Source organism: Hirundo rustica, chromosome 3, assembly GCF_015227805.2.
Source record: "Hirundo rustica isolate bHirRus1 chromosome 3, bHirRus1.pri.v3, whole genome shotgun sequence".
Lineage (NCBI taxonomy): Eukaryota > Metazoa > Chordata > Aves > Passeriformes > Hirundinidae > Hirundo > Hirundo rustica.
In genome coordinates, this window is record NC_053452.1 from 19,931,439 (window position 1) to 20,214,386 (window position 282,948).

The 282,948-nt window shown below is 43.0% G+C and overlaps 12 protein-coding genes and 1 long non-coding RNA gene across 21 annotated transcripts; 4 read left to right on the forward strand and 9 right to left on the reverse strand.

Moving 5' to 3' along the window:
- Positions 1 to 47,001: 47,001 nt before the first annotated feature.
- LOC120749750 (acrosin-like) lies at positions 47,002 to 49,602 on the reverse strand. The gene is made up of 6 exons (XM_040057400.1): positions 49,532 to 49,602; positions 49,037 to 49,273; positions 48,460 to 48,725; positions 48,041 to 48,186; positions 47,361 to 47,581; positions 47,002 to 47,032 (listed from the first exon to the last, which is right to left on the reverse strand). The coding sequence occupies exons 1-6, from the start codon at positions 49,600 to 49,602 to the stop codon at positions 47,002 to 47,004; spliced, it is 972 nt and encodes a 323-aa protein (XP_039913334.1).
- An 8,983-nt stretch (positions 49,603 to 58,585) lies between these two features.
- Positions 58,586 to 70,955, reverse strand: LOC120749752 (transmembrane protease serine 9-like). Its single transcript, XM_040057403.2, has 10 exons — positions 70,759 to 70,955; positions 70,175 to 70,446; positions 69,756 to 69,901; positions 69,157 to 69,312; positions 68,345 to 68,387; positions 60,729 to 60,801; positions 60,228 to 60,470; positions 59,651 to 59,916; positions 59,237 to 59,382; positions 58,586 to 58,774 (listed from the first exon to the last, which is right to left on the reverse strand). Exons 1-10 carry the CDS (start codon positions 70,953 to 70,955, stop codon positions 58,586 to 58,588), a joined length of 1,731 nt encoding a protein of 576 aa, XP_039913337.2.
- A 3,249-nt stretch (positions 70,956 to 74,204) lies between these two features.
- LOC120749754 (acrosin-like) lies at positions 74,205 to 76,037 on the reverse strand. The gene is made up of 4 exons (XM_040057405.1): positions 75,838 to 76,037; positions 75,261 to 75,526; positions 74,848 to 74,993; positions 74,205 to 74,390 (listed from the first exon to the last, which is right to left on the reverse strand). Exons 1-4 carry the CDS (start codon positions 76,035 to 76,037, stop codon positions 74,205 to 74,207), a joined length of 798 nt encoding a protein of 265 aa, XP_039913339.1.
- A 2,364-nt stretch (positions 76,038 to 78,401) lies between these two features.
- LOC120749758 (acrosin-like) lies at positions 78,402 to 80,619 on the reverse strand. The gene is made up of 5 exons (XM_040057409.1): positions 80,549 to 80,619; positions 80,053 to 80,268; positions 79,475 to 79,740; positions 79,055 to 79,200; positions 78,402 to 78,587 (listed from the first exon to the last, which is right to left on the reverse strand). Exons 1-5 carry the CDS (start codon positions 80,617 to 80,619, stop codon positions 78,402 to 78,404), a joined length of 885 nt encoding a protein of 294 aa, XP_039913343.1.
- Positions 80,620 to 81,678: 1,059 nt separating this feature from the next.
- LOC120751230 (uncharacterized) lies at positions 81,679 to 83,373 on the reverse strand. 2 transcript variants are annotated; one of them, XR_005700330.1, is made up of 4 exons: positions 83,334 to 83,373; positions 83,043 to 83,141; positions 82,812 to 82,916; positions 81,679 to 81,859 (listed from the first exon to the last, which is right to left on the reverse strand). It is a non-coding gene; the product is annotated as an uncharacterized LOC120751230 (long non-coding RNA). The 2 variants fall into 2 exon arrangements; XR_005700329.1 differs by lacking the exon at positions 83,334 to 83,373 and having other exon boundaries at positions 83,043 to 83,292.
- A 110-nt stretch (positions 83,374 to 83,483) lies between these two features.
- RAB3GAP2 (RAB3 GTPase activating non-catalytic protein subunit 2) lies at positions 83,484 to 128,543 on the forward strand. Of its 3 annotated transcripts, none has more exons than XM_040060742.2 (35): positions 83,484 to 83,642; positions 92,285 to 92,349; positions 95,521 to 95,644; positions 97,267 to 97,348; positions 99,304 to 99,351; positions 99,454 to 99,529; positions 99,676 to 99,777; positions 100,842 to 100,941; positions 102,593 to 102,691; positions 103,496 to 103,644; positions 104,589 to 104,668; positions 104,766 to 104,855; positions 105,329 to 105,468; positions 106,110 to 106,326; positions 106,624 to 106,767; positions 106,969 to 107,051; positions 107,362 to 107,426; positions 107,813 to 107,903; positions 110,702 to 110,829; positions 111,536 to 111,749; positions 114,013 to 114,110; positions 114,668 to 114,773; positions 117,041 to 117,201; positions 118,962 to 119,178; positions 119,539 to 119,712; positions 119,841 to 119,947; positions 120,946 to 121,012; positions 121,628 to 121,698; positions 123,032 to 123,067; positions 123,638 to 123,712; positions 123,953 to 124,171; positions 125,264 to 125,353; positions 125,438 to 125,653; positions 126,280 to 126,438; positions 126,715 to 128,543. In XM_040060742.2, the coding sequence occupies exons 1-35, from the start codon at positions 83,534 to 83,536 to the stop codon at positions 126,859 to 126,861; spliced, it is 4,149 nt and encodes a 1,382-aa protein (XP_039916676.1). In that variant the 5' UTR covers positions 83,484 to 83,533; the 3' UTR covers positions 126,862 to 128,543. The 3 variants fall into 3 exon arrangements, with proteins under 3 accessions (XP_039916676.1, XP_039916675.1, XP_039916677.1); XM_040060741.2 differs by having other exon boundaries at positions 83,489 to 83,642; positions 92,282 to 92,349; XM_040060743.2 differs by having other exon boundaries at positions 83,489 to 83,642; positions 92,282 to 92,349; positions 102,599 to 102,691.
- A 201-nt stretch (positions 128,544 to 128,744) lies between these two features.
- Positions 128,745 to 155,265, reverse strand: IARS2 (isoleucyl-tRNA synthetase 2, mitochondrial). Its single transcript, XM_040060745.1, has 23 exons — positions 155,062 to 155,265; positions 154,456 to 154,578; positions 153,438 to 153,594; positions 152,322 to 152,470; positions 152,183 to 152,232; positions 151,974 to 152,083; positions 151,798 to 151,888; positions 151,314 to 151,429; positions 150,079 to 150,248; positions 149,196 to 149,286; positions 148,841 to 148,992; positions 147,729 to 147,889; positions 140,344 to 140,446; positions 139,642 to 139,735; positions 134,316 to 134,424; positions 133,432 to 133,534; positions 132,344 to 132,469; positions 131,841 to 131,972; positions 131,164 to 131,270; positions 130,281 to 130,426; positions 129,939 to 130,129; positions 129,228 to 129,372; positions 128,745 to 129,115 (listed from the first exon to the last, which is right to left on the reverse strand). The coding sequence occupies exons 1-23, from the start codon at positions 155,263 to 155,265 to the stop codon at positions 128,961 to 128,963; spliced, it is 2,985 nt and encodes a 994-aa protein (XP_039916679.1). The 3' UTR covers positions 128,745 to 128,960.
- Positions 155,266 to 155,392: 127 nt separating this feature from the next.
- BPNT1 (3'(2'), 5'-bisphosphate nucleotidase 1) lies at positions 155,393 to 165,892 on the forward strand. Its single transcript, XM_040060447.2, has 9 exons — positions 155,393 to 155,588; positions 159,126 to 159,250; positions 159,801 to 159,905; positions 160,163 to 160,270; positions 160,828 to 160,876; positions 161,857 to 161,948; positions 162,897 to 163,094; positions 163,984 to 164,089; positions 165,281 to 165,892. The coding sequence occupies exons 2-9, from the start codon at positions 159,134 to 159,136 to the stop codon at positions 165,427 to 165,429; spliced, it is 924 nt and encodes a 307-aa protein (XP_039916381.1). The 5' UTR covers positions 155,393 to 155,588; positions 159,126 to 159,133; the 3' UTR covers positions 165,430 to 165,892.
- Positions 165,893 to 169,024: 3,132 nt separating this feature from the next.
- EPRS1 (glutamyl-prolyl-tRNA synthetase 1) lies at positions 169,025 to 207,013 on the forward strand. Of its 6 annotated transcripts, XM_040057392.1 has the most exons (35): positions 169,025 to 169,146; positions 171,484 to 171,568; positions 175,983 to 176,082; positions 177,879 to 178,035; positions 179,185 to 179,324; positions 179,969 to 180,069; positions 181,284 to 181,410; positions 181,596 to 181,788; positions 182,151 to 182,322; positions 182,835 to 183,068; positions 184,104 to 184,188; positions 184,528 to 184,587; positions 184,877 to 184,897; positions 186,967 to 187,077; positions 188,593 to 188,729; positions 189,415 to 189,622; positions 190,075 to 190,187; positions 190,813 to 190,930; positions 191,037 to 191,408; positions 192,328 to 192,558; positions 193,215 to 193,463; positions 194,035 to 194,265; positions 194,614 to 194,879; positions 195,868 to 195,919; positions 196,745 to 196,954; positions 197,104 to 197,176; positions 197,944 to 198,023; positions 198,345 to 198,446; positions 199,118 to 199,273; positions 199,393 to 199,590; positions 199,947 to 200,120; positions 202,343 to 202,503; positions 203,923 to 204,001; positions 206,298 to 206,362; positions 206,640 to 207,013. In XM_040057392.1, exons 1-35 carry the CDS (start codon positions 169,101 to 169,103, stop codon positions 206,788 to 206,790), a joined length of 5,058 nt encoding a protein of 1,685 aa, XP_039913326.1. In that variant the 5' UTR covers positions 169,025 to 169,100; the 3' UTR covers positions 206,791 to 207,013. The 6 variants fall into 6 exon arrangements, with proteins under 6 accessions (XP_039913326.1, XP_039913329.1, XP_039913328.1 ...); XM_040057395.1 differs by lacking the exon at positions 192,328 to 192,558; XM_040057394.1 differs by lacking the exon at positions 184,877 to 184,897.
- A 17,613-nt stretch (positions 207,014 to 224,626) lies between these two features.
- Positions 224,627 to 232,883, forward strand: SLC30A10 (solute carrier family 30 member 10). Its single transcript, XM_040060688.2, has 4 exons — positions 224,627 to 225,157; positions 225,602 to 225,685; positions 229,079 to 229,315; positions 230,057 to 232,883. The coding sequence occupies exons 1-4, from the start codon at positions 224,644 to 224,646 to the stop codon at positions 230,530 to 230,532; spliced, it is 1,311 nt and encodes a 436-aa protein (XP_039916622.1). The 5' UTR covers positions 224,627 to 224,643; the 3' UTR covers positions 230,533 to 232,883.
- Positions 232,884 to 255,380: 22,497 nt separating this feature from the next.
- On the reverse strand, positions 255,381 to 258,225 carry LOC120749760 (acrosin-like). Its single transcript, XM_040057414.1, has 6 exons — positions 258,155 to 258,225; positions 257,654 to 257,896; positions 257,076 to 257,341; positions 256,654 to 256,799; positions 255,959 to 256,175; positions 255,381 to 255,517 (listed from the first exon to the last, which is right to left on the reverse strand). Exons 1-6 carry the CDS (start codon positions 258,223 to 258,225, stop codon positions 255,381 to 255,383), a joined length of 1,080 nt encoding a protein of 359 aa, XP_039913348.1.
- A 4,636-nt stretch (positions 258,226 to 262,861) lies between these two features.
- On the reverse strand, positions 262,862 to 264,679 carry LOC120749761 (acrosin-like). Its single transcript, XM_040057415.1, has 4 exons — positions 264,480 to 264,679; positions 263,900 to 264,165; positions 263,486 to 263,631; positions 262,862 to 263,050 (listed from the first exon to the last, which is right to left on the reverse strand). Exons 1-4 carry the CDS (start codon positions 264,677 to 264,679, stop codon positions 262,862 to 262,864), a joined length of 801 nt encoding a protein of 266 aa, XP_039913349.1.
- Positions 264,680 to 269,215: 4,536 nt separating this feature from the next.
- On the reverse strand, positions 269,216 to 271,034 carry LOC120749762 (acrosin-like). The gene is made up of 4 exons (XM_040057416.1): positions 270,835 to 271,034; positions 270,254 to 270,519; positions 269,840 to 269,985; positions 269,216 to 269,404 (listed from the first exon to the last, which is right to left on the reverse strand). Exons 1-4 carry the CDS (start codon positions 271,032 to 271,034, stop codon positions 269,216 to 269,218), a joined length of 801 nt encoding a protein of 266 aa, XP_039913350.1.
- Positions 271,035 to 282,948: the final 11,914 nt, after the last annotated feature.

The following is a 282,948-nucleotide window of genomic DNA, read 5'->3' on the forward strand; positions in this document are numbered from 1 at the left end:
ACTTTTCTCAAGGGTGTGTAGTGATAGGACAAGGGGGGATGGCTTCAAACTGAGAGAGAATTGGTTGAGGTGAGATATTAGGAAGAAATTCTTGACTGTGAGGGTCATGGAGCACTGGCAAGGTCAGGTTGGATGGGATCTGAGCAACCTGGTCTAGTGGAAGGTGTCCCCATGCACAGTAGAGGGGTTGGAATGAGGTGATCTTTAAGGTCCCTTCCAACCCAAACCATTCTATGATTCTGTGATATTTCTACCTCTGCTACTTATAAAATTTATTTTACCATGGCACCAGAGCATCTTTCTCGTTACAGTCCTCATATCCCCTGCAATTGGAAAGTTCTGGAGCAGACCCTCAGCAGCTGGCATCCCTGGGAGGGTACCAGACTTGCAGGGATGGCAGAGCCAGCTTGGATTGTCCTAGCCTGAGTACCTGAGCCCTACCTGCTGATGGCACAGCTGCTGGCACCACCACATAGCAGGTGCTCTCCAAGCCTTCCCCATCCCATCCCATCCCATCCCATCCCATCCCATCCCATCCCATCCCATCCCATCCCATCCCATCCCATCCCATCCCATCCCATCTTTCTCTTCACTCTTGCTCTTGGTTTCCCTGCAGCATGACTGTGCCACTATGTCAATATTTTTTCCCTCTCTGTTCCCAGCAGCCTGTGAGAACACAGGAGAGAAAGCTGGGACTGCTGCTTCTCAGAGGAAAGGAAAGAAGTGTTTCTTTTGGGTGAGGGAAAGCCAGTAAATTATTACTCTTCCTATCTCCATCTGTTTTTCACGAATCTTTCCAGTCTTCCTCCCTTTAGACTTACTCAGTGTAACTACAAAATTCACTTTTACCCATCTATCTTGGGATTCTTGGGGAATCCTATGTCCTTCATACTAATGGCAACAGAAGCATGAAAAGAATAAATTAGTCTATCCAGAAAGTCTACAGTAGGGAGCGATCCCCCAAAATTAATTTCACATGCTGTCTGTTACCTTGGCTAATTTCTTTACGTGGAAACATATTTTTTTCTTGTTAATCCATGCTTCTCTCCTTTTTCTCATATTTTTGGTTCTTATGAATCCAATAAAAATAGTTTTGCTTCCTTTAACAATGCTGATAAACAGAATTTCCCTTGCAGTCATATCTAGATAGTAAGAAAATCTTGCAAATATTTGTGAAAGAGTTCAGCTGGTTCATAAACTGCATTAATTAACCATTCTGAAATCTTCCTGTGGCTGCACAGACAAGGGTCAGACACCGTGCCATCTAGCAAACCAGGCCAAGCTTTAGGCAGCTGGTCTGAGCAGTCATCCTAATGCGTAGTTCATGAACGAGCCATTGGCTGCGATATGTCGGTGCTGGTCATGTATCAAATGAAAATGAGCTCTGAAGAGTAGGTTCTGCAAATGAATGAATGGGGCTGACTCCCTCACCTTGGTATGAGGAATATGTCTTGAGGCCCGTGTTTACGGAGCTACAAATTTGTTCTTTGATCTCTTCCCAATAATACGGCTAAAGGAATGCAATTTTTGTTGTTAATATTTTGCTTAACGTTAGTCTAGGGAAAGGTCGTTAATATTCTGTAGCTATCTCATCAGTCTCAAGGGACATGTCATATACATTAAAGGAGACATATCAATAATTAACATAAACCCCTTCTAATCCTAAAGTCAAATATTAACATCCTCTTTTTTTTTTTTCTTTTTTCTTTTTTCTTTTTTCTTTTTTCTTTTTTCTTTTTTCTTTTTTCTTTTTTCTTTTTTCTTTTTTCTTTTTTCTTTTTTCTTTTTTCTTTTTTCTTTTTCTACTGGCTAATTCCTAAAGAACCCAAGGCTGAGAGTGGTAGAATTTTACCCAGAGATGATGAAAATAATGAGACAGCCATGTGCCTGCCTGTTTGTGGCAGATTTCAGGCATGGAAGTCTGCAGTAATCTCAAAAGTTAAGTACGCAGAGAAGTGTTTTATAATGTGTCATAATCTTGCAGTTAGCTCTAATCAAGAGAAGCTTCAGTACCTATAAAACAATAAATTTTGGGGACAAAAGATATTCTTCTCTGGATTACAGCTGCTTCTTTCTAAAAGTTTATTAAAAACTAATTGATATAAAATAATACTTTTAAATATGCATATTTACTTTTTTCAAAATTAAATATAGTTGATGTTTCTAAAACTGACTTATGAACCTAATCGTAAACCCTTGTGTTAAAAGCTCCATTTTCATCCTGTAGCATTAACATTTAGAGCATTTAAAAAGGTGTAATAGTGCCACATGTTCAAAGCAATTCCGAATTCCAATTAAAGAGTAACATCATGTTAAACAGCTATAAAGTAAAACATATGTGCATAATTTATTAGGCATAGGCATAAAGGTTTTTTCAAATGTCTATATACTTCCAAAAATGATGTCTATCCCTACATTTGTTTATACCTGTATGCATAATAAATTGCAGACCCATAGATTCATTAGGTAGAGGCATATAGATAGTTCAGATACACTCCCAAGGCATCTTCAATCACTAACTTTTTTGTCAGTGTGGAGGAACCTGATCTTTCATAACAATTAAGTAATTGTTTGTTTTCTCCTTGCCATTTTCTTGCAAGAATTAAACATTTAGGGTTACTTATTACCATGAGACGATTCCTGCAATTCTGCTGAAGGCTCAAGAATGGCAAAATATTTCCTAATTCCCAGAAGGTATGTGTTATCTCATGGCAACACACACACACATTGCAGTGTGACATTTCTCCTCTATACAGGTAAATGGACCGTACTGTATCCAGGATACAGCTTTTTGCTTCCATTAAAATCTCACTTGTATTTTCTTGCTTGCAAAATACTTTGTCAAGATGTATAATACAGAATACAAATTTCACTGAGCTCTTTTACCACTGTGATTTTTAATAAAGAGAAGGGCTAAACAGAAACATCCAGCTGCTAAAAACCGACAGGACTGGCATTTAAGTGGAAGTTGCTGTCTCTGCTCTTGTACATGTGGGAAAGGGTATTCATAATCTCACGCTCCTAATGGCCAACGGTGTGTGGACAGCTGTCTTAAAATATATTGTGAATATAATGGAGATATTATTGTTCAGTGTTTCCAGGATGTTGCTGTTGAGGCCTGACTTTAACAAGGTTTCCTAACTTCCGTCAGCAAACCCGGTGAGGAGCCTTCTGACGGTCTCCCCCTCCCTGGCTGCATGCATTTCTCAACATTCAGTCAGGAATGCATCCAGGATGCATTCCAGATCTCAGGCTGTTGTTCATTCCTTGTGCTGTCAGTTCTGCTGTCAGGCACTTAGAAAGATGGACAAGTCTGTGCAGTGGGCAGCCAACTCACAGCCACCCCCAGGGCCAGCTCTGCCTTATTTTTCCACACATCGGATGCCCTGAGGCAAAGATCTCACCATGCTGCCGGCGTCTGCTCAGGGGAGACATAAAAAACTCTCTCGTACAGGAGGTGGGGGAAGGAAATAGAGCCAGGCAAGCCCCCCAAATCCGATATTAGTTTCTGATTTCAGCGTATTTTTTCTCCATTCCCCGTGGCAGAGTGTCATCGTGCCACTCTCAGCGCTTTGAGTTCGAAGTCCAGCGAGATCAATATCCAACGAATGCGGCCGTGAGAGGACACACTCATGACAGGACAGGGAGAGGACAGTGAAAACAGCCTGTTACCTATTGCACTTGGGGATTTGCTTCCAGACACTGAGGTGCTTCCAGATTCCCTCTAGAAAGGAATTTGCGGCCACTGGGCACATACCCTTTCCGTCAGTAATTTATTGTATATTGCCAATGAGGCAGTGCAGCCCTTTCTTCATGCACAATGAGCTACTACCCTGGCAGATAAAGCCGCACAGGGCATATTGTAAATGTGATCTTTAAACCCCAAGTTCTTCTGTGTCACAGAATCACCAACAGAGGAATCTTTCTTCTGTTGAACGGGGACTTGGATATGGGAAAATTATCTATGGGGAACTCCCATTGCCATAAATAACTACCATATGCCATAAAATGATAATGAGCCTGGTTATCTTCTAAATAGAGTCATAAATCATATTTTCCGTTTTGTTAGTAATAATCCACCTGTTCGGTTTGGGACATTAACAGGCAAAATTTTAGCAATAGGTTTTCATGCTTCAAGAGAAATGGGGGAAGAAATCCTGGGCAGGGGAGGCACGCTGACTGGAACACAGCTGCAGTAGCTAGACCAACATAAAAAACAGATTTTATGGGGGGTTTGGTTTTCTTTTTTCACAAAATTGTCTGTGGGACTAGCTCCCCTGCAGATGTGTTTCTGAAGATGACAGCCTTTGCTTTGCATCTGTTACATACAGAGCTGAACGTGGGCTCTGCAGTTTGAAACGGGATTTCCAGTTCATCAGAGTTCAAGGAACACTTGGGATTCTTTTGGCTTGGTTTCATAGCTCATTACATAGCTGGGGTAAAATCCTAGCTGTCTTGAAGTCAATGGCACAAATCCCACTGGTTTCGGTGGGGAAAGAATGTTACCCCTTGTATTTTAGAGGCCAACTACAGAAAAAACACCCTACAACACCTCTGATTCTGACCATACAGTAATTTTATCATCTTTATTCATGCATATGCTTGTCATGCTTTAAGTCTACTGGATCTATCAATTTCCCTCACTATATATTTATAAATGTTTCCCTGCTTGCCTTTCTTCAGTTCTGTGATCTTGCCAAAGAGTGTAATCTTCAAATCTAAGAGACAGAAAGACCCCATGGAAGTTCATAAGCATAAAATGCTGACGGCTTTCTGGCACTTAAATTCCAATTCCCAATGGGGTCACAAACCAGATTCCATTTATTTTAATTGTCTCTACATCAGTTCTTTTTAGTGCCTGCGAAGTACTGGATACCATCAGATGAGACATGCCAAAACTGTTTGTCAGAACAAATTGGTAATAAACTTCTCTTTAGCTATAATAGTGTTTTTTTTTTTGTTTTTGTGGGTTTTTTTTGTTTTTTTTTGTGGGTTGTTTTTTTTTTTTTTTTTTTTTTTTTTAAATGATCAGGACATCTTCCTCAAATATTCCTAGCCATATATGGTATGAAATTTTTGCCTTTATTCAGGAGTTTCCTTTCCAATTTTTCTCTCACTCTTCTTTTTTTGGTTTTTTTTTTTTTAGGCAGCATATACTGGGAAAACATGAAAAATTTCTGGAGTGTGATCCAGTCTCTTGCATTCATATGTGATAAGCTGATGGCTCCCTGAGCCTCAGGCCCTGGGAGGACAACTTCACATTTATGGAGTTTTAATTATAGCTCCTATAGTTACTCCAAACATCGTATGTTTCACCAATATTCTGCACTGAGTTCTGCCAAGGCTCCTCGGTGTGCCTTCTCGCAGCTGTGCCGCTGTCAGCCCGAAGACAATGCCTGCAGTGAGGAGCCCAGCGTTCCCGCAGATGCTCAGCTGACTCGGGGCTGGACCGCAGCCAAAAGGCTCCTGAGCCGTTTCCATGGGCTGTGTTCTAGTGTGTGTTCACACGGTTCTTTCTAACGGGAGAACGATTTGCAGGAGAGCTGCTGGGCTGGCTCCCAGTCTCCCCTGGAAGCACGTAAGGCAGAGGGATCCCCTCTGCAGAGCTGACATTGTATTATTCTCTATGACAGCTGTGGGTTCACACGTATTGTCTTTTGTTACTTTGTTTGCCAAACATCATCAAACTGTGCGGCATTTAAATACACCAAGCCACGCTGGTTTACCGTGCTCTCCTTGCTGACCGCTGTGTTGATGTAGCCATGACCTTGTCTGATGGGATGGTGTGGTATTTTGGGCAGACAGCCTCTCTTCCCGTGACGCTGTGCCCCTTCGTGCCGCACCTGGTGCTCTCTCTGGCAGTACACCTCGGGATGGCCACCGCGACGTAAAGGGGGCTTGGAAATCAACGTCCCTGCTTCTTCTTGGGGTATTGATGGTGAGGAGGAAACTGAGCGAGTGCTTCAGCAGAACATGTATCTGTCACAGCTCTGCTCAGTGCAGCAGCACTTTGGGTGCAGTGGTGGGTGCAGCAGGGAACAGATGCCATCCTGGGGCCACCAACCTCTGTTTCCAGAGGTTCCACCCCTGTCTGCATCAGCAACAGGCTCACACACAGAGCTGCTCTCCGGATCCAGTTTTGCAGTGACTCTTCAGCTGTGGAGGTTGCTGTGCCATAGGCATTTGTGATTTTTGTGATGCTGCTGTATCACTTAATACGACACAGCAATGCAAAGGGGTTTATTAGTTGCACTGCATTTCAAACAGTTTAGAAAAGGTCCCTTCTGACAATGGGCATTTTCAGGTTATCTGTACCAGCTGACGCATTACTGCTTTGATTACTTATAATAGCATAAAAAATAAGATGACCACACAAAGTTAAACCACATGCCCCAAGTCACAGGTTCCTGCTTTGGTGCAGAGGTAATTTATGCAAACCAAAATTCCTTTCATGCCCTCCATGCAAGGACATCACCAATGAGAACGGTTACTCTGAGTGGATTTTGACATATGTCAGTTCAGTGCTTCATTATAGAAAAACCAATATAGAAAAAACACCTTGCCTGATGCTTCCCTGCTTTTCAAAACCTTTCATCACGTTGCTTGCACAGAAGAAAACGGTGGTCTAATTCTGAACTCTGGGTTTGCAGAGTGCTATGAATATTCTCCGGAATAGCTGAACACAGTAGCAATGCCCCTGTGGGAGCTGATGGTTCTTAGCATCGTGGGATTTTCATGCTAAGTGTCGGATGGCTTTTGCACATTTGTGAGTGCACGAGAAAGATGCTGAAGGACTGTGGAGATCAGGAGGTCAAGAGATCCTCTGGACATGTGTAAGCCAAAGAGGATACGCTGGCAGGCTGCCTCGTGTGGTCAGGGATACAGAATCTGGGAGGCATTATGCTCCCATTTAGATACCAGAAAAGAGTTGGAGGGAAAGAATGCTGTGTAACCAATAATATGTGTTTGCATTTACCCACACTTGGAGTTAACGGCCTTATGCTTTCAACAGGTGGTACTCCAATGAAATTTAGCAGCTGAGTGGCATCAGAGTAAGTTTATTTTGTGATAAGCAATAACAGAAAACAAAAGCCAAAACAGAGATATCACATTGTTTCTTGAAGAGCAAGCCCCTGGTGAACTGGCCTTTCCGTAACGAGGTGGGTGAGTAACAAAGCAAACAGACTGGAAGTTAATTGGATACAAATCAGGACCTCCGCTGGAAAAGTGCTAGGGATCTGCAAAGCACACACCATGGCTTAAGACTAACCAGTGTAAGCAACGCTCTTGTTCTCATCCTTCTTCTGGTGGTGGGATTGCACACTGTGTGCTGTGGGGTGGCCCCCAACCACCCCTGAATGTGCATCTTCTGCAGAGCGCAGTGCTCCGGGGTGCAGTCATCAGAGCCAATCACAAAGGAAGTTAATCCGTGACATTCCTCCCTGCAATGCCTGTGTCAGGGCTCTTTCCAGGGCAATGAGCTCCATTTCAGTCCTCTGAGGATTCTCCAGGAAATGCTTTAGGGCCTTCTCTTGGATTGGGTCCAGTAGTTGCTGGAACAGATCCCTCTCTTGCTCCTTTTTCTTTTTGAACTACGTGTTGGTCACTCTGTCTGTGTGCACTACTTACTGCTTTCAGGAGAGTTGTGGAATCAGAAAGCCTAAAACAGACTTTGGAAAAGAGGTTTAAAGTTATACCTTCTTAAAATCAGTCCTCCTGCTAAATGAAACAAAATGCTCCCTTAAGATTGCCCCATTTCAGTTTATGCTCTGGAGTCTAGGCGAGGCAGCAGAGTGTAATGCAAATTGCTTTTGCTTGCCATCAGTCTTCATGCAGCAATCGTGAGAGGCTCTGGAGCACGGCAAGGCAGCGGGAAATCAGCGGGAGGAGTGGGGGGCTGTGGTGGCACATATAAATAGAGCACATCAGTTAGGAGGTTGGCAATCCCCCTGTACCCCCACTTCTGTTTGCACAGGAGGGTATTACAGCCTTGGGGATCAGAAACGGCTTTGTAAGAGTCCTGTGAAAGAGAAAGGACTTTGTCACTACAGTGGCCCAGTGGGTTCTTCAGTGTTCCTCTCTGTGCTGGGTTCTTGTGCAATTTTCAGCCCTGCTGGTTTGTGCAGCACTGGCTGCTCTCATAAATCCCCTGACTGAATCCTAATTCATACACAAGATCAGAGGAGCTTGCAGAGGGGTTTATGCTGTTTGTTTGGTTGTCTCCAGTGCCTGCACTGCAGTCTTGGGCGCTTTGCAAATCCACAACCACCCTGGAACATTCAGAGTCTCTGCCTGCAACACCTGCAATAAGGTGGTCCAGCTGCTCCTTTGCTAATTAATTCACCTGGAGCGCTCCAGCTTTGCCTTGGTAGGGGGGCCAGTGTGGTTGTGTTTGTTATTCCCTGTTTCTCTAAAGGTGTCTGCATTCTGGTGCTGCTTCTGGGAGAATCTGCAAAGGTCTGTACAAGTGCCAGTGAAACTTTCTCAGAAAAAGCACACAGTGCAGGTAGCTACTCTTCTTTAAAATTTTGAGTAGTAGCAAGTTCACACATAATGTTCCAGCCTGGGGTCCTCATATACCCCAAAACTAGCCTCATATGAAGTGCTGACCCCAAACCTTCTGTCTCCTAATCTAAGCCTAGCCTGGGAAACTTGGCAAGTCCCAGCACCAAGCTCAGCTTGCCAACACTTACACAGCACAGAGCTGCATGGCGTGGAGTGGCAGTGACCATGGCCTGTATTGGAGCCCTCAGGCTGCAACAACTGTTGTAGGAAGCAGAGATGTGGACAATGTGGTTCTAAGTACCAAAATTCTGCCAGACCATTAAGATTTCCTTTCTTTTGCTAAGTTGTTCTTGACGGTAACCTCGTCAGAAACCTTGCATGCTACATCTGCTTGCACCTCTACTGCTTTTCATTTCACTTGTGAAAATGGATTTCAAACTCAAAGACATCATGACATGATTCAGCTTTGCTCCTTAGCACTGTTGCAGGACTGCAACCTAGGAAATGAAGACAAATATAATCAGTTACTGATAGAGGTGAGCAACATATCAGTCTTTTAAATATACCACTGGCTGACTTCACATTCCAGAGAGTCCACACAGATCATTCCCTGGATAGTGTGGTGAATCATTTGCCCATCCCAATGTTTTGTTAGAACAACAACCCTACCAGTCATCTGATTTGTCAGACAACTGGATGATGTCAGATTTCTCCTCTGTGTCTCACTTTGTGCCCCCAAGGCTGAGAAAATGGATTGATTTTAAATGGGACCTATCGTGCCAAATTTCCTAAGAACTTCAAATGAATACTCTCATTCAGTCATGACAAATGCCTTCTCAGATTCCAAGAACACGTCCATGGTCTGCGTGCTCCTCTTTGGGTTGAATAACAAAGAACCTCCACTCATAAATGGATCTTTCATGAAATTTCTTGTAAATCAATCACTGACAACTGCACAGTCAGTCTTCTTGGTCTTGTCAGTTTTTAATTAAAAAGTTGCGCCAACAAGTGATGACAGACACAAGCAGCACAGTCTTCTTCAGAAAGTCCAAATATGCATAAAGGTGAGCGTGCAATAACAGCTGAAAATGACCTGCCACATAGAAACAAAAACCAAACTTTAGAAGATAGATTTTTCATTTGTGCACGCCCAAAATGTGCTCTTTAACATTTTGCCCCAATCCAGGCCTGGATGTAGCCCCTGAATAAAGAAGGTGACTGGGTTTACCCTGGCATCCTTTGATGACATGACATCATTCGCTCACCAGTGGTAGCTTAAAAGGAGTCAGGAAATGATAGCTCTGTGTTTCCAACCATATATTCTCCTAAAAAGCACTTGGCTGTTTGGATTTCAAATTAACTAATGTGCTGGAAGAAGGAAACCTCTGTTCCAAAGCTGTCCAGCACTAAGTGTCTTTCCCTTCACCTCCTCCTGGTGATTCTATCCAACGCCTGAGATGCATTGAACACATCTTTACAGGATGCCAGCAGATGTTTGTGCAAAAATAGTGAAGACGCAGAACGGACAATCCAGATGATATGAGGTGAAAGGAAAGCAAAATGGTATTTTTTAGAGTTTTAGTCTGCTCGGGATGACTTTCAACATCATTGGGAGGGCAAGAGAGAGACAAAGAACAGCTCAGTTTGAAAGTATTTTTTTCAAGGCAGATAACCTTAAAAATAGAGAGAAGAAACCTGCTGGTTTGGGGCTTGTGAAATCTTCTGTTCTTAGATTCGTATGTAACCTTTGTAGTTCTCTGCTTGGTCAGGAAGCAGAGATTAAGAAAATTGGACCTGATTCACAAGAAAACTTGAGGCCCATTTGGAGGCTTCTTTATCTTTGACCCCAAATATAAAAGTTTGCATTTTTATCATTCAGTCAACTGTGGATTGCCTAAGATATAGGACTTATTGAGGATTTGTAGAAGTCTTTTCGAAAGACTTTTGTTTCTACACTATCAAGTAATTCTGGCAGCAACTTTGGATTTCGCCACTGGTTTTGTTTTTGTTTTATGTAGCATGGTCTGGGAATAAAGTAACAAAAAAAGGATCATTTCTCTTAACTTTGTCTCAGCACATTACAGAGCTTTTTCTTTCTTTCTTTTTATGCATTTCTAGTTAGGGCTCATTTCTGCCTATGGGTCCAGCAGTATTGACTGCTGCAGTTATGTGGAATTTTATTCTCCGAGCCCTGTTTTCCTTGCATTCTGAGTAAACAAGGCAGATTGTGGGTAAAACATAGTCCCCTCCTCCCAAAACATTATTTTCCCCCTCTTTAAAGAGCCAGGACCTTCCCATAGGTTCTTTTGCTGAGGTTTGCATTACTGCTTAAAAAACCCCAAAGAAACACTTCAGCTCGACCTGCAGCTTCTAGACTTTTCTGTAACTTCTATAATTAAGACTAAAGGATAGTACTGTGGTTAAAGTGGGCTACATTTGGACTCAAAATGTAGAGAAGCAATCCCCTAAAATTTATTCCAGTCCCTCCGTTGGCCGAAGCTGTGGGGCTTGTTTGCAAAACTGGCTTCTAATCTTTGTTGTGTTTGGTTTTGCTTGTCCAGTTGGAGGCCTGGCATTTAATACCTCCTGCTCAATGAGAAGTCAGCGGGACCTGCGGTTTTTTGCCATGGATTAAAGAAGGTCACGGTGCCCCCAGAACAACCAGGAGTGGCACATTGCCAAATTAGAAACCATGCTTGAAAGTCAGGGTTTTAATCTCTTGTGATAACTCAGAATTCCTAATTTAGGTGACAGGGGACTTAACCGACTCTATAAGGAGCCTAAGGCTCCTATGTGCCAAGCCAGAAGCTTAAAGGTTGGCAGAGTGGATATGTAATCCCCGGTGAACTGGGATACTGTCCCACCACACCAGGCCACTGGGAGGCTTCGAAGTGCTCAGAGACTCTCATGTGTCCATCAAAGGCAACATATGGAAAAAGCAGAGTAGGGCACTGATGAGCCTTCAGTGGTGCTGACTGCAGGCACAGAGCTATCAGTTCCCCCTGATATCCCTTCAGTAGGGTCCTGTTTAAATATATCCAGAAATCACCCCAGCATCCATGTCTTTACAGCAGGGATAAAGAATGATGGTGGGTAGCTAAGCAGAAGGTTAATATATTAATATTAGCACCTGATTTTATATATATATATATATATATATATATATATATATATATATATATATATATATATATATTTAATACTTATTCAAACTAAGAGCCTCTCTTCTAAAACTGATGGATTTCCCTCTGTGAAATTCCTTCAGTGGAAATGAAAAATGGGCCCTGACTGACAGAGACTCCTCAGTTTCAGGTGACATTAGGTAAGAAATACATATTGACAGCAAGAAAGAGCTTAAGCTCTTTTTAATCCTCTTAATCACTTATTGTTTGTTCTAGTGAGTTTGATGTCACTTCAGGATATCATCCAAGACTAATAATAATTATGATACTATCACATGAAGGCTGGCTTTTGCCCTTAGCAGAGCCCAGCACAGCAGCATGGAGGAAAGGGAGGATAGAAGAGACAGAGATCTTCAGCTTTTCCCTGTCCATGCTTTGCACAGGCACTCAAGAAAAAACTCACTATCTTCTGCAACACAAACATGCTTTGGATGATGGACAAAGAAAAGAATAATGGCAACACCAGCAGCTATAACTCTGCCAAATCCCTTCCTGACTGTAGGATTTACAAAGGCTATCATGGACTGGGGAATAATTTCAAAGGACTTTTTTATTGCTATGGCCTGGGGCCAGGGGAATAAACCTTCTGAAGCAGAGGAGGATTCCCTTTACCTCAGGCTATTTGTTCTAACTGTGAACACAGTGCAGAATTGGACTCACCAGTCTGTCCCCTCCAGAGGATCCCCAAAGTCTCTTCTTCCAGCACCTAAAGAAAATCAGCTGCTTCTGGAGATGAAAAGATTAGAGCTGAATTTGCCACTACCCAAAGCACATTGTGTAACACCGTAAAGGGAAAAGGAGGGGCCGGTGTGTGGGGAAATTTGTGCTCCTGTAGAGGCTGCACCAGGAAAGAGAAGCCAGGAACTGATTTCCAAAGCTTCATGCGAAACTCTGAGATGAGACTAGAGAGGTCTATTTTTAAAAACTTAACAGATAAACCAAGCTGTTAAAAGGGGGAATTTTTTTTTGTTTCTCTGAAGTCTCTGGTCTGAAGCAAATACCCCATCCACTCTTTTAAAAGTCCCAGCCTTCCTTTTTTAAAATGATTTATATTTCTTTGTAGATGGTTATTACTTTCTCTAAGTCAGATGTCATCTCAAGATCCGGCAGGGGAGTTAAACACCAAACTTTCCTCTCCCTAAAATGGAGGTACAGGTGCTCCAGAATACTGCAGCTGTATTGAGGCGATGAATGGGAAATTCCTCAAGATGGTGTTCCGTGTGGGGACACTTCCATTGCCCCTCTTCAAAGAGTCCAGTCTCAACAGAGAATCTCTATTGCTTTTTTCTCTCCAGCCCCTCATTTCATTGAATGCTGGAGGCTGCTGTATCCCCAAGGCTGGTAGAACTCAGTACATGCCATTTTTTGCTTTCTAATGGAGATGTTCTAAGCTTGTACAGCCTCTGTGTTTTAGGCAGGTTGACACAGTTGTGGTTTGCAAATGAAAGAAGGATAGAAACTTTCATTCTTTGCCGTCGTTAGTCCCGAGGCTATGGCACAGTCACCCTGTTTTGGTTGCACCCTCTCGTGTGACAGAGGTGCTCAGACACTGATTGCTGGTTTACTGTGGAATACACTGAAGCCCCATCTTTTTCTCCCCCTTTATTAATTTTCCCAGCCTCTTCTTTCCACAACAATCAGAGCTGCCATTATACTTTGCCTAAAGAGAAATTCCCAGCCAGTCACGAAGCAGACTGAAACGCTGGGAGCGGCCGTGCGCTGCTGTCCGCTTCAGTGCACATCCTTTCCATTGGCGTGAAAGCTTGGGATCACGTGGAGCTGACCATCACTGACTAAAGGCAGGGCATGAGTGTGCATGTGCAATCACAGGACTTGCCCCTCCGTCAGGGGGAACACAAAGACCATCCCCAGGCCATTATTCATTCAATGTCCTGCCTTTGGGTCGGTTAATTAAAACTTTTGGGTGATTCTGGGTACATCTAAACTCCAGGTGACTTCAAGGAAGCTAAGAGCAAGGTTTCCAAGCGCTGAGCACAAAAGAGTAACAAGAAAACCTACCCCTGACCAGGTCTCATTGCTCGGTTGGTTCCTTGCTCAGAAGAGAGCCTCAGAGCAGGTCGTTTTCATGTCTTACATGGTAAGACCAATGCTGAAGAAGGTTTTTGCTGCAGATTCCACCCTGAGCAGCTTCTTCCTGGAACTGCTCCTGAAAATGAATTTACAGCTTCAAGACTACACCTGCACAGGAGATGCCTGTGGCAGTCAGTGGGGAATGTGCCTAATTAAATACGAACAGATTTTCAAAGATTGCTTCATCCAAGAAGCGAAAGCTAAATAATTATATGGAAAAAGATGATTACCTGGAACAAGATGATAAAACTCCTCGTGTTCCTGTTTATGATATGACTGTGAAGCTTCTCTTTTAAAGCTGGGATGCAATGCATTATAGTTTATTGTCTAATAATACAAGAAATAATGCTGCCAGTATTCTGTGAGAATCGTGCTTTTCTTCCAAATAAAATTCCACCTGGAACCAACCCGTCTGAGTAACTCCCACAATTTCCACCTGGTTTATCCTCACCTGGGAGGAAGGAAGGCTTAAGAAGGGAGAAATATGCTTTTGCATCATATATCAAATGCATCTGGGAACTTTGGTAGATGTTGAAGGAATGGTCACATCTTTACAGGAAGAAAAAAACCCCAAAGCACCGAGATGGTAAATTGCTGTGAGAGGGTAGGTCTGTGACCCTGTGCCACCTCTTTTGTGTGATGAAAATGTGCTGATGCCACGGCCACAGCTACCCTTCTCTGCTGGATTTTCTAATAAAAAGGAGAGCTTTGCCACTGTGTGCGCCTGGTCAAAAGCTACCGGAGACCTTTTGTTCCCCATCCGCCGGCGGTGTGATTGCAGGGAGTGCCCAGTCCATTCAGCCAGCCACTACACAAGCAAACCCAGCAGTTAAAATGTTGATATTCACGATGATTTCCCTCCTCTGACCTCTCCATGGCTGAGTTCCAAGCTCTGTGCAGGCTCTGCTCTGCTCTCCACCCTGCTTCTTTACATTTTTATTTATATCTACTTTTTTTTCCCCACCTTTCTCAATTTCTTTTAAAGAAACTTGGAATTCTGGAGAGTAAAACAGCAGCTCATGAGAGGTGCCAGTGTGTTATAACATGAGTACAGCTCGGTACAAGTGCTGTCTAAACTCAGCCTCAGTACTCACTGTGTTTCACCGATGACCCTTTACAAGACAATAAATTACTCCTCGGCTCAAAAACACTTCCTCTGTCCTCTAAAGACATTTATAATGACCTCTGCAGCTTGGTTTCAAAAATTTCAAATTATTTTGGCATCTGCTGCTGTAAGTGTTCTTCATGCTACCTTCTTCGTGTGGAGCTGCCTCCACACCCCTGTGAAACTCTCCCTGAAATGAATCTTGACAGTGGGGACCAGCTCCACTGGGGTTTTAATGCGCCACTTAGTTCTCTGAAAATTTTTTAATTTCTGTTCGCATCTTTAGAGCTAAGTATGAGTTGAAAAGTCTTCTTGGGTCAGGACCTGTGGTTTTACCTGGGATGGTATTTCAGAACTGGGACCTGCACTTCTATATGGCCTTTCGTGTGTCTGCCTAAAATTTCCTACAGACAGGGATCCTGGAGTCTCTGTATTACAGGGCTGAGCAGCCCATTTTAAGTGAAAAAATCTTTGATTAACAATGTCTCTGTTTTGGTTGCTGTTTGTTTTTAACCATTTGTGCAATACCTCAAGCCAATTGGCAGGATTAATTGGTTTACAATACTATAGTAATTAATATCATAAAATCATTTTGAAGGAAGGAAGAGCTAATTAACTACAAAGCATTAATACTCTAACTGGGAGAGAACCCAAGGGAAAAAGTCTACAGTGTAATTAATACAGAATGCATTTTTTCTTCCTGCCCTACAATCTCCCCATAGTCCCAGGCATTAATGACTTTCACTTGGCTTTCTGAAAGGTTTTCTGCTCTCCATCAACCTATTCCATGCTTTAAAATATCCAGAGGTAATTTGTATTTTTTTCTTTCTTTTTTTCTTGACCTTTCCTTTCTGGCAGTTCCCTCAGTGCAAGGTATGAACTCAACTCTTGCCCTTGCTCTTGTGAAGTGCTTGTGAGGCAGGATCTCTCTGATATGGAACGGCCGTGCTGGTTAAGATCCAAGCTTCAGCAGTCAGTAACACAGGCACAGCAGGAGAGCAGGGCGTGCCACAGCAACCCTTTCCGTTCTATACTTTCCCTTCCTACTGCACATCCCACATTTTTCCAGTGAATCTCAGACGACTCACTGATTTTTTACAGCGTTTTTTAAAAATCTAGTTGGCAGTCAACCTGCTTCAAACCACACTACATTTTATTTGTTTGCTGTTCTCTAGTAACAATCCTGGAAAAAAAAAGAAAAAGCTAAACAAAATTACAAATTATAGACGATTAAGGGGGGAGGAAATTCCAGCTGAAAGCACACTGATGTGCTTTTTGTGCTTGGACTCCAACCACTTACACAGAAATGCTTGTGGAGGTGAGGAGTTGGGCAAGGGCACACAGAGAATTGTCAGAATAAACACATACAGTGAAAATAGCTACATCCTCACTATAAAAATATCTCCCTGCTAGACTTTGGGCTGAGTTAACTGATGGCATCCAGGAAATAAATGTTTACAAATGTCCAAACCAGAATTTATAAACGTGCGATAGCAGCTTCGGTGAACTAGCCATCAAATCCAAAAACCTTTGTCCATATGACAATGCTTGAACTACGGTGGTAAAAGCAAAAGAGTAGAACAAACAAACCAATAAAAAACAACGGTAATGCTGAAGCATTTCCACAGCATATGGCTTATTCTCTGGTAAGAAGCATCTGCAGCAGTACTTATGCCTAATTATTCAGTTTAAGGAGAAAAAAAAAAAAAATTAAAAAAGCCCAGGACTCCAATTTACGCAGTTCTTAGGAGTTATGACACAGTTAGCACAACCCATATGCCCGACTGAGGTCTAAGTCCAACATGGAAAATACAGCTGTGTGGTATTGCCAGGAGAGCGCTGTGTCGTTAAGGAGTCTGCTCCCTCAAAGGAAAGGTTAAATCAAGCTCCTTAATCTCTGGATGAGTAATCTCATTATTTTCCTGAGAAAACATCTCACCTAGCAAATACAGTGGAGTCTTGCCCAGACATGTTTTCTATAGGTGGGAATTGGTACTACGTGGATGAGGGCGTGGAACGGCCCTTCTTGGTGAAGTCTCTCTCCATTAATCATTGCGTGTCTCGTACCCGACAAAAAGTGTTGATGGGACGGGTTTAGACACACTTTTGAGTTAGAACAAAACCCCTGTCACACCAGCGCAGCCAACATTGGGTATTGTGTTTGTAGTTGCCTGGTGTGACGCAATGGAAAATTGCGAATAAAATTCTGATGCGCTGTCGGCTCCCGTGAGCTTTATCTGTGGGCAAGAGGGTGTCACAGAAACAGAGCAGCTCCCCAGGTCTTGCCACAGACACCTCCCTGGGACAGGGGGAGGAGGGGAAGGTTTAGATTACCACTGTATAAGTGATTTTTCTCACAAAAGGGAGTTTGATTTTGAGAGATTTGCATCTTTATTTTGTTTACCTAGGGTTGAATTTCCTTTGTCACCTTCTGTAAGTCTGTTTAATCCACATGGGCTGAATTCACCCGCCAGTTTGTAGAGCTTAACAATGCACTGTGATGCCTTTCACTGGCACTTCACGTAGTGAAAGGTTCTTGCTACCTCTTTTGAGAAGTTCTAACACCTTTATTAATTGTTTCATGTTTATTGTTTCGTGTTTGTTAATTGTTTCACCCTCATTATTTCAGTAATTGCTTTCATGCTGAGAATAAAAATCCGGCAGCTCTGAAAACTGGCAGAAAGCAAGTGATCAGCACAGAAAATACCTAATTTTTCTTCTGTGAATTTCTCTTCAGGTGTTGCCATAATAGAAATGATTGAAGATTTATCATTCCCCCACTCATGGAGGAATTGCTGAAGGAAAAGTATTGGCAGCACATCACATTGTAGCTGATTGCAAGTATTCTTAAGAGAGGGATCCACGTACCAGCAGGGCAGCTGTGAAAACCAGTGTGGCACTGGCAATGCTTGGAAACTGCTGGAGCAGATGGAGCAGAAGGTCTGGGGAGCAGGAGCAAGTCCAAGCTTCTCTGGCCATCACCTGGTGATGTTCCCTGTCTGAAAGACACGCGGGATCCTCCAAGCTATTTCTGCCCTGCAAGCTGCAAACTCTCCTGCCTGATAACCTGTCCTTAGTCCTTTTTAGAGATTCTAGCCTATTCTTTGAGTTAAAAAAAAAAAAAAAAAAAAAAAAAAAAAAAAACACCAAAAAAAACCCCAAACCCCAACCAGCCCCAGCCCCAAGCTTCTCACCCGTTCTACTCAGGGTCGACTGGTTGCTGCCTGAGGGAAAAGCAGTGCAATCTGGCACTTACCACTCATGCTGGCTGTCAGCCCAGCCGGCAGGTCACCCACAGCAGCCTCGGGAGAGAGCGAGGGTAAGTTTGGGCCTGGTGCCAGCTCTCCCAGATAGGGCCAGGGAGGTGGAAATGGCCATGTTTGCTGAAGTAGCTGAAGGTGGAGCTGAGGGTCCCCTCCACTGGGCTGAACCAGTGTCTGTGCGAGATAAGGGGTATCCACAGCTCACTGGGATGTGTGCATCTCCCATCTCAAGCTGCCTTCACACGCAGCTCGTGAGGTGCTGCTCTGCTCTCTGGCAGGAGGAAGGCAGCTCTTGGAAATACCTTTGCAATGTAAACCCTCAGGGGAGCAGCTTCAAAAGCCAAACCTTTCACAAATCCTTACAGTACCATTATTGGCACTCGCCATCACCAGTAAATTATTTTACTGGAGTCCTTACGAAGTGGAAATATAAAATGGATAGAAACACATTCAAAGTAAAGCAAAACAGTGGGGTGAGAGGGTTCTTCTGGACTTTTGGTGGTGGAAATAGAGAAGAGCCCATGCTCAGCTATGAGTGGTACAAAAGCCACTGCTCACTTTTCCTTCACAACTCACCTCCTGGGCTTCTCCAGCTTGTCAAGTTTAGTGCAGGTGCATGCTCAGCAGCTGTGCCTGGAGCATGTTCAGTTAAACATTCAAACTGGGAATTACTCATTCAAAAACTTCCTGCCATATTCACACAATTCCAGGGCTGTTTTTCTATACTTACCACAAGGAAACAACACCAGGTAGAAAACCCTGTTGTGTATAATGTTCAATACAGTTTTTAGAATATGGGGTTTGAACCTAAGGAAGCAGGTGACATCTTTTGCTTCTCTTGCAGTTTTGTAGGGTCTGCATGAGTCAAGTTTGAATGTACGGCCAAAAAAATAATGCAGATTCATGAGCCAAAGGTAATATCCCTGACTTACTGGCACAAAGCACCTTTTCCCTGCAGATAGTCTACACTGCTTCAATCACTTGGCTCTTCCTTTTTTAGCAGCTTCCAAAAGTGATAAAGTGTGTATTGCTACAATGTACGTTTTGGATGCACATTTTCAAGGCCTTAAGAACATGAAGGCATGCCTGTGTGTGTGTCATTCTTTCCATTAGTGATGAGCCTGAGGTGCTGAGTTTATTCCTGAATCCAGATGGGTATTTGAGGCCTGTATTTTCATCTGAATATATGATCAGATGCCTTTCCTGACTAAACACATTTCTATATATCTATTGTTTGAGTATTCAGAGAAAAATATAGTCGGCTTTGTGTTACTACTGAATATGACAATCGGTATTTCTTCTCATGCTGAGGATAAAATAAGGTGGAACTGCAGTGACTGAACAATAAGTGGAATCCTCACAATCTTCTGAAAATTTTAGTCTGTTACGCGTCTGTCTAGATTCGCAATCTTTATTCACACCTCTTTATTTTTAGCTTGGGAAAGAAAGAGAAAGTGTTGTCTAGACTCTTCCCTACAGATGATTGACTGCTCAGGGGGAAATACACAGCAGGCACGGATACAAAGGTTCGGTGGGAACATTGCTCTATGTTTGCACACTGTATCCTGCTGGATAATTCTTTCCTTCGGGGATATGCCGAAGTACAGACTGCTATCTGTGCTACAAAGTCTCACTGAAGTTGATATTTAGGTGTGTTGAGACGGCCAAGGCTCTGCAAGAGTCTGGGCAGTCTCTTGGGGTTTGTCCTTGAGGCAAAAGTTGCTGTTCCTGAAGGCAAGAAATTGAACGCATGAGGTATTTTCTCTGTTTGCTGTATACAGTCCTGCCAAGCTCCCTTTGCCCTGAGCCTCAAGGTTTGCTCCTTGTGCAGAGTGCTAATCTTGATGGCTGTCAGCTTCAGTGTCGTGGAAAAGAGCGAATGGGGCACCCAGAATGGGCACAGTGGGTTTTACGTGCGCCCAGACCCGGCAGGCAGCACACAGACCTTCCAGGGAACACGGCAGCAACGTCTGTCAAATGGGCATAATAGTCCTTAATTGTCTCCAGTGTAGGAAGCTTAATTAGGAATTTCAAATCATCTTGAGCTCCTCAGAGGGATGGCGCATATGCTGATACAGTGAGTAATTTGGCACAAATGCGTTATCACACCTACAACTTTATTACCATGAGGATATGCCAGGGCAAACAGAGCAGTGATTGTCCCAAATGCTGCAGAGACAAACAGCTCTGGAATTGCCTGAAGACCTCTAGAAGAGAGGGATACACCTTCTGTGCAGAGGCTTTATTATAACACGTACTGATAGCTCAGCAGCCCACAACTTTTCATCCCTGTAGACAAAGACATCCACAACCACATTCTTTCTGGCAGCACAGAGATACACCTACGGTCCAAAACCTCCCGGGACCCCTTGGGGACAGAGTCACAGCCACAACTTACTGGCAGTGCACAAAAGATCTGTGTTTAGTGTGCAGACTTTCTGGCAGCACAGCTGCATCCCCTGAGCCCGGCTTCCTATGAGCAGTGATACACCAATCAGACCAAATCCCTTAAGGCAGTGAGATGATACAGAAACACCTCACATTGCAAAGGGTGATGCCTTTGAAAAACACTTTAAAAACCAAAAGAAGCCTCACTAGATAAGGAGCTTTATTGTTACTTAAGTGCCAACAATGTCAAAGCTATCTGTGCGTGAAGTGGATGCTCAATGTTAATAAAATACATTCCAGCTGAACAGTCTGTATGTTCTGCTGAGCTGTACAAACCACGAGAGCTCTCTGCTCTCGTGGTTTGTGTTTCCACCATGAACCCCTAATAATGAAAGCACTGACCCAGCAATCGGCGTTGTGAGTGCAGGCCCTGGGATTGCTCAGCTGGGTGTAGTTTCTCTCTCCAGAAGGGAGCATGTAATGCAATTAATCCAGCTAGTGCTACAGTGTGTTGGGGGCTGGCCACTCTTCTGCAGGAACAGAACAGCTGGCATTCCAGTATTTCCTTATTTCTCAGCACTTGACTGTCAAAGCTTATGACGTTCTTTGACACAGGGAAGACAAAAAGTAAGGGGGGAGTTATTTAATATTATACAGCAGACCGAGATTTGTTGTTATTTAGGATTATAGCTAGAATGAAATACTGTGGGATTTACTTTAATCTCCACAAGGGACTAGGCCTGTTTGGAAATGTCAGTGTATAGCTGATCTACTGGGAACCACTTAGACCCAGAGCTTTCTTTTGTGGTGGTTTGTGCTCATGTTATGCTCAGGAACTATTCAAAATGGGGTCTCAGTTTCCAGGTGTTTCGCTGGCTGCAGCTGAGTGAGGTGTTGGGAATGTAAAGGAGTTTTCTGTTCCCTTGCAGAGAGGCTTCTGCTTTCAACTGGGAGGGCAGCCAGGAGAGCTGGAGGCAAGCTGGAGGCTGCTTGTTATCATCTTGCTCAGTCCAGGACAGCCACGCCACTCCCCCAGCTCCACGTCCTTCAAGGACTCCAGGGATGGACAGAGCAGGACATCTCTGCCACTTTCACACTGCCACAGGAGGAGAGGGGAGCCAGCACCCTCAGTGCAAAGGAGAAAATTATCAGAAGTCATTTTTAACGGCCTGATAAGTAATAAATCAATGTCACTTGTATTTTGTCTCTCATGCAGCAATAAAAGGCGCCCATTACCCTGTCGGATGTGGTACGGGAGGGTCCTGGAGAAAGCCAGGTTAGCATTTGGAGCTGCCTGCTCAGAATTGTCTCCAGCAGACATAACCCCCCCCACGAGAGACTCTGCCCTGGCTCCAGCTCATTGCTATAGCCCAGTGGTGGACGGGCTGCACTGCACGGGTTAGTGAGGAGCTGCTTTGGCTGGACTGTACCTTCGGGTGTGAGGCTGTGTGTAAGGATGGTAGGCACTTACAGCTGATGCTCATTCACCTGCCCCTGCGGATTGAAAGGCAGGAAAAAAGCCCAATCCATTGGCATTGAATAGCCATAGTGGCAGAAGGATTGTCCCACGGAGCCTCCAGCACTGGAGACCGAGAATTGTGAAGACCTGTGTGGGTCAGACTCAAAGGTGTTGCTTCCCTCGAGAGCCTGAGTTGACATATATGGCTGGAAACGTGAGATAAGCCCCTTCTGAGAAGATCTGAGAGTTCTGCAGAATGGGACTTGGCAGAGCTGCTGGAAGCGCTGTAGCTTGCAAGAGAGGTGCTTCACAAAGATGGAAACAGGGATGGATGAAAGGAGATGTGTGCGCTGATTCATTTACATCCCACCACCTTCTCGTGGGCCTTCACTCAGCCGTTTGCTGCACCGTGGTTTGGTGGGGCAATGACAGCATTCTACCTGTGTAGAGGAGCTGCTAAACTGCACTGTTCTGCTGTATGATAAAGAACTATCAACAGTGTTAACAAGTAGGAAACACAATCCATTTGTTTATGGAAAACTTGTAGAAAAAGAAGAAGAGGTTGTAGAAGAAGAAGTTACACAGCTTGTACTTAATGGCAGTGAAAACCAAAATGGGCAATAAAAATAATAATTTAAAAAAAGAAAATAAGGCTTATATCCTGGACAGGAAATTGGAAATGAAATATTTCCAGTTTGTTGGGTTATGCCTAAGTACAGTATGTCTTGCTAAGCTATGTCAGGCTCCATTCCTACTTCAAAGTTTACTTTGATCTTCCTTTATTTACATTAGCCTTTGCCACAGTATTCACAAAGAGTTTTCAATGACTGCTCCAAGTCATATATTGCACTCTGCTAAGACAAGTTTTAAGTCTTGTGATGGTGCACATTATCTGGTGTAACAAAATTACCCTTATTCCTTTATACACACACACACACATCAGAATTTATACAACTTCAGTGGTGGTTGCACATAATCAGGAATGGGGTTTAATAAACCCTCCCCAAAGTTAGTGAATGTTCCCTTATAGACTCAAACCCTGTTCTCAGCACGCTTTTTCACACTGTGCTTCCTGAGAATGGTACATTATGGTCCGTAATGGTCCATGAGCAAACTTGCAGGGACACAAACAATTGCACGAGGACAACCAGCCAGGAAAGGATCTAGCCAGGCAACAAGTGTGGTGGTAGAAAGTGACTCTGCATCTCACCCATATGTACAGGGTTTTAACCTGTTTTGCTTGGGTGTAAGCAATTTGCGTGTTTGAGTACAACAGAAAATCCAGCCCAAAACATGGAGTCTCTTCTGCATCTCAGAACTCCTTTGCCTGATGCCACGGTCCTGGGCAGGCAGAATGGTGGCTGCTTGGTCATTCCCATGGGAATCACAAGGACATGTGGCTTCTCCATGTTTCTAAGCATCCCAAGGATGAGGCAGGAAGTGTCACAGCATTAGTTCCTGATTATTTAATCACTTGTAGCCAGGTCTGTTCAGGAAGTATCGTAACAATAGCTTTGTAACGAGTGTCATGATCAATTCATTAGCATGCTAAATCCTGGATTTTCCCCCTCCCATCAGCTTTGGTTAGATAACTGAAAGGATCATATAGTGGAGAGACTGGTGAGATGATCAGAGCATCAGGCCAAGAGTTTAATTTTCATTAGGGCCACCTTAAGCTTCTGTAGAGCCAGGGAATTCTAAACCAAGCAGATATTCCAGCAGTGACAGACAGTGTGAGAGCACTGTGAATGACTCTGAATGCAGATTTTATTCTGTAATTTACACTAGTCAGAAGGCTACAATAACTATATCACTCACGGAGGGTGGGGAGTATGAATATTCCACCACATTTTCCAGAAGCCAGACAGTTGGTACAGAAGACATTATGCAAACACCAAGCTTCTCACTGCCATTAAGAATCTGTTACAATCCAAGTACTGTTCCAAACCTGAATGTTCTTAGGAAAACACATGTGCTTAAGATTAGAAATTTAGTTTCATTTATGTAGCTATCTTCCATGTTTCCATCGTCTTTTAGAATAGCAATAGGAGACCGAGTAATGCATTCTGCCATCCACACTGAGGGGTAGAGGGAAGAAAACCAGCCTCACACCCTGCAACACATGCACAGCAGAATGCCTGGGAAAAGACGCTATTTATTTACCATAATGCCATTTTAGGAACATTTGTATTCTTACCAGTATTTCTGGTTGCAGTAAGTCTAACTGATACTACATTTACATAATAGATCTTTTAAAACGAGAAAAAAAATGTTGCATTAATTAGTGAAAATTAACCAAGTAGTCATAAATCAGTAATAAGTAGCTATGGCAAAATATTTCAATGGTTGTATTTGAAAATAGATCTGGAATTACTCGTTTGGGAGCTGCTGATTTTTCTGTTGACTGGGTTGTTTAAAGTGGAATGTTAAACATTAAGTAATTCTCATTTGATACTATGCAGTGTGTGCAAATTGTGAAAGGAATGGACAGACAATTAGAAATCCAGGAATTCAGGTGTGACCGTGGACCCAGTTCAATTTTCTATTATTTTCTTGAATTTTCTATGTCCTAATTTCTCTTTCAGTCTGAGAAAAGACTGTGTTCTTATCTTAAAACATTCTGAGGCTGTCATATACAATTTTATTCATAAATACAAACCACTGAAACGTTGCATATAGAAAATACAGTCAATATTTGCATTGAATACTGACCGCTGGGTTGTAACCTTCCCTCTATAACATCACTAGCACTGTCCTGGGAGCACTGCTGACTATAAACAAAAGGTCACACCCTTTCTGCTTTCATCATACGCCTTAGTGGATGGCATGGAGTTTGGGGAGAAGGCCCTAACACAGTGAAGAGGTGTAAAACTGAAGTAGGGGAAGAGATGAGTACCACGTTCTGAAGTGGAGGTGAAAGTGGAACTGGACCACTTACGTTTTTTGCCACTGAAAGCACTCATCTCCACCATTAAAAAAAAAAAAAAAAAAAAAAAAAAAAACCAAACAAAAAAAACCCCAACCAACCAACCAACCACACACACCCCACCCCGCAAAAAAAAAAAAAAACAAACCACACCAAAAAAAACCCAAACCAAACCAAACCAAACCAAAAAACCAAAGGAAAAAAAAAACAAAAACAAAACAAAACAAAAAACAAAAACAACCAAAAAAACCCACCACACCCCACAGACACACACACACACAAAAAAACCCCCAGCAAGGGCAGATGATGCTGGATATTAAAAGTCTGTGTCTGCTGTGTTGTCTTGGGTCAACTGGTTATAAAATCAGCAGAGCAGCTGGAAATAGAGCCTGTAGGAGGTATTGTCTGTGGGAAAGGAGACTGCAAATTCTGGGGGGCACAGAGGCACCCCAGATTAAAGATAGGCTGTGCTCCTCAGGCTCAGATAGGACACAAACACTCTGGACTTCAAGACTCCAGATTTGGATGATTTCCACTATGAAATATGGAGTGTTTTTTCAGAATCCAAATCCAAACTCCATCAAGTTCATAAGAGTATGAATGAAATGGGTTTTGTACTTCAGGGTGTAATCTGCAGTCATGTTAAATCTTTGTAGGCCCATTAATCTCACTGAGATTCTGATCTAAAATTGTATCAGTCTCTCTCTATTTTTCCTAAATATTTGTTTAGGAAATATTGCCAGCATTGTCAGTCACGGACAAGAAATGTCAGAAATGGTTCATTGAACCTCCCAATGCCAAAGATTTCATTTTAGAAATGCATTAGCGGAAAAAAATAATGACCATATTTCTCCATTCATGAGTGCATTATAACCCGTAGCAGTCAGGTAATCTCTTTTCCAAGGTGCCTGCTTTCTAGAGTTTCTATAAAATTCTAAGCAATTATATAGCTCCTGCTTGTATAATTTTTTTCTCTTTCAAAACAAACAAGCATCATAATTGCCATGAAAATTGCATTGTGCTGTCAGGTCACCGTCCTGGGCTGCTGCGACCAACAGGAGGTTTCGGAAAACACTGTTAATCTGGAAGGCTTTTCCGTAGAAGGATAAAAACTTTGGTGACCTGCCATGAAAGCATCTTGGGATGCAGAACTGCAAAGCATCATCAGCACTGTTTTCAGAAAAGTACAAACCAGGAATTATATAAAACACACACGCCTGTTATCCAGCCCGTGTGAGATGCCAGCCTGTTCGTGTATCCCAATGCCGCCAGCCAGCAGGATTTTCAGAGTAAACTTCCATCTGGGGAAAGGTTCAGTCGGGGGACACACAAATGCCACAAATGAAAAGCTTTAAGGACCTGTGTCAATGAAATGTCCACCACCATCTGGTGGCCCAACCATTAATTCAACCAACTGGCCTTTTCTACTGTGGAAGCTTTGTAACTCTTTTGCTTTTCTCGTCTGAAGAGACTGGTCACTACAGAACAAGAGTGCAGACACAACTTGGCTGACAAGAGGAGTTTAGGACATGGGCCTGTCGAAGTGTTCCAGAGGAAAGTACAAAAGTGCACAGCGGGCTGGAGCACCTCTCCTAGGAAGACAGGCCAAGAGAGTTGGGGTTCTCCAGCCTGGAGAAGAGAAGGCCCTGGGGAGACCTTGGAGCACCTTCCAGTACCTAAGGGAGGCTGAAAGAAAGTTGGGGACAAAGTTTTAGTGGGGCCTGTCTTCACAGCAAAGGAGATAACAGTTTTAAATTGAAGGAGGAGTGATTAAGATTACCTATAAGGAAGAATTTTCTTATAATGAGAGTGCTAAAACATTGGAACAAGTTGCCTAGAGAGGTGGTAGACGCCCTGGACACATTCAAGGCCAGGATGGACACAGCTCTGGGCAACCTGCTCTATTTGAACATGTCCTGGCTCATTTCAGGATGACTTTTAAAGGTCCCATCCAACCCAAACTACTCCATGATTCTGTGACTAGAAACAGGCTGGGGAATAATTCTCCTCCTGATGGCCTGGCCAACATTCCTTTCTCCGTAAGCTGAGATGAACTTGGTGCCAGCTATTGCTGAAATAGAGCTGCTGCCACGTTTGCTTCCAAAGCTGGTGCATGACCAGGATCTAAGTCATTGTTTGTAGAGCGCTGTGCAAGATGTTCTGCATAATTGTGTGTAGAAACCCACATCGTGCTCTCAGATGAGTTTATAAAATACTCCCATACAGCTTCACAGCTTCAGCCCTGAGTTAAATTGGGCCAAAAAATGGAAAGAGTCATCTCCAGGAAGCCTTCAATTTTCTGTACTGATGCTTTTTTGTCTTTGCTCAAACAGCAAAACAACAGAGATTAATTGCTTTGTGTTTTCCACATCTGTCTGTGAATTAAATTCCACTGTGAGGTGCTTGGTTCACAGATGAGGTTTTATCTAATTGAGAGGAAGCTCTGGAAGGTCAGCTTATAACTTCTTGCAAGCTGAAGTTTCTGTCTCTTCTAATGCTTCTTAGCCTGGAATTTACAAGCCCGTACTTAGAAATAAGGTTTTAGTTCACTCATTCTTTGGCCTCTGATGAGACTGATAAAACATTCCAACATTAAACAGCACCTGGCAGGGGAGCTGTTTGTTTATTTTTAATATGGTTGCAGTATCATTACCAGATTGATTTCAGAAGTCATTGGATCCTTTGGTCTCCACCCAAAAGCAATGTACACGAGTGTAGCTCCACAGACATAAAACCTCTTGAGGATCTCGCCAGAATTGTTTAGTAGCGGTCATAGCTCTGCTGCAAATATGCTAATGTATAAGGCACATGTATATAAGTATTTTTTACTAAGTACCCACATAATTTTTAAAGATTAAGCTTTAAATTTTAAAGCTCATGCAATTCATTTTTATGAAACCTTAAGTGGAAAAACAAACCAAACCAAACAAACAAACAAACAAAACCCCCAAAAAACCCCCAAACCAAAAAACCGAAAAAACACCACCACCACCACCAAAAACAAACAAAAACCCAACAAAACCAACAAAAAACCCCCAAACCACCAAAAAACACAACCAAAAAAACCCAAAAAAACCCCAAACAAAACTAAGAACCAACAAAAATCTCCCAAACAAACGAAAAAACCCAAATCAACAAGAACAGCAACAAGAAAACAACAACAACAAACAACAACAACAAAAATCCCCAAACCCCATAAACCACCAAGGCAAAAGGATACAGTACACTCTTCAGTTCTCTAATTACTGATTAATCAGAATGTCACTATCATGCCTTAAATTAAAATGATGGAGGTCAAGTTTTTTTTATAATAACTCCCTGCTGACATCAACCCCTGACCACCAGGACTGTCCCTGCATCCCCCTGGGGATGCTGTCCCCAGAGCCTGGGGACACGGAGATCAGGCAGCCTGCTTAAGAGCTCACTGTGACTTGTTTCTGTCCCCCTCATGGCACGGGGAGATACTGGTTAGATACGTAAAAACTGCCTGAAGGTTTGATAATTTAGGTCTAGAGTACTGTTTTCTTGAAACAGCCCTTTCAAGCAGGGACCAAACACGGGTTCTCAAGGTTGGCACGGTTTTTTTCTGCAGCTGATTCTTGAAATAAAAATAATTAAAAATTGAAATAAGCCCAACTGTTGACCAAAGGTAAATGTATATGGCTTTTATTTATTTCTTTTTTTACAAAACAAAGTTAAGAGCTATTGAATCTCAGATATAGTTGATATTTAGTTCAGTTCTCAGTTTACTAGCTATTAAGTGAGACAAGGCTGTACTTCATTCAAGCCCGTAGCTACAGTAATTCCTTCCTTGCCTTTCACAATGAATCAGGCAAAACAGAGCTCTGAAGTAAGACACGTGTGATGCATGATTTGTAGTCAGTGACCACTGGTAGGTATTTTAAGTCACAGAGCAAGTGGATAAATTACTTTACTGGAGAAATGGAAATGTAGTTGGGAAGATGTTTTAACCACATGGGTGCCAGGAAGTCTTCTCCATGCTTCTGTGAAAAATTGCTTAACAAACAGATGTCTGATCTCCAGCTGAAGGGATTACAGAATAAATAGCAGATTTGTCCTTCTAACTGCAGCTTAGTGAATCATAGGTAATATGTCAAACTTGATGCACATCAATAAATTGACTTAATGTGTAAGTTGATGGGTGGGTTGTTTAGTTTTGGTATTTGTCAAAGGGAATTTCAATCTGTCAGTAAAAAAGTACCAAACTACAGCAAAGGAATACGTTTATGTGCATGGAAAAATAAGGAAAAATGATCGAAATTCAGCATGGACAAAAACAATGAACTGCTTTGGGCTAAGAGAGCAGACTGTGGCTTTATTAATTTATACAGGATAACTGAATGAATTCATACTCAGAAAAAAATGCTAAAACTATAAATTAATATGTAATAGTGATAGATAACCTAAGTGAACAAAAAAGTAATTTCATTTGCAAAAATGTTAACGAAAGTTACATTATTCAGTAGTCAATCATTGACAGAAATGCCTCTGAATGCTTTGAATACTTTTTTAAAGAGAAAATTTCTCTCACTTTTACCTTCTGGAAATCTGATGAATGAAGACTTGACTTTTTAATGCAGGATTACGGATTTTTTTTTTTTTTTGTATAGTGCTGCCGAGCAGCTACATTTGCCTCTATAAATGACAATAAAGACATAATATTGGCTTTGACAACAAATTTCTGTAATGCTGTTTCATATCCATCATCTGCCTGAGCCTGCCATTGTGCACTAAGGGAAGAGGTTGTTTTCTCTGAGAATAGAAATGCTCCTTTTCTGTGGGGCAGAAAATGCCCAAAGATGCCTCTCAGCTCTTCCTGGGAATGAGGCTTGTCCCAGGATACTTTGGAAAGAGGGAATTGTGTATAATTTGAAAAAAAGGTAGGCCCACACGACCTTACAACCAGTCTTAATAGAAAATAGATATGTTTGCTTCCTGTGACATTGAAAGGATTAACAGCTGAGATTGAATCCTACCCCCTCCTATTAATCCACTGGGCAAACAAAACATCCGTATGAGCGCCGGTAGCTCACTCCAGAAATTATTCTCTCGCTGCCCTCTGTGCCTTAAATAATTTTCAGCATCAGTAGCCATGGTGTGTGGCATGCCCACCCTCCTGCAGGACATTCCCCCTGCGGGATGGGGCAGCTCCTGCCTTCACCAGGCGCAGAAAGGGCACGGCTCACAGGGCTGGCCATGGCACGCTGCAGCCAGTTTCATTTCCTTAGCCCGGGTAAAAACAACTGTTTTAAAGTGCTTTCCTTTTGGTTTTCACATCCCTCATCTACCAGGGGGCTGCTTGAGGTGACGTAATGACGGTGGGAGTTACTTTCTCCTCATCAGCGAGGGGACTTGAGCTCTCCAAACCCTGTTCCCTGAGAGCAGGAGAGGACCCTCAGCACCTCCTGGCAGCCTGAGCAGCATGGCTCTCTTGGGTTGCTACAGAATAATTTCCTGATAGCACCTCATGGAAACCTTATTGGTAGCATAAGTGTTCTCATGTAGGACCTTGCTGATGGCGGAGTATTCCTGTGGAAATCTTCAAGCGGCAATTTGCCGATGGGGTACTTCTGTTGTGGCATTTTTCTTGTAGGAGTTTGCTGGTGGTAGAAGGCTTCTGTGGGAGTTTTCATGCAGGAGTTTGTTGATGGTGGAGCACCACTGTAGAAGGACTTCTGGATTCATTTTGATGTGCAACATTGGAGTGTACAACAGTGGTTTGGCGTGAGTTTGTGGAAACAAGAATCCTGTGGGTATGGTGCAGAGAGCAGACCTGAGGTTTCCCGTGCAGTGCTGTGGAAGGGAGAGATAATAAAGGGGGTTCTCCAAAAGTGAAGAGAGGTGAAGCAAAGCTGACTGCTTCAGCCCCTTCTGCCAGGGCTGAGAAAGGCCCCGTGGAGCACAAGTGTTTCCCCAGTTTGAGGAAAAATCTGTTTCCAAGATACAGCTTCTATTAAACAGGCAATGAACTTCCCTCTATGAAGTAGATTTTGATAGAAGTGGCACTATTTAACTTTATTTCAAGAAAGGATTTCAAAACATATTGAAGTTCATTTCAAGAGAGGTCGCTCCAAATTATCAAAAAAGATCACTTCCTATAGTGCTGTTACAATATAATTAAATAAAGTTCATGAAGACTCTGGACTTAATTAAAGAAGAGAGGCAACACAACTGTCAGCTTTGTAGTGAAAATGAAATAAAACCTGCTTTTTATGGAGGAGGGTTTTTTATAGCAGTGCCTTGCCTACTAATTTACTTTGAATAATAGAGACTCAAAGTTCAAAGAAAATCCCACCTAAACCCAAAAGAAATCAAACAAAGCTGGTGTTAAACCTAAATTACACCCACCTGAGAGAAAGGTGGGGGCTTGAAACTGGGAGTGGAGAACGTTACAGTCAAGGAGGGAATTCTCTCTGGAAGAGGGAAGCTGTGCTTTTGGGAGGGATGGGGATGTGGTTTGTGAAATAAGAAAAGCAACACTCAAGGTTTGCCTCCTCTTTAGCAGTGGAGGGCAGTGCAGTTGTAGAGATGGGAGGGAAGAAGGAGGATAAGGGCTGTCTCAGGAGAGGTAAGGTTTGTGGTTCAGAAGAAGTGCAGGTGGATCGAAAATTAGTGTTTAGAAAAAAGTAGAGGCATGTTTGTCAGGCCAGGGTCTGCTGAGCCAGCTGCCCACTCCCTTTGCACAGCAACCTGCTCTGGAACCAGGACAGTGTAAAAGAGTTTGTCTCATGAAGAGAAATGCACATACAGGCTAGTAAAATGGAAAAGACCTCATGCATTTACGAGTTGTTTGAGCAGGGACTTTCTTCCACCTGGCAGAAACAGAAAAATACCTCCAAAGCTAAGGGGGTTGCACAGTTATATTCCAGGCTCCCTTGTGGCTGAAGTGTCTGTAGGCAACAGCTCGGTTGTTAAGAGGCATGGGGGGCATTGAGAGCTCTAGAAAACTCATACCTGTGCAGTCTTTGCAGGTAGCTGGGACATGAGCTACGTGAGTGTGTGGAGAACACGCAGGATTAGACATTTAGAGCAATTAAAAACCTCAAATCATAGGGAGAGTGCATTTAGTTCAAAAGACACCTTCTGGACTCCAAAGGAAGACGCTGTTCTCAATTGGAATACTGGTGCAAGTTTACTTCCCTGCTTGGCCAGGACACCTCTGGTTTCCCTAAGTTAGTCTATTTGCTCTGGGTTTCTTTTCCTCCCTTTTGTTCATCCACCAAAAGAAACAGGAAGGAAATCTCCTCTGTAGGAGCTGGCAGTGGGTGGTGTTGGGGGAGCTCCCGTCTCCCTGGGAAGGGGAGTAAGTGCAGCTGTGTGATCTTAGCACACCTGTATTTAATCTTTTAATCTTCCCCTTGTGAAAATAAAAGCGCAGCCTGCCACCTCTAAGGATCATAAGTAAAATTGTCCTTGATTTCTGGAGGGATTACGGGGTAATACCTGGAACAGCCTTGTCCAGAGGTGAAAGAGCACTGCTGTCTCTGTTCCATTTCTGACTCCAGATGAAAAGTGTTTTCCAGCCTTTGCTTGCAGGGGCTCAGCCTCTGCTCCCTGGGTTGAGGGAATGTGCTTCATCTACTGGTTTACATTTGTGTGCTGAAGGCTTTTATTCTGCTGGTGGTCTGTAAAACTCAGAGTCTCATTGTAATCTGGTGTAATGACTTGATATTTGAGTCACATTCCTCCCATCTGCAGCAGTAGAAGTCTCTGCCTGGCAGGCCAGCATTAGCAGCAAAGTGCAAGCAGGTTAATTCCCTTGGCTCCAAACTGTAGTCAACTAGGACAAAGTAGTTACAAAATGAAACAGTAAAGTTTTACAGGTCTCCTGCAGCTAATTATTTCCAGCTACAGCCTGCTCCTAGGGTGACACTGGAGGAAGTTAAAGTTAATTAGTGGGTATTTTGGCTGTCTGCTCAAATTATATTTCTACATTCAGCTAGGCCAGGGTATCCAAACAATAAAAATACCTTCTAAAAATCATGATGAACTGCTCTTTTATCCTCACTGCATCCATTTTTCAGAAATTACTTGAGCACATTTTGTGGTGAGAGGTGCAGGTGGACTCCTCTGGAGAGAGCAGCCAGGCCAGGGAGCAGCCTCAGGCCAGGACCCGCTCATCTCCTGAACCAATGTGCTCCTGCATACCCCAAGAGCAGCTGCATGTTCCAGGCTTTCACATCTGTGATGCACAACCAAGCCTAAAACCCCTCACAGAAAGTTTTGCCCGGGGAAGAATCATCCCTGCGTCTGCTGCAGTCGCCCCACGCTTGCAACAGCAGGTGTGTGGCAGCTTAGATTGCATGGAGTAAGGGCTCCTCTGGAGGAAGATCCATCACAAAGCAATGGGTGTTTCTTTCTTTTCTGTTTATTTAATATTTTTCTGTATTTAATATTATTCTTTTATTCCTATCGTTCTGAAAATGATGTGCCCATGCCATTGTTTCGTATGATTCCGCTTCCTGAAGGTCTGCTGAGTTATACAAATGCACATAGGAACCTGCACATGTCTCCAAAGCTTTCTGTTTGTGTGTCCACTGGCTAAAAAACATGAAAGCAAATTGTTGCTATCTACTCTGTTCAGATTTAAGCTTCATTTTCACAGGAGGTAAGTACCAGCAGTGATATTCACATCTGGGTGCAGCTCTGTACACTATGAAAGTCCGAGGGTATTTGTATCCCTACTGCAAGTCAAAGTTTTTATTTGAGAAAGCATCAATGTTAATTCCCCACCTGCAGGCTGGTCTCAGAGAACCTCCTACAGATCAGGACAGCCTCAGACTCTACAGAGAAACCGGTACGAAGAAATCTTTTCTTTCCTAGAACCACCTGGTTCTTTCAGTTTAAACAAAGCCAAAAACAAACCAACCTACCAAAGAAAACCCAAAAAACCCAAACCCGTCAATACATTGACACTTTATCTTCTGCTTGCAGATGAAACAAATTACCCCTGCTATTAGTAAAGAGATGTCTCTGCAGTTGTGTACTAACTTCTTCAAAAAAACTATATGCGTACCAAAAATACAGCTCAGTTGTTGCTGTCACTGACCTTGGTGTAATACCTGTGCATCAGGAGAAAAAGAAGTGGATTAGGAAAGGACTTGGAAAATAGAAGGCTGGGAAAAAGGACTGAGTTCTTAAATTACCAGGTCTGGCAGAAATGCTTAAGAGAAAAGTAAGATACTTAGTGAAGTAATAAATAATTCCTTTACCCGGTTAGAATAAAACTGGTACAGGGGCCTGGCTCTTCAGGATGTTGGGATATTTAACCATATGATACTCGGGTTAAATAAGCTGTCTTATTAACCATCTGCAAAAATGTCAGAAAAGGAATGAGGACAGCACTAGATTGCAATTCACTGAGCCTGAGCATTACCTTCATTCAACAGGAGAGCAGAAAATTTCACTGCCCTGGCCGATGTTCAGCCCATATTACTTTTCCCACTAGAAAACTCCTCCCAGCCCGTTCTGTTGACAGATCACACTTTCCTTTGGCAGCCCCTTTGCAGACCCACTCCAACTGCAGCTCTAGGCTTACACTCCACCCAAACCTGAATCTTAGCGCTAAAAATAACCATAATCTGAGGATTATCCTTCCACACATGGCAATGGTAATGGCAACTAGTCATTGCCCAGGAAAAAGGCTTTTACAACCCAGGTCTCTCCGTGGCCCACACTTCCCTTTGGGTGCTCTTTTCCAGCCCCACTGCAGCTGCAGCTCTCCAGGCTCTCTCTTTCTCTCAACCCCAAACCTAACCTTTACTTAGGCTGAGCCTGTAAGAAAGGCCCCCAGTTATGGTACAGATGAAAAATTTCTCAAGGCATACTTAGGCTGAGCCTGTAAGAAAGGCCCCCAGTTATGGTACAGATGAAAAATTTCTCAAGGCACAGTCCACTCTCTGACTACACTTCAGTAACGTCCCTCATGACAAGATTTTATTAAATATTGGACTTGTGAGTGGACTTTCTTCATTTTTTTTTATTTATAAGGGAACATTTATATTCAGTATGTTTAATCAGTCTGATATGTTTGGGCAGGAGTTCCAAGAGAAGCAGTCCAAGATGATGTAACTGTAGCAGGTTTCTTTTTTGGGCAGATCACTAATTATTTGTACAGCAGAAAGCTTCTGAATAATTCCTCCAAAACTAGAACAATCCATGAAGTGCAAAATTACAGGAAGAAACAATACCTGCATTCAAAATAGATACACCAGGAAAGAGGAGAAAAAAGAAATTATTCTTGAACACACATATTTCTAGTGAATATTTTATGATGATTAATAGCACTAGGCAGTGCTTGCATTAAGAAAACAAACAAAAATTCCCCCAAAATCTGATGAGGTAAGACTCTGAACTTAAAGGGCTAAATATGGAATAATGAAGATGTTCTTAGTTCTTAGTCCTTTGTTCTTTTACACTGGTCTGGCTGTGCAGATCAGCAGAAACTCTCTCCTCAATACCTTTGTGTGAAAGCCCCTGAGCAGGAGTAACCTGTGGGGCACAGCAAGTTCAGCTGAGGTGCAGGAGCTACTCCCCATGGACTCGGGTTGCAAGTGCTCACATGAGGTTATCAAATGCCCACGTGAGGTTACCAGATACCCACCTGTACTGCAATGGATTACTCCTTTGCCACAGTTCCTTTGCTTAACTAAAGCTGCTGGGCATAGATTTTCAAAGGGCTTGCATCTGCTTTCTCCAAATTAAAAACGTGGCCTGAATAAAGCAAAGTATTCTATCAGGTCATTGCTGGATTTTCTTCCTCTTCCACAAAAACGAGGAAAAGTGGTCCAACAGCATTCCTTTGATATAACTTTTTCCGTCAGCAAGATGCCCAATATCCCACAAGAGGTACTAATTTATTTATTTAAATAAATCCAGCCATGAGTAATTGGAGGGGGTAGGTGAAATGCTTCTCATGGGAAATGTTTTCCTTTAGCTGAAAACTGGGATTTCTAAAGAAACTACACTGAAGCAAGGCATTTTATTTCATTAATCAATTCAATTAGATCTATTCATGCACTTCTTTCAAAATTTTAATGAGATCTAACTTAAATCTCTGCACTGCTAAAATGGCTTTTATCTTCATTGTCTGGAAGAAGAAAAAAATTATTAATTTATTAAAATAGTAAGTTAGAGCTTGACTTTTCTGCTATTTTACGTTGAGTGTTTAACACTAAGAAGTTATTGTGCAATAACAAATCCCTGGAGTTTTTAATACAACTCAGACTTATTTAAACACCCACTGTAAGCTATTTAGTGATACTTTCTAGAGGACAAGAAGCCAGAAAGGAATAAAACATCTGTGGTTTTTATATGCATGCTTTTGGCTGCAATACCAGTAAACCCCTTCCATTTTTTAAGGGGAGATGGTGCTGGCCTTGCCATCCAAGTACTGGAGGTCAGAGGAGAATCTATGGGGGCTGTGATTTCCCCACCAGCTTTGAGAAGCACCTTCCAAAGTGGCCCAGGCACTCTGTTATCTTCATACAGGCTTGGTCCTGCTTCTCCTCAAATCAGTGGGAATTTCTGAAGTCTATTGGAAAGGAATCAGAACCTGTGAGGTTTTGGGTAATGCAGGCTCAACAAGGTGAAGTGATGTGCTTTTTAAAACAGTGTGAAACTCGAGCACTTTAGAAGTTAAACAGCTGGATTCAGAAATGTCAAAGTTAAAGTTCTGTACACAGCTTCCATTCTCCTTTACACGTGTGCATTGCAATATGGCCTATACAATGATGGTCTGCTTTCTCCAGAGATGTACAGGACAGATGGAGAATATGGCAGGAATGTGTTTGGGATGACTTGGTTTCTGTAGAATCTTTCTTACCTCACAAATAAAAGCTGGTTGGCAGAGGATCAGTCATGAGATAAGGGCAGAAATGTGCTTGCGGTTCTTGGCTATGATTTTAATTGTGGCATTTCCAGGTATCTCGTGTTTGGTTATTCAGGTAAAGTAATAACAAATAAACACAGATTGATCTTCATGCTGTTGCCTGCATGATTTTTGAAAGCGTATTTGCCCCTATGAGGCTGGTGTGGAATGACAGCAGTAACTCTTGGATTCATTTATTAGATTTTTTGGCTTGCTGAGTTCAAGCAGTCAGTAAACAATTAAGCTGTTCCCTTTTTTCTGCATGCCGTCTTTAGAGGGGGAGTTTACACTTTCCCAGAGAGTTTCTGTTTTGAAGACTTGGGTCTGAACTTCCTGCTGCTTATACTAAAAATCCAGAAAAACCAATTAATTAAATGCCATTTTCCTACAGTGATATTTATTGGTATCAGAGTTAAGCATATAGACAGTGTTCCTTTTGAAATCACCGTAGTTAAATGGACAAAAATTAAATTGAAGTTAAATTTCCTATACTGTAGAACTGAATCTGCAGGACTTAGCTGCCACAGGATCCTAGCTCAGGATATGTAGGTTTGATTAATATTTTAATTAACTATTCAATTTCCACCATTGAAAGAGTTCAAATTTAAAAGGCTTCCAAAGACCTAAGCCAATTTTTGATTGTTCCCTTGCTTTCCCCTCACTCCTAAGGTAACAGATGTATGATGAGAGCTGAAGGAGGAGAAGGTCATGGAGGTAGCCTGCTAAAGAGAGTAAAAGCACAGTATTGATTGAATACCTGCAAGATTTAAAAGCACATATTCAGTAAGCCTAAGTAGTTTTACCAGAGGTTTATCATAGAATTCAGTGATGCCCAGCGACAGGACGAGGAGCAGTGGCCATAAACCAAAGCACAAGAAGTTCCACCTCAGCTTGAGGAAGAACTTCTTTACATTGATAGAGGCAGAGCACTGGAACAAGCTGCCTGAGGGGATTGTGGGGTCTCCCTCTCTGGGGACATTCAGAGCCCACACATTCCTGTGACACCTGCTCCAGGATTGCCCCCCTGCCTCGACGTGGGAGTTGGACTGGGCGATCTCCAGAAGTCCCTTCCAACCCTAAGGATTCTGTGTTTCTGTGATTATTCAGTATGTTTCCAAAAGTTAAAGTAGGTCTAGAGTCCAGCACTACATTTTTCTAAAAATGTCAATTCCAAATGTTAGAAATATCCGGTGATTTGAAGACACGCTTGGTAGGACTATTGCTGACATTAGTAGAGTAATCAATTTTAGATTGATTGCCACCCTGAGGATGGTTTTAAGACTGTTCAAATTCTGACAAGAGCCTGAGCTGAGAAAGACAGGACATGGAAAATATTAACCTGACAAATGAAAACTTAAAACGTTCCAAGCTGGCCAGACCGAGAGACTGAAAGGAGCGTCGGCAACATCTCTTGGCCATCGCAGACGCCGCAGAGCCCTGGCGGAACGAGGTCATGGCGTCTGCAGACTTAACTTCGGATATCTGCTGCCCTCTAACAGCAAAAGAGAGGAATCACAAACTGTTTTTGCTAATGAGCTGGAAAACACGGGACCAGCTCCTGCTCTGAGCTGCACCCCCTCCTGTCCCCTGTACCTGCAGAAGTGTGAGCTGCTTCTGTTTCGCTGTACAACCTGTACATGGCTTTTGCCTGCCACACACACTCCTCTGGTTTTAATCAGCCCTCAGGAACATAAAAGGACTAAACGTAGATGCACAGCTTGGAGTCTTCTCCCCAACGCCACAATTTAAACCAAAACCAGCTGTGCCAGGGAACAGAAGGTCTTTTGGGTTGGTTTTTTGTAACCTCTCTCTCAGCAGCTCTGGCTCCTGCGCACAAAGTCTGACTGCTAGTGAGTGAATTGCAGATGCATTTGTAAAAAAAACCCTCAAAACTAAAATTTGAAGGCATATTATCTTCCTGAACCTGTGAAAAACAGTGTAGAGGCAAAGATGGTAAGGCTAATGTCTGTGCATTAGAGCACAGAGCTCAGGATATCTTCTCCCTAGAACCATGTGGATGATGTATAAAAGGAATTTATACCATTTCTGAGGTGAGCTTGTGAAGAAGGGGCTGTGTTAGTCACTAAATTTGCTTCCACTTTATAATTGTAATTCTCTGATAGACTCTTGAAAGGGCAAGAGCATAAAGAGAAACACAGGAAACAGTTTTCTTCCTGAAACCTATAAAAATGCAGTCACATAAAAAGGGGGTTAATATTTTTTATGGTTTGAAATTAGTATAATAGGTATATTTAAGCAGGATCCTCTTGAAATGTATGTTTAAAATGCCAATTTAGAAAGCCATTTAGGTAAGTACTGTAATTGCACTCTCATTCTGCATGGTAAACACACTGTTCTGTGTGTGTTTGAATGGGTGAAGAGAAACTCTTTCCCTGCCAGCCTAATTTATTTTGAGAATTTATTTTTCATGCTGCGCAGTTTTTCAGATCTGAAGGAGAAGTCTAGCTAAAATAATGAAGCTGAGCAAAACTGTCATCCAGTATTTGGGTTCCAGTTTTAGAAACTAAGCAGCTAATGCTAATGGGATTAACTGTTAGCCCACTGGCACACTTGGTGATTGTGACACTGGCCAATCTAATGAGCCCATGGCACTATCGAAGGTAAATGAATTACATAGAGCTTAAAGCTAGCAGCTGCTCTGTCCTCCTTCTTTATCTAGACATTGTTTATTCCTCTCAGGAGACACAAATCATGCCACTTTCATAGTTATGGCTGAGATCTGGACCCCTAACCATGTCATCTAGCTCAGCAGTACACAGCTGCTTCCTTTGTGCGTGCAGTGCGTCGTCTCAGAGGCATTTATGGACGTTCCCTTTCCTTATGTCTTCTAACAGTGAGAATGACTTTGGTCTCTCTGTTCCCTGGAGTTACACATAGAAATAAGAAAAGTTAGTAAAATCCTGCAGAAATGAACAGATGAGTAATATCTTAACTGACATAATTGGGGATTTAAAAGACAAATTACCATTTGCTTAGCACTTGAGAAAAAAACACATTTGTAGGGGCCGCAGGGACTCCACACACATTCACAGATCTTTAAGTAGACCTTAATAAATGGCACTCTGATTCTGATAAGATTTGTTACTTTGGTTAGGTGGGAAGGTGATAGAGAAAACACTTCAGCAGAAATATTATCCCTGAAGGTTTAATCCAGTTTGCAAGTCCAGTCACACTGACCACATCCACAGTATTTAAAATAATAGGTAGTGCCAATTGCATTTCTGCTCTGGCTGTGGACAATCACTGCTGCGGGTGAAAGAGCCAAGAGGACTAGGAAAAGCTTTTCCTTTCTAAAATATCTATCATTTCATGAAAGGAAATGAAATCTCAAGATTTCATCTAATTCCCAATCCTTCCTTTCCATTTCAACTTTTAATATTTCATTCCTTCCAGGAAATCCTTTCATCATTTTCCAGAAGCTCCAGATTTGTAACTTTCTCTGAATGTGTGGATAAACCTTCTTGTTACCTGAATAACTGTTAGGAATAAAACCTCTTCTGAGGGTGAGAAATTCAGTTGTTTCCTTCTATGGGGTTTTTCCTCCAAATGAAAAAAAAGGAAATAATTTAGAGATTGATGCAGAAACATGAAAGAGAAATTACAGACAACCTTGTGTATCTGTGTATATCTCTAGGATTTACTTCTCTTAGTTTTGCTCTCTTTTCCTACTCCCGAATGTGTGAAATAATTAACTGGATGTGCCAAGGAGAGAATAGTAGTTCACAAGCTGCATTTCTGCACAAAGGTTTCAGGTACTACCATTTTCCTCAGCTGGAAAGGGCAGTGTGGCTTGCAAACGACAAATTTTGTGGTTCTCAAAAAATCACTAAGGTGTCCTGCTGAGGTGCAATGCTGGGGTCTTCTGTTCTTAAGCTATAGACAAAAAACAAACATAATGCCTGGCTGTGTAGTTTTCTCTGGCACAGATGAAATGGGGATTTCTCTCTGTGTGTAAAGAAATTGTCTAATGACTGCTGAAGATTTATTTCAGGCAAGAATGTGAAACGGCAATATATAAAAGTATTTGTACAGGATCTGCTTTTTACTCTGCCGCTTACTTCTACTTACCTCTGTGTAGAGTGGATCTGCAATCAGAAGTATTTTTATGTACTGTTCAGTTCATGTCAAAGTTACTGCAGAAAATAACTATATTCAGCTCTTACAGGTCTTTGACTAGAGTCACCTTTTAGGCTGATAGTTGATAGGGAATTCCGTTTTCATCATGACCACAGAAAAGCAGCCACGTCAAGCTGTCTTGCACACCCCTGTGGTTTGGCACCTCTGGCCCCCTTGCTGCTTTGCACTCCAGCGTAGATTTCCCTACAAGCTTTGTGGGTGGCAATTCTCTCTCTAGCCAGCTGTAACATTAGACATTTTTTTGCTACATTGGTCATAAAACAAGCCAATATTGTACATACAAACTTTAGGGAAGCATCTTCCCAACATCTTATGAATGCCTGGGTAGAGACTGGGTAGAGACTGGTCTTCTTTTATTCTAGTCACCATTACAGGCAGGTGACATGACCTATATGACCGTATTAACTGTGAGAGCATGATTTTTCTTTATTAACCACTCTCTACTATTCATCATACTTTACTTCCATCTTTAAAAAGAAACCAAGGGAAAAAACCCACCCAATCAAAGCTGAGCAAAAACTCCCATGTCAAGTAAGTAGTCACATGTCAGAAACACATTGAAGAGATGTTAGAGAAAAAATTATGTGTCAAAAATTATTCATACAAACAGTTCTGTAAGTACTCAGAAATGAGGCCAGGTTTGCAAATAATTTGTGAACTGAACAACTAAGTAAAAATTTAACTGGATAAGATTTTTGCAGGGAATGTTCTGACTACTGGAAGGTATCCCATGAGATCCACTATACATGCCGAATTTCTCAGCCCTAATCCCCCAGGTGGCAGTCTGAACTCATTCTCTGAGATGGCAGGTTTGCTCTGCCGACATTCAGGTTTTCTCCCAATAAGGATCATAAAGATCAGGCATCTCCTTTCTTTTCTATAACTCTCCCTGATATTTCTCTCAGATCAGTGACATCAAAGTCTTACTGATATGAATAAAGAATTTGAACAGATGAACTTCAAATACAGAAAATAAATATTCTTTTGCTTGATCAATAGCATGCTAGTGAAGCAGGAATGATACTGCACCCATGGATACGTCAGCTGCATTCCTAACCAAAACCAAAACAGGGGTCCCTAAATTTTTAGCACCTCACTAGAGAGTTCCAGCTTACATGCTGAAAATCCATATGTATTGAAACAACCACTTGTTTTTTTAGAAAGCATTTCAGAGATATGAATTATGTAATAAATCCATCCAGTTGGATGCTGTCACCAAATAAACTATGAGATTTATATATTTTGCACTATTTAACACTCTAGGGTAGAATCTGAGATTTTTCTGAAGATATACTTATGAATAAAGGTTTCTAGAAATCTATTGCAGACTTCTAAAAGCAGGGAAGAAACAGAACAAATGATTGACTGATACCTACTACAAGCAAAGCTGCACTGGTGCAAAGCAATCACACTTACTTATTTGTCTCAGCTTTTGTTTCAGTGCTCTGACCACCAAGAGAAAATGATAAGTTTGTTCAGATTCACTTGGGTTTTAATTGCAAGAAATAGTTCTTGGCCTGTAAATTTTCCAGTCCAAATATACAATATATGAATTCTCATTTATATTGATTTTCCATAACTAGACCAAAAGTTCAGTGGAGTACACATATGCTACATGACCAGTGGGGCTGTAACCAGTAGAGTCACATTTATAGTAAAGGGGGTTTTTCAACAACGTTCTTCAATATTTTTGTGCTTTTATTTCCTGAGACTACTTCAGCCTGTAAAACATATTTCTGAAATATTCATGGAAACTGAACATAGATGGGAATAAATACTACCGCAATGAATTAGGGACAAAACATTAATACGGTCAGAAAAACTTGCATAGTTTTTGCTTGGCCTTCACGTCTCTAGAATAATAATGTAAGATATCAAGCCAAATAGCCAATGTGCTTTTTCGTGGAATGCTATGATTCAGATTCTCAGGCCCTGGAATTCAGGCAATACAAAAGAATTGGCTTTGGCCGTGATTAATTAGCACAGATCTGTCTTATTGGAAGAAAAATTCTCTATGAGCTATGCATGAATGCTGAGTGACATTGTTAAGGTTAGAAAAAATGTATGCTGAGTCCTCAGTCACTGAGGACAGTCACCTGAAGTGGCTGCAACCTTGATGCCATTCAAACCGGCATGGCTTAAGGAATCAATGGAGGTAAAAATTTCCCAACACAAAAAATTAAACTATGAATTTCCAGCCCCTTTCCTTCCGTGTTCTTTACCTCCCACTAAAGTTGGCTGTGAGGCTGTGTTTAAATCAGGACCAGTGAGAGACTGAGGTTAAAGGTTTTGTGGCGGCACTTTTTGTTCACTTGGTTCTATTATGTTATTGTCCTTCAAGACAGTTGTCCTTGAAGCTCTTGGATTGGAGCTCTGCAGTGTTAGGTGACATATAAGCATAGAGACAGCACTTGCCCTGAAGAACACCTCATTCTCTATGTATTTCATCCATTTAGGCCACATACATAATTTCCTCTTTGCTTCTAAAATTCCCTCTTCTGTTTGGACACTCTCTGTTCTTTAGTGCAAATCACAGCTGCCTTTTATTTTACTTTTTTTTTCCTTTCTCCTGCCTGCTCTTCAGATGTACTTTGTCTTCATCAAAACTAATCTAGTTAATTCTTCATTTTCAAACCAGGCTGTAGCGCATGGTCCACAGCTGCTCAGCAACAGCTCCCCTCCGTGTGCAGGGATAAGGGCAGGCAGGGATGCCAGCCTGGAAGTCTGATCCACCAAGGTGAGAAAAAATGGGAACAAGACAAGTTGTCTCCCTCTGGGCTTTAGTGCTGCACATCCTTCTGCTACACACTGGCAGAAATGTCAGACGGGCAGCGTTTGCTTTCATTACCAGAAATGGCTTTTCAAATAGAAAATCCTGACGCAGCACGTGATAGGAATCAAGTATGCACAACTCCGGTATGTTCTGGAAGCATGTATATGTGATCTAAACTATTCCTTTATTAAGCATTAGGTATGGTTTACAATTACTGAAATCCCAACGCTCACAGCTTCACGTAGGCCTGAAATGGACCATGGAGGAATGGGAGTAACTTCATTACACAGAATTTAGGGGACTGAGTGTTGCAATTTCAAACCAGAAGGTCTGGCACTTTCAAGATGGATATGAGCGATTTATGGAACAGATCTCTCCCCAGACAGATTTCAAAAAATGCAGAGGACACTGTAGGAAGTAAAAATGTTGTGGGCTTTTGCCATCCTCTATAAGTACGTGTATGTGGGAATGTACCTTGTCTCCCTGTTAAGACTCTGTTTACATCATATCCTTGGGTGAAGATCAAGAAATACAGATTATAGGGCTCTTTGGGAACAGAATTAATAACAAATATTCAATGATTTTAAAAGATCCAGGTTGTCTTAAAAAATCTTATTACTTCAAAAACATAAACCTGTAAGATGACTTTAGGATTCAGGTTATCTAGATATTGGGTTAAAATATTCTTGTAACTGAAGGCCAGGATAGTAAATACTCCAGAGGGCTTTGTGCAAATCTCAAGAATAGTCAGATTGAGACACTAGTCTTCATGCCTTCCACATTACCTCAAGTTGCAAAGAATGAATTTGGAATTTCTGGCACAGCCAGAATTTTGTGAAGCCTTACAGGCCGGTGTAGATTAATTTCAGCTGGAGATGCGTGCAGTGGCCCTAAGTATGTAGAGAGGAGAAAAGGTTGCTTAAATCCAGACTTAATCCAACTCAGAATGGTCAGATGAGACATGCTGTCTGGCTTATCCCATCTTCGCCCCTACCCTGCCTTTGCCATGAGTCAGAACACTCAATCTAGGTAGAAGATGGAAGGAATTTCTTCAGTGTGTTGGTTTTCTGTCCAAAATAAGGGTTTAGAATTCTTTTTTTCTCTATGCAAGAAGTGCAGTATATGGGAAAAGAGAACTATCAGGTGCCTCTTTCCTTCTCCTGTTCTTCAAATACAACCTTTATTAAATCTCATAAACTGTCTGCAACAGCAGTAAGGAATCCTCATGCTCCTGGTCCTGCCTCTACTCTGCCTCCTGCTCATGTAGGAGCTCGCAACATGTAATTTAATGCCTTGCCAGCAAAATCTGGCACAGATACCCCAAGAGAGAATACTTTGTGATAGCAATTTTTATGTTCTTAGATATATATTCATACTTTGCATACAGTACTTGCTCTCTCTCCATGAGTACTAGCCACATTACTCAGAAGGCATTAATGCATGTATTTGATAAAGTGATCATTTGTATCAATTTGACATTATGGTGTAGATGTGTCTGTTGTAACTATTACTAAATTGCTGGTTTAATTTTCACTAATTATCAAAGACCAAATGTGGAACTTTGCATATGACAGTATATTCACACTCACTTATGCTAATTAACGTTAATGAATGACAGATGGAGACCATCAGTGCCGCTGAAGAAGGCAGGGTTTTACTCAATGTACTCCACAGATCTTAGACACATAGGATGGTTTGGATTGGAAGGGATCTTAAGGATCGTATACTTCCTATGTGCAGAAACACCTTGCACTAAACTCAGTTACTCAGATCCTGGCTCAAAACCTGTCATTGAGCTCTTCGAGGGATGGAGCATCCACAGCTGCTATGGGGAGCCCATGTCAGTGCCTCAGCACCATCACAGTCAAGAATTCCTTCCTATGATCTCATCTAAAGTTACCCTCTGTCACTGTAAAGCCATTGTCCCTTGTCCTTTTAGGACCTGCCCGTGTAGGAAGGCTCTCTGCTACTTTCTTTAGGACCCTCTTCTTGCAGGATAAGGCTGTGCAGGCCTTGGGGAATTGCACTGGTTCTTTGGTCTCTGCAGCCTTTTTCCCACAAGATTCTTCCCCAAACTGAATCACTCTGGAACAGGGCTCCTACAGGAAACATGTATGCACTTGGGTCAGGAGCCAATCCAGTCACAGTAGGAGTAGGTGAGCAGAGAAGTGCCCAAGCTGCATCATTCCTCCTACAAGAGGTGCAGTGACATGCAAGTGCAGCACAGTCCATGCTGGCAATATCAGCCACAGAAATGTCCTCTGGCGGGCTCCATGCCCTTGCTGCTGGTGAGTTTTATTGCCATTCCAGGCTCAAACTAGTAAGGGCACTTGTGGCACCCTCATGCCAGGCTGACCAGCGGCATACAGCAGTTGAATTCTGTAGACAAAGGAGGATGCTCCTTCTCTAAACTACATACCATTGTCCATGCCATTCTGCTGTGGGAAATTAAGGATAAAAGAGTTTCTTTCCCATTCTGTGGTAATTATGTGCAGCACTCAGACAAAGAAAACGAATAAGCTACAGTTTGAGTCTGTGCAGCTGGCTCTTTGATTGCTCCCTCTCTCCATTTGCCAGGCCTATACAGCCCTCTCATCTTCCTCAACTCCTCCCTGTCTCTGCCCTAGTCTCCTCCCAAAAATGGAATCAAGCCATCTTTTCCCCTGGTTCCCCGGTTGGCCCTGCCTGTGAACAGCCTTGGTGTTGCAGCTGCTGTTGGCCCACTCACCTGGGCCTTCCATGGCATTCCTGGTTTGCTCTCCTACTCTTCCTGCCAGGTTTCTCTCCCCAGAATGCCCCCAGCTCTTCCTTTGAGTATCAGTGAAGTGTGACCACCTGGCACATCAATCCCCCTTCACTACCTGTGAACTCTGGCTCTGCCTTAGGGCACTGGCACTCCAGTCAGGAGACAGCAGTTTCCCTTGTCATGCTTGGGACTTTCCCAGACCCATTCCCTTAGCCCAGGCTCACACCAGGCCCTAAATCACCAGCCCATGGGCATTTGAGCACTGGTCCCAAGGTGTCTGCTTTTATCCAATCCCCTTCCTTGGCTTGATGTACCAGGTTCCTCCAGCCCATGGTGGCTCAGAGCACTCTCCTCTCTGACCAGGCACTTTGGAGCTCTTTGGAGCCACTCTGTCCCTTTGTGCCTGGCAGGTCTGCCCTCAGGCTCATTCTGCAGCTGCCAATTGTGGCACTCCTTGCTTTGCCCAGGAGTCAAAATTGGATCAAAAAGATGGTTCCCAGTGACCATAGGCAACTTTACTTCAAGTATGTCAACTGCAGTGTCTGCCTGCACACAGGAGAGGAGTGTGGTCAGGACAGAGTAGGGTTTTGACACTGAGGCTGCCTTTGGATCAGCAGGCTTTGCCCCAGCAGGAAACAGTTCCTGTGCACTGCAGTGTGCCCTGAATTGTGGCTGTCCTGCTCTTCAAGATGTGTTTTGCCCAAAGATCTGCTGGAGGAGTTCCTTCACTTGAGTAAAGAATTCCACCAGAATCTTGATGGAAAATGGGCTGGAGCTAACTTCACCCAAACTTGTCGGTTTCAGAGGGGGGCTTGGTCTTGACCATGGCTTCTGAAGGGGTTGTGAAATGGAAATATAATGACTCCAGAAGTACGAAGGGGTCAAAAAATGACTACATGCCCGTGATGTTGGAGAGGAACTTTCTTCAAGTCTCAGGCTCAACTGGAAGAGGATCCAGTCATGAAAGTGTTGAGTGGAGGTGTAGACTCCAGGCAGCTTTGCTCTGGCACAGCCTCTTCCCCAGCTGGTCATTCCAATGACCCACCAGTAGTCAGCGTTTTTCTCTTGGCACATGAGAGGACCACCGCTGTCACCCTGCAGTGGAGCAGAGAGGATTAAGGTGGTGTTGGGAGGCCCCTGCCAGCACAGGGGCTGTTTCCTCCTCTCTCACAGCCTCTGCCAGAGCTGTATTCCAGGCAGAGGAAGGCTCTGCTCAGAGGCTGGAGCCTCCAGAAACTTGGCTGTGAATGGCTTGGGGTCCTGTAGGGGAGGGCTCCTCTCTGTACACGGCTTCTGGATGTGCAGAGGATGTGTGAATGTCACCTGGACCTCTGTGCTGCCAAGATCCCGAGCTGGGCTTTCTGGGCTTTCTGGCATGAGGGGGGCACTGGGCAAGTCAGAGTGGATGGGGAGTGTGCAGGAAGCCCCCAGAGCAGTCAGGAGGGAGCTGGGGCTGGGAGTGGCTGGGCAAAGCAGGCCCTGGGCTGTGTTGGGGTGGTGCTGCCAGGGCTGCAGGTGCTGCTGGGGGCTGAGGGGCTCGTGGCACGCTCCTACCTGGCAGGAGTCGATGAGGCCCTGTGGGTAACCAGCACACAAATTGTGGATGTGGATTTTCCCTGAGTACCAGAGGCTGCTGTTGCAGAGCTGGACATCAATGAGCTGGACCTTGGCCTCCTGCAGGTGATCACTTGAATCTTGAGCTGTGAGCAGAGAAAGGAATTAGCCCTCAGGAGCTCCTTCCCAGTTCTGATCCTGAGGCTCTCTTGTGGGGGATCCCCTTCCCTAGGGTTTGGCTTCCCCTCTGCAGAGGCACTGGGGAACTGTGTCCCTGCTGCCTGCCTTTGGAGAGAGGGCCAGGCCCATCTCTACAAAGGGGTACATCCTGCAGCCTGGCTTTGGCCTCTGCTGTGAGAAAGCCCAAACCCTCTCCCCAGTGTGCTGAGATTGGTTAAGGAGTCGCTATTGGAACTCACCTCTTGCAGTGGTGGCACCCCAGCCAGCGATCCAGCAGTTCTGAAGCTCCGACACTGTCAGTGTGGCGTCAGGCACACAGGCCAGCTGGATGTAGAGGCTGCACTGGACAGGATGGTCCAATTGCAGCAGGGCAATATCATAGCTCCAGTCATCAGGATTGTAGTACTGGTGTATCACCACCTGCTTGACACGACGCATTTGTGCCCCAGGGCCTGGCTGAGTCAACTGAGTGGCCCCAAGCACCACGTACACCATGCTGATTTTCCTGGAAGACAGATGGAGAGAGGGTTGAGAAGGAGCAGAGCCATGCACCACAGCAGCCCAGCAGTTGCCAGACCTCTGCTAGGAAAGGCAGAGAGGGAGCAGTGCTCTGGCATGTGTGAGTGCCTTCACACATTGGCTGGGGGAATGTCAAGCTGGAAGCTGCTAGGAAGCCTTGGCACAAGCCCAGGCTCCTCCTGAGCAGTGTGGCAGCTGGTCTGCCTGAGAGGAAAGGGGATGGGAGTAGCAGATGGTGCTGCTGACAGGGCACCTGCTGGTGTTGTGGGGATGTCCCCATTCCCTGCTCCTTCTTACGTGACCTCGTCGAAGCAGTGGGCCGCTGTGAGGACCCATTGCGCACTGATGAGAGACCCTCCACACAGATGCCTCAGGCCTGGTACCCAGGGATGCTGGATGCTGACGATCCAGGGCCAGGCTCCTGGCTTGGCATCTCTGCCACCAACAACACGTTTCGTGCCATAAGCGTCGTTGCTGTGGTAATTAGTCATGGGGTGGTAGAGAGATGGCACAGCCTGGAGCCCGCAGGAACCTCTGCAAGCAGAAAGTCATTTCCATGCTGCTGCATGGCCTCCTGTGGCTCAGGCTGAAGCTCAGCCCTCTGCCCTCCCGACAAGGGCTTGCACACATGGCAGGCCAGGGAAGCCCATGGGCTGTGCCTCTGTCCAAGGAACTGAGGCTCCCCCATGGTGGGTGGGAAGCTGTGGCCCGGCAATGGGGGACAGGCGGGTCCCCTCCAGGGAAGGCCCCAGGTGTTGCCGTGGTTCCCTCCCAGGGCCTGGGGACACTCACCCACATGGGTACTGTATGCTGTGGGCCAGCCCAGCCACGGTCAGCAGGACGAGGAGGCCGAGCCAATTCATGGCTGCCAGAGGCACGTGTCAGCTGCAAGCACTGAGAGCTCCGTGCACCAGCGCAGCCACAGCCGCAGTGCCCGCAGCAGCCGCGGTGCCCGTGGTGCCCTCGGCCCCGGGGCTGATGTCACAGAGGAGTGGGTTCTGTGTTCTGGGCCCTGTGGCCTGTGTCAAGGGGGCCTGTGGCAGGAAGAGCCGCATTGAATCTGTGAGCCATAGAATGGTTTGGAGTGGAAGGCATCTTGGAAATCACATAGGTTCAACCCCCTGCCATAGGCAGGGAGGTGTTATAAATACATATTATAAGGTTGGCTGTTTGCAAATATTAAAATGAATGCTACATATATGAATTGGGAAGGTGGTTTTTTTTTTTTTTTCCTAGGTTTTGTTTTTTTTAAGGTTTTAAAAGTGGTGATGTGATGAGTATATAAATTTTTTGGGTTGTAACATAGTGTTAAAAGTAAAAGACTGTTTTTGTAACGTCTAAACCGGCCAACCCAAAAGGTAGAGGTGATCCTCCCGCATTCCTGAATTAGCCAGATGAAGATAGGAGTGAAACAAAGCTACAAGAAGGAATTTATTGATCACCTGGTATCAGAAGAATGGGACATAAGATGACCAAGAGGTGCCACCATGAACTTTATCTTCAAGGAGGAAAAAAATGGTAATTTGGTGAAATTGGGCAGGGGTGAGGGGGCAAACCCAGGAGAACATCTCAAAGGAATGTTTGAATAATGCATTAGAGCCTATTGAATATGTAACATACTGATCCTTTTAAACAAGTGTCCTAAAAAGGTAAGGTTTACACCCTGGCTGCATGCCAGGCACCCCAGCAGAGAACTTTTGTGTTATTTCTGTCTCCAAATTGCCTTTTAATTAAACTTTTAAATTTTTCTAAGAAAGTGAACCTTGTTTTTCACAGAGGGATGACTTGCACTACACCCAGTTGTCCGCAGTAAGTACAGCCTGGCTCAGAAGCTGTCCTTGAACACTTTGAGGGATGCGGCATTGCAGTATGAAGTCCTGATCAACTGGCCCTGACTGAGGCAAGAACAACTGCCCTTGACCAAAAGTTGGCCTCTGGATGAATCTTCCAACCAAATGTTATTTATATCCACACACTGGCAAAACATGGATTTGCCTTTCCCTCTTTAGGAACCGGACAAGGCCATATTGGGCCTTCTTTTGGGGCTGTAGGATCACAGACAACTCCCTTGGTTCTTCCTGCAGCCCTCCAAGGCCTTGGGAGCATCCCAGTAGGAGACTGACACCAGATGATCCTGCACTACAAGTTCTGGTAGCTTGTTTATTCAACAGTATGAAGATGGGGCCCTCTCACAGTGCAGTCTGAAATGTTGTTGCCTGTGGGGGAAGGCACCTGCAGGATTTCCCAGCTGCTGTGAGTGGTGCTCCAGTCCTTCACTGTGACAGTGGCTTCCCCCACCTGATGGGCAGGTGTGCATGATGGTCAAGGATTAGGGTAACTTGTGATGTGTCTTTCTTCATCAGTGTAGGCAGTCTTTTATAGTAATGTGTTGCTTAGCTTATCCTTTTCTCATTCTTTGCAGTTTTGGATTATAGTAAATTACAGTTACTCCTGAAGTTGGCGTCTATGTCTTCTGTGCTACCCCTGCCTGTGGGAAAAGCAGGGTTCCACACTGCTCTGGGCAACATGTGCCTGTGCCTCAGTGCGTTGGAGTGATTTATTATGACAGTGTATTCAGATATCTTCTCACTTTGCAGAAATTGTTACTGTATTTTTAAGACCCTGCTACCCCTGGAGCTTGTGTTTGTGAGGTCGGGGGAAAGGACTATTTTCTTTTGTGGGGGTGTTTTTTTAAAAACTCCCTGCCCAGGTTTCTCTGGGCATTGTGTGGCATGAATTTATTGTGGCTGGCTTGGTTTTTGCCTAGGCAAAAGTTTTTCCTTTCTTTATCTTGGGGGAGCTGCAGTAGTGATTTTTGGGCTGCCTTGAGGCAAATTCAGCAGCTGCTTGTCCAAGACCCAGGACATCACACCAGCAGGAGCAGAACTTCCCTGCTCTGACCCAAACCACTGTGAACTGCATCAAGCTGTGGAGAGAACACACCAAGTGGCTCCAGTCCAGCTATTTTGCATTCCATGACCATTCTGCTGTTCTTTGCTGTGGGGAAGTCAGCCTCAGATGAGCCACAAGACTTTCGTCTGCTGCTGGGCCTTCGTCTGCTCCGTGAGGCTCCTGCCTTCCAAAGGGGGAGAAGTTGATGCCATCTTGTATCAAATATCAGGAATGGGTATTCTCCAGCATTTGGGGTCTCCTTTTGTTCTGGTGCAGTGGTGAAGTCTGACACTTTGACATGTACAAGTTATTTACTATTTTTTTTTTTTTTTTCCTGCCTGTTGGCATTTGGTTTCTCAATAAAATGTTGGGTGTTTTTTTTGGTTTTTTTTTTTTTTTTCCCCACTTTTATTTATTAGTATTCATTCTTTACTGGCAGAAAGGAATTCTTGCAAGTCTAAAGGCGATAAGCCAGATGGTTCTCTTTTAAATTGTCTCAAAATGAGACAAAATTTGTTGTCCAACTTAAGGGGGCAAGAGAAAGTGAAAATTAAAAATAAATAACATTCTTGTCTGAAATGCTTTGTATTGGGTTCAGCAGTCAGTGGCCACCATGCTGTCTGGTTCAGTAATGGCTTCCTGGTACCCTGGCATGTGTGCTTATCCATATATATTGGCAATCCTGGCCCTGGTATATATCTTCTCCGTATCAGGGACACGAATCAGAATTGCTGTGTTGATGTGATATATGTCCTAAAGTTAATTCGTGTTAAAAGATATAAAATGTAATACCATCCCTATAAGTTTTGTTTTAATCCAATATGCTATGAGTTAAGTCAGAAGAAAGTAGCTCAGTAAAGGTACAGGAATTTCTCTTGCCTGAAAAGACAGGGGAGGGACAGGAAACAAAACATGATTAGAATTACCAGAAAGGGCGACACAAACATGCCTCTGCTGGGGATCATTAAAAAGGAATGTAATATATGTCCTAAAGTTAATTCGTGTTAATAGAATATAAAATGTAATACAAACTATATAAGTTCTGTATAAACTAGCATGTTGGAAGTTAAGTTTTGTTTAAAATAGCATTTTGTGAGTTAACTCAGGGGAAGGTGGCTTAATAAAATACAAGAATTTATCTAGCCTGAAAAGGCTTGGGGGGACACGAGGAAAGCTTGATTGGAATTACCAGAAAGGAAGACAGAAAACTGTCACTACCAGGAATTGTTGAAAAGAAACAAAAGGCAATGGAAAACGGGGATGATAGCCCGGAGGACGCGATGATTGTATCAGATCCGTATCTAGATGGTCTCCGGCTAGAATTAACATCTCCACACCACACCTGGACCCGACCACTAACAGCATTGTCCTCCTCCGCTGATCCATTCAGACTCTTAGAACTGAAACCTGCATGTTTAATGAAGATACCTCGGAGGGAGGACCGTCAACATCCCGAGCCTCTCTCCGTGATCCAGTGTATAAAAAGAGACTGCTGCAAACCAAAAATGTGAACTTGGGGATAACAGACTGGCGGAGGGTGTTCTCATTGTTCACCCAGCAGCGACCCCGGGCTCGACGCTGTCGTTTTAATTGTGGCTGTCCGAGACTGTAATTTTGTCTCTCAATAAAATTCCAAATTTTGATTTATAGAATTTAGCCCATTTCATTTATAACATTGATATGTTCTGAGCTAACAATTTATGGAGAGATAACATCAGAGGCAATGAGAGTTATTTGGGATGTGTATTCTCTGCTGTTTTCCTGTGCTGGTCTTGGCAGTCTTTTTCAGGGATTATTAACAATTACACTCAGCCTGTTTGAGGAAAAGTAGGGCATGATTTTTCCCAGCCTTTTACCTCCTTTTTCCTCTTCAGATCTAGCAGATCACCTTTTGAGAATATTCCATTCCCTCTGGATGTTAAAGATACCATATTTTCTTTTTTTTTTCAATTCTGCTAGCTCTCCTCCATAAGACCTGCAGCACATTTAGAACCACGGCTGAGATTTCCAGAGAAGTTGTCCACACATCTGCCCTAGTGGTGGAAAATCTTGAGTGGTGTGGGATGTGGGAGGACATAGGCCAAACCCTGAAGGAATTCTCTGCCCCAGTAGTTTGGAACTTTCCTCCTGAACAAATTCAGAATCCAGGTGAGGTGAGGAAATATCTGAAAGAAAATTGCAGTGACAGCTCTAAAGAGAAGAAGCTCATTGCAATGTGCTGGGCCCTGGCTAATGCTTATCGCACACGGCTAGACACTGTAGGGCAGCAAATACAGAGGGGCAGGAGGATGAATCAGCAGACACGCCAGGCACTCTGGCTGCAGATAAACCAGACAAGGAGCCTAGGGCAACAGCAATTGCCCCTGTCCAGAGAAGGAAACACAAAACCAAATCCACTCACCCAGTGGATGACGATGAGGAGTCAGGACCTTCACAGCCAGCAGAAGAATTGGAACCAGAAATAATCACCAAGTCTCTGTCCTTAGAAACCTTCATGATCTGAGAAAATATCTCAGCCAATGGCCCGATAAGTCTGAATGAAATTTGTTGGTCCAAATCTGGGACACCGCAGGCTATGGTACGATTTTGGATGGTACTGAAGTGAGGTATTTGAGATCTCTGTCACGTGATGTGGGTATTGACCAGGGAATTGCAAGGAGGCACGAACCTCTCAGCCTCTGGACACAGCTCTTAATAAGTATGAAAGAAAGATACCTTCCCCCAGATGACGTTCAGCTGCAGCAAGGCCTCTGGAAGACCATGAAGCAAGGAATCCAACACTTGATAGAACTGGCTCTGCTCGAGGTCCTTTTCTCAGATGACAACAAAACTCCTAGGAGTCCAGAAATTGTAAAATGTATGGCAGTGATGTAGCTCAAACTTGCACAAATCCAGCCACAAATATACTTCCCTGCCATAGCAACACTGCAGTAGAAGGAGAGGGATGAGATAGTAGTGCTAGGACAAAGAGGCTCTGGTACAATGAAGACACTGTGCATGGCCCAACAGGAGCAAAAATCTCAGCTGTGGAAACAGACCTGGCGGAGCATATACACAACGTGGAAGGCAGGATTGAAGAGACCCATCAGAAACTCAGGAAGGAGATTAAAGAGGACCTTCTCCAAGTCTTGTCGGTACAGAGCAGATGCCCTCTTATCAGAGATAGGTGGTCCCAGCTAGGGAGAGGGGGTACACCCCATGAGCGGACCTGTGGTTCTTCCTGTGTGAGCATGGGGAAGATACGAGGTAGGATGGAAAACTCATTTCTGTCCTGGCAGCACAGATGCGTAAACTAAAGGAGGAAGCTACTAACAAGGGAGTTCCACTAAAAGGAATGTAGCCACAGTTTCCTGCAGCTGAGCTGCCAGGTATAACAAAAGGGAGGAAGATATGTCCTTCCCCTTGAAGGAGCCTCTGGAATGTACACAAAGGGAGTCAATGACAGTCAGGACAAGAGGGGCCCTGGCCGCTATCCAGCTAGATGGTAGGGAAATTGGGTCTTTTGGACTATGTGGATCCAATGCCCTGGCACAACAGAACTACAAAAATACAAGTTTTTGGCTGACACTGGTGCACAATGTACTTTAATACCACTGGGACCTGTGGGGACAGAACCTGTTTCTACTGCTGGGGCAACAGGGCAGTTGCAGCAGTTGGCTCTGTTGGAAGCTGAGGTACGCTTGACTGGGAAGGAGTGGAGTAAACACCCTATTGTGACTGGTCCAGAGGTCCCATGTATTCTGGGTGTAGATTTCCTCAGGAGTGGTTATTTCAAAGAGCCTAAAGGACTCAGGTGGGCTTTTGGAATAGCTGCTGTGAAGACAGAGGGCATTAGACACCTTGCCTGGTGTCTCTGAGGACCCTTCTGCAGTAGAACTCCTGAAAGCAGAAGAACAGCAGGTACCAATGGCCACCAATACAGTATATCATCGGCAATACCACACAAACTGAGACTCTGTGATTTCCATACATAATAAGATCCATGAACTGGAGAGCCAGGGAGTGGTCAATAAGACCCATTCACACTTCTACAGTCCCATTTGGCCCATGTGCAAGTCTGATGGGGAATAGAGATTGCCTGTGGACCACTGTAGCCTAAATGAACTTGCACCATCACTGAGCGCTGCTGTGCCAGACATGCTGGAGCTCCAGTATGAGCTGGAATCCAAGGCAGCAAAGCGGTACACCACAACTGACATTGCCAATGCGTTTTTCTTCATTCCTCTGGCAGCAGAGTGCAGGGCCCAGTTTGCCTTCACCTGTAGGGGCGAGCAGTACATCCGGAACCGACTGCCCCAGGGATGGAAACAGCCCCACCATCTGCCATGGACTGATCCAGGCTGCATTGGAAAAGACTGAGGCTCCAGAACATCTGCAGTCGATCAATGACATCATTGTATGAGGGAACAAGGCAGGGGAGGTTTATGAAAATCAAGTTTTGCTATCAAATGAGGTAAAGTCAAGGGGACTTGAAATTAGTTTCCTAGGGGTGAAATGGCAAGATGGATGCAGATAGATGCCAAGAGATACAATTAATGAGGTAAGTGCTATGTCCCCACTGACCAGCAAGAAAGAAACACAAGCTTTCCTAGGCACCATGGGCTTTTGGAGAATGCACATTCCTGAGTACAGCCAAATTGTAAGACCTCTCTACCTCATGGCAGAAAAGAAAAATGATTTCAACTGGGGCCCTGAGCAACAGCAAGCTTTTGAGCAGACCAAGCATGAGGTTGCCCATGCAGTAGCAGTTGGGCCTGTCAGGACAGGACAGGATGTGAAGAATGTGCTCTACACCACAGCTGCAGAGAGTGGTTCACCCTGGAGCCTCTGGCAGAAGGGACTTGGGGAGACCTGAGACTGACCTCTTGGGTTTTGGAGTCATGCATACAGAATCTGAGGCCAGCTACCCCCCAGCTGAGGAAGAGATTCTTGCAGCCTGTGAAGAGGTTTGAGCTGCCTCAGAAGTGACTGGCACTGAAGCACAGCTCCTGCTGGTACCCTGACTACCAGTGCTGTGCTGGTCAGGCCACAGATGCTGCCTGAAGTAAATGGATCACCCTCATCACAGTGAGCTTGAATAGGAACCCCAAATTGACCTGGGATGTTGGAAGCCATCACATACTAGTCTAAAGAGCTTTTGATTGTCATCAGAAGTGGAAGAACCTGTGATGAGGAAGCCCCACCATATAACCAGCTACCGGAGAGTGAAGGATGGTACACACTCTTCACTGATGGATCCTGCCATACTGTAGGAACCAATAGGAAATGGAAAAGAGCTGTATGGAGGTCTATGTTGTGAGTTGTGAAAGCTACTGGAGGACAAGGTGGATCCAGTCAGATTGCAGAGCTGGAAGTTGTCCAGCTGGCTTTGGACATTTCTGCATAAGAGAAGTTACCAACACTCTACACTCACTGTTGGATGGCAGCAAACGATCTGGGGGTGCCCGGAAAGGTGGAAAAAGGCCAAATGCAGTGTAGAGGAAAACCACTCTGGGCTGCTGAAGAATGGCTATACATCACTGCCTGGGTAGAGAAGCAGATTGTTAAAGTCTGTCATGTGGATGTCCCCATACCCAAGATTTGGGCAATAATGAACAGGTGGATCAGGCTACAAAATTGAGCTGTTCCAGATAAATTTGGATTGGCAACACAAGGGGAAGTCGTTCCTAGCTCAATGGGCCTATGATACTTAGATCAGGAGGGCAGAGAGGCTGCTTATAAGTGGGCGCAAAACCAAGGGGAAGATTTAACCATGGACACAGTCTTCCAGGTTATCCATGAGAGTGAGATGTGCAGAAAGGACAAAGGGCAATGGCTTTACAGTGACAGAGGCTAGCTCTGTACAGGTCTTCCCTGAGGAGCTGCAGGATGCCCTAACATATATATTTTTCCCAAACCTGAATATTGTGGGGTTAAATAAATGTGTATAAAATCTTGGGGTGAATTTGTACAGTATGTAGAGGATTTGTTAATGAGCGAGTTGAGATAAGAATGTTCTTGCCCAGCCTGTGGTGATTATGTGCAGACCTCAGACAAAGAAAACGAATAAGCTACAATTTTTGTCTGTGCAGCTGGCTCTTTGATTGCTCCATCTCTCCATTTGCCAGGCTTATACAGCCCTCTCATCTTCCTCGACTCCTCCCTGTCTCTGCCCTCATCTCCTCCCAACAATGGAGCAAAGCCCAGGAATCTTTTCCCCTGGTTCCCCGGCTGGCCCTGCCTGTGAACAGCCTTGGTGTTGCAGCTGCTGTTGGCCCACTCACCTGGGCCTTCCATGGCATTCCTGGTGTGCTCTCCTACTCTTCCTGCCAGGTTCCTCTCCCCAGAATGCCCCCAGCTCTTCCTTTGAGTATCAGTGAAGTGTGACCACCTGGCACATCAATGCCCCTTCACTACCTGTGAACTCTGGCTCTACCTTAGGGCACTGGCACTCCAGTCAGGAGACAGCAGTTCCACTTTTCATGCCTGGGACTTTCCCAGACCTGTTCCCTTAGCCCAGGCTCACACCAGGCCCTAAATCACCAGCCCATGGGCATTTGAGCACTGGTCCCAAGGTGTCTGCTTTTATCCAATCCCCTTCCTAGGCTTGATGTACCAGGTTCCTCCAGCCCATGGTGGCTCAGAGCACTCTCCTCTCTGACCAGGCACTTTGGAGCTCTTTGGAGCCACTCTGTCCCTTTGTGCCTCATGCTCATTCTGTAGGTGCCGAATGTGGCACTCCTTGCCTTCCCCAGGAGCTGGAATTACACTGAGAAGATGGTTCCCTGTGAACAAAGGTAACTTTATTTCAACAACTAAATCAACTCAAGTGTTTGTGTGCACACAGGAGAGGACTGTGGGCAGGACAGAGCAGGGTTTTGAGCCTGAGGCTGCCTTTGGATCAGCAGGCATTGCCCCAGCAGGAAATGGTCGTGGTGCACTGCAGCCTGCCCTGGATCCTGCCTGTGCTGCTGCTCAGGAAGCACTTTCAGCTGCGTGGTGTGCACGCATGTTGTAGTCGATCCAGTCATAGAAGTGCTGGGTGGAGGTGTAGACTCCAGGCTGGTTTGGTCTGGCGCAGCCTTCTCCCCAGCTGGTTAATCCGACAACCCACCAGTACGCAGCATTGTTGTCCTGGCACATGAGAGGACCACCGCTGTCACCCTGCAACAGAGAGGAGAAGATTAAGGTGGTGTTGCCAGCACTGGGACTGTCTCCTCTCTCACAGCCAGAGCTGCATTCAGGTGCTTGAGCCTCCAGAGGCTGGGCTGTGAATGGCTTGGGGTCCTGTAGGGGAGGGCTCCTCTCTGCACAGGGCTCCTGGATGTGTAGAGGATGGATGAGTGGCACCTGGACCTCTGTGCTGCCAAGAGCACGAGCTGGGCTTTCTGGGCTTTCTGGGCTTTCTGGGCTTTCTGGGCTTTCTGGGCTTTCTGGGCTTTCTGGCATGAGGGGGGCACTGGGCAAGTCAGAGTGGATGGGGAGTGTGCAGGAAGCCCCCAGAGCAGTCAGGAGGGAGCTGGGGCTGGGAGTGGCTGGGCAAAGCAGGCCCTGGGCTGTGTTGGGGTGGTGCTGCCAGGGCTGCAGGTGCTGCTGGGGGCTGAGGGGCTCGTGGCACGCTCCTACCTGGCAGGTGTCGATGAGGCCCTGTGGGTAACCAGCACACAAGTTGTGGGTGTGGATTTTCCCTGAGTACCAGAGGCTGCTGTTGCAGAGCTGGACATCGATGAGCTGGACCTTGGCCTCCTGCAGGTGATCGCTTGAATCTTGAGCTGTGAGCAGAGAAAGGAATTAGCCCTCAGCAGCACCATGCTGGTTCTCCTCCCCTGTCTGAAGAGACTCCCTTTCCCTTAGCCATGGCTTCCCCTCTGCAGAGGCACTGGGGCACTGTGTCCCTGCTGCCTGCCTTTGGAGAGAGAGCCAGGCCCATCTCTGCAGAGGGGTACATCCTGCAGCCTGGCTTTGGCCTCTGCTGTGAGAAAGCCCAAACCCTCTCCCCAGTGTGCTGAGCTGGCCCAGGAGCCCCTCTTGGGAACTCACCTCTTGCAGTGGTGGCACCCCAGCCAGCCGCCCAGCAGTTGTTGAGGTTTGAGACTTTTAAGGTGGGGTCAGCCACACAGGCCAGCTGGATGTAGGGGCTGCACAGGACAGGCTCGTTCAATTGCAGCAGGGCAATATCGTAGCTAAAGTCGGCAGGATTGTAGTACTGGTGTATCACCACCTGCTTGACACTGCGCAGTACGGCCCCAGGGCCCGGGTTATTCAACTGGGTGGCCCCAATCACCACGTACACCATGCTGATGTTACTAGAAAGGAGAAGGAGAGAGGGCTGAGAAGGAGCAGAGCCATGCACCACAGCAGCCCAGCAGTTGCCAGACCTCTTCTTGGAAAGGCAGAGGGGGAGCAGTGCTCTGGCATGTGTGAGTGCCTTCACACATTGGCTGGGGGAATGTCAAGCTGGAAGCTGCTAGGAAGCCTTGGCACAAGCCCAGGCTCCTCCTGAGCAGTGTGGCAGCTGGTCTGCCTGAGAGGAAAGAGGATGGGAGTAGCAGATGGTGCTGCTGACAGGGCACCTGCTGGTGTTGTGGGGATGTCCCCATTTCCATCATCTCTTTACCTGATGGAGTCAAAGCAGTGGGCCGCTGTGAGGACCCATTGCGCACTGATGAGAGACCCTCCACAGAAATGGAACAGATTTCCTGGAAGGGAATACTGGATGCTGATGATCCAGGGCCAGGATGCTTCCACAGCGCCTATGCCACCCACAATGCGTGTCGTGCCATCATCATAAGCCACATTGCCGTAGGAATAAGTCATGGAGCCATAGTCAGGTTGTGGAGCTCGGAATCCGCAGGAACCTCTGCAAGCAGAAAGTCATTTCGATGCTGCTGCATGGCCTCCTGCGGCTCAGGCAGAAGCTCAGCCCTCTGCCCTCCCGACAAGGGCTTGCACACAGGGCAGGCCAGGGAAGCCCATGGGCTGTGCTTCTGTCCAAGGAACTGAGGCTCCCCCATGGTGGGTGGGAAGCTGTGGCCCGGCCATGGGGGACAGGCGGGTCCCCTCCAGGGAAGGCCCCAGGTGTTGCCGTGGTTCCCTCCCAGGGCCTGGGGACACTCACCCACAGGTATTCTGTATGCTGTGGGCCAGCCCAGCCACGGTCAGCAGGACGAGGAGGCCGAGCCAATTCATGGCTGCCAGAGGCACGTGTCAGCTGCAAGCACTGAGAGCTCCGTGCACCAGCGCAGCCACAGCCGCAGTGCCCGCAGCAGCCGCGGTGCCCGTGGTGCCCTCGGCCCCGGGGCTGATGTCACAGAGGAGTGGGTTCTGTGTTCTGGGCCCTGTGGGGCCTGTGTCAAGGGGGCCTGTGGCAGGAAGAGCCGCATTGAATCAGTGAGCCATAGAATGGTTTGGAGTGGAAGGCATCTTGGAAATCACATAGGTTCAACTCCCTGCCATAGGCAGGGAGGTGTTATAAATACATATTATAAGGTTGGCTGTTTGCAAATATTAAAATGAATGCTACGTATATGAATTGGGAAGGTGTGGTTTTTTTTTTTTCTAGGTTTTTTTTTTTAAGGTTTTAAAAGTGGTGATGTGATGAGTATATAAATTTTTTGGGTTGTAACATAGTGTTAAAAGTAAAAGACTGTTTTTGTAACGTCTAAACTGGCCAACCCAAAAGGTAGAGGTGATCCTCCCGCATTCCTGAAGACAGGAGTGAAATAAAGCTACAAGAAGGAATTTATTGATCACCTGGTATCAGAAGAATGGGACATAAGATGACCAAGAGGTGCCACCATGAACTTTATCTTCAAGGAGGAAAAAAATGGTAATTTGGTGAAATTGGGCAGGTGTGAGGGGGCAAACCCAGGAGAACATCTCAAAGGAATGTTTGAATAATGCATTAGAGCTTATTGAATATGTAACATACTGATCCTTTTAAACAAGTGTCCTAAAAAGGTAAGGTTTACACCCTGGCTGCATGCCAGGCACCCCAGCAGAGAACTTTTGTGTTATTTCTGTCTCCAAATTGCCTTTTAATTAAACTTTTAAATTTTTCTAAGAAAGTGAACCTTGTTTTTCCCGGAGGGATGACTTGCACTACACCCAGTTGTCCGCAATAAGCACAGCCTGGCTCAGAAGCTGTCCTTGAACACTTTGAGGGATGCGGCATTGCAGTATGAAGTCCTGATCAACTGGCCCTGACTGAGGCAAGAACAACTGCCCTTGACCAAAAGTTGTCCCCTGGATGAATCTTCCAACCAAATGTTATCTATATCCACACACTGGCAAAACATGGATTTGCCTTTCCCTCTTTAGGAACCGGACAAGGCCATATTGGGCCTTCTTTTGGGGCTGTAGGATCACAGACAACTCCCTTGGTTCTTCCTGCAGCCCTCCAAGGCCTTGGGAGCATCCCAGTAGGAGACTGACACCAGATGATCCTGCACTACAAGTTCTGGTAGCTTGTTTATTCAACAGTATGAAGATGGGGCCCTCTCACAGTGCAGTCTGAAATGTTGTTGCCTGTGGGGGAAGGCACCTGCAGGATTTCCCAGCTGCTGTGAGTGGTGCTCCAGTCCTTCACTGTGACAGTGGCTTCCCCCACCTGATGGGCAGGTGTGCATGATGGTCAAGGATTAGGGTAACTTGTGATGTGTCTTTCTTCATCAGTGTAAGCCGTCTTTTATAGTAATGTGTTGCTTAGCTTATCCTTTTCTCATTCTTTGCAATTTTGGATTATAGTAAATTACAGTTACTCCTGAAGTTGGCGTCTATGTCTTCTGTGCTACCCCTGCCTGTGGGAAAAGCAGGGTTCCACACTGCTCTGGGCAACATGTGCCTGTGCCTCAGTGCGTTGGAGTGATTTATTATGACAGTGTATTCAGATATCTTCTCACTTTGCAGAAATTGTTACTGTATTTTTAAGACCCTGCTACCCCTGGAGCTTGTGTTTGTGAGGTCGGGGGAAAGGACTATTTTCTTTTGTGGGGGTGTTTTTTTAAAAACTCCCTGCCCAGGTTTCCCTGGGCATTGTGCGGCATGAATTTATTGTGGCTGGCTTGGTTTTTGCCTAGGCAAAAGTTTTTCCTTTCTTTATCTTGGGGGAGCTGCAGTAGTGATTTTTGGGCTGCCTTGAGGCAAATTCAGCAGCTGCTTGTCCAAGACCCAGGACATCACACCAGCAGGAGCAGAACTTCCCTGCTCTGACCCAAACCACTGTGAACTGCATCAAGCTGTGGAGAGAACACACCAAGTGGCTCCAGTCCAGCTATTTTGCATTCCATGACCATTCTGCTGTTCTTTGCTGTGGGGAAGTCAGCCTCAGATGAGCCACAAGACTTTCGTCTGCTGCTGGGCCTTCGTCTGCTCCGTGAGGCTCCTGCCTTCCAAAGGGGGAGAAGTTGATGCCATCTTGTATCAAATATCAGGAATGGGTATTCTCCAGCATTTGGGGTCTCCTTTTGTTCTGGTGCAGTGGTGAAGTCTGACACTTTGACATGTACAAGTTATCTACTATTTTTTTTTTCTGCCTGTTGGCATTTGGTTTCTCAATAAAATGTTGGTGGTTTCCACACCTCCCCCCCCCCCCCCTTTATTTATTAGTATTCATTCTTTACTGGCAGAAAGGAATTCTTGCAAGTCTAAAGGCGATAAGCCAGATGGTTCTCTTTTAAATTGTCTCAAAATGAGACAAAATTTGTTGTCCAACTTAAGGGGGCAAGAGAAAGTGAAAAATAAAAATAAATAACATTCTTGTCTGAAATGCTTTGTATTGGGTTCAGCAGGCAGTGGCCACCATGCTGTCTGGTTCAGTAATGGCTTCCTGGTAACCTGGCATGTGTGCTTATCCATATATATTGGCAATCCTGGCCCTGGTATATATCTTCTCCATATCAGGGACACGAATCAGAATTGCAGTGTTGATATGTTCTGAGCTAACAATTTATGGAGAGATAACATCAGAGGCAATGAGAGTTATTTGGGATGTGTATTCTCTGCTGTTTTCCTGTGCTGGTCTTGGCAGTCTTTTTCGGGGATTATTAACAATTACACTCAGTCTGTTTGAGGAAAAGTAGGGGATGATTTTTCCCAGCCTTTTACCTCCTTTTTCCTCTTCAGATCTAGCAGATCACCTTTTGAGAATATTCCATTCCCTCTGGATGTTAAAGATACCATATTTTCTTTTTTTTTCAATTCTGCTAGCTCTCCTCCATAAGACCTGCAGCACATTTAGAACCACGGCTGAGATTTCCAGAGAAGTTGTCCAGACATCTGCCCTAGTGGTGGAAAATCTTGAGTGGTGTGGGATGTGGGAGGACATAGGCCAAACCCTGAAGGAATTCTCTGCCCCAGTAGTTTGGAACTTTCCTCCTGAACAAATTCAGAATCCAGGTGAGGTGAGGAAATATCTGAAAGAAAATTGCAGTGACAGCTCTAAAGAGAAGAAGCTCATTGCAATGTGCTGGGCCCTGGCTAATGCTTATCGCACACGGCTAGACACTGTAGGGCAGCAAATACAGAGGGGCAGGAGGATGAATCAGCAGACACGCCAGGCACTCTGGCTGCAGATAAACCAGACAAGGAGCCTAGGGCAACAGCAATTGCCCCTGTCCAGAGAAGGAAACACAAAACCAAATCCACTCACCCAGTGGATGATGATGAGGAGTCAGGACTTTCACAGCCAGCAGAAGAATTGGAACCAGAAATAATCACCAAGTCTCTGTCCTTAGAAACCTTCATGATCTGAGAAAATATCTCAGCCAATGGCCCGATAAGTTTGAATGAAATTTGTTGGTCCAAATCTGGGACACCGCAGGCTATGGTACGATTTTGGATGGTACTGAAGTGAGGTATTTGAGATCTCTGTCACGTGATGTGGGTATTGACCAGGGAATTGCAAGGAGGCACGAACCTCTCAGCCTCTGGACACAGCTCTTAAAAAGTGTGAAAGAAAGATACCTTCCCCCAGATGACCTTCAGCTGCAGCAAGGCCTCTGGAAGACCATGAAGCAAGGAATCCAACACTTGATAGAACTGGCTCTGCTAGAGGTCCTTTTCTCAGATGACAACAAAACTCCTAGGAGTCCAGACATTGTAAAATGTATGGCAGTGATGTAGCTCAAACTTGCACAAATCCAGCCACAAATATACTTCCCTGCCATAGCAACACTGCAATAGAAGGAGAGGGATGAGATAGTAGTGCTGGGACAAAGAGGCTCTGGTACTATGAAGACACTGTGCATGGCCCAACAGGAGCAAAAATCTCAGCTGTGGAAACAGACCTGGCGGAGCATATACACAATGTGGAAGGCAGGATTGAAGAGACCCATCAGAAACTCAGGAAGGAGATTAAAGAGGACCTTCTCCAAGTCTTGTCGGTACAGAGCAGATGCCCTCTTATCAGAGATAGGTGGTCCCAGCTAGGGAGAGGGGGTACACCCCATGAGCGGACCTGTGGTTCTTCCTGTGTGAGCATGGGGAAGATACGAGGTAGGATGGAAAACTCATTTCTGTCCTGGCAGCACAGATGCGTAAACTAAAGGAGGAAGCTACTAACAAGGGAGTTCCACTAAAAGGAATGTAGCCACAGTTTCCTGCAGCTGAGCTGCCAGGTATAATAAAAGGGAGGAAGATATGTCCTTCCCCTTGAAGGAGCCTCTGGAATGTACACAAAGGGAGTCAATGACAGTCAGGACAAGAGGGGCCCTGGCCGCTATCCAGCTAGATGGTAGGGAAATTGGGTCTTTTGGACTATGTGGATCCAATGCCCTGGCACAACAGAACTACAAAAATACAAGTTTTTGGCTGACACTGGTGCACAATGTACTTTAATACCACTGGGACCTGTGGGGACAGAACCTGTTTCTACTGCTGGGGCAACAGGGCAGTTGCAGCAGTTGGCTCTGTTGGAAGCTGAGGTACGCTTGACTGGGAAGGAGTGGAGTAAACACCCTATTGTGACTGGTCCAGAGGTCCCCATGTATTCTGGGTGTAGATTTCCTCAGGAGTGGTTATTTCAAAGAGCCTAAAGGACTCAGGTGGGCTTTTGGAATAGCTGCTGTGAAGACAGAGGGCATTAGACACCTTGCCTGGTGTCTCTGAGGACCCTTCTGCAGTAGAACTCCTGAAAGCAGAAGAACAGCAGGTACCAATGGCCACCAATACAGTATATCATCGGCAATACCACACAAACTGAGACTCTGTGATTTCCATACATAATAAGATCCATGAACTGGAGAGCCAGGGAGTGGTCAATAAGACCCATTCACACTTCTACAGTCCCATTTGGCCCATGTGCAAGTCTGATGGGGAATAGAGATTGCCTGTGGACCACTGTAGCCTAAATGAACTTGCACCATCACTGAGCGCTGCTGTGCCAGACATGCTGGAGCTCCAGTATGAGCTGGAATCCAAGGCAGCAAAGCGGTACACCACAACTGACATTGCCAATGCGTTTTTCTTCATTCCTCTGGCAGCAGAGTGCAGGGCCCAGTTTGCCTTCACCTGTAGGGGCGAGCAGTACACCTGGAAACGAATGCCCCAGGGATGGAAACAGCCCCACCATCTGCCATGGACTGATCCAGGCTGCATTGGAAAAGACTGAGGCTCCAGAACATCTGCAGTAGATCAATGACATCATTGTATGAGGGAACATGGCAGGGGAGGTTTATGAAAATCAAGTTTTGCTATCAAATGAAGTAAAGTCAAGGGGACTTGAAATTAGTTTCCTAGGGGTGAAATGGCAAGATGGATGCAGATAGATGCCAAGAGATACAATTAATGAGGTAAGTGCTATGTCCCCACTGACCAGCAAGAAAGAAACACAAGCTTTCCTAGGCACCATGGGCTTTTGGAGAATGCACATTCCTGAGTACAGCCAAATTGTAAGACCTCTCTACCTCATGGCAGAAAAGAAAAATGATTTCAACTGGGGCCCTGAGCAACAGCAAGCTTTTGAGCAGACCAAGCATGAGGTTGCCCATGCAGTAGCAGTTGGGCCTGTCAGGACAGGACAGGATGTGAAGAATGTGCTCTACACCACAGCTGCAGAGAGTGGTTCACCCTGGAGCCTCTGGCAGAAGGGACTTGGGGAGACCTGAGACTGACCTCTTGGGTTTTGGAGTCATGCATACAGAATCTGAGGCCAGCTACCCCCCAGCTGAGGAAGAGATTCTTGCAGCCTGTGAAGAGGTTTGAGCTGCCTCAGAAGTGACTGGCACTGAAGCACAGCTCCTGCTGGTACCCTGACTACCAGTGCTGTGCTGGTCAGGCCACAGATGCTGCCTGGAGTAAATGGATCACCCTCATCACAGTGAGCTTGAATAGGAACCCCAAATTGACCTGGGATGTTGGAAGCCATCACATACTAGTCTAAAGAGCTTTTGATTGTCATCAGAAGTGGAAGAACATGTGATGAGGAAGCCCCACCATATAACCAGCTACCGGAGAGTGAAGGATGGTACACACTCTTCACTGATGGATCCTGCCATACTGTAGGAACCAATAGGAAATGGAAAAGAGCTGTATGGAGGTCTATGTTGTGAGTTGTGAAAGCTACTGGAGGACAAGGTGGATCCAGTCAGATTGCAGAGCTGGAAGTTGTCCAGCTGGCTTTGGACATTTCTCCGTAAGAGAAGTGACCAACACTCTACACTCACTGTTGGATGGCAGCAAACGATCTGGGGGTGTCTGGAAAGGTGGAAAAAGGCCAAATGCAGTGTAGAGGAAAACCACTCTGGGCTGCTGAAGAATGGCTATACATCACTGCCTGGGTAGAGAAGCAGATTGTTAAAGTCTGTCATGTGGATGTCCCCATACCCAAGATTTGGGCAATAATGAACAGGTGGATCAGGCTACAAAATTGAGCTGTTCCAGATAAATTTGGATTGGCAACACAAGGGGAAGTCGTTCCTAGCTCAATGGGCCTATGATACTTAGATCAGCAGGGCAGAGAGGCTGCTTATAAGTGGGCGCAAAACCAAGGGGAAGATTTAACCATGGACACAGTCTTCCAGGTTATCCATGAGAGTGAGATGTGCAGAAAGGACAAAGGGCAATGGCTTTACAGTGACAGAGGCTAGCTCTGTACAGGTCTTCCCTGAGGAGCTGCAGGATGCCCTAACATATATATTTTTCCCAAACATGAATATTGTGGGGTTAAATAAATGTGTATAAAATCTTGGGGTGAATTTGTATAGTATGTAGAGGATTTGTTAATGAGCGAGTTGAGATAAGAATGTTCTTGCCCAGCCTGTGGTGATTATGTGCAGACCTCAGACAAAGAAAACGAATAAGCTACAATTTTTGTCTGTGCAGCTGGCTCTTTGATTGCTCCATCTCTCCATTTGCCAGGCTTATACAGACCTCTCATCTTCCTCGACTCCTCCTTGTCTCTGCCCTCATCTCCTCCCAACAATGGAGCAAAGCCCAGGAATCTTTTCCCCTGGTTCCCAGGTTGGCCCTGCCTTTGAACAGCCTTGGTGTTGCAGCTACTGTTGGCCCACCCACCTGGGCCTTCCATGGCATTCCTGGTGTGCTCTCCTACTCTTCCTGCCAGGTTCCTCTCCCCAGAATGTCCCCAGCTCTTCCTTTGAGTATCTGTGTGTTGCTGCATTCTGTGAGTTTTGTGAGATGTTTACAGTTTTGTAACTCAGTTCTCACATTTGTACCATAAACAATCATTGTTTTTTACATTCCTTTCTGATGAGGGTCAAATGATTGACTTCTAGCCTGGCCAGTGGGATGGAGAGCTGGTAACCTTCTTCTCCAATCCCTGGTCATTGTTCAGAATCTATATAAGCGAAGTCTTAGTAAATAATAAAGCTTTTCCTTCAGCCTTCTTCTTGGAATCAAAAGATTGTGTGAGTATTCATTTTCTCTTCGTGTTCTCTAGCGACATCTGTGAAGTGTGACCAGCTGGCACATTAATCCCCCTTCACTACCTGTGAACTCTGGCTCTGCCTTAGGGCACTGGCACTCCAGTCAGGAGGCAGCAGTTTCCCTTGTCATGCTTGGGACTTTCCCAGACCCATTCCCTTAGCCCAGGCTCACACCAGGCCCTAAATCACCAGCCCATGGGCATTTGAGCACTGGTCCCAAGGGGTCTGCTTTTATCCAATCCCCTTCCTAGGCTTGATGTACCAGGTTCCTCCAGCCCATGGTGGCTCAGAGCACTCTCCTCTCTGACCAGGCACTTTGGAGCTCTTTGGAGCCACTCTGTCCCTTTGTGCCTGGCAGGTCTGCCCTCAGACTCATTCTGCAGCTGCCAATTGTGGCACTCCTTGCTTTGCCCAGGAGTTGGAATTGCACTGAAAAGATGGTTCCCTCTGATGATAGGCAACTTTATTTCAGCTACTAAATTAGCTCGTGTTTGTGTGCACAGAGGAGAGAAGTATGGTCAGGACAGAGCAGGGTTTTGACACTGAGGCTCCCCTTGGATCAGCAGGCATTGCCCCAGCAGGAAATGGTTGCGATGCACTGCAGCACGCCCTTGATGCTGCACATCCTGGTGCTCAAGAAGCACTTTAAATATTCTTTGTGGCCATGTGGACCAGGATCCAGTCATAGAAGTACTGAGTGGAGGTGTAGATTCCAGGCCGCCTTGCTCTGCCACAGCTTTCTCCCCAGCTAGTCACTCCAACAACCCACCAATAGTCAGCATAGTTGTCCTGGCACATGAGAGGACCACCGCTGTCACCCTGCAACAGAGAGGAAAGGATTAAGGTGTGTTGCCAGCACTGGGACTGTCTCCTCTCTCACAGCCAGAGCTGCATTCAGGTGCTTGAGCCTCCAGAGGCTTGTCTGTGAATGGCTTGGGGTCCTGTAGGGGAGGGCTCCTCTCTGCACAGGGCTCCTGGATGTGCAGAGGATGGATGAGTGGCACCTGGACCTCTGTGCTGCCAAGAGCACGAGCTGGGCTTTCTGGGCTTTCTGGGCTTTCTGGGCTTTCTGGGCTTTCTGGCATGAGGGGGGCACTGGGCAAGTCAGAGTGGATGGGGAGTGTGCAGGAAGCCCCCAGAGCAGTCAGGAGGGAGCTGGGGCTGGGAGTGGCTGGGCAAAGCAGGCCCTGGGCTGTGTTGGGGTGGTGCTGCCAGGGCTGCAGGTGCTGCTGGGGGCTGAGGGGCTCGTGGCACGCTCCTACCTGGCAGGAGTCGATGAGGCCCTGTGGGTAACCAGCACACAAGTTGTAGGGGTGGATTTTCCCTGAGTACCAGCCAGTGCTGTTGCAGAGCTGGACACTGATGAGGTACACCTTGGCCTCCTGCAGGCGATCACTTCGGTTTTTATCTGTGAGTAAGGAAAGAAACGAGCCCACAGCAACTCCTTCCCGGTTTTCCTGCCTTTTTTGGGGGGAATCCCCTTCCCTTGGCCATGGCTTCCCCTCTGCAGAGACACTGGGGAACTGTGTCCCTGCTGCCTGCCTTTGGAGAGAGGGCCAGGCCCATCTCTGCAGAGGGGTACATCCTGCAGCCTGGCTTTGGCCTCTGCTGTGAGAAAGCCCAAACCCTCTTCCCAGTGTGCTGAGCTGGCTCCCAAAAGGAGTCCCTCTTGGGAACTCACCTCTTGGAGTGGTGGCACCCCAGCCAGCGATCCAGCAGCTCTTCTCATGTGACACTGACACCCCTAGGATAGCATCAGCCACACAGGCCAGCTGGATGTAGGGACTGCACTCAACAGGCTTGCTCAGTTCCAGCAAGGCAATGTCATTGCTCATGTCCTGTCTCTTATAGTTTTCATGAAGCAGTAACTTCTTAATTTGGCGCACTTGTACCTCAGGGCCTGGCTGAGTCAACTGAGTGGCCCCAAGCACCACATACACCAAGCTGGAGTTACTGGAAGGCAGATGGAGAGAAGGCTGAGAGGGAGCAGAGCCATGCACCACAGCAGCCCAGCAGTTGCCAGACCTCTGCTAGGAAAGGCAGAGGGGGAGCAGTGCTCTGGCACGTGTGAGTGCCCTCACACATTAGGCTGGGGGAATGTCAAGCTGGAAGCTGCTAGGAAGCCTTGGCACAAGCCCAGGCTCCTCCTGAGCAGTGTGGCAGCTGGTCTGCCTGAGAGGAAAGGGGATGGGAGTAGCAGGTGGTGCTGCTGACAGGGCACCTGCTGGTGTTGTGGGGATATCCCCATTCCCTGCTCCTCCTTACAAAATGAGGTCAAAGCAGTGGGCCGCTGTGAGGACCCACTCCGCCCTGATGAGAGACCCTCCACAGAAATGCCTTGTGCCTGGTATCCTGGGATGCTGGATGCTGACGATCCAGGGCCAGGCTCCTGGCTTGGCAGCTCTGCCACCCACGATGCGTGTCATGCCGTAGTTATGACTCTTGTACCCAGAGGACACCATGGGTCGGAGTCCGCAGGTCCCTCTGCAAGTAGAAAGTCATTTCCATGCTGCTGCATGGCCTCCTGTGGCTCAGGCTGAAGCTCAGCCCTCTGCCCTCCCGACAAGGGCTTGCACACACGGCAGGCCAGGGAAGCCCATGGGCTGTGCCTCTGTCCAAGGAGCTGAGGCTCCCCCATGGTGGGTGGGAAGCTGTGGCCCGGCCATGGGGGACAGGCGGGTCCCCTCCAGGGAAGGCCCCAGGTGTTGCCGTGGTTCCCTCCCAGGGCCTGGGGACACTCACCCACATGGGTACTGTATGCTGTGGGCCAGCCCAGCCACGGTCAGCAGGACGAGGAGGCCGAGCCAATTCATGGCTGCCAGAGGCACGTGTCAGCTGCAAGCACTGAGAGCTCCGTGCACCAGCGCAGCCACAGCCGCAGTGGCCGCAGCAGCCGCGGTGCCCGTGGTGCCCTCGGCCCCGGGGCTGATGTCATGGAGGGGTGGGTTCTGTGTTCTGGGCCCTGTGGGGCCTGTGTCAAGGGGGCCCACTGGGGCAGGGGCAAATCAAGGAGCCCTAGAATGGTTTGGGTTGGAAGGGAGCTTCAGGATCATCTAGGTCTAACCGCCTGCCATAGATAGGGAGGGATAACACTAGGGATCCCAGGGAGGGATAGGGAGCGTCTTGCACTAGACCCAGTTTTCCAGTGTCCACAGCTTGGCTTGGGAGCAGTCCTTGCATGGACCTACACCAGTACCTCAGCACCGTCAGTCAAGAATTCCTTCTTATGATCTCATCTAAGACTGCCCTCTGTCATTGTAAAGCCATTGCCCCTTGTCCTTTTAGGACCTGCCCTTGTAGGAAGGCTCTCTGCTGTTCTCTTTAGGCCCCTCTTCCAATAGGATGAGGCTGTGCAGTCTCTGGGACAGGTAGCTGCTGAGGAATCCATTTGGGGCAGGGAGCTGGGTGTGCAGCTGCAGTGCCAGCTGCAGATGGAGCTCTGGCTGGTGGGAGCCTGGGACCAGAAGACTGCACATCCTTTGCATGACAGAGGGCCTGGGGAGCTGTGGCACCAGCCAGGGATTTCAATGGACACTGAGTGCTGCAGCAGGAGCTGGTGGCATGGAATGAGACATCTGCAAGTCTGCTGGGGGAATCATGGGGCTGAATGGGTATGGAAACCTGCTCCAGACTGGGTTAGAGTGGCGTGGGTAAGGAATCAAACAGGGCACCTGTCAGCTCACTACGGCCACCTCTGCCTCTTGAGTGGTCACACAGGTGAGTTTCCTCAGCACTACAGCAGCCCAGATGGGAATGTGGACAAATACCCTTGGAGCCTCCTTCCTCCAAACATGCAACTGCTGGCAGCAGGTGAGTTCACCTGGGATCTTTACAGTAGGAAGGAAACAAAGGGGGAGTGTTACAATTCCATGCGCAGAGTATGTGTAAACTATAAGCGTGGATTTGAGCCTCCCTATTGTAACATTCGGTGCAGATTTGGTGAAGTCATGGGAAGTGGGTGGAGAAGGCATGTTCAGCATGATCAGTGAAAGGTGGCCACAGAGGAGTTGTGGAGGCACCCAAAAAGTGCCCAGTGGGGGGCCTTGAGCCTCTACTGGGGTGCTCGAGTCTCTGCTCAAAGGCTTTTAGAGCAGACACAGGAGAGTCTTGTGTCCTTCATGCCACACAATGGGTGCTAGAATCCCTGGGCACACACAGAAGGAAGTTGAAGTCCCCTTTTGGCATGCAAAAAGGAGTTTCATATCCCTTATGATTTTTGATGTGATGGGAAATACCCTTGTCACAGTTCAGAGGACAGCTGTGGCTCAGGTCGTGCAACACTGACTGAAATTCTTTTGGGCAGCAGATTTTTGCCAAGATAGAGCAATAAGGTTGTGCCAGAGTGATTGAGCAACTAAGCTGCTCTGCTCACTAGCTAGGGTAATGGCTATTCCCAGGCCTTAGTGACACTCTTGCAGTCAGTGTTTTTAGTGAGCCAGCAGCCCCCGACTTAAGCCAGCGTGGCAGGGAGCAGTACAGATGTGGGGCGGTTGTTCTCAGCACAGCCCATCTTGATTAATACAAAGGGAAGAGCACCATGCACCATGAGACAGGACTCCATTGGCCTGGAACCCAAGAGAATGTCCTTGGGATATGTCTTCCCCAAGATATTCCAGGGTTCTTTACCATTTCCCCCCTGCCCCCAGTATCAAAGTTTAATTGAGATTATAAAATTAGGGACAGTATTTGTACAGTATGTAGAGGGTTTGTTAATTAGCAAGTTAACTTAAGAGGTTTCTTCCCCTTCCTGTGCTGATTATGTGCAACATTCAGACAAAGAAAAACAGCAAGCTGCAATTTGTTGTCAGTGCAGCTGGCTCTTTGACTGCTCCTTTTCCTCATTTGCCAGACCTATACAGCCCTCTCATCTTCTTTGACTCCTCCCTATATCTTCCCTTGTCTCCTCCCAAAAATGGAGTCAAGTCCCGGGATCCTTTCCCCCTGGCTCCCAGGTTGGCCCTGCCTGTGAACAGCCTTGGTGTTGCAGCTGCTGTTGGTCCAATCACCTTTGTCTTCCATGACATTCCTGGTGTGCTCTCTTACTCTTCCTGCCAGGTTCCTCTCCCCAGAATGCCCCCAGCTCTTCCTTTGAGTATCAGTGAAGTGTGACCACCTGGCACATCAATCCCCCTTCACTACCTGTGAACTCTGGCTCTGCCTTAGGGCACTGGCACTCCAGTCAGGAGACAGCAGTTTCCCTTGTCATGCTTGGGACTTTCCCAGACCCATTCCCTTAGCCCAGGCTCACACCAGGCCCTAAATCACCAGCCCATGGGCATTTGAGCACTGGTCCCAAGGGGTCTGCTTTTATCCAATCCCCCTCCTAGGCTTGATGTACCAGGTTCCTCCAGCCCATGGTGGCTCAGAGCACTCTCCTCTCTGACCAGGCACTTTGGAGCTCTTTGGAGTCACTCTGTCCCTTTGTGCCTGGCAGGTCTGCCCTCAGGCTCATTCTGCAGTTGCCAATTGTGGCACTCCTTGCTTTGCCCAGGAGTTGGAATTGCACTGAAAAGATGGTTCCTTCTGATGATAGGCAACTTTACTTCAAGTACTAAGTTATGTCCAGTGTCTGCCTGCACACAGGAGAGGAGTGTGGTGAGGAGAGACTACGGTTTTGACACTGAGGCTCCCTTTAGATCAGCAGCCATTGCCTCAGCAGGAAACCCTTGCTGTGAACTGCAGTGTGCCCTTAATGCTGCACATCCTGGTGCTCAAGAGGCACTTCCAATTGTCTCCAGGCTGATCTGGGCCAGGATCCACTCATGGAAGTACTGAGTGGAGGTGTAGACTCCAGGCAGCTTTGCTCTGGCACAGCCTCTTCCCCAGCTGGTCACTCCCACAATCCAAAAGTAGTCAGCGTTGTTGTCCTGGCACATGAGAGGACCACCGCTGTCACCCTGCAGTGGAGCAGAGAGGATTAAGGTGGTGTTGGAGGCCCCTGCCAGCACTGGAGTTGTCTCTTCCTCTCTCACAGCCTCTGCCAGAGCTGTATTCCAGGCAGAGGAAGACTCTGCTCAGAGGCTGGAGCCTCCAGAGGCTGGGCTGTGAATGGCTTGGGGTCCTGTAGGGGAGGGCTCCTCTCTGCACAGGGCTCCTGGATGTGCAGAGGATGTGTGAATGTCACCTGGACCTCTGTGCTGCCAAGATCACGAGCTGGGCTTTCTGGGCTTTCTGGCATGAGGGGGGCAATGGGCAAGTAGGAGTGGATGGGGAGTGTGCAGGAAGCCCCAGAGCAGTCAGGAGGGAGCTGGGGCTGGGAGTGGCTGGGCAAAGCAGGCCCTGGGCTGTGTTGGGGTGGTGCTGCCAGGGCTGCAGGTGCTGCTGGGGGCTGAGGGGCTCGTGGCATGCTCCTACCTGGCAGGTGTCGATGAGGCCCTGTGGGTAACCAGCACACAAGTTGTGGGTGTGGATTTTCCCTGCGTACCAGCCAGTGCTGTTGCAGAGCTGGACATCGATGAGTTGAACCTTGGCCTCCTGTAGGACATCACTGGATTTTTGAGCTGTGAGCAGAGAAAGGAATGACCTCCCTGTAACTTCTTGCCAATTCTGCTCCACTGCTTTGTGGGATCCCCTTCCCTAGGGTTTGGTTTTCCCTCTGTAGAGGCACTGGGGCACTGTGTCCCTGCTGCCTACCTTTGGTGAGCGGACCAGGTCCACCTCTGCAGCAGGGTATGTACTGCAGCTGGGCTTTGGCCAGTTCTGTGAGAAAGCCCAAACCCTCTCCCCAGTGTGCTGAGCTGGCTCTGAAGTCATTCTTGGAAACTCACCTCTTGCAGTGGTGGCACCCCAGCCAGCCACCCAGCAGTTCTGCAGCTCTGACAATCTTAGGGTGGGGTCAGCCACACAGGCCAGCTGTGTGTAGGGGTTGCAGTCGACAGGCTTGCTCAGTTGCAGCAAGGCAATATCGTTACTTTTGTCAATTTTATTATATTGTTCATGACGCACTAACTTCTTAATCCGGCGCAGTTGTGCTCCAGGTCCGGGCTTGGTCAACTGAGTGGCCCCAATCACCAGATACACCATGCTAATTTTCCTGGAAGGCAGATGGAGAGAGGGCTGAGAAGGAGCAGAGCTATGCACCACAGCAGCCCAGCAGTTGCCAGACCTCTTCTTCGAAAGGCAGAGAGGGAGCTGTGCTCTGGCACGTGTGAGTGCCCTCACACATTGGCTGGGGGAATGTCAAGCTGGAAGCTGCTAGGAAGCCTTGGCACAAGCCCAGGCTCCTCCTGAGCAGTGTGGCAGCTGGTCTGCCTGAGAGGAAAGGGGATGGGAGTAGCAGGTGGTGCTGCTGACAGGGCACCTGCTGGTGTTGTGGGGATGGCCCCATTTCGATCATCTCTTTACCTGATGGGGTCAAAGCAGTGGGCTGCTGTGAGGACCCACTCTGCAGTGATGAGAGACCCTCCACACAGATGTCTTGTGCCTGGTAGTGCAGGATGCTTAAGGCTGACGATCCAGGGCCAGGCTCCTGGCTTGGCATCTGCGCCACCCACGATGCGTGTTGTGCCATCATCATGACCCAAGTACTCATACTCGTACACCATGGGTCGGAGCCCACATATCTCTCTGCAAGCAGAAAGTCATTTCCATGCTGCTGCATGGCCTCCTGTGGCTCAGGCTGAAGCTCAGCCCTCTGCCCTCCCCACAAGGGCTTGCACACACGGCAGGCCAGGGAAGCCCATGGGCTGTGCCTCTGTCCAAGGAACTGAGGCTCCCCCATGGTGGGTGGGAAGCTGTGGCCCGGCCATGGGGGACAGGCGGGTCCCCTCCAGGGAAGGCCCCAGGTGTTGCCGTGGTTCCCTCCCAGGGCCTAGGGACACTTACCCGCAGTTGTCCCATGTCCCGAGCACCAGCCCAGCCACGGTCAGCAGGACGAGGAGGCCGAGCCAATTCATGGCTGCCAGAGGCACGTGTCAGCTGCAAGCACTGAGAGCTCCGTGCACCAGCACAGCCACAGCCGCAGTGGCCGCAGCAGCCGCGGTGCCCGTGGTGCCCTCGGCCCCGGGGCTGATGTCACAGAGGAGTGGGTTCTGTGTTCTGGGCCCTGTGGGGCCTGCGCAACCGGGGCCACTGGGGGAGGGGCAACATCGAATGGGTGAGCCCTAGAATGGTTTGGGGTGGAAGGGACCTTGGAAATCACATAGCTTTGACACCCTTGCCTTGGGCATGGAGAGATAGCTTGCACCAGACCTAGCTGTCCAGACCCAGGCTCAAAAGCTGTCCTTGAACACTTTGAGGAATGGGGTATCTATAGCTGCATTGGGGAACCTAGGCCAGTGACTCAGTACTCTCACAGTCAAGAATTTCTTCCCAATATTTTATCTGCAGCTACCCTCTGTCACTCTAAAGCCATTGTCGCTTGTCATTTTAGGACCTGCCCTTGTAGGAAGGCTCTCTGCTGTTCTCTTTGGGTCCCTCTTCTTGCAGGATGAGGCTGTGCAGTCTCCAGGACAGGTAGCTGCTGAGGAATCCATTTGGGGCACGGAGCTGGGTGTGCAGCTGCAGATGGAGCTCAGGCTGGTGGGAGCTCCTGGACCAGAGGCCATGAACTGCACATGCTTTGCATGACAGAAGGCATAGGGAGCTGTGGCACCAGCCAGGGATTTCAATGGATATTGAGTGCTGCAGCAGGAGCCAGTGGCATGGAATGACACATCTGCAAGTCTGCTGGGGGAATCCTGCGACTGAATGGGTACAGAAACCTGTTGCCATATTCTGTTAGGCTTCTGATGGTTACAATCCAGTAGTTGAGTCTTCTCATGCTTGTAACATAAAGAAACAGGTGTTTTTTGCTTTCCTCTCTGATGAGGGACAACTGATTGACTTCTAGCCTGGCCAGTGGGATGGAGAGAGAGTAACCTTGTTCTCCAATCCCTGGTCATTGTTCAGAATCTATATAAACAAGGTAATCAAAATAAAGTAGTCTTCTTTGTTCTGGATGACTTGAACGTAAGTATCATTTTCTCTTTGTGTCTTCCAGCAACAGATACCTGCTCTGACTGGGAGAGAGTAGTGTGGGTAGGCAATCAAACGGCACAAATCAGCTTGCTGGAGCCACCTGTTCCTCCTGAATGGTCACAGAGAGGTTTTCCCTGCACTTTGGCAGTATAAATGGGACCTTAGGACACCACTGCTGGAGCATTTGTGAACAGCCTTGGTGTTGCAGCTCCTGTTGGTCCACTCACCTGGGCCTTCCATGGCATTCCTAGAGGCATATTTCTACACTGGTGTGCTCTCCTACCCTTCCTGCCAGGTTCCTCTCCCCAGAATGTCCCCAGCTCTTCCTTTGAGTATCAGTGAAGTGTGACCACCTGGCACATCAATCCCCCTTCACTACCTGTGAACTCTGGCTCTGCCTTAGGGCACTGGCACTCCAGTCAGGAGACAGCAGTTTCCCTTGTCATGCTTGGGACTTTCCCAGACCCATTCCCTTAGCCCAGGCTCACACCAGGCCCTAAATCACCAGCCCATGGGCATTTGAGCACTGGTCCCAAGGTGTCTGCTTTTATCCAATCCCCTTCCTAGGCTTGATGTACCAGGTTCCTCCAGCCCATGGTGCTCAGAGCACTCTCCTCTCTGATCAGGCACTTTGGAGCTCTTTGGAGTCACTCTGTCCCTTTGTGCCTGGCAGGTCTGCCCTCAGGCTCATTCTGCAGCTGCCAATTGTGGCACTCCTTGCTTTGCCCAGGAGTTGGAATTGCACTGGAAAGATGGTTCCCTGTAACCGTAGGCAACTTTACTTCAAGTACTAAGTCATGTCCAGTGTCTGTCTGCACACAGGAGAGGAGTGTGGTCAGGACAGAGCAGGGTTTTGGCCCTGAGGCTGCCTTTGGATCAGCAGCTATTGCCCCAGCAGGAAACACTAGCTGTGCACAGCAGTGTGCCCTGGATCCTGTCTACCCTGGAGCTCAAGAGGCACTTCCAAATGGGCTCAGCCCCATCTGGGCCAGGATCCAGTCATAGAAGTACTGAGTGGAGGTGTAGACTCCAGGCAGCTTTGCTCTGGCACAGCCTCTTCCCCAGCTGGTCACTCCCACAATCCAAAAGTAGTCAGCGTTGTTGTCCTGGCACATGAGAGGACCACCGCTGTCACCCTGCAGTGGAGCAGAGAGGATTAAGGTGGTGTTGGTGGCCCCTGCCAGCACTGGGGCTGTCTGCTCCTCTCCCACAGTCCCTGCCAGAATTCTTCTGTTGAAGCCTCCAGAGGCTGGTCTGTGAATGGCTTGGGGTCCTGTAGGGGAGGGCTCCTCTCTGCACAGGGCTCCTGGATGTGCAGAGGATGGATGAATGGCACCTGGACCTCTGTGCTGCCAAGAGCACGAGCTGGGCTTTCTGGGCTTTCTGGGCTTTCTGGGCTTTCTGGGCTTTCTGGGCTTTCTGGCATGAGGGGGGCACTGGGCAAGTCAGAGTGGATGGGGAGTGTGCAGGAAGCCCCCAGAGCAGTTGGGAGGGAGCTGGGGCTGGGAGTGGCTGGGCAAAGCAGGCCCTGGGCTGTGTTGGGGTGGTGCTGCCAGGGCTGCAGGTGCTGCTGGGGGCTGAGGGGCTCGTGGCACGCTCCTACCTGGCAGGTGTCGATGAGGCCCTGTGGGTAACCAGCACACAAGTTGTAGGGGTGGATTTTCCCTGTGTACCAGTCACTGCTGTTGCAGAGCTGGACATTGATGAGCTGGACCTTGGCCTCCTGGAGTGTATCACTTGAGTCTTCATCTGTGAGCAGAGAAAGGAATGACCTCCCAGCAGCTCCTTGACAGTTCTTCCCCTCCCCTGTCTGGAGAGGACATCCTTTCCTTGTTGGCTTTGCCTCTGCAGAGGCACTGGAGTGCTGTGTCCCTGCTGCCTGCCTTTGGAACAGGGTCATGCCCTTTTCTGCAGAAGTGTATGCCCTGCAGCCTGGCTTTGGCCTCTGCTGTTAGAAAGTCCGAACTCTCTCCCCAGTTTGCTGAGCTTGCTGCGCAGGCAGGAATCCCTCTTGGGAACTCACCTCCTTCTGTGGTTGAACCCCAGCCAGCGATCCAGCAGTTCTGCAGGTCTGAGACTCTTAGGGTGGGGTCAGCCACACAGGCCAGCTGGATGTAGGGGCTGCACTGGACAGGCTCGTTCAGTTCCAGTAAGGCAATGTCATTACTTATATCACTTCTCTTATAGTTTTTGTGACGAACCAGGTTCTTAATCTGGCGCACTTGTACCTCAGGGCCTGGCTGAGTCAACTGAGTGGCCCCAAGCACCACCTTCAGGATGCTGATTTTCCTGGAAGGCAGATGGAGAGAAGGCTGAGAGGGCACAGAGCCATGTGCCACAGAAGCCCAGCAGTTGCCAGACCTCTGCTAGGAAAGGCAGAGAGGGAGCAGTGCTCTGGCACGTGTGAGTGCCCTCACACATAAGGCTGGGGGAATGTCAAGCTGGAAGCTGCTAGGAAGCCTTGGCACAAGCCCAGGCTCCTCCTGAGCAGTGTGGCAGCTGGTCTGCCTGAGAGGAAAGGGGATGGGAGTAGCAGGTGGTGCTGCTGACAGGGCACCTGCTGGTGTTGTGGGGATACACCCATTCCCTGCTCCTCCTTACTTCAACTTGTCGAAGCAGTGGGCCGCTGTGAGGACCCACTGCGTGCCGATGAGAGACCCTCCACACCAATGCCCTATCCCTGGTACCCAGGGATGCTGGATGCTGACGATCCAGGGCCAGGCTCCTGGCTTGGCATCTCTGCCACCCACAATGCGTGTCATGCCGTAGTCATGAGACATGGAGTCAGACACCATAGGTCGGAGCCCGCAGGTCCATCTGCAAGCAGAAAGTAATTTCCATGCAGCTGCATGGCCTCCTGTGGCTCAGGCTGAAGCTCAGCCCTCTGCCTTCCCCACAAGGGTTTGCATGCACGGCAGGCCAGGGAAGCCCATGGGTTCTGTGTTTGTCTGTGCGAGCACCTGGCTGCTGGCAAGGAACTGAGGCTTCCCCATGGTGGGTGGGAAGCTGTGGCCTGGCCATGGGGGACAGGTGGGTCCCCTCCAGGGAAGGCTCCAAATGTTCCTTTGGCTCCCTCCCAGGGCCTGGGGACACTCACCCACAGGTATTCTGTATGCTGTGGGCCAGCCCAGCCACGGTCAGCAGGACGAGGAGGCCGAGCCAATTCATGGCTGCCAGAGGCACGTGTCAGCTGCAAGCACTGAGAGCTCCGTGCACCAGCGCAGCCACAGCCGCAGTGCCCGCAGCCCCAGGGCTGATGTCATAGCGGGGTGGATTCCATGTTCTGGGCACTGTGGGGATATGTGGCATGGGAGGAGGGAGGGAGGAATAACATTGAATCAAGGAACCATAGAATGGTTTGGGGTGCAAGGGACCTTGGACGTCCTCTAGGTCTGACACCCCTGCTATTGTGAGAGAGGGAGAGCTGGCAGTAGACCCTGTTGCTCAGAGCCTGGCTTAGAAACTTGTCCTCAAACACTTTGAGGGATTGAGCATCCACAGCTGCTCTGGGCAACCTATGCTGGTGCCTCAGCAACCTCACAGTGCATAATTTCTTCCTAATACTGAATAGAAACCCACTCTCTCTCATTTTGAAACCTTTTCCTCTTGTCGTTTCTTGTGTTGACCCCAAACAAATCATTACCTGTATTTCATAAAGTGGAAATCTGTATGTAGCCCAATCATGTATTTTTGTAAACTGCAGTAAGGCCTTTTTTCAGCAGGATGTATGGCAATGCAAATTAGTGTTCTTACTGGAAACATATTGTTATTATTTGGCTATTAAGTGTTTAAGTGTTTATCTGAACGTCATTAGCAACTTAGCTTAAAATTATGGCAGATGTTTTTCAAAGTGGTTTTGTTTTCTGTAGCCATCAATATATGTATATAATAAATCATCAAAATTAGGAACTATTGAAGGTATAGCAAACATATGAAAGTTTATTCTGTAGCCGAAGTGTTAATATGAGTTTATCTGTACTCAAGACTGTCTTGAAATATCAGGTTATTTGCTGAGTATTCATTGTCTTATTTTATGATTTCATCGGTATCTTGGTAGTTCTTGACTTCTTCACGTATACAGCAAACCAGGCTGGGATATGACAGTCTAACACTGTTCTCTAATGAGGAAATATTCATAATGTGATGAAAACTTCACTAAAGAATGACAAACCATATTGTTAATTTAATTTCTTGCATACTTTATTAATTCAGTTGACATTACCAGTGACTGTGCATGTTACAATTCTAAAATGTCATTAAATAGTTTTCTTTACAGACTTTATAAGTTTAATTAGAGCATCTGCAAATTCACCAGCCTCTTGTCTCAACTCTTCCCACACTGTGGGGGAAAACACTGTGACCTTGTTTTTGAAGAGTATCCTTCCTATTGCTCCACATCATTCTACACCTGTTCAGAAAAACAGGATTGAACAACTCTGTATTGAATAACGACAGGATTATTCAACTCCTTAAATTCAAGTCTAACCTATGTATTTTCTGAGGAGCCACAGATTTGAAATGTAAACACAAATTGCTCCTGTAGTTGCCACGGGCAAAATTACTAAGCCTGATTACTTGTACTGGGTACAGAGGAAAAGACAGGTGGACTTTCTAGCCCTCTTTAATTCTACCTCATTGTGGGGCTGTGCTTTCAGCAGGAAATCTGGGGTGCTGGAAGCAGAAAGGTCCTCATCTGCATTTATTACAAGTGTTTCAGTAAAATTGTGATTCCTGCTTGTGGCCTCTCCAAGTGTTTTGGCGCTTGTTGGAAGAGGGTGGAGGAGGAAGTGCAGTTCAGTGGGGTTAACTTTCCTGCTTGGTTTTAAACCAGTACATCACTACAACAAAATAGAACAGCTGAAGACATTAAAAAGTTGTCAGGGTAAATTAAAGCCAGTTTCTTTGTGTATCTCAAAAGAGATTTTCTGGAGTTTATAACCTGTTAGAGTCTGTGCCTTTAGGACAATCCAACCAGAGCCCACTTTGGCATGAAACTTCTCTTAGTAAAAATCTGTTTCATCTTAGAAGGTATTTAAAGACCATGTTGAAGACCTAGGCCACAAACCAAACTTGCAGAATAACTTGGACTTTCTCAGTTATTTCTGGTTTTAGCTACATAAGACACACATCGCTATCTATCACATAAAAGAGCCCCGTGAGAAAACAAGAAACAGAATTCTTATATACATATATGTGTATGGTTGCGTGCACATTTATGTGTGTGTGTGTACATATAAAGGCCAGTCAAGGAAGATCCATTAAAAAGTTCATCAAGTCTTATGCACAGGGGAATCAGTGTTTCCTCAGGGCGCAGAAACCATCCCTTGGTGTTCTTCCCACACATTCTTTTTTCTCCTTACCTGAAGAGGAGGCTTTGGAGGGTGCAGGTCAGCTGTCAGCATTGTACCAGTGTCACTCCACAGCAAATCTCAATTGTCATAATTGCTGCTGTCACTCAGATGCCACTGTGTCCAGATGAGGAACAGAAATTGGTTGACATTAAATCTAAATACAAGCTTTGTATTTGCAAGAGCAATAAAAAAGCAACTGCAAGAGCAATCAAGACTGAACAAAATCCTGTTCTCACTAACCATGAAAGGTGTTTTCTATTCATCAAAGCAACATGGGGATTTTGGGCGTGCCAGTTCATCGTTAGGCCTGGATGGTGAATCCAGCTGAGGGAGTTGGGGCTGGAAAAAAGAAGGTGCAGGGGTGACCTCATAGCTCTTTAGGGATACCTGAGAGGAGCCTGTGGAAAAGTAGGCGATGGCCTCTTTTCCCAGGCAGCCAGAGACAGGACAGGAGTAAGTGGCCTCAAGCTGCACCAGGGGAGGCTTAGGTTGGACGTCGGGAGGAATTTCCCCACGTAAAGCGCGACTGACCATCGGGACGCTCCGCCCGGCAGGGCGCGGCATTCAGCGCTCCCTCCCTCCCTCCCTCCCTCAGCCCCGCCCCTTCGGGCCCCGCCCGCCCCCGGCAGCGCGGGAGCGGCGCATGCGCGGTGCGCGGGGCCGCGCCGGGCCTGGGGAAGCGGCCGAGCGTTTCCGGGTTGCGTGGCGGCGGCACCACCGGCACCGGGAGCATGTCCTGCGCCCTCGTCCCCTTCGCCCACTTCCAGGACCTGGAGCTGGCCCGCGACTTCCTGAGCCCGCACCGCCGCCCGGGCAGCGCCGCGGCCGGCAAGGAGAGCGGTGAGTGCGGCCGCCGGCGCGGGGCTGTGCCCGCCGCCCCCGCGGGGCCCGCCCGGCCGCGGCGGTGTCGCTGCGGCCCCGCGCTCGCTGCCGCCCCTGCCCGCGGGCGGGTGGCCGTGTCAGCCCGGTGCTCGGGGCCGCTCCTGTGGGGCGGGCTCCGCGTCTCGCCGCTTGCCGGCCAACATCTTCAGCTGCGAAGTCAGACTTTGCTGGCGTCCGGAAGTTTCAGGTGCCCCCAGCTGTTCGCGGGTGTCACTCCTTACCCCGTAGTGCGGAGGTGAAGTTCTTCGGCCACTGACCCTGCGTGCCCCAAACTTTAAAAGTTTGTAGGTTTCTTCCTGGGAGTGCAGTTGCGTGTCATAAAACCACCACACATTGTGAATACAAGGTTATCTAGGGATGCGGTACGTGCTGAAAGTGTAGTAAAGGTTTAGCTTGGCAGCTTAAATTAAGACAGCAAATTTTAAAGCAGTTGCAGTCTGAAGCTGTGGACCAGGTTTCTGCTGTGTGAGGCAGTGCCCGGTGCAGGCTGGGCTGCCTGGCACAGAAAAGCTGCCTTCTCAACAGATCCGTGCCCAAGATAGAAACCACAGGGAACTGAAACACCGTTTCATGTATTTGTTACTGCATACTGTGTTTATTGTACACTCTGTGTGTGTGAGTGTATAGATATAAACCCCCCAATATATACAAACTATATCTGGCTGATGTGTTTTGGTTTCTGGCAAAAATAGGGAAGGAAAGTGTTTGAAGAGGTTGATGAGGATGCTTGTAAAAATCCTCACAGCTGTGGACAGAGCTTTAAGAGAAATCCTCAAGGTTTTTTAAAAGCTTATTTTAAAAGCTTAAAATGCCTGTGGGGGGAATTAGAAGAGGGGAGATCATAGGATGCTTTGTATTTGAAGTGACGTTTAAAGTTAAACTAGTCCAACCCCCCTGCCATGAGCAGGGACATTTTTCACCAGACCAGGCTGCTCAAAGCCCCATCCAGCCTGCCTTTGAGCGCTTCCTGAGACTGGGCATTTGCAGTTTCTCTGAGCAACCTGCTCTAGTGCCTCATCTTCTTTGTTATTAAAAAAATCATTCCTAATACTCAATAGAAATCCATTCCCCATTCAAAGCCATTAGTCCTTGTCCTGTAACTACAGGTCCTGTTAAAAAGATGACACAACGATTGTTAAAAACTTTAAATGTACATTATATGTTCAGCTAGTTCATTTTGCCACTGAAACTTCTGTGTGCAAAACTTTTGGTCGAAAACAGTTTTCTGCTGCTGCTTGTTCTGTAACTCGAATAGATTTTGAAAAATGCATAAGAAGTTCCACGTGGCTTTTCTTTGGTATCATCTGTATCTAAAGGAGGGATTCTGGAAGCAGAAGGCTTCTGTTAGTATCTCTTGAATTCTGAAGATAAAAGCAAAGGGTTGGAATGTGTTTGTGTTTCTAAAAGTAAGTGTTGAAAGAAATGAAAATATTTTTCTCTTATTTGGTGGTACATGGGAGGTGTCTGTGTAAAATAACGTGGATATTTTATTGGAATGGATTTATCAAATGGCAGCCATAAAGAGAAAATATTTAGTATGTTGTAAAACTACCAGAATAATAGAAGCAAAGAAGATGCATGTTCCAAAATGTGCTGCTGTTCCATTTTAATGAGTGGGCTGTCTTCTGGACTATTTTTATATTTGCTTATTCAGTCATTGAGGCAGAAGCGAGTGTTTTTCAAAATAATGCTCATTTAGATTCATTGAAATCTTTTGGATTTATGCCTGTAATTTTTTGCTGCCACAACTGTTTTCATGGTTCAGAATAAATAAGTATAAATGTCAGCAAGTGATAGTTCCCAAAGTGGTTTAGACATAAGATTGTAACTTAGTGATTTTGAAGCAGAAATTCTTGGTGCATTTGTGTTTGGCAAGGGAGAAGTGCTGCTATGACTTACGGAGGTATCTTAAATTAGAAGTGAGTAAATTGTGCTTTTTATCAGGGAATGCTTTGGTAAAAACACTTCTGTTGACAGAATGTATTGTTTTAAAAGAGTAATTTAATAAGGTTGCATGTTTAAAAACTTGGATTTTAATATTTTTTTTAAAATTATTTTTACTCTGTAGGAAAAAAAAAAGTCGAGGGCTTTTTTACTAATAAGTTCAACAGAGAAGATGTTAATTTGCTCTCAAATCAAATTTTAGAACCAAACTTAAACTGTGTTCATTTTTATGAAAACAGTTATAGAAACAGCAGGAAGCACATGTCAAAATTCTTAATTTTTACCTGAGGACAAAAACCTTTAATTTACTTCCTTTTTTTTAAAAAAAAAGCTATGCTTCATTTGTGGGAAAACTGTTGCTAGTTTAAAAAATCTAAAAATAAAGTAAAATGATGTAAATTTAAAAAAAAAAAGTTGTTAGTTAAAAGTGATGGATATCTTAGGGAAAAATATACATGAAATATTTTCATTTAATAAAGCACATTTGAGTTAGCAAATAATTTTAGTCATAACTTAATATTTCAATTGTTTAGTAGAGTTTTCAAGAATTCCCATCAGGTTTTGGATAACAAATGTTTTTGAAAAAGTGCCTCTGGCACCTTTAATGTGTGGGGCTTAGGGTTTTTAGTGGAGGCTGTAGGCCTTGTCTTTTTTTACTTCTTAGTTGTTGAACAAAGACTTTTTAATGCTGTATTAACTTTGGCCATATTTTAATTCTAACACAACTAACCGAAATATTTTCTTTGAGTGTATTTGCTGCAATAAAATGCAGAGTTATTATTATGAAAGTATTTTTGCATTAACATTTTAGATGAAGAGAAATTGCTTGCTTCAGGAAATGCAAGCACTTTTCTATACATTTCTAAATCAGGATGGGATACTGTGACTTTAATCCAGTTTTAAAGTTAGATGGTTTTAATTTGAGTAAAAGACCTGTAACTTGTCACATTGTATTTAAAGTAGTATATTTCAATTATATAAAAGGTAACCTAGGTTGTCAATTTCAATTTTAACTTCAGAAGGCATAGCAAAGTGTTACATGTATTAAAAATGCAGGTGTAGATAAACTTAAAAAAAAAAAAATCTGGATTTTTATTCCACAGGGACTTGATTTTTTCCCCCTTTCTTTGTACAGGTAAAGATATAAGCACATTCAACAGTAGAACAAGATAAAGGAAAGCAGCCTATCAACTACAACTTCACTTAAGTTTTTGCTGTATCCCAGCAGGTTGTCTTGTCTGTGCAAAGGATACACTTGTCTGGTAAACTGGGGAGGAAAGAAAGCTGTGCTCCTCCTCTGAGCCGTGTGTGAAGTCACTTGTGCAGGTGCCTGCCCCTGCTCGCTCCGTAAACACTGGAAGGAAGAGCTCGTGTGCTTCATGCTTGTGTTGTGCAATCATCTATTAAAATTGCCACTGATGCCATGCTGGAATAATTTCAGAGATGTTCACAGACTGTTTGAGCTGACCATTGATCTGCCACGAGGCAAAATATAGCAACTTTTTATTGTCCATATTGGAATAGAATAGCAGGTGTTGGATTGCATGTTGGCTCACGTGCTTTAAGTAAATAAACCTGGTGTTACGGAATGAGCTGGTTAAAGATGCTTCATATGGAGTTGCTATATCTTTATTGTTTAGGAAAAAAAGGGTTTGAGTGCTTTCTTATATTTGAATGAGGAGGACTTAAACAAGCATGAGAATTTAAGAGTCTCAGGAAAAGTAATGCTGTTAATGAGGCACAAATCCTCTCTAGAGCCTGAGCCTAGTGGTGTCTAATTGTCTCTGAAAACTGCTGTTCTAGCTGTGCAAATACTGGGAATAGGAAGTGTTTGCATCACATTTAATTTGACATCTTGCTGTGTTGAAGAGGTTTTGGGCTGCTGTTGGCTGGATCAGGAAACAGCTGTAACAGTTAACAGTTCTCTTATAAAGCTGTCTAAAATAAAAGCATGCATATGAAGGAAAAAAAATCCATCTTATTTGCAATACGTGATAAAGCTTTGCAGGCATGATAGAATTTTAGCATTCAGAAATTAATTAATGGATGTTTACCTGAACAAAGCAGAAAGTAGAGCAAGACAGGTAGCATTTCCTATAATCTTTATAAATTGAAGAAATTAACTGCAGTTTATTTAGAACAATGTGTGTCTCTGTTCTTCTAGTACACTCAGCTTGAACTGTGTTTTAAAACATTTTAGAGGCTTGACGACAGCAGTTCAGTGGCATAGCCAGGTAGGACTGCTGCTAGATAAACTGTGGGGGAGTTAAGGTGAAACAAAAAAATCTGTACTTTCTTGATGTGCAGATTATTTTTAGTTCACAGGTGTGTTTATCTCCTGTTACCTAAATAAAATTAACAAGGAAAAAAGCCAACAGCCCCAAATTTGACCTTGAAAGTTCCCAGGCAATGATATCTCCATTTATGATAGTGGGTTTGTTCTTATACAGGGGAAGAAAAAAATTGATCTCCTTCTCAGAGCTATGAAGTGTCACTTTGCTGCTTCTTTTTGCAGAAGAAGTGATGGCTTAAGCCTGTCAGAGAAACTCCTTTCCAAAATCCTGCCTTGTTACATTGACAGCAGTCTGAAAAGTGCTCTTCAGCCCAGTTCCTCTAAACAGCATTTTTGGACTTGTACACTTTGCTTTATCTGGATCAGCTGATTTAGTTCAGAAATACAGAAGGCTTTCTATTCTTTCAGGCTTTTTATTTCAGAGTTGCCAACAAAGTTACAAAGCAAAAAATACGTTACAAAATTAAATTCTAGGTTGCATTTAGCATTGGGGTTGTTGTTAACTGCTTCTGTATCAATCTTATTGAATCAGTTATATTCCTATTTAATACTCTTCTGACAAGCTCTTTTTCATTGCCTCTTTAATCAGATCCTCCCTTTTCAGATTGCAGCATTTACATTTAGTGTTCCTTTCTTTTAGTTTTCCTGTAAAGTGTCATTAAAATACACGTTCTGCCTGAATTGGGTTACATCTGGAGCAGTTAATATATCTCAGATATGGGGAACAGTAAATGACGTGCTCTCAGCATACGTGACAGGATGCTGTCAGAGTACTTCATCCAAGTTATCACCAGAGTTTTTTGCTGCTTTAACACCTCCTTTACAGCAAAGCCTTCATTCTTGCTTGCTCTTACTTAAGGCACTGCTTGAATCAGAGAAAAAGTGTGGAATGCTATGTTTTGTATGTAATCTGTTTCATTTGTTTTCTATGGGCTTTGATTTTTTTTTTTCCCTCTGGTACTTCAAATTTTGGGTTTGGAGTTAAGTTATAACTGTAAACCATGGAACTTTGCACTATTACTTTTAAAAAAATCTGTGTAGTACCTGGATTATTTTAAATTTGGTAATTTTTTACTTTATCCAAAGCAATTTTGATCTCCTTAAGGAAGACAAGATGCTCACATGGTTATTTTTGTGATTAGGAGACTGACTTAGTTGTGCTTTGGGGTTTTTTTTCCCCCACTTAAGGATGCCTGATGTCTAGTCTCAAGAGAGGCTTCCTAGTGATGTTGGCAAAAGAGCCTTATGTATTTGTCAGTCCTCACATAGAGGAACTTTGGGAATAAATACCCTATGATCCCTGAATAGCAAGAAGATTCTAAGCTGTTTCTGAAATTCCTTGGCCTGAAGAGAAAAGGAACTGCTTCTATTCCTTTCATAATTATGCAATCCAGTGGTATCAGAATTGCAGTAAACATGCATGGAAGAAAACATGCAACTCTCACACTTAAGCAATCATTTCTTGCACTATTACCTAGTAATGTTTTATAGTCATATAATGTGGATGGGACTTCATTACGTGTGTCCAAGTGCATCCTCCAAAACCCTTCTGCACAGATTTGGAATGTAAGTGTGAGGGCAGGAAGGAAAGGCTTCAGCTGCCTGCCCCAGGTCATGGTGCTGCTCTGGAAGGAAGGGCACTGGCAGTTCTTTGTGCTCAGATGTCCATTCGGTAATTTGGGAAGTGAGTAAAAACATCCTTTATATTGAATTTGACCTCTCAAATGCCAGTTAGACCTCAGTGGTCTGGAACTGTTGCTGTTTTTTCTCTTCTGTTCTTGTCTTTTGAACAAAATATGCTTATAGGTAGAAATTGTTCTTGTGGGTATTAGATTTAATGATAAATGTGGTTAAATGAATTTTCTTATGCATTAACACCAGTGTTGCACATGTGCAGCATTTAAACCAGCTCTAAAGTTTCAAATGTGCTGATGCTCTATGCTTCAAATTAAAGAATCGAGCAGTTCATGTAAGTCCAGGAGATGAATTTTGATTTTTGCAATCTCCATAGTAAAGCAAAATGTGGAATATTGCTGCTGCTTTATCCAGGTAAGAAGGACTGTTTATAAGACATCTACTACTAGTCAGAGGTAGAGTTGAATGGAAATAGAGATTTGTGCAAGAAAGTTTGATTCTTTTTTTTTTTTAATTTTTTTTTTTTTCCTGAAGAGGGACTGGAAAAAGTGGTCATGTTGCAACTGTTTAGGGCTTGCTTAGGCATTGATTACTAGGTAGTGTGTTAAGTTCCACAGTTGCTAGTTCTGGTCTGTAATGTTACTGAAGGAAATGGTGGGGGATTTCTTAAAATCTTCATTGTAACAGAACTTGGACCCTGTGGACTTGGACTCTCACTTGACCAACCTTATCAAGTGCTGGTGGGTGGGAAAGGCTGTGCAAGCTGGCAGCCTCCATGAAATCCTTTATAATTCTTTGGTGAATAACTGGTGCTTTGAGTTACTTTATGACAGTAAAGTCATAAAGCCTCTGTCTGCTGTTCCAGGGATTGTTGTCTATCGTTTAATGGATATGAAGGAGCAGGCTTGTAAACCCTTGTAAGCTGGAGAAGGTGCTGGCTTTGCAGAGCAGGCCACAGCTCCAAAAAATCTCTGCATTTTCGTCAGTGGAATGGTGACTCACCATTACATCACTCTCCCATCTTCTTTCATTTATCGAGTGTCATCCCAGCATGATGATAACTACCACGAAATTGTGGCTATTTACAGAGGCAGCTGCAGTTTTATGTTGTGGGTGTTCAGCCTCAGAATGGAAGTGTCTGAGGTTTCTTGGGAAGGTTGGTCTGCTCTTTGCTGCAGGGAAGGCATTGGCCCCAAATGTGTTTCTTAGATATGGTTCTGTTTCTCTCTGGACCGTGGCACATAGACAGATTTCTTTCCTCCATGAATTTTATAGGAAAGAGTTTTGGTTTTTTTTTTTTCAGCCTTTGAGATAATAAAATGCAAACAGAAGTAGAGTTTTATTAGCTATCTTAATATAAACATTGAGATTAGCTACTGTTTTCTTCTTGTGGTTACTATATTCAACAGTATTTGCCATAATTTTCCTTTCTATGTTTGTACACTGCAAGAATTTTCAGCCTCAAGTACAAGATGAGACTGTAACCCTTGGAAGCTCGTGGCTTATATAGCCATGTCTGAAATAACTGTGCAGTTATATCTGCATTGATGATGATGCAGTAAAACTGCTTGACTTTTGCAAATGGTACAGACTTTTCCATTTTACAGAGGTAAAATGGAGTGGGCACTTTGCCTTCTACATTCTCCTAAAATACCTTCTCGACAGCATTGGGGAAAAGTTTGTCTTAAATGAAAATATTTTTTTCAAAGGTTTTTGTTTTGTTAGCCATACATATTTAAAATCTGGCTAAATGGAGATTACAGATTTGTTGTGTTGTTCAGTCTTTCCTTGCTTGGTAGTAACAGAACTACGAGTTTTTAGACCAAATAAAATTGTCCTTGATACAAAACCTTCTTGTCTGTACTGTTTGACCATCCAAAATGGCAGAATCTTGCTTGCTTAAACTAAATTTAAACTCATTTGAGACATTATGTTTAAACTTCTTCTTAAGGTCAAATTTACCATGACAGCAGTTAATGGAAAAACTTGAAAGAAATCCTTGGAAAGCACTTGAAGTCTTATTGATGTTACTGCCTCAGATTTGACTCTAGCGCATACTTGGATGGAAGTCAGATCTTGGATTTTCTACTAAACTACAATGATGGTTATTGATTTATTGAGGGTCCCAGTGGTGGTAGTGTCTGAGAATTGTACATCTGCTGCTACTAAATGCCTGTGACTTTTCAATTTATATCAAGTTATATATTTTTAGGTGAAAAAAAGAACTTCCACATTCACTCTTACCACTAAAGAAGTTGGCCTGTCTCTATGAATCTGTTTTCTCAGGTGTTTGAGGTGTTTTGTGAGCTTGTGGTTACTCTCAGGTTTCTGAATGACAGAATTGAAACTGATATGTCTCATTAATTTTCCTCTCTGTTGTCTTGCAAAGATGTGAATGACCAGGGTCCTTGTGCTCGTTTTCTCCTCTGAGGCCAAACATTCAGCTTTTGCTTTGCTGGTGGGATCTGCATTATTCTTGGCTCAGATGTTTTATGGTCTCAGATGAATTTCTGTGTGCCATTGTTCCCTTTTGTATGTAGGGTACATCATCTGTTAGTACTCTTCTGTAGTGTCAGAAATGGAAGTAAATAAGACAAAAAAATAAGACACTTTGGGTTTCTTTTAGTAGAGCTCCTTTAGTATCTGTAACACATTAGTGGGGAAAGAAAGATGATCGTTTTGTTGCCTATGCTGTATTCCTGTGACAAGTCTTTTTCACTTAAAGCAGGCAAATCAGCAAGCTGGGAAGATGGTGGCTGGGGAGCCTGGGATGAAGCAGAATTACAAGAACCTGTAAGTTCATATGCTTGTATATATACATATATAGCTAACTTCTCTATTTAAGAAGACTTTTCAACTAGGTTGTGTGTGTGTGGTGGTTTTTTTTTTTCCTCCTATATGACTGTCACCTGGGCAAGAAAGACCTTGACCTGTGTTTTAAATGTGACTGCTTATTTGTCCCTTGTTCCTGTAGGTTTTTCTAAATATAACTTGGATGTTACCTATTATGATAAATGCTTGTATTCTTGTGTTCTGTAGGGCTTTTCTCATCAAAGTATACACACTTTTTCCTTTGCTGCTGCACCTGGGGGCATCCTTTTTGTCCTGTAGCTAGTCAGAAACAGCAGGGCATGGCCGTGAAGTTGTAATTATCATGAATTAATATAAATCTAAAAATCCTGAATAATGAATTACTAGCATAGACATCTTCCGAAGGACCACTGGTGCTCCTACGTTGTGGAGTGTGGATGGTGTTTCAGGAGGGATGGACCAGCACAGTTGCTCTTCAAAGGGGGAAGAACATTCCTCTGCACAACTCATTCAACTGAGTGCAGCAGGACTGGTCTGTTAATTGTAAGGCTGAGCCTTCCAGCTGCCAGCTGACTTGATGAGATGTCAGTGAGGCTGCTTATGGAAATCCTTTGCACCTGAATGGTTCATTTCAATATAATTACTTGATTCATTCCCTCTAAGAGCTCTGAGGAATCCAGACCTCACCTTGCTAACAAACTCCTTTTCTGCCATCTTTCTCTCAGCATGTAGGAAGGATGCCCAAGTTGTTGGACAGCATCCTTGTGACTGTTCAGCAGAGAAACAGATTTTTCAGCTGAGGTGACAGACTAATTGAAATGAGCATGGTGTCTCCCAGGGATGAATCACTGATGCTGTCAGGAATGACGGGGTATAAAAATCTTTTAAATAGAATGAGTACTCAGCTCCACTATAATTGTCATGAAATGAGTGTTTCTCGGGCCACATCTGTGTTAGATGTGCTGTATTGTTTATAACTTCATGAATGAGTGGAACAGATACTTGGTTTTCTACTTTTGTTGTAATTTGGTAGAACCAGCAGGCATTTCTAAATTGAAATAGTTCACTTTTTCACTCTTTTACTTAAAATGTCACGCTTTTCTGCCAGGTGGTTCACATCCTTGCATCCTCTACTTGTGTTTTCCTCTAAAGTTAACAGTGATTCCAGGCCAAACTTCAGAAAGGGTTTGCTATCATACACAACAAAGAGGTTGTTCTGTGTAGGAGCATATAAATACTGGAGTGTGTGGCTGAACACACAGCAAAATGAGTGTGTGAGTCTAGCACAGAGGTGAGAATTATTAGCAAAATATAACAATCAATTCTCTTGTTAAAGCTTTTAACTCTTAATTTACATTATAGTTGGTGAAAATTGGTTGCTTCTTGGAATTACTTGTGCTGTGGTCAAGTACCTATTTCATGGGACGTAGCAATTTCTGAGAAGGCATTGAAAATTAAAAAAAAAAAAAAGTTATTTAAATAAGGTGTCCTGTTATGGATCTGATTAGTTATTTTGTAGGAATAATGATGTCTTTTCTTAAAAGCAGATTTTAATCATTCTTTCATCTTTAACTTTGTTTTGACAAGTTCAGTACTTTTCCTGTTTTAACCCTTAGCTTAATGAAATAGCTAATATGAAATAGTCATACTTTGTCTTTGTATTTCAAGTTTTTTGTTCATGCTTACAGATAATTTTAAATCTTCTGTCTGAAATACTGTTGTAATTCCTTTTAAATTTTTGACAAGCCTTTAATTTCTGTTTCTTCTTCCTCAGTCTGAAAATCATGACATTAAAAATTAATACAAGACTTTTCTTTGGGTTTTGCTTATGTGTTTTTGCACATGACACATTTATCTCTGTCGTGAGGAGTTAAAATTGTCATGAGTATCTCAGATAACTTTGTTGCCTTTTTGTAAAGTCTTGAAAAATGCCAGTAAATAGGGGAAAACTGTTGCAAAAGAATTTGGCATCCATCAACAGACAAAAATCACATGAAAATAGGTTCTCTTACACAAATTAGGAGATTGTGTGGACCACGGTAGTTAACAATGTTTGTAGTGTGCTAATGTAGACTCTATACATGTACACAGTGTATTTCTTTGTGCACAGTGACCATTTTTATGGTACAAGCTTATGCAAGGAAAGAAATACACTGATTAGCTGATTAAGAGCATGATATGCAAAATCTTCCTACAGTTTAGTGTTTATTTTTCTGCTGGGAGTAAATGGGCAGATTTTCAAGTGGATGCAACTTTACTGTAACAGAATAAATCTAATAAATCAGAAGATGATCACACTGAAGTTGTTGGGTTTTTTATCTGTGCATAGCTGCTTTGAGATACTAGTGGATGGAGGAATAATATTCTAGAGAGCTAAGAGGAGGTAGGGTTGGATATGGAAGTGGAAATGGAGTCTCTGGACAAGGGAAAGTGTGTTGCTGTGATTGGTTAAGAGGATGGATTTGACTTGCAGCAGCTCACTGCAAGGCTGTTTACTTCCTGACTTTGAACTATGATTAGCAGGAGCTACTTTGTGCCACAATAAAATATTTGGCTTGTTGCCCTAAGGAAAAAAGATGTAATTGTTTTGCTCTTACACATGAGGATGGTATCGAAGTTTTTACTTACCCATCTTTATACCCTTAAAACTTGGCACCATTTAGTTTGGAATTGTTTCATTGTGTAGTTACTTTGTAGAAAGGCACCTGATACCTCTTGCCATGTGAATACCAGCGTAGTTACCTTCTCCATATGTGCATGTATTTTCTTAATACTGGTCAATGAACTTGAATAAATTCTTTATTTTGAGTATGGATTGTAATGAAAATAACTGAAGAGATTCTCTCCACTCTCTAATCAATGATTTTAAAACTTTAAATCTCATTCTCCTAGTGTCTCTTTAAAAGGAGATGATTTTGAGTAGAGTAGTGATGAGTACTCCTTTGTTTTCTGTTTTGTAAACACACAGAATTAGTGCAAGGCTGATGCATTTCTCAGGGCTTTTCATGCAAGTTGGAGCTGAAGTGATGTGGTCAGTAATGAAAAGTCCATTCAGCGCTGCAGTGGAGGGCAAGCCAGGTTGTTCTCATCAGTCTTGCAAGTTCTGGTGTGTCTAAAAATTGTTGCATACATTGACTGAAGCTTTACCTGTAGGAAGAAGAGGAATCTAATTCCAAGAACCAGCGAAATTACTGGCTTCAGGACTGTGTGTTGTCCTTGTCACCAACCAATGACCTGATGGTAATAGCTAATGAACAGAAGGCAGTCTTCTTAGTGCGTAAGTATCCGTTCCACTGAGGGATTATGCCAGGACACTTTATAGTAACCAAAACAAGATTTGTTTGCCTCACTCCCTTCTGTTTATCCCTCAAGTCATACCCTCAAGAATTTTGAAGTGTTTCATAGTACGAATCATGCATTTTCTAGGTGCTGCTTGCAGTAAGTTGCTTTGTCTTTACTTTTCAGTTATGTCTTGACCTGTGGAAACTATTTTGTCACATAAAATGCATACATGTTATAACTGCCCAGTTGTTTTAAGATGTTCAGAGATAACTGACATTAATTTTTCTCAATAAAAAATAAAAGTTTTGCATTGGTTTTAGCCATTGAGAAATGCTTGACCTTACTTTTCCTTTAAAAAATTACCTGAGCCAGTATCACTCTGGGAAAGGAGCATTAATGTGACTTTTTCTTGAAATTCCACCTTTTATAGAAAATTCTGGAATAATGGGTGAATACCATCTTGAACAATGGGTGGCTTTGTATTTTACTCTGAAGTAGGGCTCTGGGAACTTTTAAAGGTATCAATAGTAACATATGAACGCTGATCATGTGTTACTATTGATACCTTTAAAAGTTCTGATCAGCCAGCTGCTCTTTATAGATGTGCTGTTGTTTGGGGTTCTGGTCTTTTGATGGCTGCAGTGGGTGACATGAGGAAGATGAAAGGAAACATCCTGATATGGGAATTATTATGACATTTTAAAACAAAAAAAATCACAGTGCTGAAACTCAGATTTTCATAACTGGGCAGATTGTATTAAGTTGTTGTACTGCTTTGTCATTCCCTGCAAAGCTGCACATTCCAAACCAGCTGTACACCAGCTGCTAATTTGCCATCAAAACTGGAAAAACAGCAGTACTCCTCATAAAGTTCTTATTGGATCAAGCATAAAGAAGTTTATATCATTCTGGCTGGAGAACTGCCTCTGATGAACTGCACAGTGACAACTGTCCCACCCTGGGCTGAAGTGTCCCTGTGCCTTAGGTTTTAGGCGTCAGACAAATGGCACACAACACTTACTTAGTTTTGGTTATCCATTAATACCTGGGAGATGATTCAACAGTCAAATGCCAGCTGTAACAGCACCCTGTGAATAACAAAGTATGGTCTCTTCTAACCTTGAATTATGATGCAGTGATTAAAGACAGTCAGATTTAATGTGGGCTACTTATATTCTTCTTGGCAGTTAAAATTAAATTTTTCTATTCGTTATAGCTCATGTTCAGTAGTGTTCCCAGAAGTTTTTCCTTGCTTAATACTTAATACTTGCTTTTCCTTTTAGTACTTCTTTCCTACGGATCGCTGTTTCCTGAATTTTTAAATTCAGGAATTAATTTTAAAATCTGATGGATTACTGTATAAGTATTTTTAAGCAAAACTAGGTATTTAAAAATTCTAGTTTCTTATTCCATGTAAATTTCTAAGAAAACATGAGTCCTTTAGAAAAGTCACTAAGAATATCTTTTTATTTTTATGTTCTTCAAGGTTTGCAATTGGCACTTAATCCAAGTGTGGTAGGATGTATGGTACCAAAGAGAAAAATTAGAACTAGAACTACATTTGTGAGGTGCAAAGCATTGGAGTTATATAGGTGGTGTCTTTATTCTTCATGGCAGCTAAATGGAAGCACAGTGACAAGGGAAAGGAGGAAATGCAGTATGCTGTTGGCTGGAGTGGCTCTCTGAATGTTGAAGAAGGGTAGGTGTTGAAATTAAGCTGTGATTAAGATGTTATTTTCATGTTTAGCAATTAGTAACCTGCTTTGTACTTGTACTCTTTTTCCTTTCATCTGAGTGTATTTGTGGTTTTGTATATATTAATGTTGGAAACAAACGGAGTAACATGGGTGATGGGAAACAGTATCTGCAAAACTCACTTCCGTGCTTTGTATGGTATCACAGAACAAGTTCTTACAAATTAAAAGAACAGTTCTCTGCAAATCGGTGTATTTGTGTGTAATTTAGACATGCTTTTTACAAGTTCTTGTTCTAGAAGGGGGAAAAAAAATAAGTACTCTTTTGAAAAATCTTTCATAGTAGCGATTAAATTGTCTTAGGGAATGTTGCAATTGGAAGGGTATGAGGTTGTTCTAGAAATACTTCTCTTCATTTTCAAAACCGCATTCAAACAAGCATAAAGTCATCTCTCTGATCAAAATATGGTTTTGGGCTCTAAGTCACTTAGGGACTTGGAAGATTTGCTTTGGTCATACATTTGGTATTTATAAAATATTTTTTGCTTCATCTGTCTTCAAATAACCAGACAGATGCTTTTCTGAATCTCCCATATGGAATAAAATTTTGCACTTTGCTGTTACATTTGCAGTCTTGAGTTGCTGTCTGCCTTTGAACATGCTCTCTATTGCCTTCAACCTTCTGTTTGCTGCAGGAGCTGTTGACTTCATCAGCATCTCTCCAATCTGTGAAAATCATAATCCTTTTATAAAACTGCTGTTGCCATGCATTTGAAATTTGACATATATATATATATATATATATATATATATATATATATATATATATATAAAAAATTTTTTTTTAAACAAAAGATAAATTGTGTTTGAGGGTTTATTTCTTACTAGTGTTACAGCCCTGAGGGATGCTATCCTATGAAACAGGCAGCTCTGTTTATATAGGGGCACTTATATTCAGTATATTTTGATTTATTTTGATGATTTTTTTTTTATGAAGGTGTTAATAAGTTAATTACTGTCAGATTGTCAGAAGACTTGACTGGTTTTGGTGTTTGTTTGTTTGTTTCCCCAAAATTGCCTTTAACTAAGAGTGTGGTGGCTAAGCTTTGCTGTTGGAAGATGAGATGTCACTGAGATATTTGATGTTGCTTTAAGGGTGTAACAAAATTTCAACTCATCTCAACCTTGCATTTAGAAAGCTTTCCTTCTCTAATTGTCTACCCTGGGAAATGGAGGTGACCTGAAATGTAAATAATAAACAATTTTGCTGGCATTTATGCTTTAAGTGCTGTTTGGGATGTCATCTTGAATTCTGTGCTGTCTCAGAAAACCTTTGCACTGCTTCTGTTTCCCCAGACAGTGTAAAATTTTGTATCATGGTAACAGTTAAATAACTTTTCATTTGAGATGTTGACGCCTGCTCCTCTGCTTGCCTTCTGCATGCTTTGCCTGTCACTGAGCCTGCTCAGTTATTGCATTAACTGGGACAACCATATTCAAATGCTCTCAAAATATAAGGCAGTGGCTAGAAAATCTACCTAATTGCATACTTCAAAAATTTATTTTGATATATAGTTCAGTTGGAGTTGGCTCTTTTTTTTTTTAAAAAAAAGGTGTCTCTTCATGGCATATCATTATAGATCAGAAGAAATAATTTACCTTTAGGCACATGAAATTTAACGTGAATCTGCTGAACAGTACTAACAGAATAATCAGTCTGTGATTTATGAAACACATCATTAACAAGGTACAGAAAGTCTGTTTGGGCATTCTTGAACTTGTAATTGAAAATGTCTTTAAAGTGAAGGGACTTTTTTGATTCTTAACTGTGAATTTGATATATGGTGTATTATATTAATAAATTATTAAGACTTTCAGAGTGCTGACATTGCAAGATCTCTTGCGTGGAGTAAAATTTCACAGTGGGGGAGAGCCACTAATTTTGTGTTTCTTTTTCTAGTGAATGTGTGACTAGCGTATTGTGTATTCCGCTGGCAAGTCAGAAGAGGTAAGGGTGTGTATGACCACTGATGTCCTCCCATGACACTTTTCTATGTCTCTAGCTTGGAATGGGATTTGTTTTTAACTTGAGTGTATCCTTGTGAAACAGGAGCTCCACAGGCCGCCCTGACTGGACATGCATCGTGGTTGGCTTCACATCTGGCTACGTTCGGTTTTACACTGAGGTGCGTTTCTCAGCAGGGCAGGACGAGGGAGCTCTTGGCATAAACATCTGGGTGTTTTAAGCTTTGGTCTCTGCACATTGTGCTTTTTGCCTTCCCTAAGAAAAGGGGCAGAAATGTATTCATGCTTCTTCTCCTTTCTCTTCTAGAGTGGAGTACTGCTTCTTGCACAGCTTTTGAATGAAGATCCTGTCCTACAGCTCAAGTGCAGAACCTATGAAATTCCCAGGCATCCTGGTGTCACAGAACAGGTTTTGTCAGATTATTTCAAAAGCGAAGTGCCAGTGTTATGGGGTATGGAAGGGAGTCTTCTCTGTGAATCCTCTGTGTCCTTTGCCAGTTTTTGATGGGATGGACGATTCCTTAGAACAAGAGACCCTTGATTTCTTGTTCTGGATGTATTCATGCCTGTATAGTTTGAGGATCTGGAATGTCTTTTGGAAAATTAGCTCTATAGAATTGTTCTGTTTTTCTCTGTTTGCAAATGAATATTTCATTCATTTTCTGTTTATTCATTTATGTGCAAAAAACATGATAATGCATTGATGAAGAGAGACAATGTAACTTGACATGTGCCAAGAGCTATTCATACTCATTCTTAATAACTTACCTTAATTATTTCACAGAGAAGATAGCTGGAAATTAAAAGAATATTTATAGGGCTAGGAACCTGCATGTCATTATGAGTATTTCCTGCAGAACTTAGACTGTTTAGTAAAGGAGGCAGTTTTCCTTGCTTTTGGATGAGTTGCCAAGCTTTATTTCGTGAAAAATGAACAAAATCACAGATATTTCCGAGTTTTCTTTGTACAAATACTCATGTGATTTAGTATGACATTTTTGGGATTGGTTTTGAAATACAGAAGCATTAAGGAATTTGAGTCTTGAATTTGTATCACCAGATTAGCATTTATGTGCCCAAGTAGTAATTCAGGCAGGCATTAATCCAGTTTCAGAATTTGGCTTCCTAAAACCGTGATATTTATAATCTAGATGAACCTGGTTTTCTGTCGCCTTCAAAAGCTGCTGTGACTTATGTATTTTCCTCCTAAGCCATAAGATATATTAAGCAAGCAAAGAAGTTATTAAAAGAAGATAAAAATATAAAAACTTCATGGCTAAAATAATTTTTGGGACAGTTTAGTACTGAGTTTTTGTAGTTTTGCCTTAGTCTGTTGCCTCTGGCTTGTTTGATACTAACTCTCTGGATGTAATCCTCATCTTTGTGTAGTTAATAGTATAAAAAGCCAGAAAATAAGCTGTTCTAGTAGAAGCACTGATCTATTTTTTTGTCTCCTTCTCATTTTTTCCCCAGAATGAGGAACTGAGTATTTTGTACCCAGCAGCAATTGTGACAATTGATGGCTTCAGCCTCTTCCAGTCCCTTCGTGCATGTCGCAATCAGGTAGCAAGAGGTATGTGTAAGGGGAAATGTTTATTTTTCAATCTGTTAGTAGGTCTTTATTTTTAGGAAATTTACTTAGATTAAATATAAAATTAGGGTGGAATTTCAATCTTCCATGCTTGTTCATTGATGTATTGACATCTACTGCATTCAGGGACATTTCTTCCTTTACAGAAAATGTTAGCAGAGCCCAAGTTGTCCAAGTAGTATTGACTGTCTTCTACATGCTCACCATAATACTGTACATTGGTTGGAGCTGGGATGGAGTTAATTTTTCTTCTAGCAGCTGGTATGGGGCTGTGTTTTGCATTTGTGGTGAAAACAGCACTGATAGCATGCTGATGTTTTAGCTGCTGTGGAACAGTGCTTACTCAAGTGTCAAGGCTTTTCTTTTTGTTTTTCACACTGCCCTGACAGTGTGCAGGCTGGGGGTTCCCAGAAATTGGGAGGGACACAGCTGGGGCAGCTGAGCCCAACTGACCAAAGAGATATCCTGTACCATGTGATGATACTCCTGGAAATAAAAGCTGGGAAGAGAAAGGAGTAAGGGGGGGATCTTCAGAATTATGGCATCTGGCTTCCAAAGTAACTGTTACATGTGATAAAGCCCTACATTCCTGGAAGTAGCTAAATACCTGCCTGCTGATGTGAAGTGGTGAAGAAAATTCATTATTTTGCTTTGTTTGCATGCTGTCTTTATCTCAGCCCACAAGTGTTCTCATTTTTAGTCCTCTGACTCTCTTCCCCAAGCCACTAGGAGTGAGTGAGTGAGCAGCTGTGTGGTGGTCAGCTGCTCACTGGCACTGAGCCACTGCATGCTGCTAAGGTGCTTCTTAGCATGTCACTGTCAGTGGAATGTTCTTCTTCCCAGTAAAGACCTTATGGGAAGTGGTAATGCTGTGATGATGGCAGTGGTGGTCACTGCTCTTTTTGTTCATGTCTAAGAGCTTTTCATACCTTGTTTGATAGTGCAGAGTTTGATCCTGTTCTTTTACTACAGTGCCTGTTCATACTCTAATTTGGAAACAAGCTCAGTTTCCAGTTTGGAAACAAGTTTCAGTTTCCAGGGGTGGAGGAGAATTATGTGACAGTACTGTGTGATAGATAGCACAAGGATGGTGTGAAGGACTCAAAGCCTGTTGCAATATCTGCAGCTGGAGTACCGTATCTTCCTTCATTCTTAATCATCTATATTTGGGGTAATAGATATTTTGAAAGTGTCACTCACTGGTTTACACTTACCACTGTTCTTGCCTCCCACTGTTACATATCTAGTGAGTGCTGACTTAGCAAGTACTTGGGTGGAGAAGTTTCCACTTAAACATGCCCAAACCACAGAAGTTATTTGTAGAAGCTTTTAAAAATTGTAAAGAGTATTATACCACAATAGCTAGTGAGTACACTATCTACAAGTACAAAATGTGTTTATGGTGGAATATCATGTGCGGTTCTATTCAGTTAAATTTTAAAAAAATTTAATTTGATGATGGTAAGTATTTCAAAAGGCCATTTTAGCATATGTTTCAATGTATGTTAACTTAAAACTAGGTTATTTTGTGTCTTCAGATTGCATCAAGTGTTTTTTTTTCCCCTCTCTGTTACACTGTTTCTTTGTCTTTGACTCAGTAGAAATTTTTTTGTGCTTTGTTGGCTTTTGTCAGCTGCAGCATCTGGCAATGAGAATGTTCAGCCTCCACCATTAGCTTATAAGAAATGGGGCTTGCAAGATGTGGATACGATTGTTGACCATGCTAGTATTGGTAAGCATTTCTGTTTAATTTCAAGTATTTAAGGAAATGAAATTAATGTTTATGTGCAGTTGATTTGGGGTTGAGATCACTTAGTGATACTGGTTGGATAGAAATACATAGTGAGAGAAGGCTATTATAGTGAATGATTTCATTAATCACTATCATAAATATAATTTACTTTCTTGTCTAGTCTGATTGCATCTTCCCTCTTACAGCTGTAATTGTCTTGTTCTTTGTTGCTTGGTAAGAAACAGCTGAGGGAGACATGATCAGATGCAGTTACTTCCATTTCTGTCAGGTGAAAGAGCAGTCTGGAAGGCAGGTTAAGTCTGGTGTGGGTCTTTCCTGAGTCTGGCACGTAAGGAAAATCAAATTTGGGGTGGTTCCTTTCCAAAGAGGACAAATTGACTCATAGGCTCTCAAAGACTTTTACCCTTCAGGAATTTGCAGAAGCCTCAGTTCTTGTTGGAGAGGCATATCTGAGGGACAGTAAGCTTAGTTTCTCTTCCACCCTTTCTACAAAAGCAGCAGCTATAAAGACAGGTGCAGTGAGTTTGGTGTGTGTATTTTTGCTGCTGAACTCTGCTGAATTTTTTTTCTTCTGAACAAACCAGATGTGCTTTATAATTAACCCAAGTCCATTAGGTTATTTCTGCCATGTTGTTTGGCATTTCTGTGGTTAAAGCCGTTCCTCTTCCCTTCCCCCTGAATGCTGGCTGTCGGTCAAGAAAGCAGGAATACATTTATGCTTTTAGAGCAATTGCATGCCTTTGTTCTGAATGTGTCAGACATTCACTTTAATGTTTTTGTTAGGCATCATGACGCTGTGTCCTTTTGATCAAATGAAGACTGCCTCCCATATAGGAGGATATAATGCAGCTATAAAAAACAGTCCACCTGCCATGTCCCAGTATGTTACTGTTGGAGCCAATCCTTTCACTGGGTTCTTTTTTGCCCTGGAGGTATGTACTACAAAGCTGACTTGCTGAAACTTTGAGTAATTAATCTTTCTTTATTTCTGTATGAGTATTTCTGAAATGTTTTTGTGTTCTTTTTATGTTGACCTTTCCCCTTCTTGATTTTCTAGAAGTGGAATGATTTGGAGTGAATGAGATAGTAATGTCTAGCATGGGTTCCTGCTAATGAGAAATTTTATTTTCTATCTTAAATTCAATGCTATGAGTAATCTTTTCAAATTTGTTTATTTATTGCCAATGACTGTTTTTGCAAAATTATGTTGTATGTTGTGTAACATGCATCTTACAGATTTTTGGAGGTCTTTGGCCTTTGATTGTGTACACATACAACCTGAGTACATTGTAGTGATTTCTTGTTGGAGAAAGCTGCAATTTGTGCTTAACTGTAGCATACTACATCATCTTCTCTTGTATTGGAGTAAAAGGATGTCAGCATAGCTGTGCCTGTACATTCAGACCCTACGTGTATGCTGTCCTTACCAGGATCAAAAGCTAATTGAAGATGCTAGAATTGGGATTTTGGTTTTTGTACTTGCTTTCCAATAGGTTTGTAAAAAAACTGCTTACACTGATATTTGCAAGGATGCCGATGCCACACGCCAGCCAGCTCTCTGTGGTTGATCATACACAGGGTTTTCATAACTTCTGTTGCAGACAAACCTACTGAGCTACCAGTGACTTGCAGGAGGATTTTGAAATGGTAAAGCGATGTCAGAATGGCTTTTCTGGGGGCAATGAATTAAAATTTTGCAGTCTTAAAGCTATACTTTCTAAGCTGGAAGTCTGTAAGAGGCCTGAAAAACTATTCTGCAGTTAAGTTCAGTGTAAGAACTATTTCTTGGCTTCCTAAAGGCTTTGTTCCTTCATTTCATGGTGGCTCACAGCTGACCATTTCTTGACTTTCTAAACACTTTATTTCTGTATTTCAGGGTAGCTCACAGCCACTGCTGTCTCATGTTGCCTTGGCAGTTGCAAGCAAACTGACTTCAGCATTGTTTAATGCTGCCAGGTAATATTTTTTTTTTTTTTCCTAGTAGTAGCTGCATAATATTTTGAATACTTTTAGGACCGTTAGTGTAATTCTTGTTGTGTTCTTCTGTTGCAAGTGGCTGGCTTGGTTGGAAGAGTAAACATGAAGAAGAACCTGTCCAAAAACAGAAACCAAAAGTGGAACCTGCAACCCCATTGGCAGTGAGGTAAGTTTGTGGTTTTGGTTTTTTGGGTTTTGGGGGTTTTTTTTGCTTTTTTTTTTTTTTCATTGTTAGTTGCTTTGGATGTCTTGTGCTTTTAATTGTTTAAATTATTTTGAAAGTTGTATAATTGATGAACATGTGGCTTTAAGCAGTAATGGTAGTTTGTAGGTACTTTGTTTATCGTTCAGGACAAATAATTATTCGTCTTTCCTTTCCAGTGTGTGGGTTCATTGTTACTGTACAGTCATTGCCTGACAGTGCAATCACCCTGCTTTCTGAGCTTTGCTTTTTCACTAGGACTTAGGCAGAGCTATGATATGTCTTGGTAGACAGAACCAGAACTTTTTGCGTGATTTGCTCTTAATTTTACCCATTGCCTTCTGTTACCTTAAAAGAAATCTTAATCCTTAGAAGAAAACTTCACTATTTGTGAAGAAAAGGATGTGTCTGGCTTTGCTTCGTTATTACTTTTTTAGGTTTGGACTTCCCGACTCCCGGCGCCACGGTGAAAGGATATGTCTGTCTCCATGTAACACTTTGGCAGCAGTAACAGATGAATTTGGAAGGGTTATTTTACTGGATGTTACAAGAGGACTCGCAGTTCGCATGTGGAAAGGTATGGTAGTGATATTTGTATGGCAAATAATATTCTTCAAAACACTGGGGCTTATGTTCAGAGTTAGAATTCCGAGATTTTTTAGTACATTGCTTCATTACAAACCAAAGTCAGGTGTAATATAAAGTCCATAAGGGTAATGTTGTAGATCCCTGGAATACTTACATGGCCTGCAGTTAAAATTTGGTCAATTTGGTTTGTATCTTTTTTGGAAGTGCTCTAGCTCTGTTCTCCAAGGTTCTTTTTCTTGATAAGCTGTAGTATCCTTTTTAATTCTGCTGAGAAGATAAACTTTGAAAAATCAGTAAGAAGGCATACAGCTTGTTCGATTCTCATTTCATCATAATGGCTGCACAACAAGGGACTCCTCAATTTCTTGAATTGGTGTAATGTTCCGAGTACTGACTTGATTATTTTGGAGTTTTTGTATATCCTCTTCAGAGGAACTTCTTCCTCCCCAGAGCTTTGCCAAAGGCTGCGTATGGCCACTCTCTGGTGGGCCCTGTTCAAGTCAATGGACCAGAGCTCTTTACAAGAGTCAGGAATTGCACAATTTGAAGCAAAGTTTAAGATTACAGCTTGATGTGCTAATCCTGTATTAATTTCTGGACACTAATGGCCTCCTGCCTTCTCTAACAAAGGATACCGTGACGCAGAAGTTGGTTGGATACAGACTGTAGAGGACCTTCAGGAAAGGGAAACTGAGAAGATGGATTCTTCTCCTTTTGGAAATGCACAGGGTCCAAGCAGGGTAGCTCAGTTCCTTGTGATCTATGCTCCAAGAAGAGGCATTCTGGAAGTGTGGAGCACGCAGCAAGGACCTCGAGTTGGAGCCTTCAATGTGGGGAAATACTGCAGGTAAGAAACAGGTAGCAGGTGGGCGTGGTGGCTGTCCTGTTGCAGTAAAGTGGCTATGCCAGGGCCAAAAGTGCTAGTGGTGCTGGCAAGCACCACTTCCAGTGCTGCCCAGTGTTTCCACTGAATGCAGCTTGTTGTTCTAGAGGTGGGGCCTTTGTCATATTTTGTCACTCTGCAGTCTTCTCTGATAAAGGCATTTAGCAGTTCTTAAACCTTAGCTTCATAAAACTTGTTGCCTCTTTGTTTTGTTTGTGGACAGGGAGGGTTGCTAATTTTGGCAATTTTTTAATATTTCAGGTTGCTGTATCCTGGTTATAAAATAATGGGTCTAAACAATGTGACCAGTCAAGGATGGCAGCCCCAGACTTACCAGATCTGCCTTGTTGATCCAGTGTCTGGAAGTGTAAAAACTGTCCATGTACCTTTCCATTTATCACTGAGGTAAGGACTTTTAATGCTCTACATCAGTAAATGAATTTCATTATAGTACTCTGTAATAGTCTCATTGGTTTGTGTGGATTAACATAATTTTCATTATTGGGATGTTACCTTAAAGTAGCATAAATAATTTTAAAAACACTTTTATTGAATCATTACTTTTAGTGCTCTTCACTCATACAATTAAAAATTTTTTTCCTTCAGTGATAAAAAGAGCGAACGAGCCAAGGATATGCATCTCGTGAAGAAGTTAAATGCTTTACTCAAAGCTAAAACCTCAGATCCAGGTAGGTTCCCTTGTATAATTTCTAAAGATTGTGTTATCAAAGAGTTCTTGGATTATCTCTGTTGCAAGTGTGCAACCATCAATATGATTGTGGTGTATTCTGACAGCTGTATGAGCTATGATCTTTAAGTAGCTCGGGGTTTTCGTTACTTTGTTTCATTTTTTACTCAAGCTTATTTTTGCAGTTTCTGCAACACTGTCTTCATCTTTGTCATGAACCCATGTGTATCTTAACTGTGGTGCAGGTTGACTTGCTCCTCAGAAGGCATTTGAGAAATATGAATTGCAATTGTGATTTTCTTTGTTTGCAGATTTAATTGAAGCTGAAGCAAAGGAATTAATACTTGATATCAAATATCCTGCTACAAAAAAACAGGTGAACATTTACAGTATACCTTAATATTAGAAAAAAAGTACTGCATTATCAGAGTGCTAAATCTTTTAAAATAAGTTGTTTTTTCCTGGAATTACTTGAAGCAAATAGTTTAGCTATTTAGGGTTTCTCTGGTCTTTTTCTGGGTAGTTTTTTCACAACATATTAACTAGAATTAACTTTGGCTTGTGACTCCCCAAGGCACTGTCTATTAATAATAAAAAGAGAGAGATGACCTTTCTGTAGGAACAAATTATGCCACAAGTATATGTGAAGGTGAAATACAGATGAAAAATAGTAGTCAAATTTGTGCTATTGTTGGCAAAACTTGCATGTTTTTACAATGAGATCAGGTGAATGTTTAATTCTCTCAAATATCTGCTTAACAGGCTTTGGAAAGTATATTGACAAGTGAACGTGTGCCACTTGCATCTCTCACAAACATCACTCAGACATTAATGGATAATTTAAAAAAACAGGGTAGGTGGATATTTATTTTGCAAATACGGAGAGGCATTTGCACTTTGCAGTGCTGTAAGAGTGTTGTAGAAGAGTTCTCTTCCACAGGAAGACCACACTTGGTCTGCTTGGTTTTGATGCTAGATATCACAGGATTTTGCTTTTCCATGTCTTTATTTAATGCAGACTGCAAATAGCTTGCTAATAAGTATGCTTTGCTATGCTTGCTGTGTGCCTAGTAACTTGTCATTTTATTTTTAAAAAACAACAAAACAAACCAAACAACAACTGGTCTGGGTACTTGTGTCCTGAAAAGCTTCCTTTGGAAAGAAGGTTCATAGGTTTTTGCCTGGGGATGTTTTAATTTTTATTCTCTCTCCAAAGAAGGCAGTGAGGATGTGGTATGATCTGTGAAATTTAATGTGCTTGAAGCAGAAAATCCTTATTGCTGAGAATCTGAGCTGTGACCACATCTAGTTGTTGGAGTCCAGGGCATTCCTTTGGTTGCCCTGGAGGGTCAGGGACCTGGACAGGGGGGTCTGGGACCCCAGCCCAGAGCTCAGAGAGACACGGGCTTTGATCTCAGTCCATGGGAAAAACTTCCTACACTGAGAGAAGGTTTACAGGCCACAAGAGTGTGAAAAATAGTAGTTTAGCTTATCACAGGGTGAAAAAAATAGTAATTTTAGATTCCTAGCATTGAAGTGAATGGGGACAAGATGGAGAATCTGGGGCGTTGTCTCCTTCTTCTCCTTCTCCTTCCCTCACTCCATTGCTGCATTGACGTGGCACAAAGTAGTTAGTGAGGATTGGGTCAAAGTAAAGATGACCTTTTTAGTAATAGTGATAGACATTGGTAAGAAATAGTAAACAAGAAATACGTAGTAATTAGTATAAAAGATAAGGACAGCCCAGCTCGGGGAGAGACGTGAGGAATCCATGCAGCTGTGAACATCTTGTTGGACTCTGAGAAAATTGTAAGAAAAGAAACAATAAATGAAGTATGCAACCTTGAAAAAGCTAAACCTGGGAACTCCGTCTCTTCCTTCGGCTTGGCTCAGAGCTGTGCAGGGGAGCAAAGGACCCTGAAACCATCTGAAAAAAGGGGAAAGCCCCCGACATCTAGTATCGGATTTTTTTGGTGAACTTTGCTGAAGTTTACCAAATACTTCATGTATTGATAGAGATTTCGGAGCTTATGTCAGGAAATGTGATTGCCAATTCAAAATCTTGTTGCTGAAAGTCTGCAAGATTGTTTATTTCAAGTTACATATTCATATCTTTCTAAATTGTGCAAACTTTGCTTGTGCTTGACCCAGCTGGGTTTTGAGAATTAGAGTTGGGGGAGTATGTGCCTGCCACTTCCTTTGCATGTGCTGGAATTTCTCAGCAACAGAAGTCTGCTGCTTTTTTTTGTTGTTCTTGTTGCTATCACTGGATTCATACTGCCTTGTTAGAAGATGAGACTTAGCAGTAGCAGTGGAGAAGTCCCTACCACTGTTGTTTGCAAGTGCTGAATAAACCATTTTCCAGTGGAAAGGCTGTGGCCCTTCTTCTGCCTCAGTGAGAATGTGACAACACATTTTTGTAGTTTCAAATGCTTGAGAAGAAATCTCTCCTTCATTTCTACCAGTGGTAGTTTTTTTTATGGTTTTCTCGAAGTACATAGAGAAGATTGAGACCTTCACACATGCAGTTCCCTACCTTATTTTGACTTGGTATTCTAAATCAATAGTATTATCCATTTCTGTTAGAACTCCTAAAACATCTAAAGGAAAGCAGAAGAAACATGACTTTTAATTCTGAAGAGATGTTGACAGCAGTATATTTCCTAAGGTCTGTTTGTTGTGCATTTTTCATCGTTAATCTCTTGTCAAACGTAGCATTATTTCCCCACAGTCACAATATACAGCAAACTTGACTGATGTTCCAGCCTTCTAATTTCACAGGAGTATATTATATTCCTGTGAAATTCCTCCACTCTGTCTAGTAGGTAAAAAATAACATGAAGCAGATCCTGAGCTCTGTGAATGCTGTGGTTGGGAATTCAAGGTCAGGTGGTTCTGTGACATGCTGTGCTTTGCTCTTTTTTTGGTAGGATTTTAATAACAATGTATGAAAAGCATTTAAGGATTTGTAAGTGAAAATCATGTTTAGGAGCAGTTTCAGGTGAAAATTATGTATTCATAGGAATCTTTTGTAGAGCAAGATCATTTTAGCATCCCTCAAAAAAAGCTTTGTTTAAAGACTAATAAGTTGAAATAAAAGCATATTTTGGACATGTTGATGTTAGTTTCCTATATTGTTTGCCTTAATTGTTACTGGAATTTGAATGCCAATAGATACATGAAATTTATGAGACTAAGACTGCAAAAATACAGAAGGCAGTGTCTTGCTGAGGTGAAATTTAATTCATGTCAATAGTTACCAAGCCTTCTTCAGATGAGAGGAATATGCTTAAAGTGTTGTCAGAATGAATAAAATATTATAGTTTGTTCTTCTTGATGAAAGAAAATAGGAACTGTATTTCAAGTTTTGACAGTCTCTGGTTTGGCCTTAAACCAGGAGAAGACAATAGATTTGTTTTTGTTCAATGCCACGTTGTCAACTTCCAGTTTTAAAAAAAGCCTGATACCTTTCTTTAATACCTCTTGTAAAAATAATTCTTATTTTATGCTGCTCTGAATGGAATGTAATGATTGCAAATAGCAATGCATCAAAAAATTACAGTGAGTTTCAGAAGTCCTCCAGTTCTGTGTGTGTGTTTCACTATTCTAGGCTACATATTCAAGTTCAAATGCAGTTTTATTTCTCCTCAGAGCTGGAGTGTGTGGATGAAGGACTGCTGCAGTTCTGTGCAAACAAGTTAAAGCTGTTACATCTTTATGACCTAGTTAGCAAACTAAATTCCCAGAGCATACAGAAAGAGACTTCACCTTCAGTTAACGTGAGTAAATTCAAAATTCAGCTGTATTTTAAGTTCAAGTGAAGATTTAAGCATAAAAATACATTTTCAAAGCCTCACATAAAATAGGTAAGCAAGTTACCCATTTTTGTGGCCTGCAGCTTTTAATGAAGTAATTATTTATAATACCTTCCCTCCAGCCTTATATAAGTGTCTGGTAATTCATCTACCTAATATTCTTTAGGAGACACATAAAGTTGAGATACAAGTGAAAAACACCCCACAATCTCCTGTTTTCAGTCCTTAATTAAAAGTACGTAGTGTATTCTTAACTTTGGTTTTGGAGGGGTATTTTGGAGCCTGTAGAAATTAAAAATTTTGGTGCTTGCATAGCAGCATAATTTGGCTTGCTTTTGCTATAATTTGTAAAGCTGCTTATATATTTACAAAACCATGCTGGCATTTTATAGGCTTGTTTACTTGATGGACGATTGTTATACCATGGGTGGAATCTAAAAATGGAAAATGCATCTGTTCTGGTCCTTAAAAAGAAAGCTAGACAAGATCTTCATGTGAGCAATGTGACTGATTTGGAGATTATTTTGGCCCTTCTTAAAGACATTTTTAATGTTTGAAATGGAATATTTTGACTTTTCTGACTTTTTTTTCATTTTTGCTATGCTTTGAAAACCATCTGCTTGTGTAAGTCTTGTGAGATGAGATTTTTCTTTTTGCTTTTGCTTTTAAGGACTTGGCTAAACTGCTTCGTCTTGAAGAAAAAGACTTCCACAGGCTTGAAACTTTACTGGAGAACTACAAGAAAGAAAATACTCAAACTACCACTCAGTTGACCGATGAGAAGGATGATGTGTTGTCTCTGAAAATGTTCTTAGAATATCTGGAATATGAAAAGGATGTGATTACTGTAAAAAATATGGAAGATGGAGAATATGTGGCTTTAGGTAAGAACTGTTGAACTCTGTCACATTACTCAGACTGATTTTAATCTAAGATGGTATAAATATTTTAGCCTTAATTTGAGGGCCGTAGCAACCAGTCTTTCCTTGAAGTAGTATGTAACTGCTCCTTTTACACTTTTACCTTTAGCTGGAGGAGAAGTCTTTACATGTGAATGGATATTAATACAAGTTAACTGCATCTGTGGATACAATTACCCTGAAGCCATGTAACCATTGCTCATTAATTTATTAACACCACTAAATTGGGCCGTGGTAGCTGGATACTTCACAGAGCAGCCATACCCTGCTGTTCCTTTCGTGGTCGCAGCGCCTTAAGCCTTGAGTTAATGGCAGGACTGACTTTAGCCTCAGAGATAGGGGAGCTGACCAGAGGCAGCACAAGGCCATTAGGTGATACAACAAGGAGCCCTAGTTTGTGAAGCTGAGATTGTCAACAAGGTCCCTGTGAAATGTCCATTCATTTCATTTACTCCATGGCTGTGGGCTCCATCTATCATAGTAGTCTAGAGCAGCAGATGTGGTGTGTGGTGTTGGGTCATTGCATGCTGAAACCAGGTCTGGTTCCATCACTGCTGTGCTTGTCATGTTAATAGCAGCACTGCACTTCGCCAGATTCATCAAAATTAAATTGTCAATAATCTGGGTAATTTTAATTGTATTACCATTGATATGGCACATGGCATCTGTAGTAGTGATGCCATACAATATTATGTAGCAGTTAACATACGGTTCAAGTCATTGGCTGTTCTCACCCAGAAATCCAATCCCCTTGACTTCCCCAGGTGCATCCAGGTCCCTTTGCAAAATCAGTTCCACAAATGGGTTTGCTTTTGCCTGAGGTGGGAATAACATAAACTCTGTTCCCCAGCGTATTTTTATCCCTTTCTGTTGTACAGTAGAGTTTTGATTGGGCAGGGGTAGTTTGCTTGGCAGATCCCATAGTGCTGGCCAACCAGGTGACCTTAGCTGCCTCAGTATCCCAAGGTTTGAATGTCCCAGCACCCCACTGCATTCATTCCATGCAGCCTTTACAAACCTGTTGATCTTTCAGCCTTTCCAAAGGCTTTACCCTGTTCTGTGCAGTCTGGATCAGTCTGCTTGCCTGGGTGATATGTAATATATTCCTTAAAGGGATTCCTTCCCTTCACACCTGGGAGGCGCTGCCCCTTTTCCAATTCTGTTATCAATGCTCTCTTCCCTAGAAAGGGATCCCAGCTCTTTGGCTTCCTTACCCTCTCATTTCAGGGTAACTGACCATGTTATCCCAACATAAGAACAGGTGAATGACGGCATACTCACCTGGATTTTGGCTGAAATCTTCATGGATCTCTCGCAGCTCCCTCAGGGATAGGGATTTTTAGGTTACTGGCTTGTTAACAAATTATTCCCCTTCTTCCTGAGTAATGACCGCCTCATTCTTCTGCTTTCATGCTGGCCCTGCTTTGGAGTAGCCTTCCTCATCCACCTCCTTCTCCTGTTCCTCCTCCTGAGTGAACTGACTTTCACTTGCAGTATTTCTTCTCGTGTAGAGTTGTCAGTGATTCAGGGTCAGGTTCTCTAGCTCAGCCGCGGTGCCGGTTGCTGGGCTCGGAGTAGCCACAGTGCCTGTCACTCTGCCATCAGATCCAGAGGCCTTCTCTTCCCTTTGCCCATACCGAGCTCTGTTGAGCAGAGTGATCATAACTGGGCTGGAGAAGCGGGAGGTGGAGGAAGGCATCTCCCTCTGGATGGGCCCTTGGAGGAGCAGAGGTGTCATTGCGAATCGTTCCCGCGGCACGGCGCCCGAGGGCCGAGGCCAAACGCACATCGGTGTCACGACAGAGACCTCATCGTGCCGGGAGCCAGCGTTACACAGTACATGAAAACCCAACCCAAACCCCTGGGGCTGATAGAGCATGGCAGGGAATGTTTGCAGCAATAACACAGCTCAAGTTGGCAGCAAATCCATCAGCACTGGGACCATGACTATTAAAGTAATGTAATGAATGCTTATGACAAGTTAGTTTTAACATGCTCTGGTCAGATCTGTCATTATCTCAACCCTCTGTGCCCCTTGTTGGGCATCAGAAAACACTGTTGTGGTTTAACCTGGCAGGCAGGTGAACATCAGGTGATCCTGAATGTAACTTGTTCTTTTGTATTGCACTCACTGGGACCTGATCGATAGGTTGCCTTTTGTCTAAGTGTAAGGAGAGGAATTGTGGTTTTAGATACTATTCGTAATGTCAACTAATTCTTGTTTCAGGCAGCTTTTTCTTCTGGAAGTGTTTGTGTGGGGAGAGTTCCACAGAGGAAATGTGCCATGCATTGGAATCAGCAGGCTTTAGCCCACAAACCTTGTTGGTAAGATGTTTATTACATACTTCAAAACTTTGGTTTATTATTTTGAAAGCAAAACATTGAAAGGAAAATTTCTGCATGTTGACCTTTGGATTACTGCTGTATTCAGGCTGTGTTCAAATACCCCCACATTCAGTTCTTTAGTTGCTCTTATTTGCATTTCCCATTTAAGACATAGCAAAGAAAAAAAAGAAGAAAAAATTCTAGTAGAAAATGTGGGTATTCTAATGGGAATGACTAGAATATTCATTAAGGAGTACAAGTGTAAAATTTTCACCTATAATATTAATAACTCCTAATGTTTGCCAAGTCGAGCCTTCAAAAGCGAGTTTTCTAGAATATCTTCCTACTTAAATGTAGTGATTGTATTATTTCATTTCAATATCTGTCATAGAGGGCATTGTGCTGTATATTTTTAACTTGTGGTGTTACAATGGTTCATGGATATAACGTTTTTACTTTGTGACACAAAGCTTGTTTGAGGAACTGTTTGCATTAGGTGTGTTGCAATATTAGACTTTTATTTTACTGTTTCAATTCCATATTCTCTTTTTTTGCAGTCACTCCTTCTCAATTTATGGCTTTCCAAGGAAAAAGACATTCTAGACAAACCAGATTCTGTCAGCTGCCTTCACTCTATGCTGTCACTTCTGAGCAAAATGAAAGGTGAGATGTGCATTTAAAATATTTGAAGGCAACTGTTGTTATTATTATAAATTTGCTACTCTGACTAGCCTGTTATCACTTTGAGTTTTCCCCCTTCACAAATTATGCAGCAAAACTTAATGCTGCATGTTCATGGACTAACTAATTGTGCCATGTTTTCACTCTCACTCTACGCTAACTTGACAACTCCTATTTGGCACCAGAACATGACTGTCCAGCTCACATTTTTTAAATGTATAGTCTCATCTCTTTATTTTGTGCTGACTGGCTCTCCTTTCCTGTTACTTTACTTTACAGACATCCTTTACTATTACTTTAGCAGCATCTGTGACTTAAGTACTCTATAAAGTCAGTTTGCCGTGATTTGGGATAGGTTGTACATATGAATAAATGCTGATTCTCCTACTTCACATACAGCTGCTATGGATAAATCTGTGTCAGGTTCTCTTATTGTCTACTTCACCAAAGAGCAGCAATATCAGCTTGAAGTGGGAAGCATGAGTAAGCTCCTGCTGCTGAGTAAATTAATGCTGCTGAACACAAGGTAGCCTGAAGGGAGACAGCTTGAGTGCATTGAATATGTGGTGTCTTGAAATCACAAATGAATCTGTCTGCATTGTGAAGTGTAACATCCCTTAGATCTTTAAAGCATGCAGCAGGTTTGCTACCTAGTGATTCAGATCTGCTGTCTGTTCGCTACAAATGAGGTTTTGAGAATGAGTAATTCACATTCTGTTTTAAACCTGAGTTACAATCCAGAACCTGTGTGCTAAATATCTGGAAAATGATCGTGTAGCGTAATCAGAAATTGCTCTTCATGGACAAGCTGTGTTCACAAGCGCTGGTTCTGGGGTTGGTTGCTGCTGCTCAGTGCACCCGGCTGAGTTTCCCTCTCTCCCTGGGCTGAGTTTCTCTCTCTCCCTGGGCTGAGTTTCCCTCTCTCCCTGGGCTGAGTTTCCCTCTCTCCCTGGGCTGAGTTTCCCTCTCTCCCTGGGCTGAGTTTCCCTCTCTCCCTGGGCTGAGTTTCCCTCTCTCCCTGGGCTGAGTTTCCCTCTCTCCCTGGGCTGAGTTTCCCTCTCTCCCTGGGCTGAGTTTCCCTCTCTCCCTGGGCTGAGTTTCCCTCTCTCCCTGGGCTGAGTTTCCCTCTCTCCCTGGGCTGAGTTTCCCTCTCTCCCTGGGCTGAGTTTCCCTCTCTCCCTGGGCTGAGTTTCCCTCTCTCCCTGGGCTGAGTTTCCCTCTCTCCCTGGGCTGAGTTTCCCTCTCTCCCTGGGCTGAGTTTCCCTCTCTCCCTGGGCTGAGTTTCCCTCTCTCCCTGGGCTGAGTTTCCCTCTCTCCCTGGGCTGAGTTTCCCTCTCTCCCTGGGCTGAGTTTCCCTCTCTCCCGGGGCTGAGTTTCCCTCTCTCCCGGGGCTGAGTTTCCCTCTCTCCCGGGGCTGAGTTTCCCTCTCTCCCGGGGCTGAGTTTCCCTCTCTCCCGGGGCTGAGTTTCCCTCTCTCCCGGGGCTGAGTTTCCCTCTCTCCCGGGGCTGAGTTTCCCTCTCTCCCGGGGCTGAGTTTCCCTCTCTCCCGGGGCTGAGTTTCCCTCTCTCCCGGGGCTGAGTTTCCCTCTCTCCCGGGGCTGAGTTTCCCTCTCTCCCGGGGCTGAGTTTCCCTCTCTCCCGGGGCTGAGTTTCCCTCTCTCCCGGGGCTGAGTTTCCCTCTCTCCCGGGGCTGAGTTTCCCTCTCTCCCGGGGCTGAGTTTCCCTCTCTCCCGGGGCTGAGTTTCCCTCTCTCCCGGGGCTGAGTTTCCCTCTCTCCCGGGGCTGAGTTTCCCTCTCTCCCGGGGCTGAGTTTCCCTCTCTCCCGGGGCTGAGTTTCCCTCTCTCCCGGGGCTGAGTTTCCCTCTCTCCCGGGGCTGAGTTTCCCTCTCTCCCGGGGCTGAGTTTCCCTCTCTCCCGGGGCTGAGTTTCCCTCTCTCCCGGGGCTGAGTTTCCCTCTCTCCCGGGGCTGAGTTTCCCTCTCTCCCGGGGCTGAGTTTCCCTCTCTCCCGGGGCTGAGTTTCCCTCTCTCCCGGGGCTGAGTTTCCCTCTCTCCCTGGGCTGAGTTTCCCTCTCTCCCTGGGCTGAGTTTCCCTCTCTCCCGGGGCTGAGTTTCCCTCTCTCCCGGGGCTGAGTTTCCCTCTCTCCCGGGGCTGAGTTTCCCTCTCTCCCGGGGCTGAGTTTCCCTCTCTCCCGGGGCTGAGTTTCCCTCTCTCCCGGGGCTGAGTTTCCCTCTCCCCCTGTGCCTCCAGTCGCTATAGACGATTCGTGGGACACGCAGTCGGTGTCGCCCTGGTGGCAGCAGATGCGCACGGCGTGCGTTCAGTCCGAAAACAACGCGGCTGCCCTGCTGTCGGCTCACGTGGGGCACTCTGTCACGGCACAGATCATCGACAGCGTGGCCGAGAGAAAGGTAACTCGCCTCGCACCTCCCCTTCTCTCCTAGATACCCTGTCACTTCTGTGCCACCGTCCTGCTAACAGTCACATCTCAGCATTTGTCCTCCTCCTGGCCTGGGCGCAAGCAGGACGTATCCTGCAAGCCTGAACATTTGCACTCACTTTTGAAGAACTTTATGCTGAGATGAATTAATGATATGTCAGCATTATTTACTGAACATATTTGAATATGGAAACTGTACATTGAGTTTCTCTCTCGGTAGCAAATGATGTTGACAAACTTAAAGCCTACACACTTTCCATATAAATTTGAGAAGTCCACTGAACTTTGGATGGTAAACCTGTTTTAACACAGTTGCAAATTTTTTTTTTAAGTATGCTGTTAAATTTTTTTTAGTACCAGTGTTACTATCCCTTCTTAACATAATGCCTGGTTTACTTGGCAATAAATACCATTACCAAGATGTGATTATGGCTGTGAAACTGTACGCAGTGTTGCAATTCAACATGGAAAGCATTCCATTTCCAAATAGCTCCAGGCAGAGGTGTCTAAGCAGATTAGATGGGATGTAGGTGATGTTCAGTCTTATAAATAGAACCAGAGCATGGTTTGGCTTGGAAGGCACTTTAGAGATGGCCTGATTTCAGCCCCTGCTGCCGTCAGCAGGGGTACCTCTCACTAGACCAGGTTGCTCAAGAGCATCATTGTCCTGGCCTTCAACACTTCAGGGAAGGGGCATCCACAACTCTCTGGCAAACTGTGCCTACTACCCTGACACTGAAGAATTCCTTCTTAGTAGCCAATTGAACCCTCCTTATTTGTCTTTAAAGCTATTGCCCCTTTTCCTACCCCTACCTGCCCTTGTAAAAAGTCCCTTTCCCGAAGACCCCTTCTAGGTACTAGAAGGCTGCAGTAGGGGCACCCTGGAGCCTTTTCTCCTTCTGGCTGAGCAATCCCAACTCTCTCAGCCTGTCTTCATAGCAGAGGTGCTCCTGCCCACAGTCTTGTCTGCCTTACAAATTTTAACTGGAGCACCAAGGAAGTGTTCTAGTGTTTTTGCACACTCAACTGTTGCCTTTCTGTTTATCAAAATTGTCAGTGTTGCAAAATAGAGATGTTGTCATGTTGCAACATACTATTCTTTACCTACATGCCCTTTTTATCCCTTTTACTTCTAGTCTCCTTTTTTTTTAAAGAAATGAACAGATTTATTTCCTTCAAAATTCACCTTCCATAAATCAATGTATCTTCCCCCCTGATTTTTTTCCCTACCAATCTGGAAAGATTCTTGGGTTTCCTGGCAGAGCATTTGCTGATAGACATGAGAATTATCAAAATCATGTGCAAAACTGCCATGTGGTGTAATCCAGTATTTCTGGGTACATTATAGATATATTTTTAATGTGATAGGAAATGAAAATGTAGGTGGATTAATCATATATTTGGGGAAGATGTAGAGGATTTAAAATTAAATACTTCTAAGGTATTCTAACCCACTTTTCAGCTAAATATGAAATTAAAAATAGGGCTGTAAGATGATCCTTCAGGTCCTTTTATTTCCTCAGGCTTTTATTTGAGGATCTGTGTAACTTGTGAGCAGTGTGGGATATTGATTCTTGCATAATAATTAATGCATACTTTGAAGTAAATTATTCTTTAAAATGTAATAGCTCTTGGGATGTAGCTTTGAATTTTAATGCTATGCATTTTTTATGAACAAAATTGTGGTGCTTTAAAATGAACAGACTTAAAGCAGTTCATATCTTCTGTTAGTTTTCCCAAATCATTGTAGGTTCAGACACGGAATCCTGGGAAGCACTTTCCCTTGATACTGAATACTGGAAACTTCTGCTAAAACAGTTAGAGGATTGCCTGATACTTCAAACACTGCTGCACAGCCAAGTGACCAAAAGGACAAAAAGAGTTTCATCTGTTCAGACTGAGCCTTTGGGCAGATTGTCTGTTAAGAAATTGCTTGAAGCTGGAAAAGGTACATTTTTTTTTTCTTGGAGAGTTTGTTGATTTTCTTTCTAATAGACTTCTGAGCCATCATTACCTGTGTAATGATGTACTCTGCACTGGAAATTGTTTTGCTGGATACCATTCTTAATTTAAAAACCAATGCAAATCATGTAGAACAGTGCTTTGTAATTTTTAAAAGCTATTACTGTAAACACTGCATTGTAAGTTTCTGATGAGTTGATTAGGATGTTTTTTAATTAGTAGTTTCCCATATATAATTAAAGGTGGTAGTTAAAACCCCTGTATTGTCTCTTGTCCTTAGAGTGTGAACTATAGATAATCTGCAATACATTGACTCTACCTCATGCTTTTCTTTTCAACATCCTAGGAGGTATTGCTGACACTGTAGCAAAGTGGGTTTTTAGGCAAGGCTTCAGTCCGATTATACTGAATGTGGCCCAGTACAAAAACAATACAGACAGTACTGAAGAATCTGTAGAAATGCAAAATAATCTGTTTCTGGAGGAAACAGAAGCAGCTACAGGCTTGGAAAGAATCCTAGGTAAGAAAATACCTACCATTATTGTGAATTTTTAAAATTATAAAAGTCTGCAAAGACTGTTGTTGTGAAGTAGCAGAAATTTTAGTGGGAAGAGGTGTGTCTTCTAACCTCAAACTTCGTTTTTCTAGAGCTGCTGCAAGTAGCATATCAGCAATTTCCATGTAGTCTTGAAGTGGACGTACTCCATGCACATTGCTCTTGGGAATGTGTGGTGCAGTGGAATAAGGACCCAGAGGTAAGAAAATGTCTTTTGCAGGGAACAATGGTTAAGACCAACTCGGCAGAAGCAGCTTCACAAGTTTCTGGTAGTTCATCAAACCATCAATTAATGAGATTGACTTTGAAAGCAGTTATTAGGTATATTTTTTTCTGTGCTAAGTGGCAAGTGGTAATTGAATTGAGAAAATGAGTGTATGTCCTGAGGCTGAATGGCACCCTACAAGGCCAGGACTATAGGTTTCAAAACTATCAGATACTGGGAGTGTGCAAATTGGCTTCAGTTTGAAAATGGTTTTTGGCTGTTTGTACTGCAGATACAAAACAGTTTCAGTACTCCAAAACAGAGGCATATTTTTCTCTGTTCTAAATGTGCTTAAACAAATCACACAGAATACTAAATTTTTTTGACTAGAACCCATTCTATTGTGGGAGGAAAGAGGGATTTCTTAAATGTTCTCAGATTCCCTGGCCACTGCTGGGAGTTGTCATAAGAAATAGAAGAAAAATTCTTTTTCTCTGCTCCTGTCCTATAGTTTCTTTAATGGAAAATGTTGTCCTAAGTTCAGATGATGTTAAAATCTAAATTAGCATTCCTTAGAGCTGTGCCACATAACTTGCTGTAGAATAGAAGGTTCCTCTGAGACTGTTAAAAATTTACTCTATCATAGCAAAATTGAGTAAAAATAACTCTTTCTATCAGAAATGGATTTTGTATTTGAAAAATGGCTGTAGTCAGTGGAGGTGCCTTTCAGCAAAGAGTATGTTAGCAGTACTTAAACTAAAAACCCCCTGGAACTGCAGTTGCTTTCATGGTGCCTGAAACAAACTTTGCCATGCACGCATGTGTTGGTCAGATACTAGTAGAGAAGATTGCAGCAGCAGAATAACTTAAAAGTTTCATAACTGTCAAAGTGGAAGCTTTAAGATAATCTACCTGGGCCCTTTAAGAATTAGTAATTTACAGGTTTTGAATAATGTATTAACTTGTACTTTCATTTATTTTTTTTCCATAAGGAAGCATGTTTTCTCAATAGGTCTATAGATCATCTAAGATGCATCATTAATGCTCACATTCAGCATGGTAAGTACAAAGCTCTCTATAAAAATTATCTTTGTTTTAAAACAGAATGGACGTTTGTTAACTAAAATAAATGAATGCTGTTCATAATAGTGATGGCCATTTTGTCTTAAAACTACTAAACCACCCAAAACTTTCTGCTGGCATCCATGCTTCTCTATTCTGTGGTGAAATTGAGTTTCCATCACAACTGTGAAAATAAGTTAGTTAAATAAAGTTGATGTGTTTAACTAAAAGCATTTTAAAATAAGTTTGTTCTGAAATGATTTTTTACTTGTATTTAAATAGTGGAACATCAATTGCAGTCTATTACTTTTCATGCATACCCTATTTCAGTGGAGGTGATGACCATTTTCTTTTTTGTAGACTATTTATGCAAGTAAGGTGCTCTCTTGATGCGCACTTAAAATGTTAAAACCAGTCTGCATAATATAATATTTTTAACAAGTTATTAATTGCACCTATGACTGTATTTGATCAATAGTGTAGTCTCCTACTGAGAAATCTACACTCAAAGTATAAAGCAGTGAGGATAACTCACAATTCCTTGTTTCATTCACCATCTTGTAAGATCCCTTTTCTCTTCACCTGGAGTTTACAAGTCTGTGATTGTTCTAGGTATTGCTCTGATGATGTGGAATACATTCATAGTAAAAAGGCTTTCTTCTGCCACATATCTTATGGACAAGGTGAGTACAGTGTCTTGAGGCTGCTTTTGTTACTAACCGAAAAGTGAAAACAGTATTTATAAACAATTTCATTTTGGTTTTTTGTTTAAAAAAGTATTTGGAATGTCTTTGATTTAACGATGCAAATCACCACTGTTTATTTGGCTTATTATGTAGCGAACTTTTGGAAGTGATGATGGAATGCATGTTTTAAAATACCAGATCTGTTGGATAATTAACTTGAGGCAGCTGATCAACACTGGGTGATGTGTTCTGAATGCTTAAGTGCAGTTTTAGCTTGTAACTGCTAAATAAGAAATATTTGTGAAACAGTTTGAAACTATCTATGTGTGCATATATAAAATTTTGTTAGAAAATGATAAATATCTTACAGTGCCTGTGCCTGTTTCCTGGTAAGTTATTACCAAGGATCTACCACAATTCCAGATTTCATATACATGAGCTCTTATTCTGCAAAATACAGAAGACTTTGTGGATGTTGTTGAGCACTTTTAACTATTGCTGCTATTGTAACTTAGCTTTTGTTCTGGTATGTAGCCTGTCTGCTTTGAGTTTGAGAGGTCTTTTGTCCCTGCTAAGCTTCAGGTTTTTTAATGCTCATAAACTATGCAGTGGGACTGTTTACTGGAAGACAGTTTAGGAAGAATACTCCTAGTAAGTGACTTAAAGAATGAAAGTCCAACACAAAACCTCCAAGAATTTGCTCTTCTGTCTTCTCCTCCTTCTCCTTTGCTCCTCTCATTTTCTGCCTTTGCTTTTTGTTTGGCTCTCTAAGAACTGTAGAATATCCTCTTCTCTGTTCCTTTCAGCAAGTAGGCTCAGTTGTGTACAGTTGTAGTGGGTGTTGCTTCTGCAAAAGCCCTTCCCCAGTTTTCCTGCATACATCTATGCAAATCCTTCACCATAACTTTTCTACCTGAGTAAATGCCTGCAGGAGAAGAGAGTAAGGTTTTTATTAACTAACTGGTTTCTTGTTAATGTCATGCTTGGTGTTGCAGCTTTAGTTCTGCATCCTAAAAATCACTGGGAATTTCTTAGCTGTCTCTGAGATTTGAATGAGGACCTTGGGCCCTTATTGCTAATCTTAGGCTTTAAGAAGGATGAACTAAATACGGGCATCAGTGATGTTCATTCTTTAAAATCTGTATCAAGTCCTTTATGGAAAGAAAGATATGCAGTGTGCTGCATCATGTAGCTGTAACTGAGCTATTTTCTCCTTTTATGTTGGGAAAATAGTAATAAAAGGTTAAAATGTGGGTAACAGATATCATAATGAAAATTATTTAGTTGTGACACATTTTACTTTTTTTTTTTTTTTTTTTTGTAAAAACAGGTTGGAAAAGCTCCAAAGGACAGATTATGCAGAAGGGCAAGTAATACTACTTTTGTCTGAGTGGGAAGAAATAACTAGAAATGCCTTAAACTTAATGCTGGTTTGTGATTTATTTTTGAAACAATAAAAAAAAATTGAAAAATGTAGCCCTACAGAAAATGCTACAAATTTTAAGAAGTATAAATTAATTTTTATCTGAAAAAGCAGATTAGTACAGTAGTATAACTTCAAATATTATAAATGTAGGCTTGAGACTATAAGATAACAAATTATTATTATTTTTCATGCATAATGTCATTAGTTAAAACTTTTTTTGGAAGACAGCTGATGTGATCAGAAAATCAAATTCACTAGGTGGCATTACTTGATTCAGTCCTCATTGGAGGTACAGTATTGTAAATGGCTGCATTTACTTTAGTCTAAATTTTCCTGTTAATTCTTTGTCGTACTTCAGTAAGTATTTGTTTCCGTTTAAATATAACAGGTTAAGAAACTGAGCTGAACTATGTATTTTATGTCAACAACTGTCTTCTCAAACATAAAGCGCTAATAAAGGCCTGTTTCAATTCCAGCTGAAACAATTTAAATCTTACTGTTTGTTACCAGGACGTAGGGATGAGTGACACAGCAATGACAGCTTTTCTTGGCTGCTGTTCAGAACTTCTGCAAACTTTGCTAGAGGTAAATTTCTGTTTTTCCTGTTGAAAGCAAGGAACTGATGGGTTAAAAATCCATTTTTGAAGGCTGTGGTTTATACTAATTTCTGTACCGCTCAGTTGAGACAAATGTTAATGATAATTCCAAACAACACGAAGTTTTCTTTTTCATTTCACTGCAGAGCCTTCACTTGTGTCCAAAGGCTCTGCAGAGCAGGCCAGCGTAGGAGGTCTTTAGTGTGACTGCTCTCGTGTTGCTTGGCAGGCAGATGTGAGCAGTGATGAGATGCAGGCCCCTGTGCTGGACACTGAGGACGCCTGGGTGTCCGTGGAGGGCCCGGTGTCCATCGTGGAGCTGGCCCTGGAGCAGAAGCGCATCCACTACCCGCTGGTGGAGCACCAGTTCGTGCTCTGCACCGTCCTCTACGCCATCATGAGGCTCTCCCTCAAGGGTGTGAAGCCCCTCTCACTGTTTGACAGCAAGGTACGGCTTTGAAAGCAGATCATGAAATGCTGCTTTCATTAATACTCCCTTCCTCTTGGTATCTGGGATATTTGCTGGCTTTCGCACTTTGAACAGTTTCTGCGTGATTTTATGAAAGCCTTTAGTCCACTGTGGTGCGTTAATGAAATTGTCACCAGAATTCAGGCAGAGACCCAAACTTGGTGAGTTTCCTTAGTAATAAAAGGTTTATGACTTCAGATGCGTGAAGATCAGCTCTTTAATTATTAGCTGGACTGAAAATATTGCATGGTCAGAACACTGGATGACAGGTTTCTCTGGTTGCTTTGAGAAGTGCCAGACCAGTAAAACCATAAATATTTAAAGGTCAGAAATGTTGTTAGTGTCAGTGTTGTATCCATTATTGCTGATGATTATTCCAGAATTCCCAGCATCTCAAAAAGAATAGACAATTTTTCATTTAACTCATATAAACCTCTTTAAAAAGTCACTGCATTTAAAATGCAGTATGTTACAGAGCTTAATCCTGACACCAGAAATTGAGCTTTCGTCCTCCTATCATAACCACACTTCGATTCTAAGAGAATTTAAACACCAGGTACTGGTGTAGAGTGAGATTTAATTCCTGCTGTGGAGAAAATAATTTAGTGCTGTAACACTGTTCAGATTTTTTCTAAATTATTTACTGGAATTCTATAAATACAGACTATTACTTTCCTTTTGACGTAGGCTCTTGTCTGCAAGCTCTTATCAAGCATTTAAGTCTGATTTTAGCACTTTTTCACAGGTCAAAATCCATTGGTTTTGTATTTTTTTTCATTTATCTGTTAGCAGAAAGCACTATACTGCCTTTTGTAATTTAAAAGCATATATGTTGTCTTGAGTAAAATCAGATCCTATTCCTGTGCCTCAATTCTTTTACATACAGCCATTACTATTAGCCATTCTCTTTTTGCCTTCACTTACTCAAGGTCTCCATTTGCTCTGTGAGCAAAATAGAAGATGCACTACAAAGTAAGTTTAAGAAATAAGTGGGCTGCTTAGCATTGGATCAGAATGGATTTTTTGTATTGCCCTGTTTCCCTGAGGCCTGTCTTTGGTTCTCAATTTTAGGGCAAAAATGCATTTTTCAAAGACTTTACATCAATTCAGCTGCTACCTAGCGGGGATATGGATCCAGACGTGTTATCCCTACGACAGCAGGTAGGCAGAAGTTTTGTACTGAAAGTTCTTAAACTTCTGAATTTACAGAGAATCCTGAGGTAACCTGTGATTTTTGCTTCAAAGTTCTTGCTCAAAGTCGTGAGTGCAGCGGTTCAAGCACTGTGTTCATCACAGGACAGAGAAGTCTCAGAAGAGGAATATTTTCCTTTTGAAAAGGGGAAGAATTGGCCAACTTTGGCTGCGGATCTGGCTCAATATCTTCAGATCTCTGAGGATCTGGTCAGAAGGCATTATGTCTGTGAACTCTACAGTTATGGGATGGATCATCTTGGTGAAGAGGTAGGAAGAACAGCCTTTAACATTTTACAACATGTCATGTGTTCGGCTAAAATTACTTTTCATTTACTTGAGATGCCTGGTAGGATTAGGCAAGATTTATCAAGATCACAAAATCCCCAGGCTGAAAAGTCAGAGACTATAAAAGTACCTTTTCAGTATTCATAATTACGTTTGATTTTTCCATTTTCCCAGTAAGAATCTGTCTATTGCAACTAGTGGAAACATGACAGGGAGTTACAGTACTGGTATAACTAGCCTTTTTAATTTTATTATATTTGATAATTTCACCGATTGGCTTCTTCTGCCTGTAATGTCATTTAGGAAAGAAAAAAAAATAAGACAAAAAACCCCTTCCCTTCCTTGAAGGGGGATTATGTTGCTGTACTGTAAGACAGATCTTGTGCTCCTGCTAATCACTATCAAATACAGAGTAATGCTCTGCCTTGTTGTGCTCTGAAGTTCCTAATACTGTGCTTTGTTACAGTAGCACATAACACAAGAAACAGTCTCAAAGACTATTTGTCCTTTTAGTATCAAGAACTTTCTTTTGTTTTGAACAGCTGTTCAGGCCTCCAGCTGTGTCACACTGAAACTGTTTCTAGTCCCTTCTGTTTCTCTGCTTTCAGGCCTTCCTGCAGGTGGCCGACAAAGAAGTCCTGGCATCCCAGCTGCTCATGTTGGCTGGGCAGAGGCTGGCCTTCGCTCTGCTCCACGGACAGATAAAGGACGGCGTGGAATTCCTCACCAGGCTCCCTCCAACACTGAGCACTTGGCTCAAAGCTATGGTAAGTTAAGCTCCAGTTTGGAAAACAGGTTGATTTTTCTGAGGCTTCTGTTCACCAAGCCAGAGATTACATCTGAATGGCCCTCTCTTACTCATGAAAATAGGATTTCCCCCCGCCCCATTTTTCCTTGTGGTAGTTCTGTTTCATGGTAAAGCAGTTCCATGGGTCAAAGCATCAGCTTGACTGTGTTTATAAGTGTTAGCAACCTGTCTTATAGCAGTTCTGGGGGGCTCACCTGTGGAATGACTGAGATGCTGAGTTCATTGTTCCACACAGGAGCCCCAGGAAGTCCAGAACGTGGAAGTGCCGATTGCAACGACCGCCAGGCTGGTGAGCAAGGTGATCGAGCACCTGCCCGAGAACCACGGGCAGTACGGCCTCGCCCTCAACCTCATCGAGGCTGTTGAGGCCATCCCGGCCTGAGCGCTTGCGGAGCAGGGCAGGCTCTTACACAGCCTGAGCTGATTGGGAACAAAATTCCATGGGGCTCTGGTTAAGCTACAGAAAGAACAATGCTCCCCAGCCCAGAATTTCAGAAGGTAATTTTCAATTGGGGTATATTTTAAATTCTGCACTAGTAAGAATATGTTTAGTTTCTAGTACACTTGTCAGTATCTGAACTGCTTTGTTATTTATTTCTGAATCGAGTGCTTTATGCAGTTGTTTAAATTGGGTATATTTGACAGCAGTTTTAGTCTCAACACAATCACATCTTGTGAAATTCTGTATTTCATGCTGGCAGTAACTGCTGCACTTTCAATGTTCCATGTATGATTTGTTTTCCAAAAGCAACTTTAGAATTAGACCCAAGAAGAACTTCAGTCTCTGAAGTTACCATGTAAAGCCAATACTGCTTTATCTGAAGCTCAAGCTGGTGTTGGGCTCACGCCTTGTAACCGCATTATGTGACAATGACAACTGCGCTCGATGTAGGATGAAATGTGCTGGGATCTTAAGCAATAGGAGAACAGTCTAGGAAGGAGAACCCAACTCTCTGACGTGAGTATGGACTTCTAGTCCAGCTCTCCCCGTGCTGGGTCTGGGGTGCTGGGCTTCAGCTACAACTGGATTTACATCCCTCTCCATTATTACGAAGCTCTGTTGAGTTTAAGTAGGTCAAGGAATGTCTTACTGAAAGATTGTTCCTCCATCTTATCATTGTAGGAGATGTAGTATGCTGTGAATCTCTGCACGTGTTAACTTGTAGTCAGAAATGTTCAGAAAGTTAATCAAACTTCTCTGAAGATCAATAGTACTGAGTACTTTAGCCTTAAAACCCCCACTTTATTGATGGTACCTACAGGGAATCCTATAGTGAGTATCTTCACTATTGGAATGCGGTTATCTGGCATTGGTGTTCACTCCTTGTCTGAAGGAAGCCAGCAGAGGAAAATGAAATTGGTGTAAACTTTCTGTCTTTGTCAGCTGTAACCTGCTCCTCCTGCATTATATGTAAGAAACATTTGTAATATTCTGCCTTGCTGGAGACAGACTTTAGAACTGAGTCTTATCTTTCTGAAGTATGTGCTGCTGTCATTGAAGGGTTTGACTTCCCCCAAAAAAGGGAATGCTGGTGGCTTGCTCCACACAGCATTCCCATCTGTTCTGCAGCCCAGTTCCTGATCACTGCACTCCAAGAAACAGCTGGTAAAGGATTCTTGCTGTGATAGCAGATGTTTGACTTCCTACAGATGGAGCAAAAATAGTCAGAATTCCCGTAAACTTCCCTGGTCTATGTTCTATTGTACTTTTCTCCTGACTTCCATTAACTGATGTTAAAACAGCTGTAAAGAAGAAATGGAAGAGGCAATATCATATCAGTGCCATGACCACCTTGCCTGACAGCACCTCACACTTGAGGTGAGCTTGAGAGTTGGTCATAATGGAACTTGAGGAAAGCTGAGTGTTCTTTAGCTGCATTACATTCCTCTATCATGGTACAGCTGTGTAAAGGAATTTACTGTAACTGAGTATCATGTCAGAGCTGACACACTACACCAATCAAATCTGTAATGTATTGTAAGTAATACTCTGTATATAGTGCTATTTTGTGTTTAATCTGCTGTGGATTTGTGTAAATTGATTAAATAAAATTTGAGGTTTCATTGTGTCTTTTCCTTCCTTTTAGGGAATGGTGTTCACTGCTTTCTCTTCTGCTTTGTAGCAAGGACTGAGTCTCTGGGGTTGTGCTGAACCAGCTGCCAGTATGAAAATTAAACAAGAGCTGCTTCACTGGGGATTTTCTCTTAAATGGAAGTGAACTTTTCCACAGAACACAGGTTGCTAAGAACAAGTAGATCAGTCAGTTATTTTTAACCACTCTTTTTATTAAGCTGAAAAGTGATATACACAAGTAGTGTGTATATATATATATATATTTATATATATACATACACATGGTTCCCCAAAATGCATGGTACTCCTGTTCAGGCTGGGGCTTAAGCATCTGCTTCTACAGGTTCCAGTATGCAAACCTGCTGCTTTAGCCACCTTGGAGCAGCTTTTGCACAGGCATTTTGTCTTCACGTGCTCCCCTTTCCAGCAGCAAGGACTTGGAGGCACCGTGGGCAGGGAGTGCTTGAGGACTCGGCCGTGTATCTCCTGCAGCGAGGGCATTTTGCTTTGGCAATGGGTCGGGCTATAACTTTGTATGAAGATTGTTCACAGATGTCACCACCTGTCAAAGAAAAAGTCATTGGTGAGAGAAGAGGCTGGAGCTGTAGGTAAGACTCAAGCCATGAAAAACCCCATGCTGTAGTGCAGGAGCCTGTCTGGAATGGTTCTCTTACCTTCCAAGTTAATCAGAAAGGTCCCTTTTACGATGTTTGCATCTGAAGGTGTTTCTTTGGGGAACTCACTCAGCAGGGTTGTCTGGGAAGCCATCATTATCTCATTCAGCTGAGAAACACTGGAAGTTTCCTCAGCCTGCAGTGCCTGGGGGACAGAGAACTTTCAGACTTGGAACTTGCTTCTGTTTCTCAGCACCGTCCATTCTATAAAATACATACTGAGCTGTGGTTCCTAATCAGAGTGGAGGGTTTGAACCAGGAGTCTGATTTACTCCTGCCAGGAGCAGGAGGATGGACTTTGAACTGCAGTGTCCAAGAGAAAGGGGCCTGATGGCCAAGCAGCTGCCCATGAGCCAGCATTCTGTTCTCCCAAGGGCCAAGGCCAGCAGCATCCCACCTTAGGATGCTGTATTAGAGCATTGCCAGCAGTGATCATTCTCCAAAAAACCACACAGATGATTTCTTATTGTCAGGGTGGTCAAGCACTGGCACAGGGAGCCCAGAGAGCTGGTAGGGTCTCCATCCTCAGAAGTATCCAAAACCCAATTGGACAGAGGCCTGGGCAGCCTGTTCTAAATAAGCCTGCAGCAAGGGGCTGCGCTGGAAGGCTCCAGCAGTGCCTTCCACCCTCAACTGCTCTGCAGTTCTCTGGTAGGTACAAAGCAGGATATTTTCACACAGACACCACTACTCCTGGCTGCATTTTTTTACCTCCATTAATTCAAACAGCAATCCAGGCTCAATTACAATGATGACTTCATATTCCAAAGCATTCTTGCCAGAGATGGACCCAAGGAAGGAGTCTCTCATTGCACATGCACCTTCTATTGCTTCCTCAATGCCAGGCTTCTTCCACGCTGAGCTTGCGTTAATCCAGCCAGTACGAAACACACCCTCTGAGTCTCGAAAGTAAAACAAAGCAACTCTTAGTCTATTTGAGTGTTTATGGAATGAATAAAAAAGAATAAAAAAGATTTCTGTAATTGCATTCCTTGTAACTGTGCAGTTAAACAGTACACTAAAGGAATGGCTTAGCAGTGGTATGTGCTTTACCTTTCTTGTAAGGGATGTACTGGAAAACCTCCTCTGCCAAGTGGGGCAGGATGGGTGCAAAGGAGCGGACGACGATGTCCAGAGCCTCTGCCAGCACGGTTTGACACGAACGACGCTTGGGATCCTTCGCTTCTTCGCAGTAGAGCCTGCAAGACAGCAGGGAAAGCTGGAAAGTAGTCCTAGGTTCATGGTTCTGCTCAAGAGCCACACTTTTGGGACTTCCCCTGCATGTACAGAAGTCTGACCGAGCCAGCCTCTCTAAGGAAAGCTTTTCCGGAGTGCCCTTCCCTAGGCAAGCACAGTGGGCTTACAGGCAGGACCATCTGCATCTGCAGCCACAGGAAAGGAGATTATTCTCTACCTATTAACTTGGGGAAAAGGAATCTGTCCTCAGGGAGCTGAGCCTGCAGCTGTCAGCCCTTTGCTCTGGTACATCTGTAAATCTCAGCATTAGGGCTCTTCCCCCCACTCCACCTTTACTCACGTTCTGGCAACTGAAGATGAGTGTAACCACCCCTCCTACCCCATGAAACAGCCCTCGCACATTTACACAGAGATCTGTCACAGCCTTAGGATTCTTTTACTGACCTAAAAAGCCAGATAAATGCATTCAGTTGTACAGCTAACTGCCCTTCCTCCTGTCTTCCCAAATTCAGATCCACACCCTTTCTGGGTAGAAATATAGATCCAAGACTGTCTTTAAATATTTATTTGGCTTTAAATATGCTCAGTTAATGACCTTCTGAAGTGTTCAGTACCACCAGTGGACAGAAGAGAGCACAACAATGACAACCACTCAGCGTTCACCTGGAACCTTATTACCTCCATCTCAGACCCATTCCTTTCTTTTTCTCCCTTTTAAAGGCAGCAGGAAGGAACTCACCTGTCCTTGATCATGCTGAAATAGAAGTTAGACAAGCTTTTGGAACAGAACGCTTGCAGCAGTCGAACAACTTTGCTGTAATCGTATTGGTTGTAGGCTTCTGTAACCTGGGAGAGGGAGGTAAGAACAGTGCATTGGTTTGCATCACACAGCATACAGTGACAGCCCCTGATAACTAAACTTACAGAAAATGGAATGAGGAGCAGAAACTTTAAAAGGTTGTTGGAGAGGAAAAAAGTTAAGTCAGTTAATATTTAGGCCAAAGAAATAATTTCCATTCAAGTTTGAGTGGAAAGAAAAGGGGAAACCCCAGAAACTATGTCCATGATTTCAGCAGAATGGTTCTGAGTGACAGAAATTACAAAGTTCTGTACAACAACAAATTTCCAAAGCTCTAGTTATTGTTTGTTTGGTTTTTTAAATATCTATCTTTAACTATTTTTAAAGACTTGAGGCCTTGGGCAGTGAGTGAGAAAATCTGGTTGATGTCCAGGTTAACAATGTTAAAGTCTTCCTCAAAAATTGAGGTGGGCTTAAGAGCGTGCACATTGCATTGAAGGATCCTTTGTGGTTGTAATATGCCTGCTTGACACACACACTTTACTCACACACCTAAAGAAGATATAACCAATGGAAAACATTTCACACGTGTTCACCCAAACACACTTCCCCCATACCTTGCTGCCATATTCGTGCAGTAAGTGCAGCATGTATTGATCCACTATGTACATCTCTGCAGGGGGGATGGAATCTGTCTCTGGATTGAAGCCCTCCACATTTCCCAGCATGAAGCGTAGCGTGTTCCGGAGCTAGAACAACCCAGAGCAGTTAAACATTATTAGCCTTTGTAGATGAAACACAAAATGCTCATATTCCTTCATTAGCTAAAATTGATTACTTTTCAAAAGCACCGGTTGAATAGTTTCAAAGGCATTATGAAGAACACGTGGCAAAAGGACCTACAGAAAAATTAAGGCTAGCTGCTACCAAAGCACAAAGCTGCAAAATGAATCTTTCTCTCAGCGCACTTTGCTATTGGACCCACAGCTGTAAAAAGCAGTAGCGCCTCCCTAAATAAGCTTGGAAAAGCTTTCTTTAGTCCCAAGACTGGAAAGCTTTGCAGATGATACACAGAGGACCTGTTGTTGGGTTGAACAGTGTTGGCACTAGTGGCTCTTACCTTGTTGATGTCATCCCTGGCAGCATTGAGCACCACAGGCCCAATCAGCACCTCTGTGAAAACATTGGATTCCGCCACCCACCAGCGGAGAACATCGGCACCGTATGGAGGATCCTTGGTGTGGTCCTGAGGACAGACAGGAAAGCAGAGCCATAGAGTATCTCCAGCTGGAAGGGATTCATATGGATCATCCAGTCCCGCTCCCTGCTCCTCACAGATCTACCTAAAACTCTGTCCATGTGCCCAGAGGCTGCTGTGGTTGGAGGCTTCCCCCTCTTTTAGCAGGAGTTACTGTTGAGCAGGGCTACAGCCCACAGGTGCAGCACTGTGTACAGGCAGTGCTAGAACCCAGGGAAGCTGAGGGAAACTCAGCTGCAGCCTTAAATCCTTTGAATGCTTATCATTAAAACAGCAATATTAATATCTAAAACTACAAAGGTTTTTCTTCCCCTTCAGACTGTTTTCAACTCTGAAAACGGCTTTTCTCCTTTTTGAAAGAATAGGAAACAATTGTGTGTTTTAATTGATCAGTTAAGCAAGTCATGCAAGGATTGATTCTTTCATCTAGCGAGCTGCAAAATTTGCTCAACAGCCTCAGAAAGAGCAACAGCAGGACTGAGGAGGGAAGGAAGTTCAGAGCATCACTGGCAGTGCAACCTTCCTGACCATGGAATGAAGTTTCCAAAGTCAATAACAGCTTGAGAGCAAGAGATTGCTGAGGTGCAACTGCTACATCTGACTGCTTCACTGCCAGCCACACATGGTAGGCTTCAGTCACTTTGACAGCAGAGGTTCATTATTTTAATTTTGTTTTGATTATTCCTCTTCTACATTATTGCATCAACACTGCTAAAAAGGAACATTCTACACCCTCTGCATAATTTTCTTTTCTGTCAGCAGAGAATGAAGGTGAGGGGTTTTCTTGCACTACAGCAGAAGCAACACAATTCAAGGTTTTCAGTCCAGCCAAATGGAACTGCAGTATAGCCAAAGAAGAGCCTGACAGAGTTCTACCACAAGATAGCTGCAGAATCTGGCAGTGAAAAGTTGTGAGTGGCAGTCCTGACAAACTCAGGAGCTTGACCTACTTCTCCTCCATTGATGACGACATCAGGGTCAACCACGTTGCCAACAGATTTGGACATCTTCTCCCCTTTCTCGCCAAGAGTAAAGCCATGAACCACCAGAGTCCTGCAGCAAAGATTTTAGTGAAAACAAAAACCAGGGAAAAATCTATGCTAGTAATAGATTTCTAATGAGGATATTCTTAAGTCAAAGCTCACACCTGTTTTGGTGAGACTGAGGGTTCATCCCCTGAGTTCAACCGACCATGAATATATACCCTGTACTACCATCCAAGGAGAGCAAACAACTTTATTCTCCTCATTTAATTTTGTTGTGCAAGCGACAGATTGTTTAGATATCCACATGTATTTCAGATTAATTAAAGACTAAAGTGTTATTTACTTTTTAAGCCAATACATTTCCCAAAATTGCACAGCCTCCTTGCAGCTGAGCCACATTTCCTTTCCCTATGCTTTCCATTTTCCAGGAGATAAATGGTGTGCCACAGCTCCAGCAGAACACAAGCACACAGCTATTCCCAAATCCCTACAGCCTAATGTTGAATTCACAAGTCAGTGATCTTTGAAGATTTGCACACTGCACTTTCCCAAAGGATTTCTTTAATTATGGGAGTAGGAGAGATGGCAAAAAGCCAGACTTATATGTGATAATGCAATTACCAAATGACTAAGAATGAAAACATTATTAGAATTATAAAAGAAAAAAGTTAAACCAGTAAATTTATTACTATTTAATATGAGAAAAACTTTATACTGAAAATGTAAGAACATGAATCAGATACTTGGTACTGGATGGATTTCTCTTGTTTATACACTATTGTGGACGCTTCAAAAAGCCCAGTATTCAATAAATGGACTAGAAATGTGTTTGCAATCCACACACTTACTTGTATGGTGCCTTTTTCCTTGTTGCCACACTGGTTAAGAGAGAGGACTGAAACCAACCTCCCAGCTGGTCTTTTCCTTCAAGGTATGTATCTGCTCTTTGCTCTGCACCTTTAAAACCAGAACATCTTATTTGAAATATCAGACCTTGTAACTTAAAACAATTAACACAAAGAATCTCTGAAAGTGATTAGTAACACTTAAATCTGCTTTTTTAAACCCAGTAGGTAAGTTACTTTTCTAAATGGTGTGTGGTTACTTAACCATGATGCAAGGGATTCATTAGTATCACAATTTTTAAAAACATCCAAAACTTGCTACACTCCAGAATTTAACAAATAAGTTTGCTCTCTCTGAAACTAAATAATAGATTATGAAAAGAAGCTATCACGGTCAGATTGCTTCACAGAAGTTCTCAGAATACTTTCCAAGTAACTCCTAAACAAATTGGAATACCCAAGAAAAGTTCACATACTTTGCAATTATTAAAATATAATTTATGCCATTTGAAGCTTCCCCATTTGGAACTACTCAGGGCACAAGGCACAGATATAACGTGCCCAACCAGCCCATGAAAGGCATTTCCAGAGGAGGGCAGGAAACTTTGGCATTGACCACAGCTCACCTGTGACAGAATTTACATTTTTGGTCACTGGTGTTCCAGGAAGATTAAAACTTTTGGGAAAGAGTTAGGACAACATGGGAAACAAGAAAGCCTGTTGGACAGAGGCAACTGGAAAAGCCTGGCTTGTTTAGCTTATTCTTGTGAAGGCTGAATAGAAATATTTTTCCCCGTAAATGCACAGAAAAAAAGAGGAATGCTAGGGAAGAACAAGTGGAGCTAATGAGTATTTTAGAGGAAAACTGGGCTACAAGGCAGGCCGGGTGCTAGCTGACTGCACATTAAAGGCAGAAGAGCAAACGCAGCTATTCCACAGGGTTGAGAAAGGACAGCACAGTTTAAATGGCTTTACTGGTGGAATTCAGTCACTGTACAAAAAGGTACAAAACTTGTTGACTCAAAAAGTCCCTCTTGTCCTAAGCAATCCCAGACAGGTCACCAGAGTGAGAACAGAGTAATGTGGAACACGGCAGAACATGCAAGTCAAAGCCTACAAAGGTGCAAAACCATAAATGTATTTGTCAGGAATTTAGTTTTAATTTTACAGGTTGATGGTGTTGCTTTCTCAATATTTGGACAGAAGTTTCTCTACTCAATTTTTGTTCACTATCTCCTGTTTTCCCCTCTTCCTAGGACCCCTGAGACAATGCTGCTTTCTGCCTCTGACATGCTTGATTTATTTGTCTAACTTAATGGAAGTTTCGATATTTAGATCCATCCTGCAATAAAGGGAAGTTCAACATTACAAAGGTCAAGGCCACACAGTTCCAGGTAGCACAGGAAAAATGTGTGGGTGGATATTACAGTTTTTACATATTTGCTTATTCAGAGACTCTGGGGTTTAGAAGTACAGTAAGTAAGGAGCAGCCTTGGTATTAAGAGACTGCAAAAATACTTGTCAGGACAAGATAAAAAAAAAGAATATTTGTGGAAAGGAAGACAGTAACATTAGAAAATCTGTAACAACACATTTGTTACTTACAACTACTTTACTAGCCACTGGTTTTAGAGAAGTGAACTTTTCATGGAGATGCCAGTAGTTAGAGGAGTGCAGAATTTCAACAAACAACTGATTACAAACAGCAGACTGGATTGGGCTTTTCTGACAGGAACTAGTACATCTGGCAAGCTGGCTACTGGTGCTTGCAAAGTTAACAGAGGCCTGAACATTTTATCTGTAAAATACAAACATGGGGGTTGCATATACAAAACCTGCCTTAAAAGTAGCTCCCCTTCCTCAGTTTTGTTAAAGTCATGATTGTTATGTATAAATTAATTACAAAAGTACTTTTTTTTTTTTGGTAAATGGAAAAGTATGTCCAACAACCCTAAAGAGACTTTTCTGTTGTTTATTTTAACTGAGGTATAGTACATAGGTCATTAAAGAGAATTACAATTTATGATCCTTCTGGTTTGGATTTCAAGATTCCATATCTTTGATCTTACAGACTTTGACTTTTAGATTAAACGTATTGTATTTTAATGCCAGGAATGAACCAGCTAAGATAAATTCAAGCCTCTCAGTCAGCACAAAAGTTTAAACACTTAGATAGGTGAGTTGTAAAATAATCACATTCATTCAGTTAAACATTAGCCAATAAGATAGGGAAAAAAAGCTATGATGTTAAAAACTACCATCATTGCAACACCCACAAAACTGTGGGTAGAAAGCTATCTGACTGTTACCAGTGGCAAATCACAACACAATAAAGTCCAGTATGCATTTTTACATGAAATATTAAAAAAAAAAAAAACCATCTCAAGGTTGTAGTGAAGATGGCACTCTGCCAATGTGGAAAATGTAGGAGAATTTTAAGACATTAAAGAGTTCTCTTAAATGGATGCTCCAGAAGGAGCTACTGAAATGAGCTCTGCCAAAAGATTGAACTTCAAAGCAAAAGAACAACAACAGAAAAAGTGTTGGGCACCACAGCATTAAGTATTTAAAACTAGCACATGCTTTTGAACGAAATTTTGCTTTTAGCACACCTTCTTTTTGGAAGCAGTGGATTTAACTCTTTCACCTCACAGCAGCTTTGTGAAAATGCAGTTATCCACGTATGAAGTATTTGGACTCAATATTGCATAAAACAGTTCTTCAAAACAAAAAATACTAGAGGCGTGTGTAGCAAGAAACAAACAGGATGAGAAGGCACAACAATAAACTGTTTAGTGAGAACAGTGTTAGGCAAACGGAGCATTAAAGCAAACAGCATCCCCAGGAAACTTTAGAGGCAGTGGGATTTCAGAGAACGTTGCACTTGTGGATCTGCTCTCAGTGATGCCAGTAAGTGGTGTTTATTTCACACACAGTCTACTTGTAGCTGTACAATTTTGGGTTTGTGACTACAAATCTAGTAGCCAAATCTCTGATTTCAGTGTGCAAGTTGCCACACTGCTGACGTATAATGTTTTGGTTAATCTGTCATTTAGCTACAAGTGGTACCTTAGGCACACCCAGGCTGGAAAAAGGAAGCCAGCCATAAATTAATGGAACAAGAGTAAGCCATGTCCATCAGAAATAGGCCCAGTCCCTGGAAGGTGATGCAGCAGGGCAAGCATTAGAAAGAGGACTGTGCAAGGGCAAAAGGTAATGCAAGCTGTGATTTACACCGTTGGGCTTGGCCGTCACTGAGCAATTCCTTTAACCTCATTCAGCAGAATCTCTCTTCTTGCCCCTCTTCACCCCCTTCCCAACCTGCTGCACTTGCTGACAGCAATCTGTGTGGCCATCAGCTACAGAGATTCATTTTGTAACAACTGCACCTCTAGCAAGCTTGGACACTGCTGGGTCAAGTGCACTGAAAACTTAGGCCTGAGTGGCAGAGATGCTGGAGAGAAGGAACTATTTTCACAAGACTGGAACTGACAGGAAATCTCTAACATCTGCTCTTCCTGCTGCTTACTAATACATCATTGATTTAGAATTTCCAATAACTTGAGTACAGGGCAGAGTGAAACAAACATTAGTCTCAGTTTTAGCCATCTTTTATATCCTGCAGTTGCCCTGAAAGTAACTCATGCTGTGCAAGAAACTCTGCCACCAACACTGACCTCAGAAGGCAGCAACAACCTCGGCTATCACTCTTCTACAACAAAATTATTTCTTCCCATTATGACATTCTCTAAGCAATCATGGATTTCTCCATGAATTTCATCTTCTCCAAGAGTGCTTTGGAAAACAATCCCACCCATCAGCCTGGCTGTAAGCCATGCTGATTATCATTGATATTGGAAGAAGTTCTGCAAAAAGCTTTAAAAACTGGAGCGCATGTGGGAAATTGATGACAAACTCTTAACTCAACAACTTCTCTTGCAAAGTTTCATAAAAATTGAGTTAAACCAGTAATTGGATATGAGTCACAGACTGTACTTCACTTCTGGCAGTGGCTGGAAGCCTCAGTTACACAAAAATAAAAAGGTAATGCAATTTTTGTGTCATTTCTGAGAATAAACAGGGTTAGGAGGTTACACTGCTGGTTAGCCAGTGCCCAGCTTTTACAGCAGTGGGGCCACTCTAGTTGTGTCACACAGCAGAAGAAGATGCCTTACACTCACCAAGCTCCAGCAAACTTCATGAAAAGAAGAACTTTTAATGGTTCCATGGAAAAAGAAGTCTTTACTGTAATAATCCCAACATTTATTAGACACTACAGAATCCATATGGGAGCTTAACATAAATTAACAATGAACCCAGAGACTTGATTCTGCTATTCCTTATGAAAAGTTATCTCCTTTATACAGGATCAGAGGTAGCTTTTGCAGCCTGAGGCGTTCAGCCCTGTAACAATTCAGGTTTGTAACTGCATAAAATACCAATACTTTGTTATACCTTTCAAAATCCAACCAGAAACATTTTTAAAGAGCATAAACCTCAATATATGTATAAGTCTTCTAGAAAATTAATGTTTGCTGATGGTACTGTGGCCTGACCACGTTGCTAAGAAATAAAACTCTGGTACTAACGTGTTTTATAATTCCACAAGATTGTTATCATGCAATTGTGTACAGAGGGTTTAAAGTCCAACAGACTTGATGTATGGGACCAGACTCCTCCTTTAGAAAGGACTCCTGACTTTGCACTATCCTCCAGGCAAACAGTGTATATTTTACATTTTTTATACAAATATCTATCTGCTACCTGCTGATTAGCAACTACTGGCAGTAGGAGCCATAAATAGCATATAGCAAGTATAAATATTTTAAGCCACAATATACTGCTTTAGTTTCTGAAAGTAACCAAATGTGGAAAAGCACACCTACACTTTTAAATTATAAAACTTATTTAGACTCAGCAGCTGATCTCAGTGTTATTCTGCTTCAGATAGCACAGACAAGCACAGACTGAATTTTGTAAACTAAAAACAATTTAAGAGTTATCAACTAGCAGCAAAGTACTTATCTGTCTGTGCCATGACACTTCTCCACTCAAAACAAGTATGATGTGATTAGCAGTTACACAGTACACCACACAGAGTAGAATCATTAGAGCAGAATATTAGAAAAACCTCAACTTTAATTATGCTGAAAATTAGTTTGCCAACATTAAATCCTTATCTTTACAAGCAAAAGCAGCTTTACAAGTCACAGCCAGCTTGCTGCTGGCACAATCTGCCTCAGTTTTGCTGACACCAATACTGACACAGAACAGTTATATTTTGTTCTCCAAGTACTTTAAAAGAAGGATCAATATAGGAATTCTTTACCTTCCAAAACATGAGCCCAGGAAGTTCCACTGTCAAACCAAATGTCTAGGACATCCTGTCCCTTGACATAATCCGAAACATCACGACCACCAGCCTATTGAGAGAACAATTATTCAATAATGCAAATAGAATACTCTATATCATCAATGCTTTTCAAAGCTAGAAATAAAGCTAATTTGGTTTCTGGACCAGTTTTGTACAGGTTCTGTTACCAACTTTGTGAGTGAACACAAAATAACATAGACAATTTTGGACGAGAGTTTTCAGATAATTACTGATGGAAATCAGTAGGGCAAGGAAAAATTACAAAGAAAACCTCAGAGGGCACAGTAGCACTACAGCTTAAGTACACAACTGGTAAAGAACAATAAAAAGTTAGGAAGAACGAAATAAAAATTCTAATCCACCTTAATGACCAAGACCTAATACATATTTGGGCTCATAATTTAGTTAATTAGGATGTCACTTTCTTCCTGATATAAGAGGAGGAAGATGGAGATCCTTGCCCTGAATTAACAGCACAAATCCAATTGTGTGTACTCTGCCCCACTCAGATCTCACTCTTTGAATACTCCTTTCAAAAGATACTTTCTCGTGAGGGTACAAGAGTGATGAGGATCATGGGAATGAACAGAGTTTTTCTATTATTTCCCATCACTCAACTCTCTTGAGCACCTACTGTACCTCAAGTCAGAAGTTTACCTTTGCTACAGCCTCTTTCGACAGGAGTTGTTCGATAGGGAGGGCCCACCATGCATCTGTCCCTTGCTGCTCCACTATTTTGATGACATCTGTGATGGTTTCACTGGGTTAGAAGGAGGAAAAAAAGGGGTTTATGAATGGAGGAGTTAACCACACCTTTCCACAAGTATCCCAGACCCAAAGCAGTGAGAGACGCTGATACACGGACCAAGCTATTAGAACCTGTGATTTTCCAGCTTCTAATCCAGACAAGACTTCACAGAACTTCCTGCCAGCAATAACGACTTTGTATTTTTGCTTTCCAAGATGGGAGGATTTGTACAACATACAAAAACCCACATGGATTCCAAGTATCTTCTTCTGCAAATAGTCCCTAATTGGAGCACTCAGAAAAGATGCCAGCAGCTTTCAAACTTCTCAAATCCATTTTATTTGCTATTTATTGACCTTGAATTTAAAGAAACTTCACAACTATATCCCCTCAAAATATCTGCTCTTTTTGACAACAGGTTTATTTTTCCTACTGGCTACAGAGGCCTCGAGAACTCATGTGGAAAGGAGCAAGGAAATGATAGTTTTTCAAGTAGCATACATATACATATACATATACATATACATATATATATATATAAAAGGCTTCCAGTTGCCTGAATTCCCCCATTTTAGCAATATATCTTTTAAATTGTAATAAATATAAATGTATTAATCCAAATAGCGTAAGAAACTGAAAATTCTGCATGCAGTAGAGGAGTGATAATAAACCATTCAATTTACACTCTGAAGGCAATCTATGAGTTCATATCATATAGCGCCAGACAGGACAAAGGTCCTGAAATAAACAGATATTACGGAAATGAGAAAAATTAAAAAGTTAACTAAGCATTTTTTCTGATCTGAACAGATAAGGCAATCTCAAGGTGTGCAGTTCTGTGCACTATTTATGACATATTCAATCCTTGGCCCCAGTAGGTAAGGCTACGAGGAATTGATTTTTAATATTGCTTAATGCCAAGTCTAGACATAAATTAAGGTATCTTAAAAAAACAAAGAGGAACCCCACACACTTTGTCTTTCTGACTCACAGAGCACTTGATAAAGAGGTGATTTTTAAGACATCTACTGTATTTAAGGAGACCATCATGACCTGCCAACTTCAAACTAAACCTGCTGTGTTACCCAGGCCACCAGAGGCTTGTAACTCAAGAAAAGATGATTTAATCAGTTAACTAATTTCTTGACACAGAATTGCAAAAGGGGAAAAAATAAAATAATGGTCTGGCATAATTATCTTGAAAACACAGAAGGAAGATGATCTTCAGTCATCACCTGGTTTTGTGTTTGGTTTTCAGCACAGTATTTTACTGCACTGCTAATAAGCTGAGCTACATCACTAAAACACTTAATGGACTCTTACCCAGAGTTTAAGCATGAAAATATGTTCTCTAAGAGGAACACGTAGAACAAATTACTTCAGTTCATGACATGAGGTGCAACAGCAAGAAGAAAACCCAGTTTTGCTCTTGACTGCTCAAATTGCAGCAACAGACCATCAATTTTGTGTCAATCATCAATTAATCAATTTACTTCTCAAAATAAATTCCTGTAGGACATCCCAGCAGGTTCTCTGCAGGGAAAGGCAACACCCACACATAGACATCCAGCTGGCACCATCCCCATTCTGCCCCTTTCAAACCAGCACAGGCATCACTCACCTTCCACTTTAGTAGTGGCAGGACACAATTTATGGCTTTGTAATGTATCTGCTAACATTTATATTGCTAAAACAACACTGAGGAGCTCCACCTCTGAATGGTACCACTTTTTTCCAGAAATATTTGCACAGAGGCCTGCCTGGCAATACTTCCAGTTGTGAGAGCATTACTTCTCCAAGATAAAAGCAAACAACAATCCCAGTCCTGGTACAATTCTGGCAGATAGCTGATGTGCAACCCTTACGCCTTTACCCTAAATCTTCAAATTCAGAAAGCTCGCAGGAAAAACAAAAAAGAAATTTTCTTCAGCCTGGACTAAACTATTCCACTGAATTTGTCTTTTGCATGATCAGTACCTTCCACTGACAAAGCTGGATTTACACCCTGACTTTTTGTGATGATACCGCAGCAACCAGGAACATTTTAGAGACAGCAATACACAATATTATTTTTCACTCTTTGCCAGTAGAATTTTCCACCTTGAATTCCTCTCAAATACACTATCAGAGTATATCTGAAGACAGTTACAGATAACCAGTTGTCCTCATGTGAGGATTTCAAGAGTTCTCTTCACAGTTTTTCAATGCCATCCTCTCACTGGCTGAGTCTTGCCCATGGAACTCACCAGCAGAAGGCAAGAGTAGCTAAATTCAAAAGAGGATGATTTACCCTAAAACATGTTTATTATCATGTAAAATATTTGTGTATGTTGAGTGATTCATGTGAGAAGTAATTCAGTGCTCAGCTAATGGCTCTGGCCTCAGTGAGAGCCAGAAAAATTCTCTGTTCAGGAACCGTACCCACAATTAGTACAGAAAAGCTACCAGCACATCCTGTAAAGCAGAAAATTTAAACAGGAACTAAGCCTGTCCTCCACATTACTTTCTCTTATTGCAAATACACTCCAGCGGAGGGACATAAACTCCAGTGATGAATTAATTTTCAACCTATAAATTTTTTAAATATTCAACAGGTATTTCACAATATCAATATTTGGAGGGATTTATAAAAGTGATAAATCCAGCTATAGACCAAAATTAACATATAGAAATATACTCTTAAGAAACAATTTTTTCCTTTCCATCAGAGGTGGGGGAGGGGAGGGGAAAGACAAGAAGGAAATAAACCCTTGCTATTACTCTCCCTTGGGAAACCATTATAAAATGCCTGCCTTCATTTACAGTAAGTATTGCCAATGTCACACAAGAGTTGTGTGCCCTTGTAGATACACCATTCCCACAAAATGTACTATGGGCTAACCTTTTATCAAGTATATTGCTTTGCAATGCAAAGATTACACTATTAATTTATGAAGAGCAGATTTTATTTTAAGACATTTTTGTTGCACAAGAACCAACAGGTACCATTATGCTACAGATAAAAGTTTTCAGATAAGTAAAAGAAGGTCAGATTTGTGTTATCAATCACTTACAAGAAATAAGGAGTCAAGGTCTGTGAAGTCAACTTTTTATTGACCAATATTCTCAAAATTCTATCATAGTTTTAAATCATGTTTAAAAAAAAAAATCGTATTTTAGCAGTGCAAGTTTTTTTCCCTATACAGTGTTTCCCTGCAGAATATAAGTGAACATTTACAAGCATTTTATAAGAGGAGGTAGTTTAGATGAAAAATTTACAGGGTACCTTTTCAACATATCTTTTTTCCTCCTACAGTTGGAAAAACACAAGACAAACAAACACAACCCCTGTTCCTGTCTGTTCCTGCTCTTCTCGCAGGACACTTATGATTAATTTTACTACAAGAGAGAAATTACTTTATTTAAGGTATCTGCATTGTAAGGAGCAGGAATTTTGCAAAGTACTTTTCTGTGAGGTGCAAGTGAAAACCACCTTGCTCAAATAACTACTCATCACTTTATAATCTGCAGCCTTCAAGGTGAACGTGATAATTCCCTGAGGGAGCCATAAAGGCCATTGTAAAACTTTGCCCTGTATTCAGAGGCTATCGGGAAGAACTTGCATTACGTGTCCCTGCTAGGCTCTGACACCCCTACGGCAATTCACGCTACCACGGCTCCAGCCAATCACCCGGGAGCCCGATATTGATTATGCTGCACACTTATTTAATCTGTTAACAGAAATTAGGCAGCATTAAGATACAGTCAGGAGCAGAAGAATACAGAGCCTGATGTTCTCTCCATCTCCTTCCCAACAGCAGCAAAGAGGGAAAGTTATCTTCTGCTCTACAAGAACGTCGACACTACAGCTGTAAGTATCTAAGGGATGGTAAGCTGCTATTAATTGTAATTCACTGAAATGTCTTATTATTTTAAAAAACAAATTAGAGCACAGGACAGACCTCCTTCAAAAACATGTCAGGTTTTTCTTTTTCAAAGATTTAATTTATATATTAATCGAAGTCACAGGGAAGAGGAGAAAGTTGTGAGGCAGTAGAATAATCTTTGCAGTATTACTATTTATTACCAGTATCTGAAGAGTGAATTTGTAAAGCAGTTATTGCATGAGGTCAGATTAAAGTATGTATCTCACATTTGTTACCTAGGCTGAGTTACTACTGGAAATACAGTTCTCACATTTTAGTTTTGGAGCTCTTCCTTTTTTTCCATGAGTTCCAGAGTTTCTTCTAGATGGAGAATGTTTTCTCTTGAAATCTATTAAATGTTAAAAGCTGTCACACAGTGTAAGCATCTATTTGTGCATGTACTCTAAATTATTTAAAATCCTTTTTCTCCATTTCTGCAGAAAAATCCCACAGAATCTCACCTCTGCATTCTTACTGAAAATGGCAATAATGAAAAAGTGTTCTCTCTTTTCTCTCTCTTTCCTATAAGGGGTTTTTAATAATAATTTTTACACTCCTGGTCACAATATGATGCAGCATACTCTGAATGAAAGAATGTAAACACCATTGGTACATTAAATTTCTAACCACAGATGACAACGCCACTGAATCAAAAATCTTATAGGGTTATTGGAGGGAGCACAGCAGCAGGGAGACTCATGGAGATTCTGCATCAAACATTACAAACTACCTCCTGGTTTTTAACTTAAAAGGACTGGATTGCTGGTGTGGCAAAAACACATGTCAGAGAAAGCAGTTCCACCTTGAAAGCAGGGCTTTCAGCAGCTTTTCATGTGACAAATTCAGGGACAACTCTCAGAGGAAAACAACAGTTTATTTTAGGGACTTCTTTTTTTTCTTTTTAAAAGTCTTTTTACAGGTGATACATGAACAGGATCACTCAAGATCAACCACTGGTGCTCTCATATGTAACAGCAACTCCATGTGGACTACACTGACTTCCAGTGGAGATGCTGTTACTTTTGATAGTCACTCAAAAACTCTACAGCAGCTACTACTGAAAGGTGGTTTATCCAGCATTCAAGTTATAAACAGCTTATGTTTTGAAATGCAAATTACTTACTGGTGTTTTAATTATTCAGACCGTGAAAGTATGAAACTTCTTTGAAACGATGTCAGCAACCTGATGTAATATGATTTTCAAAATGGTAATGCAAATGTAACAAAACAATCAGGCTTAGCTGCTTTTTTCAATAAGAACTGGTGTCCAGGAAAATGACCTATGAATTGACAGACTGTCTTCTGCATTTGCCTGTCACTTCTATAGGCCAATATTCTGTGCACTTCTACTCCAGTTACAGAAGTCTCCTACAGCTGACTTCACAAATACTTCAGCTCAAACTTTTTAGAATATTTAATGACTGCTTTACAATTCCCTTGAAAATTCCACCGAGAGTAAGCGAAGTAAGAAGTAAAGGGTACTGGCTACAAATGAATGTCTGAAGCTGTGAGTCAAATAAAATAAATCTCTTTTCAAGCATTTGGAGTATGTCTGGCTTTTCCCCCAATGTCCCTCTTTATCCCACAGATCAATTCCACCCAAAAACACCACACTGTGCCCTTCTTCACTCCCCTACGAGTCTGACTGCTGGGCCAACACCTACACACAGAGGTGGAGGTGTTCAGCTATGGCAGTTTGCCACATCAAAATGCTGCGATTGTCTCCTTTTGCACAGTTCCGGGAATAATCTCACACAGCTCGAGCACTCACAAAAGGCAGGGACTTTAATACAGCTCACGGCCTTTCAAGGCGATTTTACTACAATCTAAAGGAATTCCCACACATCCCTTCTTCCAAATGCTTTCTGTCCCAGCTCCTCAGTGTCCAGAAAGAGCTCTTGCTTCATGGAGCCCTTCACATCTGAGTGCCAACTGCTGGACTAGTTTTCATTATACTTTTTTTTTTTAAACGATATATTTAAGAATTTTTAAGCAATGCACACGCTCAAGCCTACTCTTCAACCAGAACACACAAAGTATTCCTCGGAAACAGTAGTTTTTAATAGAGACACAAACACTTTTTTGCAGGTAAAATGGTTTTACGCCTCACAAACCCCACACCCATTTACTTTCTGATGTGTGCCAGCATTATCCAGGCACTATAAATGACATTGTGGCTATTGTGGTCTTTTCTCACAGTTATTGCCTACAGGGAGAGAGCCAAAGTACATCTCTCTGCACCTACACACCCAGTCACACCAGGTGAAGTTAAGGACTATCTGTCTAAAGTCCATTCCCTGCTCTCCACACCCTGAGCCTCACCTACCACTGTCTACTATCTACTGCTTGTGTGCTCAGTACAGCCTCTGGAAAACATGCTGGTCTCCTGCACTACATTTACTCAACACCAGAATAAAAAAAAGTTACCTGCAACAGTATTCATGTTCATCTCCAGCTATGAAAACTTATTATGAATTTTCACAAAAGGTTGTAAAGTTAAGGTGTACAAAACGAAGTTACATCACCTATCAAGGCAGAAAAAACTATGGAACTAATTCAATGAATGTGGAACTCCACAATACTCTTTTTATGAAATCACCTCTTAGAGGGCATTCACAAATGAAAACTCCTGCTCCCCAAAGAAGTAAAAGCAGAACTCTATTACTCCTTACAAGACAGAAAAGGATCATATTTGGCTGAGTTTTCTTATTTTAAAGCATAGCTTGGATATCCTCTAAGTTATGTTGTCTAGAATTTCTGAAATGCAGTGTTTGCAATATCTGGATACTATTAACCAAAAGATGGCAGAATCAGGCTAGCATCTGAAGATCTGGACAAACCAAATCATATAGCTAAGGGTCAGTTACACTTGAGGCTGGTCTTCAAAACCTGCTAATTTTGTTTTGAAACAAAATCCTCTCATTCATTCTGCAACCAGTGTGATTATTCCACTTCAGATCTCACTGTCACTTAACTACAAAAAGCTATTTGACACAGTACTTGGACTGTTCAATGTACAGTGCTACAGTTACAGCTGCCATCTATTCTAACCACAACTTGCATTTCACTGTTTGCTTAAATGGAAAGGCCAGTCATGACTGTCAGCTCATTGAAGATGAGGGATGAAAGCAGCAATTAATCTCAAGGGGAGTTTTCTGGTAACTTAAGTATCTAAGTAAATTGATTCCTATTATTTATATACAAGTCACTTCCAACAACAAGTTTTTGACTGTTCTAACTTACAGCTAAATTAGATCTGTGTATAAACAACTACAAGTAAAAGCATGTACTCCTACTTGAAATACTAAGTTTTATAATACCATTAACTGCAGCACAACAGACAGTGCTCCTTCTGTCACTTCTCAGAGCTAGAGAGGATAGACAGGTACCTGTTTATCAAGCAGTCTCCCGTGCTCTTCTGATAAAAAGCAGGAATCGGGACGCCCCAGCATCTCTGCCGTGATATGCACCAGAACGTCCTTCTGTCCAGCATCTCCAGCATCCTGTTCACTGCAGAGGTAGGGATCACCTTCACTTTTTTCAGTGCATCCTATAAAGGAGACACTGAACTGCTGAACATGCTTCAGCTTTCCCACAAATAATGTTTATGCTGCCAGTAAAATATGCCAGATCTACTCTCCCATTCCCAGTATTAAACAACACATTCTCAGGCAACTGCCTGATGCTCTTCAATAACTTACTTGAACGCTGCATATAATGTGTGTTTCCCAACCAAACCCCAGTTCTCTGATTTCTCTAGCAGACATACCCTAAAACTGAGTTAAAAGTGGCATCAGTGACTCAATCTGAAGTTTAAAAGCTGATTGTATCTGGCACTGTTGTCTACTTTGAAAACCCACCTTGATACAAACTGTCTGTAGTGGGCTACCACTCATTCCCAGCCCTGCTGAGGAATGTTCTCATCCATTCTGGATAAAGATGAATATGGAATACACACCTCATGCCCTAATTAGAATAAAATCATTCTTACCCTAAGGTGCTGGTCTGAATTTTCTGTGTGGATTTACATAACTTCAAAGAACAAAAGTTATTTTTGCTCAAGTTCTTTTGCCCAAGCTTTAAAGTTATTTAAAATAGGACTGTGACAAAATTAACAGGGCAGCAAAGAAAGATGTCTGGCCACATAAAGCTAGCCTAAAAAAAAAGGTAATTTTAATAGCAATAAAATTGTGTCTTGTAATTTAATTCCTCGAAACATCATATTTTTAAAAAATGCTGTAGGGGAAAAAAAAATCAGCAGCTCCATCTGTAAATGCAATGAGCAAATACACCAGCCAGTGTAGCTACCCTGGATTATATCAACATTGACAAAAAAATTGACAACATATTTTACTTCAACAAGTAATTAAAACTTTTCAACTACTGTTCATAAACCCTAGAGAAGAACATATTGTGGAGGGAGCTACAGCAAGATGTTTTTGATGATTCCAAATAGAATCAGCTGTCTTAAAGTGCCTCATAAGAAAGCCAAATTACATACCTGTGCTGCAGCCTTCACATCTGCAGTGTTTACAAACCACTGTTTGCTGGCACGAATAATCATCGGTTTTTTAGTCCTCCAGTCATAGGGGTAACTGTGTACGTATTTCTCCTCTTTTAACAAACTGCCAGCTGCTTGAAGCATCTTAATGACTGAGAGGAAAAATGAGGCAGGATTAAATTTCAGTTTGAACATTTGGCTGCTGTTAACCTCAATTCAACATTATCAACACTTAGCGAGAAATGCCTGTACCTCATCTGTATTCAAAATATGACCAAGTTTGTACAAACTCTCAAAACATACCTGCAGGACTGTAACTAATGAAGTAACAAATGGTCACACATCAAATACTCACCAGCTTCATTCCCTTCTTCAAGGACATTCTTGTTTTTAAGTTCAGGACCTGCTGCTTCTGTAAAATATCCACTTTCATCCACAAGGCAATCCTGAAAATAAATAAATCATGTCAATAAAATACCATGTGGCAATTAATTATCTCTTTGGTATTCAAAAATGAGCTAAATACTCTACTGGATGACTCCTTTTCTAATGAATAACAAAATATTTAAGCACACTTCAGATGTAGTGAACTGCAGTTTGGTAATCTACCAGCCAAGGGAATTTTAGGTGTCAGAAGAAATGAGCACCATTGCATTTGCACACATACTACAACTATCATACATCATGTGGCCACTGGTATTTCAGTGACTTTTCAAATAAACAGTGCAAAATAAAAGCAAACCTAACTGTCCCCATGCCCCATACCCTGAATCTTCACTCCCGTCAATCACAAACTGGCCATGCATAAATGAGCTGTACCTCTGTATGTGTTTAAAACAAACTTTGCTGGAAAGAAACCCCAAAGGAACAATGACTTGCATAACTGATGACTCACTGATGCGCATGTAAAAGACAACTCTGAGTAGTGAGAGTCAATATCTGAGAAACATTTTTTGTGCCCTCCTTTAAAAAACAAAACCACACAAAAAGCAGAACAATCTGATTCTAACACCTCCCTCTAATATTTAATTAGCAGAAGGAAACCTCCTTCTTTTATCCCCGTACACACTTCTTTAAGGTTAGTCTTGTATTCCTGCAGGCCATTAGCGATGCTCACTCTTCTGTGAATGCTTCAAAACATTTTCAAGTTTTATGCACAAATTAGAACAAATAATTTTAGGGGCACACAGTCAATCAGTTGCAGGAAACCAAGAGCAACAGCTGAAAAGATAAAGTACCGTGGGTAGCTGATGGTGGGAAGCTACGCTGTAATCTTCCATACCATGAGCTGGGGCTGTGTGAACTAATCCTGTCCCTTTTGTCATGGTCACATGATTTGCAGGTAACAGGGGAGAGACTCTGCCAGGAATGGTGGGATGAGCACAAGAACCATCTGCCAAATCTGTACCTGAGAAACACAAACAGAAGATAAAATTGAGAAACACAATTCATGCGTTCAGCTTCTTTTATCAGAGAGCAGAAAAAGAACAAGCGGTTAAAAAACAACCACAGAAGAAATATTATTATTAAAGCCTTGCTGAAAGTCAAGAATCACAGAGCTTGAGGAATGTGCCATGACAAAATGGTGTTCAAAGAATTACTTTCTCCTAGAAGAAACACGTTTAAGAACTGCCATCACACAGTTAGGAAGACAAATACAGAAAAGTAACAAATATAATTAATTACTGAATATATGGGAAGTTAAAAAGAGCAGATTACAATATGAAATTTCTTTTTAAGAAAGTTCTACTCTACTACTCTTTGATATTATCAGTAAATCAAGTGATTCAAAACGATGGAAGCTGTGAGAAAAAACACCCCCAGTAGTTTCTTGATTAGGTAAAAACAAGACTTCCTCTGAAAGAGAAGGCGTGGAAAGACACCAAAAAAAAAGAAAACTAAAAGTTATAGAAACAGATTCCTCAGCTCCTTCACAAATGCGTATTTCTAGCACTGAATCACTGACTGAGTCAAATGAATGAAGCTCACAAATGACACACCAAATCCCAATTCATGACACTGAATGCCAAGCTTGCCTCTTAAGAAATGCCACGACGCAGTTTGCTAGGATGCCAACTCAACTGCTTTAGTTTGTCCAGACAGACAACAGCCATCTAAAATATCTCAACAGTCGTACTTGTAATTAGCCCCCTCTTGTCATCAACAATGGATGGAAGGACAAACTGCACTCAGTGTAATTAACATTTTGATACGGAACAGACTTGCACGCTACATTTCATTTTTCCAAGCATGAATCGAGATTTTAAAAATTCATTTGAAATCTACGGATGATAATTTGAACTACAATACACCAACAGTAAAACTGACAGACTCCTCCTCCTCCTCTTGGTATTATTTTAGTGAAGCATATTCTCAAATTATAAGCACATTTAATCCATCAAAACTGAAGCAGTTCTCAGACACCTATGAGCAGATTTCTGGGCAATTTAAGATTAACAATATTAAAACCTACCTTTACACGTTGATATAACCTCAAACTGTGTGTCCAGAACAGCAGCTGTAGATTCAACTCTATCTGCAGCAAGGATGAAGCGTTGTCCAGTTGCTGCACATTTTACAATGGAGTATCTGCAATGTAAACGTGCATTTGTGATACTAAATAACTACAAACACCACAAAGCTACCAATCTGAGAAAGGCTTTGTCTCTAAAAGACAGACAAGCATGTTTTACATGTCCAATTCACTCAGACCTCAAAAGTTTCAAGGTAACATTGCCTCGTGAAGGAAAAATAACTTAATAAAAATTTAGGCAGAAATTAAAATATTAGTAGAACAAAGCTTACAATTGCATCACTTAAAACAAAAAAAAAACCCAAACAAAACCCAAAAAAGATGCCTAAAGTAAGCTGTAATGTCAGTCCAGAACGTTTTAATTTTGCTGCTAAATACCAGTAAGGACTGACACAGACAACTGAACCAAGTGAGAGATACCTACGCTGAGTCTGGCATGTAACAAACTGCTTGATTGGCTGGCACAGTCCAAGGTTGCGTGGTCCAGACTAGCACACTAGCAGGGGATGATCCATCTACAGATGTAAATCAGAAGTACTTTAGTCACAATTCGAACAAAAATCAAAGCTAACCGTCTCTAAAGCTACAGGGAAGTCGTACCTATCACAGAAGTCAGCTTAGGCGGCGACTTCAGCAGCGGAAATTTCACGTACACAGAGCGACTGACGTGCTGCTCGTTGTACTCGAGTTCTGCCTCAGCCAAGGCTGTTCTGGTACACAGCAAACACGAGTTACACACTGCAACATCAAAAGCTACTGGCATCCTTGCTAAAGTTTTGAAGACAAAATAGTAGGTTGATTTTACTTACTTTGTTGAAGGGGACCAGTACACAGGTTTGTAGTCGCGATAAATTAAACCCTAGAGAGGACAGCGAGGGGAAAAAAGAAAGTTAGGAGAAACAAAATTAATGAAAAATCAATACAGACTTTCACAGAAATACAACATACCTTATCATACATCTTGTAGAAGACTTTCAGCTGGTTTGCTTCATACTTTGGATCAAATGTAAGGTAGCAGTTTTCCCAATCTGCCATGACACCCCAACGAATGAAGGCAGATTTCTGTTTCTCAATTGCTCTTTCTGCAAATGCTCTGGCTGAAGGGAATGGTTCCATTAAGCACATGGTTTAGTACACTATGGTCAATAAAATACCACTTAAAATGCACTATTGATTTTTTTAGTAAAGCAAAAGCTGAATGTAGTGAACCTATATCCTAACTATGATGGTTCAAAATCCACACACATTTCAGATTGGTTGTTACAAAAACTGACTGCAAAGAGTAAAATGGATCCAGGAGTGGCACTTTTTCACTAACACAGGAACATTAAGCACATATCTTTAGACTATAAACTTTCCTTTTAAGGAAGGCAGAGAGGGGAATATATTTTGTTAGGAAGAAAAATTCCTCAAAATCAGTGAAAGAGTGAAAGTTAACTCCCTCTGTTGATGCTGATCCAAAATTTTCAAAGTAACATACATGTGAAAATAAGTTAGTCCATTTCAATACCAGTTTCAAATTAAAGCAGTTTCAATTGCTCATTACAAAAAGCTTTGCAGCTGAACGATGATGCCTTTCAACCCACATTGTATTTGAAATTATTTCTTTAAAACAGTTTCCATATAATGCAGACTTTCTCCAAAAGGATCCCCCCTATAGTGTTGTAGGATTGATAAAAACAGTCAGCTAATACATTCCCACTTGTGATACTGAGCCAAGCTGTCCTGAAGGAGCCTCACTTCTACATGTATCCTTTCAGTTCCTAATCAAATTCAGCCTTCAAAAACCAAAAAGACACTGATCTGATAAACAGCAGCTTCCTGCCACTATACAGTTAATCATAGCAGACATCCAAATCCCCTGCCCTCCTTTTGTTTATTTTAAACCGAGGGTCAATGCTCTGCATGCCTATTACAGCAACAAATTAAGCCTGTGTGAAATTATCCCATTTCATCAGATTCCAGCCTGCTCTATCTGCTTGGCAAATACACCCAGTGATCACAGAAAATGTCACCAACAGCTAATAGGAAAGGCCACAATAAAGTCTAAAAGCCTTTGATTACCTCTCTGCCGAATTTCCATTGGTGAAAGAGTTTCAGCTCCTTTGACTTCCGACAGTGCCTTCAACTCAATCGGCAATCCATGGCAATCCCACCCTGGCACATAATGCACTTTATAACCTCTCATCACATGGAAGCGATTGGTGATGTCTTTCAAAATCTGAAAAGCCACAAGGGTCTGTTACCACTTTAGCTCCCCCATGTGGAGCAGCCACATTTGTAATTAAGCTCCTCCTGTTTAAAAAATGCAAATATCAAAAGCTGCAGGATAAATTTATATTTAAGACCAGAAAAGCTCTAGGTGCCCCAACCTTGGAAGTGTTAAAGGCCAGTCTGGATGAGACTTTGAGCAACCTGGTCTAGTGGAAGATGTCCCTGCCCATGGCAGAGGGTTTGGAACCAAATCATCTTTAGTGCCCCTTCCAACCCAAACCACCTTGATCCAAGGACCCTGCATTTTTTATTTTTCTTGCCTATAATTATGTACATCAGCAGATCTTCAGAGGATCTCTGATCTGAGGAGTTCACAACCGTTGTAACTGAGAGACGCTGTTTATGAACTCACGAGACTTGAACTGAACAAAGCTCTCATTTTTACTGACTGACTAGCTGAACTGACTAGCTCTCATTTTTAAAACACTGAGCTGGACCTACAGCACTGGCCTAGAGCGCATTCTGCAGCCCAAGCTCTGGCACTGTGACTGTGAGAAGCTGTGGGCGACAGCTCAAAATTTGAGTCTTTCTCACTTTGTGGCCAGTGTAATGCCGTGAATCTCAGGGCTGAATCAAAATGAACACTGGCATTCAGTACGTGGTATCTGTATTGGGGTATGGTATCTATGTCAACATGGCAATATACAGCATCCACATACCCATACCACCGGTTTTTAAAAACCCCAGCTACCAAACCCCCAAACATTTAAAAGTGTTATTGATTTAAATGGGAATGCAGAACACAGAGCACACGACATTAAGTTTTTACCACTTCACAAGAATAAAGTATGAACAAGAAAATATTTACTTTGTTTAATGCATGGCCAACATGAGGGTCTCCATTGGCATAGGGTGGTCCGTCATGCAGACAAAATTCCTGTTTTGTCTTCCTTTGCCTTTGCCATGAGTACAGTTCCGAAAAACCGCATTTCTGTAGAAACAACAAGAAAAAGACCAAAACCATCACAAGTCTCTGCACTTCCAAAAAGCCTGGATGTAAAATTTACAACAAAAGCAGACAGGCAAACAAATACACTTTTCTAACTCTGCAAGAGAAGACATTAGTGGGTTTTAAGTATGTAGAAGCCGGAAGAGGGTGAAATATTAGGCCTGAGATTATTATCCTAGCACTACGCTATCCGGACGCTCGTTACTCTCCTCCAAAACAAACTGTATCAAAGTTACGACTATCCAAACGACAAATAACCTCAAGAACCCGGGCTTTCCTAAAAAAGAGCCGGGACGGCCGGGCCAGGCGAGAGCAGAAGTTCGCCCTGCTCGGTGGGACCGAGCACAAACCCCGGCGGCCGCCCCCGCCCTCCCGCCGGCCCGGGGCTCGCAGCGCCCGGGGCAGCCCCACGCCCCTCCCGGACTCGCGGCCCGGGGGAACCGGCCCGGCCCGGCCCGGCCGCACCTGCTGCGTCTTCAGCTCCGTCTCGGGCTGCAGCCGTCCCGGGAGCTGCGCGGGGAAGCGGCTGCGCGGCAGCAGCACCGTGTCCCGGTACCGGGAGTCCTCCCGGCTCTCGGCCGCGGCCTCCGAGGCGGCGGGACGCGCCCAGCCGCGGGCGGCCCCGGCCCGGGCCCGCGCCAGCGGCGGCGCCCGCCAGGCCCGAAGCATCCTCACGGGCTGCGGCCGCGCTTCCGCCGGCGCGACGGGCCGCGGCAGGGGACACGCCGCGACGGGCGGGCGGCGCGGCGGCTGCTCGGCCCTCCCGACTTGAGCCCCGCCCGGAGCCGGAAGGATTCGGGGCGTTCCCAGGTGGTTTTGTAGAGGCGGCGAGTCCTCCCCGAAGGAGCCGGCGCGGAGGCCTCGGTGCGCTGCGGGCGGTGAGCGGCGGTGCTGGGGCGCGCGTCTCTCTTTGCCAAGGGGACGGGCGCGAAGGGCTCGGAGCGACCCGCGCGCTGCCGGCGGAGATCCAGGGAAAAGCGAGACTGGACACGGTGAGTTGGCTGCTGCGCCCGCAGGGCTGCTCCTGCCATCCCCGACCGCCCGTGGTGTGTCCGGCCACGCTCCGCTGGCTGCGTTCCGGGCACTGTCCTGACTCCGGCTGCGCTGCCCTGCGGGCACATTGCCACCGGCAATAGTCGGGGCGCGAGAATCAGGAACAGGCTTCCCTTTTTTCCTCTTTGGTGAAATGAGGTAGCGCAGCCCTTTCCCACTTGGAGTCTGTAGGTGAATCGCAGTGGGATTCCCACCCTGAGTCCTCGCCTGCTTCTGCTGCGTAAATATTGCTCCCTTACATAATGGAAAATTTATCTTTTACTAGGTGCGGGCCGAAGTTTGTTGTAAAGAAATAGGGAGCTCTGGTCGCTCGGGCATTGAAGAGTTGCGAGAAAGAAGTCATGGCTTAGCACTTGGATTTAAGGACATGCTCTATGTCGTGCCCACTTTCTCCTTTCATCAGGCAAAAATCATAAATTTGGAAATTGGAAGTTTGCGTAAGAGACTGAATGAGAACCATCAACAAATTTGTCATGCGTGCCTTGATAAATTAATTGTTGTCAGCCTGTAGTACTTACATACATCAGAATTAAAAAGCAGAACAGGAACAGGAGAGCTCATTAATTTTAGTAGGTATCGAAATAGGCGGATTTGTCAAGACCGTTCAACAATTTGGTTGCTGGGCTAGAAGAAAGGAGGGAAGGTCTTCAGAGGACAAGGTGTGTTTTGAAAATTATATCCAAATTTAACTTGAGGGATAATTGCTGTGCAGTATTTGTGAGCTCCACAGTTGTGTAGGAGTCAAACTATTTTTGTCCAGAGCAAGCAACATGTTCTTAAGTGCCTTGTGGAAGCATACATTAGACATTGCTCTCATTAGAAAGAATGTGCCATAAACCTATAAAAAAGTTAATTTGAGATAAAAAAGTTACAGAGGTGAAGAACTTAGAGGCAACTACTGACGGAGGAGGTACGACTGACACCGAAGAAGGCTTCAGGCATCAGCACCTTGTTATCAAAAAGCCTCTTATACCTTTTCTATGTAGCCTCCCATGGGCAATCTCCACACAGCTCTGGTTCGTCCTCTCTTCCTTCTGCAGTTCTGGCTTGCTCCTTCCTTCTCCTAGCACAGCCACCTAACCCTGTCTGTCCCTCACACAACATCTTACCCTTTCTGTCCCTCACACAACCTCTTGTCCCGTCCCCCTCACAGCCAACAGACTGCAACTCTCCCAGCTAACTCACTCTTTATCACACCCAGAGCTGTGGGGGGCAGCTCTTGGATAATTAACACAGCTGCAATACATCGGGGTAAGATTGCCTTCAGCACTATCTGTCTGTCTTCCCAAAACTACTGCATTCACTTTTCTAATCCAAAAGGTCCAGTGCACCAGAAGATGTGCCACACAGAAGATGCAACCCTGTAAAAATTTAAGGCACCGTTGCACTAATCAAATACTTTGCAATTCATTCGGTAACTACTCCAGAGTGATGAAGAAGGGATGTTGAACCTCTCATTTCAGTTTCTTTTATTAAACCTTATTTTTTTTCATAAAAATATTGTAATTTTACGGTTTGCCAGGAGATTCTGGGTTGCCACAGAGAGTATATTTGTTTGCCTTAAGTATGGCCAAGAAAAATGTACCCAAGAAACACCTTGGGTCATGCTTCAAGAATTCAAGATAGTATTTCTGTATTGTTTTCTGAGTATTTTGAAACTTTGTGCAAGCAAAGTAAGTCAAGACTTTAAAACAATTAAGTCTTCATCTCATTTTATGAAGCAGGATCAAATGTACAGCAAAAGGTCAAATGACTTTTATGAGAAACTGAGCAAAAAAAGTTAATTATGTTCATCTGATAATTCATTCCAATTGTTTAATCCAAACTTCCCATCTAATATGCTACTTTTTTAACTCTCTCTCAGAAATTCTCATATTCCAGGTATTTTCCTTATGGAATGAACTATTTTCCTTCCTGATAACTTGTTTCACTTGATGGTATAGACTTAAAATAGTATATGCTTTCCTTCTGTTATGATACATATTTGCTCTGTAACTTTCAATTGTTTGAGAGCTGCTTTTTGCCACAGCAGTTGGCAGAACAGTAGCATTTCAAAAATTTCCTGTAACCATTGCTATCTGTCTGGGGTTTCTTTGGGTATGGACCTTGGCTATTCCACAGAACTCCAGAGCACTTTGCTCCCATCCATCAGCCGGAAATAATAATTAACATTAGCAACTGTGTTTTTTGAATGTGCTTGCACAGCCACTCTACTCTTTCAGCCTCAGAGTGCTTCTGACTTTACTGGTACAGGTACAGTGTTACTAAAGTGCTCAAAAAGTCCTTAAATTGGCTAAATTTGGGATTCTGATACGTCTGACATTGCTGTTTTGTGAACAGCCGTGAACTTGATTTGTTAAGGAAGAAAGGAAAGGAGTTGTATAATGACCCATTGCCACTTAAGCAGTACTTGCTGCAAGTATTTATGATATGATTGTTATATTACACTTCCCCCATAATGTATCTTTTGCGTGGTGATCAGTGAATTCCTCTGTATTTTGTTCTGGCTCTGTGCTCATTTCCTTGGAAGTGTGTCATACATGTGAGGCCAAGCCAAAGAGTGTGTCATCCACCCAGACAGAAACAACTGATAGGAAAATATAAAAAGCAATTAGCTTTGCATTAAAAAAAAAAAAAAAATGCAGTGTGTTATCAATAGTTCTATTTCCTGACCTAATGAAAAGCTGGGAGGAATGCCAGCCATTCCAAGGGTTATTTTTATTCTGCTTGGTAACTGAAGGCCCAGTGAATTGCACTGGTTTGTGCTGGGGAACAGATGAGGAAGACAATGCAACAGGAAGAAGGACAGGGCATGGAGTGGTGAGGGGAGGCAGGAAGATAGAAATTGATTTCCTTAAAGAAATCAGGAGAAGTTGAACAAATACAGAAAGGATGGTTAAATCCAGATGGTTAAATTCAACTTTTGCATACAAGTTTGCAGTATCTGCATGTTATTAACCTACTTTGTGTACACAATTGGCCATCTACAAACCCCTATTTTATAGTTAAACAAAGGGGAATAGTAAGTGAAGTTGTTGATGTCATCCTGTCTGGTAGTCTTGTGCTTGAGTTCTGGGCACAAATCAACTGTAGGTTCAGTTCTGAAAAAATGAACTTACGTTCAAACTGTGCAAAAAATAAGTACTGTGTGTACACTCTTCTTTTTCTTAATATTTATGGTAAGAGTTTCTGCTGCTGCTGATGTTCATTTTTAATGTCATTCTATTTTAGTGAGAACCAGGTCTAGAACATGGGCATTTGCAAGATCCTGTATATAACAGCTTTACATCCTTGTGTTTGTTAATTGTATTTTTAAAAAAAGCCAAAGCTCACCTCATTACCACTCACTGGCAGTAACCCATTTTCCCCTTCCTGCTCAGTTAAGCTGTATCTGTTTGAAATGTTAGGTAAAATACTCGACTACTTTCTTCTCTTGAAGAGAGAAATGTTCAAGTTTGCTTTTTGTTTCTTTTCAGCATTCAGCATGGCTTCTCCAGCTCTCCTCATGCGTGTGGTGGCCTCGGCATATTCTGTTGCAGAAAAAGCTGCAACAATTGTTAGAAATGTGATGTCTACAGGAGATCTGGGCATAGTGGAAAAGGTATTACCTTTTACTTTGTTCCAGTTTAATTTCACTTGTTAATCGTGAGTTAGATACAAGTCAAAGCGGTATTTTTAAAAGTCAGCAACTGTGGGAGGAAGTACAGCCCTCACTTCCTTCACCACCAGCTACAACAAATATTGCTTTTTAAATGATTAAAACAGCCCTAGAGAAGTGTCTTTTGACAAGTACTTCTAAACAATATTTGTACATTTAAAAGAAACACCATAATTTTGTCCTGCTTTCCCTCATGAAACACAAGGTTTGCATAGCACCTCAAAATTCATAATAAGGTATATTTCCTGTTAATTCCTATACCTATGTTCTAACATCCTTAGTGCAGCTTAAAATACTGTGCCCTCCATGAATTTTGGATTAGAATAAATCAGTGTTTGATTTCCTAAAAAAAAGGACTTCAGATTTTATTGTAAATCACAGCTTTCAAAATAAATTCAGAGCTTTAAATTTAATTCTAAAAAGAAAACGGGTATTAAAATCCCTAACATGCTGTAGTTTTTTAGTACACAAATTCCTATCCTCTCTTGGACAGGCTGGACCCAATGACTTGCAGACCAAAGCTGACCGACTGGTACAAATGAGCATTTGTGCTTCCCTGGCACGGAAGTTTCCCAAGGTGACAATCATAGGAGAAGAAGTAAGTACCTGCTTTATTTCATGCTAACAGTTTATCTCGCTGTAGCTTGCACTAGAATTTGCTTTGGCTAGGTTTAGGAAAACATCGGTTTTAATTAAAAAAGAAAAACCCAAAAAGCAACAAACAAAGGTATTTCCATCCAATTTCACCTTTCCTTTTCATTAGCTTTATCAAGCTGCTGTCAAATACACAGCTCTAAGGCAAAATGAGGTGAGTCCAAAACATTCTTCTAGTAATTCTGAGAATTCTTTTTTTAGGAATTGCCCACTGATGATGTAACTGAGGATTTAATTGAAGATGGTCACTGTGAAGAAATACTGAAGAAACCTTGTCCTGCTCAGTACACAGGAATTAAAGAGGAAGAGGTAATGTGGTAATGCTATGTCTGCGTCTTCATATTTTACATTATCTATACTACTTTCTGACTTCAGCTAAAAGTGTACAGTGAAGAAAGGGCTTTTTCAATGTTGCAAATTTTTCTTTTTTGTTTGAAAACTGAAATGTAGTCATGAAAATCACACCTCCAGAGCTGCATATGCTGCATGCTCCTTTGTGCAGTTATGGGAAATGGAAATTGGCTTCTTACAATTTGTGATTCAAATCAATTTGGCAGGAATCTTGTTTGGACATAAGAAAGTAATCTCATTTTTCATTTTAGTTTTATTCTTCATACTTCTGTTAAGAGATTTGCTGAGATATTCCAGTCAATTTTTAAGCTTGCCTTTTTTTTTTTTTTTTTTTTTTTTTTTTTTCCTTCAAAATACTATTAGAGGCTTCAATCCTATAATAACTTTAAAACTTCGGATCTCTTTATTTCCTTACTACCATAAGGAAATAAAAGCACGAAAGTAAAATATACACTTTGTGTGGTAATTTACATGATTTGTATTTGTTAATTTTCCTTATTTTTTTATTCTTAAAGCTTGTAATATGGGTTGATCCCTTGGATGGAACCAAGGAGTACACTGAAGGTGGGATTTTCTTTTAATTCTGTTGATTTAGAAAAAAAAAATAGCAATGTAATAAAGTAGCATATACATGTAGATAGTTTTATCATGGAAGTTACTTACAGTGTCATTTTGTAACACTGATGTTTCTCTTCTTTTTGAGTGCTTGGAATGTGTTTATTCATTCCATTCAGTTCTAACCAATATTCCTGATGGGCTACTGAGTGCTGACCAGCTTGTATAATTTCAGAGTGCAAAGAGCTGCCTTTGACTGCTGGCAGATTGTCTTAAGTTTTTAGTAACTTTACAATTTTGCATCTCTTTGAATTAAAGGACTAAATCACCTTCCTCTCAAACAACTCAAATACAACAGCTGTACTTGTAGCCCTTTCAAAATGAAACAAACATCTTCCCACATATCATGATTCTTCAGTCACGGGAAGAAACTGTTTTCAGCAAAGCCTGATTTCTATCCATAGAAATAGACCCTAAAATGAAAGAAAATTAAAAAAAAAAAAAAAAAAAAAAAAAAAAAAAAAAAAAAAAGATTTCAAGAAACAAAATGCTGAAACCTCACATTTGCCTCCTAAAGCATCTTTTAGTTGATTAATGTAAAATCTTTTAGGCAGGTTTTTCCCCTTTTTGGGGAAAGAGATGCACAACTGTCAGCAAACCAATAGCTTTGTGTAGCATTAAAGAACTCCCACCAGAATTACAGAAGAATGTCACTGTATACTGCTGTGTAGTTGTATCTTTAAACTTCCTTCTCATTATGTGTTAATTATAACATAACTCTATTAAAAGAATTCTATCTAGGGCATTTTTAGCAGACCTCAAGGCTAAATGAGTAAAAGATTATATCAGCATCTGAAAATCCTGATCAGTATTTGTATTTTTAAGACAGCACCCTGCATATTGATTTGTGGACTTTTACTGATGTTTATGTTTTTGTTAAGATCTTTCTCTTTTTCAAGCATAACTGCATTCCTGCTTTTCCTGTCCAGGTCTCCTTGACCATGTAACGGTTCTTATTGGAATTGCCTATGGAGGCAAAGCAATAGCAGGAGTTATTAACCAGCCATATTACAACTACGAGGTATTAAATCATTGATTTATTTAGAAGCATTTGAGATTTCTAAATGTTACTCCTAAGCTATTTCAGATAGCACCCTTTCAACTGATAAGTGGCATGTAGTGGAGTTAATGTTGTAATGTAAGGTATTGGGGGTTTTTAATGAAATATATGTAATTTTGAACGTCGGTTTCCAGGAACTGAATGTCAGGAACTTACTAACGGCCATACTGAATCCTGAGGTTGGTGTAATGCACTAATACAGGATATATTACATATATACTGTGCAAATTGCTTCAGTCCTGTAAGACAAGCACAGATCAGTGGTGTTGCAGTCTTTGCTAGAAATTCTTCAGTAAATCCATGCAATGGGTGCATTTGCACTGCATGGTAACTGCCATAAATCTGCAGCCCTAAATAAAACAAGCTTAAACTGTCACTGACAGCTGGCTTAGAGTGTATCATGCCAGGCTTCAGGTAAAAGGCAGGATGGCCAGCCTACAGTCACTTACACATTTGGAGATTATTTCAGTATTACTGGGGGAGCTCACGATATAGCTCGATTAGTTAAACTTACTGGAGTTTAAAGAAAAAGCCCTTGAGCTGATGTAATCTATCATGTTCTGTGTATCACAAAATATTTCAAATTACTAGATACTTTCAATTGCAGATTGTGCCCCAAGTACAGAAATACACAAATATTAATCTGCCAGTCACTGGAGGCAGCATGTAATGCTACCACATGTCACAGATTAGAAAAGGGTCAATGATGGCATTGCCTTAGAGGGAAAGAGAACCAGTTTCTCACTCTGGACTCTCGAGTAGTTCTTTTCATATGCCACTGTTGAAATGTACAGACCAGCATCAATATTATACTTCCTGATGTGCCAAGATGCATCTAGGTACCCCTTTCCCTTTGTGCTTTAACTGCTGATTAGTGTGATTAACCATCACTCTGTGCCTTTTTTGTAGGCAGGAGCTAACGCTGTGCTGGGCAGGACCATCTGGGGAGTGCTGGGCATGGGTGCCTTTGGCTTTCAGCTGACAGAAGCACCTGCTGGCAAACACATCGTCGTCACCACCCGCTCCCACAGCAGTGCCCTGGTGAATGAGTGCATCACTGCCTTGAACCCAGACCATGTCATCAGAGTTGGAGGAGCAGGAAACAAGGTACGAAAACCCCAAATCTTCTGGTTTTACTGGAAGGTGGCACCTTTGGAAAGAAACCCAAAACCACGTTTTAAAGAAATCATTTGCTTATTTGCATGAATATGCAGGAGATACTTCCTCCACCTTCCCCAGCACAACTTCTCTTCTTAGCATTCAGTCTGCTGTGAGGTTGAGAGAATTTGGCACAGGTGTATTTGTACCAGCGGCCGTGCTGGTCATGGCTGAGGTCTGTCTTCCCTGATATTCTGTTTTTAGGGGTGAAAATAAGAAGTTGTAGGACCAGAATGACTAAATGGGAATTCAGTTTCATCTCAATTATTAGACATGTCCTCCTGTTTGTGTTAATACAGCTGTTGTTCCAACTATCCAACAGCACATTTGAAAGGATAAAAATATAAGCACACAGTGATATTTCCTTTGTGAAATTTCTCTGTGTACAGGGAACACTCATTTGGTACAAGTTTTAAAGCTTAGTTTTGTCATAGCTGTCAAAAACACACCCTCTCATCTCTTTTCTCCAACATGTGCAAGGCCCAAAATGGCACTAACACAACATGTATGTAGTTTCCACTTTATTTTTTAGTACCTGCACAAGAAGTGAATTCTTGTTTCTGAAAGTGAGAGCAGATTTTCATCCTATAGACTGTATTTATAACAATCAAAAATATTGAATTGGGAATGGTGATAAAGTATAGCTTCTAAAACTTATTACATTTATTGTAATTTATTATTACACTATTATATTTCTTGTAATATCAATAAGGAAATGGCTGGTGTTCCTTTCCTATCAGTATTTAAATAAAGATTTAATCCCCCCTTCCTGGTGTTACTTCTACCCATTTCTAAATGCCTAGATCCTTTGAAATGATTGCAACTCTGTTCTTAACAGATCATTCAACTGATAGAAGGCAAAGCATCTGCTTATGTATTTGCCAGTCCTGGGTGCAAGAAGTGGGATACGTGTGCACCTGAAGCTATCCTACATGCTGTGGGAGGTAAGTTCATAGCATTCAGAGTTCCAGGATAAGTGAAACTGCATTATTTTGAAGTTAGTTACGCTTTCTGTTGAAAGAAAAATGATGATACATGTGTCAATAACTGTCACATAATTAAAAAATCCAAATCCCCAAATTTGGGGTATATTCATTTTAATATTTTCAAAACAAATGCCTTTTTTTTTTTTTTTCTGTTAGCTACTATCTCACATTAAAATCTGCTGTTCTACTAACTGAGTATAGTAGTTTATAATTAGCAACATGTTATGCAATATTGAATTCTTTAAACCAACAAAAATAGGTCAAATCATGTAGTTGTTCTCTGGATGTACAAACTGCAAAATTGAGTCATTCGTGTAATTCAATAGAATCAGTAGTCGCCAGCCAACGTGAGACACTTCCCTTATCTAGGGACTAAGGGATTGTAAAGTTATGAAAGTGTCACTGCCAAGGACTTGAAGTAGTATTACTTGTTTTTAAAATCCTTCTTTTCACATTAATAGGCCTTCTGCCACCATATGCTAAAATCATGGGGTCTGATTCCTAAAATCTGTCAAGCAAGGATAACAGGCTTCCTAAGGACACTATTGAACTCTGCAGCCTGTATTGTTCATAACTGGGATGATTTGAAACAGGGTTAGCTCAAGCACAAAGCAGCCCAACCAATCTGAGGCAGCACAATGCTGTATTTAGCCTCCTTGGTAGGTAGGAATCTCCTGGTTAAATTAACTTGAATAAAGATCTGTGTTGGTCTTGCTAAGTGATTTCTATAATCTCATTTAAAACCAGCTGAACTGGTTCTACATTTTGTTAGAGTTTGTGGTATAGACTTACCCTGGTTTTAACTTGAACTGAGGATTTTTCTTTGCTGCTTGTCAATGGCCAATGTAAAAACTACTCAGGAAGCATTTTAAGTAATCCATGAGAGAAAGATGTTTTGATGTTTTCCTTTTTCTGAGACACAAAGAATTTTAAGTATTGTTGGAAAAAAACCAAAAAACCCCACCAGCTATTTGATTTCAGTCAATATAAAACCTGTTGTACTTAAACCGGAAGCAAAGATACTTCACATCTGAAGACAGGCATGTGTACCACAAAGACTGCTTTTAGTTATTTCACTTGAACTAATAGACTCCAACTCATTTTTGCCAAAATAATTTTATATATATATATATATTTTTTTTTTTCCAGGCAAAATAACTGATATCCGTGGAAATTCATTTCAGTATAACAAGGAGGTGAAACACATGAATTCAGCAGGGGTCCTTGCCACTTTGAGAAATTATGACTACTATGCCAGTCGTATTCCAAACACTGTGAAGGAATCTCTTGTGCCTTAAAGCAGGGAAGAATCTTCACTTGGCCTGGAAGGCTGAGAAAATGAGCTTGGAAAAAAAGAAAGGAAGAAGATGACTGAGCTTCAAATTCTGTTCCATAGAATCTGAACTGTAAGGTGTTCAATAATTTCAAAATTATACAGTATCTCTAAGTATCTGTTGGATCAGATTATTTGGCTGGGTTGATCAGATAACATCAAAGCAGTCTCATTTCTTCAGCAGTTGTTTTCTATATCCTTTTGGAGTTTTCCTTCCTCATGACCGTGTGTAATATACTGCTAATCATAACACTGCAGACCAAAAAGCATCTTCATATACTGAAGATGAAATCATGTTAAGTCATGTATGTGATCTTGCTCCAATGGTTTTTGTTGTCAATAAGGGTTATTGAGTTAAATATAAATGGAGTAAGGATTTGCCTGGATGGATGAATTTGTTATAAAGTTGACAGTTTTGATTCTTAGAATGGCATCTGAATTTTTTTTGGTCTGCACTGAGTTTTGGGATGGCCAAGACTGCGATTTGTTGGGTTGTCTGAGTTTTGCAGGAGGCAGGACACAATGCAGCTGGAAATCTCAAATAAGAGCTCATGGATCACTGGATTCATTGAGGATCAGTGAAGTGTACATACAGCAGGGTTCAGGACAGTTCATTTGGGAACCCAGGGAAGTGTGACAGGGGCAGGAGTTCCTAGCACCTCTATGATGATTTGAAATGCCTTTGTCAGGGTTTATGCCACTGCAGTCTTGGAGCACTTTGGGCATCCAAAGTCAAGGTCGCTTTGGCATACTTGGGAATAACAGAAATGCCAGACCTTGAAATTTTCCATGTTCAAACTCTGAGATAAACCAGGTGCCTTTCCAACAGCCCCAGAGTTGAGGAAGTTGACAGTACCTCTTTCCCCTCTTGTGTAACACAGGCATGTTAGAAGAGGGGAGAGAACAGGGCCATGATCAAATAAAATTAATTTGAAATTGGAGATCCTGTTTCAGTCAGCTTGTCCATGGGTGTGGCTGTTAGGAGAGCAGGATTCAACTGCCCAGTCCACTTGAACACAAAAGAGAACCAGTAGTAAATTATGTATGACTAACTAAAATTGGAAACTTAGCCAAACTCTTTTGAAGCCTCTTCAAGTCTCTTCAAGCTGAATTTAGGATTTTGGGATTATGCTCTTGAACCAGTGAGGCATCTGAGCCCCTTCTTTTCTCAAGATGATGTGACTCTAGTTCCTTACTCTCAAATGGAGGAGTCCTAGGGCCTCCTTTTCCCTAACAATGTGACACATACTGAGGAATGCCATGGAGAGATGCCAGTTTCAACAGACAACACAGAAATTTGCTTTTCTTTCTGTCCTCTGTGTGGAGAAAAGAGTGGCATATGTCAGGTTCTCAGACAGGTGGTGTCAGGGAGGGTGTCTGAACACAGCTGCTTGCTTACATAAAGACTGAATCCCTAAGCTCTCCCACATGAGTTTTTTCCTTACCGTAACTCTGCTGGCACCATGAATGCCAGAATATCCTGGAAGATGCATGGTACCCTTTCTCCCTTCCTCTCTGCCCACAAGATTAGGTCTTCTAAATAACTACACTCTTCATCCACACAAACTGTGTTTAAATGAGTGCCTCAAGGTACAAAAAGTTGTTTCACCGTACAGAAGAAAGTTTTGAAATTCAGTTTTCCACCGTGTGTCCAACTTACTTCTTTTTCCTGTCATCACACAAGATATTCAACAACTCCACCTCACTTAGAGTCCTTAGATAAGATCCTTTCCTCACAGTAGGGTAACACCTATATGCCTTCACTGGGTTAAAGCTGACTCTTAAAGCTTATTTCCAACAAGCAGGAACATCTTGCCACCTAAAGATATGAACAAGGAAACTCTTGCTAAAGTGTTCCTGTCTCTCCATGTGCACACGTGGAACAGAATCTAAGGAATCTCTTCCTTAGTGAGGTCATCTTTGCCTACCATTTACAGATAAATTAGCAAGATTAGCATTTACCTCATTCTATCATGACACTGGATTAGAGCTGCATATATAGGAACAATGTGTGCTTCTAATCCTTTGATCTAAAGCCTGCCTTTCTTCTCTCCCCTCAATTGCATAACTGGTAAGAGCATGCAAGGCAGATTCGGTCTGCTTTAATTAGAACCGTCTTCATATTTTGGCCCATTGTATGTTTAGTCATTCCACATACTGATTGTGACTGAAGTTTGAACCACGCGGCAAGTACACTGATTTCACTGCTTGTTATACATAATTTTCACCTTTATCTTGTACAGGATCCTTTCATATGAATTCTGTGGCATTCCCATCAAAATCTGCATGTGACTTTGCAAAACAAGATAAAATGTAGAACAACTCAGGCAACACAAAGGCCTGCCTTAATCGTTCTTTCCATGCAATCATGAAAATACAAACGACAGAAGTTCGTAATCTTCATCTATTGCTTCTATAACCTTATTTTCATCTGAAACTTGCAATAGGTTTGAAAATCTCTTCAGCATAAGCCTCTTTCTAATTCTGCTGTAATTTCTGTCTTCTCATTTACCTGAATGGGAGTAGAACACACAGCACTTATCAGCTTCTGAATGGTGTGTAAAGATAATTATGTATGGAAACACGTGGAAATACTTTCCATGCTTACAGAACCTGTACAACTGCTAACTCAGGAGAAGAGTAAGCAAAGTTGAGATTAAATCCAGCAGCAGGAATCAAGCATAAAAACCAGCACATAATGTGCAGCCATGCTCTGGATATACCACTACCTCCACTGCACAAAAAGCACTGCTTCACCAGTCAAGCAGTTGATAATGTCTCTACTGTTAGCACATTAGGTGCTACAGTAACAGCTATAAAATAGATGTAGGGGAAAAAATAATCACAGTGACACTGCATTGTCCTTGCAACAAAGTGAATTTGAGCCAGTCTCCTGTGAAAAACCCGGTGACGCAGCATTTTGTAATTCATTCCAAGGCTCCAGAAAGTGGCTGGGCACTGGGACAGGCTCTCCAGTGAAGAGGTCACAGTGCCAAGCCTGCCAGAGTTCAAAAGCGTTTGGAGCACGTTGTGCAGGGCCAGGAGTTGGACTCAATGATCCTTGCGGATCCCTTCCCACTCGGGATATTCTAGGACTCATCTGACCCGCTGCAAAATTCGCACGTTTGTCAGGCGTTTAAGAAGCGACATCCTACAAAACCAGAGGAGTGAAACCACCGTTAACTCAAACGTGTTGGTGCGTGTTGCGCCGCTCGATTTGTTTGGATCATCACACATAGATAAGAGGCTGGAGGCATCTCCACGGCTGCTGACAGACATCCAGCTAAGAGCTTTGGCAGGCGGCCCCCGCAAAGCCCCGGGGCAGGCTCAGCCGGAGCAGCCGTGAGAAGGGAAGCACCGGTGTCTGCTCTGCGGAGGGGCAGGGCAGCCTCACCCCGCACCCGTCCCTCATCCCCGGCCGGGGGGCGGGAGCGCCCAGCGGGGCTAACCGCCGCCGAGGGGACGGACCGGGCACCCGCTCCGCCGCCTCCACGGCTTCTCCCGCGGAAGTGACGAGCGCTTCCCCGCCCCGGGGCGGGTCCTGCCGGGCCGCCCGGGCCGCGCCGGCCCCTGCCGAGCTGGCAGCGCTGCGCGCCCCGCCCCGCTGCTCCCTCGGTTCCGGCGCTGGCGGCGGGAATGGCGGCGCTGAGCCTCACCGTGGACGCGGGCAGTCCCCCGCTCGGTAAGTGCGGGCCGGGCCTCGCCCCGCGCCGACGCCGCTCTGCCGGGGAGTCCGGCGGGGCTCTGCCCCTCGCTCCCTCCCTCGCTCCCTCCCGCCCGTGTTGCATCATGCGGCGCCGGCCGTGCCCGCGTGCGGGGCCGGGCGAGGCGGCACCGGGGCCCGTGGCCGTCCCTTCCCATTCCTCCCGTCCTTCCCATTCCTCCCGTCCTTCCCGTCCCTGCCGCCCTTCCCGCGGCCGTGTGCCCGCTGCGGGTCCCTCCGGGCAGCTGCTCGGGCCGTGGCGGAGCGGCCGGCGCCGGGCACAGCTCGGGCTGCGGGAACTCGGGCACGGGCGCAGCCTCGGGTGACTTGGCGCGTTGAGGCTGAAGGTTCGAGGCAGCCCTCGTTCACGCTGCCCGTTCTGAGCTCTGCCGCGGTGTTGCTGTCTTTCATTTTTCACACTGCCCGTTCTGAGCTCTGCCGCTGTGTTGCTGTCTTTCATTTCAGTTCTAATCTGCTGCTAAAATTCCCCTCTGGGGAGCTGGCTCGAAGTTGCGCCGTGAAATCTTGCTTTCTCGGTTGCTCGCTGCCCTTCGATGTTATTTTGCCTTTAAAAATGTGAGAACCTCTTTCATTGCACTTCCACCCATCTGGAAAGAATCTTTCGTATGTGTTCCATAAAGTTTCTCCATTTCATTATAGCTATTTAAAATAATTTTTCTTCCTATTCTTCATCATAGTTTATTGATTTCTTTTTCTTGCTGTTATTCCCAAATGCATTTCAGAGTTGAATACAACTTGCATGACTACTGATTCGAGGTATAAAAACATACGTTTTAAATAAAATTTCTCCTGATACTTGTTTATACCGATTTGCCAGAAAAGAAAATGATGCAATAAGAATTATGGTTAACATCAGGTTTAGGACCTTTGGAGATTTGTTTTCTTAGACAGCTGGTGACTGGCACTGGAGGTTTATTTCAGGAGATTGCATGATTATGTCAGAAATACTGCATATTACAGATGAAACATTTATATCAAGGAGACAAGCACACTCATCTTACTCATCCCTACTTCATACTCTTCATCATGTTTGCTGTGCAGTGGGAAAAGTGTAATAGTTTTAAATGTCGTCAGTATTAATTACATAGCTTGTAGCACATAGCACTTGTCATTTTCAAAGCATTTCCGTGCATGTTATTAAAATACTTACCTGTCTTACTAGCGTGTTGCATAAGGGATGTCACCCTGAATTTCACAGATAGATAGCTGGGGGATGAGAGGAAGAACCTTGACTTACTCTTAATGCCACAAGAAGGGTTTTCAGCTGAGCAGAGGTGAGAGCTAGGGGATTCCTAGCTCCAGCGGTTTGTATTTAGGCCAGTGTATTAATAGCTTATAGTACCATCTGCCTCGGTAGCTGGAGCGTTGTTCTAGGGACCGTGAAGTGCACGGCACGCTCTGGAGTCTGTAACAGGTTAGGTGCCTTTCCAGACTAGAGTACAGTCCTTTGGCTGGTTTGCCTATGCAAAGGCTTGCTGCCTTTGTACGTGCTTTGAGCAAAGTTAAAGAACACAAGCTCCTCTGCTTATGCTCAGCGGGCTGACTCTGGAGCAGAGCCAGCGCAGAGGCGCAGCCAAGTGAGCTCGGTGCTTTGTTTGAGCTGCTGTGTCGTGCTGTAGAGCCTCGAGATCAGAGCAGGTTTGCATCAAGCCTCTTCGAATATGGGCAGGGCTGCCTTCCAGTCAATGGTGCAGCCTAAGAACTTCAATAATTCTTTTCTTTCTGGAGACCATTTTTTATTGTCGCTGGTGAAATACTTGGAAAACCCAGTGTAAGCTTCCTGCGCTTTTATATGGATAAAGTTTCTTGGTTTTGAATGGCTAATCTTTTCATAAACTTTAAATCAGGAAAAAAACAGTCTCATCCTTGTTCAGGAAGTGCTGATATATTCAGTATTTGATCTCCTTTGGTGCGTGTGTCAGGGATGGAGTACATTAGTAATACTGTTCAATAATGAAGAACTTTTTGGTTACATTCTCATATACTGGAGGACAGGATTAATTTTTACCATACCCTTAGGAAGCAAAAATATATTGCAGCTGACACTTGCTGAGCCCACTACAGATCACTGTGTGCTGGACATTATCAATTTGAAGCTGTGAGGATTGCCAAGAAGAAGCCTCTTGCATATGAGACTGAACATTGATTTTTTTTTTGTTTCCCTGAGCATTCTTATTTGAAGGCGCCATCAGTCACCTGGTCCTCGTGGATAGGAGATGTAACTGGTTGGCTGTAGCTGTGGAAGGTGTCTCTCCCTGAAAGAAGTTCAGTATCTTTTTGTCTTGTCTTTTCAAGGAGCTCTGCTGACAGTGGAGCATGTGAAGAATGATGTTGAAATTTCAGTGCAAGAAGGCAAAGAAACCATCCTCTCTGTGTCCGAGTAAGTGACTTTGCATCTCTCCTTCTACCTTTGGGTCAGCAGTTTTAAAAATCACATGGTTGTAACATTGACAGTAACCTTTTGAGGCAGGAGGAAGAGGATAAAAAAAATACAGTTTTATTCATCACTGCGTTACAGATGTCTTTGTAGCACAGGCAAAACATTTACAGTATATTCTGAACTAGATCTTTATGGAAAAAACCTTTTTTTTTACATGTACCTGTGTATAATCATTTATGCTGTACCAGTCACTTTACTGTTAGGATTTATTTGTGGTGCCATGGGTTACCAACAGCAATTTTATATTAGTTTTATATTAGAGAGGTTTGGTATATAAGATTCCTTGGACTTGTACATGTGTGGTGGATTGAAATTTGAATGTTTAGATAACATTATTTTAGACTCCCTCCTGTGTGTGTATAAGCAAAGGCATGATGTTATCTCAGGAAAGTGCTAATTAACTGTGCTGTGCTGTGCTGTTCAGTGTATCCATCTGCAGACTGTAGAAAGAATATTGGAAATTTCTGTAGCAATCTATTGTCTGTCCTTCTAAAAATACTCTGCCAATGGAATGGATAATTTCAAGTTTGGGGCACAAAGATGTTTTTTACAATCTGAGTAAGATCAAATGCCTGTCAGAAATGCAGGACTAACGCTGTTAATTTTGGGAAGCTGCATTGTCATCTTCGATTCCATATGAGTTAAGACACCTGGATATATCGAGAGGGGAGATCCTGCTGTCTGACATATCAGTGGAAACTGACATTTAGTATCTACAGTAAGGAGCATATTTGTACACATGAGCATTGCAGTTGTAACTTTAAGTATATTAACACCACGATGAATTTGTAATTACTGATTATAACAGTGGTTTTTGAACATTGTTCTTTTGAAGATCAGGGGAATCTGTTGTTCACAGACTTGCTGACAAACTCTCATTTTGTGAGCTAATTCAGTAGAAGATGCTGTCAAAGCCACCAATGTATCATAAACTGGAATACCTGCTTGTCTGTAAGAATGGCTATAGAAGTAACTTATTTCATCTTGTACTGCAGTTACAGACTTGCTCCTCATAAATTAGCACCAACTGAGCATTTCCATGTCTTCTAACCTTAGGAAAAGAGCTTGTCACTAAGTACATATATATGCAGAAAATCAAAGCACAGGAAGATTCAGAGTCTTCAGTCATGGTTGTTTTACTGGTTGGAAATACTCTTTTCTGTTTAAAATGTTAGACCCGAACTTGGCTAGGAGTTCTTGCATAACCTGATATTGCATGTTGTCTTTTGCTGTGCCTGGTGATGGCGCCGAGTTTGTGGTTTTCAATTAAAGCAAGAGAAATGTGACAGGTTGTATTGGGATTTAATTGGTACAGCTTTAAGAATCTTCAGCTTGTGTTTTGCACATGTGGGATACAGCTTATATAACAGAAAGTTAATTGGATATTTTTTAGTTGCAGGAGAAAGTTCTCCCGTTAAATAGCCTTAGTCAGGTTTAGGTTTTGTTTTACTTTGACAGTTTAGGCAGTGTATGGATGTGTATATTAAACTATATGAATACACTCCTGTGACACATGGAAGTGCTCTTCCAATATTGTAAATGTATATAGCTGGCTTTGAAATAATACTTATTTAATTAAATAATTGAGTGTTACCATGACTTCTTCCTATTGCATTGCAAAACTGCTCATTTTGGCTGTGATGGAACTTGTCAGAAATGTAAAGCAAACACTCTTCTTCTGCCCTTTGCCCCGGGTGGATAACGTCTAGAATCATGGTCCCATCAGATGGAAATTTTTTGTGTGTTAGTGTCTTCTCATCCCTGGCATTGGCTTACGCTGAAGAAGTTATTCCAGACCTCAATATTGCATTAATTTTCCCTTGCTTGGTTGTACAATCATTTTAAAAATTGATTCTCCTCCTTAAAGTCTGTTAAAAGTATATCTGCAATGTGAGAGGCATCAGCTGAACTCATATCTCAACTAATGCTTTTGGTAAATGGGTTTTATGGCATCAGTTCTGCTGAACCATCTTGTTTTGGCATGATGTGAAAATCACTTGGGATGTTTCAGATTTTGACTTTTTTTTTTTTTTTTCAGGAATCCATTAGTTCTAATGACTTCACTTGAACAAGAAAGAACATTTTATTTGTGATTCTTCTAGGTTCTGTTTTGAAGCTCAGTTAAAACATGATGTCAAAATTTTCAGCTAACTAGCTGAAACTTAGCTGTCAGCTAAGATAAACCTGAAAGGTTTATCGCTTGTTTGAGATGATGAATTTTATTCTAAAGCTTATTTTTGAAGGCCTAGCTTCAAAACTTCATGTAGTAATAGCTCCTAAGCAAACCACTCTGCTAAGTGCTGATGGCTTTATGGAGAGTTTTGGGGTAGCAGAAAACAAACTGCAGTACAACTTTTGTGTTTTGTGTGGTCAGCACATGCATATTTCAGAATAGTAATTCTTCCTAGGCAGATCAATCCAACCATTCTGCAAAGCTTTTTACAAATCAATTAAATATTGATTTACTATGATGGAAAATAATCTGTAGTTTTGAGTTTTTTTCTATTTTGCTTTTTTTTTTTTTGGTCCCTTTTTCCCATCTTGTCTTCTTGAATGTTTGCCCTGGTGTTTAATTATGTGGCATTTCATGTCACTCTCAATAGCCACTCTTTGCCTGTAACATTACATTGTTCCTGTTCATTCTTCCTTACTTAGTCCTGGAGTTAGCAAGCACTGGCTGCAAAGAGCCTTTTATAACTTTTCCAAAGAGGTCAGTTAGTGATGTTTGGGTGGGAGTATTTTGTTTTTTCTGAAGAAAATAACAGCTTTTGAAGCATAAGTAAGATTTTTCTCTGAGTAACATTTTCCCATTTCATACATGTATTCAGTTTTGCTTGAGTAATCAAGGGATATTTGTTTTGGTATGAACTGATGAAAACAATAAAAGTGTCACAGACTTTTCAAGTGAAGATGTATTGGAAACGTTTTGCTTTTCTCGGTTTAAAAAAGCTTCCTTAAAATAGGTGGTGGGAAATTAGGACACACTTTGTGTCATTTAAGCACCCTGCTGTGACTTTTGGTTTTAGTTCTGTTATATGAGTCTTATATATGTACACTGGATCCTAGATGCTTGGAAAGCAAGCAGAATTAAAAACAAGCAAACAAAAAACCCCTCCCAATGAACTGTATTCCTTAATGTTTTACTGCAATTAGCCTAATGAGACTGGCTGGTCCATTTGCACTAAAAATAGGACATGTTCTAATTATTAATATATTAAGTACATTTTTTCTGATTTTCAGACCTTTTGTTGATTTTTGCAAGGCTTGAGGGCTATCTGAATTCTTCTAATTTTGTAAAGGACACTGTGGGTAAAAAAGGAGATAGAGAACAATGACAGAACAGAAGTGGAACCTTGGTTGGACGAGTTGGAGTGTAGCATTCAGTCCATTAAATGGACTAAATGTTCAAAGGAACGCTTACAAGGACACCTTTTTTTGATATCAATGCTTGATTTAGAGGCAATTAGAGCTTTGTTTTTGCAATCTGCATCTACGTGGGACTGTAGAGTAGAGAAGAGTGTTATCTGGAGAACTGGTACTTCTGATGCATCTTTCTTCCACAGCTCTTTTGTAAATATTAATTTATCTTAGATGAACTGGAAGCTAATTTCTGACAGTGTGCAACTTTTTTGATACTGTATAAAATGTAGAAAAGGGACATGAAAACAAAAAAGGAAATACTCCCTTTGGAAAGCCTTTCTTCTCAGGTCAATTAAGAACTTTCATAAGCAGAATGGGGACAGCAGATTCAAATTAGTCTGTTATCTGGAGAAGACTGGATAAAAAACCAAATACAGGTAGGCAAGTTTCTTCACCAGGGGATGGTCCCTGTGAAGTGTGAATTGAGTAAAGTGGGTAACAAATGAACAGGGTTTTTTCCCCTGATGCTAGCCCTTAAAATTGTGATGAAGACCTCTCAATTCTGTTGATTCACTAGGAATCCTCTTCAAAGTCATCTTTCTTTTATGAAAATAAAACAAATATTGATTAGCTCCTTATAATCTGGAAAATCTGTACCTCAGGTTATAATTACGAATTCTGTCAGATGTGGAGAGAGTTTTAGAACTTGAAAGAATAATCAGAGTCTTATTTTCTTATTTTCAGCCTAAACAAAATTCTTTCACATTTAGAAGCTTATTATTCCATCTGGTGATAGAAAAGCAAGGACTTATTTATTCTTGTTGCTAGGTGGTTTTTTTTCCCCCTCCAGTGACCTCGCACCTGTTGGTTCACCTGGAATCTATTTTGTGTTTGCTTTGCACGTGTTTCAACTGTGTGTGTGTGTGCAATTAAAGTGGAACTGACTGGAGGTAGTAATTCACTGTACCTTTGTCTTGCCTCTTTCTCTCTTCAGGCAAGTTTCATTTACCGATGTGAATTCAATAGCTCGGTACCTGGCTCGAGTTGCTGCCTCTGCTGGGTTGTATGGCTCAAATCTGTTGGAACACACTGAGGTGAGAAGGAATCACAGAATCATTAAATGGTTTGGGTTGGAAGGGGCCTTAAAGACCATCTATTTCCAACCCTGAAGACCATCTGTTTCCCATGGGTAGGGATACTTTCCATTAGACCAAGTTGCTCACAGCCCCATCCACCTTGGCCTTGAATCATGCTCTTGACTCTTTTCTTTTCCATTTTTCTCTTTTGGCCTGTTTGAAGTTTTGGGGTTGGGTTTGGTTTTTTGGGTGGTTTTTTTTTGACCTTGTGTCTATTATTCTGCATTTTACTGTTAGACTGAGGTTCCAGGAATGTGAGATGCTGAGGGTTTTGTTTTGCTAAACTTCCTTCGTATAAAGACTAAGAAATCTGAGCTTTGAAAGGGTTGCCCTTGTCCATCCCTGCTACAACAGCTCCTAAGCTGACAGCTAAAATAATTCAGGTTGGAAGGTGATGGATACATGGGATTTTCCCTCCTGGCTTTCCTCGGCTCTGTTGCCATCAGTTGCTATCGTGTAACACTTCAGTGTAACAGCAGGGAACACTTGTGTGGCATTGAAATCCTGAAGTAGTTTTTCCTGAATATAATAGACAAAATCCCAACCCCAGTTTCTTCCTGGGTCTAGTTCAGAATAACCAATCATATGCTGCATTTTAAATTGATAATTGAAACTAGCAGACAAATAGAAATTTATTTCTTCTGAAATTTGGGGAGGGGCTGAAGGACTTGATTCAGGTCTTTTCTTCTTGAAGCCAGGGGTAATCACTCTTCAATTGCTCTTCAGCCCTCATAGCTGGTCTCAAGGGAAGTGTTGTCTTAGTACTTTGCCTGGGAGGCATTAAAAAGTTGTAAGTTATCTTGTGGCTATTTAAAATTTCTGTCCAAATCCTTTGTTTCTAAGTTAAGCACAGACCACAGCAAACACATTTTCAGGGCTGGTATTTCTGGTACAATATTCTTTTTGCTTCTGCCTCTTTCAAAAATAATACTGTACTTGGAGAAGTACGGGGACAGCTGCGTTTGTGGTGCACATATTTTGGTGTGCAACTGCAAATGACTGAACTGAATTCTGTGGTGGCTGTAATTACATCTGTGCCTGCCACGTTGGCTTGAGTGTTGGAAGGATTCCCACTGCAGTTTGCAGAACACTTACACATGAAATAGGACCGGGGGGTAAAAGAGACACTTAGTCTCTTGCAGAGTTTAGGGATTCAATTTATAAACAGGGCTACATTAAAAACCAGCCTAATTCTTAACATTTTTTTTTCATATGTTTATGTGCAAAGTTGCAGGAAGAGACTTTTGCAGGAGAGGGGAGTAGGACTTGTGAAGGGCAGGGGTTTGCTTTCTTCAAATCTAAAAGGAGGTGAGGAAGAGAAGACAGGGACTGAGGGGCAAATGGTATACTGACCAGTAGCAGCATCAGGAATACAAAATAAGTCACAAATACAGTATCTAAATAGTTGAGGGATAATGATGATTATTATATGCACTGTGTGATAAGTATCTAAGAACTCCTTACTATTTTACCAATGGGAATAACTTCAGTAAGTTGGTGTTTTCCACAGTTTGAATTCTTGCTGAAAGAAGAAATTAAATTTCATCATTTAGTATTGTTCTGGGTGAATTTTTCAGTGTGATTTATTTTAAGCCTTCTTTCAAGATATATCATGACCTGATATATTTAATTCCAGTGTTCCTGTTAATATTTTCTGTTCAGCTGTTAGATCAATCGTGTATTATTCAGCTATTTGACAAGCTTCATTCTCATTCCTTTAGTAACTTTAATTATCTTTTGTCCCTTCAAACAAGGTTGACCATTGGCTGGAGTTCAGTGCTACAAAGTTATCCACTGCCAGCCAGTTCCCTTCAGCCATCCAAGAGCTCAACCACTGTCTGTCTCTACGGACCTACTTGGTGGGAAACTCTCTGAGTCTCGCAGACTTGTGTGTCTGGGCTGTACTAAAAGGTACTGGTTTATGTTCTCTGTTTCACTGGCTTGCAATCAATATACACCAGGAATCCCCAATTTTTCTTGTTTGTGGATGCTAGTAGTGACTCCTAGCTGTATGAGAGACTGTCGCACACGGTGCTGTGGCTGTGCATCACTAGTGATGGCAAAAGTTTAGCTTAGGAAATCATAGATTTCTTTTTTTTAAGTTGTTGTTATGTTTGGAAATTTATGTGCTGTAATCCCTAGGTGGAATGTTTTCTGGCTTCTTTTGTATTAGTAATTGTAAGAACATCTTTTATTACCTGTTGTCTCAGTATGAAAATGTGCAACATAACATTATATGCATGGACCTTTCCGTGACGTTATCTTAGCAGAGGAAATTTCTTCAGTGTTTACTTTGAATTATTAAAAGAGGTAGATGTTACACTGCAAAATACCCTTTAGAGGTTAAAGAAGCTTTGATGATCTGTTTTTATGGATTTGTGTTTTATTTGCTCTTGGCTCTCTATCTAAAGGTGATAGGTGACAATCTACCACTCAGTATAACCTAATTCCACTTGAAAGTAGAGGGCATAACTAAGATTTAATTTGAGTACTAGATAATTAATTAGCTTGTCTACCAGATAATTAATTTTGGTATTTTTTCAAAGTTGCTGCTCTTAAGAGCAATTTGAAGGCAGTCCCTTTTTTTCCCCCATTTTCCCGTCGGAATCCTTCTAGTGAAGTTGTATTCCTTGGAGATTAGATTGTGGGAATACAGCCCCTCAGAAATAATGGGGGGCATTTGGCACATGTTTCAATTATGATAGAGCTTAGAAAACATCAAATGTAAACACAATAAAGGGATATCCTGCATTTTTGTCTTGAAATAAAGTTGCTACTAATTTTGAAGTGGATGATACAAGGGAAAATGTGTGTTGACTGTTCCCCCTCACCTTCTGCCTTGATGAATGCAAGAAGGAATGCAGTATGTTCTGGGTTTGACAGGAATTTGTTTATTTAATTTGCTTTTGAATGCCTTGTGTCCACATGACTAAAGCTCTTCAGAAGAGAGGGAGTAGATTTTTAAAAATCATCTTTTCTTAGTCTTAAAAAGCTGCTGTTGATAAAAATAATTTTATTTTTATAATTTCATAGTTTGAAAACTTCTTTGTTTTCTAACAGATAACAGCACGTGGCAAGAGCAGTTAGAACAAAACAAAGCTCCTGTGCATGCGAAGCGATGGTACAGCTTCCTTGAGGTACAACGTGCTTTCCAGTCAGTAGGAGCCAAGTGGGCTGCTGGTACACCAAAGGCTAAAATGGTAAGATTTACTCAGATCCTATGGAGAGAGTAGCTTTATTTCTATGAATACACTGCGAAATTTTTTTTTTTTTTTTTAAGTTAGAGAATTAAAAATGAAAAGTAAGCAGTCATACAGTGAACTAAACTTTTGTAAACTCTTGTTTACAGCTAAAGCCGTCACTTTCAAGTTTAGAAAGGCATGAGTTGTCTAGTCCAGTGCTTAAGTGGAATCATGGAAATATGTCACATCTTCTTTTATTCAGCACTGCTCTTTAGATATATTGTTTGCTTTTTCTAAAGAGAGCTTGAGATCATGATAGACCTGCAAAGATTGCTCTCTTCAGTTTACTGAATTTGTTGATCACGTTCAGGTTAAGAACACTAAGATACAAAACCTCAACTAGCAATTGTTTTCTTCTATAGAATAAATTTGACAACTTGGTGGGACTTTTCAGTCCTGGACCAGATTTGAAGACAAAATAAATAAAAGCTCTAGAGTTAATCTTGTTTTGGAATGCCTTGAGTAATGTGAAGGTTGTGAAGATTGGGGTCCAATATGACAGCTTGTAGGTTTGAAAGGAGACTTTGATACAGCAGATATTATCTAGAGTTTTATATCTGATTTTACAACTAATACAATCTGTAATTGTGTCTCTTTTCAAGGCAACAGAAAAAGAAAAGAAAGCGGATGTTGGGAAGTTTGTTGAACTTCCTGGCGCAGAGATGGGGAAGGTCATTGTGAGGTTTCCTCCTGAAGCAAGTGGGTAAGAAACATGAATACTTTGAGAAGGTTCTAATTGTGTTTTGTCTAAAAAAAGAAAAAAAAAAAGCGTTGGTGAGGATGTTAATCAGCTTATCAGGCAAGGCTGTTAAACCAAATGAGTGTTTAAAGCTTTGTCTCTACTAGAGCTGTTCACTTCTCCTCTGTTGCACTGTTGCCTGAACTTGGACTAGGGAGTGAGGATGGCATTTACATGGATAATGGATGCATGAGCCCTGCCAGGAGCTATGGTGTGGACATGCAGTCCTTTTCAATTGGGTCAAGGGACTCGGTGCTTCCCAAGGAAGCTTAGATTTGAGGAGGGAAGGATGTATGGGATAGCCTTCCTTGGGGAAGCTTGACTACCAGATATATAACGGAGGCCCAGGGGTCCAGACTGTGTGGAATACCAAAGCACAAACTCCTTAAAGACCACACAGAGGAGATGTGATGAGCCAGTATAATAAAGTCAATTTTCAGCCAGCTTTTCATTTTCTGTTTCTTTTTGGAGTTCCTTGATGACCTATAACATTTCCACGATTGTATTTTTTCATTAATCTGGCTGTTCAGTATCACATGGCTTCTATAGTTGTGTTTCTTACTCAGTTAGTCCAATATAAACTGTTACTCAAATATTGTAAATTATGTTTTATGTACACGTATGTTTATAACGTATATTATTTTCCACTTAGTTTAGTAGTTTTTAGTGTTTTAATCCTGGTGTTTTAAAACACTGTTCTTCAGGGACATGTTACTCTCGTTTTGTAAGAGGAATTAATTTTGTGGATTTGGGGATTTATATTTAATTTAAAATGTTAGTAGCTTTATAACTTATATTAAAAAATACACAGCAATCAGAAAATACCTCTCTTGTGAGTGTGTTAAGTTCAGGTTGTCTGGTAGCTGCTACTGGGTATCATCAACAGCTGGTTTAAGATAGTCTGTAAAAATGGAGATAATTGCACTCTAATCTTTATATCCATAGCAACACCCTAATTTACAGATTTAGGTATTTTTAACAGTTAACTACTAAATTTGTGGTAGAAGAAACATAATCTCTTTCCATAAACGTATAGCATTTCAACAAATATCCTAGGCTTATTTGTTTGTTTGTTACACTTAGGTATTGCTTTCCACTCTTTCTCCTTCCCTCGCAAATAAAGAAGTCTGTCTGAAGTAGTTCTGGTGTGTATATTTATTTTTTAATTTCCTTTCTAGATATCTGCATATTGGTCATGCCAAAGCTGCCCTGCTAAATCAGCACTACCAAGTTAACTTTAAAGGAAAACTTATTATGAGATTTGATGACACAAATCCAGAAAAAGAGAAAGAAGACTTTGAAAAGGTATGATGAGATAGCAGAGTGAAAGAATGATAAGTGCATGCCTCTCTTTTCTTCATGCTTATTCTTATGGCTTATCCTTCCTGTACAATGGAGCATTAAAAACCCCACATCTGACATGAAGAGAATAAAGATGTAAGAAAGCTACCTTTCCTGACTGTTACAATGTAGATTTTCACACTTTGCAGGTTATTCTTGAAGACGTTGCCATGCTGCACATCAAACCAGATCAATTTACATATACCTCAGATCACTTTGAAACGATAATGAAATATGCTGAGAAGCTTATTCAAGAAGGGAAGGCGTATGTGGATGATACTCCTGCAGAACAAATGAAAGCAGAGCGAGAGCAAAGAGTGGAATCCAAGCACAGAAATAACTGTAAGATGTTCTAAGCTTCAGTCCTGCTTTCTTACCTTTTTGATTTGGCCTCAAAACTTGATTGTTATTAATGAATATGAGTGAGATTATTAAATTGCAAGTCTTCAAGGTCCTTATAGGGACTTGAAAGTGTTTAGTGCTATGAGGCTGGATGGATTAAGTATACGTTTAGACCTGGGCAGTAGACTTGTGTATGTATGGATTCATTACCACTTAAAAAATTCAAGATGTAAAATGTGTGAAAATGAATTTCAGTGTCCTGAGAGGGGGGTGACACTGATTTTTGATGCTGCAGTAATGCAACTTGATTCTGTATCGGCTTCATAATACCTTAGAAAATGGTTTATTTTTGTTGTTCTTAGGTGTTAATAAGAATCTACAAATGTGGGAAGAAATGAAAAAGGGAACAGAATATGGACAAACTTGTTGTCTACGAGCAAAAATAGATATGAGCAGTAATAATGGATGCATGAGGGATCCAACTCTTTATCGTTGTAAAAACCAGCCTCACCCTCGGACTGGGAACACCTACAAGTACGTCCACTTTCTCCTTGTGTGGCCTGTAGCTTTCACTCTTTCAGTGCATTTAAAATTCCTTGGTAAATTTCTTTTCATACTTGGAATCTGCCAGCATTTTTCCACCAGAATATGTGATGAGTCTCTTGACTTTCTGACACTTGTGCAAATGACTTTTTAAAAGCTGTGAGATGGCCATCATGGTCAACAGTGACTATTATTTCAGTTTTGGTCCTTATTTATGTTGGAAAAAAAACATTAGCAGTGTGGGATTGTTTTTTTAGGCTTGAATATTAAGGCTGTGATCAGGTAATTTCTTGAAGACTCTTCATCTTAATAACATATTGCCCTCTGTATCTTTTTGTGGACAGTTTGTTGTGTATGTGTTATTTTAGTCTTGATCTGAAAGTTTTCAGGATCATAGGTTATAAATATTTATAATACATGAATATGAGCTGCACTGAGTTTAAATGTTTAGGTGGGAGGAAAGTGTTTTGTTGTGCCCTGCTAATTAAAGATCTTTTTGTCAGGGTTTATCCCACGTACGACTTTGCCTGCCCCATTGTTGACAGTATTGAAGGTGTCACACATGCCCTGAGAACAACTGAATACCATGACAGAGATGAACAATTCTACTGGATTATTGAGGCTCTGGGCATAAGGAAGCCATATATATGGGAGTATAGCAGGCTAAACCTCAACAACACTGTGCTCTCCAAGAGAAAGCTCACGTGGTTTGTCAACGAAGGCCTTGTGGATGGATGGTATGTTTAATGGCTGTAGGTCAGCACTGTTCCCTAAGATCCTCGTGACTGGCACATTCATTTTTGCTTTGGGACAGTTTGAATGAATATTTAAACAATATTAAAGAATATAGATTAATTACACTGGTTTCTGCCTGCACGATGTGTGTGTTTCCTACTCTGCAGTAGCTGTGTACATACATATTCATGTCCTGTAATAAGCATGAGGCAGCTTATTTTTGGACTCTGGCTCTTGCTGTGGGTGCCATTTACACATTTTCCAGCCTTGAGTCATTGGTTGTTGTCATTGGAGTCATTCCTAAACAATGCCAGAAGAGGGCCTGGATTGAAGTATTTCTGGTCCTGTCTATCCAGTCAAATCCATCCCACTTCTCTCCTACCTGCCCCTCACCCTCCTTCTTTCTGTTAATTTTTTCAGATTAATTTGATTTCTGCAGAAATCAATGTTTGGTGGACGAGCTGTCAGTTGAGTTGGAAGCTTAGATTCCTAGTTTATGCATGGAGCCACTAGGCTAGAGCCAAATTTATTCTTTCCTGCCTGTGCCTGTTTTTTTTTCCCCTAGAGGTGTAGCTGGTCTTATGATGAACTTTCCTTCCCTAAGCCTCCCTGTTAGGTCCTCAGCAAGGTTTGATTCATGTTCCCACCAAACTCAGATGTTACATTGCAGATTAGGCCTTTATATTTCTTCCATAAGAGAAAAAAAAAAAATCATAGAATTCTGTCACTTATATTAAGAGGTAGCATTGTCACTTCTTTCCAGTAACATTTTCTGTGTGCCCTTGGAAAGGAAATAATGGATAGGGACATAACTTTTGCCTTGTTAGTTTTTGAGAAACCTAACCTTCACCATACATTTTGTATGGATACGAGCTCAATCTTCTCAGTTAGGTGTTCTCACCCAGCTGTGTGAGTTCACTAAGTAAAATACACTGAGGCTGTGCCTTCCGTGCGTGGCAGTATTAGTAAAGTTCGTGACTAGTGTAGAATTTAGAAAATTTGGCGTGTGACACTAATGGAATACCTTTTTGCGCTAGGGATGACCCAAGATTCCCCACTGTGCGTGGTGTCCTGAGAAGAGGCATGACAGTTGAAGGATTAAAACAGTTTATTGCTGCTCAGGTGGGTGTTTCCTTCTGAATCTCCCTCGATAAGTTTCACAAGTTTCTGTGGAGATTCAGTTAATACACTTGTCACTGGGAGGTTTCTTCTTTTGAAGCTTTGCCACCTTGACGTGTATTGCTTCAACAATGGTAGACACGTGAGTAGGTGTTGGCAAAATGGACTTTCAGGTTTCTTACTTGGAAAGGGTTTATTTTGCAAGCTCGAAAACTCTTTTTGATGAAAGCAAACCATAGAGGGTTTTCAGTTTAAAGACCTTTGTTTTGAGTTAGTCTAAGAGCTAGAATATTTATGTTAATGTGGTGTTGATTTGTTTGTTGTTTTTTTTTTTTTCCCCAGGGCTCCTCTCGATCTGTCGTGAATATGGAGTGGGATAAAATCTGGTCCTTTAACAAAAAGGTATGTGCTTACTCAGATTTGATGCTACTCCTGGTATCCTCTTTCTAGGATATGTAGAGAATCCAGCGTTCATCGGAGCGCTTATCACAACAAGTAGCAGTTGCAGTATGCTGCATCATTTGGCACACTCAGGAAAATGGAATGTCCCCCCCTTTAACCTGAAGAAGCACTAATCCATTGGATTCTCCTATACCAGTACTTACTTGCTTTCCTTAGTAGCACGGGAAAAGATAATGGTATTTGCTGTAAACCTGATCTGAAAACTGCATTTCATTTTTCTGCTTTCAAGCTGCGAGCTATCTGTAAGAAGGTATTACTTAATGCTTTTTACCTTAGCATATAGCTTACAGTGCTGTAAGCATACACAGCATAAGCTATCATTTTGCAGCTTCATAGGCACTTGCTTGTATAACAGGAGCTCTACAAACCCACTGAAAATGCATTATTCCTAGTTTTCAAAGGCTGCCCATCTCTGGTTTGGCTGATTTTTCAACATAAACACAAATTTTCCCCGATTTGTTTCACGTTGGCCACGTTTCCTTTCTGTGGCAAAAGGAGGGACGCGCTGCGTGCTCTGCCTGGGAAGATCGAGCCAGCACTGCTGGAGTTTCTGACTGAGTGGCAAATCAGGAATATTGCATCTTGACACGATGAGTTGCTTTTTGGCAGCGGATGCTTGGACACTATAATAAGGCGATTTGTTTTCATGAGGATTGCATCTTTTGTGTGATTGTGGAAACACCTGTTATTTTGCATTGGGATTCCTGCTTGGTTTTGCTTAGATAGTGCCCAGATCTGTTCATTTAAATAGTTTTTGCTTGTCTGGCATGTGTCTTGTATTTCTTCATGTATTTTGCATTTGATTTGCTACATACACGTAGGTTTATGAATTGGTTCTTTCTGTTGCTGCATAAATATATTTATGAGTAACAACTGGTTTGAGGGGAAGAATCCACATTGGACTGTCAAGGCTCACTTTTTTTAAAATTGACTTTTAAACTGAGTTTCTTAGACCTCTGACTCAGCTCCTTGTACAGCACCATATTTGTTAGCCAATTTTATTTACATGTGGCTGTGCAGATTGTAAGCTGTCTGCAATATGAGCAAAACCAATTGGCTGCTTACAGGTAGTTCTGAGCTCAAAGGCTTTGTCAGTATGGCAGCTCATATTTTATACGTGATCCTCTAAGTTTTAGCACCGGATGAGGGATTGTGAGTTTCAATGAATAAAATAAAGAGCCTGCTAATAACACTATAAAATCTGGTCATTTAATTATCAAAATTATGATGTTCATTCATATAATACCCGACATTATGAGATACATACACAAGTCCTTTTTCAGAGTGTATGTTTAACCTTTAGGAGTCTGACCGCAGTGACTACTAACTTATAAAAGTATGTCTTCTTAAAAGAATATCATCATGTCACTTTATGAGCTGATGTCAAGTAATTAAAACCTAAATACTTTTCTCCAAAACAGAGAAAAATACATAGCTGTGTAGCTTTTCACTTGAGCAGGAATAGACCAGGAGAACAAAAATCACTTTATTTTAATACAAGCAGGTGTTTTCCTTTGTGTTAGTTTCCAGTTAACCTGGTAGACCTCTGATATTCCTTTTGACCTTAGATGACCACTTTACTTGAATTATTTTTTTAAGTGCCTCTGAACAGATTGACAGACTAGTATTTCAGGTATAAAAAATGCTGTGAAAAACTACAGCAGCTAAATTTGATAATGGGCAATAAAAATACAGGAATACATCCTAGTGGTACCTTTTTCTTGCCAAACTCGTGTTGTAGAAATCCTAATGAAGTCAATGTTGTGGTATTGCCTTATTATAGTATCTAATGTGTCTGTAGTAAAATTGCAGACTTGATTGGTGCCTCCTCTGCAGCCAGTTCTGTCAGTGATTCTGCTGGAGTACTGGCCTCGAAAACGAGTATGAGATCAGGTCTTGTGCTGCTGGAAAAAGAACAAAATCTATTTAAAATTATTGCTTTAAATTTAGTTAACTAGAGAAAAAAATATTCAGATGTAATAGCCTATGTGCACAGTAAAATTGTATCACACTGCATTTTTGTGTCTTCCCTATAAGGAACTGGGTCATCATTTTGGTTACTTCTGCTGTCAGTAGTACCCAATCCAATTTTTACTCAGAGTATTTTAGTAAAGATTGGAATTTGTAAAGCATTACCACTATTTGGATGAAAGTGACATTTAAAGCAAACTTGGAAAAAAATGCAGTAACATAAAGAATACCAGTCAATATTACTTTTTTTTTTTTTTTTTTTTTTTTTTTTGTGTTTATTGTTTTGTAAAGCATCTTATTTCTCTATCAGTGGTATATATTCATGATCCACTTCGCTGTTTTCTGTAGGTTATAGACCCGGTAGCACCTCGGTACACTGCTTTACTGAAAGATGCAGTGGTCCCAGTAAATATTCCTGAAGCTCAAGAGGAGATGAAAGAAGTGGCTAAACATCCAAAGGTTCTTGCTTTACTCTTTTAATATTCTTGTACTGCAGCTCAGTAAGGTTGGGAAGTACCTTGGCATGAAGCAGTCAGGAAGGAGAGTCCTGCTTTTATCTTGCTCAGAGAGCATGAAGTCTGTCCAAGGGGTACTTTTTTTTTGCCTTGGGATTGTCAAAACCTGTGCAACTACTAAATATGTTTGTTGTTTTAAGAGGGAACTGTTTTTGTTAATATATAGAGGGCACATATAAGGTGCCCTATAAGGCATTCTGGGAGTTTTCTGAGGAGGTGGGGCTTTACAAGCCTGGAGCGCTGCTCAAGCTGGCTTTCTTATTGTTTGATGCTATCTTTCACAGAGAAGTTAAATGTTAATTTTTATTCGAGCTTTATGGCTATAATACAGTGTACACTCTTTATCCATTAACAGTGAGGTGCTTTTTAAGTGGTTCATAAAATTAGGTTTTATGTGGAGAGGTAATATATTAACCTGTTGATTCTGTCAGTCTCTGGATTTTTAATATGGCTTTTAAATTTGTAAAGCAAATAGTTCTTATCAGAAGCTAAGAACTTGCTGATTTGATACTTTTAGTATCCAGTAAACAGTCTAATATCCCTTAAAAGGGGAGTGTGTTACTGATAAAATTCTTTCTTGGTGCTACAATTAACAAAGATGCTTTCCTTTGAGTCTGATATCTAAAACTGTGCTTAAACTTCAATGAAAGCATTCCTTAGTTATGCTTATATACACATACACTGAGAAATGAGTGAATGTTGCTGAGGCTTTGCTTTATTTATTTGTTTTCCTTTTGTTGCTCTGTTCCTGTAGCCATTTCTTGTAACTGAGAGGTGGACGTTGGGTTTCCCCTCTCCACCATGCCTGATAAAAAGAAACAGGTTTTGAGCAGATGCAAGTGAGAGTTGTGACTCTTCAAGGCTCAAAAAGTCTGAAGTTTGCTCAGATACAAGCCAGAATATTAAAACACTGATAGTTCCAGTGAATGCTGCCTCCAATATGTGATGAAATAAATACTGACCAGAAGATACAAATTGAAAACTCCCGACCGGCTGAAAAAGTCTGAAGTCACAGCTGTTGGCTTTTTTTAGAAAACAGAAGTTGATCTCAATTGTTGAGATACCTTAAAGCTGTGTGTTTTATAAATGATGTAGTTCTGGTTTCTGTCTTTACAAATCTGTGCAGCTGAAAGAAGCTCCATATATATTTCCATAATAACTTTATGACACAGCAAAAATGAGAGTTCTGAAATTAGTTTTGATGGGAATTTGCATAGCAGAATGGAAACTTGAGAAAACAGTTCGGGTTTACTTGTGAGATCTTAAAGGTGTATGGACCTTAAGGAAATGGAATAGGCTGTAAGTGGATTTTTTGAGGGTACTCTCAGGGAAATGCGGGCAACACCCGCGAACAAGAAACTGGAGAGAGCTGTGGAAAAACACTGTAGCTTTGCATTACTGTTACTGTGCATCTTCTGTGTTCCCCTGTTGTCTTTGAAATGTAAACCACCATTCACAGAATGCTGACGTTGGGCTGAAGCCTGTGTGGTACAGCTCCAGGGTCCTCATCGAGGGCGCAGATGCAGACACCCTGGCGGAGGGAGAGGTGGTCACGTTCATAAACTGGGGCAACATCATCATCACCAAATTAAACAGGTAACCTGTTTGCTGGCAGATGAAATGAAATTTTGCTTTTCAGCTTCTTGTTGCTTTTTCTTTTAACAGGAGGCTTGTAAGAGTAAAGAATTAATGGTTTGCCGTATATGTCCATTCTGTGATTCTATATTTATAAATCTACTTTGAAATATGCCACGAAACCGCATTTTAGCAGAGTGTATTTTACTGTAGATTTAGGTTTGAAATGATTAGTCAGTCCTGATAACTGCTAGTCCCTCTCATGCAGTGCTCTCCATGATTCTATGGTAATATTGCCACTGTAAAACAGCTTTTTCAGTCAAAAAAAAAATCTCCTGGAATTTTAATAACTTTCACCTCATAACAAATACTGCTTTAGCATATGGAGAAACTAAACCTGTCACAGTTTCGGTTGCACAACTGTTGAGGTGGGGAAGGAGACCGTTTAATGTCATCATAGTATCTTTGAAGTGGTTGTGTTGAGACAGTGCCAGAATGGGGTGAGCTCTGATAAAAGATTTTTTCCCATGCTTTTTACTTTATATCGATATTTAAGACAACAAAATTAATGGAGAACGTCAACGGGAGTGAATGCACTCTTTCCTATGATTTAGACTTCAAAAATTAACTCTGAACACCTGTTTTGTAGTATTGAATCAGAACTGATCATTTAGGCTGTACCGTTATAATTTCTGCTTTCCTGTAGAAATTCAAGTGGAAAAATTGTGTCCATCAATGCCAAGTTGAACTTAGATAATAAGGACTTCAAAAAAACTACTAAGATCACTTGGTTGGCAGAAACTCCACGCGCACCCCTCATCCCAACTGTCTGTGTTAATTATGAGCATCTGATCACTAAGCCTGTTCTAGGTAAAGATGAAGACTTCAAGCAGTATATCAACCGAAACAGCAAGGTGAGTTATATTTCCGTCCCCTTTTATTCCACAAAACTTAGTGTTGTTTGATTGATTTATTTATTTATTTTAATTTTTTAACATTCACTGTTTCTAGTCGCTCTTTTTAAAATTTAATTGTTTTTTTGTCAAACAGGTAAATTGTGCCGGTGTATCTAGTTTCCGTGTTTCCACGTAACCTGTCATAATCTCAGAATTAAAATATGGCTCTTGTTTATTCTCAGTTGTTACCAGGCTTTTACATGTCTGAGACCAATTTTGGTTTGAGTTTTTGTCTCGATACATTCTTATGATGTGGCATCTTCTCACTAGTACTTGTTCTGCTGCTGCTGGAATTAAGTAACATTTAGACACTTTGAAAAGGAGAAAATCACCACTGTCCCTTTACATCTCTATCTCTTACTGTTCCTTTGCTCTGTAAGACGTGGACTGATTTCTTTTAACACTTCCAGCAAGAAGAACTGATGCTGGGTGATCCGTGCCTTAAGGAGTTAAAAAAAGGAGATATCATACAACTTCAGAGGAGAGGATTCTTTATTTGTGATCAGCCCTACGAGCCAGTGAGGTAAGTTACCTGAGAATGGCCTAAACAGACTTCACGGAATTAGCCTTAGCTTGCTGCGTTTCGGTGTTCTCACACACATGCATTGGCAAGAGTAATGTTGTCTGCAAATATTTTCCCCATTACCATGGGCTTTCTGAGGAATATCTCTGTGGACTGGCACAGCTTTTATCTTACACATTCCTGCCTCTTCAAACTGCCTTAAGCCAAGTATGTGGCACTTGAGGTGCACTCCAGCTAACCTGGACTTGGTAATGAGGTCATGGTTTCATTGTGCTTTGAAGTATAGAAATGAAGGAGCAGTTCTGCAGAATAAACCAGGCATTTTTCCAATTAGAATGTGCACGTACTATTTAATTGTAACACTTCTTCAGCAAGCTATCGAAACATCTACGTGCAGTTATAACACAAAAATATAAATATTATGAAGAAAGGAAAACTTACATGTAAGAGGAATCGTTGCAGATCCCCAATTATGTAAATTTAGGTAATTACAGCTGTGTACAAAGATAAACCCGGGGTTGTGTGAGAGCATCTTTTAGAAAGAGTAGCTCATTTGTTTCAACAAATGTTTGATCTTTATCTTGTATTTCCTTTACTGTTGTGTTTTCTATAATTCTTTTTATAGTCCTTACAGCTGTAAAGATGCCCCGTGCATTTTGATTTACATCCCTGATGGACACACTAAAGAAATGCCAACATCTGGGTCAAAAGAGAAGACCAAAGCTGAAACTGCAAAGAAAGAGGTAAACTGGTGGTTTAGTAAAGTACCATAAAATGCATTACTATACATCTATTTCTGTACAAGATTACATGATGAATATTTGGCTTTTTTTTTTTTTTTTTTTAAAGGCTAGTTCAGCTGTAAAAGGAAAATCTGCTCCAGTTGTTGGTCATGCCTCTTCTCCAGCCTGCACTGTATCTGAAGGTCCCCTGGTCATCTACAACAAGGTGGCTGCGCAGGGTGATGTAGTTCGTGACTTGAAGGCTAAGAAGGCAGCCAAGGAAGATATTGATAAAGCTGTGAAACAACTGCTGGCCTTGAAAGCAGAATACAAAGAGAAGACAGGCCAGGAGTATAAGCCAGGAAATCCTCCAGTATCTGGAACTGCACAGTCATCAAAGCTTGAGACCTCTGGTACTCTGGACAGTAAAGCTCTGTATGATAAAGTAGCAGAACAAGGAGAAGCAGTCCGAAAACTGAAAGCTGAGAAAGCATCTAAGGTGATAGTTAAAATAATCCTTTGGTTTTGTCTGGGTTTGCATAGCCCATTGTTCTCTGTCTCTGGAGGTGCTTATGGCTCCAGGGTTTTTGTAGTGGTTGTCATTTGGACTGGGCTCTGTTCTGTCAAGACTTGTGTGTTCCAATACTTCTTCAGTTACATTTGTATGACCAAGTTTCGCTCGGTGAAGTCCCGTATTTGTCTCATATTTCTTGGGCCGGTGCTTTGAAACATGGACAGAATTTACCCAGCAGCAGGAGTTGATTAAGTATCTAAATCAAGTCCTTGAGATTAAAATGCCCTGGGAATTTCTTCATTTGTTTAACTCAGTAGGGTCAAATTATGTGACTTCATAGGATTGAACTGTTGCTCTTTAGACCTTAAAACAAAGCCCCAGAACCAGAAAGAAAAGATCCAAGTGCCACAGATGTTTCTGAGACATCTTCCTCTCTGTAACTGTACCTAGCAAACACAGTCACTATTAGCTGTGTTATGTCCTTTCTTCCTAATGCAGAACAAGAAGAGAGAGAAAACAACATAATTTGCCTGGTGGTTAAATAATGTTGATAGTAGTAGTGTCTTGGTAGCACTTGATGGCACCATCAAGAATCCATAAAATCATAAAATCTAAATCCATAAACCATAAAATCTAAAGATCTATAGAAGATCTAAATTAATTTATTGTTATAATTTTACTTTGGACAGTTAGGGTTGTATGTCCCTTAAGAGGAGTTACTTTGTTAAAACAAGAAAGTACTAGAGAAAACTTCTCTGAATAACTGTACTAAGTACTTAGGAAAATGGAATAGGTGCCCATAAACTGCAGGTCTTTTTATTAAAGTATTTATACTACTCTTGAGAGTCTTATATCTCTGTATCTTTGTTCCTCCCACTTTCTGCCCCACCCTTTCTTCTTTCAGGATGAGATAGGTGCTGCTGTGGAAGTCCTTTTATCCCTAAAGGCAGAATATAAGCGACAGACAGGCCAGGAGTACAAGCCTGGAAGCCCACCTGTGGTCTTTGTCCCTCCTCAGTGTTCTCCTGTTCCCACTCCTCCATCCCCATGTCCAGTAGACAGCAAGGCTCTGTACAGCAAAGTAGCTCAACAAGGAGAAGCGGTCCGCAAGCTCAAATCGGAGAAAGCTTCAAAGGTGTTCTACCTGTGGATACTTCTGAGTGGAGCAATGTCTTCTGTTTAGGCTAAAACCCAATGGCAGGTTTTGTGAAATTTGAGGGGCAAAACATAAGCGAGTTCCATGGAGTGCTTTCCCAAATTCGCTTGAGCTGATGATATGGCTGACCGCATGAGTTCTGTGTTAGTGCATGGAAGAGAAATAAGTTTGTTTTTTAGTCAAACAAGATAAGTGAAGCAGAGTATATGAAAGAAGAGCTCTAACTTGGAGCCAGAAGGGCAGTAATAAATTTGGGAGTTACCTGATCATGACCAAAGAACCATTATTTATTGAGAGTCTGTGTATTTGCTGCTATTCTCCAGTGTGCAACTCATGGACTGCTGTAACTGGAGGGGACTAAGCCACCAGAATGGGAGGCTTTTATGGTACAGAAATCTGCCCTTACCTACACTACCTGATTCGGTCCTTTGGTGTACAACTTGTAGGTATTCTGGCTAAGAAGCTTAACCACAGAACTTAATAACAACTTATACTAACAGGATAGCTCTAGAAGTTTAACTACAACAGCTGTGTTAGTGCCATTCTAGTAAAACCTGTGTTATCTCAGCTCCTGTGTTACACCTCTGTTCTTTCTACTCTTATCTGCAACTGCTGTTTTTTCTCTCTTGCTTCAGGAACAAATAGATGAGGCTGTGAAAATTCTTCTAAGCCTAAAAGCAGAATATAAACAAAAGACAGGTCAAGAGTACAAGCCTGGAAATCCACCCTTAACCCCTCCTTGTCAATCTTCTGCTGCACTTCCATCTCCTGTCGGCTGCAGTAACTTGGAAAGCTGTAGCTTAGTGGATGGCAAAGCACTTTATGATACTGTAGCTGAGCAAGGGGAAGTGGTACGCAGACTCAAGGCAGAGAAAGCTTCCAAGGTACAATAGGCATTAGAGTGAGCAATTGTAATTGTGACCGCATTTAGCCACTGGGGGGATACCTTTCACCAAGTAGTGATCAAACTGCCCTATGTCCAGGTCATGCGTGCTCTGATAACGCCAAACAAAACTGTTCTGGTGCTGGATGCTCTCTTGACTCAGATATACAAAGTCAAACTTCACCTCTCATATCTGGGTGAATAGGCACGAGCATGGCTGATGTCGACCTTGCAGAAGTGTTTAATGTGTTATACTGTCTCTTGCTGTATTTGGGACAGGTGACTGTTTAAGTATCTAGTGTGCTGCAGCAATAGCAAGACCTTTCAAAACTAGGCAGATTCAGTGATGGTTATGGAAAAGAACACGAGGCAAACCTGCAGCCTTTTAGGCACTTCGGGTTTTTTTGGTTTTTTTTCCTGCTTGTATTTCTACCTTGCAAAATTGGTTTCGGTATTGGGTTGTTTTTTGGGGTTGGTTGGTTAGGTTGGTTTCATAGCCTGATAATCAATGCTTCTGGCCAGTTCTCTCTGTAATTCTCACCAGTAAATCTTGCTATTTGTCCTCCACACAGGATCAAATAGATGAAGCAGTAAAACTCCTCCTTTCTCTAAAAGCTGACTACAAGGAGAAGACTGGGCAGGAGTACAAGCCAGGACACCCACCAGCAGCTCAGGAGGCTTTGCCTCAGACATCAAACACAGTACCCAGTGGTCCAGACACCCCTGAAGCTAAAGCCCTGTTTAGCAAAGTAGCTCTTCAAGGAGATGAAGTTAGGAAATTAAAAGCAGAGAAGGCAGACAAGGTAATTACATACACACTGTAGTATAAAAATGTAATATATGTATTTAAATCTAAGAATCTCTTTGAAATTCAGTGTGATTATGGGAATTAAAAATGTACTTTAAGAACAGGCAGCATTTGAATTCAGAGATCTGAAACATACTTTTAAAATTAGATATACTGTCAGATATGGTCCTTTAAAATGTCAGCGCATTAATGTTAAGTACTGGCTGATGAAGATTTTTCTGCTAACAGTCTGTAAATGTCCCTAATGCCATATAGATTTTTTTTTTTTTTAATAGAGTCATATTACTCCAGTAATTTATCTATAAGTTTCTTTTTTTTTTTTTTTTCCTTTTTGTTCTTCAAGGAAAAGATAGATGTGGCTGTTAAAGAACTTCTTCAGTTGAAGGCCCAGTATAAGTCTGTTGCAGGAGTTGACTATAAGCCAGTGACTGCTAGTGGTGTAGATGACAAAGACAAAAAGAAGAAAGAGAAGGATAACAAGTCTGAAAAGCAGAGTAAGCAACAGAAGCAAAATGATGGCCCCAAAAAAGAGCCTTTGCAAGGACAGAGTGGTAATGAGCGCTCCTCAAATGGATCAGGAGAGGGCCAAGGCCCTAAGAAACAAACCAGGTAAAAATGCAATCTTTAATCTTACTGGGTAGAAACATCAAGTGTCTACTTCTGTTCAGATTTAGAGTTTGATGCATGTCTCATTTCACTTGAAAGTGTGAACATTTGCAAAATAACTGTGTTGATTTTCATATTCAGGATTGAGGCAAAAGCAAGTCACCAAAGTTTATTTAGTGTTAGTTGTATTTCAGCATCCTGTATTGTTACTGTCACTGAGAAGTTTTTGTGCTTATTACTTGCTTCTGCAAATCTGCTTCTGTGTCTTGCTGAAAGTTTAGATGTCTTTTAACAGCGTGTATTATGCAGCAAGACGCATGTTTCATATACATAAATCATATATTAGAGACAGAAATGTGGTTATTTTATATAAAAATAATGCCAGAAAAAGTGTATTTCCCAACTTGTAAACTTCCCTGTAGAGATATAAAACCTTTGCTTTTGGTTTCTGTCATTTGAGTCCGGCGAGTTTAACCTTCTTTAGAATCTTGTCGTTTTATTGGTTATCTTTATTTTGAGGTAGGGTCAATTTTCTGTCTCAAACAATGTGAGTGGCATTCACATGAATGGTGAATTTGAGTTGCATATCTTTCCTGAATTAGTAGCTACTGGCTAGGTAGGAAATGTTTAAAATAAAGAGTAAAACAGCTTACACATAGGTCTGGTTGATCTTAGGTTTTTACTGGGCTGGTTACTGGTGGTTAGGTTTTTTAATGTGTTGTGAGGTTCTTTAATATAGCCATTGTGAGAATTGAAAGGGTTCAAACTGTACAAAAAATTTGGAGCTGTTCTTATTAAATATTATTGTTAGGGTAAGGAAATACTATCAACTCCCACCAGCCAAAATTTAGTCTTTGATGTAAAACTAAAACATTCTCTTCCGCCTTATTATGCCATACCTCCTGCCCCAAAATAAAAGTGAAAAGAAAGGGTAAGTTTCACTGCTAAATGCTGAACAGCACAAATCTGGGTTTTTTTTGTCATACCGTAGGCTGGGTCTAGAAGCTAAAAAAGAAGAAAATCTTTCAGAGTGGTTCTCTCAGGTAAGTGCACATCAGTTTGGTTCAATTGCTTCATTCTGTTATAAATCTGTCTGTTTGGGATTTACATCTTTCTGTTTGAGTCTCTTTTTTTTTTTCAGTACAAAGCAAAGTACTTGCTCTTTTCTATGTCTTACGTTGTTATCATGGTCTTAAATAGAAGTGCCTTGGAGTAAAGAACTGAATAAATTTAGGAAGCTGTAAAATGGGTCAGTGTCAACCACCCCACCTCATATATATAATATATATATGAATTTCTTGATTCATACCTGGATTCCTCTTTGGTTAAGAGTACAAAGCAATTGAAATTATAACAGTTTCACAGACTTGAGAGTTTTATTTCAGCTCAAGGTGATGCATGACAAAAGTTAGTATCTGTTGATACTGAACAATTTTGCTGGCTTGTGAGATTGAAAACAACCCAAGTAGAGATGATTGTAAGTAGCTGTCAGGGGTGTACATTTCCTGTCAGTAGCATAATTTTTGCCTGTCCCCTAAGGAATGAAATTCTCTTCTGACATGAGCTAGAGACATTTCTTACAGAAGTGCAGGTTTTTTTGTTCCTGGAACGTAGCTATAGTCTCTTCCTTGGGTTCATGAAATCCAGTTTTAGTTAAGTGTTTACATTATTCAGATCTATTATTAAACTTAATGTTCCTGGTTAACCTTCTCTAGGTAACTCAAGTGACCTAAAGTATATCTTAGCTGCTATCAATTTGAGTAGTTTCAAGTAGGAAACTTCTCTTGAATTCCATGACACACACTTCAATTACTGAATGTTCTCTGTGTACAAACTGAAACTTCAGCATCTGATTGATCTTTTGCAAGGTGATCACAAAAGCAGAGATGATTGAATACTATGATGTGAGTGGCTGTTACATTCTTCGTCCTTGGGCTCACGCTATTTGGGAAGTCATCAAAGACTTCTTTGATGGAGAGATCAAGAAACTCGGAGTGGAAAACTGCTACTTCCCCATGTTTGTGTCCCAGGCTGCCCTAGAGACAGAGAAGTCTCATATTGCTGACTTTGCTCCTGAGGTACACTTCAAAACTTCATTTTAATCTGACTGTAAGAAAACCCAACCACTTAGTCTTTAGCTGAGTATGTAACTAAGTTTGGGGTTAGAGGAATTTTTTCCAAGCTTGTTTTGTTTGATTTTTTTTTTTTTCTTTCCTTCTTTTTTTAGGTTGCTTGGGTCACAAGATCTGGGAAAACAGAACTGGCTGAACCAATTGCTATACGTCCCACAAGTGAAACTGGTGGGCCTCTTTTCATGTAGTTTGGCTGTAAACTTATAGGTGAAGTTTAGCATATAGTGTAGCTGATAGACAGGAGTCTATTCTGAAAAGCAGAAAGCCCCTATTTTTCAGAATGTTTTCTGTAACTCTTTAGGAAAATTTCCTAATTTTGCTGCTGCTCATAGCAAATCTCTCATTACATGTTCCCTGAAATAGACACTTACAGGAAATGGAGACTTTAGGATTTTTTGTTGTTGTTGTTAATATCCTGAAGACTGACTGACTTTGAGAACACATTTGATTATTTGGTTTATAGTGTTTTTAAGAAAAATTCTTCAACTCATAATTTGCTTCAGTTTTGCATGTGTTTTGACTGTAAGTGTTCCTCTGAGTAATTTAAACAGGCGTTTTCAGACTTAAGGCTGGAGGAGTTTTTAATTGAGTCAGGTCTAGTATGGCATCGTGAAATTTTGAGGTCATTGAATTCCTATCTGTGAACCCAGGTGTATTTACCATATTGTAAGCCAGTGACTCAAACACAGTGTCATTAAATAATAAGCTTTGGATTGTACTTTGACCAGCAGCAACCAAGTTCTTTTGCAGAGACTCGGGATGAAGTGAAAGTACTCTGGTGAAAATATTATGTATTAGGACAAAAAATGTATTTTAAAGGAAATTAAACATAAACGCATAGTTCTCACAGCAGAGAATGTTAAGCTTTTATGTAGCAAAAGTTTGACATAAATGTCTTTCTTGGGTGGAGACTCAAAGCTGCTTTCTTTTTACAGTCATGTATCCTTCCTATGCAAAGTGGGTGCAGTCACACAGGGATCTTCCTATCAAGCTTAATCAGTGGTGCAGTGTTGTGGTATGTGAACACCATTTCTGAGTTCCTCTTCCTATCACAAGTGCAGTGTAGAACAGTTATTCTCTGTGGCATGATCATCCTGATCACAGCACATACTTCAAGGCAAAATTATTAGCATGGTTTATATGATATGTTTTTCTCAGTGTTTCTAATAAAACATTCTTCATCAATGTATGTGGCTGATTATATTAAGTAGAAATCTGTGAATAGTTTGCTTTTTTATCTGTATTGAGAAGCTTCTAATACTTGGTCATAAACATATTTTCTAACAACAGTTTGACCCTTCAGTAGTGTTAATTTTTTTTACTTCTGCTCCTCCAGCGTTGGGAGTTCAAACATCCCCAGCCTTTCCTTCGCACTCGTGAGTTCCTTTGGCAAGAAGGTCACACAGCGTTTGCAACATATGAAGAAGCAGCGGAGGAGGTAAAAACATACGCACTGGTGTTTCTCCTTTCAGGAATTTACCTTACTCTATAGCAACACAAACAAATCTTTGTACTGAGGCCTCATAGAAATCTGTTCTTTTGGGAGCCCCTGTGAAAAATGCCAAGTTTATTAGAATCCATTCTTTTTTTCTCAGATTTTTCCATTTCTGAAGCTTTAGTCTTTACAAACAATGTGGGGAGTTTGAAGAGTGTGATATATAGTGCGTGCTTTCCTTAAAATTATTTTTGTTAAAAAACCTTAAAAATCTATTTTCCTTAAAAATTTAAATTATGCATTCACGTGTTTACTGCTGGAAGTTTTAAAACTTTCTTTGCCCAAAAGGCAGATGTTTCATTGAGTGTTGTGGCATATCTTTATCTGTGTAGCAGATGTTCAGATTTTAGGTGGAATTTAGAAGTCAATATAACGCTTGGCCTGTCATTTCTGCTGTGAGTCTTCTTGTTTTCTGTCATGACTTACTGTTGTTGCTTTTTGATTTGGGAAAATAACATCCAAACTTTAAAGTGATTGGAGAAATCTTAGTTTCTAAACAAAGCCTTGAGAAAGTGTTAAATTTTTAAGATTTCAGACTCTGTCATATAAAAATATTTCCTGATGAAACAAATGCAAAATACTGAGTAATTCTGAAGACATTTTGTTCATCGTAGGTGCTGCAGATACTTGATCTCTATGCTCGGGTGTATGAAGATCTCTTGGCAATTCCTGTTGTGAAAGGAAGGAAGACAGAGAAGGAGAAGTTTGCTGGGGGGGATTATACAACCACTTTGGAGGCATTTATATCTGCCAGTGGAAGAGCTATCCAGGTATTTACCTATTAAAATAATTCTTTTTTCATTAAATATAGGAAGATGAAATATTTAAACTGATGCCTGATAGCCTTAACTTTCCATTGAATAACATTTTCTGTGTGCATCTATTTCAGGGAGCAACATCACATCATTTAGGGCAAAATTTCTCAAAGATGTTTGAAATTGTGTTTGAAGATCCCAAGAAGCCTGGAGAAAAACAGTTTGCTTATCAGAATTCCTGGGGCATTACAACTCGGACTATTGGTGTAATGACAATGATTCATGGAGATAACATGGGATTGGTACTCCCACCTCGTGTAGCCTGTATTCAGGTGTGTAAAAATGCCTTAAAATGCCTTAGTTTCCTTTCTTGTCTTGGAATTCATGAGCATTTGATATTAGGTGGCTGGAAGGCTTAATACAGGATAGGGCTATCTAGTTACAGAGCAGCTGTGTGAAGTTAATACAAATCATTAGGATACTTGTGGTGGACAAGTTCCCTTTGATAGTTCATCCATTTGAAGTAATGTTGTCTGTGTCATTGGTATGAAAAGGGAAATGTATCCTTAACTTCTGAGAGCATGAAAGAAATTACTGGCATACAAGGCCAGAATATTGGTTTTCAGTTTTTCGTAACTATGAGCTAACTTTTGTCGCATGAAGTGCATGTCCTGTACATGTATTGCAGGTTGTCATTATTCCCTGTGGTATCACAAACTCCCTTTCTGAAGAGGACAGAGATGCTCTGTTGAAGAAATGTAATGAATATCGAAGCAGGCTGCTTGCTGTCAACATCCGTGTCCGGGCTGATTTGAGAGACAACTACTCACCTGGCTGGAAGTTCAACCACTGGGAACTTAAGGTACTTTTCCTTCCAGGAGGTGTTTTGAAGCCTAGGGGAGGGGTATATGTGAGGTATGCTATGTGTGCCCTGTGTTCTGGAGGCAATGGTGTTCTGTAAATTAGGAATTGCTGCCTGATAATCAGCGATCGCTTTCGTGAATGAATGAAGAAAAGGTGTTTTTGGAGACTCGTTCTTTTTGCTAGGATTTGTATGTCATTAGGGACTTCTAAACCTCCAGGGCTCTACTTATACACCTAGAAATCTAAATTAGGAGCATAAATTACTTTCATTTTTAAAAATGGGTACTGATACTTCAGTACTAATACTTCAGTCCTGACTCACAACAGAGCCTTCTGTGCACACAGCAGAACAGAGAAGATAAACCTGCAGTGTCAGCAAAGAAAGGAGCAATTTTTTTGCTTCAAAATTGCCATGTTCCCCTCATATATAGCACTTGGGAGGAACAATTCTGCTTCCTCTAATATAAGAGGCTTTTATAAAACAAGAATAGTGAGCAAAATGGAACAATGGTAATAAAGGTAATTAAAAATTGAATGTTGTGTTGAGTGTTGTAACGGAATCATATTTTTATTCTGAATTTAAAATCAGTTTCAATATGTTAATCTTCAAAGTAACATGATAGAAGTGACTCAAATTGTTCAAAGTTTCCATTGTCTCCAAGTTGAATTCCCTTAGTGTAACCTTTTTTTTTTTAATTGGAGCTCTAGTGCCATGAAGCCATGTTGGAAAACTTTCTAAATAAAATTAGGTTTTTCGAGGGTGAAACACAGCACAGGGTAAACTTGATGTTTTTCATAAAATCTACTAATGTGTCCAGCATAATACCTAAACTGCATCTTCAGGCTCATTGCAGGATCAATACACTCCTTTTATTGAGTGTATAAGGAATTACATAGGAATACAAAGGTGATGGAATAAGAAATACAAGAATTAACTGGAAAATATTTTGCCTTATGTACTTTTCAGCTTAGCAGATTTCTGATGTTACTTCCTAAAAAAAACCCCAAAAAACAGTCACTGGTACTTCTTTCATTTTGTCTGGTATTAGTTCCATTGCTTTCTTGGGATATCTTCCTGAGGGACCATGAAGTTTGCTTTCACTTAGCAGCATTACAATTAGAAGTACTGGATACTCTCTTCCAAGCTTTTATTATGGAGACAATGTTTTGTGGGTCACAAACTAGAATGAATTGCTTGTTAATTACATTTTTGGATAGCTTTTTATGTAGCTTTGCAGCAGTAGATTGCTACTGCCATTGATCACATGGATTTTACTGTATTATTCACCTTTTCAGCATAATTAAGGTAGTGGGGGCCGAGGGAATGTAGGGAATCATTTGGAAGCTGTGAACTTGAGGAGATTCCAGAGCACACAATGCACAGAAAGCTTGGGTACAGGTTTTGATTCTCCTGTTCATCTCTTGAACGCTGTGGAATGGGTTTAGCTTATAAACTTAATGGTTCAATTTCCTTGGGGGTGGGAACAATCCTCCAAAATGTATTTGCATTCACTCTTACCATTTCCTGGGAAAGAATGTGTACACTCTTGGATGCATGATGCAGAGAAAATAAGCTACGTGATAGACTCTTAACTGACTCTTTTCAGTAACATGGAAAATCTTATGGGGCATGAGAAATTACATCTTACCACCAAAGTTTGTAAACCATAAAAGCTTTGCTAAAGCAATTAGCTGCTTGTAGTCAAATATCCTATGCAAATAATGTTGATATTAGGGCTGTATTTAACAGAACTTTTGCTGTTTGCTGTTAAAAAATACCTGTTGAATGCTATTGAAAGCATTCTCTGAAATCAGAATTAAATGTATTATTGGGCGAACTAGAAAGTTATAGTTGCTATAGACATCTTAATTGTTCAGACTTAAAAAATCTGATTTGCAATTATGTGGTGGGATAACTTAGTGCAGTTTCAGTGGTGCTTCAGTATTACTTGAATGTTGGCACTGATGCAAGTCTCCAAGCTAGTGAAGCAAGTAGAATGCACAAGTGAAGAGAATGTGGTTAGAAAGACAGAAATGCATAAAAGCTTTGGAAAATACGGTGATTTTTTTTCCCAAAGAAACTTAATTGTATAAAGTGAGTCTGTATTAAGACTGGACTTGAAAACAAACAAAATGCTGCGGAGAGAGAGAGAGAGAGAGCATGAACTCTTCTGAGAATTACTTCTTTATCGTAACTTCTAATTTTTTTTTCCCATGAAGGGTGTCCCAATCAGGGTTGAAGTGGGACCACGAGACATGAAGAGCCAACAGTTTGTAGCTGTTAGAAGAGACACAGGGCAGAAGCTGACATTGTCTGAACATGAAGCAGAAGAGAAACTTAAACAGATCTTGGAGGAGATCCATGCAAACCTTTACAGCAGGTAAACTGAGAGTTAGAGTAAATGGCTCTGCTAATCACAGATGCCCTTTACCTGTCAGAAGAACTTCTCACATTAATGGTTTATCATCTTCCTGTTTGTGTCATGTAATTTTCTGCCTCTTAAACTCCTTCACGTGCAGCGATAGAAGCTGTGTGTTATTAGGAAACGGGAGGCAAAAGGTTGCGAGCTTATTTGGAAAAATACTTCTGTGAGTTCACGTGTATTATTAAGAAACAAATACACCATAAACACACCATAAATAGGTCCCAATGACCTTGAGGCTGCCCAAGGAAGGGCAGCAGAGCAGATGAGGGGTGTAGAGCACATGTCCTGTGAGGAGTGGCTGAGGGAGCTGGGGGTGTTTATTCTGGAGAGCAGGAAGCTCAGGAGAGACTGTATCACTCTCTACAACTGCCTGAAAGGAAGGTGTAGCCACGTGAGAGTTGGCCTCTTCTCCCAGGTAACAAGTGACAGGATAAGAGGAAATGATCTCAGGTTCAGCCAGGGGAGGTTTAGATTGGGCATTTGAAAACATTTCTTCACTGCAAGTGTGGTCAAGCATTGAAACAGGCTGCCCAGCACAGTAATGGAATACCCATCCATGGAAGCGTTCAGAAAACGTATAAATGTGCTTACGGACATGGTTTAGTGGTGGGCCTGGCAGTGTTGGCTTAGTGGATGGACTCAATGATCTTAGAGGTATTTTCCAGCCTTAATAATTCCATGATCCTATGTACAGGACTCATTTGCAAAAGATGCTTTTGGTGCAAAATTTTGAAAGACACAAAGCTGTCCACGAAATTTCAGTAGCTGAAGTTCTGTGTTCAGAAGTGTGTTTTAAGATCCTGTTGACCTTCACAGGATTGTTTTCTTGTAATCAATTAAATACTTTTGAAACTGATTTTTTCCCTTACTGCAAGTGCCAGAATCCCTCACAGGTCTGTCACTGCAGATTGTTGCTCCTAAGTCCACCAAGAACAGGGTGTTGACGCAGCACTGTGGCAGATGAGCTTTTCCATTTCCTTCTCTGGTGACCAAAATTGTTTACAGGCAAAATATTTTTACCTAGTTCAAAAGCATCTTGTGATTTAGATTTAGATGATAACTTCAAAAGAAAAGTATACATCTCTAGTATTTATTTCTGTCTGCTTCGGGTCAGCGTTTAACTGATGGGCACAACGGTGGGAATGAACACAGTGAAATGTGCAGCAACCTGGAGAGCACTCCATCAGCAATTAATCAAAATTCTACCTCCTTGAGGATTAGTGGTAGAAAGACATAACCTGATTAGGAAGATTCTAATGAATATATGGCTCTTTTTGTAACCTCTTGTTTGACTGGCTCTGAAAACTCAGCTCATTGGGCCAGTGAGTTTATGTGAATAAATCTGCCATGACTGAATTTTTTTCCTTTTCTTAGAGCATCTGAGGACCTAAAAAGTCATATGGTGGTGGCCAGTAATATGGAGGACTTTCAAAAAGAGCTAGATTCAGGAAAGGTAAGGGAATTTACTACTTCTATTCTTGTCCTTCACACCCTTTTTATCCCTTACTAATAATGGTTTTGTGGGAATATGCTTTTAAGGGAGAGTAATGTAAACATTTCATTCAGGTTACAGTAACCTCACTGCCATTATTCTAATGCAGGCAGTGACAAAACACTTACTAAGTCTCATATAAAGGTCCAGGTAAGAGTTTAAAGTACAAGCTATTTACGTCAAGGAAGTTTTACCTTTATGACCTGAGTTGAAGCCATCGGGTTCATTAAGAGTTACTGCCAGTCAGAAACCTCCTTGGATTTATAGTAACAATAACCCATTACCTGGGTGAGTGAGGTCTACTAAATGCTCTTTAGATGATCTAAACATCTGGGAAAAAGTATTGAAATTTAGGTTAAAGATTAAGCCTTCAGCACAGAATGGAGCTGCTGTTTCTTTTACGAGGAACTGCTAACAGAATTTTTTAACCCTGAAATTCTGCCACAGGTCAGGTTGGGAAATTGTTTATCTGTTTGGATTTGTGTGTTCAAGAGGTAGGATCCCCAGCATTAGTTAGTGAGGTTGTGTATTTTATAAAGAGACATCAGGGGCTTGTGTACCAATCAGATCCACTCTGAAAATTTCAAAATTCCTGATGAAAAATGTTCAAGTGCAAAGAATCTATAAATATTCTGTTAAACTTGAAAAATAATTAAAAGTTATTCCTGGTTAGGCTTGACCTTCCATTATACAGTTTTCTTGTATTTCTATTGCACTTAAATTCAATTTAGAACAAAATTTAAAGGAATAATGTTGAACTTCAGAGGAGGGACTGATTTAACAATGTCCATCACTCCCTGTTGTATGCAGCTAGATTCTAGATATGACAAAGAGAATTAAGGTGTTTTTATAATGCTTGGAATTCTAATGTAACTGGAGTTAACCTTGGAAATGTAAACAAATAATTTTACATTCCTCATTGGATACTTCCACTTTTTTGGTATTTAGGTTATATGAATTTATTATGAGCTGCATATCTGAATTGAAAAAAATTGAAGAAATGTGCCATTTTGTGTTTGTTTCACTCTACCTATTTTTGTTGTATTAACATAATTTTACAGCATATGTATTCTGAATTACTTGAAATTACCCTCCGTTAGCACTGACTAGTGTTTAAGAGGAAAATTTTTGAGATGAAGTAGGTGCTCCTGTTTAATTCCTGCTGCTGTTTTTCCGTTAGTGGAATTGCAGACTCTTAGCTCTTTAAATGGAATGTTAGTCAAATGTTTTTCATTTCACTAACAGAAGATTAATGCAAGAGCAGTGTAATAGAGGGGTAATAGTCCCTTTTTTCAGTTAAAAGAATGGGAAGCTATAAAGTGAAGTCTAATAAAGGTGTGTTCCTTTTAATGGCAAACGGAGAATTTTGCAGTAAGAATGTAAATTCAGTGGAAGGAAGATGCACTGAGTAAACCTTATTCACAGTTTGGATAGAATTAAAATGAATGAAGGCTGAATTTAGTAGCTGAGGTTGCCCTCAGCCTATCAGCATTTCGCAAGTGTTCAAATGTGTGTCGGGAGTATCTTTTTAACAAAAATGTTACCTCTTGGCAGCAAACTGAATTTTCTGTGGAAGTCCATGAAAAAATAAAAAGTCAGTAGAATTGAATATAAAACTAGGGGCAAGAGATCTGCTGCAATAGCTGAGAGTAGTACAGAGAGGAGTGTGTGACATTATCATTTCAGCCTTACTCTCTCAATTTTCTTCAGTTGAGCTACGTGAAGGAAGCAGTGAGAAGCTGCACACCCGCCCCCATGCCCCCCAGAAAAATGTGCTGCTGGCAGTTCTGTTTTCTTAAAATAATGTATGCTCAGAAGAAATGAAAACTCATAGTAATGGAATTAAAATGGGAACTTTTTTAGGGCACTGTCTTTCAGCGTATACGGTGAGCGATTGCTCAGTAGTTTGAAAATTTTAAACTTCTTCTGAAAAACAGAATATTTAATGAGAAAACAGTGTTTATACTTTGCACAGGAAAAAAAGGATGTATTTGGTTAAAAGAAATTTATTTAAATTTAAATGGTGCTTTGGGTTTGTGTAGGATTTTCATTACTGCACTGTGGAGGGTTGATTGTGTTTATCTATTTCTTAGATGAAAAAGAGCTATTAATACTCAGTTGTTACAATTGGAACTTTTCCCAGTTTGGGATCTGTATATGCAATCTGAAGGTTTAGGAATCTTTCAAAGACAAAGGTGGTTTTTTTTAGATGTATAACTGTTGGGTTTTTCTCTCTCCCCTCTTCTCCTCCCTTCAGATTGTACAAATCCCTTTCTGTGGGGAAATTGAGTGCGAGGATTGGATCAAGAAGACCACTGCCAGGTAAAATATAACAGAACTTGAGAGTGTTTACCAAGATCAAAATCAAAATATTTTGAATATAAAACAGGAATGCAGGATGCCTTTGGGTATGACCTTTATGTACAGACACTTGCTGTCCTACATAATTCAATATATTTACTTCCCTTAGCTCTGGAACTTTCAGAATGATGAATGCGGTTTTGAGATTTCGTATATAATATATTCTATTGCACTTTTATTTTTTTATAGAGTTATTTATCTATGAATATATTTATTTATTAATATCCTTTTATTTCAGGGATCAAGATCTTGAGCCTGGTGCCCCATCCATGGGAGCAAAAAGCCTCTGCATACCTTTTCAGCCTCTCCGTGAACTCCAGCCTGGAGCAAGATGTGTGTGCGGCAAAAACCCTGCCAAGTTCTACACCCTCTTCGGTCGTAGTTACTAAATCACTAGTGAAAGAACCTTCTCCTTTATCTGTGAATTGAACTTTTTTTAATAAGACTGAAATAGCCCCTCAAACTTCAATCGGTTTTGTGACCTTTTTAAATAATTCAAAGACAAAGCCATAAACCATAACCCGGCTCCCCAGTGGTCAGTCACAGGCTAGCAGTAATTCACGGACTTTTCTGTAAACATCTCCAGTAATAAAGATGTATTGTGAGCTGTAAGATGCTGTGGTGGGTTTTTTCTGTGTTGCTCAGTTGGGAGGAGTAGGTATCCTTTGCTCATGTCTTTTTTTCTGGCTTGGTGCATGTGTTTCCTTGTACATTGAGGAAATGCCTGAAAGGTTGGAGACATACGTCATAAAAACTACAGTACACTTCAGTGTGCTGACATCTGCTTTCTAGATAAAACATCTGCTTTTAATTTTGCCTTCAATTTTTTCAGTATAGACTTGCTGCTAACCTGTAGGCATAGTAACTGCTCCCTTTAGAAAACTTCCCTCTGAAGCCAGGTCTTTCAAGGAATATTTTCATAAAAACATGAAATCATAAATGGCTTGGAAGCATTGGAAGGGGTTTTAAACATCATCTCATTCCACCTCCCCTGCCATGACATGGACACTTTTGACTAGACTCGTTTCCTGAGAGCCCCATCCAGCCTGTCCTTGAATGTTTCCAGGCATGGAGCATCCACGACTTCCCTGGACGACCTGTTCCAGTGCCTCACCACACTCACATTCAAGAATTTATTCCTAATATCTCACCTGAACCTGCTCTCTTTCAATTTAGAGCCATTCCCCCTCGTCCTATCACTCCCTGCCCTTGTAAGTCCCTCTCCAGGTTTCTCGTAGGCTCCTTTTGGCACTGGAAGGTGCTTGGAGGTCTCCCTGCAGCCTTCTCTGCTCCAGGCTGAGCCAGCCCAACTCAGCCTGTCTGCACAGGAGAGGTGCTCCAGACCCCTGACCACTCCAGGCAGGGTCTCGCAGGAGCAGAGGTAGAGGGATAGAATCACCTCTCAGGTTTTCACCCCCTCCCAAAGCAAGTCTGAAAGATTAAATGCCACATTGTAGCAAGATGCAGGTGGTGGTCATTTCTTGCAGATATTTTGCCAAGCTCTGTTCTTACTTGCAGACTAGCCTTTATGACTGTCTGACAGTGATACTGCAATGGGTAATGCAAAGGCAATCTGAAGAGAGTTAATTTCAGTGCTAGAGATTTTAACCTGTGGTTATATCTACAGTATGTTTCATAAAACCTTTTTTGCTTTTCCTACACTTACCAAGTGTTGCTCTAGCAGAGGAGGCTGGATGTTACTGAGTTGAGAAATCATTTTAAAAATAACATTACTTCCACTCTGAGCACAAGATTTGCTTTAAAAATTAAAGAGGTGGCCCTGGCACAAAACAGTGATTAGATGACACACACTCGATTTCTTACTGTTTTTCCTCCTGTATTTTTGAAGGCTGTCTACATGAACACCTTTCCCTGAAAATAATATATAGAAAACTTAGCAATTAAAAAGTTGGACCAGTAAAGTCCTCCCCAAATCCTTCCTGGGCCAAAACTACACGGCTGCCTGTTTCCAAAAAAATGGTTTTATGTAGCAGCCATAGTCTTAAGCGTGCAGGAGACTTAGAATGCTATTGTCAGATCTTCTCTGCTTTTCAAAGGCATGCAGGATGTTAGCTTTTCCCCAGGTTCCTGTGGTCAACCCTACTAGTCAAAATTTTGAATATTAATATCTGAACCTGGCCTGTCCATTTTAGAATCATGTGCCTTGTGATAACGTCCCATTTTTTCCAAAGAAAATTGCAAAATTATTAAATATTTCAGATCAGCTTGCTCAGAGTGCTTGAAACTTGGAAATTCTCTGTAATATTCTTTGGATTATGTTTAGTCCTGAAGTGTTTGCTTCAATTGCATCTCATAATCATCTATCTTGCATTTGTTTAGGTATTTTCTCAGGTGTAGTAATGAGCAAGGGATTTAGGGAAGGATGTGTCTGTGCATGCATTTATCTTTGGATTCAGTTGACAAACCAGAGGAGTGGCCCTAAGGTCTCTCTCCTGGTGTGCTGCCTCTAATCCTGGCTGGGATTGAGAAAGAGGCTGAGCAATAACACCAGAGTGATGTTTTCACAGCCTGAAATACTGGGTGAGTAGCCTGGAGAGGGATTGGCCACAGCACCTCTCTGCTGCTGGGGAAGGGGAAAAGCAGCAACCAGCAGCTTCAATGTTCTCAGGTACAAGAGGCAGGAATGTGTCCAAATTTTTTGGCAGAGCAAGCCAGATTTTTGAGAGCAGATGAGCACTCTCAGCTCCCACTGAAATGCTCTACAACATCCGTATTTTAAAAATGAGACGTGGAAGCTGTTAGAAACTCAGAACAAAGGAAAGGCAAAACCAAATGCAGCCTCTGACCTTATTGGTTTGAACAAACAGCCAACCTTCAACCAGTTGACTGGATCAAATCCTCGAGTAAACATGTTGACAGACTGTTCTTAGAAATGAGTTGCTCTGAGTCTACAAATGGGTTTGTTTGAAGAGAGATTTCACAGAAGGCCAGCTTTTTTTTTTTTTCTTCTTCTTTTCTTTTTTCCCTCTTACTTTTCCTGACGTATTTCTGATCATAATAAGGCTTGAAGGGTCTTGAAATGGTGATACCTCACATGCAGAAGTCCCTGTGATGATCTTCCACAAAGAGGCTAATGTTTGCCTGGGAGAGATAACATCCATGTCAAGTATTCTTTTGCCAAAAGCACAATCCGAGTTATCTGTGAAGCATCAGAGAAAAAAACTTTCAGACCCCGAGTACATTCTGTCTATTAGAAATATAGGTATATGAATTGCAGTAATACACTGCTGTCGATTAAATGATACTGCTTTTTGTTTATGATAGAATTGCAAATTTGCTGGTGTTCTTTAGTTCTTGTACACTGATAAATTTGGGTTAAATGTTAAGGGGTGGGGGGTGTAAGGGAAGTGCCTTAACATTGTGCTAGCAGCTCCTTATTGGAAATAGAGCACAGGTGAGCATTTCGGCTCTGCTGCAAAGGGAGTGCTTCATTTATCTCTTGTTTTGATAATCACAACATTGTGTAAGGCAGAGCTTTTGAGACCACTGAAGTTTGGCCTTGGTCTGTACCCATTGAAAGGAGAGTAACTTGAAAAAAGAAAAAAAATCCCACCTTTCATGCTCTGTAGTTCAGGTAATAAAATAAGTAGTTAAACATCCCTTTAATACCAGAAGGAACAAAAACACCATAGAAATAGCTGGGATAGAGGTGGTGACGCAGGTGTGAGAAGATGAAGAGGAAAATGAGTAAGTCCCAGTTTTCAATGTTGTAATTAGTTTTAGTAATCCACTCTTCCAGGCTTAATGGTGTTCTTAAGATGACAGGAGGAGGGGAACCCTTGAGTTCCAGCTGCAGTGTGTAGGTAGGCAAATGACCAAATGTTAAAGATTACGTATGTTGGCAGGCAAGACTTCTAACAAACTGGACTTTAAACATAAATATTTTGGCTGTTGAAACCCTGAGAGCAAAAATCCACATGAAAAGTGGGGGAGGGTGTTTGTTTTTAACCTAAAGTTAATTCACCTTGGGCAGCCTAAGGCCAGCGGGGACAATTGGTCGTCTCAGGTTATCAATATTATCTTATCTATCCATGGCTGCACTGCATGTAATTCATGTAATTTCCTTCCGTCCTATCTCATAACTAACTGTGCATATATGAACACAGATGGGCATTTCAAATAAAAAGCTGGATCATAAATTTTTCAAGGAAGACACCTGGTCTTATGGCCCATATTGCCTGGTGTGCCATTAGCAGTAGTTTGTGAGTTTGTGTTAACTATGGGGACGCTCAGAGCTCAACAGGTACTGCAACGAGTGACAAAAATATGTTACTGCTTCAGGATCTATTTTCCAGAAATGGCACAAAGCACAAGCTAGGACTTCAACAGCTCGAACTTCCAGCTGTGGCTTCCCCAACTCTGACTTTTATATGCAAGCATATAAGAATCACTTGGAGATTTTCAGACAGGGTTTTCAAAATGGGAAATAAACAATGTGCTTTGGGTTTATTGTTAAGCTTCAGCTTCCATGTCGACTGGTGGTTTGTTGAGAAAATGACCTCCAAATTTTCCAAAATCTCTGATATATTCTCCGAATTTTCTCTATATTTATGAGCAATGTTAAAATGTGCCAAAAGTACAAGAAGCTGTTATGCAGTTGTTGCATTTGGTTGCTAAAATGGAATATCAATTCAAGTGTCTTTGAAGCTTGTTCTACGGACAACATCTTCAGTGACTCTTACAAGCAGTTCATGTTCATTGTGCTCTTAGAAATCACGTCCGCCCAACATGGATTTTAAATGTCTTTTTCCACAGGTGTACAGTAAGATTTTTTTTCAGAAGTAAAATTACTGGCAACAGAAATGGCAGGAGCAGGCATGAGAGGAGAGTTTTTTGCAAAAGAGAGGTCTTTTCTAACTACTTACAATTATGAGCAATCTTCTTATACTCTCCTGTCTGGGCCTTACTCAGTTTTTTAGGACGCAGACACTGGGCAGAGTAGCAGGTGCTGGTGCTCCCAGTAGTCTTCCTCGGTTTACTTTTGTTTTTGCGGGAAAAAATGTCTCCTGAGGGTGGGACACCTGCGAGAACTGGAACCCTCACAGTGTCTTCACGTGACAAATCTCGCTGAAGTGCCCTTTAAACAGATTTATTGTTTTACTGCTTCCTATAAAAGTGGCTCCCACATGTGAGCAGCACTGACGGCTGAAAGGCGGTGGATCGCGGGCAGGGAGCTGCTCCTCGCCCCGCGCTGTCTCCGTGGATCCTGGGAGCGAGGGGCAGGGAGCCGCAGGAATGGGCCGCTACTCGGGCCGCAGCAGCCGCCTCATCCTCATGTGCGTGCTGAGCCTCGCCATCTTCGCCGTCGAGATCTCGGTCTCCTACGTGGGCAATTCTCTCTCCCTGGCCTCGGATGCCTTTGCTGTTCTCTCCCACTTGATCTCCATGATCATCGGGCTGTTCGGCGTCCGGTTCAGCCGCGTCAGGTGGCACAAGGCCAGCACGTTCGGCTTCAGCCGGGCAGAGGTGCTGGGAGCGTTCAGCAACGCCGTCTTTGCCACCGCGCTGATGTTCAGCGTCTTCGTCGAGGCTATCAAGAGGTTCATCAACCCTCAGAAGACGGAGAAAGCGCTGCTCGTCCTCATTATTGGGGTTTCAGGTCTGGGCTTCAACGTGTTGAACTACGTTATCTTCATGGAGTGCTGCTATTGTTACGCACCCCCCAGAGACGCCGAGACAGGTAAATAACCTCATGCGGCTGCTCTGCCCCTCGGCACTTCTGCTTGGGTATAGGGACTGTTTGCTGCTTCTCTGGATAGGCGAGGAAAATGCAGTGTTCTTCACTCTTTTGTTAGCAAAGGGAATGGATTTTATGCCTGAACCCTGTGCGTGTTTCCAGCTATCGCCACAGGCGTATGTCAGTAAGTAGCAGGCAAGCAGTTTAAGCGTTGTCTTTCCAAAGTGTACAGTGATCTGCAAGGGAAATTTCCTCCCTAATCCACTGGCTGGCCAAATACAGGACAAAGTGTGCTGCCATCCTAAAGAGATACTTTTTATGAAATCATCCCCAATCTTGACCTCTCAATATTTTAGTAATTATGCTGTAATTTTTATCAGAGACGTGGTTATCTTTAGAGCAGTGTTCACTATTCGCAGGAGACAAAAGAATAGGAAAGTGCAAAAGGAACGTCTCACCCTTTCTTGATTTGGGAATATGTTGTGAAAATATTTGGATGCTGACTGAAAAAAACCTGTGACTACAGTGCCAAGGATTCTTTATTGAAGTTTGTTAACCCGTGCTTGGGAGAGCATGCAGAGAAGAAACAGGCATACTCAGCCACACAAACATTTTGCAGGAGGGTCTCTTCAGTGCATAGAGTCTTGACCTTTCCGTTTATTTTTCTCAGCATAGGATTTTTAAAATTTCTACATTTGGGAGGAGAGACGGGGACTGATTTTTTTTATTCCTGGAGAAACTCTCTCAATTTATTTGATATAAGATACATGTGAGTTCTTTTTCTCTCTCTGAATGTTTTTATATATACATACAAATGTATTTCTTAAAACTAGAAATGTTTCAGTTGAGATAGGAGCCAGAGATTTGCAAAGTGTTGACTGTATATGTTGGGGGGGAAGCTGAGAGCCTGGCTGAAAAAGCAGCTGCTGTTACGTGTTGCTCTAGGTGAGGCAAGGTAAGTCTTATGTTTGACTTTCAGGCTGGACAGAGCTATGGAAGTAGAAATTAAAAATTTATTAGTTTGTGTTATAGTGCTTAATGCATTCTCTGATGGACTTTTAAATTGGAAAATATTTCTGTTCATTATTAAAGTTATCGCCATATAATATTGAAGCTTTAACTTTGTTGAAGCTTAACATTAAAGCCAGAAACATAACTGATTGCTTGTTTATATGTCCACATATTTAAAACTGAAGTTGTTCTTAGTCTAAACTTCTGGTGATATGTAATTTTCTGTGGGATTTGACTGGCTTTTGTGCTGAGAGCTGTCATCAATTCCTGACAAAGTCTCTATTTATGATGACTTCTTGGAAAGCAGCTTCCAAAATTGTGCTTCTGAGTGAAGTCAGGGAGGAGGAATACATCAGCACTTACAATGAAAATAATGGCAATTGTGCAGTTAAATCATGATCTCGCTGAATTTCCAGGATCCTGCTCATAATAACTTTCTGGAACAACACAGCTATCCCTCTTCCTCCAACAGACTCATGTCCAAAGACCTGGCAACTCAACTTTGTTTTCAACTGAATTTAAGTTGCATGAGCCAGGGATGAATTTTGTACTATCCCATAAATATTGTGTGTAGATTTGCTGGAGCTTTTGCCTGTATGTTTCTGGTACAGTGAAACTTCTCTGCTTCCAGTCAAGATAATGGTGTTTTATACAGTAGAGGGAACCCTCTTTTCTTCCAGACTCAATTTTGCAATTCCCACTTAGATAAAATTCCACATTTGTTTCCTCTAATCCTCTCCATATTCAACCTGAGCGGGATTTGTATTACATTTCTTTCAAAAGAAAGTACAGGTAGCTGTAGTCTGAAAACTATACTTGCACATTTTACATATATTTTAAGGATATATTAAAAAAATGTGAAAAATGATGGATTCCATCTCTCTGGCTCTTGTCATCCTGCATATGAGGAAAATACGCTCTTTCCTGGAGCTGGAAGGCAAGGTGAATTTTCTAGTGTGTCAGCACCACTGGCAGAAATTCGGTCAGATGGCCATGGTCTCTGAGTGCTGCTGGTGCTGTCCAGTTGCTCACAGGCAACACCTTTGGAGACACCTGGGCGGGCTCCTGACATCAGTGATGGAAGGTAAAGGTTTGTAGAGTAGCTGTCTACCTCTTAAGCATTCTAGGGAAAGGGGACTATTGCCTTCACATCACTGTTCCACAGTTAGGGATTTAAACCACGCTCTCCTCTCTTGTTTGCACCACTTTGAAGAAACCAAAGCAAAAATTGAAGAGAGCAGTCCATCCTCTAGTGCTGAACCACGTGTGCTGAGGGGAACAGGAATCCACTGAAGCAAATTCTTCCATGTGTATTAGTGCCACAGTTAATCACCATAGGCAGCAGTTCTCACTGCCCTGTTGCAAGGCCTACCACCAGGGATGGAAAAATTACCTGGTGGGTTTCCTGGATGCTGCTGACAGCAGGGGCAGAATGAGATGTGTCTACGATGAGCCCAGTGGACTCTGAGGGAGGTGTTTACAGGTGCCAACTCAGCTCTCCATTTTTTCCCTTGTTCTACAGCTACAGTACTCGTTTAACTCATTGCAACACCCACTCCTCAAGTTCTCATCTTACTATGAATCTTCTTGTTGAGAGGGTATAAATGTGTTTTTTCCAAGTTACCATCCCTGTTTACCCAGACAGAGCCAATTTCCTCCTTCACCCATTTTCTGGGTTTGTTTTCCTTCTCACCCCTAACTCTTCAGTCTCTCACAATTTTTCCGGTTTTTGCTACCCTTTTGCTCTGTCTCCTATTCCCTAAGTCTTCATCTGCTGCCATTCCCCTTTGCCCCTTTCTCTCTCTCTCTCTCTCTCCATTGTTCAAACTACAGCTGTCCCCCTGTGAACACCTCTCTCTTCCCACTAGGCTGGATTAAGGTCTCTCTGTCCTCTGGGTTCATCCTTGCGCTTGATTCAGACAAATGCAGTTCCCCTCACCAAGTCAGGACTAAGAGGAGAGGTCAGCAAGAGAACAGGGAGGACATGCCCCTTTTCTTTCTTTTGATGCTGGTCCAGACCAGCCACTACAGGTATAAAAGTATTTCTATACTCTCTAAAGGAAGTGCTGTGTAGGGGAGCTGGAGCCAGCTGGGCCATCCATAGCAAAGGACATAATGAACCAGTTAGTGCTTTGGCTTAAAATACGGGAAATACTTGTTAAAACAAAGAAATATTAAAGCTTCCCTAAGAAACTTTTCCCAGAAATTGAAATTCACAGAAGACTTTTCTTGCTGTTGCTGTTGGAAATGACAGAGCACCTTCAACCAGGGTTTTCTGACGCTTTTGAGGTCTTGTACCTTATGCAGAAAGTTTTGGCACAAAGATGAAAACCAGGGCTGAGCAGCAAACAGATGAAAATAAAAAACATCATGCTCTCCTGATAAATACCAGACAATTTTAATACTGGCCATAGACCTTACAATCAGTCATAAAAATACGGAAACCTGTTTTACTGCACAGAGAGACCCAATTACTCTTGTCCATGTAGGTCAGTGCAATTGTCTCTTCTACTCATTTATACACAGTTTTAAACTGTTAGAGGACCCACAGTTTGACAAGCACCCCATTAGTCTGATCATAGTAATTCTCTCTTGTTTGTCTTGAGAAAATAAATAAAGGTTTAACCTGGAGAAAACACTTGTTCTGTCGTCTTGTCATCTGTACAAGGAGGTGGGGAGGGAAGTAGGAAATGAAGATGTCACCTAGTCCAACCCACCTGACATGAGCCACCCATAAAATGTCTCAGACGGGGATAAACAGCTCTCATCTTCCCATGAAAGACCTCGTGGTGTTTGTACAGCTCATTGCACATGTTTTGTGTTAGCAGCCAAGTGACTTTTGCTTTTAATCTCTCTGTTTGTGCAACTGAGCAGGTATGTGAACTTTTGGTGTGGCATCACTGCTGGATCTTGATTCTCCTCTTCCAGGGTGCACCAGCAGCCTGCCTCTCAGATAAGAGCTGGAAAGTAAGCTAGCAGTCACATAAATGGAAAACCTACCTTCTTTCTCCTTCTGGACCTATGCAGAGTGAATTTGTTCATTCTGAGCTTTGCTGCGAGGTGAATCTTTTTTCCAGGCATTGTAAGTAGGAGATATCTGGGTGCAGACCTGTGAATGAAGAGAGGCACTTACCTTTACTGGCTGGGGGATTTGGGAAGACTTTGTTGCTGTAGTATTCTGAACTAAATATTTGCATCTGTTGGTGCAAACATGCTGATCCCAGGGGAAGTGAGAACATTTATAGAACAAAGTAAGTGAATAAATGGCTGCTTAATCTGTATCTTAATGTCACAGACCTTCCCAGTGGAGACCTGGTGAGCTAAAATGTGCAGGTATCAAAAAAAACCAACTGTAGTTGTAGCTGTGCTCTCTGATTCAACAATTGCAAAAGTGCATACTGTAGGTGGCAAAAATGGCCTGGAAATTAAAGTTCCAGAACAAAGGATTTCAGCTTCTTAGGCTGTCAGTCTGAAGAATTCCATGATGACTTAATTTAACCCCATTTGAAAGAGAAAAATAAGTTCCCTGGTTGGAATAGCTTGCTTTCGCAAATGCGCTGCTGAAAGCGTGACAGACTTTGCCAGGGGGTGACTCAGAGACCTTTTTAAAGAATTAGAAGGAACCCTGAGTGTAACACCTCTAACAACAAATCTCTGGCTTACTCTGCTTTTTGCACCCGAAAAGCCTAAAATCCTTTCCTCAAGACCAGCATTATTCTGTGCTTCCTCTCTTTTGAGTGTGTTTTCAGCAGGTTGATTTTATTTTTCCCTGAAAGCACCAACCCTTCAGTAAAACCCTTCATGCCAGTTCATCCCCTGGCTGCATTCATACAGGTGATTGTCGAATGCACACCACCAGAGTCTGCCAAAAGAGAGTTCTGTCACACAGTGCATCCTCACCCTCAGGATTTATGTTGCCTCTGTAGTGCCCTGTGATGTCCAACTCCTAAACATTATGCATGAATGCTTAAATGAAGGAATGTACACTTTATGTATTTATTTCCATAAACCCCAGAGGGGTTAATGTATTGGCATGCAGGTAAACAGAGCCTACTGTAACAAAATATTTTGATTTTATGGCTTTGTTGGATGTAGTCCTCTCAAATGGAATAAAAAGGCCAAGGGACGCTTCCAAAGTATTTTTAAGTGTTTATCAAATGCCTAAGACAGAACACATATTATCTGAAGATCTTCTTTAGTTTAATAGTGTGGCAAATAGTCCTCACCAAAATTTTCCAAAGTTTTTCTGAGCAGCCATTGCAAAGGTAACCAGATTTGTGTTAATTTATATTCAGTGGAGCTCTAATACAAAGTATTTAAAAAGAATAAGGAAGAGATTGTGAAAGTTTATTTAGCAACGTCCTTCACTAAAATTTCTTTGGAATTTTGAATGCTCTTCAAAGGAACTTCAGAAGTTTATCTAAGGATTGGTTGTCAATGAGAAAAATGTGCATCAAAGCAAGTAAAAGCAAGTGTCTTAGGGCTATGTTGTGTCCAAAATGGAAAGCACAGAATGAAAAGGTGAAGTCTCTGAGTAAAGCAAGCAAAGCATCCCCGGATGGTTTATGCAACAGCATAAAGGTGAGATCAAACTCTCTGAACCTAGATTCCAACTGTGCTACTGCTGCTGAACTTTGAGTACCTGCATTCGCTCTCAGCCTTGAACCAATTTCTTAGTAAGGGCATGGACAGACTCAGAATTACATCACGGTATCTGGGGTGAGCTGTAAGGAAATAAAAGGACTCCAAGATAATGGAGTTCAAAGTCATAAATAGTTTCAATACAATGGGGTTTTTTTTAAGGCTGACATGTTGTATACGTTAACTGCAATTGCTTTATTTGGATATTCTGCAGACAGCTTGACACAGGTCTCAGTCTGGTATCAGTTTCAGTCTAGAAATGCTGCTGGTACAGAAAATGAAGCTTTTACAGTAGGACTCAATGTAATTTTCGGTGACAAAATCAGTGAGTGGCTTTCTCATCTTCATGTTCTTTGCAAAGTGCTGTGCTGCCTGGAAAAGGTCATATGTAGATGTAAATACACACACACACCTTTATACGAGAAACATAACAGAACAACACTTTTTTAAAAAAGTGAAGTATTTGAACTATTTCAGGAAGCTTTATCCAGGTAATAGACCCGAGGCTGACTGGACATGTCCTAAAGTATGCAAAAAACTTTTTTATGCTGGGTATTAAGTGCAGAGAATGGTGATTAGTAACTAAAAAACCTGAACAACCGTCTTAAAATAGGAAAAAAAAAATATAACAAAAAGAGGACATTCCAGTCTAGGAATTAAATAATCCCATGGGCTCATCATTTCAGATTGACCCACCAGTATATTCAAGTGAAATTTTAGGAGAGCATGAAAAATACATTCTCAGTATTTTTCCAGTACAGAGTTCCTCCCCAGGACAATTTCAGGGCTGTCATGAAGTGTCGCAGCCGTGATTAAAAATCCAGGAACATTCACCTCTGTACTCTGCCAAGGGCACCGATAAAGCTTTCCCCCAGACTCCTGAAATCTTGCTAACTCTAGGTTTCTGCTCCCTGGATGGAAGCAGACCTAACGATTTCCCAGCCATTCCACCTTTCAGTCTATGCCAAGAAACCCCATCTTCCTCTTCCAGGTGTGAGAGGGAGACACAAACCAAATGAGCAAGGAATGAGGAACAAACCACTTTTCACAACGAGGTCTGTTGACCCGTGTTAATTTTGTTCTTCATTTTGTGCTTGAATTTATCTGTGGCATAGCCAACCACATGGTTTCCATTTAGATTTGCTATGAATTTGGTCCATGATTCCTAATTTAGAGAAATAAGCTCCACAGTCAAGGCTGTCACTGGCTCTTCTTGGAATGAAGCCTAAAGGCCCTCTCACAGCCACCTATTGCATCCCAGGCTAGGGATGCTGCCTTTAAATGTCATGTGCCCAGGATCAGCCTCAGCTTTTTAGTACAAACATAATAATTTCCTCCCCACAGCCTTAAAGAGACATAACGCCTTCATTACATACAACAGAGTGCGGGTTGGCTGTTTTCATTCTCTAGTTTCTTCCAGGTCGTTCCTGAAATGACTTTTGTGAATACTTTTTTATGATCAGTTAAAAATTAAAGTCTGCCAGGACTTTGATAAGCAGAATGAAGAGTGATCCCTCTTAATGGTAATTCTAATAGTTCCTTCCTCTTTGCTATCCAGAATCTACAGAAGCACGAGGCTATGAGTGACTTTATTTTCATTCAGCAGTAGAAGAAAATTACCATCACTACTGCTGTTATTGTTGTCATATTTAATAGTTACAGAGATATCCTGCTTTCAAAGGCTGGTGATGGCTTCTCTGGAAGAAATCAAGTAGATTTTTACCTGTCACTTTGAAAATTATTAACTTAAGGAGGATGGGGCACAAATCTGCAAAACCAAGAGTGGCATAGGGAAGATCAGTAGCCATTGAATGTTTGTCCTGTCTTCTGAAAGAAGAACACGTTAAGTGAAACTAGCAGGATTCAGATTCAAGACCTGGAGAAAAAAGCCGTAGGCTGGGCGAGTTGGGGCTGCTCAGCCTGGAGAGAGGAAGGCTCTGCCGAGAGCTCGGTGCACCCTCGGTTACGGAAAGGAGCCCACAAGAGGGCAGGAGAGGGACTTGTCACAGGGGCGGGTGGAGACAGCACAAGGGGGAACGGCTCCAAACGGGCAGAGGGGAGCTTTAGATCAGACACTGGGGAGAAATTCCTAACTCTGAGAGTGCTGAGGCACTCGAGCAGATCGCCCAGAGAAGTCGTGGCTGCCCCATCCTTGGAAGTGTTCCTGGCCAGGTTGGACGGGACTTGGAGCAACCTGCCCATGTCTTTTCCTGTGGCAGGGAGGTTCCAAACGAAACTATCCTATGGCTCTTCACACCATGAGAGGTGATGTGTGGAGCTTGTTTCCAATTAATGTTGAGGTCTGCATTGCTGAGTGAGAGGCTGGACTAGGACATGAAAGAAAAATCCGATGAGGGCTACTAGATACAGATATCTAGCTCAGAAACTCACTTGGGCTGAAAATACTTGAAGAATAAAAGAGTATTAAGGGAAAGTATAATACATACTTACCCTGCTTTACTCTTAGCTGAGCATTCCCTTATGGCCACAGGTGGGGACAGCCTCTTGGCTGCCAATGGCTAAGTGTTAAAAATTGGTTTGTTGAGTACTTTGAAAGCTTGGTACACAGAGATCTTGAAGCTTACAGGAGTGCTTTGCACCTCTGGGGTTCAGAAGAGAAGTTTTCTTGTTTGTAACAATTTTAGGACTTCTGAAATTTTTTTCTGATTTCTGTTCACGATTAGGATGAAACAACAGCAGCTTTTCTAGCAGCATGGTAGCTGAAAGTAAAGTTGGCAAATCATTCAGAAAACCAAAGTGCTGGACAACTTTTTCTGTACCTCCTAAGAACTTGTTCCAACTCAGCATAGTCAGAAATGGAAAGCCTGGGATACTCAGGCAGCTTTTTGGTTTAATAATATGTAGCTTGTTCAGGCCATCTCAGGACTGTATGAAAAAGTGGAATCATAACATTCTACTGTTGAATGTCTACAATCAGTGTAAAGCATGCAGAGATGCCAAGCACACTGCAGAGCAATCATACAAGTGGCTCCTTTCTAAAAGGATTTGAGACCAAATGCTCTGAAACTGCAGATGGATTTGTGGAGGCAGAATGGAAGTGGCAGAAAGGGGGAAGGGCCTGAGTGGAAACACTGGTAATGGGGTCAGTGACTCCTTTTTTCAGGATCACAGCTTTCTTTTGGATGGTGTGGAAGGAGATCAAAGTGTGAAAGAGCTACAGGGATAACACAAACTTTATTCTGAAGATTCACCTGAATTAATTATTCTTGTTATTGAAAGCAACAACTTATTGAATGAGAATGATTAGGGTAACTTTGCTCACCTGGCAGTTTTAGGAGTCGTTTAAGTGATTGTGGTGCTCAGATAAAGAGGGACAGGGAGGTTTGGATGCAAAATGAGACAAGCAAAAGCTTGGATGTCCAAGAGGCTTCTAAGCATCCTTAGTGCAAAGGGAAAGTCTCTTTCATGGATGGAGAGCTGGTCAGAAGATATCCTTGTTTTGGCTGAGATGGTTCAGTTTCTTCACAGAAACTGGTACAGCACTGTATTTTGGATTCAGCGTGAGAAAAATATTGATAGCACTCTGATATTTTAGTTGCTGCTGCGTAGTCCTTATTCCAAGTCAAAGACTTTTCAATTTTCCTTGTTCCGCCAGTGAGGACTTGCAAAAGAAGGCGAGAGGGAGCACAGCCAGAAAAGGCAGGACCTGAACTGGTCAAAGGGATATACCATACCACAGAGTCATTCTCAGAACAGGAGCTGAGAGGAGCTGGCCAGGAGTCATTGATCACTGCTGGGAGATGAGCTGGGCACTGGCCAGAGGATGGTGAGCAACTGCTTGTGCATCGCGTCTTTCTTTGGTTTATTTTTGGTTTGGTTTTGGTTTTGTGGGTTTGTTTGTTTGTTTTTGCTTTGTTTCAATTATTAAGCTGTTCTTATCTCAACTCATAAGGTTTTTAATTTTTTTTTTCTGATTCTCCTCCCTATCCTCCTGCGGGTGGGAGAGAACAAGCTGCTGTGTGGCAGAGTTGCCAGCTGGGCTTAAACTGTGACAGAAGATGAGAAACAGAAAGCAGGAGTGAATGATCAGTTCCATAAAAATGTGTGCTAAACTTTCAGCACAGAAAAATGAATCAAATGTGAGACCGCACAGGCAAAGGAGCAAAGGAGACAATCAGGGCTTTTGCTGTTCCTCTGTATCAGTGTTTCTGTGTATCTCCTGCTCCTCTGTATCTGCCCTGTGTTTTGAAGACTGTGCAGGTTTGGTTCCTTCATCTCCCAAAGGTGTAGCTGGGAACTGGAAACAGTCCAGACACAAATCTGTGCTCTGACCCAGCAGACGTTGCTCTGTTCCTGTGTTGGTGTGTGGCTGTTCTGTGACAAGCAGATGGAGACGTGTGAGTTTGACAGAAGGAATAATCAGTGGATCAGCAGATCCAGTGTCAGAGCTGAGGCTCTGAACACAGTTTCTGACACCTTTAGAGAGTCAGCTGTAATTATGCTCCATGTCAGAGGACTTACTCACAGCCTTATTTTCCGACAACAATATTTTTAACAGTATTTCTTCAAAATCACTGTGGGTTTTTTTATATTTTGAAGTTAGTTCTGGGCTATGAAACTTCCTTTTATTCAGAGAGGGTGGATGTATATTTTTCAAAGGAGGATTAATGATGTTTCAGCTACTGTATTATGTCTTCCTAAAATAAAAGCCAGTGGAAAATCCTTTCATTTCTTGGAAGGTGCAATTAGCTGGGCTTCAGAGAGTGCTCCTTTTTTAATTATTATTTTTATTTTTTTTTAAATTTTTATTGTAAGTGAAGTGCCAGAGGGAGAGTTTTCTATCATTATAGTACAGAAGACATAGTCTGTCATTTTAAAATTTACATCTATTTAACTTCCTACAACTCATATTTTTCTTCTTATTTCACTACCTATGTGCTTTTGATTTGGCACATCCATTAAACATCTCTAACCCTATGTCGGTAGTCGCAACTCTAGAGCTGAAATGTGTGTTGATGTACATTATTCTATCCTCTCCCACAACTATGGTAATTTTTATGGTAAGGTTAATTTCAATGCATTTATTTTTATGCATTTGTTAATTTGCATACTGCAGGATACTGAATGTGTGAATCTCTGCTTAATTGGGAGTTGTGTGTTAATTCCTTGCAGGGGAGATTATTCCCTGAAAGGCTACTCCAGTCCCCTCCAGAGGTTAATGCACATCTTGGGCTCTGTGCACAGAATTAGGTGAAATGGACAGGCTTAATCTAAAAGATGTATTCAGCCAAGGGCTCAATCAACAGCAGCAACAACACAATTGCCTCAGAGTTAGAACAAAGAGGAAATTCCTGAGGTCCTAAAGGAATTTCTGGTTGTGGAGAACACTGCCTTAGGCAGGTGGGACAAGAAAGCGTTCCCTGGCCTTGCTGGTTTACAATCTGACAGCAACAGGTGCTTTGTCGAGCATGGTGAAACGTGGGAAGTGGCACTTCAGTATGAATTGTAGCTCCTGGAGTGGTACCTCAGCACTGGTTTTCCTCTGGCATAGCTGAAATGCTCCAAAATCTCTCAGGATAACATTTTAAGGACATAATTTTCTCTAGGTCTTACATATTTTATTTATGATCTTTGGGCCCAGTTCTGATACTGAGAACCCCACAGCTGAGGATGACTTGACTTCACAGCAGCTCCTTTAGTTGCTAAATTTGAAATGAGGCGTTGGTAGTCCAGCTCTGTCCTCTTTCCATTTGTGAGCGGTGTTGACATTTTTGCAAGAGCAGTCATAAGAACAACAGCAACAAAACACCTACAAATAAAAGTTAGAGGTTTACTAGCTTATCACGGTTCTTGTAGACTATCCTGTAGGTTAAAAAGTGCACGTAATTATTTTTCTTGTAGGGTAGTCATAGCTTTGCGAACATTAAGGTGCTATTTTCATAGAATCATAAAATGTTAGGGGTCGGAAGGGACCTTAAAGATCAAGTTCAATGCCCTGCCATGGGCAGGGACACCTCTCACTAGAGCAGGTTTCCCAGAGCCCCATCCATCCTGGCCTTGAACACTGACAGGGATGGGGCATCCACAACCTCCCTGGACAACCTGTGCCACTACCATACCCTAAATTTGCCTCTTTCTGTTTGTACCCATTACTCCTTGTTCTATAACCACCATCCTGAAGAAGAGTCCCTCTCTGGATTCCCTGTAGCCCCACTTCAGATGCTGGAAGGCTGCTATGGGGTCTCTCCACAACCTTCTCTTCCCCATGATGAACAGCCCCAACATTCTCAGCCTGTCTTCACCGGTGAGGTGCCTCAGTGCTCTTACCAACTTTGTGGCCCACTCTGGACTTGGCCCAACAGCTCCATGTTCTTCTTATGTTGGGGTCACCAGATCTGGATGTAGCACTGCGGGTAGGATCTCACCAGAGCAGAGTAGAGGAGAATCGCCATCAACCTTCTGGCCATGCTGCTTTGGATGCAGCCCGGGATCTGCTTGGCTTTTTGACACACCTTTTTAAAGGTTGGTGGCTGGAAACGAGCTGGCTCAGTAGATGGCACTCTGTCCTTTGGTTTGGCACTTTCGTCGCCAATAAAGCGCCAAAGGTCCGTAATTATTGGATGCGTCGCTGGAACCTCGCCGTCTCGGGGCGGCGGGATCGCGGGCAGGAAGGACAGCCTTGGGCAGCTCTGCCCTTCCCCGCCGCCGCGCCGGCTCCGCTCCTCCCCGCGGCCCGTCTTTCTTCTCCTTATTCCAGGTTTGGCCGATTTCGCGTCTCCCGCCGCGGCTGCCGGGGGCCCGCGGTGCCGGGGCGGGGCGGGGCGGTGCCCTGGGCCGGGCCGGGCCGGGCCGTGCCGGGCCGGCCGCTCTTATTGCGGGCGGGCGGCGCTGGCGCGGAGCGGAGCGGTCCGGCCGGCAGCGCACGGCCGCCATGGGGCGGTACTCGGGCCAGACCTGCCGCCTCATCTTCATGCTGGTGCTCACCGTCGGCTTCTTCGTGGCCGAGCTGGTGTCCGGATACCTGGGCAACTCCATCGCGCTGGTGTCCGACTCCTTCAACATGCTCTCGGACCTCATCTCCCTCTGCGTGGGGCTCTCCACCGGGCGCATCGCCCGCCGCAGCCGCCGCGGTCCCCGCGCCACCTACGGCTACAGCCGCGCCGAGGCGGTGGGAGCGCTCAGCAACGCCGTCTTCCTCACCGCCCTCTGCTTCACCATCCTCGTGGACTCCGTCCTCCGCCTGGCCCGGCCCGAGCCCATAGACGACGCCCAGCTGGTGCTCATCGTCGGCACCCTCGGCCTCGCCGTCAACGTCGTGGGGCTCCTCGTCTTCCAGGACTGGGGCGCCTGCTGCAGCGGGCGATGCCCGTCCCAGCCTCCGGCCGCGGCCGCCGCGCCGCGGGACGTGCCCGGCGGCACCCCGAACGGCGAGGAGGATGAAGCAGGTGCCTTTCGGCTGCGCTTCGCCTTCCCCTCGCGTCCCGCGTCTCTCCCCACCCCTCCCTCCCTCCCTTCAGCATCCCTCTCGCCTTCCCGCACCCTTCCCCGTTCCCTCTCTCCGTCTCGTTTTCCCTCGGGACACCCCCGAGCTGTTGGCCCGATCCTCCGGGCCCTTTCAGAGCCCCAAGGCCACCCGTGGGCCCGGGGGGAGTTTCTCTAAGCTCACCCAGGCACCCGCCGCCTCTTTCACCTTGTACTTTACCCCCGGCTGCTGGGTGTCCCCTCGGGATGGGGGAAGGAGGCGTTGCCCCGGGAGCTGCACGGGAAATGTTTGCGCTTGTTTTTGTTTTTCTTCTTGTCATCTTTGAAGGCAATTGGTTTTGAGAAGGTTGATGTTTTTTCTGTTTGTAGAACTCATACACAACACAGCGTTTCTTCTTTGAATGCAGGTGGTTCACCAAATGACCAAAAGAGCCCTGAAGAGGGGTCTGAGAAGAAAAAAGAGAAAAAGTCTGAAGCCTTGAACATCAGAGGTATGGCATAGGGACTAACTGTACTGCTAATGTTAAATTAACTTCAAACACTCTATGGTTTCCATTTCAGATTTACATACACACCCACAAATATCAGTAAGAAAGGGAGAAGTCCAGGACTCTTCTATGTAATTGGATCCAGTTATCTCTAGCAGAAATATTTTGATTTTATGGAATAGAATAAGTAGTAATGAAATAGTGTCATGCTGATTTGGCTTTGAGTGTGCTCACGTTTTGACTTTCGTTCTTAGAAGAGTGCAGCTGAACATTTGGAAAGGACACAAACCCTGTTGCACTAAGCTCAACTTACTAGAGGCTTTACAGGAAGGTAACACAGGTAGCTATGAGGCACGTCTTTGAGTGTCACTGATGTAGTAGTTGAGCAGTTTTCAACCTTAAATGCTTTTGGGCAGAAAACAGAAATCCTTCTAAATCCCCATGTTGATAGTGTTTTGTTGTCAGCATAAGGAAAAGGGTTCTGAAACCGGTGCTTCAGAGCGGTGTTTTTGTAGGTGTGAGCCCATCCCTGTGAGAGTGTGTGACAGGATCAGCCTTCCCTATGGTTGAAATCTGGCAGGTCTCTGGGAATCTGTGGAGTGAAACATAAAGCTACTCCTAGGAATAAATTACCCGCATGTCTCTCCCTGTCTGTGTGTTTCTGTACATTTACATACCTACTCTGAGCAGAGCCAAAAGCAGATGTCTTTGAGGATATGAAATATTGATTTTTTCCCCCCAAGGAAAGGGCTCAATCAGAGTAAAAGAACCCTCAATCAGAACAGTAATTTCTGGTTTCTTATGGTCACTGATCAGCAGCTGGTATTCCTCCCAGGTTGTGTGAGTTTGCTTTGCATGAGAGGTCAATGTGGCAGTCAGGCACTTGGGTTTGCTGGGGGATTTTTTGTGTGTGTCTGTCTTTCAAAAGTGTTTGCAGAGCTACATAAATGCTTTGTAAGGGAAAGCTGCAAGGGGAGATGCTTTGGAAAATCAAACCATGTGCTAGAACCACAACACTTGCTTGAATGTCTAGAAGCTGGTGTCACTGGATATTATGGCATTATAATGGTAAGATTATTGGATCAGGATAAGCAAACTGTCACGGGGATGGAGGAGAGAAGAGTAAGGAACCAATTACTTTAGAGAAGGCCTTGCTTGCTTGAACCACAGTGCATAGGTATAAAGATGCTAGAAGCTTTCAAAAAATGTCTAAAGGATAAGGAATTTTATGACGGTAAAGATGTGTGCCGTCTTTGATTTTTAAAAAGAAATTTTTAAGTGTAACTTTAGTATGTCACCTTTGCAAAATCTATTTTTATTGTCTGTATAAATATTTTTTGCTTCTGTAGTCATAAAGATACGTGTCTCCAAAATTCTGACTCAATCCATACTGTTCCTTTTAAGTTAGTTACAAGCTGCACTTACTTCATAGTCACTTAGCAAAAAATTATTTAGTTGTGGAACTGGAGCCTCCCTGAAGAACATGGCTGGACAAAATGGACTGACAGAGGAATGGCTTCCTTGATTCTATAGCTGATAGGAACAGGAATCCATAAATCCTGTCTGGCAGGGTTAATTATTGTAGTGTGAAATTATTCCTTTAAGTGCTTGAACATATGCAAAGTAGTTCAGTTAGACTTGGGAGTGCAAGGGGTTGGAAACTGTTGCCTATAGTATTACCACATTGACTTAATTTAGTAAAAAATTCATTTTTTGTTCCAGCTTTTGGGATTTGATAGGGAAATGGATAATTTTTTGTCTGAACCCTAATTCTGTGATGCATTACCACGATTACATATTAATGATGTTAAGAATGTAAAATAAATATTTTTCTATATTCCGTGTTCTCAGTTACTAATTCATCAAAATTCTGACATAGTTATATTTTTTTCTCAACTCTAAAGAAGGCTTTCTGAAACATTTTCCTGTTCTTTATAAGCTGTGCTCTCTTGTTAGTTGCCTGGGCAATGCAACTGCATCCTGCCTGTCTCTCTTGTTAGTGCAACAGCTGATAGCCCATGCTGAATCAGGACTATTTGTAAATGAAAAGGAAACACTGCAACACTGTTAGGAGGAGTAAAACCCTGTGGTAGTCTGCCAAATGGGGCAGAACATGCCTGACTCCAGCATAAAGAGCTGGACTCACCAGGAGCTTGTATTTTCTTATCTGGCCCAAGTAATTTGGAACAACTCCAGAGGTTGTGGCCTTCATTTCTCACACAGATCAAGGTACATGTACAGAGCTGGCAAGAAACAGCAGCATGGGCAGAGTTCTAGGGCTAATCCAGTATCCAGCATCATCAAAACTCTTTTCTGTGTTGTTAGTGAGGTTTGGGGGAGCTTTTTAGAGCTTCTCACTTGAAAGTGTATGTGATAGGGTTGTTAAAAAGAGATGGTTCATTTTCTTCTGTCACAGCCCCCAAACAAAAAGTATTGACAAAGAAATTCACTTCCTATAGAGAGAGATGCTCTGAACTCAGGCATCAGTTGGAATAAAATCTGAGTCAGGACAGTAAAAACTAACAAAACCACAGCATGTTTGAGCAGTGACGGGAAGAAGGAAGTTTATGTAGAATAGTAAAAAGAAAAAAGACATTACTTGAATTATTTGTAACTACAGCAGGAAGACTGCTTTGGTCATTGTAGTTTAATGAGCAGCTAAATTTGATACTGTAAGAGCCTGTTTCGTGTCTTGACCTTTTGTAAAAAAACCATTTTTATAAGATATAAAAAGAGGTATCCAGCATTCCTCTCAGAGTAGTCCAGGCACTAAACCTTGTGACTGACTCCAGAACCAGATTCTAAATTTTGGCAGGTCTGAAGGCTAGTAGTATTGATGGAACAAGGTTTAATATGATTTGTAACTAAGTTTGATCTAAAAATTGGAGTCTGAGGGTATTTGGAGCCTGCTTATGTTTCACTTAGGCAATTTTTCAGATCAGCAGTGTCACAGAAACAGGTGGGGGAAGGTAACTGTTGTTGGGGGTGGTCTGCAGCTCTCAACTTTCAGGGTAGAATGGATAGATTTAGTCATCAATTTTTAATTTAGATTTAATGTGCTAGTATCTGTTAATAACCTTCCTGCATTTAATCAAGCACATTTTGTGTTACCATGGCATTGCAGCTGGATAGCAGTCGCTAGCATATCCTACATGCTTAATAATGCATCCCACTCAAACAGCAGTGCTTCAGAGTCAGTATTTCCCTTGCTGTTTTTTTCCAAAAGCTGTTACTGAAAACTTTAGTTATCATATCAATGGCTGGAATATTGCATTCTTCACATCAAGTGGAACATACTTGAAAAACGCAGCATTATACCTCCCCCTAGGAAAAAACCAAACAAACCAGAAAACCCCAAACCCACCCCACTAATGGAAATTGTGCCATTTGTTTCAGGTGTTCTTTTGCATGTTATGGGAGATGCGCTTGGATCTGTGGTTGTGGTAATTACTGCTGCTATCTTCTATGTACGTCCCCTGGGGAATGCTGAGTGTAATTGGCAGTGCTACATCGATCCGAGCCTGACAATAGTTATGGTGCTCATCATCTTGTCTTCTGCATTCCCACTCATAAAGGAGACCTCAACAATTTTGTTGCAGATGGTCCCCAAAGGTGTTGATATGCAACTACTGAGTAAGTCAGTTTTGTTGTTGCAATTCTGTTAATTTCAATGGTGCATTGCAATGCATATGTTATTTGTGGAATTACATGTTTGGATTATTTACTCATAACAGCTCTAAATTCTCAAGAACTCTGAGAAATAGTCACATGCCTGTGTCCTAGCAACATGACTCAAATCTCTCTGGATTAGTTAAAGCATGCATTTTGGGAATGTGGTACTCCAACAATACATCAAACATACCAGGTCTTGAGCTGTTAATGCTTCGTGTGGGTTATTTGTGAAAGAAGCAACTTTGAGTTACAATCTTTTCCAACCCTTCTGAAAGAGCTGCTTCTGAAAAGCTTCCAAAACACCTTAGAAATTTCCATTAAGGTTGGTTAACTCTGTGGCTCTTAGGTGCTGTTCACACTGGTTAATTGTGGGGTAACACCGGGTATTTCTGGAATTCCCTCATGCTCGGGGGTTAAAGAAACCAAAAGATGTGGGATCTTGATGGAGGAAGTGATGTTGTAATAGTTCCTCTGTGAACAGCCATTAGGGAGCCTGAGGGACTGGTGAATCCAAAGGGAAGGGTGCTGTGTTCATCACCTGGAGGCTGAACTGAAGGCAGCTGGGAGCAGACGCATTGTATCAAGTACATCTCTTCTAAGATGATAGTTTTGACACTTGTTTTTGGATGGGGTGCCTCTTGGGACATTTGATAATTAGCCAGTGCACCAAAGCCCCTAATACCTCTCCCTTATGTCTTCCAGCTAACAGACTTGCTCGTGTACCCGGGGTTAGCAGCCTCCACGAGGTGCACATCTGGGAGCTTGCAAGCGGGAAGAACATTGCCACTCTTCATGTCAAGTGCCAAGCCCCTTCTGATTACCAAGATGCTGCTCACAAAATACGGAAGGTTTTCCACGAGGCAGGAGTCCATTCCGTGACCATCCAGCCCGAGTATGCTGACCACAAGACCTCACATCTCCTGTGCAGCTCACCCTGCATCTCAAAGGCCTGTGAGTCTCATCTGTGCTGCAGCCAGAGGGAGCCCCCCCGGGCTGACACGAACGGCTACGTGGAGAAAAGCGAAAGCTCCCTCACTGCACAGCACAAAGACAATGGGTCAAGGCAAAGTGACATTGAAATCCCTATGGAGGACTCAGTGGCAGAGGAGAGCTTGAAAAACGTGAAAAATTGCGGCGTGTCTGATGACAAATCACAGTCGGGCGGTACACGACTTTAGGCAACTCGCTCTGCTCTGTGTCATGTGCTCATGGAGCAAACATCCTGGCTGGGAAGGGGGGCATCGGTGGTTGTAGCTGAAGTTCATGTGGCAAAAAGATTTCTGTGCTTTAGCTGTAAACCAAAATACACCTAAAACCCCCTTGTACCTGAAATAAGGATTTCCACCAAGGTTGTTGCATTCATATGATTTTTGTGATGCAGCCTTACTGAATTCCTTACCAAACTAAGGCTGAATTCCTGCTGTTAGAGTGCATGGGGTGTATTGCTCTCTGTCTGCACTGCAGATGATATTTGCAGTTCACGGCCAGTAACACCGGGAAAGAGCCTCTGGCCTTTCCTGCTGGAGTGAGCTGTTTCTTGAAAGCCCTGTGGCCAGTTAAAGATTGTACTGAGCTGAAGTACTGTATATTTAAAAAGGACTTCAGTAGAGATTCTTTACTGATCCTTAAACGCCAATTTTGCATGGACAGTTAGTTTTTAAAAGTAACAATTCTGGCCAGTGGAGTTTGTGAATGAAATTAAGAGTGTCTAAGGGGAAGCACTCAGGAATTTTGACTTGTGTTATTTTCTTGATTGACTCCTGTCAGAGCAGAAGTTGGTCTTGCTTCTCTACAAGTAATACTGGAGTCCCAGCGTAATCACAGATGAGCGTGCTAAGGAATGGACTGCTTGTTGTGAAAACAAATAAGTACCTACTAATGTTGTCCATACTGATTCTAGCAAATGGAAATGCAGGCAGTCATCCAATTAACTTTTATCTTTTTTTTACTGTTATGATTGTACAACTCAGTCTTCTAAAATTTTTATTATCCTTTTCCTGACAACACAAGTTCCAGGAGCCATGATCTTACTCCATCATTGAGCAGGATGATTGCATTATGTTTAACACTGAGTCTGTCATTATTCATGCTGAATAAATAAGCTACAGTTTATTATGAACAGTTGAAATTCTGCAATTCTATTATTAAGGCATCATTTAATATTGTATTAATTAAGGAAGCACCTCTAAAGTCTTGTATGCAGTATTATCACTCAGAGGGAGCTTTAAAAAAATTAAAGCAGGAAATTTTTCCTGGTTTAGTCGCAATTGTTTCCTGTTGGCTGGTTTTAAAGGTCATGATGCCTTGAACCCCACCTTCTGCCCTGCCCTCTTCCCCCCTGCCCAAAGGTGTATCTCAAAGTGTCTTCAGTGAAACAGTTCACTATCTTTTTGCTGCTTGCTCTTTCTGGAGGTATGGAAGGGTTCTCTAAGGAAGACAAGGTGATGTGCCCTGTCACTAGTGCTGGATTTCAGTCAGGTATGTTCTGCAGGTTTCTGGGAGGGGAAACCCACTACTCAGTCCACACTGAGTCTAGTGCTTGCTCTCCCTGGCTATGCAGATCAGATCCAGAAGATCCCAAATATATTTTGTTGGCAAAAGCAGCGTTTCAATGGTCTGTGTGGCCTGAACAGGATATTTTATCTATTTATTCACAGGGACAGCTTTGTAAAATAGTGGTGTTTTTACCTCAGTGACACCTTAACAGAAAGGGCAAATTGATTTCCAGCCTGGGCTGGGAAAATGCCAGGACCTCCTTGTAAGGATGGCTTAAAAGCAGCCAACTCCTTATTAATAAAATATGATTGCAATAATTCAATGAATATTAAAACACCCAGCAGGATATTTTACTGCTTGGAATGTAGTATTTACTGAAGCAGTAATTTCAGTCTAAACAGAGTATTTCTAGAATTATAATTACCCCTTTTAAAACAGATTTTTGGATGAATTAAGATATTTTATACCATTTTGTTGTAAGGTTGTATCATATAAATTAACCTATTTGTTAATATAATTAAGAGCTTGATCCTCCAGGCTCTTTGATTCCATTGGCAGCAGCAGGATCTTGCTTGGCAGGTATTGCACAAGTTAATGTAAATCAGGAAACATTGTAAGAATTGCTGTGTCTTCTAAAAGCATGTGCCATGAAGTAAGACAGCCCTTTCTTCTGTTCTTTTATTTTTCCCTCTTTATTTTCATCTATGATGATGCTTAGATGTAAATAACAAATATATTTATCGTGTTTTTGAGAACTGGAATAGACATCTTCCAAAATAACATCGAAGTCTATGGGAGAGCTTTCTTCCCAGATATCTTCTAAAACAAGCATCCTTGAATAGTTATGCATAATTATTTGTATCTAAAATAAGGTAATTTTATATGTATATATATGTGTATATATATATATACATATTTTATTGAATGGTTGAAAGCTGGAATGGCAGTATTTATTCTGGGATTAAAGAAAACTAGTATTTGTGATGTTGGGGCATTTGTCAAAATGGACAATTTTTATTCTTCTAGTGTTAAAACTGTGGCTATGTTTTGTTTTGTTTTGTTTTTTTTTTTTTTTTTTTTTTTAACTTTTAAAAGCATTGTAACCTGAAAATACAATGAAATAACATTCTTGAACTTTATAGTCTCTTGTCTGGTTGAATGTACTGTAACTGCTGCCTGTGAAAAAATGGGAAAATACCAGGGATTATAGAAATTTTCATAGGTTTTGACACAGGTAATAGTGATAGATTTTAAATTTGTTTTATTAAGTAAGCAAGCAAAACCAACAGAGCTATGCTATTAATGAGATAAACTTTTTTTTGTGTGTGTGTGTGTATGTGTTGGAACTTTCAGGGCATTCAACTAAGCTTTCTGACCTGCATCTTCCCCCTCATTTGAGTAACAAAATATTTTTCTCCTGTACTGTGTGTCCCCTCTCTATTTCTGTGAGAGACTTCATTCCAACCTGTGTATTTTGTATTGGCCTATTCCCCTTCAGTTCTTGGCATATTTCTTCTAATTCTGTTGAAACAGGCTTCCCTCATTTTGTCATACAGTGTATTTCCTTGTTAGCCCTTATCTATGGGCACTTGTTCTAAATCCAGTTTTGTAGTCTATGGCACTGTCATAAAAGCTCTGTTCTGGCCTCTTTAGCTGAATTACTTTGTTTCCCTCCCCGACAAGTACAGGTTGTTTGTGCTGCTCTGTCCTCTTCAAGCACTGTTTCACGTTTGTCTCTCTTGGTTTTTGGGTTCTCTTGCAAAAATTGTCCCTTCTGTCAATTGCTGCTGGTGGCAAAGGAAATCTGCTAAAATTATGTGTGACTTTCAACTGGTTGTCCAGCTCCTGTGGACGTGATCCATAGCCAGTCATACGTGTGACCTAGTAGGATGATGACGGAACCTTTGCTAGGCTTGCCAGATCGTTCTGCAGTAAAAGTGAAACCTGGAATAAGTTACCATGACACAGAAAGAAAAAGCAAGGGCCTTCATCAGTCATGTGTCTTTTCTTAAAGGAAATCAATTCTTTGTCACTTTTTCATGAGTGCCAAAAGTGCCAATTTGATTTTTAATTTTTTTCTTCTTCTGAAACCCTCTAAATGCAGGTGTTGCTTTTATTCTTAATTATTAAGAAAACTGCTGCTATTTTCAGGAGTACTGCATTTGTTTTGCCAGTTTTCAGCTGACTTTCTTTTCCTTGACTTCTTTATAATACTTACCTTGACTCATAGTGAAAGTGTGTTTTTTCCCTCTTAGTGTTTTTTCTCGTTGTCTCTTCAATAAAAGCAGGATGGTTTTGATAGCCTAGTCATGAGTCATGGTGATCTACTAACAATACAGTTTAGAAATACATTTTTATGCACTGGTTTACTTTTTGCAGTCCATTCTATTAAAATACACCCCCTTCCTGGTTTTGCTGTGTGACATACCTTACCACTGCCAGTGGTAATGCCATAAATCAGTTTTTGACCTTCTTTTTTTTCCTATTCTTTCTCTCTCCCATTCCTGATTGTAATACTTACTGTCCTGAATACTCCCTTTTATTCTGAACTTTGAAGGGGATATGCCAGCACCTGAATTTTTCCCAAAGAAGTTCACTACCCAGATTCTATGGAAGGCTTTATGGGAGCTACTCCTAGGATTATTTTGTGTCCTGTGGTCTGTGTAGAAGTGTTATCTAAGTAGTCATCCTGCGAATATGAACACACGCGTTTATGTATAATTAAATTCTTTATAAACACTCTACCTGAATCGACTTCTTAAGAAAGGTGGATTTCTAAACCTGGGAAGGTATCATGAAGTTAGGGGCGGTTCATGGGTCATTCATTAACATCTTGGGGAAAAGCTTGGTAAAAGGTAATTCAAAAGCTAGAACATTCCTGTAAGTTCTGCTACTTACTCTGCTGTACAGTGGAAGCACTTTCTACATTAAGTACTTCATTTGAACAGTGATACCTTGATGTGAGGATGTCACTGTAGAAGATTGTTACATTTGTGGAGCTGTGTTGCTTAAAAGTTTCCTCCGATTTTTCTGTTCCTTATGTGATTTAATGTGCCAAAATGTAATTTCCATGATTGCCGAATCTCACTGTGTTTTTATTAACCATTAGTGAGAAATGACTTAAGGTTTTAGCTATATTTTTTATCAAAATGAAAGTTGAATGTCTTGAAAATAAAGTGTATTTTTAAATAAAACTTTGTTCTGAGCTTGATGTATGCTCACAATAGGAAGCCTGTATCTCTGGATAATTTTAAGACTTTTGTATGAGTGAAGTTTGTTCTCATCCTGTGAGACAGTTGATGTTGCAAATTTTGTATGTATTTGGAAGAAAAGTGGATCAATACTCAAAAGCTTTTCTCCTGCAAAGCAGCCTTGGCATTTTGCCACAGGGAGAAAGTTGAACGTGTATACTGTGATTGTCACTCCTGGGTTTCATGACCTGAATGTGCATGTTAGAAATGGGATGAGGTCTAATGGTACAAGTTTAGGTGTTGTTTTTGGAGCAGCAATCCTGGAGGTGCCCTCAGATGTTTCTCTCTTATTCGCATCAGTATCAGGTATCTGCCAATTGGTCCCTATCTTGTTGTGTCCAATTCTACAGTTGTTTATGTCCCTACTTATTTAAAAATAATCAATAAGGAGGCAGTGGTCATTGTGTTTGGGTTTTGGGTTTTTTTTCTTCTTTGATTCTCTCTGAGTGGCAGATGCTACATAAATGCTCCATAATAAATTCAGTTCATGGCTGGCCAATATATTGCCTGTGCTTTTGTGTGCGGTTGGTGTTGTTCAGCTTGTAGATAATGGACGACTAATAATTTCGAAGACAGAACTGAAAAAATTTTTAAAGCAATTCCTGACAGAATTTAAATTATACATAGATTCAGAGAATGTTAAGGGGTTGGAATGGACCTAAAGCATTACTTAGTCCTACCCTTCCTGCCATGTGCAGGGATATCTCCAACAAAACCAGGTTGCTCAAGGCCTGGTCTTGACCTTCAGCTTTGGGGCATCCACAAACTCCCTGGTCAACCTGTTCTAGTGTCTAATCACCCTCACAGTAAAGAATTTCTTCCTAATATCTAACCTAAATTTCCTGTCTTTCAATTTGTACCCACTATTCCTTGTCCTATCACTGCAGTTCCTGAGGAGGAGTCTCTCTCCCTGTAGCCCCACTTCAGATACTGAAAGGCTGCTACGGGGTCTCTCCACAACCTTCTCTTCTCCGTGATGAACAGCCCCAACATTCTCAGCCTGTGCTCCTAGGCAAAGTGGTCCAGTCTTCCTATCAACTTCGTGGTCTCCTCAGAACTGCTCCAACAGCTCCACGTTCTTTCTTGTGTTGGGGTGACCAGATCTGGATGCAGCGCTGCAGGCGGGGTCTCACCAGAGCAGAGTAGAGGGGGAGAATCCCCTCCTCTGACCTGCTGACCACATTGCTTTGGGTACAGCCCAGGGTATTTTTGCTTTCTAGGCTGCAAGCACACATTGCCAGCTCTTGGTGAATTTTTCATCCACCATCTCCTCAAAGTCCTTCTCTACATGCTGCTCGCACCCAGTTCTCTGCCCAGCCTGTGGGTGTGTCTGGGATTGCCATGACTCAGGCGTAGGACCTTGCAAAGGAACAGTTTCCCTGCTGAACACACTGACATAAGGCACCTGAAATTCCAGGACTTCTCTACACAGAGGCCCTTTATCTTGTATCTTGGTCCTTTTGGAGCAGAAGGTGTTTTTCCACCTTTGAGGGCTGCTACTGTTTTGGTACTTTTGTACTCTCCAAGAAGTCACAGAAATAAGATGAGTTTGGGCTGGATGTGGCAATTGTGTTTTTGAAAACAACTTCTAAAAAAAAGGTCCACAATCTGTATAGCTTCTCATGTATTCAATAGTAATTTCTGAAAAATGTTTATACATTCAAGCCATAATATATTTTTGCAATTACAGTTTGTTGTTTTCCCAAATGTATGATTTTAAACCCATAACTTTCTGCATGGACAATTTGGGTGGCTGCTATGGATTCCCCACAAATGGGTGCATGTCCATCTGCTGAGGGAAAGCGCTTTCTGATCTGGTGGAAATCTTGTTCTGACTTAAAGCTGTAGTAAGAAGTGAGGAAATAGCAGTGATCACAAATGGAGGAGGGTCAGTTAAATTCTTTGGCAAATTTAGAATATATTTGGGGGGCAGACAGTGAATCTTCCAGTTAGGATATGGTGGAGGTTCAATAAAACAGAGTAGGAAATGTGCAATGAAATGCCAATGGAAGTTACTGAGGTATTCATCAGGGATGAGTAAGCCTCTATCCCTTCAAGGACACGTGCTTTGCCCTCTGATTCAAATATGGAATTTATTGTTGAGTCCTAGTTGCATTTTACAGGCAGAGAGTTATTTTGCTATAAAATGGTAGCTGGAAAACCATAATTGCAATGCTTACCATCAGCTCTCTGGAGAGCCTCTGGGGGTTTGTGGTTGAACTTGTCTCTGCTGCAGTGACGTTGGCCATCTGATGAAAGAAGCGTGTATCTTGGTCAATAGAGATAACAGGCATTTGAACAACCATGGATTGTTATCAACTACTTGTATATTCAATTAATTGTACCTGGGGACATTCCCAGGCACAGAGAGCGGCCAGCACACAAAAGCTTCTATCTGTGCTAGGGAGATACTCTGGGAGAGCATGGCTCCCTGCTGAGGGCCAGCTCAGATTAAATCCTTACCTCTGGACTGTGCCTGGGAATGGCTGGGAGAGCAGTCATTGGCATGAAATGACTGTGAAATGCTTGAACACCTTACTGGTATAGACTATCACGGTTCATTCCCAGTTTTGGTTTAATCTGCCAATGTTGATGTGGGCCTTGGTCTCTGAGCCTCCACTCTGTTTGGCAAGGTAGCAGAACCTGCAGATAGAAAAGGAGATGAGGCTGCTGGTGGTTTCTTGGGCAACAGGGTGGAAAGGCTTCCTGTCTTTCCTCTGCATCAGTGCACAGGGCAAGCTGGGTGGGGAGAGGCTGCCCTGATCAGCAGTGCAGTCAGCAGATAATGCTATCAGCCCAGCTGCTTTTGCATGGCTCTGGAAGTAAAAGGTGCAAGGCAAGTGGCACGTTCGATATGGCGCTGCCCTTTGCTTTACCTCCTTCCAGTCCTAGTACATTCTTTTTTTTTTTTTTTTTTTTTTTTTTCCCAATGTTCACTCATGTTTAATAAAGCTCTGTGTCTGTTTAACCGTACATTGCTGATCACCCTGTGGTGAGGAGGTGGAAACAAATCAGTGGTAAGAGGCTTCAGGGTACATTTGGGGAAATAACCCAGTGATGACTTTATTCAAGTCATCCACATGACACAGTAGGTCCACAGCCTAGAGTATAGAAAATTTTGCAAGTATAGGATTGCATAATTCAAGAGGTAGAAAGCAACTCTTTTTTAACAAACATCTTAAAAATTAGTCTTGTAAAAAGCATCTGATGTGGATGAGCTGATCCTCCAAGCTATAAACCAGGAAGTACAACAGGCAGTGGGAAATCAGCACAGTGAATGCCATGACATCTTGCAGAGCAACATTCTCTTTAGTTAGCTGTTTCTTTTTAGGGTTCCCATATGAAGTAGGGATGGTGGCCTTTCTGCATACCCCAGTTTCCTTTGCCCAAATTGGTCACGGAAAGTAGGTTTTTTTTATGGCTGGACTTTAAGTGCCCAGCAATGTGCAGGGCCTACGCTGTGAGAAAACGCCTACCAGCAGCACAGCACCTGCAGCAATTTGTGCTGCTCGGTGCACTCTTCAAACAATTGCCCCCAAATGACCTGGGCGACATCTGAGGGACACCCTTCTACCTGTGAACATCCCCGGTGTGTAATTTCTAGGAGTGTAAGTGGGTGTTCAGTGAGCCCTATATTATCTGTGTAGCCTGAGAACTCATGAGAGGGGGAGAGAATCACAGCCCTCGAGGCCTCTGCATGGTGCTCTGAGGAGCTGCTCCCCAGCCCTCACTGAGGAGGAGGAAGTCTCTCCCCCACAGCCATGCCAGCTCTGGGGGAGAAGCCTGTGGTGTACCATCTGCCCTGCTGTCTGCGCCCGTGCTGTGGCAAAGGGACGCCGTGCAGCCCCCGGGACAAGCTGGGGATGGGGAAGGATTTGCTGAGGCTTTCAGAGAGGGAAGAGTGGGAGCCTGGGGAGCCCCCTCAGCGGCCCCACAAATCCCCTTCTCTGAGTGCCACCTGTGCATTCCAGCATAGTTTCTGAGGCCATCTAGAAGTGGGCAGTGGTGTAGGCATCTTTCTGCCTCCTACTCCTGATGCTTTTTACTTGAAGGGAAGTGGCATACTTGAAAATGTGTTGAGGCCTTTTTACAAATTTCCCTTGATTCCCAGACATTTTTTCTCCAGACATAGTTTTTAAATTTGTTTGCAGTATCTCCTCTTTGCCTCTGCCCTTAATTACATGAAATATGAAATCTGATCTTAACCAGCCAGCTCCTTACACTCACAATGGCAGCAAGTCCATCTACCCCTAAAAGTAACACTGACACAGCTTTTATCTAATTATATGCTGGCACCGTGTGCGTGAAAAGAAAGACAAAAGCAAAAGCGGAGACCCCAAGTTATATCTCTCCCAAGAGCTATGAAATTCTACAAATGATGGGATGTATGCTTCCTCCAGCTGGATTATGCTCCCTCCTGGCTGTAAGGCGGGGTATTGCTCCTCCAAGAAGGAAACGGATCTTGGGTTCGTGGTTGGGCTGACACGAGGGCTATTCCCAAAGCCTGCCTTTGGCAGACTGAGCATCCACGTCTTTGTGATTCTTTGCCAGCCCAAAAAGGAAGGGATTTGGCTCCTGATGCAGGAATACAGGAGCAGGCTATCTGCTGGTGGAAGAAAGGGGAAATGTGTTGGCTAGAAAGAGGTTCTGGCTATTTTCACCAGCTGAAAATCTGTGTCTGTGCTCTGCCCTTCTCCACATGGCAGGGAACCGGGCTGCCAGCGCAGCAAGGAGTTACACAGCGACCCAGCTGTCACCTTAAGGGGATGAAAATTTACTTTTCTGGCTACAATGGGGATCTCCAGGGACCATGGAGCAGCAAGGCAATCACCCCCTACTCCTGCAGGTTCCTGTATATGTATGTATATATTTTTTCTGGCAGATGTCAAAGGCTTCTGCAAATTATTTTATATTTGCAATCCCCAACTCACACTTAGGTTGTTTCCTTCTGAAAGACAAACACTGTCTCTCCAAGCACTTCGTGTCCTGGCCAAAGAGTAATCATGTGAGGCAGCAGCAATGGGAGGCTGAGGGGAACAAAGAGGAGCCTGGCTCACAGAGCTCTTTCAAAGAAGTTGTTCACTTGGCCAAAGAGTTCGGCAGCGTGCCTGTGCCTTCCTTGAATCCAGCATCTCTGTCCAGCCCCATGCCTGCACTGTGTGGGCCAGAGTAACCTTCTTCATATGGGACACACACAAAGCAAAAATCATTCTGAGGAAAAGTGGTTTCAGGATAAGGAAGAGATATATGGAGTCTCTTGTTAGATGGAGGTTGTTTCCACAGCAAGTGCCAGCAGCAGTGAGTCTGATGAAGTGGAGAAACGTCTCATATTTAGGGCACATTCACACATATGCAGGTATTTATTTTTGCATGCACATATGACACTGACCATATATGGCCATATTTATTACCATGTCTCAGCAAACACAAGTTCCTGCTTTAGTCACAATGCCATACAAATACTGTTTACTGGATATCCCTGATATCTTCTCTCTGGTATCTCCTTCCTGCTTATCATTTTGAAATTGGACCATTTCAGTATGCTGGGATTTCACAGTTGCTCTGGCAGAAACCCCAGAATCAGGGTTTTGTGTGTATTTGGTATATTTTCTGTACAATTATTGAATACTGCCATGTGGATCCCAGCTGTGTGAGGTATCTTCCTCTTAGGTACTGAAGCTGTGTCAAGGGCAGAGGCATAATAAGCGGACCTTCATTGTCCCAGGGTTCACACTGATTTTCCCTGCTGTGGTTGATCTGGGTAGAGAGGAGCACAAAGGCAGTGTTTAAATGCTAGTGAGATGTGCACAGGGAAAAATGAAAAGGGCACAGATAGACAAATAGAGCCAGTCCCCTTGGAAAAGTCCTCCTACTGCTTTGTTCAGCAGGTAGTTACTACTACAATACGTGTTTTTGGCTGGCAACAGCCACAATCTGACCAGCTCTTATCACCCCTCCACAAGCATGCTGGACCCTGCTCCACCCTGCCTCTATCTGGGCACTCCAAACTTTGGCCCCCTCAATCCCTTTGATTATTTTCCTTCTGCTTGCTCTTCTCAGATGCTTTCTCCCTTGTCATTCAGGGCCCCCCTAATCTTCTTTCTCCCTTGCTCATCTGTTCAAGGCTGCCAATCTCTCCCTCCCCAGAATGTTGCTGGCCAAATTGTACTTGCTGTTTTTCTGCTTGGAGACCTCCTTAACATGGTCCTGCAAAAAATTTAAAGGAGAGTCATTCAAAGTGACCAGGTCTAGGGCTTGAAAGTGCAGCCAGCTTAGAAATTAGGTTGCTCTTTACAGAACTGCTGCTCAGTTACATATCTAGATGTGGACATTGCATATACATTGCTGAACAATTTTCTCTTTTTTATTGAAAACTGCCCAGAGGTGAGAAAGTTTGAAGATGCAAAAAACTCAGTTACTGTGGCTAAGGTGAAGTGTTTTTTAACACTACTACTACCACCACCACCACTAACATGAAAAGAAATGGCTGTGGTGACTCGTTTCAAGCAATTTGGAGAAGAGCATCAATACAAAGACACTCTGCAATACTGCTACTTGTGAAGTACAAGGAAGTACTTGTGAACCCTCAAACATTTTGTGGGAAACCATGTAAAATCTGGGGTATAGGAAGTGTTTGACTTGACTGTTTTCCACAGTCTTCCTTCAAGGTCACATAGTGACTCCAAGACAAAGCTTCCTCCAGCTGCTGAGTGTCCTGCCTTTGGCAAACACCACAGATGACCCCAAGATCATCCTTGAGGTCCTGCTCATCCACAGCATTGACAAACCACCTCTTTTGAAATCTGTTTTTCAGCTTATTTGAGACCAGGCTGGCTAGACTGCAGCCAGGTGGGTGTGCCATGAGGCTGATCTGTGCTCAACCCATTCCTGCCTTTGCCACTTTGGTCCATCTGCCCCCAACAGGAATGCTCTGAAGAATCCAGAGCATCTTCTGAGGCATGATTTTTCTCAAGACACTGAGAGCATTTTAGAGCACTTGAGGTGAGCACAAGATCAAAAAGAATGCACTCTCATGTGTCTCTTGATTTATTGTTCGGGGCAGGGAAGACAAGAGGGTGTTTTGGGTTCAGTGACAATAGAGGTTTCTACATGCTCTTTACTCAGCACTATGTGCTTTAGCATAAACCTCTTGACCCCTGGGGAACTGGCACTATCATGATTACAAGCAGACATTATGAGTTAATGCCTTCAATAACCTTTTATATGGTAAAAAATTTCCAGGGTTTACAGCTTTGAACCTGTTATCCTATACCAGATTAATACAACTGTATTTACAAAGTGATTACAAGGGCACTTCTCTTGAGATAGGCAACTTTTATGAATGATTAAACAATTCTGACTAATCTGACTGCTGTTACACATTTAAAGAAATCAAACAGATCCTCAGCAAAGATTCCAGGCACTTAACCTCTCAATCTGAGTAATTAAAAATGAAGTTCAGCTGATTTGAAGGACTGATTCCACCTTCACTGAGATCATGGGCACTGTGGGACTGAACCTCATGAACTTCCAAAGTGGCACCCATCATAGCTATTTGTTTTTCCTGGCTGAACCAATGGCTCTGCCCTCTCAATTATTTTCTTTTTTGATCCCCCCTCTCCTTTGGGCTTTCAGTGATAAAGTTACGTTAATAAGGCTGAATTTTGTTTGCCCAGCTGGGCATTGTAAAGGAACCCTCTGAAGTCTTGTTTGGTCACATACTAAGGGGTAAATGCTTAGAAATATTTATATAGAAATATACTGAAGTTTATTGCTCTAAATATCACCAATTATTCCTTTATTAGGAGAGCACCTGAGACTGAAGGTCAGATCCTTGTTTTGCAGATGTACTAGAAACATAAAACGGGTGGTGCTTCTGAGCCTGAAGAGTTTAAAATGTAGACCAAATTCTCAAACTTCTGGTTGATTTGAGATTTTTTTTTTAATGTGACTTCTGTTTTTTTAGTGGTGTTTAAAGTGGTTAGCCAAGCTAGCTATGATAAAAGGGGTGTCAGGAGTATGTGTTACTGTTGTTTCTCGGTTGCTTGGTCTTGACTTCAGATTTAATGCTGCTGAGTCCAGTTAGGAATTAGTATGTATGGATTTATGCATGTAGATCTATTTTAATTAGAAGAATTATTGATTTCAGTGGTTCTAAGCTTAGGCTTAATATAGAGGCTAAGAAGCTGGTGAGTTTACAGCTCTGAAAGGAATGTTCAGACTGGCTCCCAGTCCTGGTACCTATATCAAGCTTTTTTGCTTCACCTGTAAATTCAGAAAGGAAGTTATTTGTTCTTTGGTCACAGGCCTGTGGCGGTCAAGGGCCAATATCTTTTTGTAGGTCTTAGGCTGGCAATATAACTCAAATAATGCTTTCCAAGAAATATTTCATGAAGACCTACGTGAAAAGTAATGACCTTTACTTTCATGGAAATTGTGCTGAACTGGAGTTGTATGGGAGCAGAGGTCTGTACTATCGGGAATTTTATTATCTGCCTGAAGTAGTTCCTTTGTTTCTTATCTGCTTATCACACTGTGCAGCCAGAAATCTCCTTTCTGTAAGCTGTACACAGAGAACAACTTAAGCATTTATTTTAAACTGTGTGGGTTTCTTAGCAAGCAAGTAATTAGCCACTTTGCCTGTTTTTGAAAGCATGCACCTTTGCTATTACATTGCCCAGGGATCAGAAACTGTTCAGTAGTAAGAGAACCATACATCCACGTTGTAATTCCCCGTGGTAATTCATGCCTTGCATCATCCTTAAAAAGCACGACCCTGATGAGCTGCCCTCCCCTACATCTGCAGTCTGACACTTGCATCTCAGACTGGAATAAGGCAACTTAATGAGAACTGAACCACACTTCAGATTTCGTTCAACAGGAAAAATCCAAATGAGCAAATCGCTGTCACCTTAAAGAAGCCTTTGGCTGCACATGCATCTGTCTGGGCTTGATGCAACTAAGCAGGGTCCAGTTCAGCACTTGCTTGAGAGACATTAAAAGTGCCCTGCTCAGACTTTGGGTTTATTTCTGAGGAATGGAGGGTGACTGCTATCTCTTGTCCCCATCCCCCGTCTATGCCTAAAATCCCCCAGGGGAAGGTGAGATGTCAGTAGAACAGAAATGGGAATACATACGAAATGGTGGGAAGAAAGAGGGCTGAGTCGACTTCACCTTTAGACTTGCAGATCAACATAATCTCCAGAGTCATTATGTAAGACCCTGGCTCTAAGTGTTGCTCCTTATGCCTTGACATAAACCAGAGATGCAAGCCTGATAAATATTGTACTTACTTAAATGTTTCACTTGCTCTGGCTTCATATTGATGCTGCAAATGTAATTTACCCTGATTCATGCTGGAATAAATCAAGGTAGGGTCTGTGCCATAGTATCTTGAATTCTCAGTAACAAGTCTAATCTGAAGTGTAATAGATTTAAAATCCTAGTGAGTTTACGAGGCAGTGGATCATGGTCAAAGTTAAAGCTTTTGATAACTCGTGGAATTGTGGTATCAACAAAGGGTTCATTCTTGAGTCATTAATAATTTGTAATAGTGATTCATAGAAGAGGCAGAAAGCGGTGGTCAAAGGTGAGATGAATCGTGCTGCCCTGCCAGTAAAGCCTCATTTTGCTACTGATTCATGCCTTCCTAAGCCAGAAGAAAGCTGCTTTACAGAAAATCACTCTGTGAAAGTGGCTTCAGGAAATCTAGAATTTTTAAACTACCGATGTTTTACAAACAAAAACATCCTGCACTTGTTTAAAACCAGAATTTTCTCTCCTCATTGCCACCCTTTGGTTCTCTACTCTTCTACACAGACTGCACACAGAGTGAGACTGGCAATGCTGCACCGTTCCTCCAGTGCTGCCAGGAGGAGCTGCGGCGTGGAGCAGGTTGTGAGGTACCTGGAACTGTGCTAGCTGCTGTCCCTCTGCCAGGATGGGCATGGCCTCAGAGTATTTCCTCCTTGCTCCTCATTTTCATCTCCTTTTTCAAGGTGCTGCAGGATAAGCTGTCACCTGTGTCACATTGCCATCTACAGTACTTCAGCTACAGAGGCAGAGTCAGGTCTTTGCTAACGCTTGTTGAATTCAGCCTGTTGAAGACACAGATTCCTTGAGGTCCTTACAGGGAGTCACACATTGCTGTCTCAGGGACAGGAAGGCAGCTTTATGGGTTTTTTGGATGTGGGGGTGAACCTCTTGCTGGACTTCTGACTCATCCTTACATTTAAGTCAACACTGCACAAGGGTGCATTTGTTCATTTTGTTCAGGTTAATGTGTGCTAAGACCCCCTCCAAACCAGCAGAATTTATGTGTGCTCAGTGCAAACAATCCCAAAGTAATAAGCCCAAATGTTTCAAGATGTTGTCTGATAAAAACAGATGAAAGAGCATAGGGGAGGAGACTGGTGCTGGTTGTGTTAGGCTGGCTGGTGCATCGTGTCATAGTTTTCATCATACAAAGAAATTATAATGAATAAACCAGGGCCATCCTTCAGGTGAAGTATGAAGCAAGGCTTAAAGAAGTATGTAAGGGAAGATCTCTGCACAGTACAGATCTAATTTCCCTTTTCTCCAAAACACAGTTTAAAAACCCAGTTAGTGAAATTTCTCCTCCAGAAAAATTATCCTTTAGGGTGTTAATTTGCAACATCATAAGCAGTATGTAGCAAGAAGAAGCCTATGAGATTACTTAATAATATATTTTATAAATTATTCTGGTTATTAGCGGGCAATGCTGAAAACAAGTGGTGTTAAAATAGTACTTACTGGAAGAAAACTGGTGCTGCAAGTACCTGAGATGAACACAACAAATTTCAGGTCTGAAAATCATAATAAACTGATCAGCCAAGGTGGTGTCTCTTAAATTAGATCTCTGTCTCAAAGAGGATTGCCCGATAGAACACTTTTTCTCTTTGCTGTAGGGAACAGGGTTTTTCAGATATCTGCCCATTTACCACTAAACTCAGGTGAGTGTAGACTTAAAACATTTTCAAGATATATTTCTGCATGATGTGATTAAAATCTGGGAGATGTAAATAGTCCCAGGAAGCTAATTTTATATTTGATTGTTGCATTCTAATGATCACTAATGATCAGCAGACTAATGGGACACAATGATGATGGAGTTAAGATCAATGTGCAGGAAAGACAGGAAAAATGAGCTTCCAGAGAAAGTTAGAGCTCTTCCAGAGTAAAACTGGTAAAATATTCCAAGTCATAGAATCGTGGAACATCTTGGGTTGGAAGGTACCCACAGGGATCTTCCAACTTCTGTCCCTGCACAAAAGAGCCCCTGCTAATATCCAAACCCTTCTTGAACTCTGTCAGGATTGGTGCTGTGACCACTTCCCTGGGGAGCCTATTCCAGTGTCCAAACACCCTTTGGGTAAAGAGCTTTTTTTAATATCGAACTCAAACCTCCCCTGACACAATGTCAGTCCATTCTCTCAGGTCCTGTCACTGGTCACCACAGAGAAGAGAGCCGTGCCTGCCCCTCTAAAGTATAGGTGTAAATATTAGAAAGCAGGATAGAGTAGGAAAAAAAAAATAAAAATCAAAGTCTGGGAATTATTTAAGGAAGAGGTAAAAGAAATATTAGCTTAAGGTGATCTCATTTTCGTTCATCTGAAACCCTTCCTCCAAAAACTTTTTGAAATTATTTTCCTGAACATTTCTCTGCTTTTGGGCTGCCTGCATCTGAGCTGGGAGAAAACTTGGCTGTTGCAAAGGCCAAACACATTTAAAAAAATAAACCAGAAACACGGCCCCCACCCCCCCCACCCCCCACCCCAAACCCAGTTCATTTGGGAACTTCAAATATATTCTCTTGCAATGTGTTGAAATTAATTTTTAGCCATTCCTGCCCTGATATGCATGAAAGTCCTTGCTTCTTTTCTGCTCTACAAAATAACAGATTAGTTATCACTGTTGCATGCAGGCACAAAGGTGGCAATACCTATGACACAGATATCCACATCATAACATTTGTGACATTTTTAATAAGAGGAAGTGACATGGAAACTAGAGAAGTTTACCCAAAGTAATTAACAGTTTGAACCTAATAACTCATAACCGTAATACTCAAGAATTTTCCATTGCACTTTCTCCTCTACAATGGCCATATCTGATTTTCTTTATGGGTTATTGAAGTATCACTAGCCAGTCATAAAATATGACCTCTTTTCCCTGCAAGGAATGGAATGGTCTGGACATATGTTACATTCATCTTCTGATTTCAGGACAAACCAACGCTTCTCAGTCTTCCCCGTAGGCTCTTCTCTCAACCACTGCAGGACCAGTGTTAAATATATCTAGCACAGCATCAGGGCCAATCTGAAGTGGAAGGGATTTTTCTTGCAGAAAGCATTCCTTACTTGAGAAGATAAATGCTGAGAAAGGATGGAAAATTACTTTGCTGTAGCCAGAAAGCCAGGAGATGCAGCCCGGAGGTGTAGGGATTTGCAACAAGAAGTCAATGCTGCTGAGCCTTTCTTAAAAAAAAAAAAAAAATTCCTCTTTGGTGAAAAAGACCAATAAAGCAGAAGGAGAACGAGACATTTTCTACCAGATAGCAAGACGTCATGACAAACCCTCTGCCTAGACAGCAGTTCCATTTGGATCCATGACGCAGATCCTGGAAGCCATTTGTGCAAGTTATTGGAGCAATCTGGGGACACTGAGTTTGCTGCTCTGCTATCAGCCTTTCCTGCTGGCTGTTGGGTTCACCTTAGGATTTGAGTTCACTTATGAGGTGGTTAACAGCCCTTTAAGAATTTGCTCTTTGTATGTAAAGATGGATTGTATACCCTGAACTCTCTTAATCTCTGGATGCTATAAATAGTTGTATGCTCTTGACATGCATCGTTTTTTTTGCAAACAGGGCCCATTCAGTGCTCACCTTGAGCGAAGGCACCAACCTCTGGGCTATCTCTGTCCACAGGCTTGTTTTGTCTTCCTGGGCCACAGATCACCTCTGGAGCACTGGGGGCACTGGCAGCATCCATTTGACCCATTCCTGCCTCCTGTTTGTGTCATTCCTCAGTGTCCTGAATCAGATCAGCCTCTCCCTGTATGGACAAACAAGAAATCATTTGCTCCAGGGTCGCAACCAGTTCTTACAACTGGTCTTTTTGTCTCATTTTAGAGTTTTCACCAAAGCTTCTAAGCACAGCTCCTGAAAAATCAGTAACAACAGCAAAGTTGCCAGTAGATGTTTTAGAGTGCGTGGTACTTCACACCTTGCAGAGAAAACCTATTCTTGGGCTGCATTTTTCTCTGGCTTCGATTTCTTTTTGTTCTTGCGTCGCTTTCATTGATCTCATTTTTTAAAGTTTTTGTTGTTGTTTTGAGACTACACAAGTTTTGCCAGCAGCTTGAGGTACATTGTGAGAACTGCAGGGCTGGATAGTCACAGTAAAGGGGGGAGGATCCCTTAGCCTCCAAGATATGTAGATGTGGCACTTGGGGGCAAGATTAGTGGTGAACCTGGCAGTGGTAGGTTTACAGTTGATCTTGATGATCTTAAAGGTCTTTTCCAAGGTGACAAATTTTATGATTCTGGGATGTGATTACTTCAGCGTTTTCAGTTGGTTTTGTGGCCCACCTGGAGCATCAGAAACCTCTTTTCTCCCAAATAAAAGCTGAAACCACCCATGAGTTTATTAGGTGGGCAACTTAACAAACCCCTGCAACAAGAGGAGACTCGCCATGATTTCATTCCTGCCACTGCCACTGGGGTTTGTATGAGCAAAGCTGTGAACTCCAAGGGCACAATGCTGCCTGCACCTAGAGGTGGACAAGATCCTTAAGGACACTAATCTCCAGACAGCGGAAGCTTTATCCCATTGTAGACTCTGAGACTAGTTTTTGCATTTTGCACTTCTTGAAGGTGACTGGGAATTTTACGAGATGAAGAGCTGCTGCCTGTTCAGTGAGTTTGCACTCATGCCTTCCATTGATTTCAGTGGCCTGTGGAAATATATTTTATCCTACCTTATTTAACTGTGTTTCAATACCAGCTTTTAACGCTCTTATTCTGAGGTTAATTTTAGTTGCAGACGGAAAATACCTTGAAGGACCCAATCGAACAATTTCCTCTCATAAACCAGGCAAATAAATACACATCAGGTAACTGAGCTATTGCTGAGCCACAACTACCCCTCAACAGCACAAAGGCACGCGGGGGTTAGCAGTGTCGTCTTTTGACTGACAGGGATGCGGATGCTGATGGAGGTTTGCTTTTTTGTGCCTCTGAGCCCTATGGAAATGATCCCTCTAGTGGGCACTTGGAAAATTAACTGGTGGTGCTGCTTGGCTGGGTGGGAGGGAACGAATGAAAAAGTTGCCCAGTGTTAGGGGGAAAAAACCAACCCAAACAATGAAAGAGACAGATGTATTTTCCTAAAGTTCACCACTGAAATAAGATTTTAAGGTAGTTGTTATGACAAGTGGTAAACATCTCCAAAATGTTATTTCAGTGACTTCTGAAAATTCTTTAAGATAAATTTATTTTATTTTTTACATTGAAATAATGAGATTGGGTTTTCTCTGTGTTACCATCTCTTTGGGAGAGAAAAAGAATAAACTATTTATAAAGTACTTTCTGAACAATCAACGGGGAAAAAAAACACCCCAAACCTGTCCTTATGTCTTCCTTAAGATGAAAGCATAAAGTCTTTTTATGGAAATATCTTTCTAATTTTTCAAGAGATTTCAAAAATATTTCCAAGAGATTCAAACAATTTTCAACCAGGAAAAAACCCCAAGATTTGTGCTCTTATTGCAGGCACTACCTGCTTCTAGTCCATCATGTGCCTCTTGTTACTCTCATTACTCATAGCACCTCTTGAGAGCAGGGCGTAAAACATTGAGCTTGCTGCCCCTCCCCTAACACAGAGGTGTGTTCTGCCTGAGCACAGAATGTGTGACAGGCCTGGACAATGTCCGGTGGAGGTCTCAGGTGCCTGTGAACTGTAGCTGCCTTGATGAAATAATTTGTAGTGAACGTTTTCTTGTTGATGTTACTGAGACAAGCCTTTGCATACCGTGGCAGCAGCGAGCTCCTCCCTGAACGACCTGGTGTATCACTCCACGCTCTCCTGAAGGATCAACAGTGTAAGCCTGTGTTGCACTAAGTGCTCCCTTGCTTAAGGATAAGCTGGACAGCTTTTGGATAAACATCCAGGTGACCCTAATGCCACTGTTGGATCACAGCTCCTGTTGCAGCCTCTTGCTTGACTCACTGGAAGATGACATGGCTGTAGAGAGGAGTTACGATATCAGAATCTGCTTCCTTTTTGGTTTGTCCTCTATCTCCTTTCAACATCTTCTGTGTCTAACTCCAGTACTCCCCGTCTTGGCTCCTCCATCCCACAGTTGCTCTGAGCCTCCCACTTGCTGGGGTGTCCTGAGAAAACGTGGAGCCTGCTCTGCCAGGTGAGCCACAAACTTACCCTCTTCCTGACCCGGTGCAAATTCCTGCCTCAGACCAGCTGGGTGCCTGGCCAACAGCAGACCTCTTGAGCTGTTCTTGTCTGAGCCATATTGCTAACAGCTCCTTTCAAGTGAGAATTTAAAACGTTTTTATTTTCAAACATCTCAGCTTTCAGATTTGAGATGTGAGAAGGAGACGTTTGTGCACTAGTCAGGCAGCCAGTGGCAATTTCATTCCCCTGTGTGTGGTTACACAGAAGGTGTGTGCTGATAAGTTGTGCCACTCATGAATCATGCTTGTCCCTGTTGCTGCTCCATGAAGCTTTGGTAGAAGAGATCCATTCTTGGAACTATATTGCAATTTCCATGTATAATCCAAAAATGCTTCTGTTCTCCAGATACGTTCTTCTGCTCGCTCAATGGAGGGTGTCTGTGTCATTTGGGGGCTAACACAGAAATGCTTTCTTTTATATTCACAAAATATAAGTTGTCAAGGAAAATTAATGTGTACTTGGGGACATACAGATAGAAAAAAGTAAAAGAAAGGGGGGGCAGAAAAGAAAGACAGTACCTTGTACCTTGTCACCAGCCTGAGCCTGTGTGGTGACTTGATATCATTACAGAGCCTTGAGTTTCCTGAAATCATAAAGTAACTTCAAAGAGAGAGGTCAGCATGGTTTTAAAGGAAGAGTGGAACAGTTCTACCGTTGTGGGTAGCTTGAAGTATTCTACTTATGCACTGAATATTAAATGCTTCAGAATAGAGATGTTTGAAGCTCTGAACACAGTTGTAACTTCCCTTGATGTCATGTGCAATGTTAATATTAGTTCAGGTTTAAATTATGTCTAAGCTAAAGGAGTTTGGCACGATTGTGATTATGGAGTCACTGAAATGTATGGAATCAACTATTTTGTGGGTATTGATCACAGGATAAATGTTTGGATCACTTATTTAAACCGCTATTGCATTAGCGTAAAGTATTTGTGAAAAAACACTTGCTTTGTAAAGAACTACAAAAGTATTTCATCACGTTCTGACTTCAACACACTTGTAAGAGTGCAGTTCCAGTGAGTGATGCAGTTGGACTTCTCCACTCATCTTTGTAGAGAGGATGCTTTTTTGAGAGTTGGGATGTTTTCCTCTCCTAGTCTGTAGGTTTTTCCAAGGTCCAATGGGAACAAAGGGACTCTCATGACTGTTTTAACTATACTTCATTGGGAACAATTTTTGCAGACATTATGCTGAATTCAGCTTTTCATAGAAATCCTGTAGACGGCATTCCATGCCACAGAGAGCAAAACAGTGTGAGTTCAGGAAGCAGTGTCTCACAGTCCGGCAGGATAACAGGTGACCTCTTCTCTCCATCTCTGGCCAGGGGCATCTTGCAGTGATTCTTTCAAGTAGAACATGGCTTGTAGGTAGAACATGTCGTTGGTTTTGTAGAGGTTCTTCTGTTGTATGTGGAGACTTCATTGTTTTGCTGCATATTGTTGTTCTGCTAATAAAGGTGCAAGTTTAGTAGTGACTTTTTACTAGAAGGAACTGGATCAGTTTCTTATAGAATTCATTGGCACTAATTGTTTTTTTTTTTGTTTGGCATTCAAATTCAGGGAAATTAAAGCCTAATGTCCTGTCTTGAACAGGTAAAATGAAAACCAGTAAAGTTTGCAATCCGTTGCCTGCTTCTCTGAAGGCTTGTAAAACTGACTTCTATACAATCTATTTTTGTAAACTTCAGTGGCCTTCCAGTACCTTCCAGAAAGCATCCTAAAAGAGGGATGGAGAAAGATTATTTACAAGAGAATGTAGTGACAGGACAAGGGGGAATGGCTACAAACTAAAGGAGAGTAGTTTTAGATTAGATATTAGGAAAAAATTCTTTACTGTGAGAGTGGTAAGGCACTGGAACAGCTTTCCAAGAGAAGTTGTGGATGCCCCATCCCTGGAAGTTTTCAAGACTAGGTTGGATGGGGCTCTAACAACCTAATCTAGTGAAGGCATGCCTGCCCATGTCAGGGGTTGGAGATGATCTTGAAAGTTTCTTCCAACACAAACCATTACAGAATTATTACTCTTACACGATATGCAGCCCTAAGTAATCAGCATTAATGTGTTACTTAATATAATGACATGTTTGTGCTAAGGAATAGGTTATATGGGCTAATGATGCCCCAGCTCTGTTCTTTGATTGTTTTGAGTTGTAGAGAGTGAACGGGAAGGGAAAGCAATTTATGCAATTATGTGGATGGTGTAAACAATCAGACCTGACAGAGCATAGATTTCAGTGGAGTGCTGTTATATGCCTCATATGTACTCTTAGGCAGGCAGTTGACTCCAATGACCCACAGAACCCACAGACCACCTCAAAATACATAACCACAGGGTTTCCCAGTGGTTGAGAGTTTTTGTTAGGTTACTGGTTTTATTTTTTTTTTTTAATCATAGGTTATACCCTGGCAGAACTAGGGGTGCAATGTAACCTTGTAATTGGCAATCACAAAATTCTGCCCTACTTTCTAAAACGTCAACAATGTACTCATCAAATGCTCTCAAGGTTGTCATGAAGTGGAGCTGATTTGGGGATTTTTTAAGCACTGGTGAAGTTTTGGTTCCAAGCACAAAAATTAGCCTAGTGACACAAACATATATAAATTTATATATATATGTTTTCCTGGTAAATATTCTCATTGAGCAAGATTGTTGCTTTGCAGGGTTGAGGGTGAAAAGCTGCAATGCATTTCTGAGCACAGGTGACAATCCAGTCTCTGAAGGTTTCATAGCACTCAGATGAATGTAGTATTGGAAGAACCAGATTTGAAAATATCAGGCTCAAGACAGGGCAGTTTGGCACAGGAGCCATGTGGGTAGCTGGAAGAACTCCAGGGAACAGACTCAATTTGGGCTAAGTGTTAGCTGAATAAGGCATGACTAATAAGATTTTTTTTAACAAAGCATTTTTAAAGTCTGTTGAAACCATTTATTTCCTTGAAGAAAATCAAATATTAGCAAGTTTTCCCACTAATTCTAAAATAAGGCTCATGGTCTCAAACTTAGCTTGTGTGGTGGGAAACTGCCTACAGTTCACTTTGGAAACTTTTCTAGGATTTAATAATCATCAAGGAATTGAACTAAAGTCATTAAGCATTCAGCTGTTCTGCCATCTCAGTACAAATGCGTGCCTGCTTTTCATGTCAACTGGGGTTAGAATGTTGGAGGGCAGAATACTGAATTAATTGAAGAATCAACATAGATTGAATTACACTTGTGCAAGCTGTAAGTGATTTAGATGGGAAGGCTGGAAGCGTTTACTGGGGGATGCAGCAGCGTGGGGAGTAGGCATGGGCTTTAAATGCATGGGGGCAGGAAAAGGTTTTGGATTGTGATATTTCTTGAGATGGAGGACAGGTGAAATTTGTGCAATGGCATGAATAATACATGGCATGATAGTTTTGGGGTTTTTTTTCCTTTTCCTCCGGTGGCTTTGTTTTTTGTTGCTAGGCATAATGCAAAGGGTGACTTTCGATGAGTGTAAGCGTGTTTCGGCAGGCTACTGATTAAGAGCGTAACAGTATTGGTTTACTTGGTTTAGACTTAGCAGGTTCTGTAGGTACAGGGCCAGGGGAATGGTTTTAAAAGGAAACCGTAGGTTTAGAGTAGAAATAAGGAAGAGACTCTTCACAATGAGAATGATGAGACTCTGGAACAGGTTGCCCAGAAAAGCTGTGGATGTCCCATCCCTGGCCGGGCGGGATGGGGAGAAGCACCGAGCCAGGCGGGCAAGCGGACACGGGAGGTGAGGGACCGGCGCCCCTGGTGCGGGACCGCAGGGAGGAGGTCTCGGCCCTGAGCCGCTGCGGAGCGGAGCCGGCTGCCAGGAGGTGTGCGGGGCTCAGAGGGACAGAGCGGGGCAGCCGAGCTCGTTTCCCGGAGGAGGGAGGAGACCGGAGCTGGGCTCTCATCCGAGTGAAGCCCAGGCGGCCCCGCCGGTACCGTGTAGGAAGGGCTGCCCGGGTGAGCGATGAAGAGCCGGGGTTAGTGCTTGGGCTGGCTGCAACCAGCTCGGCTAGAGAGCCTTCATCCTCCCTCAGCACCGGACGACCACGAGGTATGGAAATTCAGGTTTGCTTGTGCTTATGAATGTCACAGCTCAAGGTGTGCTCTGTTTGCGGGATTTTCAACTCCCTTCCCTAACTTTTTCTCTTCTATTAGGATTTTTAGAGAACAAAGCACATTTTGGGCACTGGTGAGATGTGAAAATTGGACCAGAAAAATGAAAAAATACAAGTAATAGCACTGGTATCTGCACTGCAAGGCACAATGCCTATTTTGCTACTGAGGAGAGGGGGAAATGACATAAGCAGTGTCAGTATTGTAAAAAAGCAACATTCTTCTCACAAATGGTTACTATGTGAGGAATTTATCTTGAGTACAGAGAGGCAGTAATGACTCCTAGGAGTTTTCAACAAATACTGGAGCCTTAACAAAAAAAAAAATTCCTATCCGTTTCCTATGCTTAATGTACCAGGTTCCTCCAGCCCATGGTGGCTCAGACCACTCTCCTCTCTGGTCAGGCACTTTAGAGCTCTTTGGAGCCACTCTGCCCCTTTTTGCCCAATGGGTCTTGCCCAGGAGTTGGAATTGCACTGAAAAGCAGAGTCAGTTTGAGCATAGGTAATTTTATTTCAACAGCGTAGTCAACTCCAGTGTTTGCCTGCACACAGGAGAGGACTGTGGGCAGGACAGAGCAGGGTTTTTACACTGAGGCCACCTTTGGATCAGCAGGCATTGCTCCAGCAGGTAATGGTTGTGGTGCAGTGCAGTGTGCCCTGGATCCTGCTGCTCAAGCTGTGTTTTGTCCAAGGACCTCATGAAGGAGCTTCTTCACCTTGGTAAAGAAGTCTACCAGCTTGTTGAGTGGAAATGGGCAGGAGCTAACCTCGCCCAGTGGTGTTGGCTTTTGAGTGGGGATTGGTGTTGGCAAAGGTTTTTCAGAGGGGATTGGTGTTGGTTTATGTGTGGGGGGTTGCGTTGGCCATGGCTTAGGAGTGGGAAGTGTGGTTGGCAATGGCTTATAAGTGGGAGGTTGTGCTGGCCATGGCTGAGGAGTTGGAAGTGCTGTTGGCCATGGCATATGAGTGGGAAGTGGTGCTGGCAATGGCTTAAAAGTGGGGAGTTGTGTTGGCCATGGCATATGAGTGGGAAGTGCTGTTGGCAATGGCTGAAAAGTGGGGGGTTGTATTGGCCATGGCATATGAGTGGGAAGTGCTGTTGGCAATGGCTTAAAAGTTGGGGGTTGTATTGGCCATGGCATATGAGTGGGAAGTGGTGCTGGCAGTGGCTTAAAAGTGGGGGGTTGTATTGGCCATGGGTTATGAATGGGGGGTTGTGTTGGCCATGGGTTCTGAATTGTTTGGTGAGCGGTCATAAAATGACTCCAGGTTTGTGATGTTGGAGAATTCCTTCCAGCTGTGTTTATGCCAGTGTGGACCAGGATCCAGTCATAGAAATACTGAGTGGAGGTGTAGACTCCAGGCTGCCTTGCTCTGGCACAGCCTTTTCCCCAGCTGGTCACTCCAACAACCCACCAGTCATCAGCGTGGTTGTCCTGGCACATGAGAGGACCACCGCTGTCACCCTGCAGTGGAGCAGAGAGGATTAAGGTGGTGTTGGTGGCCCCTGCCAGCACTGGAGTTGTCTCCTCCTCTCTCATAGCCCCTGCCAGAGCTGTATTCCAGGCAGAGGAAGGCTCTGCTCAGAGGCTGGAGCCTCCAGAAGCTTGGCTGTGAATGGCCTGGGGTGCTGTAGGGTAGGTGTTATGGGTTGGCATTCTCTGTCTTCTCTGCACAGGGCCCCTGGATGTGCAGAGGATGGACGAGTGGCACCTGGACCTCTGTGCTGCCAAGAGCACAAGCTGGGCTTTCTGGGCTTTCTGGCATGAGGGGGGCACTGGGCAAGTAGGAGTGGATGGGGAGTGTGCAGGAAGCCCCCAGAGCAGTCAGGAGGGAGCTGGGGCTGGGAGTGGCTGGGCAAAGCAGGCCCTGGGCTGTGTTGGGGTGGTGCTGCCAGGGCTGCAGGCGCTGCTGGGGGCTGAGGGGCTCGTGGCACGCTCCTACCTGGCAGGTGTCGATGAGGCCCTGTGGGTAACCAGCACACAAGTTGTGGGTGTGGATTTCCCCTGCATACCAGCGGCTGCTGTTGCAGAGCTGGACATTGATGAGCTGGACCTTGGCCTCTTGCAGGTGATCGCTTGAACCTTGAGCTGTGAGCAGAGAAAGGAATAAACCCTGAGCACTACGTTGCCAATTCTCCTCTTCTGATTTGGGAAAGGCATCCTCTCCCCTGGGGTTTGGTTTTCCCTCTGTAGAGGCCCTGCAGCATGTGTCCCTGTTACCTGCCTTTGGGGAGCAGAGCCTGTCCATCTCTACAGAGGGGTACATCCTGCAGCCTGACTCCGACTTTAGCCTCTGCTGTGGGAAAGCCCAAACCCTCTCCCCAGTGTGCTGAGATTGGTTAAGGAGTCGCTCTTGGAACTCACCTCTGGCAGCAGTGGAACCCCAGCCAGCGATCCAGCAGTTCTGCAGCGCTGACACTGTCAGTGTGGCGTCAGGCACACAGGCCATTTGGATGTAGGGGCTGCACTGGACAGGATGGTCCAATTCCAGCAGGGCGATGTCGTAACTCATGTCAGCAGGATTATAATACTTGTGTATCACCACCTGCTTGACACTGCGCATTTGTGCCCCAGGGCCCGGCTGAGTCAACTGGGTGGCCCCAATCACTACGTACAGCAGGCTGATGTTACTGAAAAGGAGAAGGAGAGAGCGCTGAGAGGGAGCAGAGCCATGCACCACAGCAGCCCAGCAGTAGCCAAAATTCTGTTTGAAAAGGCAGAGAGGGAACAGTGCTCTGGCACGTGTGAGTGCCCTCACACATTAGGCTGGGGGAATGTCAAGCTGGAAGCTGCTAAGAAGCCTTGGCACAAGCCCAGGCTCCTCCTGAGCAGTGTGGCAGCTGGTGGGCCTAAGGAAAAAGGGGATGGGAGTAGCAGGTGGTGCTACTGACAGGGCACCTGCTGGTGTTGTGGGGATGTTCCCATTCCCTGCTCCTCCTTACTCAAACTTGTCGAAGCAGTGGGCCGCTGTGAGGACCCACTGAGTGCTGATGAGAGACCCTCCACACCAATGGCCCAGATCTGGTACCCAGGGATGCTGGATGCTGACGATCCAGGGCCAGGCCCCAGGAAGAGCACCTGCACCACCAACGATGCGTGTTGCGCCATCATCATAAGCCACGTTGCCGTCAGAATAAGTCATGGAGCCGTAGTCAGACAACACAGCTCGGAGCCCGCAGGTCCCTCTGAAAGAAGAAAGTAATTTCCGTTTTGCTTCATGGCCTCCTGCGGCTCAGGCTGAAGCTCAGCCCTCTGCCCTCCCGACAAGGGCTTGCACACACGGCAGGCCAGGGAAGCCCATGGGCTGTGCCTCTGTCCAAGGAACTGAGGCTTCCCCATGGTGGGTGGGAAGCTGTGGCCCCGCCATGGGGGACAGGCGGGTCCCCTCCAGGGAAGGCCCCAGGTGTTGCTGTGGTTCCCTCCCAGGGCCTGGGGACACTCACCCGCAGTTGTCCCATGTCCCGAGCACCAGCCCAGCCACGGTCAGCAGGACGAGGAGGCCGAGCCAATTCATGGCTGCCAGAGGCACGTGTCAGCTGCAAGCACTGAGAGCTCCGTGCACCAGCGCAGCCACAGCCGCAGTGGCCGCAGCAGCCGCGGTGCCCGTGGTGCCCTCGGCCCCGGGGCTGATGTCATGGAGGGGTGGGTTCTGTGTTCTGGGCCCTGTGGGGCCTGCGCAACCGGGGCCACTGGGGGAGGGGCAACATCGAATGGGTGAGCCCTAGAATGGTTTGGGGTGGAAAGGACCTTGGAAATCACACAGCTCTGATAATATTCCCTGCCATGTACACAGAGGGATAGCTTGCACTTGGGAAGGTTGCTCAGAAGCTGTCCTTGAACACTTTGAGGGATGCGGCATTGCAGTATGAAGTCCTGATCAACTGGCCCTGACTGAGGCAAGAACAACTGCCCTTGACCAAAAGTTGGCCTCTGGATGAATCTTCCAACCAAATGTTATCTATATCCACACACTGGAAAAACATGGATTTGCCTTTCCCTCTTTAGGAACCGGACAAGGCCATATTGGGCCTTCTTTTGGGGCTGTAGGATCACAGACAACTCCCTTGGTTCTTCCTGCAGCCCTCCAAGGCCTTGGGAGCATCCCAGTAGGAGACTGAAACCAGATGATCCTGCACTAGAAGTTCTGGTAGCTTGTTTATTCAACAGTATGAAGATGGGGCCCTCTCACAGTGCAGTCTGAAATGTTGTTGCCTGTGGGGGAAGGCACCTGCAGGATTTCCCAGCTGCTGCGAGTGGTGCTCCAGTCCTTCACTGTTGAGGTGCATTAATTGGGTTTATATTTGTAACGTTCCTTTGAGTCTGTCCCTGCCCAGCTCTGCACATCACCCTCAATGAGAAGTAACCTAATCTTGTTTCCTCCCACTAAAAACTGATTGGGCGAGGCCTCTGGGTCTCGCCTATGGGCCCTGCCCCCTGGGGGAAAAAGCCACAGCGGGGGAGGGGCCAGCTCTCTCTGGCTTAGGCTTTCCATTGGGTAGGGTCTCTGGGTGAGCAGGACTTAAGAATAAGACTCTTCCTTTACCTTCGGTGTCTAGTCTCGTGGGGAAGGCTACACTTCACTGTGACGGTGGCTTCCCCCACCTGATGGGCAGATGTGCATGATGGTCAAGGATTAGAGTAACTTGTGATGTGTCTTTCTTCATCAGTGTAGGCAGTCTTTTATAGTAACAATTAGATGCATTGCTTAGCTTATCCTTTTTCCCATTCTTTGCAGTTTTGAATGACAGTAAATTACATTTATTCCTGAAGTCGGTGTCTGTGTCTTCTGTGCTGACCTTGTCTACATGAAAAACAGGCATCTACTGCTGCTCTGGGCAACCCATGCCAGTATCTCAGCAGCCTCACAATGAAGAATTTCTTCCCAATATCTCATCTAAGACTGCCCTCTGTCATTGTAAAGCCATTGCCCCTTATCCTTTTAGGACCTGCCCTTGTAGGAAGGCTCTCTGCTGTTCTCTTTAGGCCCCTCTTCCAATAGGATGAGGCTGTGCAGTCTCTGGGACAGGTAGCTGCTGAGGAATCCATTTGGGGCAGGGAGCTGGGTGTGCAGCTGCAGTGCCAGCTGCAGATGGAGCTCTGGCTGGTGGGAGCCTGGGACCAGAAGACTGCACATCCTTTGCATGACAGAGGGCACGGGGACCTGTGGCACAGGCCAAGGGGAATGGACACTTATCAAAGTTTGGGATTTCACCCCGTCCCCCTCCCTCCCACCGCCCCCCCCTTTTCTCTCAGGGAATTTTCTCCCATTTGTTGCTTAAGATATGAAGGAGGGTGGGGGGAAGGATGTTTGCTTCTGTTTCTGAGCATGGGGCTTCTCTTGGGAAGTGTGGAGATACTGTGAGATTTTGACAGGGGGGTGAGGGGCTGGGCTCAGCTCCTCACTCTCTCGTTCTCAGGGCCGGTGGGGAACGGTCGGGTTTGCTGCTGCTGTGGGATGAACTTGCTGTCACCCTGGAATTCTGCCCTGCACTGCTTTTCTCCTTTCTGTGGCTGAGCTGCTGCTCGCAAGAGCAGCTGTTGAACTGGGACCTTTCCAACACCCAGCTATGGCAGCCCAGATGGGACTGTAGACAAGTACCTCTGAAGCCTCCCTCCTCCAAATATCCAGCTGCTGGGATTTTCAGAACAAGAAGGAGCCCAAGGAGGATTGTTATAATTCCGCGTGTAGATTCTGTGTAAATGATAAGCATGAATTTGAGCCTCTCTGTTCTTGTGGCATTTGGTGGAGATTGGGTGAAGCCATGGGTAGTGGGTGGAGAAGGCATGTGCAGCATGATCAGTGTAAGGTGGCCACAGAGGAATTGTGGAGGCCCCCATAAGTTGTGAGGTGGAGGAGCTCAAGTCTCTGCTCAAAGGCTTTTGGAGACAGGCACAGGAGAATCTTGTGTCCCTCGTGCCACACAGCGGGTGCTAGAGCACACACAGAAGGGGGTGGAAGTCCCTTCTTGGCATGCAAAAAGTGGTTTCACATGCCTCTAGGTGTTTGATGTGACAAGAAATAGCCCTAGTTTAGATGAGGGGATGTCTGTGGCCAAGGTTGTACAGAACCGGGAGAAATTGTTTGGGCAGCAGAATTTTGCCAAGACAGCATAATAAGGTTGTTCCCGCATGATTGGGCAGCTCTAAGCTTTGTCTGCTCACTGGGCAGGGTAGTGACCATCCCCAACCCTGAGTGAACTCTTGGACTCAGTGTCTTCAGTGAGCAGGCAGCCCCCGAAATTTACTTCAGTAAATATTTGAAGAAGCTTATGCCAGGGTGGCAGGGAGCAGTACAGATGTGGGGTGGTTGTTCTCAGTACAGCCCATCTTGATGAACACAAAGGGAAGAGTGTTCAGGACCATGAGACAGGACTCCATTGGCCTGGTGATGCCAGATTGATTTTTGCCTTTTTTCTTTTATATATTCTCTGTATTCTTTACACACATATTTGTAGCTCTGTAGCCTGTTGTTGTATCTGTGGCTAGTTTTCCCAGTACTCTTCCCTAAGCAGAAAGACAAAACATATTTCAGAGCTCCAAGCCCTGAAGGGTACAAGGCCCCAAATCCTCTTTTCCTTCTTCTTGGGAACCAAGGCTGGAAACTGCTCTTCAAGACACATTTTCATAAACAAAGTTTAGTTTCCATCTGAAGGCGGGAGGGGGGCTGTAGGATTTAGAGTCTGTCGAACCAGGGGAGGAATTACTTCACCACTTGTGGTTCTAATTGGTGATTTTTGTCAAATAAGCTAATTTGCTAAGCTTATAAGACTGTATTCACCCCATGTGGGTGAGGAATTCTGTGGACATTTTCCATATCTGCCCCTGGAGGCCTTTAATAAAGATCACTTTTTTCTATTACCTCCTATTCTAATATTATGTCCAAAGTGTGCTGTTTAGTTCTGGGTTCTCTAAGGCATCACTTGAAGCCTAGAAGAGTATCTACATGCAGATGGAGTGACACCTAGCTCAAGGCATTTTGAAGCATTCTGTCAGATGAGGAAAGTCAACATTCAGTGCCTTCACCTGGAAACGACAGCAATTGCCTTCAACAAGTCACCTGCATTCCAGGATCTTCTACCATTGCCACACCCGACCTCTCCACATCAAAGTTTGATTGAAAAGAGTATAAATTTTGGGGCAAATTTGTAAAGTTTGTCACTGATTTGTTAATTAGTGAGTTGAGATAAGAAGGTTCCTGCCCAGCCTGTGGTGATTATGTGCAGCACTCAGAGAAAGAAAATGAATAAGCTACAGTTTGTGTCTGTGCAGCTGGCTCTTTGATTGCTCCCTCTCTCCATTTGCCAGGCCTATACAGCCCTCTCATCTTCCTCAACTCCTCCCTGTCTCTGCCCTTGTCTCCTCCCAAAAATGGAATCAAGCCATCTTTTCCCCCTGGCTCCCAGGTTGGCCCTGCCTGTGAACAGCCTTGGTGTTGCAGCTGCTGTTGGCCCACTCACCTGGGCCTTAAATGACATTCCTGGTGTGCTTCCCTCTTCTTCCTGCCAGGTTCCTCTCCCCAGAATGCCCCCAGCTCTTCCTTTGAGTATCAGTGAAGTGTGACCACCTGGCACATCAATCCCCCTTCACTACCTGTGAACTCTGGCTCTGCCTTAGGGCACTGGCACTCCAGTCAGGAGACAGCAGTTTCCCTTGTCATGCTTGGGACTTTCCCAGACCCGTTCCCTTAGCCCAGGCTCACACCAGGCCCTAAATCACCAGCCCATGGGCATTTGAGCACTGGTCCCAAGGTGTCTGCTTTTATCCAATCCCCTTCCTAGGCTTGATGTACCAGGTTCCTCCAGCCCATGGTGGCTCAGAGCACTCTCCTCTCTGACCAGGCACTTTGGAGCTCTTTGGAGCCACTCTGTCCCTTTGTGCCTCATGCTCATTCTGTAGGTGCCGAATGTGGCACTCCTTTTGCCTTCCCCAGGAGCTGGAATTACACTGAGAAGACGGTTCCCTGTGAACAAAGGTAACTTTATTTCAACAACTAAATCAACTCAAGTGTTTGTGTGCACACAGGAGAGGACTGTAGGCAGGACAGAGCAGGGCTTTGAGCCTGAGGCTGCCTTTGGATCAGCAGGCATTGCCCCAGCAGGAAATGGTCGTGGTGCACTGCAGCCTGCCCTGGATCCTGCCTGTCCTGCTGCTCAGGAAGCACTTTCAGCTGCGTGGTGTGCACGCATGTTGTAGTCGATCCATTCATAGAAGTGCTGGGTGGAGGTGTAGACTCCAGGCTGCTTTGGTCTGGCGCAGCCTTCTCCAAAGCTGGTTAATCCGACAACCCACCAGTACGCGGCATTGTTGTCCTGGCACATGAGAGGACCACCGCTGTCACCCTGCAACAGAGAGGAGAAGATTAAGGTGGTGTTGCCAGCACTGGGACTGTCTCCTCTCTCACAGCCAGAGCTGCATTCAGGTGCTTGAGCCTCCAGAGGCTGGGCTGTGAATGGCTTGGGGTCCTGTAGGGGAGGGCTCCTCTCTGCACAGGGCTCCTGGATGTGCAGAGGATGGATGAGTGGCACCTGGACCTCTGTGCTGCCAAGAGCACGAGCTGGGCTTTCTGGGCTTTCTGGGCTTTCTGGGCTTTCTGGCATGAGGGGGGCACTGGGCAAGTCAGAGTGGATGGGGAGTGTGCAGGAAGCCCCCAGAGCAGTTGGGAGGGAGCTGGGGCTGGGAGTGGCTGGGCAAAGCAGGCCCTGGGCTGTGTTGGGGTGGTGCTGCCAGGGCTGCAGGTGCTGCTGGGGGCTTAGGGGCTCGTGGCATGCTCCTACCTGGCAGGAGTCGATGAGGCCCTGTGGGTAACCAGCACACAAGTTGTAGGGGTGGATTTCCCCTGCATACCAGTCACTGCTGTTGCAGAGCTTGACATTGATGAGCTGAACCTTGGCCTCCTGCAGGCGATTACTTGAACCTTGAACTGTGAGCAGAGAAAGGAATTAGCCCTCAGCAGCACCATGCTGGTTCTCCTCCCCTGTCTGAAGAGAGTCCCTTTCCCTTAGCCATGGCTTCCCCTCTGCAGAGGCACTGGGGCACTGTGTCCCTGCTGCCTGCCTTTGGAGAGAGGGCCAGGCCCATCTCTGCAGAGGGGTACATCCTGCAGCCTGGCTTTGGCCTCTGCTGTGAGAAAGCCCAAACCCTCTCCCCAGTGTGCTGAGCTGGCCCAGGAGCCCCTCTTGGGAACTCACCTCTTGCAGTGGTGGCACCCCAGCCAGCGATCCAGCAGTTGTTGAGGTTTGAGACTTTTAGGGTGGGGTCAGCCACACAGGCCAGCTGGATGTAGGGGCTGCACAGGACAGGCTCGTTCAATTGCAGCAGGGCAATATCGTAGCTAAAGTCGGCACGCTTGTAGTACTGGTGTATCACCACCTGCTTGACACTGCGCAGTACGGCCCCAGGGCCCGGATTATTCAACTGGGTGGCCCCAATCACGATGTACACCATGCTGATGTTTCTAGTAGAAAGGAGAAGAGGACAGTCCTAAGAGGGAGCAGAGCCATGCACCACAGCAGCCCAGCAGTTGCCAGACCTCTGCTAGGAAAGGCAGAGAGGGAGCAGTGCTCTGGCATGTGTGAGTGCCTTCACACATTGGCTGGGGGAATGTCAAGCTGGAAGCTGCTAGGAAGCCTTGGCACAAGCCCAGGCTCCTCCTGAGCAGTGTGGCAGCTGGTCTGCCTGAGAGGAAAGGGGATGGGAGTAGCAGGTGGTGCTGCTGACAGGGCACCTGCTGGTGTTGTGGGGATGTCCCCATTCCCTGCTCCTCCTTACTTCAACTTGTCAAAGCAGTGGGCCGCTGTGAGGACCCAGTCTGCAGTGATGAGAGACCCTCCACACCAATGGATCAGGTTTGGTGGAACGGAATACTGGATGCTGATGATCCAGGGCCAGGATGCTTCCACAGCGCCTGTGCCACCCACAATGCGTGTCGTGCCATCATCATAAGCCACATTGCCGTAGGAATAAGTCATGGAGCCATAGTCAGGTTGTGGAGCTCGGAATCCGCAGGAACCTCTGCAAGCAGAAAGTCATTTCCATGCTGCTGCATGGCCTCCTGTGGCTCAGGCTGAAGCTCAGCCCTCTGCCCTCCCCACAAGGGCTTGCACACAGGGCAGGCCAGGGAAGCCCATGGGCTGTGCCTCTGTCCAAGGAACTGAGGCTCCCCCATGGTGGGTGGGAAGCTGTGGCCCGGCCATGGGGGACAGGCGGGTCCCCTCCAGGGAAGGCCCCAGGTGTTGCCGTGGTTCCCTCCCAGGGCCTGGGGACACTCACCCACATGGGTACTGTATGCTGTGGGCCAGCCCAGCCACGGTCAGCAGGACGAGGAGGCCGAGCCAATTCATGGCTGCCAGAGGCACGTGTCAGCTGCAAGCACTGAGAGCTCCGTGCACCAGCGCAGCCACAGCCGCAGTGGCCGCAGCAGCCGCGGTGCCCGTGGTGCCCTCGGCCCCGGGGCTGATGTCACAGAGGAGTGGGTTCTGTGTTCTGGGCACTGTGGGGCCTGCGCAACCAGGGCCACTGGGGGAGGGGCAACATCGAATGGGTGAGCCCTAGAATGGTTTGGGGTGGAAAGGACCTTGGAAATCACACAGCTCTGATAATATTCCCTGCCATGTACACAGAGGGATAGCTTGCACTTGGGAAGGTTGCTCAGAAGCTGTCCTTGAACACTTTGAGGGATGCGGCATTGCAGTATGAAGTCCTGATCAACTGGCCCTGACTGAGGCAAGAACAACTGCCCTTGACCAAAAGTTGGCCTCTGGATGAATCTTCCAACCAAATGTTATCTATATCCACACACTGGAAAAACATGGATTTGCCTTTCCCTCTTTAGGAACCGGACAAGGCCATATTGGGCCTTCTTTTGGGGCTGTAGGATCACAGACAACTCCCTTGGTTCTTCCTGCAGCCCTCCAAGGCCTTGGGAGCATCCCAGTAGGAGACTGAAACCAGATGATCCTGCACTAGAAGTTCTGGTAGCTTGTTTATTCAACAGTATGAAGATGGGGCCCTCTCACAGTGCAGTCTGAAATGTTGTTGCCTGTGGGGGAAGGCACCTGCAGGATTTCCCAGCTGCTGCGAGTGGCGCTCCAGTCCTTCACTGTGACAGTGGCTTCCCCCACCTGATGGGCAGATGTGCATGATGGTCAAGGATTAGAGTAACTTGTGATGTGTCTTTCTTCATCAGTGTAGGCAGTCTTTTATAGTAACAATTAGATGCATTGCTTAGCTTATCCTTTTTCCCATTCTTTGCAGTTTTGAATGACAGTAAATTACATTTATTCCTGAAGTCGGTGTCTGTGTCTTCTGTGCTGACCTTGTCTACATGAAAAACAGGCATCTACTGCTGCTCTGGGCAACCCATGCCAGTATCTCAGCAGCCTCACAATGAAGAATTTCTTCCCAATATCTCATCTAAGACTGCCCTCTGTCATTGTAAAGCCATTGCCCCTTATCCTTTTAGGACCTGCCCTTGTAGGAAGGCTCTCTGCTGTTCTCTTTAGGCCCCTCTTCCAATAGGATGAGGCTGTGCAGTCTCTGGGACAGGTAGCTGCTGAGGAATCCATTTGGGGCAGGGAGCTGGGTGTGCAGCTGCAGTGCCAGCTGCAGATGGAGCTCTGGCTGGTGGGAGCCTGGGACCAGAAGACTGCACATCCTTTGCATGACAGAGGGCCTGGGGAGCTGTGTTACTGGCCAGGAATTTCAAAGGACACTGAGTGCTTTAGCAGGAGCCAGTGGCTCTTTATGGAATGTGACATCTGCGAGTCTGCTGGGGGAATCCCAAGTTTGAATATGTAGAGATACCCGCTCTGACTGGCTGAGAGTAATGTGAGTAGGGAATCAAACTGGTCACCCATCAGCTTGTTGGAGTCACCTATGCCTCCAGAATGGTTACATGGGTTTCCTCAGCATTATGGCAGTCCAGATGGGACGTAAGGACTGTACTGCTGGAGCCTCCATCCTTCAGAGCAGGTCCTGGTGGGTTGTCCTGGGATCTTTGGAGCAGGAAACTGCCCAAGGAAGAGTGTTACAATTTAATGTCCAGATTCTATGTAAATTATAAGTGTGGATTTGAGTCTCTCTATTGTTGTGGCGTTTGGTGCAGATTTGGTGAAATCACTTGTAGATGGTGGAAAGGGCATGCATAGCATGATCAGAGTAAGGTGGCCACAGAGGAATTGTGGAGGCCCCAGTAAGGCGCAAGGTGGAGTGTCTTGAATCTCTGCTCGAAGGCTTTTGGAGACAGGCACAGGAGAATCTTGTGTCCCTCGTGCCACACAGCGGGTGCTAGAGCACACACAGAAGGGGGTGGAAGTCCCTTCTTGGCATGCAAAAAGGGGTTTCACATGCCTCTAGGTGTTTGATGTGACAAGAAATAGCCCTAGTTTAGATGAGGGGATGTCTGTGGCCAAGGTTGTACAGAACCGGGAGAAATTGTTTGGGCAGCAGAATTTTGCCAAGACAGCATAATAAGGTTGTTCCCGCATGATTGGGCAGCTCTAAGCTTTGTCTGCTCACTGGGCAGGGTAGTGACCATCCCCAACCCTGAGTGAACTCTTGGACTCAGTGTCTTCAGTGAGCAGGCAGCCCCCGAAATTTACTTCAGTAAATATTTGAAGAAGCTTATGCCGGGGTGGCAGGGAGCAGTACAGATGTGGGGTGGTTGTTCTCAGTACAGCCCATCTTGATGAACACAAAGGGAAGAGTGTTCAGGACCATGAGACAGGACTCCATTGGCCTGGTGATGCCAGATTGATTTTTGCCTTTTTTCTTTTATATATTCTCTGTATTCTTTACACACATATTTGTAGCTCTGTAGCCTGTTGTTGTATCTGTGGCTAGTTTTCCCAGTACTCTTCCCTAAGCAGAAAGACAAAACATATTTCAGAGCTCCAAGCCCTGAAGGGTACAAGGCCCCAAATCCTCTTTTCCTTCTTCTTGGGAACCAAGGCTGGAAACTGCTCTTCAAGACACATTTTCATAAACAAAGTTTAGTTTCCATCTGAAGGCGGGAGGGGGGCTGTAGGATTTAGAGTCTGTCGAACCAGGGGAGGAATTACTTCACCACTTGTGGTTCTAATTGGTGATTTTTGTCAAATAAGCTAATTTGCTAAGCTTATAAGACTGTATTCACCCCATGTGGGTGAGGAATTCTGTGGACATTTTCCATATCTGCCCCTGGAGGCCTTTAATAAAGATCACTTTTTCCTATTACCTCCTATTCTAATATTATGTCCAAAGTGTGCTGTTTAGTTCTGGGTTCTCTAAGGCATCACTTGAAGCCTAGAAGAGTATCTACATGCAGATGGAGTGACACCTAGCTCAAGGCATTTTGAAGCATTCTGTCAGATGAGGAAAGTCAACATTCAGTGCCTTCACCTGGAAACGACAGCAATTGCCTTCAACAAGTCACCTGCATTCCAGGATCTTCTACCATTGCCACACCCGACCTCTCCACATCAAAGTTTGATTGAAAAGAGTATAAATTTTGGGGCAAATTTGTAAAGTTTGTCGCTGATTTGTTAATTAGTGAGTTGAGATAAGAAGGTTCCTGCCCAGCCTGTGGTGATTATGTGCAGCACTCAGAGAAAGAAAATGAATAAGCTACAGTTTGTGTCTGTGCAGCTGGCTCTTTGATTGCTCCCTCTCTCCATTTGCCAGGCCTATACAGCCCTCTCATCTTCCTCAACTCCTCCCTGTCTCTGCCCTTGTCTCCTCCCAAAAATGGAATCAAGCCATCTTTTCCCCCTGGCTCCCAGGTTGACCCTGCCTGTGAACAGCCTTGGTGTTGCAGCTGCTGTTGGCCCACTCACCTGGGCCTTAAATGACATTCCTGGTGTGCTCCCCTCTTCTTCCTGCCAGGTTCCTCTCCCCAGAATGCCCCCAGCTCTTCCTTTGAGTATCAGTGAAGTGTGACCACCTGGCACATCAATCCCCCTTCACTACCTGTGAACTCTGGCTCTACCTTAGGGCACTGGCACTCCAGTCAGGAGACAGCAGTTTCCCTTGTCATGCTTGGGACTTTCCCAGACCCATTCCCTTAGCCCAGGCTCACACCAGGCCCTAAATCACCAGCCCATGGGCATTTGAGCACTGGTCCCAAGGTGTCTGCTTTTATCCAATCCCCTTCCTAGGCTTGATGTACCAGGTTCCTCCAGCCCATGGTGGCTCAGAGCACTCTCCTCTCTGACCAGGCACTTTGGAGCTCTTTGGAGCCACTCTGTCCCTTTGTGCCTCATGCTCATTCTGTAGGTGCCGAATGTGGCACTCCTTTTGCCTTCCCCAGGAGCTGGAATTACACTGAGAAGATGGTTCCCTGTGAACAAAGGTAACTTTATTTCAACAACTAAATCAACTCAAGTGTTTGTGTGCACACAGGAGAGGACTGTAGGCAGGACAGAGCAGGGCTTTGAGCCTGAGGCTGCCTTTGGATCAGCAGGCATTGCCCCAGCAGGAAATGGTCGTGGTGCACTGCAGCCTGCCCTGGATCCTGCCTGTCCTGCTGCTCAGGAAGCACTTTCAGCTGCGTGGTGTGCACGCATGTTGTAGTCGATCCATTCATAGAAGTGCTGGGTGGAGGTGTAGACTCCAGGCTGCTTTGGTCTGGCGCAGCCTTCTCCAAAGCTGGTTAATCCGACAACCCACCAGTACGCGGCATTGTTGTCCTGGCACATGAGAGGACCACCGCTGTCACCCTGCAACAGAGAGGAGAAGATTAAGGTGGTGTTGCCAGCACTGGGACTGTCTCCTCTCTCACAGCCAGAGCTGCATTCAGGTGCTTGAGCCTCCAGAGGCTGGGCTGTGAATGGCTTGGGGTCCTGTAGGGGAGGGCTCCTCTCTGCACAGGGCTCCTGGATGTGCAGAGGATGGATGAGTGGCACCTGGACCTCTGTGCTGCCAAGAGCACGAGCTGGGCTTTCTGGGCTTTCTGGGCTTTCTGGGCTTTCTGGCATGAGGGGGGCACTGGGCAAGTCAGAGTGGATGGGGAGTGTGCAGGAAGCCCCCAGAGCAGTCAGGAGGGAGCTGGGGCTGGGAGTGGCTGGGCAAAGCAGGCCCTGGGCTGTGTTGGGGTGGTGCTGCCAGGGCTGCAGGTGCTGCTGGGGGCTTAGGGGCTCGTGGCATGCTCCTACCTGGCAGGAGTCGATGAGGCCCTGTGGGTAACCAGCACACAAGTTGTAGGGGTGGATTTCCCCTGCATACCAGTCACTGCTGTTGCAGAGCTGGACATTGATGAGCTGAACCTTGGCCTCCTGCAGGCGATTACTTGAACCTTGAACTGTGAGCAGAGAAAGGAATTAGCCCTCAGCAGCACCATGCTGGTTCTCCTCCCCTGTCTGAAGAGAGTCCCTTTCCCTTAGCCATGGCTTCCCCTCTGCAGAGGCACTGGGGCACTGTGTCCCTGCTGCCTGCCTTTGGGGAGAGGGCCAGGCCCATCTCTGCAGAGGGGTACATCCTGCAGCCTGGCTTTGGCCTCTGCTGTGAGAAAGCCCAAACCCTCTCCCCAGTGTGCTGAGCTGGCCCAGGAGCCCCTCTTGGGAACTCACCTCTTGCAGTGGTGGCACCCCAGCCAGCGATCCAGCAGTTGTTGAGGTTTGAGACTTTTAGGGTGGGGTCAGCCACACAGGCCAGCTGGATGTAGGGGCTGCACAGGACAGGCTCGTTCAATTGCAGCAGGGCAATATCGTAGCTAAAGTCGGCACGCTTGTAGTACTGGTGTATCACCACCTGCTTGACACTGCGCAGTACGGCCCCAGGGCCCGGATTATTCAACTGGGTGGCCCCAATCACGATGTACACCATGCTGATGTTTCTAGTAGAAAGGAGAAGAGGACAGTCCTAAGATGGAGCAGAGCCATGCACCACAGCAGCCCAGCAGTTGCCAGACCTCTGCTAGGAAAGGCAGAGAGGGAGCAGTGCTCTGGCATGTGTGAGTGCCCTCACACATAAGGCTGGGGGAATGTCAAGCTGGAAGCTGCTAGGAAGCCTTGGCACAAGCCCAGGCTCCTCCTGAGCAGTGTGGCAGCTGGTCTGCCTGAGAGGAAAGGGGATGGGAGTAGCAGGTGGTGCTGCTGACAGGGCACCTGCTGGTGTTGTGGGGATGGCCCCATTCCCTGCTCCTCCTTACTTCAACTTGTCAAAGCAGTGGGCCGCTGTGAGGACCCAGTCTGCAGTGATGAGAGACCCTCCACACCAATGGATCAGGTTTGGTGGAACGGAATACTGGATGCTGATGATCCAGGGCCAGGATGCTTCCACAGCGCCTGTGCCACCCACAATGCGTGTCGTGCCATCATCATAAGCCACATTGCCGTAGGAATAAGTCATGGAGCCATAGTCAGGTTGTGGAGCTCGGAATCCGCAGGAACCTCTGCAAGCAGAAAGTCATTTCCATGCTGCTGCATGGCCTCCTGTGGCTCAGGCTGAAGCTCAGCCCTCTGCCCTCCCGACAAGGGCTTGCACACAGGGCAGGCCAGGGAAGCCCATGGGCTGTGCCTCTGTCCAAGGAACTGAGGCTCCCCCATGGTGGGTGGGAAGCTGTGGCCCGGCCATGGGGGACAGGCGGGTCCCCTCCAGGGAAGGCCCCAGGTGTTGCCGTGGTTCCCTCCCAGGGCCTGGGGACACTCACCCACATGGGTACTGTATGCTGTGGGCCAGCCCAGCCACGGTCAGCAGGACGAGGAGGCCGAGCCAATTCATGGCTGCCAGAGGCACGTGTCAGCTGCAAGCACTGAGAGCTCCGTGCACCAGCGCAGCCACAGCCGCAGTGCCCGCAGCAGCCGCGGTGCCCGTGGTGCCCTCGGCCCCGGGGCTGATGTCACAGAGGAGTGGGTTCTGTGTTCTGGGCCCTGTGGGGCCTATTGGGAGAGTTGCAACATCGAATTGTTGAACCATAGAATCGTTTAGGTTGGAAAGGACCTTGGAATTCATCTCACTCTTGCCCCTTTGCTTTGGACTTGGAGGGATACCTTGTACTAAACCCAGTTGTCCAGAGGAACAGGAGAGTTCCAGCTCAGAAGCTGTCTCCTTGAACACTTTGAGGGATGGGGCAATTGAAGCTTCTTGGGGCAATCCATGCCTGTTCCTCAGTATCATCACAGTCAAGAACCTCTCCCCAATATCCCATCTAGAGCTACCCTCTGTCACTGAAAAGCCATTGCCCCTTGTCCTATAAGTGGCCACTCTTGTAAGAAGGCTCCTTGCAGCTTTCTTTAGGTCCCTTATCTTGCAGGATTAGGCTGTGCAGGCCCTGGGGCAGGCAGTGGCTGTCTCCTATCACTGCCTGGTAATATCCCACAGGAAAACACCTAGCATGCCATCACATTGTTATGACTAAGTCTTAGTGATTGGCTCTTGTGACTGTGGAGAAATTATGAAATCTGGTGGGGAGAAGTTGTGTTAAGGTTTACAGTTCTTTTGACATGTATTTTTGTTGTTCCAGTATGGTTTTAAACCCTTTTCTGTCCTCCCTTCAAACCTCCCCTCCCCTTTTGTGGTTACTGCCAGGCAGCTCCATAAAACATGACAGTCTGTAAATCATGTGGGAGAGGGCGTGTACCTGCCTTTTAAGAGGTGGCAGGGAGTGGTAAACACTTGTTGCTGGGAGGCCTGGCAGGGTAACATGGCACTACCGATCAGGACATGAGAAGGGCTCCACCATTAAAAACACAGAAGGACAGACTGACAGGCCTTGGGAGTGTCTTGGTTTTGAAAGACAGGTGTCTGCTAAGGAGAGGCAGGCCTCTCTAGGAATGAGGAATTAAATCCTTCCCTCAGTGTTATTATAATTTGGAAGATTAAAAAAAACCTTTTCAGTCAGAGCTATGGGGAAAGGAATAACAGTCCTTTACTAGTAAATATAACAGGACAGACAAACAACAACAGCAATTATAATAATAGTAAAACAGAACCAAGAACCCCGAGGGGCAAATGGTGGAAACTTCGGCGCTGATGGCTGGAAGCGGTGGATTGTCCTCGGCAGGCAGGGGGGTGCCCTGGCAGACGAAACGGGCAGTGCCGGAGAACCTGCAGCGGCTGGACCCGGGCTGACCCAAAATCCAGCAGGGCAGGGAAGAAACTCCGAATTCCTGGGCGCTCCAACAGATGACAGAATTCCCAGGAGCAGACTCCTCCGTTAGCCGTGGACTCCAGGCAGCTACCAGTCGCCCGACTGTCCTCCCCAGAAAACTGAGAGCAGTGAGCCCTCCACCCTCTGCTCCAGGGAGTTTTTTTCCCTCCCCCAAAACTAAGTGATCAACTTCCTTTGTTCAGGGTGAGCACCCTTTAACTATCAGTATTTAGTCTCCTAGCAACTTATGGGGGGGAAAAATTCTACAGGAAACTTAACCCTCAACAGGGAGGAGCCAAGTTTACATATAAAGATGAGGCCACGGACCTAGGAGGAGCCAAGTATACATATATGGGCAAGGCACAGACTGTGGGAGGTGCCAGAAGGACGTATAAGGACTGCTTGTGAATATTAATGAGGCTGATGCAGTCTCAGGCATATAAAATGGAGACACCATTTTGTGGGCTGAGCCTCTGGTGAGCAGAGAAAGTCTCATTATGCTCCCAGTGCTGTCCCTCTTTGCTTTGTAATTTTAACAGGGTCTAATTAAATTTTATTTACTCATTCCCACCCAGGGTTTGAGTAATTTATAACAACAGTGTCTTTGAAATATCACTGCCTCCCTGCTCTCTGCAGCCTTTTTCCCCCAAGATTCTTCCCAAAACAGAATCACTCTGGAACAGGGCTCCTACAGGAAGCATGTGTGCACTTGGGTCAGGAGCCAATCCAGTCACAGCCGGAGTGGGTGAGCAGGGAAGTGCCAAAACTGTATCATTCTTGCAAAAAGTTCAGTGAAATGCAGGTGCTGGCTGCATCAGCCAGACAAATGCCCTCTAGCAGGCTCCATTCTCCTTGTCCTGGACTGGTTGCCATAAAATGGACAATGGTGCCTTCACCCCATTGCAGAGGAAGTGGGGATTGAGCCAAGCCAGTTTTGTTAGTATCGCCTATAGTGATGTTGCTTGCCTTGAGCTAAAATACGGAGCAAACATGGAATAATCTTGGTAAAACTCCATAGTTTGTGTATATGGAACCCTCTTGTTCCCTTGTTTTCCAGATGCAACTGTAGTTTGCCACATTTGGATAGTGAACATTTAAGAAGCAAGAGAAACAGAGTAAAAGAAATTTAAAATTAATTTAATTAGAAATTGTCATTTTAACTGAAGTGTTCAAGTTCAATTCCAGCTACAGGAAAGTCACTCTCCAGGGGTTCATGTGTGTTCAGGTAATCACAGACAAAAATGACAGCAAAGGAGTAACACATCCACTTCTTTCTCTGACAGTGAACTCGTTGTCAAGAACAGGCACCTGGGTGTGGACTCCAGGAGTCCCCACATCCTCTTTCTTACCTGTTGTGCCTGTCAGCAGGCTCACAGAGATAAGTATCCATTACACTGCAGATTGACTGATGGCTGGTAGAAAAACCATTCCCAGAGTCGTGGCTTGTCTGAGTTCTCCTGTTGTTTCCCCACTGAAAAAGTGTCTGTTTCTGAGGATCACCTTCCACGAAAGAGAGATGTTAATGAGAGGCCTCTAGAGACCAAGGCTGAGAAAGATCTGGGTGGCAGAAAACACGGTCTCATAAGATTAAACATAGTGTGAATGGAACTGGTGTTTAACATGTGAAAGATAAGGTAGAAGAGAGCTGTGAAAAGCCCTTTTAATATAGACAAGAATGTTCCTTAAAAGAAAGATAAATTACAGTTTGCAGCTCATAATGCAGTGAACTTAAGATGGGAGTTTGCCCGTGTTATGGAAATACAAGGGTACCTTCTTAGGTGAGAGCTGGAGAAAAATATTTCTTCATTTATTCAAGTTCAGTGTTTTGAAATAATTTTCTTAGAGGTATGTGTTTGTAAAGGTTTCATCAGTCTATTTTTCTTTTTTTTTTCCAGAGGCACTAAACATGTAGGGCAATTGGATGAGGAGTCAACATGTTGTAGCTTGTGTTTTGGAGGCAATTTGCATAGGTTGTCAGAATGTGCCTTTTATGATTTCACTACTAGATTTAAAGAATAAACTGTAACCAGAGGGAGTGTAATCATTGGGACTATTCCTAGTCTCAGTCCACTAAGTTGTGGTGCTTTTCTGACTCACTGAAAGATACTGGGTGTCTTCATATTCAAGGGTCTGCTGATTGTCAGAGTTGTCTCCTCTACCTCAAGCAGAGTAGTTCTGGCCAATATCCCAATATCCTGGAGTTACAAGTTCATCCCTTCAGAAGAATAAAACGATATCTTGCTGTTAAAGAAAGAGTACAAGAACAAGAAAATGTGTTTCATCAGAGAGAACTTCAATCTATGAGACTGGAGTGGCTCAATTAGGGCTTTGACTTGCCCAGCATACTGCTTTGGTCATACAGCATTTTTCAAGTCCTGATGTATCAGAAAGAATGCTTGATCTATCGGGAAAAACCAAGGGTAGCTTCTAAACTTGCTTTCGTGATTCCATATCAGACTGGGAGCACTCAGTGATAAAAAACTATTTCTGCTTTCAACGTCAAGGCTAGTAGCTCCTGAGAGCAACTTCAAGAGCCACTCACAGGATACCACTATGGCAGTGTTTGTACTTGGGGAAGCAATGGCAACAGAAATCAATAGGCCCTGCAAAAAACACCAACTGGATTCTTTCTGTATGAAAAAGCTTCAATAAATGGTTAACCACTGTCCAACAGAAGCTGCTGTTCTCCAAATTCAGAACAGCTGCCCACTGTGAATGTTTACATTTTTGATATTTAGTTTTTGAGAGGTGGTTCTGACATACAAGTGATAAAAGATATTCCCTGCAGCCAAAAGCAGCCCAGCTTGCAACAATGTCCTTTTCATTTTTGGTAGAGAACATTTTGCAGCTCAACTGAAAAGCTGGAGTGTATTTGGATGTCTCTTTTCAACCAGGATTGGGCAGATTTTCATAAGGGACACAGAGCTACAAAGAATGTTTCCTCTCCTAAATTTTAGGGCTGTACCCAGGAAAAGTGCCAAATTCACACGGCTCCTGTTGTCTGTCCTGGAACATTCTAAAACTTTCTAACTTTTATTCTTGAAAGCTCAGGAAAGTTGTGAATTCTCAACATTGTAGCTCTTCACCTATTTCCCATGGAGACTGCTATTCTCCACTTATGCTTTGAGAGAAAAGTGGAGTGCATTCCCAGGTCACTTAAGCATTTCAGCTGCAGAGACATAACTGTAAGTTGATTTTGGTATTTATGGGGCTAACTGCCTACATGTAGGGGGGTACAGTCTAAATACAATTGTGGGTGTTAGCAATACTGAATATTATATGCAAAGCAGACCCTGGATCATGTAAGCTCTTTTTATGCATGTGCTTGGATATGATTAATATGAATAGACTTTTACTACAAAGTTAGTTGTGCTTTTGTTGCACAATCTGCTTTCTTTCATTTAATATTTGTTTGAGGTCATTGCAAATACTTTCCTTGGAAAGAGCTTTATGTCTGTGTTGTCTTTCAAATTCTGAAAAGTTTTGTGCTACCCAAGTTGCACAAGATGCTATGTTCTTCACTTATTTTGGGGAGAAACATCAATTTTTAACAGACTTACTGATAACTCTATATTTCCAGTATGCATGTTTGAAGGACAGCTGTGAACGCGACTGCTTCAGATTCAGCATGGAAATTAAAGAGAAGAAAATCTGTCCTAATAGCTTTTAATGAACAATCTGCTACTTACTTCGTTTGATGTTTGTGGGAAGACAGACAGATAGTGCTGAAGGCAATCTTACCCCCGATATATTGCAGCTGTGTTAATTATCCAAGAGCTGCCCCCCACAGCTCTGGGTGTGATAAAGAGTGAGTTAGCTGGGAGAGTTGTAGTCTGTTGGCTGTGAGGGGGAAGGGACAAGAGGTTGTGTGAGGGACAGACAGGGTTAGGTGGCTGTGCTAGGAGAAGGAAGGCGCAAGCCAGAACTGCAGAAGGAAGAGAGACGAAGGAGAGGATGAGCTAGAACTGCCTGGATCTGTCCATGAGAGGCTACATAGAAAAGGTATGAAAGATTTTTAGTTAAGATGCTGATGTTTGAAACCTTCTTTGGTGTCACTTGTCTATTCTCTGTCAGATATTGACAAATTAGCTTAATATCTTAGCTGGAAGCATCCCAGAACATGTATGTAGTCTTGAAGGAGGAGCGTTGTTTGGAAGCTACATTCTAAATATTTCTGTAGTGACTGTTAATTTTTTTTTTCAGAGTTTTTCTTCTGGAGATGGAGTAATGAAATGTAGGCATGGTAAAGCATGTAAGATTTCACATGGCTTTTTATTTTGAGAAATGCTGAGTTTGGTGAGTCATGACAGGGATGATACTGACCTAAACAGGGTAGCTGACTACATTGCTGAGGTGATACCTCAGGATCTTCACTAGTCTTAAGGTACATCACAATTCTGCCCGGCATGGGTTTGCCAGAAAACATTGAGAACAATGTCGAGTCTTCTGTACTTTCAGCAGCTTGTCTGGGAACCCTTACCTGGTATTTCTGGAGGAAACAGAGTTTCTTCTAACACCAGGCTAGCCTTGGCTTCTGGAAGTGCTTTATACTTGGCACCCACCTAAAGCAGCTCTCCTGTGGTGTGCTATGAAAAAATGGGGTGAGAGAGGAGAAAAAAATGGTTAATTGGTTTGCGTCTCATAGGCAAAATATGTTGGGTTTTTTTTTTTTTTTTTTTTTTTTTTTTTTTTTTTTTTTTTTTTTTTTTTTTTTTTCCCATGGACATAGAAAATGAGAGACTGGAAATTTCTATTTTTTTAGAAAAAATTACATGGTTGAAATTTTATTTCATATTGGAATTAGATTGTCCTCAATGTATTTTCCAAGGAGTTCAAACTGTCTGTAAGCATAGAAAGGCTGGGAAAAGTTAGATTACCAGGCATATCTATTTATTTCTGCTGTTTTTTATTAAACTGTATTTTTCAAATACTAATGCAGACCAAGAAAAATAATTTTTTGCTGCACAAGTGATCCTATTGGTTTGCCAGGCATGTTTACACTGTTCTTTTGCTAAGTGGCAAGATAATGCAGACATCCTTATCGTTGCTAATTCTTGTGTCTGTAGCATGGTGTTACTCTGCATGATTTACAACTTGAGGCTCAGACAATTCAAGGGATGCATAAAGATATTTTAATGGGAGAAAAGTTAATTGCCAACTCATTTATGAACATAGCTTTCCCCAGAAATATGACTGTGTTGGGTAGAATTCAAGGAACTGTGATCTTTTGTGTATTTTTTACAGGGCAGTTGGGTGTAGTTGTGACAAGCATAAAGTTAAAGATTCTGTTTTCTTGATGTTAGCATGGGAAGCTGAACGTGACTTCCTGACTTCTATAGCTTCAATCCTTCAGTTTCATCCAAATTGCAGCTGAGTGATGTTATTCTGCACTGTCTGATAATGCCCATACACCACACAAAGATCAGCAAAGCAGGCTTTGGGTTTGCGTTGGTCAGGTGGTGTGTAGCATTTTTATTCATATTGTGCCAGTCTATGCTGAGAGATGCATTGGGTAATCTACCCTGCTCTTGTACTGAAGAACAAGTGTCACAATCCTTGTTTTCCTTGTTGTATTATAGGTAAAGAAACGTACAGACTTGACATGAGAAATCAGGGATAAATTCTGAACGTTAAGCATGGCATTCTATGGTGCAAATTGAAAAGAGAGGGAGAAAAAGTAATCAATTATTATTGGGAGGGTGATGACTGAGGGAAGCTTCCCTAGAAACTGGAAAAAAAGTTGATTGTAGGTGATTCTTCTTTTGGGGTTTGGAGAACTCAGGAGTAGAGTAAGAGTGTGTGTACATCTAAAAGTATTTCTTCACAGTTTTCAGGCGAGGGAATAGAAGAAAATAAAAGGGAAACAAATGGATGGAGTTGTTTTGGAAGTGAGACATTTCCTATGGTTTTGGTTTTTTTTCTGAGCAAGTGAACTATTTCTGCACATTTTTGTGTTAAGTTTGGAACAATTTGTATCTTCACGCTTTTATTTTTCCATGACTTGTAATTATGATGCGGTTTTTCCTTTAATTTTATTAAAAGTATGTTTAAAACATACTTCAGTAATAACAGAAATAAAAAGTTAAAGTATTTTATTTGCTGGTTTTTTTTCTGCATATGACTGTGTATACATACACATGTAAAAGGTTAATGTATTATCTGGATTTTCCAATATCACACAATACATTTTTCAAGCATATTTTAAGGTTCAACATGTCCCTCACATTCTGTCCCAAAGCCATAGAAATGTCTTTGTCTAAAGATGTGTGCACATTTATGGAGGGTGTGAAGATTTTTACAATTTCCTTGGCAACCCAACAATATTTACATCACCACAATTTTCTTATGCAATAAATATTTGCTGTTCAGCTGGCTGGGACATCCCTTATCTCTTCCTCTGAACTGTGTGACTGGGATAGCCCAGCTTTTTGAACTGTCACAAGCATAGTCAAAAGGCCTGTTGGTTCTCTGTCAAACTGTGTAAATTTGTTTGTTTATTTCATGGAAATGCAAGCAGTAATTATCTGTAGTGCTATAAAAATTTTGTCAGAATACTTACGGGAAACCAGGGACATTGCCTAGACAAAATACTAATTCTGTGGCTTTTCTTGCTGTTATTTCATATTTCCTTAAGAAGTCTTCCCAAGTCCTTCAAAGTCTTTTTCCTCAGTTGCTGAGGGCTGCTTTGGATCTCGATTCATGCAGTTTTCCTGCTTTTCAGAGTTAGTTCTTTGAAAAGATGTCGCGGGTGCTGGTCTAACAGAGGCAGGAGGATATTCTGGTTCAGCTCACACAAGCATGGTTGTGTGGGTTCAGAAGAGCCTTTCAGGAGTGAGTGACTGAGGCCGTAAGAGTTTATTTTCTGCCTTAGGATCCAGGCTGGATTGTAATGTGTCTAAGAGCTCCAGAAGTTCATGGTGCTGCTGTGCCTGCTGGTTTGTCACTGTGTCAGTATGTATTACTGATGCCACACTATCATTGTCTGGACCTAATTTCTTCACGATCTGGGGACCAGTGAGAGGACCTGAGAAAATGGCCTGGAGCTGTGTCAGGGGAGGTTGAAATTAGACATTAGGAAAAGCTTCTTTACCTAGAGAGTGGTTGAGCACTGGAAATCCTCGCAGCCTGACAGAGTTCATGGAACACTTGGACAATGATGGGAGGTGGAGTTAGGTTATCCTCATGGGTCCCTTTTAGCTCGGGATAATCTATGATTCTATGAGCACCTTATGCACTGAAGGAAAAGGCAGTAAAATGTTTTCTAGAGGGAAAATATTTCGTTTTGTGGAACACAAAAAAGGTGATGTGTACCTCAGCTGACAGAGTACGGATCCCGGAGACTGCAGGTTGCCACATGCACACAGACACGAGATGCCATCCCCAACCACATGCACACAGACACGAGATGCCATCCCCAAAGGGAAGGAGGGGCTGGAAGCGCTGCCGAAGCCGGCAGGACGGACCCGAGCGGCCGCGGGAGGGCGACAGGACCCCAGGAACGGAGAGACCCCACCGGAAAACAAGTCCGGCGACAGGAGCTGCTCGCAGGGGTCGGCACAGAAAAAACAGGAGATGAGCTCAAATTCGACTCACTTCTGCTCTTATTTCCATGGGTCATTCTTCAATTATGTCCATCCAGATTAGAATGTAAGGTCCTTGGAATAGGAATTTGCCTAGACGATGTATTGCTAGGCACACCTGTGACACTGCAAATAGTTAACTGCTGTAATTACCGTGCTTGTAAAGCATCCTCCCTCGACATTGCTGCGGGACAGTTACTGTCTGTATCTGACTGTGACTGTGTCAGCCAGACTAGGAGCTTGAATCAAAAACTGGGGGAGGCTAAGCCCTCACTGGCTAATGTGATTTATTGCTTTGAAACATTTGTAGAAGGAAATAACAATGTTCTCTATCTAAGCTTTTCCTCTAAGTACTTCCCGGACAAGAATAACCAAACTGCCTGGGGACTAATGCTTCTCAATTGAGATATTTGGGAGAACCAGATTCTATGGGTGAGAAGTACATGTTTAAACCAGAAAGAAGTGCATTAGCAAGGGTCCTCGTGAGACCCTGGAGAGTTTCTAATTTAGTTCACCATCTTTTAAGATGCTGATCAGGAGTGGGTGAGGTATCTAGGAGCATGGCCTTCCAAAGATGCTGATCTTCTTCCATGTACTGTCATGATTCTCAGTGGAAGCTGTGAGCAAACTCTCTCACCTACCTCTAGAAGATCTACTTAGGGTATTCTCTATTGCCTTCCCTGGCTCTCAAAGTGCTGCAGTCCCCCTGTTCAAAGGTGTCATTTCTTGCAGCACAGGAGTCCTGAGCTCTTGCAGGGGGATAGCAGGATGCTGCTGGTTGGTAAAGGTGGCTGTCAACAGAAGAAATGTTCAAAAGTAAGTTTAAACCAAGAATGTGCATGTATCAAACAGGATTAACATTGCAGAAAACCAACACAGGCATGTGCATGCTTGTGTGTGTAAAATTTTATCCCATGGTTTCAGGGAAGGGGTGGTGTTTCCTCCAGAAAGCACACTGGTGCTAGCAGGAGCTGTCCTGCCTGCATCAGGCCTGCAGTTAAGAGCTTGAAGCCAGAGTCTAAAGTGGCGGTCAAACTCTCTATCCAAAAGTGGTGATTTGGGACTGCCTGGGTTATTTCCTTTCTTTATCTCTAATGGAAAAAGCACCACATCAACAAGCCCCTAAAAGGAGAAAACAGCCCAGGTGATCCTCTTTGCAGCTGAGCACCTCAACTGCTTAACTACAGGATCAGGCTCTTTCTTCTTCTCATGAGTTTTGCCTTCTTGGCTATCCACTGAGGTACCTTCAAAAGGGGAATAGGCTGGGATCACATCTGGCTCTGTGCTGATGTGAAACCTGGGAGAGGGGATGCTCTGGATTCCCCCTCTCTTGGACTGAAGGGTTCCTAGGCCTGTGCCTTAGTGCCCTTTCCCCATCTGGGGCTTGGAATGGACATTTTATGCACCACAGGTCCAGCCAAAACATTTTTTTTCTGGCACCAGAGACCATGCCCTACACTTCAGCTCAGATGCTATGTCTCATCAGTCATCCTGCATCTAAATGATGCTCTACTGACAATTTTGGTGTGAAGACATCATGCAACTATATATATATATATATATATGTTGCCAGTGAGCCTGTGGTGGCCCACTGACACCAGACAGGCTTTGTCACCTGGATGTGCTTAAGCTTTTCAGCTCTCCTGGAAAGTAGGTTGATGTTACTCCCATTTTAAAAATGATGGTTTATTGGCTTTCTCCAAAAGGTCCCAGCAGAGCATAACTATGCAGAGAACAGAAGTGTGTGCTGCCCTTAGGCTGTGCTGCCCCACTTTGGCATCCCCTTTGTGTCAAGGCCAGGGGCCAAGCTCTGCAGCTCTCCCAGGCATGTTGAACTCAACAGCATCAAACACTTAGGAGAGCACAATTTGGTCCTAAATATGCACAAGATTTAAATGGGTGATTTGACACACCAAGACAAGAGGGACTTCTGAAAAATAACAAGATGTTGTGAAATTGCTAAAGGATTAAGTTGTTTGAATCATTGTTCCAGTTTTATTAAAAAAAAAAAAAAGGTATAAATTCATTTAAGTTCTTAGTGGATCTCAAGCTGCCAATTGCTGAGCTTTTACAGCCTTTGATGTGATTCCAATTTTCTATGATGTAAGTGGATTATTTTTTCCTTAATTCTGAAGAGGCCAGCCCCCTCCAGAAAAACATCGCAGCAATTAGATTCAACCCAAACACTGACTTTGGCTCTTTGTGGATGTTAACCCACTCTCTGCAGTGGTTTATTTATTATATGCTGCTTTTGAGACTTGAGTATAAGGGGAAGATACCAGTGGTAAACCACTATTTTCAATAACAGTGATCCTAAAACACACAATGGGCCTTGCAATCCAGCTCTAAGCTGCATACATAAAGAACAGTTAATCCATCCTTTCAATACATCCAACTCTGGGGCAGCATATGGCAGCTTTTTAGCATACAGAACAATAAAACAATTTAGACTGCAGCATGAGGAATAGTTTATCCAAAAAAAAAAAAAAAGCAAAAGGGAAATTTAGATAGGTACATAATTGAGTTCTTCCTGGATTTAATCCAAGGTACCTGAGCTGACTTTTCTGATCTTGCTGAAACAGCCCCAGAACCT

Coding starts and splice junctions, on each gene's coding strand:
- LOC120749750 (XM_040057400.1), bottom strand. CDS start 49,602: ATGAATTGGCTCGGCCTCCTCGTCCTGCTGACCGTGGCTGGGCTGGCC. Junction 49,274..49,531: donor AGCATACAGTACCCATGTGG/GTGAGTGTCCCC, acceptor TTCTGCTTGCAG/AGGTTCCTGCGGGCTCCAGG. Junction 47,582..48,040: donor GCCTCATCGACTCCTGCCAG/GTAGGAGCGTGC, acceptor GCTCCACTGCAG/GGTGACAGCGGTGGTCCTCT.
- LOC120749752 (XM_040057403.2), bottom strand. CDS start 70,955: ATGGTGTCCTCTGGGTACAAGAGTCATAACTACGGCATGACACGCATC. Junction 70,447..70,758: donor CACTGCTTTGACCTCATTTT/GTAAGGAGGAGC, acceptor TCTGCCTTCCAG/TAACTCCAGCTTGGTGTATG. Junction 68,388..69,156: donor ACTGGATCCTGGTCCACATG/GCCACAAAGAAT, acceptor AACAATGACCAG/GGATTGGAGAAGAAGGTTAC.
- LOC120749754 (XM_040057405.1), bottom strand. CDS start 76,037: ATGGTGTACGAGTATGAGTACTTGGGTCATGATGATGGCACAACACGC. Junction 75,527..75,837: donor CACTGCTTTGACCCCATCAG/GTAAAGAGATGA, acceptor TCTGCCTTCCAG/GAAAATTAGCATGGTGTATC. Junction 74,391..74,847: donor GCCTCATCGACACCTGCCAG/GTAGGAGCATGC, acceptor GCTCCACTGCAG/GGTGACAGCGGTGGTCCTCT.
- LOC120749758 (XM_040057409.1), bottom strand. CDS start 80,619: ATGAATTGGCTCGGCCTCCTCGTCCTGCTGACCGTGGCTGGGCTGGCC. Junction 79,741..80,052: donor CACTGCTTCGACAAGTTGAA/GTAAGGAGGAGC, acceptor TCTGCCTTCCAG/GAAAATCAGCATCCTGAAGG. Junction 79,201..79,474: donor GGGTTCAACCACAGAAGGAG/GTGAGTTCCCAA, acceptor CTCTGCTCACAG/ATGAAGACTCAAGTGATACA.
- RAB3GAP2 (XM_040060741.2), top strand. CDS start 83,534: ATGTCCTGCGCCCTCGTCCCCTTCGCCCACTTCCAGGACCTGGAGCTG. Junction 114,111..114,667: donor TTAGCCCACAAACCTTGTTG/GTAAGATGTTTA, acceptor CTTTTTTTGCAG/TCACTCCTTCTCAATTTATG. Junction 123,068..123,637: donor AGGACAGATTATGCAGAAGG/GCAAGTAATACT, acceptor GTTTGTTACCAG/GACGTAGGGATGAGTGACAC.
- IARS2 (XM_040060745.1), bottom strand. CDS start 155,265: ATGCTTCGGGCCTGGCGGGCGCCGCCGCTGGCGCGGGCCCGGGCCGGG. Junction 150,249..151,313: donor GGTTATATCAACGTGTAAAG/GTAGGTTTTAAT, acceptor TGTGTTTCTCAG/GTACAGATTTGGCAGATGGT. Junction 130,130..130,280: donor GTACATCCCTTACAAGAAAG/GTAAAGCACATA, acceptor TTTACTTTCGAG/ACTCAGAGGGTGTGTTTCGT.
- BPNT1 (XM_040060447.2), top strand. CDS start 159,134: ATGGCTTCTCCAGCTCTCCTCATGCGTGTGGTGGCCTCGGCATATTCT. Junction 159,251..159,800: donor ATCTGGGCATAGTGGAAAAG/GTATTACCTTTT, acceptor TCTCTTGGACAG/GCTGGACCCAATGACTTGCA. Junction 160,877..161,856: donor AACCAAGGAGTACACTGAAG/GTGGGATTTTCT, acceptor TTTCCTGTCCAG/GTCTCCTTGACCATGTAACG.
- EPRS1 (XM_040057392.1), top strand. CDS start 169,101: ATGGCGGCGCTGAGCCTCACCGTGGACGCGGGCAGTCCCCCGCTCG. Junction 169,147..171,483: donor CGCGGGCAGTCCCCCGCTCG/GTAAGTGCGGGC, acceptor TGTCTTTTCAAG/GAGCTCTGCTGACAGTGGAG. Junction 198,447..199,117: donor ATGAAGAAGCAGCGGAGGAG/GTAAAAACATAC, acceptor TGTTCATCGTAG/GTGCTGCAGATACTTGATCT.
- SLC30A10 (XM_040060688.2), top strand. CDS start 224,644: ATGGGGCGGTACTCGGGCCAGACCTGCCGCCTCATCTTCATGCTGGTG. Junction 225,158..225,601: donor CGGCGAGGAGGATGAAGCAG/GTGCCTTTCGGC, acceptor CTTTGAATGCAG/GTGGTTCACCAAATGACCAA. Junction 229,316..230,056: donor TGTTGATATGCAACTACTGA/GTAAGTCAGTTT, acceptor TATGTCTTCCAG/CTAACAGACTTGCTCGTGTA.
- LOC120749760 (XM_040057414.1), bottom strand. CDS start 258,225: ATGAATTGGCTCGGCCTCCTCGTCCTGCTGACCGTGGCTGGGCTGGTG. Junction 256,176..256,653: donor GCCTCATCGACACCTGCCAG/GTAGGAGCGTGC, acceptor GCTCCACTGCAG/GGTGACAGCGGTGGTCCTCT. Junction 255,518..255,958: donor CTGGAGTCATTTTATGACCG/CTCACCAAACAA, acceptor AAAAACCTTTGC/CAACACCAATCCCCACTCAA.
- LOC120749761 (XM_040057415.1), bottom strand. CDS start 264,679: ATGACTTATTCCTACGGCAATGTGGCTTATGATGATGGCACGACACGC. Junction 264,166..264,479: donor CACTGCTTTGACAAGTTGAA/GTAAGGAGGAGC, acceptor CCTTTCTACTAG/AAACATCAGCATGGTGTACA. Junction 263,632..263,899: donor GGGTGCCACCACTGCAAGAG/GTGAGTTCCCAA, acceptor CTCTGCTCACAG/TTCAAGGTTCAAGTAATCGC.
- LOC120749762 (XM_040057416.1), bottom strand. CDS start 271,034: ATGACTTATTCCTACGGCAATGTGGCTTATGATGATGGCACGACACGC. Junction 270,520..270,834: donor CACTGCTTTGACAAGTTGAA/GTAAGGAGGAGC, acceptor CCTTTCTACTAG/AAACATCAGCATGGTGTACA. Junction 269,405..269,839: donor GCCTCATCGACTCCTGCCAG/GTAGGAGCATGC, acceptor TCTCTGTTGCAG/GGTGACAGCGGTGGTCCTCT.